General features: G+C 51.2%; 25 protein-coding genes and 1 long non-coding RNA gene across 55 annotated transcripts; 11 read left to right on the top strand and 15 right to left on the bottom strand.

Annotated features, from left to right (window-relative positions):
- The first annotated feature begins 3,266 nt into the window (after window positions 1–3,266).
- On the top strand, window positions 3,267–27,758 carry Ube2g2 (ubiquitin conjugating enzyme E2 G2). Its single transcript, XM_021630930.2, has 6 exons — window positions 3,267–3,863; window positions 11,922–11,957; window positions 12,062–12,107; window positions 23,453–23,571; window positions 25,109–25,249; window positions 26,190–27,758. The coding sequence occupies exons 1-6, from the start codon at window positions 3,821–3,823 to the stop codon at window positions 26,300–26,302; spliced, it is 498 nt and encodes a 165-aa protein (XP_021486605.1). The 5' UTR covers window positions 3,267–3,820; the 3' UTR covers window positions 26,303–27,758.
- A 31,705-nt stretch (window positions 27,759–59,463) lies between these two features.
- Window positions 59,464–246,281, top strand: Tspear (thrombospondin type laminin G domain and EAR repeats). Its single transcript, XM_060369265.1, has 12 exons — window positions 59,464–60,473; window positions 191,778–191,998; window positions 227,516–227,754; window positions 228,955–229,045; window positions 230,399–230,555; window positions 231,581–231,712; window positions 232,295–232,521; window positions 233,791–233,977; window positions 235,458–235,687; window positions 240,951–241,138; window positions 242,676–242,777; window positions 245,640–246,281. The coding sequence occupies exons 1-12, from the start codon at window positions 60,389–60,391 to the stop codon at window positions 245,791–245,793; spliced, it is 2,013 nt and encodes a 670-aa protein (XP_060225248.1). The 5' UTR covers window positions 59,464–60,388; the 3' UTR covers window positions 245,794–246,281.
- Window positions 63,490–64,245, bottom strand: LOC110545076 (keratin-associated protein 10-12-like). The gene has a single exon (XM_060369264.1). It carries the CDS (start codon window positions 64,243–64,245, stop codon window positions 63,490–63,492), a length of 756 nt encoding a protein of 251 aa, XP_060225247.1.
- LOC110545077 (keratin-associated protein 10-1-like) lies at window positions 69,627–70,545 on the bottom strand. Its single transcript, XM_021630923.2, has one exon. The coding sequence runs from the start codon at window positions 70,543–70,545 to the stop codon at window positions 69,655–69,657; it is 891 nt and encodes a 296-aa protein (XP_021486598.2). The 3' UTR covers window positions 69,627–69,654.
- On the top strand, window positions 74,466–78,796 carry LOC110545066 (keratin-associated protein 12-1-like). Its single transcript, XM_060369262.1, has one exon. It carries the CDS (start codon window positions 78,437–78,439, stop codon window positions 78,794–78,796), a length of 360 nt encoding a protein of 119 aa, XP_060225245.1. The 5' UTR covers window positions 74,466–78,436.
- Window positions 83,832–84,261, top strand: LOC110545078 (keratin-associated protein 12-1-like). Its single transcript, XM_060369260.1, has one exon. It carries the CDS (start codon window positions 83,832–83,834, stop codon window positions 84,252–84,254), a length of 423 nt encoding a protein of 140 aa, XP_060225243.1. The 3' UTR covers window positions 84,255–84,261.
- On the top strand, window positions 88,016–91,472 carry LOC110545079 (keratin-associated protein 12-1-like). Its single transcript, XM_060369261.1, has one exon. The coding sequence runs from the start codon at window positions 88,032–88,034 to the stop codon at window positions 88,422–88,424; it is 393 nt and encodes a 130-aa protein (XP_060225244.1). The 5' UTR covers window positions 88,016–88,031; the 3' UTR covers window positions 88,425–91,472.
- LOC110545080 (keratin-associated protein 12-1) lies at window positions 91,524–95,864 on the top strand. Its single transcript, XM_060369258.1, has one exon. The coding sequence runs from the start codon at window positions 95,502–95,504 to the stop codon at window positions 95,862–95,864; it is 363 nt and encodes a 120-aa protein (XP_060225241.1). The 5' UTR covers window positions 91,524–95,501.
- On the top strand, window positions 98,705–108,744 carry LOC110545068 (keratin-associated protein 12-1-like). The gene has a single exon (XM_060369259.1). It carries the CDS (start codon window positions 98,737–98,739, stop codon window positions 99,037–99,039), a length of 303 nt encoding a protein of 100 aa, XP_060225242.1. The 5' UTR covers window positions 98,705–98,736; the 3' UTR covers window positions 99,040–108,744.
- Window positions 106,919–107,271, bottom strand: LOC110545067 (keratin-associated protein 12-1-like). The gene has a single exon (XM_021630915.2). The coding sequence runs from the start codon at window positions 107,231–107,233 to the stop codon at window positions 106,919–106,921; it is 315 nt and encodes a 104-aa protein (XP_021486590.1). The 5' UTR covers window positions 107,234–107,271.
- Window positions 112,381–113,121, bottom strand: LOC132646057 (keratin-associated protein 10-12-like). The gene has a single exon (XM_060369256.1). It carries the CDS (start codon window positions 113,119–113,121, stop codon window positions 112,381–112,383), a length of 741 nt encoding a protein of 246 aa, XP_060225239.1.
- LOC110545074 (keratin-associated protein 10-8-like) lies at window positions 119,396–120,121 on the bottom strand. The gene has a single exon (XM_060369257.1). It carries the CDS (start codon window positions 120,119–120,121, stop codon window positions 119,396–119,398), a length of 726 nt encoding a protein of 241 aa, XP_060225240.1.
- LOC110545071 (keratin-associated protein 10-4-like) lies at window positions 126,349–127,149 on the bottom strand. The gene has a single exon (XM_021630918.2). The coding sequence runs from the start codon at window positions 127,147–127,149 to the stop codon at window positions 126,349–126,351; it is 801 nt and encodes a 266-aa protein (XP_021486593.2).
- On the bottom strand, window positions 129,967–130,715 carry LOC132648336 (keratin-associated protein 10-8-like). The gene has a single exon (XM_060369255.1). The coding sequence runs from the start codon at window positions 130,713–130,715 to the stop codon at window positions 129,975–129,977; it is 741 nt and encodes a 246-aa protein (XP_060225238.1). The 3' UTR covers window positions 129,967–129,974.
- On the bottom strand, window positions 134,984–140,746 carry LOC110544852 (keratin-associated protein 10-3-like). 3 transcript variants are annotated; one of them, XM_060369250.1, is made up of 2 exons: window positions 140,200–140,746; window positions 134,984–135,546 (listed from the first exon to the last, which is right to left on the bottom strand). In XM_060369250.1, the coding sequence occupies exons 1-2, from the start codon at window positions 140,744–140,746 to the stop codon at window positions 134,984–134,986; spliced, it is 1,110 nt and encodes a 369-aa protein (XP_060225233.1). The 3 variants fall into 3 exon arrangements, with proteins under 3 accessions (XP_060225233.1, XP_060225234.1, XP_021486334.2); XM_060369251.1 differs by lacking the exon at window positions 134,984–135,546 and having other exon boundaries at window positions 140,009–140,306; window positions 140,400–140,746; XM_021630659.2 differs by lacking the exon at window positions 134,984–135,546 and having other exon boundaries at window positions 140,009–140,594; window positions 140,646–140,746.
- On the bottom strand, window positions 144,979–145,761 carry LOC132648334 (keratin-associated protein 10-9-like). The gene has a single exon (XM_060369253.1). It carries the CDS (start codon window positions 145,759–145,761, stop codon window positions 144,979–144,981), a length of 783 nt encoding a protein of 260 aa, XP_060225236.1.
- On the bottom strand, window positions 149,998–155,778 carry LOC132648335 (keratin-associated protein 10-9-like). Its single transcript, XM_060369254.1, has 2 exons — window positions 155,234–155,778; window positions 149,998–150,388 (listed from the first exon to the last, which is right to left on the bottom strand). Exons 1-2 carry the CDS (start codon window positions 155,776–155,778, stop codon window positions 149,998–150,000), a joined length of 936 nt encoding a protein of 311 aa, XP_060225237.1.
- LOC132648333 (keratin-associated protein 10-4-like) lies at window positions 160,012–160,800 on the bottom strand. The gene has a single exon (XM_060369252.1). The coding sequence runs from the start codon at window positions 160,798–160,800 to the stop codon at window positions 160,012–160,014; it is 789 nt and encodes a 262-aa protein (XP_060225235.1).
- LOC110556096 (keratin-associated protein 10-8-like) lies at window positions 165,061–165,795 on the bottom strand. Its single transcript, XM_021649706.1, has one exon. It carries the CDS (start codon window positions 165,793–165,795, stop codon window positions 165,061–165,063), a length of 735 nt encoding a protein of 244 aa, XP_021505381.1.
- On the bottom strand, window positions 175,807–176,544 carry LOC110556104 (keratin-associated protein 10-1-like). Of its 2 annotated transcripts, none has more exons than XM_060369288.1 (2): window positions 176,343–176,544; window positions 175,807–176,288 (listed from the first exon to the last, which is right to left on the bottom strand). In XM_060369288.1, the coding sequence occupies exons 1-2, from the start codon at window positions 176,542–176,544 to the stop codon at window positions 175,807–175,809; spliced, it is 684 nt and encodes a 227-aa protein (XP_060225271.1). The 2 variants fall into 2 exon arrangements, with proteins under 2 accessions (XP_060225271.1, XP_060225272.1); XM_060369289.1 differs by having other exon boundaries at window positions 175,807–176,347; window positions 176,459–176,544.
- Window positions 180,092–181,041, top strand: LOC110556090 (keratin-associated protein 10-3-like). Of its 2 annotated transcripts, none has more exons than XM_060369290.1 (2): window positions 180,092–180,197; window positions 180,258–181,041. In XM_060369290.1, exons 1-2 carry the CDS (start codon window positions 180,092–180,094, stop codon window positions 180,815–180,817), a joined length of 666 nt encoding a protein of 221 aa, XP_060225273.1. In that variant the 3' UTR covers window positions 180,818–181,041. The 2 variants fall into 2 exon arrangements, with proteins under 2 accessions (XP_060225273.1, XP_060225275.1); XM_060369292.1 differs by having other exon boundaries at window positions 180,092–180,441; window positions 180,520–181,041.
- On the bottom strand, window positions 187,564–188,289 carry LOC110556095 (keratin-associated protein 10-3-like). Of its 2 annotated transcripts, none has more exons than XM_021649705.1 (2): window positions 187,940–188,289; window positions 187,564–187,861 (listed from the first exon to the last, which is right to left on the bottom strand). In XM_021649705.1, the coding sequence occupies exons 1-2, from the start codon at window positions 188,287–188,289 to the stop codon at window positions 187,564–187,566; spliced, it is 648 nt and encodes a 215-aa protein (XP_021505380.1). The 2 variants fall into 2 exon arrangements, with proteins under 2 accessions (XP_021505380.1, XP_021505379.1); XM_021649704.1 differs by having other exon boundaries at window positions 187,564–188,137; window positions 188,189–188,289.
- On the top strand, window positions 191,914–197,842 carry LOC132646065 (keratin-associated protein 10-3-like). 10 transcript variants are annotated; one of them, XM_060369287.1, is made up of 4 exons: window positions 191,914–197,010; window positions 197,116–197,332; window positions 197,411–197,540; window positions 197,637–197,842. In XM_060369287.1, the coding sequence occupies exons 1-4, from the start codon at window positions 196,923–196,925 to the stop codon at window positions 197,829–197,831; spliced, it is 630 nt and encodes a 209-aa protein (XP_060225270.1). In that variant the 5' UTR covers window positions 191,914–196,922; the 3' UTR covers window positions 197,832–197,842. The 10 variants fall into 10 exon arrangements, with proteins under 10 accessions (XP_060225270.1, XP_060225269.1, XP_060225268.1 ...); XM_060369286.1 differs by having other exon boundaries at window positions 191,914–197,009; window positions 197,130–197,540; XM_060369285.1 differs by having other exon boundaries at window positions 191,914–197,013; window positions 197,134–197,294; window positions 197,391–197,842.
- On the top strand, window positions 197,851–206,002 carry LOC110556094 (keratin-associated protein 10-1-like). 4 transcript variants are annotated; one of them, XM_060369295.1, is made up of 2 exons: window positions 197,851–205,383; window positions 205,447–206,002. In XM_060369295.1, exons 1-2 carry the CDS (start codon window positions 205,285–205,287, stop codon window positions 205,975–205,977), a joined length of 630 nt encoding a protein of 209 aa, XP_060225278.1. In that variant the 5' UTR covers window positions 197,851–205,284; the 3' UTR covers window positions 205,978–206,002. The 4 variants fall into 4 exon arrangements, with proteins under 4 accessions (XP_060225278.1, XP_060225279.1, XP_060225277.1 ...); XM_060369296.1 differs by having other exon boundaries at window positions 197,851–205,390; window positions 205,466–206,002; XM_060369294.1 differs by having other exon boundaries at window positions 197,851–205,405; window positions 205,466–206,002.
- LOC110556093 (keratin-associated protein 10-3-like) lies at window positions 206,416–227,205 on the top strand. 12 transcript variants are annotated; one of them, XM_060369274.1, is made up of 5 exons: window positions 206,416–217,118; window positions 217,185–217,395; window positions 217,486–217,553; window positions 225,084–225,264; window positions 225,361–227,205. In XM_060369274.1, the coding sequence occupies exons 1-5, from the start codon at window positions 217,018–217,020 to the stop codon at window positions 225,553–225,555; spliced, it is 756 nt and encodes a 251-aa protein (XP_060225257.1). In that variant the 5' UTR covers window positions 206,416–217,017; the 3' UTR covers window positions 225,556–227,205. The 12 variants fall into 12 exon arrangements, with proteins under 12 accessions (XP_060225257.1, XP_060225252.1, XP_060225253.1 ...); XM_060369269.1 differs by having other exon boundaries at window positions 217,200–217,577; window positions 225,108–225,264; XM_060369270.1 differs by having other exon boundaries at window positions 206,416–217,138; window positions 217,229–217,552; window positions 225,086–225,264.
- LOC132648338 (uncharacterized) lies at window positions 220,322–227,704 on the bottom strand. Of its 2 annotated transcripts, XR_009586706.1 has the most exons (5): window positions 227,586–227,704; window positions 226,760–226,891; window positions 223,700–223,751; window positions 222,940–223,039; window positions 220,322–221,015 (listed from the first exon to the last, which is right to left on the bottom strand). It is a non-coding gene; the product is annotated as an uncharacterized LOC132648338 (long non-coding RNA). The 2 variants fall into 2 exon arrangements; XR_009586707.1 differs by lacking the exon at window positions 222,940–223,039.
- Window positions 246,282–257,131: the final 10,850 nt, after the last annotated feature.

The raw sequence follows: 257,131 nt of genomic DNA, 5'->3' as shown, positions 1-257,131 counted from the left end.
CAATACAAAACACATCTAGTCATCTGGGAGTGCTCCCTCCACCCCATCTTAACTTCATACTGTTTAAAGGCTGGGTTCAAAGTCTGCTCTGAGACACAATGGTGCCTCTTGAATGGTGAGCCCCTGTTCAACAAGTTACTTTTAACACACAACAGCACAGAGTAAACATGCCTTTTCAAAGGGGAGAAACTGAAACATGACAAAGATTAGGCCAATGAAACTCAAAAGGGCAGAAGCCAAAGCCTGCTGTTCCATGTCTGGTGTCGGAGGGTCTTGGCATCCTTTGGGCTTCAGTGGCTTTGGGTGGTCCCGTCCCATAGTTCTGTTGCCTGTGGTGCTTGTGGTCTCTGTGTTGGGCCAATGCTTGGTGCCTGCAGCACTCCTCAGTAAACATTCCACTTTGCTGGCATCTCTAATATCCGGGGGTCCACTACAAGATAACCTTCACTTCAACTTGACAGCAGCTTCTCAGGAACTTCATACAAGAAATCTGATACTGCCATTCATCGCCTCGTTTCAGTGGCTTTCTGGAATCCTGGCACAAAATTCTATTATTTCTTCCCTTTTACATCTTGCAGATGTGAATGCCACCACCAAACATGGATGCCAGCTCCAGATGAAGCCTGGCACCCTTCAACCACAGTTGGCAGCCACCTCTGGTTGCTCTGGTGGTTGGGAAAACGTCTCCCTATGTGCTGTTTTTTTTTTTTTTAAGCAGGGAACAAGGGGAGGGTCCCTTTTCAGGCACTCTCCTTTCACATGAGTGTGCATTTTTATACCCTGGAGTTCTCATTTCATTAGGCACCTTTCCTATTCCAGGTCTAGATGTGCAAGGTTTCAGACATTTCTTTAATGGTACTAAACTCCTTTAACAACTACAGCTAGTTTGTCCCAAATCTGCCCTGCCCTTTCCACACTCGCCAAACGACATTTTTTTCACATTTCTCTGCACCACTTTCTACTTGTTCTCACTGTAACTCTGGATAAATACAGCGAACAATAACCACATCACAGCCTGGATGTTAGGCTGCCTTGAAATCTCTGCCAAACAAGTTAGTCCAGCCTCACTTTTGAAATCCAGCCTCACTCAAGTTTCTAGGATGCAGATAAAACATAGCTCCAATTGTTATGGGTTGCCCACCAGAGAAGATCACTGAGATCCAGTGCATAGCCAATTGAAAGTCTTTATTCCAGCCAGTTGGGACTATACCAGGGTATTTGGAACTCAGGTATAGTACCAAGTATTTAGAGCACTGGTTCTCAACCTGTGGTACATGACCCCTTTGGGGGTCAAATGACCCTTTCACAGGGGTTGCATATCAGTAGCAAACTTGCAGATATGAGGGAGCAATGAAGATAATTTTATGGCTGAGGGGCTTCACAATATGAAGAACTGTATAGAAGGATTGCAGTATTAGGAAGGTTGAGAACCACTGGTTTAGAGTAAGGTGTTTCTAAAGACAAAAAACTGCATCCCGGTTATCTCAGCAACTGCAGGGGGAAGTTTTGTGTAAGCAAGCAGTTTTAAGGGCAGTTAGCTGGAGGAGGTTCTGCACAAGCTTTAATAGAAGCTAAGTTAGCTGGGGCATCTCGACCTCAGGTTCCTAGAACAGAGCTGAATAATCATCCATGGGGCTTCCCATCAAGGAGACCGGATTCAGCCGCCCATGGTAGTATGCGACTGTAATCTCAGCACTCAGGGAGGCAGACGCAGGCAGATCTCCGAGTTCCAGGCCAGCCTAGTCTACAAAGCGAGTCCAGGACACCCAAGGCTTCACAGAGAAACCATGTGTCTCAAAAACAAACCGACAAAAGAAGATCAGATTTTAGTTAAACCAAAAAATGGCCTCAGCAAAAATACAAAATGGAGCGGGGTGCGTTGGCACATGCCTGTAATCCCAGCACTCTGGGAAGCAGAGGCAGGCGGATCTCTGTGAGTTCAAGGCCAGCCTGGTCTACAAAGGACAGCCAAGGCTATACAGAGAAACCTTGTCTTGAAGCCCCCCCAAAAAAAGAATTTTAAAAATAAAAATAATGGAGGAAACTGCAGTGTTCCCGTCACAGAACGTGACATGAATGATTGCCAGCACAGTTTCTGATCCATTCCTGGTCCCTCTCCCCTCCCCCCGAAATAAAGCTTTGTGCGCAGTCTTTACTGCCTGCCTTTTTTCGGTGCTTTGGTCTGGATTCCCGCCAGAATGGTCCCCTTAGCTCTGCTTACAGCATTCTAGGGCTAGTCACAGCTAACAGCTCTGGACTCCTCCACTTCTCTCCATAAAACGAGCTCTGAAGAACGGACCCACATGGTCAGCTCAATCCCAGCCATAGCACCACTTGGTGGTGCTGCTTTTCTATTTTGTTTTCTTGCTGCTGCTGTGGTCAACTCCTGACAAGCAGCAACTTAAGGGAAATTTATTGTCTCAGGGTTTGAGAGGAGAGAGTCTATGATGATGGTGGGGAAACATAATGGCAGGTGGCTCCAAGTCAGCAGCACACAGCTGCTTGCTCACACTTTAGCTGAACCAGAAGCAGAAACCGAAACCAAGGTGAGTTCTAAATGTCAAGATACGCCCCAACCCCCAAGGGACCCACTTGCTAGGTCTCATCTGTTAAAGGTTTCATTGTCTTCCAAAACTGTGACCATTGTTGAAACATATGGCCTGTTTAGGGCACATCTCACATTTAGTCTCAGGGAATCATGGCTGCCATCATGCCATTTACATGTTGGAACAGCTTGTGTTTCTCCCACACCCAACAAACAGCAGGAGGAACAGGGTGTCCCGAAGGCCAGTTTTTGTTTTGCAGGGAAGCGGTAAGGTTGTGTAATTGTTTATGCTATGTCAAGTAACAGAGCCCTCGGTATTCTTTTTTAAAATGTTAAATGACATGAGCCTAATGCCCCAAATCTCTGAGCTCAGTAGATGGGTGAAGACACAGCTACTTATCTGTACTCAGTGTTCCAGCGGGAACTTTTTCTTTGTCCCGAAGTACCTAGTCCTGGGAAGCCCCTCTGTGTTTTGAGCTGTAGCCCTTCCTGTCCCCTCAGGAGAAAGCGGTTATGCAACCAAGATGCCCAGCATCTACCTGGTATATTCATATGACCAGGAAGAACAGCTGTTTGTTTTGGTTACAGAGAGGGCGGGGATATGGTCCAGGATGTGGACTTCGGGATTACATTCTTCCTTGCGAAACCGAGGTACTTTCTCTTGTTCAAAGTGTCATTCTTCAAATCACGGTGGTCTCAAAGCCGGGTGTGGTGGTGGCGCACGCCTCTTATCCCAGCACCTGGGAGGCAGAGGCAGGCGGGATATCTGTGAGTTCGAGGTCAGCTAGGTCTACACAGCGAGTTCTAGGACAGTCAGAGCTACAAGGGGGAAGGGGATGTGATGTCCTCTCAAGTTTTCACCGCTACGAGTTTGTACAGCTACGAAGGAGGGGCGGGCCAAGCGCAAGGAACGGAGTCTCATTCGGTAACAATCCACGGGACACGTCCTAACCCTTGCAGGGTTTTTCAGGACTAACGAAGGACCACAGGGCGAGCCGCGCGCCTCCGGACTCAGCCCCACCGCGCAGGAAGCGGCCGGCCGAGGAGGTTCTGGAACCCGAGTTCCGTTCCAGAAACCGCGAGCTCTGAAACCGCGAGCGCCAGCCGCCCCACCGGGCCGCCTCTGCCTACACACGTCGGCGCGCCACGTCACCCGCGCGCGCCCCGGATGCACTTCTGGCCGGGGGCGGCGACCCGGAAGCAGCTGCGGGCGCCGGAGCAGGCGGGCGGGACCGGCGCGGATGTGGCGAAGCTGCTGAACGCAGGTTCCGCGGTATGGCGGGGACGGCGTTGAAGAGGCTGATGGCCGAGTATAAGCGTGAGTCGGGCGGCGTCCGCGGTCCCGTCCTCTCCCCTGCGGCTGCCCGCGGCGTCCGCCGGCCCGGGCCAGCATGCCGCGCTGTGTGTGCGGCGCGGTGCGGGCCTCTTGGGCCGGGCTGAGCGAGCCCGCGTGCGGGAGGGCCAGGCTGTGGTCGTCGGCTACGCGCCCCTGTAGGCTGCAGCGGGGCAGGCCCTGGACGCGGGATCGGCCAGCGCGGCCATGGCCCTGCGACCCGGGGCCTGGTCCCTGAACCCCTGTGGGCTGCTCCTCTGCCCTCCCGACAGTTGATGCCGCGGGACGTGCTCAGCGAGTCCCGGGTAGCCCCTGTGAGGTGGTTATGAGGTAGAGGGGAGTTTGGGGAGAAAGTTGAAAGTAAACAAAATAACGACTGGAGCAAAATAAAGTTTCTCGGACACGGGCCTGGGGACTTGTGAAGACCATTTCCTTTTCATCCGGATTTGTGTTTCTGTTTTACGTTTTCAGCCCTGCTTCAAAACTGAGAAACATCATCTTTTTTACAAAAAAAAGGAGGGGGGCTGGGGAACAGCAGTTAGGCTCTGGGACAGGGTTTAAGTTCCAGCTGCTTCTACCCAGCTTTGCTTGTTGAACTTAATTTCCCAAGGGTGTTCACATTAGAAAAAAAAATATTTCCCATCTTCTGTTCTCACAAAAGCCTCAACCATTATTTCAAACATATTGTCACTTAGTTTGCAGTTAAGGTCATGGATCATCTAAATTTGAGACAGGAAAAGAATTTGGCTAAAAGAGTGGACCCTGAAACGGAAAGGCTGGGGAGGAGGTTAGGGTGTTCACAGAGGAGAGGGCTTCACCCGCTGTGGCTGCTTTGAAGAGGAAAAAAGGACAGAGAGCTAAGGGTGGCCCCAGGCTGACAGCCATATGGAACTGAGTTGTGCCAGCAACTTGAATGGACTTGGGTTGCAGCCTCGAAAGGACTCAGCTGTCCTGGCTGGGCCAAAGCCCACTGACACATGGAAACCATGAGGTCATCAATGGATATTGTTTAAGACTGTGGCAACAGTGACAGGAAATCCATCCAGCAGTACCAAGCATGAGGAGTGAGGCCGTTTTTTTCCACGCCCTTGTAATTTGATAAAGGCCCACTGAGTGCTTTTCTTCTTTCATGGCGTAGCTTCTGGCCTGTCCTCTGCGTTTAACACAGTGTATTCCAGTGTTGGGTAGACTCATCAGGAGCTTTGTCTATGGTCAGTCTAGAGCGTCAGTGTTCATACATACCTCATTGTACTGTAGGTTTAGAGGTGAAAGGACCTTGGGTGTGGTTTATTGTTTAAACTTTAAAGTTTTATTGCTCTGTGTGTTTGAGTGTTTTTCTTGCATGTAGGTGAGTGTCCCACGTGAGTCTGGCGCCAGTGGATGTCAGACGATGACATCAGATCCCCTGGGGCTGGAGTTACAGCCGGTTGTGAGCCTCATATGGGTGCTGGACTCGAACCTCGATCTTCTGCCAGAGGAACACTCTTGAGTCATCTCTTCAGCCCTGTTGTTTTTGAGGCTGCCTGATTTCACAGGCAGTTGAATAACAGATACAGCACGGTTCGCCTGTGTCATGTGACAAAAAGAGCCAAGCAAAGACCTTAGACAGCTCTCATGCTCGCTCCCTCTTGTGCAAGTGCAACTTTCCTGAGCATGAAGAGGAGGATATTGGATGTCCTGCTGTCACTTCCCACCCTCTTCCTTTGAGGCAGGGTCTCTCACTGACCCTGGGACTCATCACTTCAGCCAGGATGGCTGCCCCGTCAGCCTCAGAAGTGCTCCTATTTCCAACCTTGCCTCCAGCTCTGGGGTTGCAGGCACTCATGGTAAATAGCCTGCCTCTTTTTCTTCTGAGTGCTGGAACTCAAACTTGGTTCCTCTGCAAAAGCAGTATGTGCTCTTCTGTTCTTCTTAGATAGCCCCACAGTTTTTCTTCTGACTGTGACGGACTCAGGGAGCAGTGGCTCAGGGCTGCTGTAACATTGTCACCACCTGAATAGCTTACCATAACAGAACCATCTCACAGTTTGGAAGTAGAATTAAAAGTTGACTTGTGGCTGGGCTGTGGTCCTTGGCAGGATGGGTTCTGGCTCTCAGCTTCTGGAATGCTGGCTGTTACCTTCTGTTCCTGGGCTGTGTTAGTGTAACTCCTATCTCTCCTGTATCTTCCTGTGGCCATTTTTTCCTGGGTGTGTTGGTATTCAGATTTTCCACTTGAAAAGTCAGCAGTCATTGGTTTAGGGCCCAACTGAGTCAGTATGTTCTTTATTTAACTCTGGTACATCTGCTGAGACCCCATTTCCAGACAGCGTTCCCATTCGGGGTAGACTTGAGATTGTTTTAAAATGGTTATTTTTGTGTATTTATGTGTGGGTGTGCAGAAGTGATGGCCGCCGGCAGGAAATCATTCTCCCCTTCTACAGTGTGGGTCTGAGGAAGCGAGAGCTCAGGTTGGCAGGCTTGGCAGCAAGTGTCTACCCACTGAGTCATCCCTTGGCTTGAATGGGAGGCAGTGCATAATAGTGGGGGCATGAAGTAGAGCAAAGCTGTTTACATAGAAACCAACACAAAAGAAAAGCGGAAAGGCAGCTGAGGGGGTGGGGAGTGGGGAGTGGGGTGGTTGTCCCTTTATTCCCTTTAAGGATCTGCTCTCAGTGACTCCACTCTGTTTGCTCGCCAGGCTTGGTGCTCCTTGCTGTGATGTGCTTGCCTTTTCATAAGCAAGCATTTAGACATACACGGGCATTCCTAAACTGTGAGCCAAAACTCTCCTCTCTGTAAGGTGACCGTCCCAGGCATCTGCTACAGTACTGGCCAGCTCAGTAACGTGCTGTCCATTATGCCTTCCTTGCAAAATAGAGCATGAAGAGTGAGTTAGATTCTTCATCTTCTGCCCAGCACCACCAGGAATTACCAGCACCCTGTGTTACCATTCTTTGTCTTTTCTTCATATTTGTCATTTTATCTCTATACAGTGTATGGCTTTCTTTGGTCTGTCTGTGAGCTTAATGGAAATTATTATTATTACTATTATTATTATTATTATTATTATTTTGGTTTTTCAAGACAGGGTTTCTCTGTGTAACCCTGGCTGTCCTGGGACTCACTTTATAGACCACGCTGGCCTCAAACTCAAAGATCAGCCTACCCCTGCCTCCCGAGTGCTGGGATTAAAGACGTGCACCACCACCCGGCTGCAGTACGTGCTTTTTGTTTTTCTCGCTTTTGCCCTGGAACCTCTTGCTCAGCCTTGTGTCTGTCTCCTTTCCCTTGAAGCTTGTGCCTGCAGTTTACTCTCCTTGCTGAGTGGATTTCTTTTCATGAATGAGCCAGAATTCATCTGTCCTCTGCTGGTAGACACTGAAGTTATTTGCAGTTTGTTTTGTTTGTAGGTACCGTAGCTGTTTGCACTTTTGAAAATCTCTCTGCAGGTGTGCATTCGGACAAGATTCAGGCTCACGGAGCAGTTGAATGACCAGCCATCTGTACCAGATCGGCGAAACTGGCTTTCACTGTGGCTTTCCTAGTGTGTGTCATGGTCCCCCAAGCTGAGTGTCCCGCTGCTTAGGCTTTTTACTTAGACGCTAGCTTTTTGGCTTCATCTTGTCTGGAAGGTGTTAGACGGTATCCTGTGGGTGTGTCAATGACTGTGCGTGAGGCGGCTGCATCCTTTCATGTACACAGGTCGTCTCTGTCTTTCTTGTGAAGTGTCTTGTCTCTGGCAGGCTTTACAAGGGTTGTCTTTTTTTTCGCTTGACTGTAGGATTCTGAATGCTCGGGTGTGTCACATCCAGCCTGTGAATAACAGCATCCTCAGAATTGCCTGCTCTGGGCTCCATCTGTCTCTTTCCCTCCCTGACCCACCCCAGGCAGTACCCATCTGCTTTCACTCACTGTAGTCTTGATAGATCCTTTACCAGGCTTCTCTGCAGTCAGCACCGTTGTTTGGAGATTTGTCCTTGCTGCTGGGACTGGTCAGTGTCCCCTTTACAGCGTCAAGTGATGAAGTGGAACAGGTAGTTATGGCTGTTGTATGAAAGTCCTGGCAGGGTGGAGAAAGATTTCACTATAGTTCCCTGACTAGCCATTTAAGGTGTATGGATTGTTTATTTCTAGTAATTTCCACCAATATTTTGATATTAGACCTCTGTAGACCCTGAACAGCTATAGATAAGGGAGCAGTGACAGTGTCTCTCTTCTTTTTTTAAAGGTTTAATTTTTAATCTGTGCGTATGGTCTTTGCCTGTATGTATGTCTATGTACTGTGTGCGCGCCAGGTGTCTGCAGAAGCCAAACGTGGGAGCTGGCTCTCCTGGAACTGGAGTTGCAGACAGTTGTTACTGCCATATGAGTGTTGGGAACTGAACAAGGGTCCTCTGGAAGAGCAGCCAGTGCTCTTAACTACTGAGTCATCTTTCCAGCTCCGCAGTGTCCCTTCTTAATGTAGAGTGATAGCCCATTGCTGGGTCAGTCAGGCTGCACTGTTTGAACATTTCCAGATGATCCTTGAGATGTTGCCAACTTTTGGCTGTGACAGCAAGACCTGCTGTGAACATTGTGTGCTTGTCTCTGTGGAAATGTGCCTTCATTTCTCTTGCATAAATGCCTGTTTAGTTTTAAAAGGAACCACCCAGTTGTTTGGTGATGTCACCGTCTATTCTCGCCAGCCCAGTGCTCCACTGCTCTGCTGTTTTTTTTTTTTAGAACTTTTCCTCCATCTGTTCAGCTTGTGTTAGTCTTTTAACTTGGACTTCTCTCATGCCTTACAGTGTTGAGTCATGTCAAGCTGACTGGCTGTCTTTTTTGATAAAATGTATAGAGTGTTTATTTTTAATTTGTATTGTTTGTTTCCTTAAGTTGTATCTCCCCTGTGCCCCCTTCCTTTCTTTTTGTTTTCAAGATAGGGTTTTCTGTGTAGCCTGGCTTACTTGGAACTTGCTATGGAGACCAAGTGTGGGAAGGACCTGTTTACCTGAGGCCTCAGCAAGGACACACAGCAGAGGCCGGGTTAGGCCCCGGCCCAGTGAGTTATAGGCAATTGTGAGCTTCCATGTGGGTGTTCCTCCAGGTCCTCAGGAAGAACAGTCAGTGCTGTTAGCCGCTGCGCCATCTCTCCAGCCCCCACCTGTGTGGTTTTGTGTGTGTGTTACCTGGGCACATAGTCTTAAAGTCCGTTGCCTGCAGTTCATCACTGACCAGCAGGTGTCACTGCTGGATAGCGAAGCAGGTGGGATGGTGCTAGCTTCGCAGAGCTTGGTTCTCTAGCATTGCTGGTCTCCAGCTTGCAGGGTGTTCCAGGGACTCACTCCTACAGCTTAGGTACCCTTTGTTTCACAGCATGTGCGTCTTCCTCACCCCCACATCTTAGCTGCTCATAATCTGTCTACGTCCTCTGTCCTGTGTTTTCTTATAAAGGCTTGGCAGGCTGGTTCTGTTACGCATCCTAGTCTTGCTGTGCAGAGCTACAGAGGGAGGGTGTAGAGGTGTGTTGCCAGGGTGTTCTCCCAAGCCTTCTTGACACCTCGTGTCAGCCTCCTCCTCCTTGAAGCTTGTAGACCTCCGACTATACTGGCACTCTGTCCCTTCTTCTGGTCTGGCTTTCTTAATACCTTCCTCTCTTATTCACTTAAAAAAATTTACTGTAATTTTATGAGTGTTTGCCCGCATGTAACCACATGACTACAGTGCCCACAGAGGCTAAAAGAGGGTGCTGAATCCTCTGAAACTGGAGTTACAGACAGTTGTTAGCTGTCTTGTGGGTGCTGGGAACCAAACCTGGGTCCCTGTAAGAGCAGTGAGCTCACTTAATCACGGAGCCATCTCTCTAGCCCCTTGTTCACTTTCCCTCACCAGTGTTTTTACTTCCATTTACTTGTTGTATGTGTTGGGAGTGTGGATGTGCACATACCGTAACATTCATGTGGATATCAGATGACAACTTGTGGGAATCACTTCTCTCGTTCTATCGTTTGTGTCCTGGGCATCAAACTCAGGTCGTCAGGCTTAGCAGCTAGAGCTGTCACCTGCTGAATCTTTCTTCAGTGATGCTGTCTGTTATGTGTCTCTCTAACTATCCCTCTTTTCCTTTTCTGGGGTGATGGCTAGAGGCCTCCAAGATGGTCTGGTGTTACGTTTACATTTGCAGGTTTTCCTGCAGTGCAGCCTCTGGGAAACAAGGTGTTCAAACCTTGGTAATGGTTTGCTTGCCGTTATATGAACAAAGTTGAGGACATACCAAAGTCTGCATGGACTTTGAGCTTCATGCTGGAGTACATCCAGTCCCTTTTGGGTTGTGTAAAGCCCTGACAGAAAGTTTCAGCAGGGTCTGCTATGGTTCCCTGTGTGCTGAATATGTCCATGACAGGATATGCTTTCCATGTTGGACCTTCCTTTCCTCCTCCCTTCCCCTTTTTCTCCCTCCCCCTTTCTTTTCCTTCCACTTCCCCTTTCCACAGCTTTTTAGGCCTAATATACTGCAAAGGGCGACAGAATGGACAGTGAGAAGTACTCCCTGCCTTGAAGTTTGTCAAAGTAGAATTAAGGTTTGTTTTGTGAAGACAAAAGACAACCTCACTCATCTAGCTGTGTTCCTGCTAGGGTGTCCGTGTCTCTCTGTGTCCATGTGTTTGCTCTTAAGTTTCCACTGTGCAAAACTTATGCTCTACCCACAGGTGTGTGGAGAGTAGTTCACTTGTGGATGTTGACTTGGTAACAGCTTGACTGCCTTAGCTTTCTTTGGATGATCTGTTTCTTTGTGTCTGTTCCTTTTGCCTTAATCCTATGTATTAATTTCTGCTTTTTCAGAGACTACCATTTGGCTTTGTAGGTCTCCTGTGTACTTGCTGTCTGGTCTTCTTGATTTTTCTGCCACTCAAATGACAGTGCATTCTGTCCTGATTTTCTTACTGTGTTTTGACTTGTCCTACTGTGGCTGCTGCCTTTTCATTTCATTCACTGTTTTCCAAGTGTGTCCACAGGCTTGATCTTTGTTCCAACATGTTGTATTGATCTGTTGCTCTTTACCACAGCAATATCCAATCGGAGTAACTTTATTAAGCGAAGCACCACTTGTACAGTTGTGAGGCAGTGGCCAGATGGTAGCTGCAAGTTTGAGGCCAGCTTGTGATATACTGAATTCCTGGCCTTTCCAGGTTTTACATAGTGACACTCTGTGTTCAAGTTTTGTTGTTGTTGTTTAAGCTCACATTTTTGGATTTCAAGTACAAGATCAGGATCTAAGGGAGGGCAGTGGGTGGCCCGCATTGTGGTGACTGAGGGCAGTATTGTACATGAGGATGTGATGACATTGAATCAGGAAGCCAGAGAGCAGTTAGCTGCTTTTGTAACCACTGTGGTGTCATACACCAGTGTGACACACACTACCTCATGTCCCCCCCCATGCCTTCTCCCCTTCCCCCCCCCCCCCCCGCTTTCAACGCTTGACTTATAGGGACACACCCAGATCAGAACATGACACAGATAAAAATCATGATGCCAAGAACTGACATGCCACCTGATAGCAGAGCCGGATACCTGGTTACCAGCAGCTATTGGCCTTAAGTAGCTGTGGCGCCACAGTGGGCTCACCTGCCGACGTCGTTCTCAGTGTGGGCAGCTGAGCTTGTGCAGGGTGGTGGCAGGATCAGTAGCCGACCCAGAGAGCGGGAGATTTGGTTTTCCGTCTCCCTGCAGCCTGAGCTTGGCCTCATCTTTTCTGCCCTGTCCCATTCAGAAAAGGCCGTGCCAACTCTTAAAATGATAGGAGTGCATTCAACTAGAGCATACCCAGTTTTAGATCTGTGCTGGCCAGGGGAGCTGGCGTGAGCACTTTGGGGAGGTAGTCCACCTCCCTTTACTCTCACTTTTTACTGCTACAAAGAGCTGACAGCCATGTTGCTTTCAGGCCTGGGCATTCATTTGGGGACCGAGAGCCACCCTTTTTGAAGAAGTATACGCTGTTTATATGATTCACGAAAGTGCTTTACTAAGTGACAATGTAATACACATTCTGTTTGGTAATGGCTCTGTTCTTTAACTTTATAGAATTAACCCTGAATCCTCCAGAAGGAATCGTGGCAGGTAAGGAGTTTGGGTGACTTCATTATGATTTTCTTTAATTGCCAAAGTGGCCTTCCAATTAAGATGTTTTTTTTCTTTTTCTTTTTTTTTTTCTTTCCCTGCAGGCCCTATGAATGAAGAGAATTTTTTTGAATGGGAGGCATTGATCATGTAAGTTAATTGTGTGAATTTCTTTCCTTCCTTTTTTCTTTCTTTTCTTTTCTTTTTTTTTCTTTTTTCTTTTTCTTTTTTTTTTTTTTTTTTTTTGCATGCTCTTTTGGAAACTAGACTTAAGAATCTCTACTCTGAAATGTTTGCTGGGCCCAAGAGGGTCTTGTAGCTTTCAGCTGTTCTCTGGGCAGAAGCCAGGTGAACATGGATCCAAAGGAGATGACAGTGTTTCTTTAGAACCAATAAAAGATTTAGTCACGAATATTAGCAGTTCTGGGTAGTTTTGTCTGTTTGTTTTTAAGACGGAATTTCTTTGTATAGCTGTCCTGGCTGTCCTGGAACTTGTAGACCAGGCTGGCCTCGAACTTGGAAATCCACCAGCCCCTGCCCTCCTGGTCTGTGGTTAAAGGCATGCACCACCACCACCACCCAGCCAAGATGGTGATTTTTAATGCTGGTGCCTTTAGGAGGAAACAGTGCCTTACTTATCTCTTTGCTTTCACGCCATAGACAACATACAGTGTCTGTGTCCCCTGAGCTGTGGGGCTTCTCCCTACCAGAGCAGCATCGGTGTGCTTTGATCTAGTGCAGTCTGACATTGTCTGCCTGGAGAGGGGCAGGTCCCACAGGCTGAGGTTTCTGTGCCCACGACAGCCTCTCTTCAGGCCTAGGCTTTAGTCTGGGTGTCTGAACTCCTGATTAGTTAGAGGTTAGAGTTCATATGACTCCATTATTGAAGGAGCTCCCTGAAACACTTTACTCACATTTACATTTCCTTCCTTCCTTCGACTTATTATTTATACAGTGTTTTGCCTATATGTGAGCCAGCAGGCCAGAAGAAGACACCAGATCTCAGTATAGATGGTTATGAGCCACCATGTGGTTGTTGGGAATTGAACTCAGGACCTTTGGAAGAACAGCCAGTGCTCTTAACCTCTGAGCCATCTCTCCAGCCTACATTCACAGTTTCTTATAGAGTGCTTTCTGGTTTTTTTTTTTTTTTTTTTTTTGGTTTCTCTGTGTAGCCTTGGCTGTCCTCGAACTCACAGAGATCCACCTGTCTCTGCCTCCCTAAGTGTTGGAATTACAGGCCTGCGCCACCACACCTGTCTTTTTTTGTTGTTGTTGTTTTGTTTTGGTTTGGTTTTGGTTTTTGTTTTAATGAGTATATATGTTTTTATGAGTCTGTATGTTTTGGTTACATGTGTATCCAAGGAGCATGTGTAGCATGTGTGCCTGGTCCCTGTGATGGTTAAAAAAAGGTATCAGATTCTCTAGAGCTAGAGTTTTAGACAGTTGTGGATGCTAGGAATTGAACCTGGGTCTTCTACAAGAGCAGCAAATGCTTTTATCTGCTGAGCCATCTCTCCAGCCCCTTAAAAAGGACTTTTGAAGCATACAGACATTCAGTCAGTGAAGAGATTCTGGGCAAGGTCTAGAAGGGTCCTGAGCATAGCTTTGTCCCTCTGGTACTTGGTAGCACATGGTGAGTTCTTGTTCATCCTCTTGTGAGCTGCCCTATGCTGCCTGTCCAGAGGCCCCAACCTCACCCTTAATACCACTGTCTCCTTTCCCTGATGTCCGTTCACAGTGACTCTGGTAGTCTGTGTGGAAGCCCAGCTGGCCTGTCTAGTCAGCGTTCTTGGCTTCCCTTTGTACATTATTGTTCAAAGTCATGAACCGATTCTTCTGGGAGCAGGAAGGTCTTAAAACCAATCATGGGGAAAGTTAAGTCAGGGAATTTTTTTATTGGCCCACTTGGGCAGTCTGGCTAAATATTGAAGGCCTGACCCAGAGAAAGGGCTTAGAAACCAGGAACCATGCTCAGAAGCTAAATAAAACAACGTGTATATTTATCAGTATTTATCTGTATCATAATTTGCAGTGATGGTGATGGTTTAGCCTCAAATAGAATGGGTGGCTTTTCTAGTAGGGAAAAGGTCTCAAAGCAGTAGGTGACCACAGGGACCTGCGGGAACAACAAAGTGAGCATGTGGCTCCTCTTCCAGCTACATTTTGTGATATTTAACTCTTATAGGCCTGTATCATTCTCCTTTCAGCAGGGCCTGGATCTTGGCTTTCAGATGGAAAACAGGGGTACTGTTTCTCCCAGGGGCAACTAGAGCCCTTTAGGGTTAGGCATGAGTGCATTAAGCCAGGGTGTTTCAGTTTAGCCCTTTTAGCATGAGGTCTCTGGTGGCAGCGGAAACTTATGGCGATACCAAAGTATTACAGCTCTTGGTCAAGATGCTTTGCTAGCACAGCAGAGGTATGTGCCAAAGCCCATGTCTGGTCAGCTTGCAGCCAAGACACAGGCCTTTGGAGGCCCAGGCCCAGTGGGCTGGAGGGCAGGCCCATGAGATGCTACCCGGTGGAGGATGAATGATGAATCTCCGACCATCTTGAAGTAAGAAATATCTTACCTTTAATCTTGTGAAATGAAAAGCAATATAAACCCTTGGCAGAGGGAGGGATTTTGAGGGTGAATGTGTTTGATTTGCTGGCATTAGGCCAGGGATATGTAAATGGTCCTATCACAAGAAGAAAAATATAGTACTTAATTATGGGGGGAGGGTTTGGGGGATCTCCAAGTACAATTGAAGGTCACTGCTGGACTAAGATCCTTAGCAGGGTGGGGTATTTCTAGGAATTCCTAATTGATTGTTAGAGCAGTTTCCTTATTAGGAAAGGGTTTGGCCTATAATCTGCCTTGAGGGCTATGTGACCTCCTTACAAGACCTGAAATTACCCAGATCAGGGGATACTCTTAGAACCTCGCTGAGAAAAAGGAGCCTGTCATACCGAGAGCAAATGATTGGCTCTTTAGAGATGACCGACTTGAGCCTTACCCAGCAGAGTCCCTCTGGCATGTTGCTTGGAAAGAGAAACAGAGGGACCCTGAGTCTAGAGTATTCTCTGGTCCAGAGTCAGCCTCTTTAACTTTCTTCTTTCCACCTTAGATGTGCAAGAAAGTGAAGTTAGGTTAATGTATAGAAGCTCCACTCTGTCATCAGTTTCTCATTAGTGGACAAAAGTTTCAGCTAGCTATAGTGTTTCAGGTTGGATTTTGTGGGTTGAGAAGTTCTCTGGAGAAGAGTGTAGGAAAAGGGGTTTGGGATCAGATATGAGCTGTGAGCAAGGCAGAGTTTGTTTATGTGTCTGTGCTTATAGCATATTGGTGCTGCCCCCCCCAACCCCCCTGCATATTTTTGAGACAGGGTTTTGCTAAGTTCACGGGCTGGTCTTAAACTTACTCTTGTGGCCCAGGAAGGCCTTGAACTTTAGAACCATTTTTCTTAGCTTACTGAGTTGTTGGTATTACAGACCTGGCACATTAGTTCCTAAAGTTATACAGGTTGGCTTAGGAAAATTACTGTTAATTTTTGCCAGTGAAGGTTAGACCATGCATGAAGGCTGAGTGAAAGTGAGGAGTTTCGATTGTTTTTTAGTCACGTATCTACCACCTAGAGAAATTACAGCAGGCCTAATGATTGTCATTCCCTAATTTCTTAGGATGTCATGTTCTTTCTAAGTTTTCTGGAGTCTGTACAATGTGGTACAGTTATGCCTTATGTCTTTGAGGGATCTGTTCCAAATTTCTGGTGGATGCTGGAAACCTTGGCTCTAATGATAATAACAAGAGCTAGTAAAATAGGAAAATTGGCCTGGTGTAGTGCTACGGGCTTTTAACCCCAGCACTCGGGAGGAAGAGGCAGTCACATCTCTGAGTTTGAGGCAGGTCTGGTCTACAGAGTGAGTTCCAGGCCAGCCAGAACTATATGAGAGATGCTGTCTCAAAAAAAAAAAAAAAAAAAAAAAAGAGACAAACAAACAGAAAACCAAACAAACCAGAAAACCTGACAGTATTCTATAATAGAAGTTATTTAAACTTAGGAATTATTTCTGGAACTTGCTGATTACTAGATCAGACCTTGGTGAAGCCAAACAAGAGGGATGGTTCTCTTGCTCTTTTGTGGGATGATACAGGTCTGTGGCCAGTGCTGCCCCAAGCCAGGTCATTGCTGTGGGCATGCCAGGTGGAGCTCTGTTTACTTTTCTTTCACTTGCTTTACAGTGCTGGGGATCAAACCCTGGGCCTCCAGCCATGCCCCCACGCCTTGTTTGCTTTTAAAGAAGCAGATGATCATGTGTGTGAACTGATGTGTGACCTGTTTGTTTCATCTGCCATGTCCTTTGTCAACACAGACACACCTGTGCTTGCTCACATGCCATCACTGCAGCCGCGTGCTGTAAGAGCAGCAGTTGTTAGGAGACCTGAAGGGGTCAGGGCTGACAAGTCTGTAGTATTTGAAGGTGTTGGCTCATATGTGTCCACAGTAGATGGGTCAGAAGCTCATTAAAGACCAGCTGAGCTGTCAGTGTGGATTTTAAGAAGTGCAGTGTTGAAAGTCTGTTAACTATTACTAATTTTATATAAACAGTATAAAGTTAAACAAATATTTTGAAAACCTGTCTTAAAAAGTAATTAGAACTGAGTTTTGGGAGAGCACGTTTATGTTTGAATAAGGCTTTTTCGTTAGTGTGGAATTCCCCTGCTTCAAGATCTAGTGACTTTGTGGGTTTTGGGCCTGTTCCAGACCCTTCACAAACAAGAGGCCGTTTACAGATGTTCTTAAAACATCTATCAAGGAATTAACTGTCCTCCTGCGGCTTTTGTCTCACCCTGCTGTTTGGCAGAGAGTTGGCTGGGTTTTTCTTCTTCAGTGACTGGGGGGGCCTCTCCTCCCTCAGACTCCTGCTGGCTTCCAGGCCTCCTATGTCTCTGGTATTTTTGGACACCATGGAAGCCTGATACTGCTGCCTTTGCCATCACTCTGTGTTCATGGCTGGTCACTTTTGATCTGTGTGTAGTTCAAGCACTGACGGCTTTGGATATCCGAGTTCTTGTTTGTAGACATAGGTATATCATTGGTTGTGTTGTCAGTTTGCCATCATGGTGACAAAATACCAGAAAAAAATGTCATAGGAGTCAAGATTCATTTTAGCTCACGTTTCCAGAGGCTTCAGTACATGGCCACTTAGTTCACTGTTTTTGGACTTGAGGTAGAACGTCATGTTTGTGATAGCCTGTGCAGGAGGAAGCTGCTTCCTCGTGGTGGCCAGGAAGCAGGAAGAGAGAAGAGGACCAGTTGGGGACAAGGCACACCCCTCATGACCCATTTCCTCTTAACTTTTTAAGCTTACTCTGTTGAGCTATGAGCTCATAATCAATTCACTCAGTGATGAAGCCGGAACCCTGGTAGCCTGATCGCTTCTTGGTATCGCCAGCTGGGGACCACGTTTTCAACACAGGAGCTTTTGGGGGACACTTCAGGTTTCCTGGAGCTGGTGCTACAGGTGGTTATGAGCTGTCTTGGAACTGAACTCGGTCCTCTGCAAGAACAGCAAGTCCTTAGAGTCACTGGGCCACCTTTCTAGCCGTTTTTGCAGTTTTCTTTAATTGACCATGCTTTAGCATCAGATGTACCCAGGGTTAGAAGCTTTCTTTCATATTTTCTTTTATAAGTTTAATAACTATATTAGCTACTTTTCCATTGCTATAAAATATCCTGACAAAAGCAACTTAAGAGAGAAAGGTTTGCTGGAAAGTGGTTGTACATGCCTTTAATCCCAGCACTTGAGAGGCAGAGTTCAGCCTGGTCTGCAGAGCAAATTCCAGGACAGTGGAGAGCGAGAGAGGGTTTACTTTTGGCTCACAGTTTGAAGGTATGCACAGTCTTTATGGTGGCAAGTCATGGCAGCAGGAGTGTGAGACAACTAGTCACGTCACCTCCATAGTCTGGGAGCGGAGAGTAATGAATGTTCATGTTTAACACCCCCTCCCACTTTAAAGCTTTATTTGTATGTGCGAGTGTTTTGTTTATACTATGCATGTGTGTATACCACATGTAATACAGTGGAGGTCTGGGGAATTGGTTCTCTTGGGACTGGAATTAGGATGGTGAGCCATCATGTGAGTACTGGGAATTGAACCTGGGTCCTGGAAGAGCAATAAGGGCTCTAAACCGCTGAGCCATCTCTCCACCCCTTAACTTTCTTTTATTCCTATGGCTGTTAGGGTTGGGTCTCCCCATCTCAGTTAACCTAATCCAGATAAACCCAAACAGGCAGACCCAGAGGCTTACCTTGTAAGTAATTTTAGGTTTTTGTCAGGTTGATGAGGAGTGTTAACTATCCCTGGAGCTTGCAGCTCTCTAAGCTCCATCCTTGCTCCTGTTCAGTTAGTTTTAGGTATAGAGTGACGTTTAGGAGTCAGTCTTCACTCTGTGCCTGTGGCTCTCCACTTTCCTCAACCCTTTTCTTAAATTCCCAATGAGCAATCTTGGCATCTGTGTCAAAATCAATATAGTCCATGGTGCAGTGGCTTAGTTTTTTACTTCATATTTCATTGATCTGTGCCCATCCTTGTGCCAACTGTGGTTGTTTCAGGGTTAGTTTTACAGTTGGCAAATGAGTCCTCCATCCTTGTTCTTTCTGTTAGACTTCACACTGTTCCAGGTGCCATGAATTCCCTACACATGTCCTTTTGGTAGTATTCCTGCTGGGCTTTTATTGAATCATCAGATCAGTTTGTAAGAATGTTGCTGCCTCAGTAACATTGTGCTCCGCTCTGTAAGTATGCGGTGTTTGTTTATTCCATGTTTTCATTTCCATCACTCACACCATGATACAATTTTAACTCTAAAGTAATCCACTTTTGTTGTTAGAGTTTGTGCACTTGCACACAGAGGAAACCCTGCAGAACCACACTGCTCCATCTTCTCAGGGAAGGGTGCAGGATGAAGGAGGTGCTTGCTTTTTTTGCTGACATGTCTGTTTTTTGATATTTTCCACCATGAGTAAGGTTATCATTTATGTTAGGCAAGTGATCCTCTATGTTAGAATTTGTTGTGAAGTTCTTATAGTTGACAGACTTACTTAGTGCCTTTCAGATAGAGTGTGGGTACATTTAAGGGTTTTTTTTGTGTGCGTGTTTTAAGCAGTATTGTAAAAACATTAGGATGTGGCTGTTACTTCTTGGACAGTATTATTGTCCAATACTTGAAATTATAATATGGAACAAATCCTGTGTGTTACTACCCTGGTTCTGGTGGGGGAGGGGTCTTTTAAATACAGAAGAATCAGGGTGTCCCTGCCTGTCCATGTTGCTAGGACAACAGTGGTACATGTGGTCCCTTTTTCTAGTCACAGCTTCCAGCTGTGTCCTGTTGCCAACAAGGTATTACATTATGGGAGCAGACAGGTTTCTCATGATGCCTGCTGCCTAGGCAGCCACTCCCATCAGCCCGGTGTGTGGCCAGGTGTGTGGTGGTGCAGCCCCTTCGTCACATGTTGTGGGCCCTGGTGAGGGAGAAGCAGCTGGGAGAAGCCTTTGTTGAACTGTGGAGTGGAGCACACAGTGTCGGGGTTGCACAGGGACTTTTAGGGAGGGTGTTTGTGTGTTTGCCCAGTTTTTGTATGTTGTTCAGACTAGCAATTTTTAGTAATTCGTTCTGGTTCTGAGCTCCCAGAAGAGAGGGGCCGCCTACTATTTTAACACTTCATCAGTTACAGTGGTGTGGGACAGTCTGCTGTCTGCTGTGACACTTGATGAAGAGAACAGCAAAGCAGAGTCTCTAACGCTTCCTGCCCTGGGATTAGTGTCAGACTGCTCCCAAAAGCCTTCAGTATCAGGAGGCTGCCCTGACCCTCTGCCTTCCAGGCAGGCTTCACCCTGCAACATGTAAAAATGAAAGTCATGTTCTTGCTGCAGTCTGGTGTTTACAGGTGTGTTGCTGATGTTGTCTGAGGCAGCGCTGGAGAACAGGCAGGAATGGCAGTCACTGGTGATCATCTTCCACATCTGTTTCTTTCACAGACAAAGGAAGAAGCAGTGACTGGGCATGGTGGCGCACACCTTTGTTAGTGCCAGGGCTCAGGGAGGCAGAGGCAGGCGGGTCTCTTGAGTTGAGGCCAGCCTGGTCTACAAAGCAAATCCAGGACAGCCAAGGCTTGTCTTGAAAAAAAAAAAAAAAAAAAAAAAAAACAAAGTAAAAAACGAAAGAAAGAAAGAAAGAAGAAAGCAGCAGTGAAGCCGTTAAAGAGGCATTCCAAGGGAAACGGGTTGTAACGATACTCGATACTCGGGTGGTCTGCCGGGAAGTACAGGTTAGGTGTGTTTGCAGATAGTAGATGGAAGTTGTTGTAGGCACCAGAGTTGGTGTGTGCTTTGAGTGTTTCGCTTGTCCAAAAGCTCTGTTCTCTCTCTGTCCTGGGGCAGGGAGCTTCTCTGTGGCTTTTCCCACCCTGGCAGGCATGTCTCTGCACACAGTTTGCCCCCTGCATACCTGTCCAAGTGGCAGTCATGCTGGAAAGGAGAAAGAAACCCCAGTTTAAACCAGCAGTAAGCCCGAGTATTCGCAAACAGCTCTGCTATTTAAGATGTGGGCGCACTTGAGGAAATGTTGGGTCATGCTTCTGATGCTATGAACAATCCAGACTTTTTTTTTTTTTTTTTTTTTTAAAGAAAGCCCCATTATGAGAAACAAAAGACCTGTTATCAAAGCATTGAGCAAATGGCATGTAGCTCATTCCAGGGACACTACCCATTCTATTCTCACTCTAGACTCAGAGGTGCCAGCCCTACAGGCTCTCTCCTCTGTCTTAGTCAGACTGTGTCTGGGTCTGTCGCTCTCCTTTTGAGGCAGGATTTCTCTGTATGTCCTCCTGGCTGGCTTGGAACTCTCTATATAGACCAGGCTGGACTCAAACTCGCAGAGGCCTGCCTGCCTCTGCCTCCCAAGTGCTGGGATGCATAGTGTGCACCTCCATGCCTGGCTGGCAGGGTTACTTCAATACAGTGTCTCTGTTTATTCAGGCTTCTCACTACAGTGTTAGCGGCTACACTGTGCACCCCCCAGCTTTGCTCAGCAGTAAAATAGCAGCAGTGCCCGTGACCTCCGTGATTCCGAAAGCTGGGGAGTGCTGATAGGTGACAGTTACCCAGCCTAAGTGCTCGACAGCTCTGACTTGGGAGGGAAAGCTCAGGGTCCATCCAGGCCCCTGCAGCATGAGAGAGGAAAACTCAGCTGGGCCACACCCTATGAAGGCGGCTATGCTGCTGCTTCCCAGGGCATCCTCTGCCCTGGCCTGGTGCCAGGACCCCAGGGGACTGTCAGGCAGCATGTCATCTCTCCAAGCAGAAGAGCTATTCACTGTTGTTTTTGAAGTAGCACAGGATCACTTTCCAGAGTCAGGACTTGTCACTGAGAAAAACTTGGCTTAACAAGACACTGCATTGTTCTTTCGAAGCCCTGGGTGTGACTGCAAATGAAATTAAAGCTTTTTCTTTTTTCTTTTGGTCTTGCTCTCTTAATTGTGGAGATAAAATAGTGCAGGTAGCGTTTTATAGATCTGTGTATCACTGGTCTAAAATAAACTTTACCAAACTTTAAGCAGATTTGTACTGTCATTTTTTTGTGGAGGTGTTTCATCTGAGTGTGAGGTGTATGTGTGTATACGTGTGTGTACGCATAAATGTGTGCAAATGCATATCTGTGCTGCATGCACGTGGAGGCTAGAGACCAGCCTCAGATGTTCATCAGGATATCTGTCTGGCTTGTTTTTTGGGGACAAAAGGACTCTCCATGGCCTTCGGCTGCTGATTTGGGGAGGCTAGTCACAGTGAGCGGAGGGGATCCGCCTGGCCCCACCTCTCTGGTGTCTGGCTTGAGAGCCTAAACTACCACACTTGCCTGTTTACGGCAGACCTGGAGCTTGCATCCTGGTTTTCATGCTGGCACAACAAGCACTTTGTAGACTGAGTTATTTACCTCAACCCGTGTTTGCTTTCTCCCCAGATTTATTGTTTATTATTTTTACTATGTGTGTGCACGCTCATGTGTGTGAACATGAGTGGCAATGCCCACAGAGGCCAGAGGAGTTAGAGTTGAATCCCCCTGTGGCTGCAGTTACAGATGACTGCAAGCTGCCCCGTGTGGTGCTGAGAACCAAACTCTGATTCTCTGTAAAGAGTAATATGTGTTCTTAACAGCTGAGCCACCCCTCCCCTCGCCACCCCACCTTCTCGTTACTGTTTTGAGACAAGATCATGTACAAATCGGGTTGCCTTAGACATTCGTCACAACCACACCCAGATAAGTTTGTACTTTGAGAAGAATCTCCCCTAGTACGTAAGCATGGCCTTTGAATCAATGTCTTCTCATTTTCCCCTGTGTAAGTGTCTTGGACTCTGTGGGGAGCTACGGGATCTAACATGGATCCTGTCTGTGGGAACCCAGGCCTTATCCCTGTGAGCTGTTCTTTGTTTTAGACCTACTGCTACAGGGAGGCAGGCCTGTTTGTTTTTCTAAACATGTATTTTAGTTTTTAAATATTTTTTTCTGTACTCTTCAGGCTGGTCTCCAACTTGAAAGCCTCCTGCCTCTGCCTCGAGCGTGTGCATGGAGTGTAGGATGGCAAGTGTGTGCCAGCACGCCTTCTTCAGAGCTGTACATGCAGGGCCTGGTTCCTGCAGACAGCGTGAATAGTACAAGGCTTGCCCTTCACTATGTGGTGTCCTTTCCGAGGTGATAGCTCCCATGCTAGCATTGGAAGCTGTCAGCCAGCACTTCTGCCTTACTGAGTTTATGTGGTGGACAATTCCACAGCCTTTTGAACTGCGGATATGCGTTATATTAGTAAGATTTGGAAGGAAGGAGTTGGTCTCCGGCAGTATCCCTATCCCATCTCCCTGCCTTCGGGTCTCAGTCAGTGTCAAGGCTCTAGATTTGAGCAGTACTTTAATGGCTTGCACCATTTCGGCTGTTTACATGCCAGGAGATGTTTGGTACAGGTTGGCGTCTTAGGGCCAGGAGGGGTTGCAGTGGCCTAGGCTGCATAAGTTGAGGATCACGTGTGTGCCCTGTCTGTCTGAAGATTACAAAGTTACATCTTAGACATATTTGCAAATTCAGAATATCTCTTGAAATATATTCCTTAGCTCCTCATCCCTACGCACAAAGACTCTCTATTGCTGTCTGCCAAAATTCACACTTTGCTCCCCATAGGAGCTGGACCTCATGCTGTCAGTCACCTCCCCAGGACCCACAGTGTGCTTGAGTGTCTCTGTGATACAATTGTTGTGCAAAGCTGTGCTGCCTGTGGTTTGGCCTGTGTTTGTACCTCAGGTCTAAGATGGCTGAAAAGGGACAAGGTGGACTCTGCAGCTAGAGGAGAACAGTGCTTCATTTAGATCTTCCAGGTGCCCTTGTAGGCAGTGATAGTGTCCTCCCACTTCTGTGTCGAGGCTGCCATGGCAAACGTATATATTTCCTAACTTGCAGGGGCCCTGAAGACACTTGCTTTGAGTTTGGTGTTTTTCCTGCCATCCTGAGTTTCCCACTTGACTACCCCTTGAGTCCTCCGAAGATGAGATTTACCTGCGAGATGTTCCATCCCAACAGTAAGTGCCTGTGCATGTGGCTGACAGGGCAGCAGATGCTTCACTGTTAAGAAGGGGCAGGGAGGTCCTACTGGCACATGGACGCGGCAGGCCAGTATTGTACACACATTTCTACAGTGGCTGCTCACTGTTAAACTGTGGCAAATGAGTTGTAGTGTAAGCACTAGGATTTCCATTTTGAAGGTCAGCTTAATGGGGTGGGGTGTTTGAATTTAACACGGGCTCTTTGGCCCAGCCATCCTGTGTTAATGGGCTTACCAGAACTTTCAGGCCCTGAGTGCTTTGTGTCCGACATTGGCCTTTGTCACAGTGTCCTTTTTAATGGTGGAAATTTGGAGTTGTGCTAGAGAGGTGGTGTAGTGGTTAAAACCACTTGTTGCTCTTGCGGAGGAACCAGACTTGGTTCTCTGCACCCACATCATTGCTCACAGCCAAGGCTCCAAAGAACCTGATACCCTCTCTTGTCCTCTCTGGAACCAGGTTCTGTGTGGTGCACAGACATACATACAACAAAACACTCACATACATTAAAAAGCTGGAGGCAGCTCCGTCTTTCCACAGCAGAGTAAAGGGAATGCTGTAGTTAGACTGGCTATTGATACTGCAGACCAGTTAGGAATCCCTAGCCGTGGCGTGGTGATGCACTCGGGGTTAGTGGGGGAGTGTCTGTGCCGTGTTGACTGGGAAGTAGCTTAGTACTCAGTAGTGCTCTGAGTTTCAACTTGGAACAGTTTGTGCATGTGTGTCTGGAAGGTGGCACAATAATACTGTCACTGACTATACCTCATTGGGATTTATCTTATTTTATTTCTTCCTTTTATAAGTAGGTATACCTAAGAGAAATTTGACGAGTGAGGTGCTTGATAGAGGTTTCATATTACAGGATGGCCTTGAACTCCTGATTTTCCTGTCTCTGTCTCCCAAGTGCTAGAGTCTATGCATGTGTGCCCATACATTTGATACCAGGTTTTTCTAAAACTTACTTCAATTTTATTTTACATGTATGGGTGTTTTGCTTGTATATATGTTTCTGTAACATGTTCATGGTGCCCACAAAGGCCAGAAGACTGAGTCAAATCCCCTGGAATTGGAACTAAGCATGGTTCTGAGTCATCATCTGGGTGCTGGAAATTGAAGCTTGGTTCTCTGGAAAAGCAGTGAACACTTAACTGCTGAGCTGCCTCTCCAGCCCAGAGAGATGTCTTTTTATTTGTAAAAATAATTTCGAACTGGGTATTGTTACTGAATTGCCCCCTTTCTCTCCACGTAAGTAGTTCAGTTGCCTTGCCACATGGACGTGGATCTTAGTCACGGGTGTGGCCCTGCCACCTGACTTGGGGATTTCTAAAAACCTGCTCTGCAGAGCCCTCTGAAGAATCTTCATCATCTTGTCAGTGACCACAGGACCTGCTCGGCACCGGACAGGTCTGGCTTGCTGCGGGCAGGCCCCTCTGTGCCAACAGGAAGCATTCTGTTTCAGCTGTGCAAACAGTTGGCACCATCTCTGGGCTCACATGGCTGCCTCTGACTTTTGCAGTCTATCCTGACGGGAGAGTCTGCATCTCCATCCTGCATGCCCCGGGTGATGATCCCATGGGCTATGAGAGCAGCGCTGAGCGGTGGAGCCCTGTGCAGAGTGTAGAGAAGATCCTACTTTCAGTGGTGAGCATGCTGGCAGGTGAGCCTTTGCATTCTATTTTCTGTTGTAGGAGGTCTGTACTTTCCCAAGTGTGAGCATACTCCCATGGTTACATACTGTGTAAGATATGCCAGTACCCCCAGCGTGTTGACCACAGTTTACTATTCTCTGTTCTTTGGTATTTTGATTTATCGGGACTCCACTGAGTGTCACAGTACAGGGGTAATAACACAGTAGACACTCCAGTGTGATGTCCCCATAATTTCAAGGAATTTGAAAACCCAGTAATAGTTATTGGCCCTTGTGGTCAACTTGACCTGCAGAAGAAACACTGTTCTGGGCTGCTTTGGAATGAGTTGGGACACTAGGGTGGACAGGGAGGAAGGGAAAGGCATTTGGGGCTAAGGATCAGCTGGACAGGGCCAGGAGCCTAGTGGACAGCCCTGGGGGTTGCATTGGATGCCACACTGTGGCAGTTGTGCCTTAGAAAGACCATTGTGTGGAGCTGGTGGATGCTGGGATTGGAATAGGAATAAAGCATTTGACTGCAAAGCCTGGCATTCAGACACTAGGACATTCCCAGCCAAGAGAGTGGGTGAGTTTGGAGGGGCTGGAGGGTACAGGTCCTCAGACCCCCTCAGTTGGTGTGTGAGAACTTGTGTCACTGACCTGAGCACAGGGTGCAATGTCTGAGGAGGTACAGAGGAAGCAGGATTCAGACAAGAGAAGTTTGAGGTGTGTAAGAAATAAAGGGGTTCCTGTCCACTAAGGGAGCTGCCCCAGGTTGCTGGTGAGGAAGAGCTAATGATTTGAGGGTCAGTGCGCTCCTTGTGCCAGTCTCCCCCTCCCTTCCTGAGGCGGAAGGCCCTGGCTTGTTGGAAGTCCACTTTCCAACCCAGAATGATCTTTGAAAGGTCCGAGGCGCTCTGAGATGAAAGGGAGCTACTTACCCTTTCATTCACGGTTTCCTTCTTTTCAGAGCCCAATGATGAGAGTGGGGCGAATGTAGATGCTTCCAAGATGTGGCGGGATGACCGTGAGCAGTTCTACAAGATCGCCAAGCAGATCGTACAGAAGTCTCTGGGGCTCTGAGACCACACCTGTGTGCACACTGAGCAGTCCAGCGCTGTCCTCCAGAACACTTGGCAACAGTGCTGCCATGCCGACACCAACACGGGCAACTGCAGAGCCACAGCACCTATGTTCCTTCCTTTCCACCCCAGACAGGCAGCTCCTCTGAAATCATGACTGGAATATTGACAGCTGCTGCGCTGCAAAAGACTCCTCCTGCCGCGCCTCAGGGAGGGGTCCAGGCTGTCCTCACTACCTCTCCCAGCCATGGGGTCCTCAGCGCTGCTCCTTCCTGCAGTTGTTGAGGGCCTGCCTCAGTCATCTGCCAGGGACTGCTGGTACCAATGCTGCTCCTTCTGAGGACATGGGACCTTGGAAAAAGCAATGTGGGCCTGCTGTCCCTGCCTCTCAGACCCAGGTGTCACAGGAAGCATTCTGAGCTTCTTTTGACACTTTGCACTTACAGCCTAGGTTGCCTTTGGCATGGTGACAGAGGCTTGCTGTGTGCATTACAGGTGTCACCGTAGCCCCCTCCAGGGGATGCTTTGTAAATGGGTTCATGAGAAGAGACATGGGTCACCAAGACTGCTGCTTTTCCTGGTGGCATCCATGTCTGGGTCATGGGTGCACATGAGAGCAGCCGGGGACTTGCCGAGCTTTCGTGTGGGTCTGACCTGGGGGTTCTGTTTATACATTGTGGTTGCACCAGGTTTAGCTCTAGAATCACATTGTTCTTCACTGTCAGGGCTGGAAGGGAATGTGCCACTAGGTGCTCAGCAGAGGTGCGCCTTCTGAATTGGCGGGGCTGGGAAGCGGCTGTGCTGCTGGCCAGGGGAGGAGGGTCTCTAACAGCAGGACCGTGCTGAGCAACTGCCCGAGTAGGCCCACAAGCAATAACAGATCTTCAGTGTAAGTGGATGCTTGGCCTTTTCTAAACAGGTTAAACATGAGTTTCTATTTTTAAAATGCAGCTCATCTGTGGGCGGTGCAGCAGATCTCACTGCACAGTCTCTGCTTCCCCCCCTCCCCCCTTGCCCACATGTCAGTGGCCAGCGCTGTGCATGTTTCATGGTGTTAATAGTTCCCAGCTCTGGGGCTCCAGCTGGCACCTGTGGGGACCTTGTGCTTTCCTTCTCCAAGGGGTGTGTGTGTGTAGGGGGGGTCTATTTCTTTTGGTAACGCAGCAGAATTCGGTGTTGGGAGTTGTAGGAGAAGGGGCTTGTACCGAAATAGTATTTGTATGCCACTGAGAAGAAGCCCTCTCTGTAAAGAGGTGCTCTGTGGGGGGGCACCACGCGCAGTGTCCACAGGGCATGTTGCCACCCCAGGCCTCCCTGGCAAGTGGGGGAGGAAGAGAGGCAGTCTCTTCAAAAAACAAAGTATTTTTATTCATTTGTATTTATTAAATGAAAAAAGATTCTCTGCTGTCCCTCTTCTGTGGTGGACTTTAATTGCTGTTAAATAAAATTGTATATCCATCGTCACAGTGTCCTCCTCTGTTCTCATACAATCTTTGGGAACCTGAGCCTGGGTCACCTTCCAGAGCTGGTTGGAGGGTGCCAAGTGGCTCATGTTTTCCTCTGTCTATGTCCTGTCCCCTGATCTCTCCAGGACTGGATGTTCCTTCCCTCTGGTACATGGCAGGACTCAGGAACCTGTGTATTTGGATGTGAGGCATGTGTGTGTTTGCTAACCTCTTAATTGTGGAAAGTTTTGTGAGTTGGTGGTCCAAGGTGGTCACTAGCAGGCATCAGAAGGTTCTTTGCTGTGGGGTCATAGCTTATTCTTGCCATATCTTAACACGGGCATTCACCATGTAGCCCAGGCTGGACTTGAAGTGGACCTAGCTGCCTCTGCCTAAGTACTGACCGGGGTTAAAGGCTTGGGTCACCACACCTGGCATTTCAGCTTACTCTTGAGGCACTGCTGCAAAGGTACAGTCGGTTGCCGCTGAGCCTGCCTCAAGGTCAGGTTATTTAGTGAGCCCTGGTTCTCCAGTAGACCCCGGGAAGGGGTCAGCCTTGGAGTCCCTGTTGCTCTGGTTCCTGGGGCAGCGCTGCTGTGGGTAGAGGCTTGCACCCTTTCTACCTGGGGCACATAGCTCCCAGTCACTGACTGAGCCTGGGTTTGGCTCCAGGTGGTGCTGCCATTTCTTCCCTAGGTGGTTGGGGTATCCCTAGTCCCTTCACCTTCCCCACACACCCGCACAACTCCCTGTGGTTTCGGTTATTTCTGCTCATGTCTTGTTCCAGATTGATGTCTGTGGAGATGTGTCTGTTGGTGACTTGGTTAGAACCTGTGGAATGACAGCTTGTGGATGGTAGTAGCTGTTGAAAGTTACTTTGCTTTCTGGGACATGGTTTTTCTTTGTATCCCCGGCTAGGCTGGAATTCTCAGCAGTCCTCCTGCTTCAGCCTCTTGATTGCTGGGATCCAGGGCAGGTGTGTTCACTACAGCTCAGGAGGAGCTTGGACATACACGATGGCTTTCTTCTGCCATCCTCTGACTGAATCAGCCATTCCCGGGGAAGTGAGGACCACAAAGCTAAAGAACTAGCTCCTGTGGGCTGGAGAGATGACTCAGTGGTGAAGAGCACTGTCTGCTCTTCTGAAGGACCCGGGTTCAACTCCCAGTTACCCACATGGCACGTTCCCAACTGTCTGTAACTCAGTTCAAGGTGCTCTGACACCCTCACACCAATGCACATTAAATGTAAAGAAAGAAAAAGAACCGGCCCTGTAGATTATGAGCGTCAGGTGACCTCCAGTGGATGGTGTGGCAGGTGGATCACTGAGTCAGGCCTGCTGTCCTGTCCTGGAACAGAGTGGGGTAAAAGGCCCTGGGGTCAGCACCACTGTGGCTCTGCTGTGGACACCCACCCCTTCCTCACCTCACAAGCGACAACACCTAGAGCTGGGAGCTTATGCAGTGTGGATAGCCACAGGGCCGCAGATAGTATGGAGGGGAGTGTCCAGAGTGGTGGGGGCACAGTCCTCATCTCTGCCCAGGCTCCAGTCTGTAGCTCCCGCTCCATGGCTCCTTGACAGTGGGAGATGGAGCCTCACCCCCTGAGGGCAGGGTGTCGGAAAGGGAGCATCTTTGTAGAGGGTAGGAGGGATGATGGCTGCAGCCAGTCGGGTGTGGTGATGGGCCTGCTGTGTATCTGCTGACATGCCTGACAAGCTGGCACACTAGCAAACATTGGCACAAACAGGGTATTGAGTGGCTGTCACTGCCCCGCTTGCATCGGGTTTGGGCAAGGCAGGTTGGAGAAGGGCCATGCCTGAAGCTGGGATCCCCGCTGAGGTGCTGCTAATCATCACAGATTCGGATGCTTCCAGACAGTCCCACAAATCCTTCCTCGGGTGGGAGCATGCGGAACCTGCTTATGGACGTGAGGAGGGCCTCGGGGAAGACAAGCACACTCTGTGATCTGTCTGCTGGCCCCTGCTTCTATCTGTCTAATCCAGTCTGTCTGTCTGTCTATCTATCTACCTACCTACCTACCTATCATCTATCATCTGTCCATCTATTATTTATATAGTATTCTTCCTGCATATATACCTGCACACCAGAAGAGGGCATCAGATCTTATCACAGATGGTTATGAGCCACCATGTGGTTGCTGGGACTTGAACTCATGATCTTTGGAAGAACAGCCAGTGTTCTTAATACCTGAGCTATCTCTCCAGCCCGAGCCTTCTACTCTGACTCTGAACACTGGATGGCAGTGGGCCTACGCAGATCCCAGGACAGTAAGGGGATGTCCTGGTAGTCCATCCACAGGCCACCTGAGGCTTGGTGGCAGCAGTCAGCAGTGAGGCTCCTGTGTATGCCCCTCAGGCTTCAGGAGTGGGGCTGATGGAGATTCTGTCCTGGAATAACCTGAACAACCCAGCAGGGGCACAGCCGGAGCATGCTTGGGGGTAGGACGGAGTTCTCTGTGGCCCCAGGACTCCAATCTCGCTCAGGGCTGGTTGCGAAGCTGTGTAGCGGCAGCTCCTTTCACGTTGTGCTTGTCTGCACACTCCTTTAGCTTTTTGGCAGAGGACCTGACACTGGAGCTGGCTCAGGGAGGCGGAGACATGCGGGACCGTCCTTCGGGGGTGCACCTTTGAAATCCTGACTCACTAGGGAGCTGGAACCACATGAAAAGGCTGCAGCTCTGACAGAGCCGACTCGGGGTTCTTCTCATGGGTTCTCCCTCCTGGACTGGGTCCCAGCTGGTAGAGCTGCTGGCAGCCACAGGGCTGCCCTGCCACGATCCCAGATACCCCGCTGGCCTCTCCTGCCCTAGCCAAGGCTCTCCTCACCAAGCGTCAGCGTGGGTCCTCTGAGTATCGAGTACTCAAGTGTGGCAGGGGAGTGCATGCGTGAGCAAGCATTGTGAATAGGTGCTGTTGGGGATATAGTTAGCATGTGACATGTATAGTTAGCATGTAGCGTGTCCCGAGGTTCAGTATGTATCTCAACTGTCCTCACCCCAAGGCTGCCCTGCCCCATGTTGGGTGGTGTCTGTTGCCATGGTGTGTATTTGGGCTAGCCCAGGGTCACCTGTTAAGTTGCTCCTGTAAGAGCCAGAGCTGGGATTTACATGAGACTCAGGTACTTGGGGACAGTGAGGCCTCCGGTGATGTGGCTGCCTCCCTCTTACTTTCCTGGGCCACCTGGGTTTCCATGCTTGCAAATGCTCACATCTCGCCCAGCAACATACTTCACACAATTGCACCTCCACAGGGCAGCCCAAACACACATGCACAAGCCCCATGTAGCTAGCTGCATGTGGTCACATCTCTCCCTGACCATATATGGCTGCACATGTATTCTACAGGTTCACACTTAGTAACCCGTATGTGATTGCACACACCTCACGCACAACACCACATGTCTGCACACTTGAATGACCTCTCCCTCCCATGCATGTGTACAAACACACAAGCACACACTGGCACACTTGCACACATGCGCAGGCCTGGCTGCACAGCTGTGAACATCTGGCCCAGGGCTGCAGAATGGCATTCACTGCTCTGCGTCTTACCCAGAGAATTGGGATGAATGCTCGCCATTCCCTGCAGAGGGGCCCTGGGTTGCATTTCCTCTTCTCTGAAACTCTTGTTCTTTTTTGCTGTTGATGCTGAGGAAGATCTGGATACCTCGGGGGGCCTCTCAGTGTTTCAGGTCTGTTGTCTCTACAGGAGTCATGGAGAAGATCAACAAAGAATTGTCAGCCATGGATATGGCCCCCATTTTTTTTTTCTTCTGGATTTTTAAGACAGGGTTTCTCTGTAGAGCCTTGTCTTTCCTGGACTCGATTTGTAGACCAGGCTGCCCTCAAACTCCCAGAAATCTGTTTGCCTCTTGCCTCCTGGAGTGCTGGCATGCATCACCGAGTCCGGCCCCAAATTACATTTTAAGCACAAAACTAATGGTGCTCTCCTGATGTGAGGCCTTTACTACCTTGTCCTGCCCCTCCGAGGCCTGAGTGTCCTGCCTTCTTCATGGAGGGGCCAAGAGACCTCCCTCCCTATGCTGAGACCCGACCCCTCCACTTCTGGCCATGGTGATTTTCTGGTTTCCTACAGGGACCCACGGTGGTTCCCGAGAACCTGTTGTCAGGTTACATGGCCGCCTTCTTGCCACGACTATGGAACCTGCCAAAGTGGTGTCCATTAGATGTGCTGGCACACCTGCTGTGCAGCTGGGATGGCTCATTTTGTCATTGGCTAACAGGGCTGGTGTCACAGGACACTTCCAGATCAGCAGGCTGAATAGAGATGATGACCCCATAATTCCTTCCTGTTCTGTTGTGATGCTGTTGGTCGAACAGGTCAGATGCCATTGCTCATGTCTGTCTCCTACATGGAGTTTCTCTCCCTCTCTGATTTCTTATCCTGTTTAGAAATGTAATGAGCCCCACATACAAATATCTCTTCCTGTCCTCTTTTTGTTGTGTTTTGTTTTTCAAGCCAGTTTCTCTGTGTAGCCCTGGCTGTCCTGGTAGCTGTCCAAGTGCTGGGATTAAAGCATGCTCCATTACCACCTGGCTCTATCCTCTATTTTTTTCATGCACTGCACTCTGTCTTACAGGTTTTTTTAAAAAATGATTTATTTATTTTTATTTCATGTGCATTTGGTGTTCTGCCTGCTTGTCTGTGTTAGATCTCTTGGAACTGGGGTTATAGAGGAGAAGGAATTGTCTCAGGTCTAAGGCAAACCCTGTGTGAAGGGCCATGTTGGTGCTGGGAATTGAACCTGGGTCCTCCGGAAGAGGAGCTGGTGCTCTTAACTGCTGAGCCATCTCTCCACCCCCTCCTACAGCTGGTTTAGTTACTGTTGTATTGCTGTGAAGAGACACAGTGACCAAGGCAACTTATTTGAAAAAAAAAAAAAGCACTAACCGGAGGTGGGCTTGCTTACAGTTTCAGAGTAAGGTTAGTCCATGACCATCACGGCAAGAAGCATGGTGGCAGGCAAGCCATCAGGCATGACACTGGAGCAATAGCTTACATCCTGATCTGCAGGCAGCAGGCAAAAGAGTGGGGCCTGGGGCCTGCTGGGCTTTTGAAACCTCAAAGCCCACCCGCAGGGCCACACTTTTAACAAGGCCACACCTCCTAATCCTTCCTACACAGTTCCACTAATTGGGAGGTCAGCATTCAATAGTTAAGCCTATAGGGGCCATTCTCGGTCAAACCACCACAGCAGGTGGCCAGCTCTTGAGTAAATGCTGAGGAAACCCTCCTTTATTCCTTCTACTACTGTCCACTTCCATGCTCCCGGTCATCTTGGATCCAGGTTTCCATCTGCGACCTGGAGGGACCCTCAGCGTGTGTGACAGCTGCAGAAAGGCTCTCAGCACCCTCTCATCTACACATAAATGACTTCACTTTCATAATAGATGCTGGTGTCTTATCCTGGCTCCTGATGTCTGCCTCTTTGCACAGAGCTGTCTAGCTTTGTTCACTTGTAGGAGTTTTCTCTGTTCCGTTCTCTGCAGTTTGACTGTGGCACGTGTGGCGTCCCTGTATTTATCTCGGGGCTGCTGAGGTTTGGGTGTGAAGCATTCTCTGTCCCTCTCATGACTCTCCGTCAAGGACACCAGCTGCATGTGAGTTATGGAAGATAACGGTCCCCAGGTGTCCCAGGTTTTTCTCCCTCTCCTTCAGACAGATGAGTTGCTAGTGATCAGTTTTGCCAAGTGAGCACGTGTGATAGGGCCATGCACTGCTGGTGGCATTGGTTTGTGGTTGTGACCATCTGATGATGTGATCATCTGTTTCCGTTGTTTTGTTTCAGTGCTGGGAGTTGAATCTGGGGCCTTGTGCACACTGAGTAAACACTGTCACTGAGCTACACCCCCAGCTTATATCTGTTGCTGTTTCCCGTATTTATCTTTAATCCTTGTACTTCCCTTCCTTCCTTTATCCTGTTATAATTCCTGCATCAGGGCCATCTTGGGATTGGCGCTTTCTTTTCTTATCTCCGGGGACCAGGTTTTCCTCTCTTGGCTCAGACTGAGCAGGGTTTTCATTTTTTTGTTTGTTTGTTGTTTGTTTGTTTTTAATTGTACATTAACCTTGTGCCTGGAATGTCTGGTTTTCACCCAGCATGCTATCAAGAGCTGAGTCAGTCATCCTGAATCAGAGCCTCTGGTTTGGGGCTCTCGGATTGGAGCTGAGAAATGTCCTTGGTGCTTCCCAAACCCCTGTTGGCTGGAGGTTCCATCCTGATTGTTCCTGTCAGGACCTGACTGGGGCTTGGCCAGATGGATCCAGCCAGCCTCCTCCTAAGGGCCTACCATCACCTCCTTCATCAGCATCTCAGCTGGTGCCTGTAGGCGTCTCCACGCCACTGGCTTAGCAGGAGCCCCACGTCCATTTGTGTGTGTCCAGGGTAGCTTCCTAACATGACTTCTCGCATACTCAAATGGGGCGAGTGCAGACAGCCCTAAACTGGGACAGAGATAGGACTAGGTCCTATCTCTGAGCAGCTGAGGGCCTTGCTCTCCTTCCCTGCCTGAAGGCCAGCCTTGGGACTCTTCCTGAGCAGTGGGCTATATATAGTCCTTGTGACATCCTCTTGTCATGCTAACACTTCCAGCTGTGACTGTCTTCACCACTCCTTAGCTGCCTGCGGACACAAGCCTGTGTATATGCAGATATTGAGCTCCAGAACTGGTAGAACCCAGGAGTAGCTGACATTTGTGTTTTGCACAGATCCCCTTATGAAACCAACATGTGTTGTGTTTTCTATTATGAAAACAGAGCCGAAGTCAGACCTTGGCCTTTGCAGATATGGAACAGACCTTGTTTGGGGCTTTGAGCTGGTGTTCTGCATTCAGCTGGTCAGGTAGGAAACATTCTTTTTGCCTGGACCCTTGTGATGGCAAGAGGGAGCTGTAGGAAGGGGATGCAAAAGCAGATCCTATCCCGTTTGACTTTGCATCCTCACCTTTGCGGACAGCTGTGGCTCCCAGGCCAGGTGTGCCCTGCGATAGGCTTCTGCTGTGAGTGCCACACCAGGGCTTGGAGCCTTATATAGAGAGATTCAGTCCTTAAAGGATCAGATGAATAGGGGCCTCCATGCCTGATCTGAGGCTGAGGATGGCTACTGCGTATGCACTGTCCGGAGGACAAGCCCATTCAGGAGCCACAGTCCCTTAGAGCACGATGGGGGTTTTCAGTGAATACTGACTTCTGTGGTGCACAAGAGGGGACAGGGTTCCCAGGGCGGGAGAGCTGATGTGGCATCAGGAGCATTAGGAGGGAGGGTGTGCCTGCTTTAGCCAGGTGCCCTGCCAATTGGAGGACCTGCCACCAATACGGTAGCCAAAGGAATGGGGTGTCCTGGAGGGGTACCAGGCTAGATACTGCAGAGAAGTCCAAATCTTAGCCGAGGAGCAGGTGGGCTTCTGGGATATGGAGAAGAGGCTTCTGGAAGTAGAACAGAGTTGTAAGGGTAGGGCAGGGGAGGGCCCTGCCACCAAGATTCTCAATTGTACCTTCTGGGAAGATCATTGTACTGTTATAGGGCATGTGGGGAGATTGAAAAGGAGCAACCACAGGGCCCAGCCCAGGGGACTAACCCAGGACAACAGGCCATACAAAAAGGTGGCCATCAGCTCGAAGACCATGGACCTGTGACAGCCGAGTCCCTAGAGCAAGCTCACACCCTCCAGTCCCCGAGCCGCCCTTCCCCAAGCCTCTCCCAGTGCGGTTGGCAGCTGGTCGATCAGATAGTATTTCGCTCACCCAGCAGCTCCATGTTCGTGGGCTAGCTTCAAGTATTTTCATGCACCCTCGAGACAATGATTAAAAAGTAATTAACCTAAATTTAGCCTGATTGTCATAAATAAATTGGCTGCGTGAATCACCTGTGATCTGCCAGCCTACACACGTTTGCTTACCAGGTGAGCGTCTCCCAGGGGAGACACGGGGTCCCTGTGCTGCGCATCAGGTGACAGTGCCACCCTCATGGGCTTGTGTGATCCAATTCAGTGCACATGATATGGGGGGGGGTGTTATCCTGTCAGCCAGCTGCAGCCAGCTGTCCTTGGGGGTCTGAAGCCAAGGTCAGCATGCTCGAGGCTGCAAGCCCAGCAGAGGGCAGGGTCCTGATGATTTGTCTGTGACAACCCGGAGCCAGCCCTGATGGCTGAATAGACGGTATGTGGCTGCTACCATCAGACCAGAGCAATCCCTGAGGGGCTATCTGAGGACACGGCGTTTCCGTCAGATGCCTGCCCACAGTGCCCCGAGGACCTGGCAGGGGTGGGTTGCTGTTGCTTGGTGGGACAGAGATTTTTCAGGTTGTGTCCAATCCCTCACCAGCCCTGCTAGCATCCAGGGCCCTGGACCCCATTACACGCTGTTCTCTTCTGTGATTTTGTTTTCTCTTCCTTGGGCGCCTGTCCCAGCTGCCTCTTAGGTGTGAATCCCTTCGGACTCTGTCTTGATGTCCCTCTCTCAGGCTTAACCTTCCTCATGGCTTTCTCCAGGGCATCTGCCCCACACCCCATCCGCTCTCGCACCCTGTTCAAGACCCATGGGCTCAGCTGTTGCTATGGATAAACCTCTAATTCCTCATGCTGGCAGTCCAGAGTACACCATAAGCTCTGGGCTACTCTGATCCTGAGCACGTGTCCCCCTGTTCCACCGAGTCCCACTGTGCTCCATCCATCCCAGTTTGTTCCCACCTGGACCATAACAGTGACCACTCAGGAAAAAAAAAAAAAACCTCAAACAGTGCAGACATCAGTTTGTGATTGGACTGGATGGTTGTGTGTGTCAGTTTGACACAAGCTAGACTCATCAGAGAGGAAAGAGCCTCAGTTGAGGAAACGCCTCCAGGAGATCAAGCAGTAAGGCATTTTCTCAGTTAGTGATCAATGGGGGAGGGTCCAGCCCATGGTGGGTGGGGCCATCCCTGGGCTGGTGGTCCTGGGTTCTATAAGAAAGCAGGTTGAGCAAGGCATGGGGAGCAAACCAGTAAGTAAGCAGTACCCTTCCATGGCCTCTGCATCAGCTCCTGCCTCCAGGTTCCTTCCTGTCCTGTGTGAGTTCCCGTCCTGACTTCCTTTGGTGACGAACAGCAATGTGAAAGTGTGAGCCAAATAAACCCTTTCCTCCCCAACTTGCTTTCTGGTCATGGTGTTTTATTGCAGCAATAGAGACCCTAACTAAGACAGTGATCATTTTGGAAAAATCAGAAAGGATCAAGATTAGGGGCTGCGAAGATAGCTCCATGTGCTTTCTGCAGAAACATGAGGACCTGAGTTCAAATCCTCAGCGCCCCTGTAAAAAGCTGGCTCTGGCTGTGCATGCCTGTGACACCAGCACGGCGTGGGAAACAGGATTCCTGGGGCTTGCTGGCCGCCAACGAGCCTTGCTCCAGGTTCAGCGAGAGCCTCTGCCTCCAGGGAATAAAGTGCAGAGGCGATAGCGCAGGACACCTGCCTGCCAACTCTAGCTTCCTCGTAAGAGCACGTGGACCTACAGACATGTGGCACCATACACACATAACATGGAAACAACACATACATGAATAATGGGAGGAAGAAAAGATCCAGATCCGAGGGTTCTCATCCTTGGTCTTCCATACCTTCTCACATTCCTGAGCTGTAGTAGGAAAGGAATGCCCCTTCCTCCACTACTTCTTCAGTACATTTAGAAACTTCAACATAATTTAAAATTTGATTGGGGGGGGTCCTTCCAAGTTTCTCAGCACCCTCCTCAGGGGCCTTCATGCCCCAGGACATTTGCACTGGCCATCTCTTCTTCACATACTTGATGGCTCATTCCCTTATTTCTTTCAGGCTTCTTCAGGATCCCTTTGGCACACTGACCATCCAAACCCCCCAGTCTTGGACAAGCGAGGCAAACTGCTCCCACCTGAGCTGCACATCTGCTCCTGAGCCAGACCCTCCTCAAGCACACGGCCATCCTTTTCCTCCTGTCTTTCTGCCCACCACTCCCTCTCTGAAGGGTGGAGGCAAACTAATGCAAAATGACCCACCTTGGATGCCTGCAGGGTACACAGGGCTTTCTGGTGCAGGACTCAAGGGTCTCTTTGTGCTAACCCATGAGAGACACCCAAGGGCATGAACCGTGGGTGCTGGGTTGGCAGATCTTTTGCTGTGGCCAAAGAGCTGCACTTGTGGCTGTCCTGGGCTCCTGGGACTCCCAAGGGCAACACTCACCGTCTCCCCTTCACTGAGGTTCTGTGCTTCCCCTGTGCTGCTCAGCTATGTGTTTCTGTGGATCAGCTCAGCTTGCCTTTGCTGGTCTTCAACCTGCATATCGATTCTTTCAAACAGTTTGAGGGAAGGCCCAGAAACTAGGTCTCTGTCCCTCTCCCTCCAGGACTCCCTCGCTGTGTCCTCTGGGGTCCTCTCTCTTTCTCCTCTCTTTTGCAAACCTTTGTCACCTCTGAGCCTTTCTGGACATATCTGTTTGGTTCTCATCTTTTCTCCACGGCACTGCTTCTCTTTATTGGCTTTGATTTAGGTCTGTTAAAATCCATCCAGCCATGGTGGTTATATAGAAGGCCGAATAGTGGCCCCCAAGGATGTCCAAATCCTGACCTGGACTCTATGGACCATGTGGCAAAAAGCATCCTGTTGGTGTGATCAGGACACTGGGCTGGGGAGGCTTACCTTTGTTAGGAGGGTCAATGGCTAGGAGTCCAAGGAACACAAGCAGCATGAGAAAGCTGGTCAAGTATTGGTTCTTCAAGATCCAGAGCGAAACAGTAAGGCCTATGGTGGGACACTGTAGAGCAGTGGTTTTCAACCTGTGGGTTGTGACCCCTTTGGGGGTCAAAGGTCAGCTATCCCGTGTATCAGATATTTTACATTGTGATTTATAACAGCAGAAAAATGACAGTTAGTATGAAAATAATCAGGTAGTAATGAAAATAATCTTACGGCGGTGAGGAGGGTCGCCACAACACGAGGAATTGTATTAGAAGAGTCACAGCATTAGGAAGGTTGAGACCCGTTGCTGTGGACGACTACTCAGTCTCATGTCTCTGAGTTTGTGACTCTGTTGGCAGCACGGAGCAAACGGCATTGCTGTGGCTCTACTTGGAGTGTGAAAGTTTCACATTTCACAGTTTCTAAAATCCTGCCCCGGGTTTTTGCGCTGCCGTCCAGACACTCCGCAGCCAAGTCTTAGAGGCTGTGCTTCCTGTGCCGGCTCAGTTTCTGTTTGGGTGGTTTTGTGTCTTTGGATTTTTGGTGATCTTCGGGTGCTGAATATTTTGTCTGAAAAATTACTCATAAGAGTAAGAACGCTCAGAAGAGGTTATTTCTCCCAGACGGGATTTTAAAAATTGCTTCTAGCTGTATGTGGTAGCTCATGCCTATAATCCCAGCTCTTGGGAGACTGAGGCAGGAGGATTGCTGTCAGACTGAGGCCAGCCTGGACTACAGAGTGAGACCTTGCCTCAAAACACCATGATGATGATGATGATGATGGTGGTGGTGATGATGGTTAACATTGATGACAAATAACAACAATAATAAACCAAATAATAAAAGCAAGTACCACCAGCTTCTGCAAGGTATCTGCAGCCACTGACATTCGGAGATATTTCTTGGTCCTGTTAACTCCCAGGCTACCTGGCTCTTGGACTGCAGGCTGCTTGGGGCTTGCTGGCTCTTCCCACCCTGACCGGGTCTGACATCAAGCAGTGGTCCTATCCAGGATGTGTACCTCTGTGGGGTGGAGCCTAGTTTCTGCCAGCCAGGTCTGGGGAGTCTCAGTTCAGCTACTGTGCTGGCAGGTGACCCCCCTACACACACACACACACACACACACACACACACACACACACACACATCCACCAAGCATAGGTGGCTTTAAATGCTGCGTGGGTCCTTACCTCCTGTCTTCTGTTGTACTTACAGCTCGCTTTGATGATGGTAATAAACTGAAAAGCGTGCTTTCGGATCTGTGGGCGGCGGATAACTGGCCTGCGCTCTGACCGAGAGGTTTGTTCATGCTCTCTCTGTTGGATTCAGTGCCCTGTTGGCATGCAGAGGCTGCATCTCTCTACCAGGGTTGCAGGCATTCTGTTTCCATGTGTGTTCATTCCCCGAGAGACCACTGTGGAAGCGACAATGGTAAAGGGTAGGTAAGTAAGTAGTGACCCTTGCTTGGCACAGTCACCCCGAGGCTAGCGGTCCTTATCCTCACGACCTGGCAGGGTGGCTGGGGGCTGGCTAAACACTTGGGATTCGGGGTCACGTGGGCCTGGCTGTGACCCTGAATCTGCCACATGGGCAGTCACTTAGTGACATAGTCTGCTCTACCAGCCCACAGCCGTCCCGGGTCCTACGGGGGGCTCTGAGGTCGGGCGGCTGGAGCTTCTTTGTCGATGACGGATACCGAGAGCACACGGGCCTGGCCTCAAACGTAGCACCCAGGGAAGCCGGGCACAGGGTGCAATGCCTCGCAGCATCTCTGCTTTCATCTTTTATGGGCAGAGATGCAGGTTGAGGCCGGTCGCCAGCTGCCTCATTAGCAACCACACCGGTGGCGTCACCTCGCTGTTGCACACCCGAGGACCCAGGAGTCACACTCGGAACGTGTCCAGCTTCCTCCCCTTCAGCCACCTGGAGATGCAATCACTGACTGATCTGGCAAGATCCTATCTCTCGAGTTGGGGGGCTCCCTGAATTAATTACCTGTGGGGAGGTGATTCATGGGGCCACTGCCCTGCGGCTTAAACAGCCCACATACCACACACATGCAGACATGCACACCCCCACACTCATGTAGATATGGACATGTGTAAGTACACATGCATGCGTGTATACATATACATGCAAACAGTCACATATAGATATGCATGTAAGTATACACACCTCACACTATACACTCATACACATACAGACATGTGCCCATACCCCACATACATGCAGTCATGCGCACACATACACACATACTCATACATAAAGACAAGTACATGCATGTACTACACACATCTATACTCTGCACACACATATCCCCCCACATACAGGCTTGCGCACATACATGCACGCTCATACATGTATATACCTCATGCATGCCCATTAACAAATACACAGGCACACACCCACACATACAGATGCGCACATACCAAGCGCACTCAGGCACTTACAGATATGTGCATGCACACACACACCTACAAGTAGGCACACACTCATCCACACATACATGTGTGTACACATGTTTCAGCCCCTGCATGGTGGCAGCACATGGAAAGGCAGGGCTGTTGTGGCCAATAAGCCTTGGGCATGCCCATGTCCTTGTTGCATGCAAATCGCACCCGCGTGTAACAATTAAATGGGGGAAGGTTGGAGACTCCTCACTTTCTCATTCATTTATCTCAGTACTCACCAGGTTCAAGGACCCCAAGAGTAACACTCTTGGGTTTGGGAGGGGCGTAAACAAGGAAAGGAAGGTGAAGGGAGCATCCCAGGAGGGGTCAACAGGAAAAAGGGTAGGAGGGCTCTCTGGGGAACAGTGTTGGCATGGGTTACGAGGAGGCCCTCCAGCAGGGGATCTCACAGGGAAAGCTGCAAACCAGGGCTAGAAGAGTGTCCTACGGGGTCACTTGGAGAGTTCTGACGTTACTCTCTGGGCAGCACGCACTCTCATTTGGACTTGCTGCTGGGTGTGTGGAGCTCAGAGGCGGGAGGGGAGGGGGGCTGGGCTGGCAGCTGGGGCACTGGGAATGTGGGGAAGGTTGGGACTGCAGTGTGCCAGAAAAGGGTGTCAGTGCAATGGGCAGAATGAGTCAATGGGTGAGAGCAGAGAACTCGCAGCAGCTGCTGGCTGGGGCCTGTGGGGGTGGGTAGGGGCCGGAGGAGGCAGTCCTGTCACCTGTGAGATCCTTGCTAGTTTGGGTCCTATGTCCCCTAATCTTGGTAATGTCCCCTGATTTCCTCATGGTGTACATGAGGTGTTGGGTGGGACAGGGGAGGTCTGACCGGTGGCTTAGCCACTAGTGTTCTACCTTCTGGGATGCGGCCCTGAGCCTAGAGCCCAGGTGTTTGGCGGGTGTGGTGGAATCTTCCCCCTGTGATGTCCTCTAGTGGACCTGGTGGGGCGGGGTGTCTTGCAGCTCTGTGGCTGAACCACCACAGGCAGGGTCTGTTCTCTGCAGCTGAAGGCCTGAGCACGCGTGTCTCTGCACATCACACCAAGGGCGTGGAACATGTGTCAGGAGCCCGAGGACGACCCCAGGGTCGTCCAGGGCAGATTCCAGAGAGAACGTTAGAGTTTGCGCCACAGAAGGCCTGGCACACGCGGGGGCATTCCTGGGCTTGGTGCGCGCTATAATTGGCACCTAAAGTTTCCGGTGAATTCCAGGTGGGCTTCCTGCCAGGCTCTGCCCCCGTGTGGCATCTTCTGTGCCAGGGCCAGCATGAGCCAGAAGGAACAGCACGGGTTGGTCTGACTCTAGCAATTTGGTCGACTGTGTTGGTCCCTCTGTGTCCCTTGAAACAGCTGTTCCACGTGCGCATGGCTGGCTGTCTGCGCACACACCTGGGGTTTAAGTCCACTGTTTACAAGACCCGCCCAGCCACAGTGGATGGAGGGATTAATTTGCTTTAGTGGAATCCTCTGGTACGGGGGCAAGAAGTCAGAGAGCTGCGCATGCCGCTTTAGGAACGATAGTGGGTGCGGGCGTGTGTGTGTGCGTGTGTGTGTGTGTGTGTGTGTGTGTGTGTGTGTGTATCACAGAGTGTGAGCCCAAGTCAACACCAAGCTGTCTCAGTTGCATTCCCAAGTTGGAAACAACTAGACACGGAACAGGCTGGTGGTAAAACTACCTGGTGTTGGTACTCGCAGCTGGCCTGGCTCCTCACGGGCTGTGTGGTGGTGGGAAGACTTCTCATCGCTAGGTCCCCTCAGAACCAGTGACACGGGGCTTGTCCCCTAGACCTCAGCAGGGATCCTGGGATTGCAGACACTCAGCAAGACTGCGGTGAGGCTTTTGAGGGGGCTGAGGAGGTCCCACCCACCCCTGGTATCTACGGCTTCTCGGCAGCAAAGGGGACATTCATTCATTCATTCATTCATTTAACCTGAAGTGTCCGCTCCGCCTCCCTATGGGTCAAACTGGGACCAAGACACGTGACTTGGGAAAAGTTTGCTGAAATTCCTCTGACCACAGGCAGAAAAGGACTGTCTGCCTTCCTCTTGGCATGGCCTTTGAGGTCTCAGGTGCCAGCCCAAGGGTAGTTTTGTTCCGAGGTGATCCATGCAGTCTGAGAAAGCTTCGGGCATGTTCCCTCAGGTTGTGGCAACTGCTCACACTGGCTGGTGGGCCGGGGTGCCGATATCAGGGTGAGGCTGGCATGGTGTTGGCCACAGGACCAGTGTGGGATAACTGTGGGGTCAGGGCCAGTGTCTGCTGTTTTAGGGAGACTCGGCGAGACAATGGCAGGCAAGAGAATCAGGTACATCTAGCCATACTTCCCGGGCTACCTCACCCCAAATTTGGCTGTTATCTGAGTCAGCTGGGTGAGGGTGGCTAGGGAGGAGGTCTGGGCTTCCATCCAGGTCCAGGAGCTCAGGGCTGCCTGAATGGCCGCAGGGCTCAGCAGCTGGGCACCTCCCAGAGATCTCAGCTCATCCAACTCCACACAGACGGATGGGCTGCCAGCAAGCCTTTTTTCTAGCCCCCAGAACACAGATTAGAGGCACTCATGGCTTCAGCGTCACCACGAGGCTGGTCAACAGGACCGTGGGAGGCTCCTGGGTCAAAACGGAGATGGCCGAGAAGTCACCATGTGAGTTTCACTGAGATCAGGCTGTGTGCGCTCTGAGTCTTTCGGGCTGTGCCTTGCCCCGAAAGACTCCATTTTACAGGCAGCTTTTGACCATTTCGGGGTGCAGGATGCGTGCACGTGTGAGTGACAGCATCCATTCAACACCACCCAGGAGGCACAAATAACTCACAAGTAATTCATTCCTAAAAGTGAAATGAATTACCATCAAAGGAAACCAGGACTCCAGGAGCACATGGGTACACTAAGACCACACCAGGAAAACCAGGTCCAAGAACTTATTAAACACATCAGACTAAAGAGTGTCCTCCGCCCAGAGGAGGACACCTAAAGTGATGGCCACAGCCTCGGCAACTTGTCATCTGCCTGCCGATGTGTGCATCAAGGGACAGACAGGCAGAGAACTCCTAACTGCCATATACACTTCAGTTCAACTCACTTCTCTCTGTTAACATGGCCTGCTTGAATTTCTGTCTTGTCTTTCCATCTGTTTGTCTGTCTAGTCCTGCTCTCTATCCATTTGTCTGTCCATTTAGACCTAGTCTTGCCTGTCACCTCTGTAGTCTTTATTGCCTTTCCCCCCCTGCAGCTCAGTTCTCCTTGCTGCAGGCCTCCAGAAGGGCTGGGTATGTGACCCTTGAAGAGATTCTTTTCCATCCTATCAGCTTTCCGCTTTACCCCTGTTAGAACCTTTTGAAACTTCTTGGATTCTGCCACGGTCTCTTTCTTCTTTATAGTCATATCTGTCTATAATGACGGATGATACACACACACACACACACATACACACACACACACACACACCTATTTATTTATGTATTTATTTATGTATTTATTTATTTATTTATTTAATAGGTAGAGGGATACAGAGATAAAGATAGAGATATCGTCCTGGCTAGCTTTAACTTTCAGCTTGACACAGCCTTGAATCACTAGGGAAGGGCATCTCAATGGAGTGGCCTGTCCACACAGGATTAGCTTGTAGGTATATCTGTGGGGCTGTTGTCCTGGGTGTTAAGTGTTATAGGAGGGCACAGTTCACTGTGGGTGGCACAGTTCCCTGGGCAGGTGACTCTGGGTTGTATGAAAAAAGCATTTGAGTGTGAGTCTGAGGCTGAACCCACACGCAGTGTTCCTCCATGTTTTTCTGTCTTTAAGTTCCTGCCTTGGCTTCCCTCAGTGCTGGACTCCGACCTGGGAATGTAAGTCAAATAAACCCTTTCCTTCCCTAAAGTTATTTTTAGTCAGAGCTCTTTTTGTTTGTTTGTTTGTTGTTTTGTTTTTGTTTTTCTGAGACAGGATTTTTCTGTGTAATAGCCCTGGCCATCCTCCAACTCTCTTTGTAGACCAGGCTGGCCTCGAACAGAGATCTGCCTGCCTCTGCCTTCCAAGTGCTGGGATTAAAAGCCCAGCTCTGTCAGGTTTAAAATATTATTTATTATTATTATTGTTGTGTGTGTGTGTGTGTGTGTGTGTGTGTGTGTGTAAAGGTCATAAGACAACTGGGTGGGACCTGTTCTCTCCATCTACATTTTCATGGCTTCTGGGGGTTCAAACTCAGGTTGTTGGACTATGCAGCAGGCACCTCTACCCACTGAGCCACTCCTCCAGCCTGTCAGTCTGCATATTTCATTACTGTGTGATGCTTAACCTTCGAGCTGAGGGTTAATATTAGTAATTAAGATTGGAATCAAAGAACCTGTGTTTGCCTACTTGTTGTGACTACCTGGTGCCAATGAAACCTCCTTACCCAGTAGATTTATCATCGTTAATACATTCCGACATCGCGGAAAGACACGTGTGCTCGTCTGTGGTTCTGACACAGCAGGCCTATGACAAGCTTGCTCCACAGCGACGGTCCCAAACTCTGACTTCAGGCTAAAGCTCACATTTCCCGTGGTAGGTGCTCTTCTGATCTCCCTGGGGTCTAGCACCTTGGGTTGGTCACCCTCTGGTGCCATGGCAGCATACCTGAGGAAACGAACATAGGTGCCAAGCAGTCCTCCCTTCCTTTAAATGGACATTTAGAGTCTTCCCTTGGGACACTTGGAGACAGGGCACAGCGTTTTTGAGGTGTTCCCTGTATCTCCAACTGGACTTCGCAGTACTTTCCCTGCACTGTGGTCAGGGTGCTGGGTGGGCCCGAGGGCCAACCTCAGGAACCCAGGTATAGTGTCAGGGGAACCTTGGGTTGGACCTTACCTTGTCCAGGACACCTTCCGGGTTTAGCAGCTCTCTGACTACTGACCATCACTTCCTTGTGCCTGAGGGTCAAGGCTGCATTCGAGACTAAAGTTAATTTTCTTTCTGTGGCCGTTTCTGACTTCCTCAGCAGCCTTGGGAGCCAGTGACTTTCTCATCATTCCTAGTGTTTCCTCCTCAGCAGGGCTGACCTCTCGGAGCCCCAGCCCTGGCATGGCTGCCCCTGCTGGCTTGTTGCAGCAAGGATGCCAGGCCTCTCCCGTCCCAGGGCAGGGTGGGGCCTGGATATCTGCATTTCTAATGAGCTCTCAAGTGCTGGCCCTGGGGCTGTCCCAAAGCCTTCCGAGGCTCTGCTCCAGCAGAGTTCCCAGCCTTGGCAGCAGGCAGAAGCACCTGCTGGTGCTTAGGAAAGGCACTGCCTGGGGCTGGAGTCTGGGGTGTGGCTGGCACACCGGAGACCAGCCAGCCCCCATCATACCAGATGTCTGTCTTTCTGCTGTCTGGGACAGCCTTGGGGCTGGAACCCTTAGGGCTCTACAGTGTCTGAGTTTTGCTCTGGAAAGTCTTTTTTATAAAACAAATAATTAATTAAAAAGTGTATATGAGTGTTTTGTCTTCATGTACTTATGTGTACCCCATGCTTGCCTGATGTCCAGGGAGGACAGAATGTGGCATTGGATCCCCCTGGGACTGGGCTTATAGACAGTTGTGTACCATCATGTGGGTGCTAGGAATTGAACCAGGGTCCTCTGCAAAAATAGCAAGTGCTCTTAACACTGAGTCACCTCTCCATCACTGGAAAGTTTTGTCACTTGTCATAATCTCTGCAACTAAGGTAGAGACATGAATTAGAATTAGAGTTTAATGGCTGGAGACACGGCTCAGGGGTTAACAGCACATGCTGCTCTTCTAGAAGACTGGGGTTTAATTCCCAGCAGCCACAGGGCAGCTCACGGGTGGCTATAATTCCAGGCTAAGGGGATATGATGCCCTTTTCTGATTTTCTCAGTACTGCATGCATGTAGTACACACACACACACACACACACACACACATCACATATACATACATTTTTTTCTAAAGTCTTAATTGAAAAAAATTAGTCAATATATATGGGATCTCTGTGTTAAATAAGTTCCCCATGCTTGTGTGTGTGTGTGTGTGTGTGCAGATGTGTGTGCATTTGCAGGTGGTATCCAGATGTTGCTTCTAGGCTCTGTCCATGTTTTTTTTTTTTTTTTGTGGTGGCAAGGTCTGTCACTAGCCTGGGGCTCGTGATGGATTGAGGCAGAGCTCAGAGGAGTGAAGAGGATCGGGTTTCTTGTGAGCGTTTTGGCGACTGCTGAGCACCTCAGCGAACTGGAAGTGACTTTGTATTCTCCTGTGTGAGGAGTCTGGTCAAGGCGACAGCACTGTGTGTACCTGAACGCTGGGACGCTTGCTTGCTCCCACGCGGAGCGTGTGGACCTGGATCTATTGATTCTGAACAAGCTGTCCCGAACCAGACAGCTGGAATCAAACACCAGGTGTTGCGCTGTTTTTACAGGGGAGCCAGAAGCTTCTGTGAGGTAGTTCTGGCTCAAGGTATTCCACGAGGCTGCAGTTAGCTGTGAGAGGGAGTGTATACCCTGAGTCTAGACAAACAAAGGGCCCCTGGGCTGGTAAGTTTCTCTGCCTTTTGTTGCTGACATCTGAGAGGAACCCAGTGGCCTTTCCTTCAGAGCAGGGGTTCTCAACCTGTTGGGCCACGACCCTTTTCCACAGGGGATCTCCTAAGAAAACACAGATATTTACATTAAAATTTATAGCAGTTGCACAATTACAGTTATGAAGTAGCAACGGAAATGATTTTATGGCTGGGGGTCACCACAACATGAGGAACTGTATTAAAGGGTCGCAGCGTTAGGAAGTTTGAGAACTGCTGCCTTTGAGGCTGTTGCAGATCCATGAGAAGGAAGCCCAGGATCCAGCCTCATCCCAGGACTGCCAACAGTGTGTACAAGTACAGCTGATGGGGGCTGAGGGGGCTGCAGGAGAGCGGGCCTCTCAAGGCAGGACAGTGTGTTCGACAGTGTGCTGTTTGTGACCTTGGATACGGTCCTTAGAGACAGGCATGCATCCTCTGGATGGATGGCGGATGAATGGACAGGGGAGGGATACAGAAGCTTGTCTGATCTCCAAAGGAGGCTCAGGGTTCTGCTGTCACCTTCACTGCCTGAGGTGGCCATTGACAGGGACACAGCTGAAGGCGGAGCTGGTGAGGAGAACAGCCACTTCGGGCAGCCTGTCAGAGCGCATTGCTGTGGTACCAACACCTCCTTTTAAATGTCCTGTCTCCTCAGAGCTCAAGGATAAATTGCATTATTTAAAGCCCCTGGCCTTCGTCCCCTGAGGACTCTTGTTCTCAGAGTGGGACAGACCTGGTAGAGAACCCTTGCAGTGGGGTCACCTCTCACCTCTTCACTTCTTGGTGCCTCCTCTATGGATGGCTTTGGCCTGACAGAAACCCAGTCTCCTCTCTTCAGCCGTCTTCGGGGCCTTGGGGCCCATGCCACTTAGGAGTATAGGGCCATCCTGCTGGAGGGAGCTCAAAAGCAGAATGCCTGTATGATTTGCTGCAGACTGAGTGCGCAGGCAAGGCCTGCCGGGGCTCTTTCCAGCATATTGGACTTGGGGACAGAAAGGCCAGAGAGGCAACCCAGGGAATGGCTGGCTGTTTGGAGTAAGCAGTGCATGGGTGATGAGGGTCACGGCTGCAAAGAGCAATGAGGCAACTTCCAGCTGCCTGATCCTGTATCGTTGGAGGATGGGCATCCAGGCAGGGTCACCAGCTGGCGACATGTACTACCTTTGTGGTCTATCAGCTCTGTATTGTGGGCTGTATTCAATGTCCCTGGCACTGACACCAGCCTCTCCTTGGCTCTCTCCTTGTCCTATCTCCCCTCTGTCTTCTCTTCTCCCAGATGGCACTGCCTCCGCGTCCTGTCTACAGGCCCCCACGCTTGTAGGACACCGGGTGAATCTGTCATAGAATTCTATGCAGGTGTCACTGGTCAGAAGTGTCACCGCCTCCAGTGACGCAACTGTAGACAGGCTACTCAAGCAGCTCCCTCACCAGGTGCAAGAGCGGTGCTGGCACAGGTCCCAGCATGCAGCAGGGCAAAGCTCTGCCCCCACTTGCTGAGCTTGTGTTCTTTCATCTTTGGTGGTCCTTGGTGAAATGACCACCCCCTTTGGAGCACAGGGAGGGATGTTCCCACCTTGCTGGATTGCTCTTCTTGGGACCACTCTCCAGGAAGTGCCCTCCTCCGTGCTCCCTCCCATTCAGAGCTCCTCCATTCATCATGGCTGCTTTGCAGCAGAGGGGCCACCTCTGATTCATGGACGCAGGACCCTCTGCTGGGCTGGGGACCCCAGAAGATGGTTTATTGTCCTTATTATTTGTAAATATCTTCCTTTATTGTTCAACGTGCACCCACTGGAGTTTGATTCCCTTTAACCGCCTTCTTCCAAAATTCACATTCACTTGTAAGTTTTGACCCATGGGAGAAGATAGCTGGGGGCCTGCCCTGTAATCTTTCCCTGGCCTTGGTCCTGCCTGCAGTAGGAGCGTTCAGGGGTTGCATATCTTCAGCACTGTCTGCCTGGAAAAGGGGTTTCTTTAGTGACTAGTCCCCCTGTGGGCTCTTGTGTCTGCCTTTGTCCTGGTCTGCTTTTCCTAGGGCTCATCTCACCCTGCCTGGCTCCTGCTGTTCCCAAGTAAGATGCAGACTCCCTTTCCTGACCACGAGGCACATCCTTTCATCTTCCTTCTGCACTCAGATCCCTGGGTGTCCCCTGTAGGCACAGTCTCAGGGAGCTGAGCTCAGAATATATGCCTACTGTGTGACCCCAGCTGAGCTGGTTGTCATTTATCAACACAGTCCATACTCATATTCATGGGACTGGAAAACGGACACAATTCCACCATCTTAAAGTGAAGATGAAGAACTGTGTCCGCTCAAGGGAAATCAGACCTACAAGATATCCCCCATCTAGCTGCCCAGTGTTCTTGCTTGCACATACAGATGGCTGTCACAGCCCCGGCTCCCAGGCCCTGGCCAGGTCCCCCTGTCACTGCTGCTGGTTGTCCCAGCCTTGCTACCTCTCTCCATGATGTCGGATAGCCAGTGGCCTGAAGTCCCACATTGGTTTCCCCCAGGCTGATGGTGGCGGTGATGATGGGATTGGGAGTGCCTGATTGGTGTCTGTTTCACCTCTGTTCTGGGAGCTCAGAACAGGCCTGATTTCACAGGTGCAGAGCCTGGGGGAAGTGCACCAGGAGTCTCACCCACATTCATTTTTTTTTTTTTCTCCAGGATTTTTACGAGAGGCTTTGAACTTGAGAGTTGATGCTGGACGTTGGGGTTTGGAACATGTTTTGCAGCTGAGTTTTAGGGTCTGCGTACGGGCTATAATGTTATGGCCTGAATGTTTGTGTGAACATGGTTGCAGACTGATCCCTAATGTGGGTGAGACTTTTGGAGGCAACTAATAGGTGAGGGTGGAGCCCCAGGACTGGTGTTAGTGCCCAACTAGAGAGCCCAGAGAGTTTGACCTCTGCCCTCAGTCCCATGGGGCTGTCCAGAGAACACAACTCCCTGGAACCCAAGAGATGTCTCCCCAGAGACTGAGGCTCCCGCAGCTAGCCTTAGACTTTGAGACTGTGAGCAATGGGCCTGGTGTGCGAGGCCCTGGTGGGTGGTGCTGTGTCACAGCCATTCCTCACAAGCTGAAGTCACCGGGATGCCAATGTGTAAGCCAATGGTTGCTGAGTGTGCAGGAAATTGGCCAGACGGGTTTGAAATGCCCTGTGATGGAATCAGCCAGGTGCCCATGGGGCTACATGGCTATCAAAGGGCTCAGTCTCTGTGGACACAACTTGATTCCTTAGTTGTCTCTTCCCCCTTGTCCCATGGCTACCGTGTCGTTTGGCCACACCCCTTGCCCTGTCCAGAAAGCCCAGTTCTCTTCCTTGCTGCCCTCCCCGTGTGGCTCAGGCCTGCCTGCAGCCAGGATTGGCCAGGGTGCTGTCTTGGAAGGGCGCCTTGAAACGTCTTGTGGGCTCTCCTGATGCAGGTGTAGGCTTGGGTGGTGCTGTTGGGGGAAGCAGGTGAGCAGGGTGGAGCTGTCCTCGGAGACCCAGACTAGGTCTGGTGGAGATGGCACCTGCCTGTGCCTGCTGTCTTAGTACTTTGTGCATATCCAATGGGGCAGGGTGGGGAACAGCTGTGGGGCTCTCTGACCTCAGAGAGGGAGTGGAACAAGAGACAGTAGGGGCCGGGACTTTTAGTATTTATTTTAAAATGATGCCAGGCACACAAATGATCTTACATGAAAGTTTACTCCGGGGGTGGGGGAGGGAAGCAGAAGAGAGTTAGGGCCTGAGTGAGCCACTAGGGCAGAGAGAGAGAGAGATATTGAGAGACAGAGAGACAGAGACAGAGATGAGAGAGGGGGCGCCCCGACAGAGAAATGGGAGAGAAATGGAAACAGTGAGGGCAAGAGAGGAGAGCAAGAGAGAGAAGTAAGGGGCAGAGGTCCTTTTATCAAGGCCCCTGTGGGCGGTGACCAATGATGACATCACAGGTGCCTAAGCAACCTGGAAGTGCATCAAGATTTAGGAACTAACAGGGACTAGCCAGTTCTGGCAAGCCCAGTTTCTTAACCTGTTGGCCAAGACCAGGGGTTTCCTAAGACTGTTGGAAAAGACAGATATTTACACTAGACTCATAACAGTAGCAAAATTACAGTCATGAGGAAGCAACAAAAGTAATTTTCTGCTGGGGAGTCACCAGAACACGAGAAACTGTATTAAAGGGTGCAGCATTAGGAAGGTTGAGAACCGCTGTGGTTCTCCAGTTCGCCCAGACCTATTGTGCTAGCTCGGGGACCCTCCCCTTACCAGCTCCCTTTAGGAAAGGGGTGGGGTGGGGCAGGGCTGGGCAGCTTGTCCCGTGCAGGATCCAGAGATGCTGCTTGCTATTTGCATGCTTATGCTGTCAGCTCTGTTAGTGGCTAGCAAGAGGACAGGGGTGCAAGACTCTACCCACATGTTATGCATAGAATCACATCCATGTTTTATACACTGTGTGTGTGTGTGTGTGTGTGCGTGCATTTTTGCTGCAGTGTACCAGAACACTAAACGGTGACCTCTGAAGGAGCTTAGGTTAATTTTCATTTCCTTCTTTTTGTCATCGGTGGGGGATGAGGTTTCAACAATGGGTCTATTATTGTGTAATAAGAAAAGTAAGATTACATGTAAAAGGCAGTGTTTGTCTAAGTGATGTAATGTGTTTGCTGAGTGTGACAGCTGGGAACCGTCACAGACCACTGGGAAAGCTTCATGGCTGACAGCGCGCCTCCAATCTGTCAGTGGGGATGAGGTACAAGCACTCAGTGGCCTGCCACTGTCACTTTAACAAGGTGCATGAATCACGCAGGCGCAACACGGACGGACGTGGATCGTGGCTGCAGTTTCACCGCTCTGCGTAAGAAAAGAGCACTCCCTGAAATGACAGCGTGACCAGCATCGTGTGTTTGCAGGTCAACTCTGGGGGCCCCATCCTTGTTGAGCTGCCTCCCCACTACAGCTTGGCTGGTGAAGCCAATGGTTTTCAAGTTGCTGTTTGGTTCTGTTTTTTTTTAGGGGGTGGGGTGGGCAGGGTTTCTCTGTGCAGCCTTGGCTGTCCTGGACTCGCTTTGTAGACCAGGCTGGCCTTGAACTCACAGCGATCCACCTGACGCCTGTCTCTGCCTCCCAGAGTGCTGGGACTACAAGCGTGTGTCATCATGCCCAGCTACAGTCGGTCATGGTTTTAAATGGGCTGCACTGTATCCTACAAAATTCTTATGTTGAAGTTTTGAACCCATAGACCTTCTGGGTGTAACCATCCTCACAGGGATGACAGGGTTAACACAAGCTCATTGCCATGGCCCTGATCCACCACGACTGGTTTCTTAGTTTCTTTGTGGTTGTTTTGTGAGTTTGTTTGTTCGCTGTGACAAAAAAATCCTACACATGAAACTTAGACGGGAGCATGAGACAGCTGGCCACACCTCCGCAGTCAGGAAGCCGCATGTGATAAACTCTGAGATTCTCTCTGTCTCTGTCTCTGTGTGTGTGCGTGTGTGTCTTTTGGTTTCTTTAAAACAGGGTTGCTCTCTGTATCCCTGGCACTCATGCCAAGCTGGCCTCACACTCACAGAAATCCACCTGCCTCTGCCTCCCCAGTGCCGGGATTACAGTCTTGTGCCATTGCCTGCCTGCTTTCTCCTTTTAATGCTCACTGAATAGGGCTTCCCACACTCAGGATAGGCCTCAAACCCTCACAGACATTCCCAGAGATTCGTCTGCCAGGGTGACCCTTCAAGGTTACAATACATGCTAACCATCGCAGTAAAGAAGTATTTAAAAAAAATAGTAGAAAAAACGTGAAAAAAAGAAAAGAAAAGGAAAGAAAAGAAAAGAAAAGCAGCCTGTACTCCCAAATAAGCCTTTCCTTCTATCTAGAAGAAGACAATGAGCAACTAAAGGCTTGATCCCCAGCACCACTGACGTTCTGGGGATCCCCTCCTGGCACTGGCTGCCAGGGATGCATTCCCTTTGTCCTGAGAATGCTGCTTTGAAAACCTCGGCAGGCAATACCCAGTTCCTGCTCTTGGCTAGGTCCTTCTGGGAGCTCTGAACAAATAGCCCAGTTCTCCATCCTTCCCTCTGGCAGCCAAGACAATCCCTCTCTTCCATCTTCTTCCTGTGCAGCTGTCTGGTTGCTGAGGCTGATCTCAGAGACCCCCTCCCCCGCCAGCCAAGATAGGTACCGGCTGGACCTGGCAGGAGCATTCCCCACTCTGGGCAAGTCCTCTCTGCTGACCCTAGATTGAGGGTAGGAGCGCATGGGGTTGCAGGATGGGCCTGGCAGGAGCGCTCCCGGGCCCCAGGCCTCTCTTCTCCGGGGTGACTCAGGCAACCGTGGCCCTTTGTTGGGGTGCAGGCCGGGGCCGCCGCCCGCGGTGCCGCTAATTACAGCCCGCCCGAGCCTTTGAAGTGCTGCGCCCGCGCCCTATTGCGCTTCCCGCCAGCCGCGCCGCCCTGCGCGGCCGCCTGCTGGGGAAAGCACCGCGAGCCGCCAGGAGCTTTTATGGGGCTCACAGTAATGCGGGTTAATCTGCAAAGAATTTTAAGAACATGCTTCGTGCAGCGGGCTTTGCTGGAGGGGACCTGGGAGCCTCGCAAGCCGGAAATGAACGTGGGACCCCGGGCAGGACGCAGCCTGGTGGCCTCTGGCACTGGCTCCGAGCTGCCATCTGTCCTTGCCACCGCAAATGTGTGGGCCCGGGTGTCTCTGCCTTCCCATCACCCGAGTCTTGCCACTTGGCGACTAAAGTGTCTGTCAGTTAGGTAGTTACTAGGCTCCTACTTTCAGGGACGCAGGCAGATTTGAGTATAAGAGCTATGCGTTTAGCATTGGGAACTGGAGCTCTTCTCTCCATTCTGCCTTTGGATGCTGTCCCAGAAAACAAGGTCCAGCCTTTGAGTCATGATGACTCCAGCAGGCAGCCAACTTCTAGAGAGCAGAGGGACAGATCCTCACCTGGCCCTGTCTTCTCAGGGAGTCCCCAGAACTGGTCCTTTCTTTTTTATGAGACAGTTGGGAGTTTAAGAAAGAGTTTTACATAGATTTAAGTGTGGATATTGAAAGAGGGGGAGTGAGACTGGATACCTCAGTCTGTAGAGCATTGTATTAGCTAGGTCGAGGTGCCACAGGCCTTTAATTCCAGCACTCGGGAGGCAGAAGCATGTGGATCTCTGTGAGTTCGAGGACAGCCTGGTCTGCAAAGTGAGATCGAGGCGGAGAGACATCCGGGTGTGGGCTTTCCAGGAGTTACTCAGAATAGCAGTTCTAGGCGTCAAACACTCGACATAGGAGAGTTCTCTTGTCCTATGGTACCACCATGAAGCTCCAGCTTAGAAGGAAATCAGAGGGTTTGCTTGGCCTCCACCCTCTCTGCATCCCGTGAAGGCGTGCCTTGGACCAGAATTAAGGGACCCGCTCTCCCAAGCTGTGACCGTCAGGGCTCTCTAGATAAGCAGAGCTGACAGATGTGTGTGTCAGGGGGCAGATAGAGACAGACAGACAGACACACACTCACACACGCACTCACACAAGCACCTATGTGGACAGGTGCGTCTCTAGACGGGAAGGGTGTTTATTTTAAGAAATGACTCATGTGACTGACTGACAGTAGGTGGCAAGTCCAGACTGCTGCTGGAGAGGGATGGAGGCTTGGAGGGGTGAACGGGGGTGGGGCGGTGGGGGGGAGCTGGTGGTACAGCTAGAGTCTGGAGGCTGGCTTCTGGAAGAAACACCCTCTTCTTGGGGAGCTCAGTTTTTGTCTTGTGACCTTTAGTGGATTGGATGGGGCCTACCCAAATAGCTGACAAGTCCCTTTACTGCATGTCTGGGCAGCTTGGACCAAGAACCTGAGGGCTACGGCAACACCACCTAATGCAAAACTCATCATCAGAGCTCATACACTTCCTGGATCCACCAGCTTACTCCTAGGGCCCTTGTGATGAGTTTAGGGTAGGAAACTGGGGTCCACTCTTGTGTTCAGAGAGCACTGCAGCCCTGTTTCATTTGCTGTGGAACCTTTTGTGGTACTGTTATGAGGAAGGAATTGCATTCCGGCATCTGGTATATAAGGCAGAGACAAGCGACAGGGACATCAGAAGAGAGAGGCCTAGGCAGAGCTGACTGGCTGGGAGAGCTTCACTGAGAAAGAGGAATGGGGAATGCAATGGATTCTAAGGAAAGCAGGATTTGGAGATATGTAACAATCCAAAGCACCTATGCACCTAACAGTGTGGCATCGAAAAACATACAGCCAGAGTTCTGAGGAGAAAGCAAACAGAAGTCAGAGGTCGACCACACCATAGGGCGATAGATTGTTGGGAAGGAAGTGTTGGTAAAAGTGTGCGCTCTGTAGAGGAAGAACTAGAGCAAGACTGAGCCTGCACGCTTGAAGTATGCATAGTTGTACTAGCCAAAACCCAAAAAGGAAGAGCTATACAACAGCAACGTGTCAGATCCAGGGAGAAAGCACTGCCTAAAACCTCATTTACATAAGACATTTTGATATACATTTGAGGAAAAACGTGGATATTAAAAAAAATAACCCATAATAAATTAATTAGATGCTGTCATGGCAAACTGTAAGTATTAGGGCCAGAAAACGAGAACGGGAAATATTAAATGTGATCAAAAATATAATTTCATGTGCAAAGCACATATGCACACATGCAATTACCTATAGACATACATACACCATATATATGCCACACACACGCACACACACACACACACACCTTACATATACCCACAGAGAATTATGCTGCAACAATGATGACATTATCTCTGAATGAGTTCACTTATTGGCAAACTAGCTGGCCACATGTTCCCAGTCTCCTGTCTCCATGTCCCCAGGCAGGGCTGGGACCACAGGCATGCGCTGACACATGCTGACTCTAAGGACATGAATGCAGAGACTCAAGAAGCTTGCACAGCAAGAGGGTTATCTGCTGGGCCATCTTCCCAGGATTCCCATAATTCCTTGCTTACTATTTAGCGTTGGTTTGGAAGCTTTAAATGGGATTTTAGGATTTTTATATCTTTTTTTTTTTTTTTTTAAGAGTCTGGCCATATTGTTTATGCCACCCTTGAACTCCTGGGCTCAAGTGATCTGTCTGCCTCAGCTTCCCCAATTAGCTATACTACAGGTGTATGTTATTACAGCCAGCTATGGGGACAAGTGATTTTAAAGTCTGTGTGAAGAATTATCTTTAGGTGAATGCTGCTAATGCTTGTTTTGTTTTTGAGACAGGGTCTCACTGTATCTCAGGCTAGCAACTTACTCTGTAGTACAGGCTGGGCCTTGAACTTAGAATTCTCCTGCTTTTGCTTTCTGCATGCTGGGATTACAGATGTGTACCGTCACACCTGGTTGCTGAAACTGGGTCTTTAGCTGGTCTGGAACTTGGAAGTAAGGAAAGCTTCCTGGCCAGGGAGGCCCAGTGATCTGATTACCCCTGTCTGTGATTACCTCTGATTACCCAGGGCTGTGATTACAAGCCTGTGTTACTATGCCTTTTCCATCCAGGCTCTGAGCTTGTTAGGCAGGCGCTTTGTGGACTGAGCCATCTCCTCAGCTCCTGAAAAGGAAAGCTAGTAGATATATATTCTATCAAGCAGTACCAACACGATGCTGGCAAAGGAAGTAGGAGCATCATAAAAAGAGGGGAGGGGGAGCACACAGGAGGGCAACACGGCATGGCACGTTTGGATAGAGATTGGAGGGCAGCAACAAACGGGTCACACATCGGGCTCCCTGCTGCAGGTGGAAGACTGAACTGAACAGACATGAACAGACACACAGACAACTGAAGACGCCTGAAGGTTGCATCTCGAGACCTGTAGGTCTTAAGGAAAAAGTTACTGACTGGTGGCGAGGCCAGGTTTGCTGTCCCTGAAGAGGCCGGAGCTCTCTAACACAGTGGGGACGGAGTGCAGGGCATGGACTGATTTCTGGAAGAGGAAGAAAGACAGCTAGAAGGTCTGTGATCTAACCAATTCCCCTTCCCTCTTTCCCACCTCTCTTTGTACCCATTCCTCCTTCCCTCTAGATTTCTTTTCCTCCTTTTCTTTCTCCCTCTGTGCTTTCCTTCCTTCCTGACCAAAAAGGTCTCAAATAGACCCAGGCTGGCTTCAAATGTGTTGGATAGCTAGCCCAGGAAGATCTTGAACTCCTGATCCTCCACCTCCTTGATTTCCTGGATTACAGGGGTGCTCCACTACATCTGGATTATGATAGTGCTCCTCTACATCTGGATGATGGGAGTGGTCCATGTTTGAGTCTTTCCTGCATGTAATGTGGGAGAAATGATTTATGTTGCAAAATCAATGTGGAAAAAAATTGAGGAAGAAACATGAACTTTTTTTTTCTTGCCAGTATCTCCAACTGTGCACAGGAAGAGGCTCTCTTCTGTCTCTGAGGGCTTAGGAGATGGCATGCCTGAGACCTGCTGCTTTATCCATCTGACATACTACCCTTGTGTGCTGGTCACGCAGTTTCCAGATGTGGAGCTTTAGAGACTCCTGTGGTGCGTTGGAGTCTCACGGTCAGGCCCCTAAACTCAGATAGCTGTTGTGGGGTTTTGCATGATAGTTCTAATAACCAGCTCTTGCCTGCTGCTGGCAACACAGGTGAGTGACTGCACCAAATGTGATAAGAGAAAGTTTTCCCAAGGTAGCATAATTGTAATTCCTTAAGTCAGGTGGTTAAAAAAGTGACACCGGGTCCTGGAGAGATGGCTCAGTGGTTAGGAGTACTGACTGATCTTCCAGAAGACCAGGGTTCAATTCCCAGCACCCACAAAGCAGTTCTCAACTGTCTGTAACTCCACGATCTGACCCCCCTCACACAGACTCCATGCAGACGAAACACCAATACAGATATAAACAAACAAATAATTTAAAAACGGACACTGTTTCATTTAACCAGTAGTAAAGGAGTCAGAAGGCAAGTGTCTACCCGGAGCTCAGCGGTCATGCAGCCCTATCTCTGGACCTGTGGCTCTGCCCAGGTGCCAGCTGCCCATCCCGCAGAAGTCACCTCCATACCCCACCCAGGGTACCACCACTACCACCAGCTGGCCTGGGAGGGGCCCTGGTTTAGGACAGAGTGCTCCTCAGCTGGGAAAGAAACTCCATGACAGCCGCCTCCCACCCTCAGACCAGGCAGCCCTCCCTTCCCCCTGCCTCCCACCCTCAGACCAGGCTGCTCCCCCCGACCTCTCACCCTCAGACCAGGCTGCTCCCCCCCCACCTCCCACCCTCAGACCAGGCTGCTCCCCCTGCCCCGCCACCCTCAGACAAGGCCGCTGCTCCCCTGGGCACCACGCATCTTTCTTTTGATGGTTAGATGAAGTGGGTGGCACCTAAGTGCTCATAGCTGCTCAGATCTACAAGTGCAGAAGCCTTGGAAACCCTGCCACTGCTCTATAAATCCCACCAGGAAGGAATGGCGCTGAACCCACCGGGCCAGGTAAAGCGTGGCCGTGTTTAACAAGCGCCTCTTCAAGGATTTCTTTATAGATACCCTAGTCACCACAAGCCCACAAGCCTCATCACTAGGATACACGCTGTAGACCAGGGTCTCCACAAGGGAGAAGGGAAGGACAGAATGCGTGTCCCCTACTCAGGGACCCTCCGGGAGTCTTTGGAGCATCCCCTTTTCCTTTTTTTTGCCCCTGTCTTGCCCCTCCCACTTTTCTCTCCCTGCCCTACCTCTCCAGTTCTAGCTATTCCTGTCTGCTCTCTGTCTTGTCTCTTGTCTCTCTGTCTCTCTAATCACAGGGCCTTGAGCTTGGAAACACCTGCCGAGTCAGACACTGCCAGGGCCCTGAGCTGGGGCTTTCCCTTACTTATTTCTCTCTTCTCCATCCATCTTTGTGGGACTCTCACCTCCACTTGCTACACACACACACACACACACACACACTAACAGTCTGCCATTTGCAAACACTCCCAGAGTCAGGCTCTGCCTGGGTTCTGAGCTGGGACGTTCCTTCTGAAGCCGGGGAAAACCATGTACCTTAGGGACTGGCGGAAGGGGGTCCCCCTGAACCAGAAGCCTCCCCCAGGGAACGGAGCCCACAGGCAACACACCCTCCTCCGGGACACTCTAACCCCTTTCCTCTGGAACAGCTCTCTTTAAGGATGGCTCCCCCCACAGGGGAATTCCTGAAGCCAACAGTTGACAAACCCACACACCCTCTGAGGGCTGGGCAGCAGATAAAAAGCCCTCCTCAAAGCCGGCCCTCCTGGGGACGGTGTGGGACCCAGCAGGGCAGGAGACCTGCCGATACCTCTGAGATTGATCCCCATCCCAGCGCGGAAGAGAAGATCTGACCTCCTGCGGGACCCGAGGCTGACCCCTGCTGAATGTGGGGGCCCCTGGGGACGCCCAACCCAGCTGAGAACAGGGACCTGTGTGGTCATCCCCAAGACAGCCCGAGGTGGACCGCCAGAGCACCTGTCCCTGTCGCTAGCTGCCGCAGGTCTGCCCAGGTCACCTGCGCCGAGTCCTGCACGGCAGCTGTCATCTGCACCCAGGAAAAACTGGTTTTCTAAGTTTTTCTGGTTTGTTTTCAGCACTCCGCTGGAGGATCTATTTCTGTCTCTCCTTCGGGAGAGTGAGCTTTGCCAATGACTAATCCCAGTCCTGAAGATTGATACCGTTGTTGTCACCTGCACACGGGACCCAAGCCCAGCAGGGAAGTGGAGAGATAAGCCCTTGCCTGCAGCTGAAGCCCCAGCCTGCCAGGGCCACCCGCCTTTTGCTACTGCAGAACAACTAGGGGCTGTCATTGCTGCCAGGGCCACCTCTGTCCTCCTGCAGATACGGACATGGATTCGTCACAGTGACCACCTGGGGCCCAGACTGCCCCTAGCAGGGGATTAGGAGTGGCTGCCTCTCTGCAGGCGAGTGGAGCCCCTGGATGGCTCTTGGGACCCGAGCCCCTCATGTCTGCCCTGCTGACCCTGTGTGTGGCGCTCTTCCTTCTGGCTACCCCCGGCCGCGGCGCCCGGCACTGGGAGCCCTGCACAGGTAAGGTGGGCATGTAGGGGATCCGGGGTAGGGCACCTTCTGTGGAGTCGGAGGGAAAGGGGGTTGGACATGCCACTTCCTGACACCAGATCGCCTGTGTGGTAGCTTGCTGGCTTCTGGAGAGCTGGCCGGTTGTGGGGGACAGGGAGGGGGGGTCGTGCAGTAGAGGGGGCTGCACAGGCAGTCACAATAAAAGGTCTCTCTGGGCTGCCAGAGGTGGGAGGGGTTTCAAGTTTCAAAGAGCTAACAGCAGCCATCGAGGCTTCTTCGCATGTACTTACCTGCTTGGCTGCCGGGGAAGGCCGAGCACCTGCTTCAGGAATGAAGTCCCCGGCCCTCGGGCTCCTGGCATGGAGATGTGCTATCCAACCTGCACTTAGCAAAGCCCTGGGCCGCCTCGGGCCTGGCTCTGTCCCCAGCTGAAGAAGAAACACAGGCCCAGCCCCATACACACCCACAACCCACACCTGGGTTCAGCCTGGGGCTCCCCGGGGTGGGCTCACTGCAGGCCTCCTCTTCTAGAGGGGCCACTGAGGATCAGCAGTGACCATGATGGCCATCCTAGGGTTTTTTGGCAAGAGTTGCTATTCATCACCACAGTTTATGGAATCAAGAAACAGGACAGTTGGAGCTGGTAGCCGGACCTGCTGGGGGATTGCACATCGGTGGTGGGGACCCCAACTACCAGTTGCTGGTGAGAGAGACGGGTGGCTGTGGTCTCGTGTGCATCCACCCCCTCTTTGGTTGCTAGGAAGCGTGAGGCTCCTTCGTGCGCTGGGATGTTGCTCTGTGTGATATGGCCGGAGGTGACCCTGCAGTCGAGGTTTGGAGCCCTGACCCGTGTGATCTGTGCAGTTTAGAACCTAGAAACGACTGGCTGTAAGTCACAGCAACCGCTAGACCATGGGAGGTGGGTAAGAAGGCCCTAGGGCCTGAGACAGTATCACCTGTGGTGATCTGAGGAAGAAGAGAGAGGCCCTTGGGCCTTGTGCCCTGTTCTCCGACAGCCACACCTGCAGCGATGGCTTCAAACGTGGAGCTAAGTCAGTTGTCACCACACATATCCTAGTGATGGCATCTGGGTACCAGCCTTTCCCGTTCCTAGGCAGGGTCACCCCCAGGCAGGTGAGCGTGTAAGTGAGGGACCCTGTGTAGGCCTGGCTGGGAGTCGAGAGCACAGCCACGCTTCCGGGGCTGGGATGAGTCACAAACATGTGCCTTCCTGTTCTGTGAGCCTGGGGAACAGCCGACCTGTACAGTGATAATAAAGGTTATTTATAAAGCCCGCCCCCTCTCCCCTGAAGGTACCTTCTGGATACTTAAAAGATGACCCAGTTATAAATACAGTAAACCGGGGAGGAGACATACAAGTCAGGCTGATATTATGGAACTCCATGATAAGAGGCTTGGGAGGCTAGGAAGGGTCGGCACCGTTTTAAGTCCCTCGGGTTCTGCTCTGTGTCGAACACTGCGCAGCTATGAACTTCCGTGAGGAGCACGGGTGTGCGCTCCACTCTGCCTTACCCTGGCTGGGTCCAGCAGGTGGAAAGCTGGAGCGTCTGAACTGCCTGGACCCCACGCCTGTGACCACGGGGGAAGCACCATGGAGCCGGGACTGGCCAGTGTGCAGGTCACGACACTTGGGAAGCTTGAGGCAAGCGCCCATGAGCATTCACACACACCTGTCGCGCTGGCTTTAGAAGTGACCTAAGGAGCCCCTCCCCCCTTTGCTCCTGTCAGGTGCTTCCTGGTGCAAATGAGGTGACAAGATGGGGGTCTGCTGTCTGGTAGGAAATGCCTTGGTCACTATCCACGTGGCTGTCCCTGTGGAGTCAAGCAGTCTGTGTTCTGGGGACTTTCTGAGGAGGGCCCATGGCTTCACTCTCCAGCAGGTGGCCAGCAAGGTGCTCAGGGCTCCCCAGGTCACTGGTCTCAGCTACTGTAGAGTGCAGGCTGGGGCAGTGGTTTAGCTGTAGAGAGGGGATGTTCCAGGTACCAGGCCGGTGAACTCCCAGGAGTGTTCTGGCTCCTAGTGGGAACTGATGTCTCTATCCTATTTCTAATAGGAGGGTCCCCAGGAGAGTGGGGAGGCACAGGCAGGGTGCCGCCCATCTTTACAGCCTCGGAAGGCAGGAAGACTTGGTGTGCGGGCAGAAAAGAGTTCCCACGGAGCCCTCTCCCCACTGGGCATGCTCCAAGCTTGTTGAGGAGTAGTGGTAGGCTCTTAGGGTGTTAGGCTTCTCAGCCTCCTCAGGTTTATAGCCTGCTCGCCCCCACCCTGATGTCTCCCACCTGGGCAGGATCTGGCTTAGAGCTCAGAGGACACTGGTGTGAGGAGAACATCCAGATCCGCCCAAGGAGAGAGCAGGTGTAGGCCCAGACCCCAAGGTTAGAGCAAGAAGCCTCTGCCCTTTGGTTTCTTTCTCTTTGATACCTTTTCCCCACCTCCAGGCTGTGCTCCTCATGGGGACACAGATGTACAGGTTGGGACATTTGAATAAAGTGGTATGGGGGGGGCTTGCTTGGGAGACACTGAGCTTTGGCTGTTCCATACCCCTGTTGGCCATCCTGTCCCTGAACATACACAATCAACCAGAGATGCTGAGACTTGAGGAGGGAGGGCTCTTTTGCCAGGGACTAATGAAGCTCCCAGCCACCAGCCACAACCCATAGGGAACCCCAGCCAGAGCTGAGACAGTCCAAGCCCCGGGGCTCACCTAGAAAATGCTCCCAGGACATCCCTGACCCTTACGTGAGGCAGGAAGAGGGACACTCAAAGGCCAGAAAGAGGTTTATTAATGTCAGGGAAAGACATACACTGGGGAAAAGCAGAGGCATGATGGGGGGTGGGAGTGCTACAGAGCTTTTAGAGAAAGCTGCAGGTGGGGGTGAGCACCAGCTGTTGGGGTGTGGCACCACGGAGCTGCCATATGATGCTGGTGCCAAAGCTGGTACATCCCTACAGGTCCCAGTGAGTCAAGGAAGAAGCTGTGTGGGCCCGAGCAGGATAGACCCTTCAGCAGCTGGACTTCTGTCCTGAGGAGAGGCCACAGCAGGCCTGGCGGGAGCAGGCAGGGCGGCAGAGCAGGGACACACAGGAGGCTGGGCGGCAGCAGCTGGGCTGGCAGGAGGAGGCACAGCAGGAGGAGGTGGGCAGGCAGCAGGCGGGTCTGCACACGGGGCGGCAGAGCAGGGACATGCTGGAGCAGGGCTTGCAGCAGACAGGAGCACAGCAGGATGGCTGGCAGCAGGAGGAGGAGCCAGAGCAGATGGGTGTGCAGCAGACAGGCTTGCAGCAGACAGGCACACAGCAGGATGGCTGGCAGCATGAGGACTGGCAGCATGAGGGCTGGCAGCTAGACTGCTGGCAGCATGAGGAGGAGCCAGAGCAGATGGGTGTGCAGCAGACAGGTTTGCAGCAGAGAGTCACACAGCAGGATGGCTGGCAGGGGGAGCAGGTGCAGCAAGCTGGCTGGCAGCTAGACTGCTGGCAGCATGAGGGTGTGCAACAGGAAGATTGGCAGCAGGGGCTGGACACACAGCTCACCGGGGTGCAGACGAGGGTCAGGCAGGGGGCTGGGGCACAGCAGCTGGGGACACAGCAGCTAGACTGGCAGCAGCTGGGCTGGCAGCAGCTGGGCTCACAGCAGCTCTCTGGGCAGTCGTCCACCTGCCAGGAGGAATCAGTACAAGAATCACAGGAACCGGGCAGGCAGACGCGGCTGTCGTAGCTCAGGTCGCTGGAGCAGACGGACATGGTGGAGGTGGCCATGGTGGGCAGGTCTGGCAGGAGCTGAGTGTGAGCGTGAGCGTGTTAGTGTGTGAGTGTGAGGGGCTGGCCGTCAGCTTTTATACTCTGCACACTGTGTTGCTGTTGCCACAGGCGGCCCTTCAAGTAACTCCTTCCTTGTTAGTGTTTGGAACTGGTTCCTGGATGATGCTAGTCTGCTGTGAATGTCCTGGCTGTGTGTCGTGCTGAGCCAGGCACCAAGGCCAGCTCAGCTGATGGGGACGGGATCCGGGTGGGAGACAGCAGTGGTGAGGAGGTGGGTCTGGGCTCCCCTAGTGGGATAGTTGGCTCTGTGCTTCTGAAATGTTCAACATTTGATTGAGCTGTGCTGGCCATGTCTGTCCCCTCTGCCATCTAGGTTTGCCACTGAGTCCTTATTGGTGAGGGCAGAGCTTTACAGTGACTTTGATAGGCTTTCCTGCTCTCATTTTGGCCTGGATGGAGAGACTCATGCTGAGGATGCAGTGGCTTATGGGTATTCATTTGCCCACTGCTACCCTTGCCTTGGTGAAGTGTGTGTGTGTGTGTGTGTGTAAGCCTGTGCCCAAGAGGCAGCTGTCACCCTGGGGCAAGTCCCTCTGTCATTGACTTCTGTCACCACACCGGGCTCTAGCTGTGAGGTTGCTGTGGCCTATGCTGACCCTAACCCTGAGATGTCTGACATCAGTGCCTGGCCTTCTTTGTGTGTACATACTCACTCGTGCGTGGTTGCATATGTGCAAGTGTGTGTGTGAGACCACATTAGGTGTTGCTCCTCATGTGGCATCCACTGTATTTTGTTTTGTTTTTTTGTTTTTAATACAGGCTCTCTCTCCGGCCTATGACTCACTGAATTAGGCTGGCTGGTTGGGGAGCCCTAAGGATCTGCCTGGTGTTGCCTTCCCAGTGTCAAGATTTTAAAAACGTGGGTTGTGGGGGATTGAACCCAGGTCCTCACGTTTGAGCAGCAATCGCCTCATCCCCCAAGCCTCTCCCCAACCCTCAGTCCCGAAGCCTTCTGTCACTTTCCTGTAGCGTACAGGGTACTTTGGTGCAATGTACAGCAAAGCACAACAGTTGAGCAGACTTTAAAAATTAAGTAAGCCACACACGCTGGTTCGTTTTTTCTCTTCTCTTCCGTTTGTAAATGAAACTTTGGGGTGATTTATGAAGCACACTGATTGGATTTAGGGACAAACAGAAAAGCTAATGCAGTGAAACTGGAGGTCACCAGTATCCTGACCCACAGCAAACATGGATCATTTCTTGTTTGTAACATCCATGTCTGACCTGTCTGTAGAGAAACACACATTACCTCTCTAGGCAATTTAGATTTTATTAGTTGTTTTGAAGTTGTGTTTGTGCATGCGTTTGCTCGTGTGTGTGTGTGTGTGTGTGTGTGTGTGTGTGTGTGTGCGTGTGTGTGTGTGTTTACCAGGGGACAACCTCTTCTGTCATTACCAGGGTCTCTCACCAGCCTGGAGCAAACTAAATAGGCTAGGCTGGCTGGTCAGGTAGCTCCAGGGATTCTCCTGCCCCTGACTCTCTTGTGCGTAGATCTTTTAATGTGGTTTTGAAAATGAAACTCAGGTCTTCACGCTCTCAAGGGAAGCACTTGACCTCTTCCCAGGCTGTTTTGAAGTTTTTTAAAGGAATGAGAACTAGATCTCTGGGTGAGGATTTCTTTCCCATGTAAGGGTCCCCAAATTCTTGTCTTCCAAGTTGTTTCCACAAACATTTCATCTCAGTAACGACGTCCAACTAAAAGCAACGACCTGCAGGCTTTATGTGCTTGTGTTTGGCTGGGGTTTGACTGGATGAGTGTATCCTATTGTGATAACTCTCACTGTTTACTCAGACTGCCTGGACCTGAGAGGAGGAGAGGGGAAAGTCACACCCAGAAGTCTACCCTGGGGCAGTGAGGTCCTCCCTGGGGCAGTGAGCTTCTCCTAGGGCACTTAAAGTCCTCCCTGGGGCAGTTTCCTCCATCGTAGGCAGCCTAGCTCTTACAGTGGTGTTGGTGTCACAGGTGAGCATCATGCAGAGCAGCCACTGCTAACTCAGATGTGGGAAGTAGGACAGCCTAGATGAGGAGCCCAGGCTGTTGCGAGCCTTGAGAGCAGGTCTTCCAGAGCGGGAGGCCTCTGGCTCCCAGAGAGAGTGGAGCTTTTTTTGCTGGTAAACTCCTGCAAAGCTGCCCATGGCTGGCTGTGTGTGAGAGCTTCTTGTGAACCCTGACACACGTTGGAACATAGAGCAAGCATGTTCCCAGCCTCCAGAAATCCCTGTGAGGACAGCAATCCCTTAGCCCATCCCAGGTGGGCTGTGCTCCACACGTGGCTCTGCCTGTCTAGCTCCTGGTTAGATGTTCTGTGGTTCATAGACCATCACTTCAGTCCCTCGGCGCCCATACTGCTTCCTTGGCAGCGTGAGAGCTTTCTACCTCCCTTTCAAGGGCCAGTGTTTGGACAAGCGGTGACCCCAGCCCATCTGAGTGGTCCTTCAGCTCAGGATTCTTACAGTTCTCTCACAGTGTCCTGAGGCAGCCCTTTCTCCTCTGAGCCCACTTTCCTCAGTTCCAGAGGTCAGTTGGTACGTGGACCTCTTCAGGGAGTTGGTCTGATTGCCTTCTGTCCCCAGACTCCCAACTCTGGTGTCTGCCTGCACTGTGTGTTCAAATCCTGCCCCACAGACTTCTGTTTTTTTTCTTTTATGGGACGTGGTCACGCTACATGTCCCTCTTTGTGTTGTCTGAGGATCGTGTGGATGAGACATGCCAAGTGCTTCTTGGGGTCTGCCAGGCCCACCATTATTCTGCGTTGACCACATGATAGTCATGGATGGATCAGAATCTGATGTGTGCCTCACCTCAGGCTCAAGTCTTGGTTCCTCGCTGGTGGGTACTGTTTTGGGATGTTCTGGAGACTTTGGAAGGATGTAGATGACAGAAGTCGGTCACTGGGGCGCCATTGGTTGTGGCTGGTCTGACCTTTCTGTCTTGCTCTGTTTCCTGGTCCTTGATATGGACAGCCTCTGTCACATGCCACCTGCTCTCGCTGCCATGAACTGAGCTGCCCACTTGCCTTTCCTGCCATGGTGGCCTGAGCCCTCTGAAACAATGTATCACTTGTTTCTGTCAGGCATGTCAGTCAAACAGATGGCAAGATGAACTCTGAAGGTCTTAATCCCAATGTTAACTGTAAGACCGCACATTACACAGTGCACAATAACACACACACACACACACACACACACACACACACACACACACACACACACACGCAGGCTGCAGAACGGCTCCATAGGGTTGACGAGGCTTCCGCAGAGTTTGAGGACCTCTAACAGAGGCAGAGCAGCTGAGATGGGTAGATATGGCGTCAACAACCTCGAGGCATGCTGAGCTGCAGAGGGGAGATGAAAAACCTGCAAGTGAGCTACAGGAGCAGGGCCAGGCAGATAAGTGGATGGATGGACAGACAACAATTTGGATGGGTCACGTCGGCAGTAGGGACTAAGGAGCGGAAGCCTCAGGGACAGCTGGGCATTCTCCTGTCAGCCCCTTGACACACATCGAGTGATTAGACGAGAGGCTGGTGGGTACCAGGTGTCCTCTTCTCCACGGAGTCAGCTAAAGGCGGTGCACCTTTCCTTGGCCTGGTGTGTTTGACAAGCTCTCGGGCCAGGTTTTTCTGATGTGGTTTTAATAATAGTCTCACGTGTTCCCAACCTACGCTGACAAGTTCACAGGGAACTGCTTTTTTTTTTTTTTTTTACTTTCAGTCTGTGGTGGTTTGATTAGGAATGCTTGGCCCATAGGAAGTGGCACTATTAGGAGGTGTGGCCTCGTTGGAGGAAGTGTGTCACTGTGGGGGCGGGCTTTGAGATCTCCGGTGCTCAAGCTATGCCCAGTCTGGCACACAGTCTCCTGAGGATCAAGATGCAGAACTCTCAGCTCCTCCTGCACACCGCCATGCTTCCCACTAAGATGATAATGGACTAAACCTCAGAACTGTAATTCGGCCCCAATGAGATGTTTTCCTTTATAAGAGTTGCTTTGCTCACGGTGTCTCTCCACAGCAGTGAAAGCCCTAATTAAGACACAGGAGTAAGTCATCAGTCTGTGACAGGTGTTGGTGTTTGCAACAAGATGCAAACTCATCCTGTCTTGGAGTTGGTGCTCACAATGGGGCCTAATGCTACTAGTGAAATACAAGGGACCCAGGGAAAGGTCCAGCCGTGCACTGTTGCTGCACAGCCTGGAGTCCAGTCAGTCAGAACGGCACATTCTGGCTGCCGTAGCTCCAGCTGCAGCTCCCATGCTTGGGGATGGACCGTAGGACGCCTGGCTTGGCCTCCAGGCCCACAGCTGAAGAGGAGTGTGTTTTAACCCTGAAGAGGAGCTGGCAGAGGGAGAGTGCAGCATTGGCAGGCCACGGCAACCTGGATGAAGGCTGTGCATGAAATGAAAGAGATGGAACACGAGGGCCAGGTAGGCGAGTGTGCCCTGGAGGCCTCCTGGCCTGAGTTTCCCTAGCAGGGACAAGCCAACAGACAGGGTTGGGGGTGGGTGGGAGCGTGGGGAGGGGAGAGTGACATTGATGGTAAGCAGGGCAGTTCAGGGGAGGATGAAGGATGTGGGGGGCAGACACAGCAGAGAATACGGAGAGCAATGGAAGAGAGGCAGCTGCTGGGCCTAGAGGGAGCTCACAGGGAGAAAGCAGCCAGCTCTGCTTATGGTGAAGGCCCGAGGGTTGTTTGCAGTCTGAGTGGAAGAGCTAGCTATTCTTCTGGGATGACCCCTGGGTTCCGACTCCTCCTAGCACCCCTAGGTGGGCTGCCTGCTTTCTCTTGTGAGGGACTCAGCCCCCTTTCTCTTCTGAGAAACCAGGTTCTTAGCAGCTGCACCCAATGGTCCCATCAGGTACCAGATCTTTAGCATCAGACACATCGTCACCCTCTGCTGCTTGTCCTTGCCAAGTGGCCCCCGAGAAAGAGGCTTGCCTGGAAGAATGGGCAGGGGCTGCCTGTGACTGGGACCCTCTGTCACAGGTGTGTGACTGGTGTCCCAGCACACACTGGGGAGGGCAGAGATCCCAGGATGCATTGCTTCCTGGCTGGTTTCACTAGAATTCAGAGAGAAAGAAGGCATGGCAGAGGTCAAAGTGTTTATTGTTAGAGTTCTGAAAAGGCTTCCGGCTGGAGGGCACCTGGCAGTTTCTCACCAAGAAGCCCACTGATGACTGTGGAGCAGGGTTTTCAGGCTTGTGACAGGACCTCAGGCCAAGACAAAAAACAAGACATGATCCTCTGTTGTTTGATGAAAGACAACCAAGCTAAGGCAGGGCCTTCACCTGAGGCAGCTCAAGAAGTACGGGGAGGGCAGAGATGAGCCATCCTCAGGAAATGGACCCATCAGCAGCTGGACTTGTGGCCCGAGGAGAGGCCACAGCAGGCCTGGCGGGAGCAGGCAGGGCGGCAGAGCAGGGACACACAGGAGGCTGGGCGGCAGCAGCTGGGCTGGCAGGAGGAGGCACAGCAGGAGGAGGTGGGCAGGCAGCAGGCGGGTCTGCACACGGGGCGGCAGAGCAGGGACATGCTGGAGCAGGGCTTGCAGCAGACAGGAGCACAGCAGGATGGCTGGCAGCAGGAGGAGGAGCCAGAGCAGATGGGTGTGCAGCAGACAGGCTTGCAGCAGACAGGCACACAGCAGGATGGCTGGCAGCATGAGGACTGGCAGCATGAGGGCTGGCAGCTAGACTGCTGGCAGCATGAGGAAGATCCAGAACAGATGGGTGTGCAGCAGACAGGCTTGCAGCAGACAGGCACACAGCAGGAAGGCTGGCAGCATGAGGGCTGGCAGCATGAGGACTGGCAGCATGAGGGCTGGCAGCTAGACTGCTGGCAGCATGAGGAGGAGCCAGAGCAGATGGGTGTGCAGCAGACAGGCTTGCAGCAGAGAGTCACACAGCAGGACTGCTGGCAGGGGGAGCAGGTGCAGCAAGCTGGCTGGCAGCTAGACTGCTGGCAGCATGAGGGTGTGCAACAGGAAGATTGGCAGCAGGGGCTGGACACACAGCTCACTGGGGTGCAGACGAGGGTCAGGCAGGGGGCTGGGGCACAGCAGCTGGGGACACAGCAGCTGGGAACACAGCTGGGGACACAGCAGCTAGACTGGCAGCAGCTGGGCTGGCAGCAGCTGGGGGCACAGCAGCTGGGCTCACAGCAGCTCTCTGGGCAGTCCTCTACCTGCCAGGAGGACTCAGTGCAGGCTTCAGAGCAGACAGACATGGTGGAGGCGGCCATGGCTGATTGGAGGGCAGAAGGTGAGACGAGAAGGTGTGGGTGAGTGGGGTGCCAGGTGCCACTTATATATCTCAAGGGTGCGTGTATTTGTGTTGCCCCAGCTACAGTTCCTTATTGATGTTGGTGTGATTCTAATGATACCTATCAGTCAAGAAGGTGTGGCCTGTAGCTCCGCCCTAAAAGGTCTGGTAGGGTTGCTTGGGGCAAGGCAGGGGCAGCTTCCTGTTATGTGCCATGGCCATCTCTTGAGGCCTTTTGCTCTGGCTCCCTGCTTCAGTCCTTGGTTGAGTCATCAGCATATTTTAACCTTATTTTACATCCTCTTTATTTAGGGATGCTTTGTTTTCTTTATTGCAATACTAGTAATAATAATAGTTTTGGTTTGGTCTAGGAATTAGTCTATAAATAGTAACTCAATATTAAGGTCCCCTGTGACCTTGGGAGGGGGATGGTTTCTTTATTCCCAGATAGGGAAACTGAGACACAAATAAAAACTTACAGCAGGGCCTGTGTCAGGCAGCTCAGGCCTCTGGACATGGATATTCATGTCCTCTGTTCCTAGCTGTCATTCTGCTTCCAAGATAAAACAGACTAGACAGGCAGCTTGGCAATCCATCCAGGCCAGAGGAGTGGGGGTGAATTTGCTATCTTCCCTAGTGCAAGAACAGGGTCTGCCTTCATCTTTGGAGGTGCTGTCTGGCCCTGGACCATGACCCTGACACATCTTCTCATCCATGAAGAGTGTCTGAACATCCAAGGCTTGGATGGGATCCAGTGTCCAAACATATGAACCTGTAGAAACACTTCACATTCAAATCCTAATACTCTATCCCATGTATTCATGGCCATCTCACAAGTCAAAACGTTCAGGCTGTGGCATGGCTGTTGCTGGCGGCGTTTAGCCAGGTTTTCAAGACACTGTAAAAATGTGACATTTGGACAGCAAGCAGTGTAGGTGTAAATAAAGTTTTAGATGGGTTGGGCAGGAAAGGTGTAGACAAATCAGCTTCACCTGCCAAAGAGATTAGCAACAGGAAAGAAAAGCCAACTACTTTTTACTGGGATAGTAAGAAAGGGGCCTCGAAACCATGACCTCAATGAATGAAATTGCTAAGGTATAAAAATGCAAACTTGGGTTGGAAAGATGGCTCAGTGGTCAAGTGCCCTGGCTGCTCTTGCAGAGGACCTGGGTTTGATTCCCAGCATCCACATGGCAGTTCACAACCATCTATAACTCCAGCCTTAGGCTAAATAACACTTTTTTCTAACCTCTGCAGGCACCAGACATGCACATAGTATACAGACATACATGCAGGCCAAACACCCATAAATATAAGAATAAATAAATAAAATACATTAAAAAAATGCAAACCCACATGAAGAGCTTTCATCTAAAAAGAGAGTGCTTGGGTAAAGAGTCTGGTTTTGGAGAGATGCATGATGCAAGACTGAGGAGGTCATTAAAGCTTGCACCAAGGTTCTAGAGGAAAGCCAGGGAGGCCAGGCCATATGTGGCAGGGTTGTGCTGAGCATTCTCTGCATGAAAGTGCAAAGGTGAAGCCTTAGGTACAGAGGAGACGCCAGGATTGTAGAGAATCAAGAACACGGAATGCCTGCAGAGGAGAGCTTCGGGAACCAGGTGGGGCTTACTGGAGAGAGAAGCTGTGTGTGCTGCAGCATCAGAGCTATGGGGCAGGGTTGCCAAGCCCGTTGGAGCCCAGATGATGTCACCATGAGCCCAAGATGGCAGACATGGGGCTGTGGTATTTAATGTGTGCGCTCATGGTTTTTAGTCTTATGTTGGTGTGATTGTCCCTTGTCATCCTCCCGTTTTGTGATGTGAATGCTTGTGTCTGTATATAATAGAAGGACAGGACTTCTTGTTTCTTATCTATTTATTTATTAATTTATTAATTTATTATTTTTATTGAGCTCAGATCTAAGAGCTACCTTGAGTCTTGGAGGAGACCTAAATTATGCCTCTGAATAATGTTAGAATTGTTAAGATTATGGAGACCCTTAGAGATGGACTAAATGCATTTCGATTTATGAGATGGCCATGAACTTATGGGATAGAGAGTTATGATTTGCATGTAATGCGTTTCTACAGGTTTATATGTTTGAACTCTGGGTCTCATTTGAGCCTTTCATGCTCAGACACTCCCAATGAGTAGGTCAAGTATCTTTTCTAAAAGGAGGGATGTGAGTCCAAGGCCAGATGGCACCTCCAAAGATGAAGGCCGACCCTGTTTCTGCACTTGGGAAGATAGCAAGATCATTTAAAAAAAAAACTTTAGGGTGTCCTTCACTTCCTAGGGGTGGGGCTGTTGGTTCGTACCGTAACTCTGTGTCTCTTTGGATGAACCTCCACAGTGTGTTCTGTGCCTGTACTACCTTCCATTCCATCAGAAATGCAGATGGACACCAAACTCCCCACAGCTGCTAACGGTTACCTCCCTTTTAAAAACATTCCTACCAAGCCAATTGGGCTGAAGCGGATCTCACCATGATAGCTTTTCCTTAATGAACATTGGCCATTCCTGTGGAGAAACGAGCGTTCAGTCTTCTGCCTGCTTCGTGCTGGTATGTCCTTTTGTTGTAGGAATTCTTTCCATATTCAAGTTATTAATCCTTTATCAGACACATAATTTGTCAGTATCTTCTGTGGGCTTTCTAATAATGCCCTCTGCATCTCTCATGCAGCCTCTCTCTGCCTCTGTTTCCCTCACTCCCTTTATCCTTCCTTTTCTCTCTCCCTCCACGTTTTTGAGGATCCAACACAGCACTTTTTGTACTTTAGTCTCAGGCTCTTCCGCTGACCTTCCTCACCATAGCTTAATAATTAATGTCCTTTGATTCGCAAAAGTTTTTTTCATTGATAAGCTCCTATGTACTTATTTATGCTTTTTATAGTATTTCAGAGACCATTGCAAACCCAAGGTTGTAAAGAGTTCTCCTACACTTTTTAAGATGTGGATGGTTTTAGCTAGTGAAGCTAAGCTATCACTATAACTTAGTTTTTGAGTACAGGGTGAGATAGGAATTCAACTCCAGTTTTTTGTTGAGTTCTTTCCATTGAACGGCCTCGGCCCCTTGTCAGGAATCACTGACCAATGCATGTGTGTTCACTCCTGGACTCATGCTGCTGTCCTGTTGGTACATATGGGACATGGCAGCATCCCACTGTTGTCATGCTGGTGCTCCTTGTCAGTGTTGAAGGTTGGGGGTACAATTTTCCCAGCCCTGCTCCTCTTTCTCAAGATGGCTCTGGACATCCTTGTCCCCGTCCTCCCCAGCCCATATGGATGTGATGATCAGCTCTTCCATTTCTGAGAACAAGGTTTCCAGGTTCTGCGAAGGGTCGTTCTGAATCTGTGGCTGACTGTGGGTTGTAATATCTTGATGGTGTTGTCTTCTAATCCAGGAACGTGGGACTGATGTGGGTTTTCGCTTCCTTCAGGAGTGCTACAGTTACTATGTGCAAGAATTTACCCCATTGCTTAAATTCATTGCTATATATTTTATTCTTTTGGATGGCCTTGTAAATACATTGTTCCTATCTATCTATCTATCTATCTATCTATCTATCTATCTATCTATCTATCTATCTATCTATCTACTTATTTATTTAATTTTTTGGAGGCAGGGTCTCACTGTGTAGCTCTGGTTGCCCTGGAACTCACTCTGTAGACCAGGCTGGTTTCGAACTCAGAGCACTTCCTGCCTCTGCCTCTTGAGTGCTGGGATTGAAGGTTTGTCCCACCATGCCCATCTTAAAGAATTGTTTTCTTAATCTCTTTTTCAGTTTGTCCATTGTTGGTACTTAAAAACATATTTGATTTTTTTTTCTTTACAGAATCAATTCCTTCCCCCCACCCCCCGTCCTTCTTTCCCCCCCTGCCCTCGCCCCCACCCAACCCTGTATTTGGTTGTTTTGCTTGTTTTTAATGTCTGTGCACCACTGTCTGATGTCAGTGGTGGCTGGAAGAGGGTGCCAGATCCACTGGTATTGGAGTTTTAAATGGTTGTGAGCTGCTATGTGGGTGTTGGGAGTTGAACACAGGTTTTCTGGAAGAGCAGCAAGTACTTTTAACTGCGGAGCCATCTCTCCAGCCCCTTGATGCCTACCCCCCACCTCCTGTGCCACAAGCCTTCCCCATGCATGGGTAAGAGTGGGGCTGCCTCGGCAGCTGGGACTCCTCTTTTCCAGTATGCAACATCTGTGTCCATTAGAGCTGAGGGGAAGCTGGCTGGGACTCCGGGGTTGAGGTGGAGGTCTGCTTGCACTGATCAGCTTGACCCTGGAGGAAGCCAGGATAGGGCCTAGGCCTTCCTGCTCCCACAGGAGCCTCAGCTTCTCCTGCCTCAAACACTAACTTCCCCTGATTAGTGGGGAGTGTGGGATGCCTCACATCAGCCTGGCTCTTTACAGCTGTCCCATCTTTACAGCTGAGCCTGCTGATGGAGCCTCTCTGTGGCCCCGTCCCCCGCCCCCCCCAACCCTGGGTCAGCTGATTGGCCGCCGTTCTCGTCCTTTTGGAAGGCCTTTATCCTGACTAGCTCACCCCCCACTGCCGGAGGGCATCACTATCATGGTGCCCTCTGAACCATTTGCTTCCTCATAGGTGTCTGCTGTTCTTTGGAAGGGCTGATGGTAAAACACCACAACAAAAAGCAACGTGGGGAAGAACGTGTTAAAATTTCATCTTACACCTTCTCAGGTCATACTCTATCACCGAGGCACGTCAGGATAAGGGCTCAAGGAAGGAACTGAAGCAGAGGTCACATAGGAACACTGTTTTCTGGTCTGCTACTCATAGCTTGCTCAGCCTGCTTTCTTATACAACCCAGGACCACCAGCCTAGGGATGACACCACCCACGGTGACCTGGGCCCTCCCCCATCAATCATCAATCAAGAGAATGCTTCACAGGCCGGTCTGTCGGGAGTGTTTTCTCAGTGGAGAGTCCCTCTTCCCAAATGACCCTAGCTTGTGTCAAGTTGACATAAAACTAGCTTGCACAGCTTTTGTTTTAAAAAAATCTACGTGATTGTATGTACGTTGGATGAAGTGTCCACAGAAGCCAGAAGAGGATGCAACTGGAATTACAGATGATACAAGTTGCTCAACGTGGGTGCTGGGAATTGAACTCTGGTCTGCTGCAGGAGCAGTAAGTACTCTTAACCAGAGAACCGTCTCTCCAGCCCCAAATTTAAAATTATATACATATATATACATACATATATACGTTCATACACATATACACACAAGATATGCATATACATACAATATACATGTATGTGTGTGTGTGTGTTTAGGTGAGAGGTCAAGTTATCACAGTTTACCATGTCAGCTCTGGACTGAACTCAGGTCATCAGGGTTGGGAGCATATGCCTTTACTCACTGAGCCATCTCCTCAGCACTGAATTATTATTATTTTTTAACTCCTCTGGTCCTGACAGAATGAGTTCCACTGGTGTTTTGGGTCCGCTGATCTTTCTTCATCCTTGCGTCTGCTCTCAGGCTTGCTAGTGTGTGTTTAAATTTCAGCTACTGTACATTTCTGTTTTAGAATTCCCTTTTGTTGGTTTAATTCCATCTCTCTCCTGGGAATCTCTACCTATTCACTCATGAAGATAATGTTTTTCTTTGATCTTTGGACATAAAGCAGCTGCTTGTGGTCCCCGACTGCCCATCTCTATAATGAGATCATCCCCAATTCTTTCTGCTGGTTGCTTTTACTTCTGAGGGTAACTTACGCCACAAAATCTTTTGTGCCTGGTTATTTTGATCATGTGCTTGAATTTATGAAAATACATTTGGAGACTCTGAGTTCTATTATCTTCTTGTGACTATGGGTTTTGGTTTAAGCAGGTAGCCAACTGCTGGCCAAATCTTTTGAACTTGTGTAAGTCTGATTTTACACTAGGAATGGTGGAGGACAGGTACAAATATGGGAAACCCGCTCAGCCTCCACTCAAGATCCCATCCATGTGCCCGGAATCCTCATGTGGGCTGGGCCAGGGGCGTCCGCAGTGAGTCTTCCTCAAGGCTCAAGCACAGTGGTCTTGGGTCCCAGCTGAATGCTGGGGGAGTCTACTTAGTCCTGTGGTCCTCTGTTGTGGTCTGGCTCTGACTAGCTATAGCTTGGCCTAGCCTCCTGGTCGGAACATAGGTATAGGTAGACAGGCATCAGATCCCTTTCCACCTCCCTGCCTATCTATATCTGGGGTATATCCTGCCCATGTTTCAGGTGCTTCCCTGCCTACCTTGGCTCTCCACCCACCCACTTTGCACACTTCATTTGGAAGCTGGGTTGGCAAATAGCTGGACAAAAGTGTGGTTCATTTGACTCGTGCAGGAGCCACATGTATGCATCGGTCTAGCCCGGTCTGTGTGTGGACATCTCCTATTTGCATCAGCCATGCAGTTAGGAGAGGGCTCCTCAGCCATTGCCTGTTCTATCAGGGTTTCTACTTTGCTACACTCTACATCTTCAGTTCGCTGTTTCCAAAGGTCCATGTTCATGCAGTGGTTAAAGCTCGAGCTGGTCTTTGAGAACCTGTCTCTTCAGCCTCAGTAGGGAGCTCTTAAGGGGAAGCCGACATTGTGACAGACATCTGGTCCACCTCCTTATTAGTACTAAGATCTTGGAGAATGTGGCCAGAGTGTGCAGTGCATAAAAGTCAATGAGGCTGGCTCTCCTGCCCACATCAGGCTCTCCTACAAGCCCATAGCCTTGCTGCATGAAGTCAGGCAGTCTGCTGAGATGGTCTGGCCTTTTGAACCACTTTCTGCTTCTTTCCAGTGTGATATCTTCTCCACTTCTGAAGGAAGAGGAAGAGGAGTAAGCAGAGGCTGTAATGATGTTCAGACATTGCTCACAGCTGAACCGATTGTTAGGTTGCTAGGTTGATAACTCCTGGCCTGCATCTTCCCGCATAGCATCTTGTCTCAAAGCTTCCTTCCTGTCAAGGATAGAGTTGAAGTGGAAACAAAGAGACATGGAACCTTTCCTAAGAATGACTTTAGGCGCTTTCAGATGTGGTCTCTGTGTTTACAGCAGGTTCTGGGATGGCAGAGCATGGTAAGAATATACCATATGCCTTTGTTTTCTGGTACTGTGGCTGTGGAAGGGCAGGTTGAGAGCCAGTAGGGAAGAGTCAGCCTCACATGAATGTTGTGTCTCTTCATTTATTCTAGAGAGGCATCCAAAAGACCCGGGGTTGACTCAGACACCTCTCTCTTAACCCTGACTTACCTGTATGGATACCTACCGGTGCCATTATAGTGCTGTTTTTCATGATGGCACTTGTCACTCACTACTGAACACACCAAAAGGGGGGATGAGCCTAAAGCCTTGGCCTCTGTACAGGTTCCAGCTTTGGCCCCTGCAAATATGTACTGGCTTCACCTGCTGTCCAAGGATATGGATGGTCCTATGTGTCTTTCCTCAGGACACTGATAGATGAGGGCACCTACTGCTTTCATCTCCTATGCATTGAGGAGCTTTTCAGAACACAGGAAAAAATAATCTTTGATAAATAAAAGGACTGTCATCTCATAGGGAGGACATCTGTAATCCTGAACTCCTGTGTGCTCATGCAAGGAAATCAGGAATTCATGGGGCATGGAAGAATTCAGCTGGCACCAGGAAAGGATAGCTTGGGAGCCTAGATGTAGCAGCAGCTAGAGAGCTGCATTAGTCATGGAGTTGGGCAAATAAAACAAGAACATAGACAATAGCAAAGCTAGCTTGGGAAGCCAGAGGAAGCAAACAAGGAAGACCAGCTGCATTCTGGGTAGTTGAGACATTGATCTGGGTATAAAAGCCACCCCAGGAAGGAGCTTCAGACATCCTTACCCTTCTCCAGACCAGCAAGCCTTTGCCATGTGTTCCACCAGCTGCTCTTCAGGCTGCCAGCCAGCCTGCTGTGTATCCAGCCCTTGCCAGACATCTTGTTGCCTGTCCAGTCCCTGCCAGCCATCCTGCTGTATCAACCCCTGCCAATCAACCTGCTGCAGGCCTGTTATATGCGTTCCTGTGAGATACCAGGTAGCATGCTGTGTGCCTGTGAGTTGCAGGCCCACTGTGTGCATGGCCCCCTCGTGCCAGTCCTCTGTGTGTGTGCCTGTGAGCTGCAGGCCTGTCTGTGTGACCTCCTCCTGCCAGTCATCCGGGTGCTGCCAGCCCTCCTGCCCCACCCTGGTCTGCAGACCTGTTACCTGTGGCACCTCTTCCTGCTGCTGAGCAGTGTCTCCAAGCCAGCCGCTGCCAGTGCAAAGGAGACACATCCATCTACCCCTCTGTGGTGGTGGTTCTACACCTGAAACAGTTTGGAAGCACACCTAGCTCACCCTGGAACGTGGGGAGAGAACACGGAAGAATGATACAGATACCTCTCTGCCTGTCCTTCTCTAAGGATATCCTGGCCCTAGAGTCCTCCTCTCACCTCGTGTGCCAAATAAAGTGGCTTTTCTAGTCAGTTCTGAATTTCTGTCCTGGTTCCCGTCTGTCTTTCCTGGCTGCTTTGGCATCAGGAAGCATGTAAGTCAGTGGTTTCTATGACCCAGCCTCACCATGGTTCCTTAGGTGGCAGCACGAAGGGTGAAGGGCGTGGCTTGATGAGTGGTGTGTTCATGTGCCTGGCATCCCTGTGGCCCCCGTGATGGACTTACTGTATCTCACTGCAGTGTCTGCCCTTGCTTGCCTTTCCTATGGTGTCTGTAGCAGGCACTCACGAATGATGAGTCCTAGAATGTTTATAAAAAGTTTTCTGTTTCCTCTGGGGATGTCCTATGTCCCAGCCACGGTGACTTTCTTCCTACCGGGAAGCTTTTCAATGTTTAAATTTCAGTCATACAAACTGACGTGCTCCGAATCATGGTCTCAGTCCCGGGGAAATTTATGCCCATTTTCTTATTGTTGCTCAATGACAACATGACAGGCACACATCTGGTCACTTCCCTGCAAAGCAGCTAGAACACACGTGTCCCACTAACTCCTTGGGGTGGCCTTTGCTGGAGCCACACGTATGCTGTCCTGTATCTTTTCACTGCATGGTGTGGGTCAAACATGCACTTTCTATTTCAGACCATTTTCTCTGATCCTGACAGTTTCTCTATCCTTCTTGCTGGGTCAAAATATCCAATGAAAAGAACCTGAAGGAAGGGTTTATTTAGCTCACGGTTTGAGGGTACAGCCCTTCATGTCGAAATGGGCATGGTGGTAAGAGAGGGATGTGGTTACTGGACAAGGTGGTGTACGCCTATAGCCCAGCACTCGGGGAAGCAGAGGCTGGAGGCAGATCTCTGTGAGTTCGAGGCCAGCCTGGTTTACAAAGTGAGAGTGGGACAGCCAAGGCTACACAGAGAAGAAAAATAGAGTGAGGGGGTTGATGATGGTGCGTCTGCAATCGGGAAGCAGGGAGATGCCTGCTGGTGCTCCGTTCGCTTTCCCAGCCTGAGGGACGGTGCTCTTGCTGCCTTTATGGAGGATGAGTCTCTTCTTCTCAGTCAAACCTTTCTGGAAACCCAATCACCGTCATACCCGGAAGCACATTCCACGGTGACTTTAAATCTCGTTAACAACAGAGATGGATCTTCAGAGCTGTATCTAGCTTTGGGGAAGGTTTTCCTCTGGGATGTGTTGGTGACAATCCATTTCCATTGGCTGGCTCTGTCCCCAGTCTCCGCAGTCTGTGGTGACTGCTCCCTGTGGGGTTCCTCAGACAGGCATGGGGGTCTCATCCTCTGCTGCACCCCATGACATCATCTTGGACCTGTTGCTCTATGGTCCTCACTCTTGGTTGCCTTGAGCTCCAAACTTTAACTTTATTCCCTGCAGGGTGGCCATGAGACATGAATCACAATAGTGGTTTTATCCCTTAGCAGCCAAGAGTGTCAGGGTTCCACTGTGAGGTTTATTTAAAGAAGGACTTTTCCTTAAACTGACTAACTGCCCTGGAATTGCAGCTCATTCCATGCACCTATGGTGTGTTTACACCCAGGTTACATATATACACATGCACACACATAGGCTCTTGTGCTCACACCCTCATGCCTATAAAAGGACACTTATGAAAAAAAACTTCACACACGTGTGTATGCTCATACATACCCATATACTCGGACACTCATACTTACACATTCCCATGTCCATGTATTTTAGTACACACACATTCACACTTCCTCACATGTATGAATGCTTCTGCAGACACACAGCTATGCTTATCTCTGGACACTCACGTGCCTTTCACTCAAGCACTCAGGCGTCTCATCCCAGTCTCTTATCTGAGAGGTGAAGAAATTGTAAGACTGTCTCACTTCTCAGAGGCACAGGCAGAGGCCCTGTCCCATTAGCCTTTCTTATCACTGTGACACGATGAAGAGCAATCCACAGGGATTGTTCCAAGGGACAGGATTTATCTCGGTTCATGTTATCATTCTGGAGCCTTTGATGATTGGGTCTGGCCAATTTTCTGTTGTCCCAGCATGAAGCGGTTGGCTTCTCTTTAATGGCATTAATCTCTTGAGCAACCTAAGAACCACACCCTTCTCAGTCACCGCTTTCTGATTGCTTCCCCTTCTGGCCAGGCTGCATGGCTTTCGAATCTCTGGGCTCTGCTTTTTGTTCTTGATTCTCACTGCAAATCTGTCTAAAAGCCCCCAGCATTGAGCAGGCCACTGTGTGAATTCTTTGTCATCTTGAAATTTATGCCATGTGGTTAATTTAGCCACTGCTATAAACTCAGCCTCATGTAGCACTTCTGGACAGAGAAGAAATTCTCTTGTAGAATATCACACGGATGGCCTCGGGTCCAGTTCCCAACAGCATCCTGAAACTTGATGAGCACATCCTTCTGTAGAATTTCTGCTACAGCCTGGTCTTCCAAGCTCTCACCTGGATGTCTCATTAGCTCGTTGTATAGCATTTGAGGGGCCTAAAACCCTTATGTCAAAACTCTTACACGATGTATTCAGACACTGGTCTAAGGCCTAAGAAACACATAGACAGGGTCAGTCACAGCAATGTCCTGACTTCTCAGCCCAATTTTCTGTGTTAGTTATTTATGCATAGCTATGCTGAATTGCCCAGTAAGGCAACTTAAAGGAAGGAGGAGGTTTGTAGCTGTTGGATTCAGAGAGTTCAGTTCCTCATGGGGAGGCAGAACAGTCGTAATGGGCCTCAAAAGGGAGATGAGATTACTTGCAACTGACTAGTTTCTTCTTTCCTACATTAATCCTGGCCATTGGAGGAAGCCACTCCTCCATTCAAAGACAGTCTAGACACTCAGTTTATTCTCCCTGTTAGTATTTATATAAAAATACCATGTATACAGCCAATCTTATATGAAAGAGGTTTATTGGATGGAGATGGAGAGAGAGAGAGAGGAGGTAGGAGAGAGGGAGAGAGACGTGATGGGGGAAGGGGAGGGCACCCCTACAGACATGCTCCGGATGTGCTTCCATTTCCTAGTGTCGTGGAGTCCACTTAAATCCAGCATAATTCAAACAGCAGGTCAGTGCAGATGATGAGAATATATCGTAATCAAGCTGCTACTGATCAATCAGGGCCACAGAACAGACTCAGGAGCTGAACTGTGAGGCTGAAGGCATATTGTATAGCTTACTTAAAGGATAAAACCATAAAGCAAGGGGGGTGGGGTGGGCTGTAGCATTGTACAATCATTTTGACAAAAGGTCGGGCAAGGGAGTTTTCACCAATCAGGACATGAGTAGGTTTCTGGGTCTGAGAACATGAACTTAGTCTGACCCTGCCAGCAAGATGAAGAAGTTAGTTGTCTTTGAAATGGCTGGACTCAAACAGTTGTCTCCTTACTAGTTGTCCCTGAGATGTCTGGATTCAGACAATTGTCTCCTTACAACAGAAGCTGTTCAGCTATTGGTCCCCAGCTCCCCTAGGACCCGGGACCTTGAACTTCATTTCTACCTGTGATTAAATGGAGTCTGAAAACAAAATGGTATACTTAGAATAGGTTTCTTTTGCTTGTTCCCAGCACCTAGGTGATTCTAAATCCACTCAAGGTACTAGTGAAGATGAGCCACCTTGCTGCCCCTGCAGCGCGCCAGCCCTCTGGCCTCTTCTTGCCTCGGTCTGGTTGTTAATATCTCATTGGGGAGTAGAAGAGGGTTTGGAATAAAAACAAAGCAGAAAATGAGAGTCTAACACTCTGATCACTCAGGAGGAGTTCTAGTTTTCTTTCAAGCTGGGAGGAAAGACAAGGAGAATAGGAAATGGGGGTTTGGGTGGTACCCCAACACCACGGTGAGAGATGTGGAGAGATGAGGCCCTTCCTAAATCAGGACAATGGAGATGGAGTGTTGGCCAGAACGACAGTTCTCACTCAGGCAAGGTCAGTGTTTGAGGGTGCGGAGAGGAGAGATCAGCAACAGGTAGGGGAGCCACAGGGAGGGGCTGGCAGCATCCTAGGGACTAGCAGCTTACAGCCTCACCACAGGGCAGCTGGCAGAAGGCAGGCACACACAGAGTCTATCTCAACAGCACCACAGGGGGGTCTGCTGCAGCAGCAGTTCTCACAGGCTTCACAGGGCAGCGGGCAGTGATGAGGCAACGCAGAGGCATAGGACCAGCAAGTGGCCTGAGGAGTAGTGCATGTGGCAAGGTGGCAGGGACTGGGTAGGGTTTGGCTGCAAAAGGGAACAGGCCTTTTGTGACATATGGTCATACATACATGAACATACTACACTCAGACATATATATATGCACACACTCTGAACCCCATGTGCATATATGGGGTACACACACACGCACACACATAGAGCTGTCCTCCATGCCCTTGCTTCTGTCTTATCTGGCTCCAGCAGTGCAGTGCATCATGAGCGGGCACTCTCTGTGTCTGTCCCCCCACATTCTGCAAACCATTACAAACCCTTTGAGAAGTGTGATCTTGGTGAGTACCTGTGGACCATCAGTCTGCAGGGAGAACTTCTGGACTCCCGGAACTTTGGGATCTCATGTAAGAAAAACCAGGAAGTGATGGAGCTTGGTAGAACAGAGATGGCCCCAGGGGAGGATGGCTGGGCACAGCAGGAGCTGAGCAGACATAATTAGCCATGAAGCTGAGGGCAAACAAAACAGAAACACGGCCAGCAGCAAAGCCAACCTGGGAGGAGGATAGAGGAAGCAAACAAGGAAGACCAGCTGCATTGTGGGAGACTGGAGCACTGGGCTGGGTATAAAAGCCACCCCGGGAAGGAGCTCCAGTCATTCTCATCCTCCTCCAGACCAGCCAGCCTCCAATATGTGTCACACCAGCTGCTCCTCAGGCTGCCAACCATCCTGCTGTGTGTCCAGCCCCTGCCAGACATCCTGCTGTGTGTCCAGCCCCTGCCAGCCATCCTGCTGCATGTCCAGCCCCTGCCAGCCATCCTGCTGTGTGTCCAGCCTCTGCCAGCCATCCTGCTGCGTGTCCAGCCCCTGCCAGACATCTTGCTGCAGGCCTGCTATATGCATTCCCATTAGATACCAGGTGGTCTGCTGTGTGCCCGTGAGCTGCAGGCCCACTGTGTGCATGGCCCCCTCATGCCAGTCCTCTGTGTGTGTGCCTGTGAGCTGCAGGCCTGTCTGTGTGACCTCCTCCTGCCAGTCATCAGGGTGCTGCCAGCCCTCCTGCCCCACCCTGGTCTGCAGACCTGTCACCTGTAGCACCCCCTCCTGCTGCTGAGCAGTGTCTCCAAGCCAGCCGCTGCCACTGTAGACAGGACACATCTATCCCCGTGCATCAACTTCCTCTGTGACTGTGGGTTTGGCCTGAGGCACGTGGGGAAGCATGTCCAGCTCACCCTGGAACAGTGGGGAACGTGCAGAAGATGACGCAGGTTCCCCAGCCCTTTTCTAAGGATGCCCTGCCTCCAGCATCCTTCTCTGACCCCCTGTGCCAAATAAAGTGGCCTCTCTAGTCAGCTCTGCATGTCTGCCCTGGTTCCTGTCAGTGTGCTTTTTTACTTTAGTATTAGAAAGCATGTAATATGAGCGCTGTCTACGATCCAGCCTCGCTGTGGTTCTTTACAGGGCAGAGGACATGGCCTGATGAAGTAGATGCGATCATGTCCCTGTCCTGTCTGTTTGCCCTCAAGCATATGGCTCCTGTCATGAACTTGCTGTCTCTCCCTCAGTGCTTTCCTCCCTCAGTGCTCTGGCAGAAGGGGCTGCATTGATAGCAGGTGCTAGATTGGCTAGACTGTCCTGGGCTGTGTTTCCCTCTTCCCTTATGATGTCCTGTGCCGTGAGCCACGTGACTTCCCCCCTGCCCGGCTTCACAAGCTGGATCTCGGTTCTGTAATCCGAACCCGTGACACCCACCACCTCTGTGGCATGCCTGCCCATTTGTTCCTGAATGATGGTCAGACGTAATGATCACCTCCAGTATGGACACTGGACACATTGTCCAAGTTCCGCTCGTGTCTTGGTGCAGCTGCCTCTAGAGTCAGGGGCGCCCTGTTCTGTGTGTTCAGTGAATCCCGTTAGCCATGTCCTATACCACAGACTGGCACTTCTGCATAGCTCATGGTCGTGATGCCAATCTACCAGGGCCACTTGGTCCTTGTGTAGTGTTGGTTAAGTCGCCTCTCTCCGGTGAAGAGCTTCATCCCCAGTCTCCTACGGTCTGTCGTGACCATCCCTCATCTACAGCAGGAGGACAGTTCCTAGGCTCTGCCGAAGCCCAGCACAGTGCCTTGTACCAGACTGTCTATAGAGTTCTCACTGCTGGCCACCTTGCTGGCCACCTTGCCGGTCACGTGCCTTGTAAAAGTCATTTTACAACCCAGACATCCAGGTAGTCAAGGACCCCCTGTGTTGGTTAAATGTGAGATCCTTATGGAACTAAATCAGAAATAGAATTAGTCACCACGGGCTAGTAGTCCTGAGCACACACGGTACGCACGGGTCAGTACACACAAAAGCACACATACAGGCGCTCTCATCCCCGTTCCCTCATGCACTCGGAATCACAGCACGATGCAGCCCTACACCGAGAAGCCTACTCACGCACTCACCCCCAGTCTTGCGCACATTTCTGTGCCTCCTTTGTGCTTAAGCCTGTGCGTGTGTGCGCGCACACACTTTATCCCCTTGAACTGTAAGACGAGTGAACTCTTCCTCCCTGAAACTGCTCCTTGTTGGGTATCTTGTCACAGCAAAGAAAGTGACTAATAAACAAAATCTGGAGCCTTTTGCCGCTGACACTAGTGTGGTCAGGAAGGAGCAACTTGGCTCTTGTTCTCATCCTGAGCCTTTGAAGCGTGGGGGCTGGCTCATTTCTTGTTGTCCCAGTGCTAATTGGCTTCCTTTTAATGGTGTTAATATCACAACCACACTCTCCTCAGCTACAGCTTTCTACCTGATCCGTTCTGGCCAGGCTGTGTAAATTTCACCTTTTGCTTGTATGTATGTATGTATATACACACATATATATGTCTAAAGGCAACCAGCAATAATTAAGCCACTGCCTTTGCTCTTTGCTGACTTTAAATTTTTCCCACCAAATTAATTTGTTCATTATTTTAAACTTGCGTTTGGACAAGATAAAATGTACACAAGATAAAATATACACACGAATGGCCTCTGGTCCCAGTAGCATCATCATTCTATTTGAAACCTCATGAGCACATGCTCCTGCCTGAATTTTTCTGTTGGCACTCTGGTCTCCTGAGTCTCACCAGGAGGTCTCATTGGTTCTGTTTATAGTACTCTCAGGCTTACAACGTGAAAACTTTTATGCATTCTATCCACAAATGAATCAAAGGCCCAAGAACCACAGTGTCAGTGTTAGTCATAGCAATGTCCTGACTCCTCTGATACTCATCTTTTCTGTTAGTTACCATTTTATGGCCGTCACGACTTGTCCAACACAGCCACTTAAAGGGAGGAGGGAGTTCTTTTGGCTCTTGGTCTCAGATGGCTCAGTCTGTCATGGCTGGCAGGGCAGCTCATGTCATGATGGGCCATGACAGGGTGGACTGGGAATGGTGCCGCTAGCCTGGCTTCCTCCACCCCCACATTTAGCCCATCTAGTCTCTCAGCCTGTGGGGTGGTGCTGCCAGAGTCATGGGGGTCTATCCTCTCAGCCAATCCTCCACCAAAATGCACAGCCACAGGTCTTGGGCTATCCCCCCATCTCCTAGGAGATTCTAAAGGCATCAAGTTGGCAGTGAAGATGAATAGTCACCCCTATCCTTTCTAGCACGTCCCCCGGGCTTCTCCCATGATAGATGTTCTCCAAAGGGTAAGTCCTAAGAGGCAGGTTCAGAACATGAAAAAATAGAAAGAGGATGGGGTTAGATACATTTATTCATTGACATTTTGTTCATTGTCAGGAGGAAAGAATGGCAATGAGAATAGGAAAGAGGAGTTTGGGTGTGATCCTGACCCAGCAGGAAGGAAAATAGGGGACAACTGAGTCCCCTCCTGGCTCTACCTGATCATGATAGATAGGCTTATGATGGTGACAGTCCTAGTGTTTGAGGAACCAGAGAAGAACAGGTGGAGGTGCCATAGAGCAGAAGGGCTGGTAGCTACCAGAGGACTGGACAGTCAGAGCCCCAGCAGGCCAACCTGCAGGAGGCATCAACAAGGCACGAGGACCTCCAGGGAGCAGCAGGTCCCACGGCCTTGGCATGGGTAGTGGCCAGTGGGAGAGAAGCAGGGAAACAGCCTGAGGAGGCATTTACATGGCACCTGGGGGCTGGGCTGGGCAACTGGGCTGAGCTAAGGAAGGAGCAGGTCTATAGGGAGCTTTTTTGGGTAGTGAGTGGCCACACATGGAAATACACTATGTGTTTCGAGTAAATGCATTACACATGTATGGCTGAATACATTTACACTCAGATATACACTTGGATACACACTCATGCACAATCTCTGAACCACACATGCACTTAAGTGCATGGGCATAGTCACACTTCCTCACACACAGCCTGCCTGTCTCTCTCTCTCTCACATACACACCACCCCACACTGGTGGACAGCTGTCCTCCCTGACCTTCCTGCCCGCTGTCTGAACTCATCTCTGAGCATGCTCTATCAGGAGGCACTCCCTGTGTTTACCCTCCCATATTCTGCAAACCCTCGCCAACCACAGGAGAAATCTCTGGTTGTGTGAGGACCATCATGCCACAGGGAGGGACATCTGGTCTCCTGGATTTTTGGAGTATCACAAAAAGAACTTGGGGATGGCAACAAAGCAAGTCTGAATCAGGATGGCACTGGGAAAGCCCGGGGGTGTAGAAGGAGCTTGGAGATGGTATAATTATCCAGGAAGCTGAGGGCAAAACAAAAACAGAAGCATAGACACAGCAAAGCCAGCCTGAGAGGACAGAGAAAGCAAACAAGGAAGACCAGCTGCATTGTGGGAGACTGGAGTACTGGGCTGGGTATAAAAGCCACCCTGGGAAAGAGCTCCAGTCATTCTCATCCTCCTCCAGACCAGACAGCCTCCAATATGTGTCACACCAGCTGCTCCTCAGGCTGCCAGCCATCCTGCTGCGTGTCCAGCCCCTGCCAGCCATCCTGCTGTGTGTCCAGCCCCTGCCAGCCATCCTGCTGTGTGTCTAGCCTCTGCCAGCCATCCTGCTGCATGTCCAGCCCCTGCCAGACATCTTGCTGCAGGCCTGCTATATGCATTCCCATTAGATACCAGGTGGCCTGCTGTGTGCCCATGAGCTGCAGGCCCACTGTGTGCATGGCCCCCTCGTGCCAGTCCTCTGTGTGTGTGCCTGTGAGCTGCAGGCCTGTCTGTGTGACCTCCTCCTGCCAGTCATCAGGGTGCTGCCAGCCCTCTTGCCCCACCCTGGTCTGCAGGCCTGTCACCTGTGGCACCTCCTCCTACTGCTGAGCAGTGTCTCCAAGCCAGCTGCTGCCAGATGGGACACAGCTGTCCCCTCCGAGCTTCTGTCCTCCGGCTGCTGGTTCAGCATGTGAGGTAGATAGGAAGCCCGTCTGCCTACCCTGGGACTCTGGGGGCAGAACATGGAAGAGTTATCTGGATTCCCCTCTCCTTGCCCTTTGGAAGGGTGACTCCAGGATTGTCTATAACTTTTAGTGCCAAATAAACCAGTTTCTCCAGTTCAGCTCCACATGTCTGTTCCGTTTCATGTCTGTCTTCCTTGGCTGTTCTCATGCCGGAAAAGATGTAAGGTCAATGTGTCTTATGATCCGGTGTCTCAGAGATTCCTCAAAGTGTGAGACAGAGACCTTGGAGCACTTCCCTGCCATGGACTCAATCTCTCTCATGGCTCCCTCCTCCCTTTCTGAATGCTTCCACTGCATGAGCTTCCTGAATGGAGAATGTTCATGGTCCTCAGGCAGAATTTCCTGTCTGGTGACGTATTGTATTGTGTGGGTCAAGGTGACACTTTCTCACCACAGGGAAACTTCTGAATGCTGAAATCTGAGGTGTGGATCTGACCGTCATTTTTCCACCTTCTCATCACTGGTCCGCAGGTGCCCATTTTCTTGTGACTGATGGTCCATTATATGTAATAAAGACACTGCACAAACTGAGCACATCATCCTGTGACACCGATGCTCAGGGCAGCTGCTTCTGCAGTGTGTGTTCATAGTTCTGTGTTTTGAATGAATATATTTCTATGTCCCTCGGGTGTGAGCATTCAAGGGTAAAGTCCCTTTTGGCTATCTTGTTGTGTCCAGGGTAACATCCCTCTGCATAGTATTGGGGACAGTCCTTACATTTCTCTGAGTTGCTTCATCCCGGGTGTTTTACTGTGTCATGAGATCGCTCCCTGCAGAGGTTCCTGGGATAGAGAGTCCTGAGGGTGTCAAGATTTGCTTTGGTATTGAGACATGTCCTGGACCCGTTCCGCTGTAAAGTTCTTGCTGCTGGCTGCTGTGTGCCTCACACTTTTCCTGGTTATTTGTAGGCCGGTGATGAGATGAGAGTCGTAGAATGATTTTGCACCCCAACAGCCAAGGTGGCCTGTGGCTTGCTTGTGTACTTAACATGGCGGCTGTGGATGGATCTGAGCCAGAAGGGAACCAGTCAGCATGAACTAACTTTTCCGAATACGCACACTCTTTGGCATGCATCCTCCAGCACCCATGTGCTTACCTTCTCACATGTACACACACACACACACACACACACACACGTGCGCGCGCGTGTAGCTGCACTTTTGCTACTCTGTCAGCTGTATTTCCCAGCCACTTCTGCTAGAAGGCGTGGAACACAGACCCGAAGGCTCTTTGCCCCTTTAGTGTTAGTTGCTTTTCACACTGATGAAAATCCAAAACAAAACAGCTTAAAAGAGGAAGGAGCTATTTTGGCTCACGGGTTTAGAGAGCTCCCTCTGTTGTGACTGAGGACAGAATGGAGAAGTCCATATCGTGGTGGACCAGGGTTGGGGGGCATGGGACTCTGGTGCTCTGTTGTCCTCTCTCTCCTGCCTTTACTCACTTCAGTCCCCAAGCCTATAGGATGGTGTCACCTACCTTCAGGGAGGCTCTTCCCACCTCAATTATTCCTGTCTAGAAAAGCCTTCAAAGACATGTCCCGTGACTTGCTTCAGTCTCCTACAAGAGTCTAAAACCAGTCAAGTTGTCCATGAAGGCTAACATTTGTATGTCATCCAAGGTCAACTTGATATCCAATTCAGACCATTGCACCCCTGGTTCATGTCCACAATGAAATGAAAATCATCCCTTCCATCTGCAGTTCCCAATAGTCTTAGCAGTTTCAACAGAGCTCAAATGATACGTTTCTTTAGTGGTTCAAAGAAAACTATCTTTAAAAAATAATTTCTATGTATTCTTTGACAGTATTATATATGTATTTTGCTCATCTTAACCCATTCCCCTCTCTCTTCCCACACTCCCTCTCTCTGCTCCACTCTTTCTAACATGTTCCCCTCCTATTCACTTTTAATAACCCACTGAATTTAATTAGGCTTGCAGGAGCATGTGCAGGGCTGTGGAACTATTTACTGACTTGGGGGTAAGTACCTGAGTGGCTACCTTCCTGAAGAAAATGACTCCTACTCCCCCAGCAGCCAATAACAGCCAATAAATAGCTCCTCAGCCAAGGGTGGGGCCTCCCAAGCTCCTCCCCAGCCATGCTGGAATATCGACTTGTCCAGGTAACCTCTCTGTGGCTGTGAGGTCATGAGTATAGCAGCCACGGTGTGTCCAGAAGACAGCGTTTCACAGCACTTGTTCTCTGGCTCTTCCCTCTCCATCTTGTCTCTTGCATCATTCTCTGAGCCTTTGAGTAGAGAGAATATAGATGTTCCCTCTAAGGCTAAACAACCAACAGTCTCTTATTCTCAGCACTTTGACCAATTACTGATCTCTGTATTCATTGCTTCCCACTGCAAGCAGCTTCTACAAAGGCTGAGAACTGCATCTGTCTATGGGTATAAATGTAACCATTTGGAAGACACTTTGACAGCATGTCCATTTATAAAAACAATGCTAGTAGGTTTCCTCGAAGTAAAGTCTTAGCCATGAGTTCCTATACTATCAAAATCAAGTTACGTGCTTAAAACATCCTATGCCAGAGTGTACAGCCCCATGCCAAAGGGATGAAAGGGGCACAGAAATGAGAAAATCAACCGGAGCTCAGCAGGGCTGATATCAGACCTATATAGCACAATGTTGGGCAACCAAGATAAGTAGCCGAGGGTGGGGCTGTGATGTGACCTCGCATGGCCTCGGACTGTTCCTGTTGGAGTCCCCACTGACTCTCCATAGATATGACCCTTCCCCTTTTATGTATATGAACACTCTATCTGCATGTATGCATGCATGCCAGAAGAGGCCATCATATCCCATGATAGACGGTTGTGAGCCACTAAGTGGTTGCTAGGAGTTGATTCAGAAGCTCTGGTACAGAGGCCAGTGCTCTTACTGTTGAACCATCTCTCCAGTCCTTGGCGCTCTCTCTCCCTCTCTTTTTTTTTTTTTTTTTTAAGACAGGGTTTCTCTGTGTAGCCCTGGCTGTCCCAGAACTCATTCTGTAGACCAGGCTGACCTCAAACTCAGAGATCTGCCTGCCTCTGCCCCACAAGTGCTGGGATTAAAGGAGTGTACCAGCACTGCCCACTGAGATGCCTCCCCCCCCGTGGCCTTCTTTGACAGATGTCCCATGTCCTTGATGCTGCTAATGCTGTCGGGTCTTCGTTATAGCCTAGGCTTCACACCCACAACACCACACAGCTCCCTCTCAGGGACTCCTCACAGGTATTCTAAACATCCTATACATCTCCTGGATCTTCAGGCTTTTCTTTAAAAAAATGTAGGTGCAGGCATCCATGACCAGAGAGTTGATGCATACAGCATGCTTGTAAACCTAGCACCACACGATTCACACTGGAGTGTGATGCTCAGATAAAATGGTGGCCAGGCCCCCACAGACCATGGTTGCAGTGGCGTATGAGGGCTTAATGAATGAAAAACACTTTGGTGGAAATCTGAAGGTAGATAGTGCATCCCTGAAGCTCCCTCTTCTCAATGGAAAGTCTTCAGGATGAGCTTTCAGATCTTCATCCTGGTTCCCATGATGCCAGTTATCGTCACCTCCGTGTAAGAGGTTATCATTTTCCCCCCATTTAGATAGGCAAGTTTTATTGTGGGTGCTTGAGAGCGTGGCTATGCCAGGATGGCAGGGCAGTGGGTGAAGAGCACCACTTGGCTGAGCCTGTGGGAATCAACTGGGAACAGCAAAGGAAGAGCGGGCATGTGCGGGGTATCTCCTTCAGGCAGCCAAGTGCTTTCCTTTGGTCCAAATGATCATCTGAGCCAAGGCCACTAGGAAAAAGAAGGCCACGGGGAGCCACTTGCATCATGACTGCCAGGATATTCTGGGACCCCACCAGCAAGCCACAGGACCTGAAGAGACATGCGGATGGAGAAATTGCTAGCTGGCCGATCATAAGGATAGCCAGTGCTAACCTACCCTGCCGAGTGCCATAGGTGTGTGTGGGCATGTAGAGGGCCTTGTTGCCATACTAGGCCACCCATGCAGCAAAGCCCCAGAAGGAGGTGCAGTTCTTAAAGGTATTTTTCAAGAGCATGGTTCTGTGAGAGAAGAGGGGCATCAAAAGTGTCTCCAGCAGGCACCTGTGTTGCAGTATTTAAAAAAAAATAGCTAAAACATTTATTATTAATAGGCTAATTATTATGGTGGTATGATCTATCCTGCTATCACAATCAAAGACACAGTAAAAGAAAGAGACAGGATAGATTTTAGAATAGCCTTATTTCACCTGAGGCAAGGGGGATATCACCTACTAAGCTGCTCTTCCCTCCCAAGCCCCGCCCCATCCCATGCCATCTACTCTAATAATTCCTATCTGGCTACTTCCCATCCATACTCTCAAAATACTTGCTAATGTTCATCTGGACTGCTTTTCCCCATCCATGCTGATCTGGTCATATGCTCTTCTCCATGCTAAGCCATCGTGGCCCTCTGCTTCCATCTTCCTCTGGTACCTGTCTCCTTCTCAAGATCCTTCTGTCCTCAAAGCGTCTTAGCCTCACACACCTCATTTCTGTCCTGCTCAGGTGTAGGCCTTTTATTGGTCAAACAGGGAAACAAGGTTACCCAGCGTTACCTGGGGTGCCTGAGAGTTTGCTTGTAAGAGACAGCAAGCGGACCTTGGGAAGCAAGATAATTAACAATCATATACGAAGCATCAGACAAGCTGTTACACACCTGCTATAGTGGAACAGTGACCGATGAAGGCCAGGTGCACCTCCATGTGTTCACTGGATGGGAAGTCATATTGTGGCCATAGACGTTTGGTTCACAGAAGTAGGAGAGCAGACATATCACATTAGCTTTTCTTTAATGGTGCTGGTCTCTTTAACAACCACATTCTGCCTGTCCACACTTTCAGCTTGCTCTCTTTCTGGCTAGACGACCCGTGTTCCAGATCCTTCTGCTCTACTCTTTGTTTCCAGTACTCACTGTAAATCTGGCTAAAACCAACCAACAATAACCGTGCAACTGTACAAATGCTTTGCGATCATGAATTTTCTTCACCAGATTTCTTTAAGCTTATACAGTGTTTCCAGACACAGACAAAACATGCATAATCCTTTGCCAGAATATAACACAAATAATCTATAGTCCTGTTTCCAATATGGCCCCTGTTCTCTTAGGAAACCTCATGAGTGCACATTTGACTGTATATTGGTATTCTGGTCTGAGTTCTGAGAGAGTTGGAAGCTTGTGGACAAGGAGAGTATGTTGTTCAGGTTAAGCTTTGCTTGCAGCGTTTTAGGGCTTCAATAGTCCACAGCTTCAAACCCTGACAAGTTCCTTCCACAGACTATTTCCAAACAGTCAGGGTTATTCATGGCAATGTCCTGACTTCTCTACAACAGTTTTTTTTTTTTTCTGTACTAGGTGCTTTTGCATCGCAGTGATTAATTACTTTTTAAAAAGAACTTGAGAGAAAGGAAGGCTTATTTTGGTGCTCAGTTTCAGAATTCAAGACATCATTGTAGGGCAGAGCACTTCATACTGTGACGGACCAGGAGAAAGAGGATCAGAAATTCTAGCACTTCCTGGCTTTCTCCTTTTTCCACATTCACTCTATCCTGGCCTCTAGCTGATGGGATGATGCCACACATTTAAGGACAGTCTGCCCTATTTAACCCTCCCTGGAAATGCTCTAACAGCCATGGCCTGGAATGTGCCTGAGTGGTTCTGTACTGTTAGGCAGACCTTCCCTCATCAGCATGGGCCTCAGGCTTCCCTATTCTCTTTTGTGGTGTGTTCCATTGTTCTTCAAGGGGGTGAGACAGGTTCAGAATATGATGAGCAGGAAAGGGAGATAGATGAAGACCTTCCAAGCTCTGCAGAATTATACTGGAGTGACAGTGTAACTTCCAGGAGAGACAGTTCTCACCTGGGCTCATGACCACAGCAGCAAGGTTAGTCAGTGTTTGAGGGCCTGGGGAGGAGGGGTCAGCAGCAGGCAGAGGAGCCACAAGGAAGGGGTCAACAGGAATGGGCAGGGTAGGAGGGCTGACAGTACCCTGGGGACTGGCAGCTAACAGGTTCACCCAGGCCAGCTGGCAGGGGCAGACACAGGGCACAGGGTCCATCTCAACAGAATCACGTGAGGGTCCACAGCAGAAACAACAGCAGCAGCAGCAGCAGCAATTCTCACCACTTCAGCAGGCAGTTATGATACAACACAGAGACATAGGACAGGCAGCAGGTGGCACAGGTGGCTAAGATTGGGGAAGGCTTGTGTGGAGAAGAGAACAGGCCTTTAGAAGCATACGGTCACAAATGGACATATTGTAGTCCTGGACACACATGTATATTTTTGCACACATTTACACTCACACACATGCATAAACCCTGAACCCCATGTACACATATGCACATGCACATGCACACACACACACACACACACACAGAGAGAGAGAGAGAGAGAGAGAGAGAGAGAGACAGAGACAGAGACAGAGAGAGACAGAGAGAGAAAGCGAGAGAGAGCTGTCCTCCATGCCCTTGCTTCTGTCTTATCTGGCTCCAGCTGTGTCTGTCCCCCCACATTCTGCAAACCATTACAAACCCTTTGAGAAGTGTGATCTTGGTGGGTACCTGTGGACTGTCAGTCTGCAGGGAGAACTTCTGGACTCCTGGAACTTTGGGATCTCATGTAAGGAAACCAGCAAGTAATGGAGCTTAGTAGAACCCAGATGGCCCCAGGGGAGGATGGCTGGGCACAGCAGGAGCTGAGCAGACATAATTAGCCATGAAGCTGAGGGCAAACAAAACAGAAACACAGCCAGCAGCAAAGCCAACCTGGGAGGATAGAGGAAGCAAACAAGGAAGACCAGCTGCATTGTGGGAGACTGGAGCACTGGGCTGGGTATAAAAGCAACCCTGGGAAGGAGCTCCAGTCATTCTCATCCTCCTCTGGACCAGCCAGCCTCCAATATGTGTCACACCAGCTGCTCCTCAGGCTGCCAGCCATCCTGCTGTGTGTCCAGCCCCTGCCAGCCATCCTGCTGTGTGTCCAGCCCCTGCCAGCCATCCTGCTGCATGTCCAGCCCCTGCCAGACATCTTGCTGCAGGCCTGCTATATGCATTCCCATTAGATACCAGGTGGCCTGCTGTGTGCCTGTGAGCTGCAGGCCCACTGTGTGCATGGCCCCCTCGTGCCAGTCCTCTGTGTGTTTGCCTGTGAGCTGCAGGCCTGTCTGTGTGACCTCCTCCTGCCAGTCATCAGGGTGCTGCCAGCCCTCCTGCCCCACCCTGGTCTGCAGACCTGTCACCTGTAGCACCCCCTCTTGCTGCTGAGCAGTGTCTCCAAGCCAGTCGCTGCCAGACGGGACACTCCTATAGTCTTACAACCTGTTCCACTTGACCTCAGGTTCAGCATTTGCTGAGGGTGGGAGTCATTCCTGTCCCACTCTGAAACTTGGAGGAGAACAGAATTTAGAAGCAAGATCTGCACCCCCCCTCCTGACCTCCTGTGGATGTCCTGGCTACAGGGGCTTCTCTCACCCTGTGTGCCAAATAAACCGGTCTCGAGTTCAGGTGCATATGTCTGTCCTGTTTTGTGTCTACCTTCCTAGCTCCTTTTGTATCAGGAAGGATGTAACGTTAATCAATGCTCTCTGTGATACCTGGGAGAAGAGATGGGGTGGAGGGCATGGCCTGATTAAAGAGGAAGGTCCTTAGCATTCCTGTGCCCAGGAATGTGCATTTCTGTCGTGGATTCACTCTCTCCTAGCTGCCTCCTATCCCGTCCCTCAGCTCTTCTCTCCCAGTGCATCTGTAGCCCTGTCGCAGGGATATTCTGATTGTCCCCAGTTAGCTTTTCTCTCTGGTGCCACTGGGCCCTGGTGATTTTGTCCTACAAGGTGCTTTTCAAATGTTTGAGTCTTAGTTATATGATGTGATTGACCCTTTAACACCTTCCCTTATTGGTTCACACATGCTCTTCTTTAACTGACTGGTGATCAACTATAACATAACAAACTTTCAACTTATCTCTGGGCATGTCTGTGAAGGTATCCAGAGGAGTTTAACTCAGTAGGGAGGAAAGATCCACTGCATTTATTACTTTTCCGCCGCTATGACAAAACACCGCAACTAAGAAAACTCATCGAGTTTATTTTGGCTTACGGTTCCAGAGGACTAAATGTCCACAGTGGCAGGAAAACATGGCGGCAGGCAGGCACGGTGACAGGAGCAGGAAGCCAAGAGCGCATGTCTTCACATGCAAGCATGAAGCAAAAAGAGCAAACTGGAAATGGCACAAGGCTTTAACCTCACAAACCCCGCCCCCCATGACGCACTTCCTCCAATACAGCTGGACCTCCCCGTAATCTCTCCAAACAGTGCCACTACCTGGAGGACGTGTTAAATGCCTGAGCCTAGAAGGGAGCGTTTCTCATTCAAACCACCACACCCAGCCTTGGTGTGGGTGGCGTCTTATGTTACTGGGGTCATAGGCTTAACAAAAGGAAAAATGAGGGAGCACACCATGCAATGCGCCCAGCCACCTTGCTCCTGCCGCCATGTGTTTTCCGCCCTCTAGATTGTATCCCCTCAAACCGTGAGCCAAATCAAACACTTCCTTCCTAAGCTGTTTTCATCAGGCATTTTTGTCATAGCAGCCAGAAAACAGGAAGACAGAAAATGAGCGTACAGAGAAGACCAGCTGTGCTCTGGGTGGTTGGGACACTGGGTCATGAATAAAGGCTCTCCTGGGAAGGAGCTCCAGGAATTCCCACCCTGCCTCAGCACCGACCAGCTAAATCCTCCCATAGGGTTCGCAGTCCTCTAGAAAGCTCTGAAGCATTGGGAATGAAGATGCGTTTGGAGCCGTTGGCTAGAGCAGCCCGGGAACTCTGTGTGTAGCGTTGAATGGGCTTTCCTATAGGAGTATGCAAGAATGGGATTCTGATAAAAGGCAGGCACTAAAGACTGATCATGTGGCTTCAGAGGAGAATGCGGATTTATCAGGAACAAGCCATTTGTGGTAGGGTGTGGTAAAAACACACACACACACACACAAAACAAAAACAACAACAAAAACCTAACTGCTTTCTTCCCATGTCCAAAAACCCCTAGTAAAGTGGAATTGGAAGTCATGGGCTGATGCATTTGATAGAGGAGTTCTCGAGTCGGCCTGGCATTCAGGCTGTGGCAAGATGGCGTCTCACTCCTCTTAGATGATCTGCAGTGGGAGGAGCAGATAATGTGAGCATGTGCAGTTGGGTGAGGAAAGGTGCCTGGGCCAGTTTAAAATTGTAGACAAGGCGTATGTGGAGAAAGCGGCTGTGACTGCTGAGGTGATCAGCACCATTAAAGAGAAACCTCTCATTCTGTGCTGGGAAAATAGCTAAGGACAGGGATGGCAAGACCCCGCTCCTCAAAGGGTCTAATGTGGGAAAATGCAAATTCATTTGGGAGGGGAATCCCTGAACTGGAAGTGTGTGGAATGGCTTCTCTGCTCCTAGGGAAGTTTGTCCCTAGTGGCTAAGACACACAGAGGCCTTGACAGCTGTGGCTACATTATATCTTATGCAGAAGAACATGGCAACATTGTCACATGGTTTTCTAGGCTTGCAAAATCCGAGACTTGTGGGGTTCAGGAAGGCTTGCCCCAAGGCTCCAGAAAGCCTCTGCGGTCATACGATTGTAGGATTGGATTTCCCAGATCTACGGAAAGATCACTGTGTGAAGGCGTGAAGGTGAAACCTGAGTTTCAGTAGAGACCCCAGGATGTTGGAGATGTAAAGACACAGGGTATCCACCAATGAAAGCTCCAAGCATGGAGTGGGACATGCCCAAGAGAGAGGCTCCACAAGTACCAAAAGCAGAGGCTGAGGGCTGGGCCTACTCAAAGCTGTTGGAGCCCAGATGTGTGTGTCCATCACGAGCCCCAGAGGCCTGGTATGGAGCGTCAGCGTTTGGTGATTGCCTGTTTGCCCTCATACCCCCTCCAGGAACTTGGAAGAGATGTAATTAGCTATGGAGCTGGGAGCAAACAAAAACAGAAACACACACAACAGCCAAGCCAGCACTGGGGACAGGCCAGGAAGCAAGCAAGAGGGACCAGCTGCCTTCTGGGTGGCTGAGTCACTGCGCCAGGTATAAAGGCTGCCCCGGGAAGGAGTGCCAGTCATCCCTAACCTCCTCCAGACTACCAGACTCTGCCATGTGTCACATCAGCTGCTCCTCAGGCTGCCAGCCATCCTACTGCGTGTCCAGCCCCTGCCAGCCATCCTGCTGCAGGCCTGCTGTGTGTGTCCCCGTGAGATACCAGGTGGCCTACTGTGTGCCCGTGAGCTGCAGGCCCACTGTGTGCATGGCCCCCTCATGCCAGTCCTCCGTGTGTGTGCCTGTGAGCTGCAGGCCTGTCTGTGTGACCTCCTCCTGCCAGTCATCCGGGTGCTGCCGGCCTTCCTGCCCCACCCTGGTCTGCAGGCCTGTCACCTGTGGCACTTCCTCCTGCTGCTGAGCAGTGTCTCCACCCAGCCGCTGCCGGTTAAATGGATGCTTTGTCCTATGCCGTCCCACAGCTGACCATGGATTCAACACTGGGAAACACGCCCACTGCACCCTGACACTGGGGGCAGAATGCAGAAGGAACCAGATCCCCGTGCCCTGTGCTTCCCTGAAGGGTGTCCCGGACGCAAGTTCTTCTCTAACCCATGTGCCCAATAAAGCAGTTTTCAAGTCAGCTGAGCATGTCTGTCCTGCTTCCTGACTGTCTTGGTAATCAGAAAGGACTTAAGGCCAGTGCTTGCTCTGTTTTGGCCTCACTTGGCTCAGGAGATAGATGTAGGTGGAGGACAGGTCCCTGCTGCAGCCCAGGAGAAGGTAGTCCCTGCCACAGACTCACTGTCTCTCATGGGTCCATCCTCTGCTCTCCCTTTCCTGTCTGCCCATGGTGGGGGATGCATGGGCAGTGGGTGCTCAGATTAGCCCTGGTTAGTTCTCTCGGGTGCCATCCTGTATGCTGAGTCCCAGTGACTACGGTCACCTACAGGGTCCTTCTCAAATGTCTCAATCTTAGTTATACAATGTGACTTATCCCTAACCCCTTCTCTTCAGTGAGTGGTTCACACATGACTGTCTTCAGTTGCCTGGTGACCTACTATTATATAATAAATATACACACATGGGTGCTGGAGCGGTGGCTCAGAGGTTAAGAGCACTGGCTGCTCTTCCAGAGGTCCTGAGTTCGGTTCCCAGCAACCACATGGTGGCTGACAACCACCTATAATGAGATCTGGTGCCCTCTTCTGGCATGAAGGTGTACATGCAGGCAGAACATTGTCTTCGTAATAAATAAGTCTTTAAGAAAAACCATAATAAACACACATCGCTTTCAACTTAGAAGCTAGGAAGCATCGTTATGTTCTGCTGACTTGTAGTGGCAGTGCTGTCATTTGACTGTGGGCATCCCTCATCCGTCAACGGATAGAGTTGAATCTGTGCTCCAGGTGCCTCTGACATGTGCTTTCATGTTCAAGTCTTTGCCAGTGGTGTCTAAACCGGGGTTTACTTCCTCTGTGAGGCACTGGTGACAGTCTCCTGTTTCCGGTGGGCATCCTTATCCGTGGCCTCATGTAGACCGTGGTCACGTGGAGCCTCCCAGGGAGGGCCATGCCTTCGGCTGGTAGGGTCTGCTGCGCCTGAGGCTCTGTCCTACTCCGTCCCTCCCAGAGCTCTCGCTGCTGGCTATGTGGGATGATAGCTGTTTCCTTTAGCTTGTGGGTTGGTGACAAGAAGCAAGCAGGAAAAAAAATTGGTTTTTGAAACAACAGCCAAGACCAGTGTGTGCTTTAAATTGCGGCTTTATGAAACTGAACCAGAAATGAAACACGATGTTAGGGATCCAGTGTCCTGGATGAGCACAGGCATTTACACATACCATCCTTTCAACACATACATGCACATGCACACGCACATGTGAATGGAATACCCACACTCCCATGCACACAAACACATGCGTAGGGTCATCTATACATCTGCTCAAGCAGAACTTCTTGTACATACATGCAGTCATGTACTCCTATAGCTCCAGATACACGTGTGTGCACTCACAGACCTCCCCCCACCCCCGAGCCCTCATGCCCTATATGCTCACACACATGGGCATTCACCTCCTCTCAGGCAGGTGAATCTGTATTCAGACATGAAGGGTTCAGGGCCTCTGAGACCCTCCGCCTGCTCAGAGTGCAGGGCGGAGATCTCATTCATCAGCTCTTCTTTCCCAGCGCAGACCCATAGGCCTCTTCCATATTGTGTTGTGACAGAAGCGCCTCCCCTAAAGGACAGTTTCTAGGCAACAGGATAAAGCAGGCAGGGTTTTGAGACCCAGACACATGCACTCATTGAGGAAAAGGTCCAGACAGGGAGGATAGCTTTTTTTTAGAGTGAGGAAGAGAAGGCAAAAGAACAGCCAATGTGGCCTTGAATTGTCTGAGCAGTGCCTGTGGGATTTGAGGGACATGATAGGAATGGTCAGGATCCAGTAGGGGGCACTACAGCAGCTGCAACCTGTAGAGCCTGCTGGCAGGAGCTTGGCAGCAGCGGGTCACCTATCCTGCCATAGAGGCTGCCCCACGGGAGGTTTGGCCACAGGAGCGGGAGGCAGCCAGGGTTGACGCTAGGTGGATAAATACTTCTTTGCCTCCCTCTTCACTTCTAATGACCTTACTGTCCCATTTGGATAGGAGAATGTCATTACCTCAGTGGCCCTCAGTGGAATATGCAGTGACCCTGGGTTCATGTATGTTGCTCCTGAGCCTTAGCCTGGCACACAGCAGTGCCAACTTGCCCTGGGGCTTCTTGAGCCCTGCCCTAGCACCATGGAGGTTATGACTTGTGCATTGGGCCTCTGAAGGGCCCTGAGGCTGAGTTTCTGCTGCGGCCCTTCTCCCACCCAGCCTTCATCCCAAGGGCTTTATTCCCCACAGTGTTCTTCATCCAGACAGCTCACATCCTTCCGTCAGGTGGACACACACTCAGGCACATGTATGCACATGACACAGGAGCTCTCCCGGATCTTGACATGGTTCCTAACTGACCAGGAGGAATTGGTGTGACGCTCTATAAAGACAGGAGTATTAGCACAGGGACCACTGGCCAAACCAGGACACCTCCATCTGTGATGGGAGCCAATGCATATCACTGATGGGGGGTGGGGGGAAGGAAGCAGTGCAAGGAAAGGGAAAGAAAGATTCAATAAGGTTAAATAAATGAAGGAAAAAGAAAAAAGGAGAAAACTATTAAGATGAAAGAGAGAGAAAATGTCAGAAGAAAAATCAAATTTACACAATAAAGAAATGATACTTAAAGCTAGATACATATAAGCAGAGGAATAAAAATGAGAGAATAAAAACTGCTTGAGAACATTCAGCTTTGTCTCATATATGTTTAAAGCTAAGCATGCCCTGTGGGTCTGAGGCTGGGTGGGAATCCGTATCAAAACAGAATCATCCATTCTACTTTCCTTGTGTCTTGGGACACGGGCCCCCTTGGGATCAACTGACTTTGAAGTTTTGAGGTTTTACTCTGTGCTACCCAGGGCTGAGGACTGTCACATCTTCTTGGAGGACTGAAAAGCCTAGATCTTCTGTTGGGGTTGAGGTAGATTTAGAAGGTTCCCCCAGAAGTCCATGAGGCCGGCTAGCCCCCTGCCCAGAGTTCTTTATTAAAAATAATGTTTCCTACGTTTACAGGTATTTTTATCTTAACCAAATCTCATGGGAGCTTTTTGGTCCAGATTTGCTGGGTGTATTTTCCATAACATTTTATGTTCAACATTTCTATTCTTTATGCTTTAGAACCAAGGCTTGACAAACCGTTCTATAAATTCCCATTTAGTAAATATATTAACATCCTGGGTTCTGTCTGGGCTCTGTCACAAACACTCATCCCTGCTACTGAAGCACCAAACAGTGCAAGGCAACCTGTGGACAAGAAGCCAATAAAAGTTTATTAAAAGACAGGCAAAGGGCCAAATTAGGCCCAAGATAGCATGAAGCAGGATTCGAAGCAAGTAAACAGAAACAATCTCTGTCTTTTACCTGGAGGGTCTAATCTATTTATGTTTATTGTAATCGCTGATGCATTTGAACTTACTTCTGATTTCCTTTGCTATGTTATTCTACACTCCCCTCAAAAACTGCATTTTAGTATGTGTGTGTATGCATGTGTGCATGTGCTGTGTCTGTGCGATGTATGTGTGTGTGCTTGAATGTGTGTGTGCACATGTGTGTGTGCATGTGTGTATGTGCATGCTATGACACATGTGTAGATCAGAGGACAACTTACAGAGTTGGTTCTCTTCTACCACGTGAGTCCCAGGGATTGAATTCAGATTGTCAGGCTTGGTGGCAAGCTCTTTTCTTCAATATTCTTCCATATGGCCAGCCCTCTACACTTACTGTAAAACCCTTTTCCACTTGCATTTGCTTGGATGCCACTTTTTTCTAATTCCATTTTCTTTCTCGGGTCAGAATCTCACGGGTATTCATTCCTTCTGACGAGCTGTGAGATTTCAGCTGGAGCCTCTGGGTGATCTGGGCAGATGCACCCCTGTCCTCCTTGAGAAGGAGGGTGCTTCCACGCGCCTGCAGTGTTTGTCCAGGGCTCTCATGTTACCCATCTGTTGCCTGACTCTGAAGCCTCCATTCTTTGGGCCCCTGAAATCTTCCTGAATGTTGTTCTCTCCACATCTCAGGAGATGTCTGTGGAGTTTCTTTCGGTGTACTTGTCACTGGCAGAGGCCTTTTCTCTCTGCTAAAGGAAGTGGGGGTTTCTGGGAGCACAGTCTGTGTTCTGGTGGTTGTACATCACTTTCCAAGTTCTACTCGCTGCCTTCTCTCGTTCTCTCGCTGGTGCCAGCTCCGTCCACGTCCTCTTAGGACAAGCATGTCCCCTGACTGCTTTGAGCACCTTCCTCTCCGGAGCGTTCTTAAATTTCACTGAGCACTTCCTGCAGCACCCCCCCCCTCGTGTGGCTCCCAGTTTTTCTCCTTCACATCATCTCTGATGGTGTGTGTCTATGGAGAGTGAAGTGTCTGTCTCTATCATTTCACTTTTGAGGAATGCCTTCAGTTTCACGGGGTGGGCTGGCTTCTCCTTCAGTAGTCAGTGCGCATGTTTCTCTTATCAGCTGTCTGATACACTCCTTGCCTTCACTTCTGTGTTCATAGCATGTGGTTTAATCTTCCTCATAACTTTTGGCTCCCAACAGTCGCCTGTTGAACAAAATGTATCTAGCCATGTTTTATTTATTTATTTTTTGGTTTGAGGGATGTAGCCTATTTGGGGTTATTCTGGCATGCTGTCCTCTAAGGGTGACACAGCAGTTGCCATCTTGGAACTGGAGCAGCTGTGATAACCTGTGGGAGACCCCAACAAGACTGGATCTGTTAAAGTTCCCTGGGGAACAGTGAGGGACTCCTGGGATGTTGCAGGAGATGACTCCTGTCTCTGAGGCTGTATAAGCTGTAAACTATTGCTTAGAGGAGACTTTCCAGAAGTGTTGCTACCCATTGGCTGTCTCTGCTCCTGTAGGTAACCCCACTAAATGCCCTTGGCTGGACTGGGCAAAACAATTTCTTTGGTTTGTCATCAGGGTCCTGCCCAAGGACAAGTAGATATTTATATCTCCCAAGAAAAGTCAAACAGGAGGGGATCTTTTTTATTTTTGTGGAACTTTTCTTAGATGTTATTTGTTTCTTCTGTTTAGCTCCTCCTCCCCTCTTTGTTTCTCTCTGCTACCCTCTTCCTTCCTCCTCCTTCTCTCCTCTTCCCTTCCCTCATCTTCTTTCTCTCCCTTTTCTCCTCCCTCTCTCCTCACTTCCTATCTTCCTTCCCCTTCTATCCTTTCTCCTCTCTCACTCATCATCTCTTCTCCTCTTCTCTCTCCCTCCTCCTTTCCTTTCCTCTCCTCTTTTCCCCTCCTGTCCTTTTACTTCCCTCCCTTCCCATGCTCCCTCCATCCTCCCCTCCATTTCTTCTCCTCTCCTTCCTATCTCTCCCTCTCCCATTTCCCCCCTTTCCTCTTCTCTTCTCTCCTCCCTTCCTCTTCCCTCCCCTCCCCTCTTTCTTCCTGTGACATTTCATGTGTTATTAGGGTTATTAATGGTCAGAGCCTGGTCCTGGTAGTCCCAATAATTCAGATATGGTTGCCCATCCTTAATGAGCCAATGAAACAAATAAGTAATAGTAAGAAAAAAAATCAGGAAAAAAGGAGATCACTTCAATGTGGCCACAATGGGAAGCAATACAGAAAGATCCAATGACCCCCGTCCTCAAGTCCATCTTCTTGGTCCTCACAGGAGGGTAAGGTTTAGATGGAGAAGATGTATACATAATTAAGCAGCCCTGGTCAAAGGGCAGCCCTGGCCATTGTGACATACCCTCACTATCTCAGCTTCAGCCTGGCTTAGAAGATGGTGCAATAGATTGTCTGCATGAGCTCTCTTCTGTCTGGCCCCAGGTGTCAGCCTTTTATTTCCTAGACAGAGATTCCCAGGGAACTCCAGTTGCCTTGGGCATCTTGTTTCCACAGGCCAGATAGCCAGTGAGACACGGGCCTTTCTTAGAATGTTCTTGTTCCTTCCAGCCATGCTAATTACACACTTTCATCCATGGATGATGATTCATCACCACAGAATGCCTTGCTGTTTTGTTTCTGCCTCCTCCTGCTCTGACCATCTTTCTCTTGGTATTTACATTTTGACACTTCAAGTCCACCCATCTTCCCATCTGAAACCTCACCTTTGCCTACATCAAGTATATCCTTGAAGGTATGAAGGAACTCATCTTTCATGGTACAGTTTGGCTTTGACTGCATCCATTTGATTCTTAGTTTTAAATTCCCATCTGTTCATACAAAAGTAACATTTTAACACACCAAATGAGAGATATTTTAGAGTTAGTGTGTCCTGACTCTACACCTGTGTCATTTTTGAGTCTGATTTTTTGGTTTACTCTGCATTTTGACAATGGATTGGGATTGGGGTTTTCTTCTTCTTTTTTTTTTTAAAGCTATCTATCTATCTATCTATCTATCTATCTATCTATCTATCTATCTATCATCTCTCTTTTTTTGCATGCTTCACACTCTGATTGGAATAAACATTGAAAACAACACAGAGAGTCTCATCTCTCTCGGCAGCTTTTTTGTCGGTTGTCCCTGTGTGGGTGGGACTCTGACAAGGGCCTTTGGGTGGGTGTTACAGTGGTTACCTCAGATTGCTTTGATGGGCCCCTGGAGGCTTGGGCTTGGGTGCTGGGGAGCTCAGTGATGTTGTCCCACACTAGCGTCCTGTATAGGTGTCCTGTATTAGATGCCTGGTCACTAACTCTGTCCCTGACCCCTGTCTTCCTGGGGACGCTGACTTACTTACTGAGATTCTGGTGAGGCCTTCCGGGTTTCACACCAATGCACCTTTCACACTTTCTGCTCATGCTGGGCAGGCAGAGTCTCTGAGTGTTTGGTGCTGTAGTGAGGTAGAAAGTGCCAGCCCTGCCTGCTCTGACAGTACTTTGGGATTCATAGGATTTTGGGTCCAGGCCTGTTTTCTACCCCAACCCACAGAACGACTTGATTTTCTTCCATTTTTCCCAATGTAAGTCTCAGGAAGTGGGCCCTGGGATAGCTGCTTCAGCTCACTCCTCATACCTCCTTGGTTCAGCAGGGAAAAGGGCTCTCCCCGAGGAATGGCAGCTGTCCCGAACACAGTTGTGAATTTTCAAGGAAAGAGCTTCAGAAGCATATGCAGGGACTAGGAAGATGGCTCAGCAGTTAAAAGAGCTGGCTGCTCTTTCAGAGGACCCAGGCTGGATTCCCAGCACCCACACGGTGGCTTACAACCTTCTGTAACCCCAGTTCCAGAGGCTCAGACACTCTCTTCTTGCCTCCACAGGCAATGTATTTATGTGGTACACAGACATGTAAGCAGAACACCCATATACATAAAATAAAAGTAAGTCTTTTATTTAAAAAAAGTATATAGACACTTGGGAGGCAGAGGAGGCAGATCTTTGTGAGTTCAAGGTCAGCCTGGTGTATGTAGTGAGCTCTAGTCTAGCCAAGGCAACCTGTCTCAATCCCCTATCCTGAAAAGTATGTGGGGATGAAAGAGAGCACAAGCTTTATGGAAAGCGATTTATTTCACTCAAAGGATACAGAGAGACACCAGGAGTCAGGGCATCCCTGGTGATTGGGCAGGAGCAGGCAGAAACTGGATTATTCTTCTGCACTGGCTCTCCACAATTCCAGAACACGCTTCGCACCTGCCTCATAGAGTACAAGAGTTGGGAGGGGACAGCTGTGTCCCATCTGGCAGTGGCTGGCTTGGAGACACTGCTCAGCAGCAGGAGGAGGTGCCACAGGTGACAGGCCTGCAGACCAGGGTGGGGCAGGAGGGCCGGCAGCACCCGGATGACTGGCAAGAGGAGGTCACACAGACAGGCCTGCAGCTCACAGGCAAACACACAGAGGACTGGCACGAGGGGGCCATGCACACAGTGGGCCTGCAGCTCACGGGCACACAGCAGGTCACCTGGCATCTCACGGGGACGCATATGCCAGGCCTGCAGCTCAGAGGCACACAGGCTGGCTGGCAGGGGCTGGACACACAGCAGGCTGGCTGGCAGCCTGAGGAACAGCTGGTGTGGCACATGGTGGCAGGTGCTGACTGGTCTGGAGGAGGGTAGGAATGCCTGGCATTCCTTTTGGGGGTGGCTTTTATACCCAGCTCTATGTCCCAACTACCCAGAATGCATCTGGTCTTCCCTGTGTTGTTTCCATCACTGGTTCCTCGGCGACTTGTTATTCTGGGGTGCATCTTCCTGAGTTATGGTCTCCATAGACAACTTTGGCTTGAGGCCAACTTCTCCTTTCATAAACAGGATACTCAGGCTTGACTCACATGCATTTTGTACTGCTGTTGCTCAGGCCACCACTGAGTCCATAGTGACACTGGCTGGATTGAGTGTAGGATCCTGTTCTTTCCCACCTCGTTCTGTCAATGAAGGCTTTGCGGTAATACTGTATTTCATCATTGTTATTTATTTTGAATTTTTGTTGTAAAAGGCAAAACTGTTAACACAGAAGCTGAGAAACTAGGATCTATGGGCTAAATTCGGCATGCTTCCTGTCCCTGTAAATAAAGTTTTATTGACAAGCACATGCCTGTGTGCATATGTGTTGCCAGCTGTTATGCTCAGATCATGCTGGCAGGGCCCGAGTGGTTACAGAAAGTTTACATTTGTCATCACCCCTTAACCCAAAATTAGCTGTTTCGGTTTCTCTTCTACTGCTGTGGTTAAAAACACTTGACAGAAGCGACTTAAGGGAGAAAGGATTTGTTTTGGTGGGCAAGTGAGCAAGAGCTTGAAGCGGCTGGTCTGGGAAAGCAGAGATGAAAGCCGCCGCCACCACCCAGCTTCTTTCTTCACTTACACAGCCCAGGGAGTGGCATCTCCTACTGTGGACTGGCCTTTTACTTCAATTAACGTAATTGAGACAGTCCCTAGAAGGCATGCTCAGAGGCTGGTCATGAGTCTCGACTCTATGCTTGACTGTCTAACTACTACATCAACCCTATTGTGCAGTGACTGATTGCAGGGATTCGTTTGTTCCTTCAGCAAATACAGCTGTGTGCTTGCAGAAAGCCTGGAGAGCTTTCCAGCAGCGTTAATGAGGGACTTCCTGCCCTATTTTCCTTGTACTGTAGCCCCACAACTGTTGCCAGGCCCAGGGCTGCGGAAGCTGTTGCTGCTTCCTAGACCCTGTGTGGTCCTGCTGTCCAGGTCTATATGTACTAGGCTCCCTTCTGTGGGCCTAGCCCCTGTGTGCTGGTTGATCTTACGTCAACTAGACACATGAACTAGAGTCATCTGAAAGGAGGGACCCTCAGTTGAGGAGAATCCTCTATGAGGGCCGGATATAATGCATTTTCTTAATCAATGATTGATGTGGGAAGTCCAGCCCATCATGGGTGGTAGCATCCTTGGACTGTTGGTCTTGGGTTCTGTGAGAAGGCAGGCTGAGCAAGCCATGGGGAGTAAGCCATAAGGAGCACCCCTCCATGGCCTCTATGTCAGACTCCTACCTCCCAGATGCTACCCTGTTTGAGTTCCTGGCCTGACTTCCTTCCACAGTGAGCAGCAACATGGAAGTGTAAGCCATATAAACCCCTCGCCATCACCCCCCCGCCCCCCCAACTTGCTTTTCAGTCACGGTATCTTATTGCAGCAATAGAAAGCCTGACTAAGACACCCTGTCTGGCAGCCTGCTGCATGCCTGCGAGCTGCAGGCTTATTGTGTGTTCCTGTGACCTGCCATACCTTGGGTGCTGCCAGCCTACCTGCCCATGCCACTCTGCAGACTCCTCCCCTACAGCCCTTTAGCCTGGCAGCTGAGCCTGTGACCTCTGTAGCCATCCCAGCTAAGAGATGGGACAGCTGCACGACTGCCTTTCCACCAGGCTGTTACTTGTGGCACTACGTAGACCTCCCAAACCCGAGGGCACAGCCTGCCTCCTTTGCACCAGGCCACTAGGGCAGCAAGTGAGGCAGGTGACTGCCCCCACGTCCTTCAGCCATTAACTGCTATCTGCAAACACGTGATAAGCAGCAGTGGTAGGCGTGCCATGTCTGTGTGGTGCCTCACTTCCGTCTTCCATACTGCTCAGGGTGGTTGGTCCCTGAGAACCTTAAAGCTTCTCCACAGAGGGGCTCAGGGCCCAGGTCAGCAGCAGGGTGACCGCCCTTAAGGGACACTGGGCTGTTCCACTTTTATTCCTGCTGCTGCTTTGGCGAGGAGTGTGTGTGTGTGTGTGTAGCAGAGGGCATTTGCTAGTGATGAGCATGCTTGAAAGGTGGCGATATGTGCTAATTTGATACAAGTGAAAGTATGTAAATGCAGGTTTATTTGAAGCAGCTCTTTGCTGCCGTGAAGGGATTAGGGAGGGAAGGAGGCAGGGGGAAGAGAGAGAGAGAGAAAGAGAGAGCATGAGAGAGAGATGCATGTAGAAAAAGGAGAGTGGAGAAGAGGAAGAGAGACACAAAAAGAGAGAGAGGAGAGACAGAGAAGAGAGAACAACCACAATGTCTAGATTATGTAGGGAAGAGGAAGGGAAACCTTGCCCCTGGGCTGGAAAGTTCAGGCTAGAGGATGGCATATGCCAGCCACACACTGCAGCAGGTAGGAATGGAGGGAGGCTGGGAGAAGCCTAACAGCTAGCATCTTGGGTCCCTGAAGGTAATTCGGTCTCTGCTTATCAACAAGCCAGAGCCTGAAGCCCCTTCAGTCAAGAATTTAACTTGAACCTCCACCACTCCTATCCTTCTTCCTCTTTGGAAGAATGAATGAACCAAGCCTTCATTCAGGGCTGAGTGAGAGCTCCTGCTCCTAGAACCTATGCCCATGTTCTCACAGGGCAGAAGGACATCACAGAAGAGTGCAGTATCATGGGGTCTGTAGAGGCCCAGGGTCACCACAGAACGGCATCTGAGGGAGGCAAGAGGGTGGCTGGACACTGAGGGGCCAGCTCTGCAGAGGAGGGACAAGTGGGAGCAGAAGCTAAAGAGACCCCCAGAACTGCTCTCCTGAGGAGCTATGCCCGTGCCAGGAAGACCCTATCTGGATGAGCGGCCTCCTCAGCTGTGCTGTTGGTCATCTACAATGTTGGAAGCCACCAACTCCTTGGTTCTTCTGCAGCCTGGAGTGTACTTACCTACCCTGGGCCTGGTGATCCTGGCTTCTGGCCACAGCTAGCTCATCTTGGGGTAGGTAGGAAGACAAGGAGAAGACCAGGGCTGAGACAGGTGCCAGGCTGACCCTGGGGTCATTTAGAGCAGCAGAAAACCACTGTCTCTTGTTCAGGAGGCTGAAGGCTAATGTCAAGTGTCTGAGAGCCATGTCTTCCTGAGGCCGTGCAGGGGCTTAAGGTGAGGGGGCAGCTGCCAGACTCCACCTGACAGTATTCTAACCAAGACACAAAGCTCATAGGCAAGCCTCAGTGTGCCGGGTCCTGGGAGGGAGCAGAGAAAGAAAACTGTGTCTTCATTCTCTCGGGAAGCATCGCTGGACAAGGCCTATGATGAAACTACTAAAACAGCACCGAGAGCATGCTGCTTAGAGGTGGAGGTCAGGAAGAAGAATTAGAAAGCAAACACCTACTTATTCTATAGACCAGGAACTGGAGGTGGGGTGTGGAGGCAGTGATTGCTTGTTTTGTCTTACTGAATTTTTTAAATTAAAACATTTTAATTCCTTCACCTGCCAATTATTTGGTTTTCTCTCACATTTTAATGGCACGTGCCTTAATTTTATGGCTGTTTTACCCACAGGTATGTCTGCACAACATGTGTATCTGGTGGCTGAGGAGGTCAAAAGAGGGAATTGAGACCCCCAGAGTTGGACCTGTAAATGGCTATGAGCTGCTTTGTGGGTGTTAGGACTTGAACTCAGGTCCCCTGATGCTGCTGGTGTCAGGGAGCTGACTGCTGGCACGTGAGGAACCCAGAAGGTTGGGAAACGAGGAGTTGTCTGGACAGGGCCTCACCAGTGTAGCTTACCCGTGGCCCTTACTCACCCAGGATCTTCCATGATGGACTCTGTGCCCTGGAGAAGCCCATGGACCCTGGCTAGGTCCTCTCTCACTTGCTTTACCTCCTTACCACACACCTCGAAGCAATGACAGCTCAGAGATGAAACTGTGAGCTTAAGCCAAACTGTCCTCTGTCCACACTGATTTCCTCAGGTGTTTTGTCATGGACCAGGAAGCTGGGCAGGGCACAAGGGCAGCCTTCCTCCCTGTACCCAGGGAATGGCCATTCCCTTCGGAATATTAGAATAACCAAGTTATGGCTGCAGGGTAGGAATGAACCCAGCGAGCAGGAACAGTACAACTTCAGATTTGCCCCCACCATGTTCAGAGGTCCTTCTCTTTGGGGTTCTGCTCAACTCCTCCCATGGAGAAGAGTTCAGCTGGGACAGGATAGACCTTGTCAGTCCCATGGAGGTATCTCTGCTGCTGCCCATGTGTCCCGCTCTTGCTGTCTTCTGGCTTTACCTCATCTAGTCAGCTCTCAGCATGGGGCTGAGGAGAACACTGGCTTCCCTGGCTGGTCTGATGGTGCACAGTTGACTCTCCATTTTAGTAGTCCACTGGGAACCCAGTCTTGTACTCTGCGCCATCCTGGGAGTCTGTTTCCAGGTATCCTTTCCCCTTGTCCCTCCTCAGGCAGGCCTTAAACTCTAGTGGGACCATCACAGTAGGAGCCGATCCTCACACTCTGGCGATCTGAGGCAGGTGGGGTGGAACCCCATTTTAAGGCCACCTGACCTAGAAGCTCCCCACCCCCGTGTGTGTTCTCAGTCTGTTGCCACATTGAGAGACTGTCAGACAGACACACCTGCCTTAGGTTTTATCTTGGTGTTCTGATTTGGCATTGGAGAATCTTTCTGTGTCTGGCTTTATCAGGCAATGTCTGGCTTGAAGACCCAGAACACTCTAGAAAAATGCACACCACTCATAGCTCCTGACATGAACACTTTATTGAACATAGCAGTGGACCTGTCACATCTGGTGTGAAGGCATGGTCATGAGAAGGGGCTTCTGGGGCTACTCTCTGTGTCACAGAGGAATAGGGGGAGGGACTGGGTGGCCCCTTCAGACCCCACTAGGTGGCAGCTCGGTAGCCCCCAATGCATAGTGAAACAACTCTCGTGGCCCCAGGAAGCTTCCAGAGGCTCCAGAGAGTGGAAAATCGCTTAGGAACAAAGATGGAGCCTGCAAAGACTAAGAGAGCCAACTTGTCAGCAGCTGGACTTCTGGCCCGAGGAGAGGCCACAGCAGGTCTGGCGGGAGCAGGCAGGGCGGCAGAGCAGGGACACACAGGAGGCTGGGCGGCAGCAGCTGGGCTGGCAGGAGGAGGCACAGCAGGAGGAGGTGGGCACGCAGCAGGCAGGTCTGCACACGGGGCGGCAGAGCAGGGACATGCTGGAGCAGGGCTTGCAGCAGACAGGAGCACAGCAGGATGGCTGGCAGCAGGAGGAGGAGCCAGAGCAGATGGGTGTGCAGCAGACAGGCTTGAAGCAGACAGGCACACAGCAGGATGGCTGGCAGCATGAGGGCTGGCAGCATGAGGGCTGGCAGCTAGACTGCTGGCAGCATGAGGAGGATCCACAGCAGATGGGTGTGCAGCAGACAGGCTTGCAGCAGAGAGTCACACAGCTGGATGGCTGGCAGGGGGAGCAGGTGCAGCTGGCTGGCTGGCAGCTAGACTGCTGGCAGCATGAGGGTGTGCAGCAGCTGCTGCAGCCAGATTGGCAGCAGGGACTGCACACTGGGGTGCAGAGGAGGGTCAGGCAGGGGGCTGAGGCACAGCAGCTAGGGACACAGCAGCTGGGCTGGCAGCAGCTGGGCTCACAGCAGCTCTCTGGGCAGTCATCCACCTGCCAGGAGGAATCAGTACAAGAATCACAGGAACCGGGCAGGCAGACGCGGCTGTCGTAGCTCAGGTCGCTGGAGCAGACGGACATGGTGGAGGTGGCCATGGCGGGCAGGTCTGGTAGAAGCTGTGAAAGTGTGAGTGTGAGTGTGTGAGTGTGAGGGGCTGGCTGTCAGCTTTTATACCTCCCCTGGCTGGTGTTGTCCTGGTGAGAAACTTCTCAGGCTTTCCTTCCTGTTTGCCGGCTGCTGGAGCCTCCTTATTAGCGTCAGTCGTCGGCAGTGTGTATGCCTCACCCATGTTTGTTTTTGTTTTGACTGTGCTGAAAGCATGGAAAACATTTGAGGACACTTCCCCTGTGGGGTTTTGGGGGTGAGCAGGGCTCCATGGCAAAGGGTGCTTGGGTTGTCATCCTGTGCCTGCGTGACTGGGACTTGTTATTGTTATTACTATTGCCTTAAACATTTTAAAACATAGGCAAAGTGAAAAACACGTCTTACATAACACAACTCCCTCAGAGGCTTACAGACAGGGCGTCTTGCCCCTCTCCAAATGTTAGCAAGACCAAGTCTTACACAGCACAATTTACTCAGTGGCTTCTTGGCAGGAGGCTGGGAATGCCCCCTGCATCACCTGTGCCTTGTGAGGGCTACAGTGCTTGGGTAGGGTTTGGTGTCTCCCTCTGCCATGCCTAGTCCTCCTGGACACTCCGCATTTCTGGTGGAACTCTGAGCTTTCCACATTTTCATTTTGCTGTGGCTCCAAGGCCAGAGACTCCACATCTTGCAGTGGCCACACTTCCGAGGCCTACCTGTCCCCACTCCCTTGCCATGATAGTCTGGCTGGGTATAGAATTCTGGGTTTGCAGCTAGGCAGTGGTGGTGCATACCTTTACTCTTAGCACTCAAAGGAAGAGGCTGGCAGATCTCTGAGTTCGAGGCCAGCCTGGTCTATGGATCAAGTTCCAGGACAGCCAGGGCTACACAGAAAAACCCTGTCTCAGAAAACAAACAAAAATTCTAGGTTTGAACTAGTGTCCCTCAAAGCACAGGTGAGAACACTTATTCTCCTGGTGCCATGTTACTGAGCAGAGACAACTAGAGTTTCTCTACAGTTCACCTCTGTCTCTCAACTTCAGTTTGTTGTTTTCTTCCTTCTATTCTAGAATGCCTGTTTCCAGGCTGTGTGCCACTTTGTGGTCTATTGAGACTTTCAGTGAGACCTCTCATTTTAGGATTTTCTTTTAAAAATTTTTTTATTTATTACAATTTATTCACTTTGTATCCCAGCTGTAGCCCCCTCCCTCTTCCCAACCCCTACCTCCCTTCCTCTTCTCCTCCCATTCTCCTCCCCTAGTCCCTAGGGGCAGTCCTTCTCCTCTTCCATCTGACTCTTGCCTATCAGGTCTCATCATGACTGGCTGCATTGTCTTCCTCTGTGGGTTGGTAAGGCTGCTCCTGTCTCAGGGGGTTGTGATCAAAGAGCCAGCCACTGAGTTCATGTCAGAGATAGCCCCTGTTCCCCTTACTAGGGAACCCACTTGGACACTGAGCTGCCATGGGTTACATCTGAGCAGGGGTTCTAGGTTATTTCCATGGATGATCCTTGGTTGGAGTATCAGTCTCAGAAAAGACCCCTGGGCCCAGATTTTTTTGGTACTGTTGCTCTCTTTGTAGTGCTCCTGTCCCTTTCCAGTCTATCTCCCCCTTATTTCATAAGATTCCCTGCACTCTGCCCAAAGTTTGGCCATGAGTCTTAGCATCTGCTTTAATACCCTGATGAGTAGAGTCTTTCAGATGCCCTCTGTGGTAGGCTCCTGTCCTGTGCCCTGTTTTCTCCCTCTTCCAATGTCTATCCTGTTTGCCTTTCTGAATGAGGACATTTGCTCAACCATGTTTGTAGCAGCTTTATTCGTAATCACCAGAATCTGGACACAACCCAGATGTCCCTCAGTTGAGGAATGGATACAGAAATTGTGGTACATTTACACAATGGAATACTACTCAGCAATTAAAAACAAGGTAATAATGAAATTTGCAGGCAAATTCTGAATGAGGTATGCCAGAAGCAGAAAGACACACATGGTATATACTCACTTATATGTGGGTATTAGAAATATAAGATAGGATAAACATACTAAAATCTGTGGACCTAAAGAAGCTAAGCAAGAAAGAGGACCCTGGGTAAGATGCTCAAACCTCATTCAGTTAGGATTATCTTAAAACAATTCTCCATCCTTGGCTTTCCCTTCCAAGATTCTAGTCATCATTCCTTCTGGTGTAAGCTTTCAGCATGCCTCAATTCTCCCATTTTCCTCACTTTTATCCTTCAGACTCTTCTTTGTGAGATTGTCCTGATTTTATTTCCAGACACATTCTGTCACTATAGAGTCATTTTAACTCTCTATAAAATTAAAGTCATGTGGATACTGCCCGTCAGAGAGAGGTCCCAACCCACCAGTCATAGTGTGGCCTCAATGAGACACTTCTGTTCTCTCCCGTCCAGATCAATCTCTGAAGCCACCATGGCATATCTGTGCATACTACAGTTAGGCAGGAGGCTGGCCCCCTTTCTGTGGGGTGACTGGGCATTCCCTCAGGTTGTGTGGTACAGCAGGGGTGTACCTGCAACTTTTTCTTCTCTCTCTCTCTCTCTCTCTCTCTCTCTCTCTCTCTTTGAGACAGTAACTTCTGTAGCCCAGGCTGGCCTCACTATGTAGCTGAGGTTTGCCCTGAACTCTTGATCCTTTTGCCTCCATATCCCAGAAGTGTGTCACCGTCTTGGCCTTATGACTGGATTGTTCTTCTGGTGACTTCATCTCTTTCTGGAACCTTGTACCACTTATGTGGCCAGCACCCTCCCCCAACCCCCTCAATTCCCAGCACCATGTTGTTTGTCTGAGCTCTGGTCTCATGCATCCCTTGAGCTTCTCATCTTTCAGTCTGACTGCTCCTATCCATTTCTGGGACTCCGTCCTCCCTGGCTCTTGCCTTCCCAACCCTGATTTCCAGCTTTCCTGATCTCCATCTTAGCCTCCCCTCACTCCTCTGTACCCCCTGAACCCCCTCTTCGGTGGTACCACACACTCTATCCACAATGCAGCCTGTTGGCAAATACCCTCAGGCCCCTGCTTTAGTTTCCAGGAACTCTGGGAGTCTTCTTCCACCCTTCCTCATACCTTTCCTCTCCTTTTTTTCCTCCCTGCCACATCATTAGGATAGCATTCTGCCCTTAGTTCACAACCTCCTGTGTCTACCGATTTCACTTTCCAGAAGTTTGAAAACTACAAAATGGAAAACTGCAAAGGTAAACGGTGCAGGCTTTTGGAATTGTTTTTATTATGGCACACTGTTGCAACCATTCCAGTTGGCTCAGTTCGTCTTCTGAGTCTAGCTTCCTCGGAGGTACCTAGGGGCTCGAGGGACCCTCAGTCCAGTGCTCAGCCTTGTCCAAGGCTTCAGGAACCTTGCAAGGTGGGGGGGGGTGGATTTTAAGGTGCTGTCCAGGCTCCTGTATTTCCCTGGGCTGCGTGTTGTCATCTGCTCACTTGTGCTTCTTCCTGCTCTGACTTTGGCCAAGTCCTTCACCGACAGCCGGGTGTGTGGCAAGGCTCCCAGGCACTTGGCCGCATTGCTGAAGTGACCTCCGCACAGGAGACTCTGTGGGAGGTGGCTTGTCTTTCCATCGTTCGGTGGGAGGCAGCATTCATCTTGGGCACCTGAAGCAGGCCACTGGCTCTTTTTCAGGGTTGGCACAGTCAGCTGAAGATGTTAGGCACCCACAGCCATCCTCCATGCCCTGATCTGGGACTTGGCTTTTCTGTCCTGTTTCTGCCAGCCTCAACTTCAGAGTTAACCTTCAGCCTTAAGGGTCTGGGGCCATGGCTTCTATCCTCTCAGACAGTGCCCTGGTTAAGGTGAAGGGACAGGGTTGTTAGTCACAGGGACCCAATGATGGCCTGCAGCTCCTACTGGCAGTTTTCTTGAGATGTGCTTGGTGAGCCATTGAGCTGCCTCTTGGAGAGTGCAGCCAACGGTATCAGAGCATTCCCATAGCACCTGACTGTCATCAGTGTGGGCATTATCTCACCCCAGGCTTCTTGCCCCCAGTGGTCTTTCTGTCCTTTCCCTGGCCCACCTCTGACATCTACTGTCGTGGTTTGGCTACAGAATGTTCTCACAAGCTTACGTGTTTAATGCCTGCTCTCCAGTTGGTGATGCTGTTTGGGGAGGAGGATGGAACTTTAGGTCATTGGCCTTACTGGAGGAAGTAGGCCATTGGGGGCGGGCTTTCTGAGGTTCTTCCTGCCCCTCCTCCTTCCTGCTTCCTGTTGGCGGTGAAGTGGTGCAGCCTCAGCTCCATGCTCGGGTTGTATGCGTTCTGCCTTATCACAGGCTCAGAATGAACAGGGTGAGAGCTGGACCCTTTGAAACCGTGATTCAAGAGGACTCACCAACCGCTGCCTCCATCCCCAGTTCTCTTGCCAGATATTTGTCTCAGCAGCGAGCCATATGACTGGCCTGTGCACCCGCTGACCATTTCCGGAAGTCCCTGTTCTGTGTGCTCCACTCGTGGCCTCTCAGGTCATCTCATCAAGCACGATGTTTCCAAGGTGAATCTGCCTGGTGGGCTCCTCTACGGCTGTGTGATGCCCCCTGTGTGGACAGCCCATGCACATCCTGTCCACTCGCCTGCTGATGGACATTTGCATAATTTCCTGTTGTTGTCAGTAGTGTGGACCTGATCGGATACTGCTCTGTATGGACACATGTTCTCATTTCTCCCGAGATGAAGCCTGGAGCTGGCCTGGCAGAGTTCCGGGGTCACCTACAATTAAAAACCTTGAACAGTATCTTTCAGTGTGACCACACTAGGAAAGAGCCTCATAGGAGACAGCCTCATAGAGACACTTCCTGAGTGCCAGAGGGCATCCCTCTGGCAGAGCAAGGGTCACCAGGCAGATGAGGCCCCCTCTTTTGGGAATCTGCATGCAAAGTGTCAGGCTGAAGTCACAGTGAGCTCTCCCCTGTCCTGCTTCTGTTCCAAACCCTGTGGCCATCAGGGTACCAAAGAGGGCCAGATGTATGTTGGGGGTGATCTTCCAGTAAAGTTGAGCCTTACCTGTTGGCCACACAGCACCCACAGCAGGATGTGGACATCATGGCCCTCTGCATCCTCTTATCTGTGGGTGCATAGATTTGCCCCCAAGAACAAGACAAGGCTGTGCCATATAGTCTCTGGTGCTGGAATGCCTCTGTTATCCTGCGAGGTCTTTTGAGTGGGGAAAGGGAGGTAGCCCCCTGAGCACAGGAACCCTGCGTGTGAGGACCAGGGGCTGGTGGCACAGCTGGCGTTACCTCGTGAGGAGTCCCTGTGCTCCTTCAGGGTGGGATGTTGGGTCTGAACTGCAAGGCAGCAAGGCGGGAATCGGTCCCACATTGTGTGAGGCAGCTGCTTGGAAGGACTGTGGGGCACTGGGGCTACGGGAAAGGCATCCAGGAATCCAGGAGAGCCGAATTGGCAGAAGGCACCCAAAAGCCTGTGTGAGGCCGGCGTTCTTAGGGCCTTGGGGCCCTGGCTTAGATGTGGACACTTGGGTGGAGGGTAGAGCTTCTGGGAGAGCTAGAGGCAGAATGAGCAGCGCCATCGAGGGCTGATCCCTCAGGGGAGACTGGAGATGTAGCTTCCTGGTAGGAGGGTCATGTTCAAGTGGGCCCAGCCCTCAGGAGCAGCTGTGACGCTCAGGGGTGCATGGCTGCCTGATAGTTACTTCACCCCACGTTCTTAAGCTCAGATGCCAAGTAGCCGCTCTGAGAAGAGCTAGGTTCCATTTGCTGCATGAAGTCTGGCCCCTTCATGCCCACCCTCCCCTTGCCAAATACAAGACACAGATCATTAGGAAACAGATTTATTTATTTATTTTTAAGTTTTAGTGTGTGTGTGTGTGCATATGTGCATGCCTGTGTGTGTGTGTGCATATGTGTATATGTGCATGCCTGTGTGTGTGTAGGTGTCTGCAGAGGCCAGAAGAGGGCAGCAAATCCCCTGGGGAAGGAATTACAGCTTACAACAGTCACCTTTTGTGCACTGGGAAGAGGACTCAGGTCCTTTGCAAGAGTATATGTGCCCTTAACCACTGAGCCAACTCTCCAGCCCTAAAAGGCAGGTTATCACAGTATGTGCGGTGACAGCCCAGGGGGCTAGACAGCTGGACTTGGGACCTAAGAAGGCAGTGACGCTCCACTCAGGCAGCCTCAGGGTAGGACTCAGCAAAGCACCCTCTGCATGGCCATGGCTAGTCTGTGGTCAAGGCTAGAGGGCAGGAAGAAAGCAGTGGGGAAGCAGCTGTGTGAGTTAGCACCCCAGGTGAGAACTAGGGATCAGCAGCTGAATTTCTGGCCCGAGGAGAGGCCACAGGAGGTCTGGCGAGAGCAGGCAGGGTGGCAGAGCAGGGACACACAGGAGGCTGGGCGGCAGCAGCTGGGCTGGCAGGAGGAGGCACAGCAGGAGGAGGTGGGCAGGCAGCAGGCGGGTCTGCACACGGGGCGGCAGAGCAGGGACATGCTGGAGCAGGGCTTGCAGCAGACAGGAGCACAGCAGGATGGCTGGCAGCAGGAGGAGGAGCCAGAGCAGATGGGTGTGCAGCAGACAGGCTTGCAGCAGACAGGCACACAGCAGGATGGCTGGCAGCATGAGGACTGGCAGCATGAGGGCTGGCAGCTAGACTGCTGGCAGCATGAGGAGGAGCCAGAGCAGATGGGTGTGCAGCAGACAGGCTTGCAGCAGAGAGTCACACAGCAGGATGGCTGGCAGGGGGAGCAGGTGCAGCAGGCTGGCTGGCAGCTAGACTGCTGGCAGCATGAGGGTGTACAACAGGAAGATTGGCAGCAGGGGCTGGACACACAGCTCACTGGGGTGCAGAGGAGGGTCAGGCAGGGGGCTGAGGCACAGCAGCTGGGCTGGCAGCAGCTGGGCTGGCAGCAGCTAGACTGGCAGCAGCTGGGGGCACAGCAGCTGGGCTCACAGCAGCTCTCTGGGCAGTCATCCACCTGCCAGGAGGAGTTGGTGCGAGCGTCAGAGCAGACAGACATGGTGGAGGCGGTCATGGTGGGGTTGGCTGGGAGCTGAGCGTGTGTCGAGTGAGTGGGAGTGATGAGGGAGTGTGTGTGTGAGGTGCTCTGGGCTCCGGGCTTTTATCCTCCAGGAATGTCTTGCTGCAGGAGGCCGTGCGCCCTTCCTCTTCCTTGTTGTTCAGTCTGGAGTGTGCACTGCAGGGCTCAGGCATAAACTCCTGTTGTGCTGGTTCCTCTAAAAATAGGCACTGCTGGAGGGAAATCACAGCCTTTCTGGGCTGACCCTGTGCCCTCTACCTTTTGGTCACCTGCCAGGGTACCTGGTTATGACGCTGGGCACCAAGACTATTGCATCCTCCAGCTCTGTCCTTGGAGGTGTGGTCCAGCCTGCCTGTGCGGGGAGAGAGGCAATGGGCTCGTCACAGACTTGTCTCTCCTGAATCTGAGACCAGCACTGTGCCCAGAGCTGGTCCCATCCATGGCCTCTGCTCCCCAGTGTCCTCTATGTTGTCGGATGCCTGGTTTGGTGGGGGGGCTCTTGCTGGGAGTCATGGGCCCCAGAAAGCAGTGGACAGGGTGTGCGAAGTCACAGACAGGGGAGCAGAGCTCAGCAGTTCAAAGGCCTGGCTGTGCTGGGTGGGGCTTCTGTACCACGCAGTGCCAGCTTCCTGCCTCATATGCATGGCACAGCTTCCCACAGCTTCATCCTTGACAGGCCTCATCAGCATGATAGCCACAGCTCACTGACCCCTCTGGATCTCTGCCAGCCACCCGTAGTTTCAACTGGTCTCAGCTGGGGACTTCCAGCTTCCCCTTTGACCTAACTTTGAAAGGCTTTGCACGGGCCTTTCAGACCTCACTCTCTACCCCACTCCCCAGCCTTACCCTTAGCCTCTATCTCTGGAGGTCAAAGGTGAGAGGTCAGATACCGTCCCTTAAACAGGCAGCCGAAGAAGACCGCAGCGGAGGACAGGACTAGAAACACAGAATCAAAGCCATCGGGCCTCAAAGCCTGGCCTCAGGGAACAGTACATTTCCATTTTTATCCAGTCACGGTTGTGTCAGGAATGCATTTCTTTGTCGTTGAGGCTCAATTCTATTCTCTCACGCGGCGGCACCACGTTTCGCCTCTCTGTCAATGGCTGGGCACTCGGCCCGTTTTCAGCTTTGTGATACTGTGAGCAGCTCTCCTTTGACCATTTCACCAAAGTCCTTGGCAGAGACCCACGGGCGGAAGAGCTCAGCCGTGTGGTTTTGCGTTTAGCATTGTCCAGCTCATTTCCTAATGACCTGAGACTGGGCTCCAAGCACTCTGTCACTGTGTGTATATCTCCTTTAAGGAAGTGGCCACTGAAACCCCACGCATGGTCTGAACATAACCCTGTCTTTTCTTTAACACTAAATTTCGACAGTCCTTTTTGACATAGAGCATGTTGGCTTTCCTGTCACGGAGTTCTCGGTGGATTCTGGGTAGCAGGTTCCCCTGACCATCTGTGTTCTGAGGGCTGTCACTCAATTCCTGATCATGTCCTTTGATGTCCAGGGCTGTCTTCATTTAGGTGGTTTAAAGTCTCTTCTCTTGTGTCCCTCGCGCTTTTGCGACTTGTCTGAGACATCACAGAGGAGTCTTTGGTCAGGAGATTGGCTTTTAAGCTTTTCTTCTAAGACTTCATAGCTTTGGTTCACATAGTTGGGTTTCTGGTACATTTTGAGTTAATTTTTGATGTGGCATTAGTGTGTGGTATTATCTTCGGCATGTGACCACCTGACTGTCCCAGCACTGTTTGTGGAAGAGACTGCTCTTCCATCGCTGCGTTTCCTGGCTCTGTTGTTAAAAGTTTGATCTACACACCCAGCATTGCACTGGCAGCACGGTTTTGACCCCCGAAGGCTTTACTGTTGGTAATTGTATTTTTTTTTTCTTGCCTAATAGCTTTGACTATAGCCTCCAGGGCAGCAGTGTCGAGAGGAAGTGGTGGGAATGGACACCTCTGCCCCGTCCCTCACCTTAGAAAGGGGTAGGCTTCACGGCTGTCCTGCATTGCACTGGGAACGTTCTGTGAGCCTTTTTGAGCGTTGCTGTTATGAAGGGGTGTTGGATGTTCCTAGGCATCCTTCCTTGCACGATTGAGACGGCTCTGAGGTTCCTCAGTCCCCCGTGATATACTGCACAGGTTAATTTCCCCTGTAGAGTCAGCTTTGCATTCCCTGCAACCCTGCTGTGCCACACAATCCTTTTCTATGCTGCTGGGTCAGTCGGATTATGTTTTATGGGTGGGGTGTGGTACCAGAAGAGCTCATAATCCTTTTCTAAATGTTTCCTGTCAGTATTTCTGAAGCTATTGGCCCTAGGCTCTTCATTCAGGGATGGTTTTTATTTAGTGATTAACTTCTTTGACCATCTTAGGTCAAAACCATTGGGTCAGTTCATACACTTTAGACCTGAGACACAGAGGGATGAAGATGGGACACGGGGGAAGAGACACCTACAAACAGCAACCAACGGGATGTGGGCAGCGAAATAAGAGTCGACAGGGCAAGCCACAGAGTTGGAACTGGTTAGGAAAAAATGAGTAACACTAAATATCAATACAGAGAGCAATCTTCCAAGACCACATGGTTATCATCATATAGACTCCAATATACACGAACTGGGAAGAATCAACTCTTTTACACTGATGACAGCTGGCAATGCCAGCAAGCCATGGCTAGTGTAAAAAGAAGAAACAGGAGGAAAAACAGGCAAAACACAAGACAGCAGCAGCTTCCCTTACCCTAAAGGTTGCCTCACAGCTCAGGCCAAACAAGTCTCAAGGAATTTGAAATAGTTGAGATTGCCCGAGGCGCCATCTCTGACCATGGCAGAAAGAAACAGAAATCAAAACAGAAATTGGCGATTTCCCCAATCTGTATAAATAGAACACACACACACACGTACACGCACATGCACACGCACACACACACACACACGCTCTCTCTCTTAAATAGCCAGGGAGTCAGGGGAGAAGCTGGAAGATACAAGGGGCAGATAAAAATGAAAACACAACAAACCCAACCTGGGATGCGGCCAAAACAGCACAAGAGGGAAACTCACAGTCACAAAGGAAGAAGACCAGTCATATAAACTCACACATCTTGAGGAACCAGGAAAAGGAAGTGTAAATGAAAGCCACACCCAGAAGTGAGCAGGAAGTACAGAATAGAGCCTGGTCACTGAGACCTAGAAAAACAGCGGTGGGATGGAGGCAGCAAAGAACAACACTGGGCAGAGTCTAACCTGACTAAAGGGAAAGGAGATTTAAAAAAGTCAGGTCACACATGGAAACAGGGTCAGAGCTGTGTGTTTCTGTAAACAGGATAGACTTGGAAGAGTGTGCTGAACCATGGATAAACATTAGGGGCAGACTCCATGCAGTCCAGAGAGCAGGTATTGTAGACAGACCTCATTTCTTCCTGTATTCTGAGTCCTTTCTGTGACGAATAAAAAACCCAACTAATTATAGAGCATGGCTGTGAGCCACGGACTCTCTTAACTAGGCAGACATATCTGAATTTCTCTGTCTTTTTTTTTTTTTCTTTGTGTAAATGAAGGTTGGAGAAAAGGCACCTGCATGTGCCCTGAAAGCATTCCACGCTGGGGCAGTTATAGGACTTTTTATATATTTCCACATATTTTCAGACAAGGTCTTACTAGGTTGACTTTGAACTTGGGACCCTCCTGCTTCAGCTTTCTAAGTAGTTTGGGACTGTAGGTAACAGCCACCATGTGCAGCTTTCCTTTGTATTTAAAGGATAATTTGCCGAGTGTCGATTTCTGAGTAGGACCATTTCCTTCCTATCATAGAAGTACACCTATCACATAAGCCAATGTCTTCCGGCCTCTGGTGCAGGTGAGAAACGAGCTTCCAACTCCCATGCTTGTCTCGCAGTGACTGCATCCTAGTGTGTCTCCTTGGTGGCCTTTGAGCTTCTTCTCGCTTGGAGTTCATTGTGCTTCCAGAGGTCCCGTCACATTTGGGAAGGTTATTTGTGGGAATATTTCAATTATTGTCTATTAGGATAGAGTACACCTGAGCTCCACCGTCTTCATCCTAAAGGACACATTTCTGGGCACCTTCCAGAAAGATGGGTTCTATAGATTGAGAAAAAGTAAGCTTACAAGAAGGGTCTGGTGCCCAAAAGTCTCTGGCCACACAGCACAAAGGTCACCAGGCTAGGAAGCATGCCTGTTCCAGGCTTCTGGGTGGAAAACAGGTTCTGTATTCCTTCTATTGAAGGAACAACCCTCTGTGCTTAATATGGCAGTTTCCCCTAGTACATGTCTGTGAGCACAAGGGCTGCCTAGACCAGTAAATTCTTATATTTAGTTCCTTTTAATTCATGTTCCCTCCCCTTCCCTCATCTCCTCATTTGCTATTGTAGATGAGGCTCACCATTTGGTTTGGACGCTCTTACAGGCTCTTTGCCTTGTGTGGCAGATTTGACCTCACACATTTCTGCCCTGGCTTGTGTTCTTTCCTCTAACCATTTTGGGATGCGGTTCATTCTTGCTTTTGTGAGACCTTGAGATGTGCATCATTAGGTTGTTTGTTCTTGGTCTTTCTACCCTCTGATGCGGGCATTCCCGATAGGAGCGTCACTCATTTCTGTTTTTGCTGTGTCCCAGGGCTTCAGTAGGCTGTATTCACACTCTCACCTATCCCCCCTGACTTCCTCAGTAACCAAAAGCTTATTTTAAAACGTGTCTCTCTGTGTATAAAAATATGTGTGCCATGATGTGCATGTAGAGGGGTTAGAGGACAATTCTTGAGAGTCAGTCCTCTCCTACTACTTTGTGGGATCTGAGGCTCAAAATCGGTCTTGCCAGAGCCTCACACAGTGCCTTTACCCACTGAGCCATGCCACCAGCTGAAGCATATTGTCTGACACATCTATGTTTATTGATGCTCTGTTCACATTAGGAAGGAAATAGACCCATTAATGATGAAATCTGAAAGAAAATGGGTAGAACTGGAAAATATTATATTAAGTGAGGCCACACACTGAGGTTCAGAAAGAAGAATACTGCACCTTCTCTCTCATATATGAGTTCTAGCTTCTTATTTTTATATATGCACATGTACATGAAGCCAAGTGTGTATGGAGCTGGGGAAACTAGGAAGGTGGCCTGAAGTGGGGTAAGGCCTTCAGGCAGAGTGTGGGGGTAACAGAACATGTGACACAAAAGTGGAAGAGTAACTCGGAGAATGGCGTAAGTGGGCAAGGGGCAGGGAGGGTAGAGGCTGGGAAGAGGCTGGGCTCATCAAAGCTAAGTGCGTATGAGGGTTCCTTAAGTAAGCTTGCTGCTCTGTAAACTAACAAAATTGAAATGTGCCGCTCAGTCTCCGGGCATTTTTTCATTTTCAGGTTTTGCTTGCTGTTGCTTCGAGGTACACACCACCAGGACCAGAAAAGACACATGTGCGATTTCAGGGGTTTGGGATTTACTAAGACTTGTTTTGTACCCTCTGATCTGGTCTATTCTACACAGTGAAAGTTCCATGTGCTAAAGAAAAGAACGGTGCGATATTAGGAATGTTCTGTAGATGTCTGTCAAGTCCTTTGATCTGCTGTGCCATTAGCTCAGGCGTCTGTTGATTTATTTTAATTAATTAATTAATAGTTTTGCTTGTTACACCCACTGCCAGGGATGGCTGTTGCACGGTATGGTAGCATTTTATTGGGTTCTATTTCACTCTTGGTCAAAGGATGCTCGTTTTGTGAAGTTGGGCAACCACCATTGGGTGTATAGGTTCATAATTGTGTGCCTTCTTGATAAATTGATCCCTCAGTCATTATGTTGTTAGATGTTTGTAATTCCTAAGGCGTTTTTCTGTTTCTCTTAATTCCATTTTGTCAGATGTGATGACTCTGAGCCTCAGACCTGGAGATACACAGATGGTAGAAAAGGTGCAGGCCCCAGGAAGAAAGTCATGATAGAGACAGAGTGGGTCAGAAAAGGTTTTATTGATTTGTTCAGGTCCAGAGTGGGACAGCTGACCACAGAAGCAGGGTCAGTCAGGGGTGGAAGGAAAGAGGGTCACCAGCTCTCCTGGCACCTAGTGGAAGAGGAACACACCAGGCCTTCTAAATGGTTGAGCTACCCTCGGCTTCTCTTCAGATGGTGTACATCTTTCTTCTGGGCTGAGCCTGCATGAGTGGCAAATACAGGTTGGTAGGGATGTAGTCCCGTGCCCTGGTACTCCAGTGGGTCCTGGCACTCAGCAGCTGGACTTCTGGCCTGAGCAGAGGCCACAGCAGGCCGGGCGGGAGCAGGCAGGGCGGCAGAGCAGGGACACACAGGAGGCTGGGCGGCAGCAGCTGGGCTGGCAGGAGGAGGCACAGCAGGAGGAGGTGGGCACGCAGCAGGCGGGTCTGCACACGGGGCGGCAGAGCAGGGACATGCTGGAGCATGGCTTGCAGCAGACAGGAGCACAGCAGGATGGCTGGCAGCAGGAGGAGGAGCCAGAGCAGATGGGTGTGCAGCAGACAGGCTTGCAGCAGACAGGCACACAGCAGGATGGCTGGCAGCATGAGGACTGGCAGCATGAGGGCTGGCAGCTAGACTGCTGGCAGCATGAGGAGGATCCACAGCAGATGGGTGTACAGCAGACAGGCTTGCAGCAGAGAGTCACACAGCAGGATGGCTGGCAAGGGGAGCAGGTGCAGCAAGCTGGCTGGCAGCTAGACTGCTGGCAGCATGAGGGTGTGCAGCAGCTGCTGCAGCCAGACTGGCAACAGGGACTGCACACTGGGGTGCAGACAAGGGTCAGGCAGGGGGCTGGGGCACAGCAGCTGGGGACACAGCAGCTAGACTGGCAGCAGCTGGGCTGACAGCAGCTGGGGACACAGCAGCTTGACTGGCAGCAGCTGGGGACACAACTGCTAGACTGGCAGCAGCTGGGCTGGCAGCAGCTGGGGGCACAGCAGCAGGGCTCACAGCAGCTCTCTGGGCAGTCATCCACCTGCCAGGAGGAGTTGGTGAGAGCATCAGAGCAGACAGACATGGTGGAGGCGGCCATGGCAGAGCTAGGTTGGAGTAGAGTGAGGGAGTGAGTGGTGAGTGGTGAGTGTGAGTGTGAATGTGTGTGAGGTGCTGGGCTGTTGGCTTTTTATCCTCCTCCAGCCTGTTTTCCCAGAGAGAGACGCACCTCTCTTCCTGTTGTGCAGCAGGTGCATTGTGGGAAGTTCCTCTTCCTGACCATGGCCTTGGAAAAGACAGGAGGAGCAGGTGCAGTGCAGCAAGCTGGCTGGCAGGTAGACTGCTGGCAGCATGAGGGTGTGCAGCAGCCGGATGGGGGATCAAGGCTTGCTGGCAGCTCCAGAGTGAAGAGGAAGCTCAGCTGTGTCTTTGTCTCTTTCCATAGAGCAGGTTTACGAGAGTCACTGGAAAGAGCTATCCAGACCTGTTCTGCCAGGTTTGAAAGCTTCCAAGGTCTCTGGGCGCTTGAACAAGACTATCCCAGCTCCTTCAGAGCCCCACAGCCCTGATACTCCAGGCTGTGACAGTGGCCTTGATGTACCAATTATACAGGTATTGGTGAAGATCAGAGAATTTATTTTTTTATTTTTTTATTCAGTGTAGCCATATGGGAAAGAGGAAGAGAAGTTCAGAGAAAATGTCACCCTCGAGTCCATCTTCAGAGTTCTGACACTGGGATAAAGTTTACATAGGCAAGAAGAATGCACAGTTAACAGTCCTGGCCAAGGTGTGGTCTAGTCCATCACCAGCTGGGTTCCAGTGGTTCCTGCAAGGTATTCTGGAAAGCAAACTTCCCGTCTGGCTGGCATCAGAACCAGGTTTTTCCTCAATGAAACTCCTGAATAAATTCCAAATCCCTGGGGAGTCCATTGTCTCAAAACTCTGCAGGGTCCAAGTGACTCACCTCTGCCTTCCTTCAGGCCTGCCACGTGGCTACACATCTGCACAGGTGTGGCATCACTTGTGTCACAGAAGCCACATCCCAATGTCTCTGGTCACAGCCATGTTGCTGCCCCGGGATTGCAAGTTCAGCTGACTGTGAATACTGGGATAAGAGCCCACAGGCTTCTCAGGGGCTATCAGATGCTGTAGGAGATCAGAGGCCTGAGGGCATACTGGCACCTGACAGCATTGACCTGATAGGAGCTAAGGCCAGGGTGAAGTGAGTGTCTGGCTGTGACAGACAGGTGCTTGAGCCCCCCAGCTCAGGAGGGTCACCCATGCCCATAGCCTGCTCAGAGCTGGGCCTTCTCAGCTCTGTCCAGCCCTGTTCTTCTAGGGCTGTCCTAGAAGTCTGGCACAAATACACCGTGCCTGTCATGGAGGTATCCCTGTGCAGAAGAGAGCTGTAGCCAGCCGGCCAGGGTGAACATGGACACCAGGGCATAGTAAAAAGATTGTGTCACTGGCAATATCTGACAAAAGCAGATATTAAAGAGAAAGGATTAACTTTGCTCATGGCGTCAAAGAGCTTAGTCCACCACGGCAGAGACGGGGAAACAAAGCAAAGCCGCTCACACCATGGAAGCCAGGAAACAGAGAGCGCCTGCCCTAGCCCGGTTTCTCCTCTCTCTTTCTTCCATCTTGTCTCCAGCCTCACTGGGCAAGTCTTTACCCTCAGTGAAATCTCTCAAAAAACAATCAACAAAGAAAACACAAAAACCCTCACACCCATGCTCAGAGCGGCATCTCCCCATTTCCTGGCCACCTCTTGGCAAAGTCAAGGTGACACCAGGACCAAGTACGACAGGTGTGTAGTTCCTGACAACAGTGTCATCATACCAATAGAGCTGTTAGGGAAGGAGGCTGCACCCCAGGACTGGGACCTGATGGGAGTCAGGATGCCCTCCCTGAGCCAGAGTGTAGAGCTGCTCCACGGACCAGGGAAGCAGGCTTGTCACAGAGCAGTCTTGGGGACAATGATGTTCTGGACAGCTAGTGGCAACCAGAGAGACGACCTGTGGCTGCTGAAGGCTGCCGAAGGCTGCAGCAGCTCTGCTCTGTTGCCAGCATCCAGAGGAAGCCTGGCCCAGATCAGCTTGCCCAGATGAACAGCATAGGATGGCTCTAGACTAGGACACATCTGCAGGTGACCAGTGCTGGTGAGTCCTGGGCATGTGGATTTTTTGGTTAAACCCATCTGGGACATCTGGAAAGAGGTCCTGAGCTCTAAGAAAGAAGCCACAGGCCTTCATGACCACTGAGCAGGGTTAACTCACTTCCGGATATGTCTGTGGTTAAGGGAGACTGCAGTCCGGGGAAGCCACATGCCCGCATAGCATGAGGGAGGTGATGGATGTTCCCTCCAGCCTACCTGACTAGAAGATGAAGGGAAGCTCTGGTGTTTCAGAGCGGACACTTTTGAGAAAAGGTTCTCTGAAGGAGAGCATGCGTGAGTGTGGACAATGCAACCCATGGATGGAGCAGGGAGGACAAAGGGGAAAAGGAAGGAGTAAAACACCAACATTTCACTCTGCTACTCAGATGCTATCAAGAGACCTGCTTCATCCTCCAATTCCCAGGAGTGATAGGCGAAGCTGAGCAAGCCCACTCCTTCTCCCTATTCTCTGTGTTGCTTTGATAGTTCATAAACAATACAAAAAAATAATACAGAAGGGTGTTGGCTGATGATGACTTTATTGGTGTTGTGAGCTGCTGGTATCAAGGCAAGTGACCCAGAGCATTACAGCACAGGGAAGAACTGTGTCCCAGTGACTCCTGGAGGGAGGAGGGGAGGCCAGGTCAGCACAGGAGACACATTGTGTTCCTCTTTGGGGGAACCATCTGTCTCAGGTCAGTAGACTAGAGAGGCTGACATGGAGCATAGGGAGAGAGCCAAGGAAGATGACACCAGGAACAGGCCCATCAGCAGCTGGACTTGTGGCCCGAGGAGAGGCCACAGCAGGCCTGGCGGGAGCAGGCAGGGCGGCAGAGCAGGGACACACAGGAGGCTGGGCGGCAGCAGCTGGGCTGGCAGGAGGAGGCACAGCAGGAGGAGGTGGGCAGGCAGCAGGCGGGTCTGCACACGGGGCGGCAGAGCAGGGACATGCTGGAGCAGGGCTTGCAGCAGACAGGAGCACAGCAGGATGGCTGGCAGCAGGAGGAGGAGCCAGAGCAGATGGGTGTGCAGCAGACAGGCTTGCAGCAGACAGGCACACAGCAGGATGGCTGGCAGCATGAGGGCTGGCAGCTAGACTGCTGGCAGCATGAGGAAGATCCACAGCAGATGGGTGTACAGCAGACAGGCTTGCAGCAGAGAGTCACACAGCAGGACTGCTGGCAGGGGGAGCAGGTGCAGCAAGCTGGCTGGCAGCTAGACTGCTGGCAGCATGAGGGTGTGCAGCAGCTGCTGCAGCCAGATTGGCAGCAGGGACTGCACACTGGGGTGCAGACAAGGGTCAGGCAGGGGGCTGGGGCACAGCAGCTAGACTGACAGCAGCTGGGGACACAGCAGCTAGACTGACAGCAGCTGGGGACACAGCAGCTAGACTGGCAGCAGCTGGGCTGGCAGCAGCTGGGGGCACAGCAGCTCTCTGGGCAGTCATCCACCTGCCAGGAGGAGTTGGTGCGAGCATCAGAGCAGACAGACATGGTGGAGGCGGCCATGGCAGAGCTAGGTTGGAGTAGAGTGAGGGAGTGGTTGAGTGGTGAGTGGTGAGTGTGAGTGTGAATGTGTGTGAGGTGCTGGGCTGTTGCCTTTTTATCCTCCTCCAGCCTGTGTTTTCCCAGAGAGAGACGCACCTCTCTTCCTGTTGTGCAGCAGGTGCATTGTGGGAAGTTCCTCTTCCTGCCCATGGCCTTGCAACAGGCAGGGGGAGCAGGTGCAGCAAGCTGGTTGGCAGCTAGACTGCTGGAAGCATGAGGGTGTGCAGTAGCCAGATTGGGGATCAATTCTTCCTGGCAGCTCCAAAGTGACAGGAGAGCTCAGCTCTGAGAGTGGCAAGGTCTCTGTCCAGGATTGCTGGCAGCATCTGTCCAGGTGGAGAGACCGTGGGAAACAGAGACCTGCTCTCTGTGAGAGAGAAAAACGGGTGGAAAACCTGGTAGCTCCAAGACCCACCTATGCCAGTGTGCCAGATGTGAGACACTGGTGATGCCTGGAGGCCACACCAATGGCTATCAGGGAGATGAGAATAGAAGAGCAAGAGGAGAACCAGTGATCAATACAGATTTCATCAGAATTCAGTTGTGTGCGAGCAACAGAGAGGCTGAAGCAGGAAGGTCTCAAGGTTGAGGCCAGTGTGGACCCCCTAGAGAAAACTTGTCTCAAAATCCTCAAAACAAACCTCTTTAAAAAACAGCGAGTCTGTGACCATTGACCCTTCTCCTTCAAGTGCTAATTTCCTGATGTCAGGTAACCCAGCCGGCTTTTGAAAAACCTCAGGTCTGAGAGCTCCCAGTGTCTGCAGAACACAGAGTGAGGCCTGTGGTCACAGAGCCATGCTGGCTGACATGCAGGCCGCCTCTCTCTGCGGACACCTGATGGTTTTCTCTGATTACATGGCAGTTGACACCACTGGGCCCACGGCCTGAGACATGATCCCGGGAATGTGTGTGTGTCTGGCTGTGCGCTCCCAAGGCTCTGTCTGTGATGGCCTTGCCTGAGATGGTTACCATGTATCATAAGGACTTTTTTCATCCTGGGATTGGAAGACCTTGCTGGTTCAAGTGAGGCTGGGGACAGGACACTTGGTCAGATGCTGTTTCCGGGGGAGTGGCCATACTCCCTCAGCCTTTGAGTGCAACTCTGTTGTTCAGCGGAATTGTCATTTGACCTTGGAGTCCTGAGGTGAGGATCTGTGCCTTGGAAGCCATGTGGGGCTATAAAACTTTTCATGGAATTTATGAATTCCAGCTAAGGTGAGGTGCTTCCGGGGTGTCACTAATTGTACAAGGGAGCTTAGCCAAAGCCTCCAACCATTTCTCTGGGAAACACACTAAGAGGTGACATTATCTTGTCCTTTACAAAGTACTAAAGTGCGTGACCCCAGGCAAGACACATGGTTTCCCAAACCCTGCCTCCATCTCAGGAGTGTGGGAGTTCATTCCTGGGTTCTGTCTGTGGGGCACAGGCTGTATGGATCCAATGGGTGACACGGGCTATGAGTGTGAGTTCTGGCCAAGCTGGGTCTTTGTCTCTTTCCATAGAGCAGGTTTCCTGGAGTCACTGGACTGTGGGGAAATGAACTCTAAGGTGGCAAAGCATGAATGTGTCTAAAGACTGTGTCATCCAAGTCCTGTTCCTGAGGCCATGCTACCAATTCCTATCCCTTCATAGCCAGTTCACACTCAGGTGGTTGGCTTTGTCAGGCAGTTTATTCTGGTCAATTCATAGGCTTGGCAATTCTGTGACTTTCCCAGCTTGTCCTGTGAATGATGCTCAGGTCCTTTAACATCTCCATTTGCCCACATGCCCCAAGGAAAGAGCTATCCAGACCTGTTCGGCCAGGTTTGAGAGCTTCCTAGGTCTCTGGGCTTTCAGTCAAGACTATCCCAGCTGGTTCAGAGCCCCACAGCCCTGATAAGCCTTGATGTAGCAATTATACAGGTTTTGCTGAAGATCAGAGAAATTTTTTTTTAATTCAATGTAGCCATATGGGGAAAAAGAATAGAGGTCCACAGGAAATGTCACCCTCAAGTCCATCTTCAGAGTTCTGACACTGGGATAAAGTTTGAACAGGCAAGATGAAAGCAAAGTTAACAGTCCTGGCCAAGGTGTGGTCCTGTCCATCACCAGCTGGGTCCCAGTGGCTCCTGCAAGGTATTCTGGGAAGCAAATTTCCCATCTGGCTGACACCAGGCTCAGGTTTTTCCTTCTTCTCCCTGAATGAAGTTCCTGAGAATATTCCAATTCTCTGGGGAGTCCATTGTCTCAAAACTCTGCAGGTTACAAGTGACTCACCTCTGCCTTCCTTCATGCCTGCCACGTGGCTACACATCTGCACAGGTGTGGCATCACTTGTGTCACAGAGAGGCCACATCCCAGTGTCTCTGGTCCCAGCCATGTTGCTGTGCCACGTTTGTGAGTTCAGTTGACTGTGAACACTGGGATAAGAGCCCACAGCCTTCTCAGGGGCTATCAGATGCTGTGTGTGAGCAGAGGTCTGAGGGCATCCTGGCACCAGACAGCATATACCTATAGGGTCAACGGCTAGGTTGGGGTGTGGCCCCTGGGGAAGTGAATGTGGGGCTGTGACTGACAGGTGCTTGAGCCTCCCAGCTCAGGAGGGTCACCCATGCCCATAGCCTGCTCAGAGCTGGGCCTTCTCAGCTCTGTCCAGCCCTGTTCTTCTAGGGCTGTCCTAGAAGTCTCGCACAAATGCACCGTGCTGGGTCAGGGAGGTATCCCTGTGAGGAAGAGAGCTGTCAGCCAGCTTGTCAGGCTGAGCAGGGACACCAGGGCGAAGTAAAAAGATTGTGCCACTGGCAATATCTGACAAAAGCAACTTAAAGAGAAAGGATTAACTTTGCTCATGGAGTCAGAGAGCTTAGTCCACCACAGCAGGGAGGGGGAAGCAAAGCAAAGCCGCTCACACCATGAAGGCCAGGAAGCAGAAAGTGCCTGCCCTAGCCCGGTTTCTCCTCTCTCTTTCTTCCATCTTGTCTCCAGCCTCACTGGGCAAGTCTTTACCCTCAGTGAAATCTCTCAAAAAACAATCAACAAACAAAGAAAACTCAAAAACCCTCACACTCATGCTCAGAGTGGCATCTCTTCATTTCCTGACCACCCCTTGGCAAAGTCAAAGTGACATCAGGAACAGTATGACAAGTGTGTAGATCCTGACAACAGTGTCATCATGCCGAAGGAGCTGCTAGGAAAGGAGGCTGCACCCCAGGACTGGGAACTGATGGGAGTCAGGATGCCCTCCCTGAGCCAGAGTGTAGACCTGCTTCTAGGACCAGGGAAGCAGGTTTGTCACAGAGGAGTCTTGGTGACAATGATGTTCTGCACAGCTAGTGGCAACCAGAGAGATGACCTCTATCTGTCGAAGGCTGCAGCAGCTCTGCTCTGTTGCCAGGATCCACAAGAAGCCTGGCCCAGAACTGCTTGCCCAGATGAACAGCATAGGATGACTCTAGACCAAGCCACATCTGCAGGTGATCAGCCCTGGTGAGTCCTGGGCATGTGGATTTTTTTGTTAAACCTATCTGGGAAGAGGTCTTGAGCTCCAAGAGAGAAGCCACAGGCCTTCATGACCACTGAGTATGGTTAACTCACTTCTGGATATGTCTGTGGTTAAGGGAGACTGCAGTCTGGGGAAGCCACATGTGCTCAGAGCATGAGGGAGGTGATAGGTGTACCCTCCAGCCTAGCTGACTAGAAGATGAAGGACATCTCTCGGTGTTTCAGAGAGGACATTTCTGAGAGCAGGTTCTCTGAAGGAGAGCATGGCTGAGTGTGGACAATGCAACCCACAGGATGGAGCAGGGAGGAAAAAGGGGAAAAATGAAGGAGTAGAACACCAACATTTAGCTCTGTTTCCCAGACACTATCAAGAAACCTGCTTCATCCTCCAATTCCCCAGAGTGATGGGCTGAAGCCCTGAGCAAGCCCTTTCCTTCTCCCTGTTCTCTGTGTTACTTTGATAGTTCATAACCAATACAAAAAAGTGGTACAGAAGGGGTTGGTTGATCATGACTTTATTGGTGTTGAGAGCTGCTGGTGTCAAGGCAAGTGCCCCAGAGCATTACAGAACAGGGAAGAACTGTGTCTCAGTGACTCCTGGAGGGAGGAGGGGAGGCCAGGTCAGCACAGGGGACACATTGTGTTCCTCTTTGGGGGAACCTTCTTTCTATATCAGGTCAGTAGACTGGACAGGCTGAGATGGAACATAGGGAGAGACTCAAGGCAGATGACACCAGAAACAGGCCCATCAACAGCTACACTTCTGGCCCGAGGAGAGGCCACAGCAGGCCTGGCGGGAGCAGGCAGGGCGGCAGAGCAGGGACACACAGGAGGCTGGGCGGCAGCAGCTGGGCTGGCAGGAGGAGGCACAGCAGGAGGAGGTGGGCAGGCAGCAGGCGGGTCTGCACACGGGGCGGCAGAGCAGGGACATGCTGGAGCAGGGCTTGCAGCAGACAGGAGCACAGCAGGATGGCTGGCAACAGGAGGAGGAGCCAGAGCAGATGGGTGTGCAGCAGACAGGCTTGCAGCAGACAGGCACACAGCAGGATGGCTGGCAGCATGAGGACTGGCAGCATGAGGGCTGGCAGCATGAGGGCTGGCAGCTAGACTGCTGGCAGCATGAGGAGCAGCCAGAGCAGATGGGTGTGCAGCAGACAGGCTTGCAGCAAAGAGTCACACAGCAGGATGGCTGGCAGGGGAAGCAGGTGCAACAAGCTGGCTGGCAGCTAGACTGCTGGCAGCATGAGGGTGTGCAGCAGCTGCTGCAGCCAGATTGGCAGCAGGGACTGCACACAAGGGTCAGGCAGGGGGCTGGGGCACAGCAGCTGGGGACACAGCAGCTAGACTGAGAGCAGCTGGGGACACAGCAGCTAGACTGGCAGCAGCTGGGCTGGCAGCAGCTGGACTGGCAGCAGCAGGGCTCACAGCAGCTCTCCGGGCAGTCATCCACCTGCCAGGAGGAGTTGGTGTGAGCATCAGAGCAGACAGACATGGTGGAGGCGGCCATGGCAGAGCTAGGTTGGAGTAGAGTGAGGGAGTGGTGAGTGGTGAGTGGTGAGTGGTGAGTGGTGAGTGTGAGTGTGAATGTGTATGAGGTGCTGGGCTGTTGGCTTTTTATCCTCCTCCAGCCTGTGTTTTCCCAGAGAGAGACGCACCTCTCTTCCTGTTGTGCAGCAGGTGCATTGTGGGAAGTTCCTCTTCCTGACCATGGCCTTGGGACAGGCAGGGGGAGCAGGTTCAGCAAGCTGGCTGGCAGGTAGACTGCTGGCAGCATGAGGGTGTGCAGTAGCCAGATTGGGGATCAATTCTTGCTGGCAGCTCCAGAGTGAAGGGGGAGCTCAGCTCTGAGAGTGGCAAGGTCTCTGTCCAGGCTTGCTGGCAGCTTCTGTCCAGGTAGAGAGACCATGGGAAGCAGAGACCTTCTATCCTGGAGAGAGAAAAACGGGTGGAAAACCTGGTAGCTCAAGACCCACCTATGCCAGTGTGACATATATGAGCCACTGGCGATGCCTGGAGGCCACACCAATGACTATCAGGGCGATGAGAATGGAAGAGCCAGAGGAGAACCCAGTGATCAATATAGATCTCATCAGAATTCATTGTGGGTGAGCAAAAGAGAGGCTGAGGCAGGCAGGTCTCAAGGTTGAGGCCAGTGTGGAGACAAGAGAAAACTTGTCTCAAAATCCTCAGAACAAACCTCTTTAGAAACCAGCGAGTCCAACCAATTACCCTCCTTCCGCAAGTGCATATATCCTGATGTCAGGTAACCCAGCCGGCTTTTGAAACCTCAGGTCTGAGAGCTCCCAGTGTCTGCAGAACACAGAGCTAGGCTTGTGGTCACAGGGCCATGCTGGCTGAGACACTGGCCGCCTCTCTCCGTGGACAGCTGATGGTTTTCTCTGATGACCTGGCAGTTGACACCCCTGGGCCCATGGCCTGAGACATGATCCCGGGAGTGTGTGTGTCTGGCTGTGCGCTCCCAAGACCCTGTCCATGCTGGCCTTGCCTGAGATGGTCACCATGTATCAGAAGGACTTTTTTCATCTTGGGTTTGGAAGACTTTCTGGTTCAAGTGAGGCTGGGGACAGGACACTTGGTCAGATGCTGTTTCCGGGGGAGTGGCCATACTCCCTCAGCCTTTGAGTGCAACTCTGTTGTTCAGCGGAATTGTCATTTGACCTTGGAGTCCTGAGGTGAGGATCTGTGCCTTGGAAGCCGTGTGGGGCTATAAAACTTTTCATGGAATTTATGAATTCCAGGTAAGGGGAGGGCTTCCAGGGTGTCACTAATTCTACAAGGGAGCTTAGGCAAAGCCCCCAACCATTTCTCTGGGAAACACACTAAGAGGTGACATTATCTTGTCCCTTAAAAAGTACTAAAGTACGTGACCCCAGGCAAGACACATGGTTTCCCAAACCCTGCCTCCATCTCAGGAGTGGGAGAGTTCATTCCTGGGTTCTGTCTGTGGGGCACAGGCTGTATGGCTCCAATGGGTGACACGGGCTGTGAGCGTGAGTTGTGGCCAAGCTGGGTCTTTGTCTCTTTCCATAGAGCAGGTTTCCTGGAGTCACTGGACTGGGGGGAAATGAACTCTAAGGTGGCAAAGCATGGATGTGTCTAAAGACTGTGTCATCCAAGTCCTGTTCCTGAGGCCATGCTACCAATTCCTATCCTTTCATAGCCAGTTTACACTCAGGTGGTTGGCTTTGTCAGGCAGTTTATTCTGGTCAATTCATAGGCTTGGCAATTCTGTGACTTTCCCAGCTTATGCTGTGAATGATGCTCAGGTCCTTTAACATCTCCATTTGCCCACATGCCCCAAGGAAAGAGCTATCCAGACCTGTTCTGCCAGGTTTGAGAGCTTCCGAGGTCTCTGGGCTTTCAGTCAAGAATATCCCAGCTGGTTCAGAGCCCCACAGCCCTGATAAGCCTTGATGTAGCAATTATACAGGTATTGCTGAAGATCAGAGAATTTTTTTTTTTAATTCAATGTAGCCACATGGGGAAAAAGAATAGAGGTCCACAGGAAATGTCACCCTCAAGTCCATCTTCAGAGTTCTGACACTGGGATAAAGTTTGAACAGGCAAGAAGAATGCACAGTTAACAGTCCTGGCCAAGGTGTGGTCCTGTCCATCACCAGCTGGGTCCCAGTGGCTCCTGCAAGGTACTCTGGGAAGCAAACTTCCCATCTGGCTGACACCAGGCTCAGGTTTTTCCTTCTTCTCCCTGAATGAAGTTCCTGAGAATATTCCAATTCCCTGGAGAGTCCATTGGCTCAAAACTCTGCAGGTTACAAGTGACTCACCTCCGCCTTTCTTCATGCCTGCCACGTGGCTACACATCTGCACAGGTGTGGCATCACTTGTGTCACAGAGAGGCCACATCCCAGTGTCTCTGCTCCCAGCCATGTTGCTGCGCCACGTTTGTGAGTTCAGTCGACTGTGAACACTGGGATAAGAGCCCAGAGCCTTCTCAGGGGCTTTCAGATGCTGTGTGTGAGCAGAGGGCTGAGGGCATCCTGGCACCAGACAGCATATACCTATAGGGTCAACGGCTAGGTTGGGGTGTGGCCCCTGGGGAAGTGAATGTGGGGCTGTGACTGACAGGTGCTTGAGCCTCCCAGCTCAGGAGGGTCACCCATGCCCATAGCCTGCTCAGAGCTGGGCCTTCTCAGCTCGGTCCAGCCCTGTTCTTCTAGGGCTGTCCTAGAAGTCTTGCACAAATGCACCGTGCAGGGTCAGGGAGGTATCCCTGTGAGGAAGAGAGCTGTCAGCCAGCTTGTCAGGCTGAGCAGGGACACCAGGGCGAAGTAAAAAGATTGTGCCACTGGCAATATCTGACAAAAGCAACTTAAAGAGAAAGGATTAACTTTGCTCATGGAGTCAGAGAGCTTAGTCCACCACAGCAGGGAGGGGGAAGCAAAGCAAAGCCGCTCACACCATGAAGGCCAGGAAGCAGAAACTGCCTGCCCTAGCCCGGTTTCTCCTCTCTCTTTCTTCCATCTTGTCTCCAGCCTCACTGGGCAAGTCTTTACCCTCAGTGAAATCTCTCAAAAAACAATCAACAAACAAAGAAAACTCAAAAACCCTCACACTCATGCTCAGAGTGGCATCTCTTCATTTCCCGACCACCCCTTGGCAAAGTCAAAGTGACACCAGGAACAGTATGACAAGTGTGTAGATCCTGACACCAGTGTCATCATGCCGATGGAGCTGCTAGGAAAGGAGGCTGCACCCCAGGACTGGGAACTGATGGGAGTCAGGATGCCCTCCCTGAGCCAGAGTGTAGACCTGCTTCTAGGACCAGGGAAGCAGGTTTGTCACAGAGGAGTCTTGGTGACAATGATGTTCTGCACAGCTAGTGGCAACCAGAGAGATGACCTCTATCTGTCGAAGGCTGCAGCAGCTCTGCTCTGTTGCCAGGATCCACAAGAAGCCTGGCCCAGAACTGTTTGCCCAGATGAACAGCATAGGATGACTCTAGACCAAGCCACATCTGCAGGTGATCAGCCCTGGTGAGTCCTGGGCATGTGGATTTTTTTCCTAAACCTATCTGGGAAGAGGTCTTGAGCTCAAAGAGAGAAGCCACAGGCCTTCATGACCACTGAGTAGGGTTAACTCACTTCTGAATATGTCTGTGGTTAAGGGAGACTGCAGTCTGGGGAAGCCACATGCGCTCATAGCATGAGGGAGGTGATAGTTGTACCCTCCAGCCTAGCTGACTAGAAGATGAAGGACATCTCTCAGTGTTTCAGAGAGGACATTTTTGAGAGCAGGTTCTCTGAAGGAGAGCATGCCTGAGTGTGGACAATGCAACCCACAGGATGGAGCAGGGAGGAAAAAGGGGAAAAATGAAGGAGTACCAACATTTCGCTCTGTTTTCCAGACACTATCAAGAAACCTGCTTCATCCTCCAATTCCCCGGAGTGATGGGCTGAAGCCCTGAGCAAGCCCTTTCCTTCTCCCTGTTCTCTGTGTTACTTTGATAGTTCATAACCAATACAAAAAAGTGGTACAGAAGGGGTTGGTTGATCATGACTTTATTGGTGTTGAGAGCTGCTGGTGTCAAGGCAAGTGCCCCAGAGCATTACAGCACAGGGAAGAACTGTGTCCCAGTGACTCCTGGAGGGAGGAGGGGAGGCCAGGTCAGCACAGGGGACACATTGTGTTCCTCTTTGGGGGAACCATCTTTCTGTATCAGGTCAGTAGACTGGACAGGCTGAGATGGAACATAGGGAGAGACTCAAGGCAGATGACACCAGGAACAGGCCCATCAACAGCTACACTTCTGGCCCGAGGAAAGGCCACAGCAGGCCGGGCGGGAGCAGGCAGGGCGGCAGAGCAGGGACACACAGGAGGCTGGGCGACAGCAGCTGGGCTGGCAGGAGGAGGCACAGCAGGAGGAGGTGGGCACGCAGCAGGCGGGTCTGCACACGGGGCGGCAGAGCAGGGACATGCTGGAGCAGGGCTTGCAGCAGACAGGAGCACAGCAGGATGGCTGGCAACAGGAGGAGGAGCCAGAGCAGATGGGTGTGCAGCAGACAGGCTTGCAGCAGACAGGCACACAGCAGGATGGCTGGCAGCAGGAGGACTGGCAGCATGAGGGCTGGCAGCATGAGGGCTGGCAGCTAGACTGCTGGCAGCAGGAGGAGCAGCCAGAGCAGATGGGTGTGCAGCAGACAGGCTTGCAGCAAAGAGTCACACAGCAGGATGGCTGGCAGGGGGAGCAGGTGCAACAAGCTGGCTGGCAGCTAGACTGCTGGCAGCATGAGGGTGTGCAGCTGCTGCAGCCAGATTGGCAGCAGGGACTGCACACTGGGGTGCAGACAAGGGTCAGGCAGGGGTCTGGGGCACAGCAGCTGGGGACACAGCAGCTAGACTGGCAGCAGCTGGGCTGGCAGCAGCTGGACTGGCAGCAGCAGGGCTCACAGCAGCTCTCCGGGCAGTCATCCACCTGCCAGGAGGTGTTGGTGCGAGCATCAGAGCAGACAGCCATGGTGGAGGCGGCCATGGCAGAGCTAGGTTGGAGTAGAGTGAGGGAGTGGTTGAGTGGTGAGTGGTGAGTGGTGAGTGTGAGTGTGAATGTGTGTGAGGTGCTGGACTGTTGCCTTTTTATCCTCCTCCAGCCTGTGTTTTCCCAGAGAGAGAAGCACCTCTCTTCCTGTTGTGCAGCAGGTGCATTGTGGGAAGTTCCTCTTCCTGACCATGGCCTTGGGACAGGCAGGGGGAGCAGGTGCAGCTAGCTGGCTGGCAGTTAAACTGCTGGCAGCATGAGGGTGTGCAGTAGCCAGATTGGGGATCAATTCTTGCTGGCAGCTCCAGAGTGAAGGGAGAGCTCAGCTCTGAGAGTGGCAAGGTCTCTGTCCAGGATTGCTGGCAGCTTCTGTCCAGGTAGAGAGACCATGGGAAGCAGAGACCTTCTATCCTGGAGAGAGATAAATGGGTGGAAAACCTGGTAGCTCAAGACCCACCTATGCCAGTGTGCCATATATGAGCCACTGGCGATGCCTGGAGGCCACACCAATGACTATCAGGGCGATGAGAATGGAAGAGCCAGAGGAGAACCCAGTGATCAATATAGATCTCATCAGAATTCATTGTGGGTGAGCAAAAGAGAGGCTGAGGCAGGCAGGTCTCAAGATTGAGGCCAGTGTGGACCACCTAGAGAAAACTTGTCTCAAAATCCTCAAAACAAACCTCTTTAGAAACCAGTGAGTCCAACCAATTACCCTCCTTCCGCAAGTGCATATATCCTGATGTCAGGTAACCCAGCCGGCTTTTGAAACCTCAGGTCTGAGAGCTCCCAGTGTCTGCAGAACACAGAGCTAGGCTTGTGGTCACAGGGCCATGCTGGCTGAGACACTGGCCGCCTCTCTCCGTGGACAGCTGATGGTTTTCTCTGATGACCTGGCAGTTGACACCCCTGGGCCCATGGCCTGAGACATGATCCCGGGAGTGTGTGTGTCTGGCTGTGCGCTCCCAAGGCTCTGTCCATGCTGGCCTTGCCTGAAATGGTCACCATGTATCAGAAGGACTTTTTTCATCTTGGGCTTGGAAGACTTTCTGGTTCAAGTGAGGCTGGGGACAGGACACTTGTTCAGATGCTGTTTCTGGGTGAGGGGGCATACTCCCTCAGCCTTTGAGTGCAACTCTGTTGTTCAGCGGAATTGTCATTTGATGCTGGAGTCCTGAGGTGAGGAACTTTGCTGGGGAAGCAGTAATTCCAGCTAAGGGGAGGGCTTCCGGGGTGTCACTAATTGTACAAGGGAGCTTAGGCAAAGCCCCCAACCATTTCTCTGGGAAACACACTAAGAGGTGACATTATCTTGTCCCTTAAAAAGTACTAAAGTGAGTGACCCCAGGCAAGACACATGGTTTCCCAAACCCTGCCTCCATCTCAGGAGTGTGGGAGTTCATTTCTGGGTTCTGTCTGTGGGGCACAGGCTGTATGGCTCCAATGGGTGACACGGGCTGTGAGCGTGAGTTCTGGCCACGCTGGGTCTTTGTCTCTTTCCATAGAGCAGGTTTCCTGGAGTCACTGGACTGTGGGGAAATGAACTCTAAGGTGGCAAAGCATGAATGTGTCTAAAGACTGTGTCATCCAAGTCCTGTTCCTGAGGCCATGCTACCAATTCCTATCCCTTCATAGCCAGTTCACACTCAGGTGGTTGGCTTTGTCAGGCAGTTTATTCTGGTCAGTTCATGGGCTTGGCAATTCTGTGACTTTCCCAGCTTGTCCTGTGAATGATGCTCAGGTCCTTTAACATCTCCATTTGCCCACATGCCCCAAGGAAAGAGCTATCCAGACCTGTTCGGCCAGGTTTGAGAGCTTCTGAGGTCTTTGGGCTTTCAGTCAAGACTATCCCAGCTGGTTCAGAGCCCCACAGCCCTGAAAGCCTTGATGTAGCAATTATACAGGTATTGCTGAAGATCAGAGATTTTTTTTTTTTTTATTCAATGTAGCCATATGGGGAAAAAGAATAGAGGTCCACAGGAAATGTCACCCTCAAGTCCATCTTCAGAGTTCTGACACTGGGATAAAGTTTGAACAGGCAAGAAGAAAGCACAGTTAACAGTCCTGGCCAAGGTGTGGTCCTGTCCATCACCAGCTGGGTTCCAGTGGCTCCTGCAAGGTATTCTGGGAAGCAAACTTCCCATCTGGCTGACACCAGGCTCAGGTTTTTCCTTCTTCTCCCTGAATGAAGTTCCTGAGAATATTCCAATTCCCTGGAGAGTCCATTGGCTCAAAACTCTGCAGGTTACAAGTGACTCACCTCTGCCTTTCTTCATGCCTGCCACGTGGCTACACATCTGCACAGGTGTGGCATCACTTGTGTCACAGAGAGGCCACATCCCAGTGTCTCTGGTCCCAGCCATGTTGCTGCCCCACATTTGTGAGTTCAGTTGACTGTGAACACTGGAATAAGAGCCCACAGCCTTCTCAGGGGCTATCAGATGCTGTGTGTGAGCAGAGGTCTGAGGGCATCCTGGCACCAGACAGCATATACCTATAGGGTCAATGGCTAGATTGGGGTATGGCCCCTGGGGAAGTGAATGTGGGGCTGTGACTGACAGGTGCTTGAGCCTCCCAGCTCAGGAGGGTCACCCATGCCCATAGCCTGCTCAGAGCTGGGCCTTCTCAGCTCGGTCCAGCCCTGTTCTTCTAGGGCTGTCCTAGAAGTCTCGCACAAATGCACCGTGCTGGGTCAGGGAGGTATCCCTGTGAGGAAGAGAGCTGTCAGCCACCTTGTCAGGCTGAGCAGGGACACCAGGGCGAAGTAAAAAGATTGTGCCACTGGCAATATCTGACAAAAGCAACTTAAAGAGAAAGGATTAACTTTGCTCATGGAGTCAGAGAGCTTAGTCCACCACAGCATGGAGGGGGAAGCAAAGCAAAGCCGCTCACACCATGAAGGCCAGGAAGCAGAAAGTGCCTGCCCTAGCCCGGTTTCTCCTCTCTCTTTCTTCCATCTTGTCTCCAGCCTCACTGGGCAAGTCTTTACCCTCAGTGAAATCTCTCAAAAAACAATCAACAAACAAAGAAAACTCAAAAACCCTCACACTCATGCTCAGAGTGGTATCTCTTCATTTCCTGACCACCCCTTGGCAAAGTCGAAGTGACACCAGGACCAGTACGACAGGTGTGTAGATCCTGACAACAGTGTCATCATGCCGATCGAGCTGCTAGGGAAAGAGGCTGCACCCCAGGACTGGGAACTGATGGGAGTCAGGATGCCCTCCCTGAGCCAGAGTGTAGACCTGCTTCTAGGACCAGGGAAGCAGGTTTGTCACAGAGGAGTCTTGGTGACAATGATGTTCTGCACAGCTAGTGGCAACCAGAGAGATGACCTCTAGTTGTCGAAGGCTGCAGCAGCTCTGCTCTGTTGCCAGGATCCACAAGAAGCCTGGCCCAGAACTGCTTGCCCAGATGAACAGCATAGGATGACTCTAGACCAAGCCACATCTGCAGGTGATCAGCCCTGGTGAGTCCTGGGCATGTGGATTTTTTTCTTAAACCTATCTGGGAAGAGGTCTTGAGCTCCAAGAGAGAAGCCACAGGCCTTCATGACCACTGAGTAGGGTTAACTCACTTCTGGATATGTCTGTGGTTAAGGGAGACTGCAGTCTGGGGAAGCCACATGCGCTCAGAGCATGAGGGAGGTGATAGGTGTACCCTCCAGCCTAGCTGACTAGAAGATGAAGGACATCTCTCAGTGTTTCAGAGAGGACATTTTTGAGAGCAGATTCTCTGAAGGAGAGCATGCCTGAGTGTGGACAATGCAACCCACAGGATGGAGCAGGGAAGAAAAAGGGGAAAAACAAAGGAGTAGAACACCAACATTTCGCTCTGTTTCCCAGACACTATCAAGAAACCTGCTTCATCCTCCAATTCCCCGGAGTGATGGGCTGAAGCCCTGAGCAAGCCCTTTCCTTCTCCCTGTTCTCTGTGTTACTTTGATAGTTCATAACCAATACAAAAAAAGTGGTACAGAAGGGGTTGGTTGATCATGACTTTATTGGTGTTGAGAGCTGCTGGTGTCAAGGCAAGTGCCCCAGAGCATTACAGAACAGGGAAGAACTGTATCCCAGTGACTCCTGGAGGGAGGAGGGGAGGCCAGGTCAGCACAGGGGACACATTGTGTTCCTCTTTGGGGGAACCATCTGTCTCAGGTTAGTAGACTGGACAGGCTGAGATGGAACAGAGGGAGAGACCAAAGGCAGATGACACCAGGAACAGACCCATCAACAGCTGCACTTCTGGCCCGAGGAGAGGCCACAGCAGGCCTGGCGGGAGCAGGCAGGGCGGCAGAGCAGGGACACACAGGATGCTGGGCGGCAGCAGCTGGGCTGGCAGGAGGAGGCACAGCAGGAGGAGGTGGGCAGGCAGCAGGCGGGTCTGCACACGGGGCGGCAGAGCAGGGACATGCTGGAGCAGGGCTTGCAGCAGACAGGTTTGTAGCAAACAGGCACACAGCAGGATGGCTGGCAGCATGAGGACTGGCGGCATGAGGGCTGGCAGCATGAGGGCTGGCAGCTAGACTGCTGGCAGTATGAGGAGGAACCAGAGCAGATGGGTGTGCAGCAGACAGGCTTGCAGCAGACAGGCACACAGCAGGATGGCTGGCAGCATGAGGGCTGGTAGCTAGACTGCTGGCAGCATGAGGAGGAGCCAGAGCAGATGGGTTTACAGCAGACAGGCTTGCAGCAAAGAGTCACACAGCTGGATGGCTGGCAGGGGGAGCCGGTGCAGCAAGCTGGCTGGCAGCTAGACTGCTGGCAGCATGAGGGTGTGCAGCAGCTGCTGCAGCCAGATTGGCAGCAGGGACTGCACACTGGGGTGCAGACAAGGGTCAGGCACGGGGCTGGGGCACAGCAGCTGGACTGACAACAGCTGGGGACACAGCAGCTAGACTGGCAGCAGCTGGGCTTGCAGCAGCTGGGGGCACAGCAGCTCTCTGGGCAGTCATCCACCTGCCAGGAAGAATTGAGAGCATCAGAGCAGACAGACATGGTGGAGGTGGCCATGGCAGAGCTAGGTTGGAGTAGAGTGAGGGAGTGGTGAGTGGTGAGTGGTGAGTGGTGAGTGGTGAGTGTGAGTGTGAATGTGTGTGAGGTGCTGGGCTGTTGGCTTTTTATCCTCCTCCAGCCTCTGTTTTCCCAGAGAGAGACACACCTTTCTTCCTGTTGTGCAGCAGGTGCATTGTGGGAAGTTCCTCTTCCTGACCATGGCCTTGGGACAGGCAGGGGGAGCAGGTGCAGCAAGCTGGCTGGCAGGTAGACTGCTGGCAGCATGAGGGTGTGCAGTAGCCAGATTGGGGATCAATTCTTGCTGGCAGCTCCAGAGTGAAGGGAGAGCTCAGCTCTGAGAGTGGCAAGGTCTCTGTCCAGGCTTGCTGGCAGCTTCTGTCCAGGTAGAGAGACCATGGGAAGCAGAGACCTTCTATCCTGGAGAGAGAAAAACGGGTGGAAAACCTGGTAGCTCAAGACCCACCTATGCCAGTGTGCCATATATGAGCCACTGGCGATGCCTGGAGGCCACACCAATGACTATCAGGGCGATGAGAATGGAAGAGCCAGAGGAGAACCCAGTGATCAATATAGATCTCATCAGAATTCATTGTGGGTGAGCAAAAGAGAGGCTGAGGCAGGCAGGTCTCAAGGTTGAGGCCAGTGTGGACCACCGAGAGAAAACTTGTCTCAAAATCCTCAAAACAAACCTCTTTAGAAACCAGCGAGTCCAACCAATTACCCTCCTTCCGCAAGTGCATATATCCTGATGTCAGGTAACCCAGCCGGCTTTTGAAACCTCAGGTCTGAGAGCTCCCAGTGTCTGCAGAACACAGAGCTAGGCTTGTGGTCACAGGGCCATGCTGGCTGAGACACTGGCCGCCTCTCTCCTTAGACAGCTGATGGTTTTCTCTGATGACCTGGCAGTTGACACCCCTGGGCCCATGGCCTGAGACATGATCCCGGGAGTGTGTGTGTCTGGCTGTGCCCTCCCAAGGCTCTGTCCATGCTGGCCTTGCCTGAGATGGTCACCATGTATCAGAAGGACTTTTTTCATCTTGGGCTTGGAAGACTTTCTGGTTCAAGTGAGGCTGGGGACAGGACACTTGGTCAGATGCTGTTTCCGGGTGAGGGGGCATACTCCCTCAGCCTTTGAGTGCAACTCTGTTGTTCAGTGGAATTGTCATTTGACGCTGGAGTCCTGAGGTGAGGAACTTTGCTGGGGAAACAGTAATTCCAGCTAAGGGGAGGGCTTCCGGGGTGTCACTAATTCTACAAGGGAGCTTAGGCAAAGCCCCCAACCATTTCTCTGGGAAACACACTAAGAGGTGACATTATCTTGTCCCTTAAAAAGTACTAAAGTGCGTGACCCCAGGCAAGACACATGGTTTCCCAAACCCTGCCTCCATCTCAGGAGTGTGGGAGTTCATTCCTGGGTTCTGTTTGTGGGGCACAGGCTGTATGGCTCCAATGGGTGACACGGGCTGTGAGTGTGAGTTCTGGCCAAGCTGGGTCTTTGTCTCTTTCCATAGAGCAGGTTTCCTGGAGTCACTGGACTGTGGGGAAATGAACTCTAAGGTGGCAAAGCATGAATGTGTCTAAAGACTGTGTCATCCAAGTCCTGTTCCTGAGGCCATGCTACCAATTCCTATCCCTTCATAGCCAGTTCACACTCAGGTGGTTGGCTTTGTCAGGCAGTTTATTCTGGTCAATTCATAGGCTTGGCAATTCTGTGACTTTCCCAGCTTGTCCTGTGAATGATGCTCAGGTCCTTTAACATCTCCATTTGCCCACATGCCCCAAGGAAAGAGCTATCCAGACCTGTTCTGCCAGGTTTGAGAGCTTCCTAGGTCTCTGGGCTTTCAGTCAAGACTATCCCAGCTGGTTCAGAGCCCCACAGCCCTGATAAGCCTTGATGTAGCAATTATACAGGTTTTGCTGAAGATCAGAGAAATTTTTTTTAATTCAATGTAGCCATATGGGGAAAAAGAATAGAGGTCCACAGGAAATGTCACCCTCAAGTCCATCTTCAGAGTTCTGACACTGGGATAAAGTTTGAACAGGCAAGAAGAAAGCAAAGTTAACAGTCCTGGCCAAGGTGTGGTCCTGTCCATCACCAGCTGGGTCCCAGTGGCTCCTGCAAGGTATTCTGGGAAGCAAATTTCCCATCTGGCTGGCACCAGGCTCAGGTTTTTCCTTCTTCTCCCTGAATGAAGTTCCTGAGAATATTCCAATTCTCTGGGGAGTCCATTGTCTCAAAACTCTGCAGGTTACAAGTGACTCACCTCTGCCTTCCTTCATGCCTGCCACGTGGCTACACATCTGCACAGGTGTGGCATCACTTGTGTCACAGAGAGGCCACATCCCAGTGTCTCTGGTCCCAGCCATGTTGCTGCGCCACGTTTGTGAGTTCAGTTGACTGTGAACACTGGGATAAGAGCCCACAGCCTTCTCAGGGGCTATCAGATGCTGTGTGTGAGCAGAGGTCTGAGGGCATCCTGGCACCAGACAGCATATACCTATAGGGTCAATGGCTAGGTCGTGGTATGGCCCCTGGGGAAGTGAATGTGGGGCTGTGACTGACAGGTGCTTGAGCCTCCCAGCTCAGGAGGGTCACCCATGCCCATAGCCTGCTCAGAGCTGGGCCTTCTCAGCTCGGTCCAGCCCTGTTCTTCTAGGGCTGTCCTAGAAGTCTCGCACAAATGCACCGTGCTGGGTCAGGGAGGTATCCCTGTGAGGAAGAGAGCTGTCAGCCACCTTGTCAGGCTGAGCAGGGACACCAGGGCGAAGTAAAAAGATTGTGCCACTGGCAATATCTGACAAAAGCAACTTAAAGAGAAAGGATTAACTTTGCTCATGGAGTCAGAGAGCTTAGTCCACCACAGCATGGAGGGGGAAGCAAAGCAAAGCCGCTCACACCATGAAGGCCAGGAAGCAGAAAGTGCCTGCCCTAGCCCGGTTTCTCCTCTCTCTTTCTTCCATCTTGTCTCCAGCCTCACTGGGCAAGTCTTTACCCTCAGTGAAATCTCTCAAAAAACAATCAACAAACAAAGAAAACTCAAAAACCCTCACACTCATGCTCAGAGTGGTATCTCTTCATTTCCTGACCACCCCTTGGCAAAGTCGAAGTGACACCAGGACCAGTACGACAGGTGTGTAGATCCTGACAACAGTGTCATCATGCCGATCGAGCTGCTAGGGAAAGAGGCTGCACCCCAGGACTGGGAACTGATGGGAGTCAGGATGCCCTCCCTGAGCCAGAGTGTAGACCTGCTTCTAGGACCAGGGAAGCAGGTTTGTCACAGAGGAGTCTTGGTGACAATGATGTTCTGCACAGCTAGTGGCAACCAGAGAGATGACCTCTAGTTGTCGAAGGCTGCAGCAGCTCTGCTCTGTTGCCAGGATCCACAAGAAGCCTGGCCCAGAACTGCTTGCCCAGATGAACAGCATAGGATGACTCTAGACCAAGCCACATCTGCAGGTGATCAGCCCTGGTGAGTCCTGGGCATGTGGATTTTTTTCTTAAACCTATCTGGGAAGAGGTCTTGAGCTCCAAGAGAGAAGCCACAGGCCTTCATGACCACTGAGTAGGGTTAACTCACTTCTGGATATGTCTGTGGTTAAGGGAGACTGCAGTCTGGGGAAGCCACATGCGCTCAGAGCATGAGGGAGGTGATAGGTGTACCCTCCAGCCTAGCTGACTAGAAGATGAAGGACATCTCTCAGTGTTTCAGAGAGGACATTTTTGAGAGCAGATTCTCTGAAGGAGAGCATGCCTGAGTGTGGACAATGCAACCCACAGGATGGAGCAGGGAAGAAAAAGGGGAAAAACAAAGGAGTAGAACACCAACATTTCGCTCTGTTTCCCAGACACTATCAAGAAACCTGCTTCATCCTCCAATTCCCCGGAGTGATGGGCTGAAGCCCTGAGCAAGCCCTTTCCTTCTCCCTGTTCTCTGTGTTACTTTGATAGTTCATAACCAATACAAAAAAAGTGGTACAGAAGGGGTTGGTTGATCATGACTTTATTGGTGTTGAGAGCTGCTGGTGTCAAGGCAAGTGCCCCAGAGCATTACAGAACAGGGAAGAACTGTATCCCAGTGACTCCTGGAGGGAGGAGGGGAGGCCAGGTCAGCACAGGGGACACATTGTGTTCCTCTTTGGGGGAACCATCTGTCTCAGGTTAGTAGACTGGACAGGCTGAGATGGAACAGAGGGAGAGACCAAAGGCAGATGACACCAGGAACAGACCCATCAACAGCTGCACTTCTGGCCCGAGGAGAGGCCACAGCAGGCCTGGCGGGAGCAGGCAGGGCGGCAGAGCAGGGACACACAGGATGCTGGGCGGCAGCAGCTGGGCTGGCAGGAGGAGGCACAGCAGGAGGAGGTGGGCAGGCAGCAGGCGGGTCTGCACACGGGGCGGCAGAGCAGGGACATGCTGGAGCAGGGCTTGCAGCAGACAGGTTTGTAGCAAACAGGCACACAGCAGGATGGCTGGCAGCATGAGGGCTGGCAGCTAGACTGCTGGCAGTATGAGGAGGAACCAGAGCAGATGGGTGTGCAGCAGACAGGCTTGCAGCAGACAGGCACACAGCAGGATGGCTGGCAGCATGAGGGCTGGTAGCTAGACTGCTGGCAGCATGAGGAGGAGCCAGAGCAGATGGGTTTACAGCAGACAGGCTTGCAGCAAAGAGTCACACAGCTGGATGGCTGGCAGGGGGAGCCGGTGCAGCAAGCTGGCTGGCAGCTAGACTGCTGGCAGCATGAGGGTGTGCAGCAGCTGCTGCAGCCAGATTGGCAGCAGGGACTGCACACTGGGGTGCAGACAAGGGTCAGGCACGGGGCTGGGGCACAGCAGCTGGACTGACAACAGCTGGGGACACAGCAGCTAGACTGGCAGCAGCTGGGCTTGCAGCAGCTGGGGGCACAGCAGCTCTCTGGGCAGTCATCCACCTGCCAGGAAGAATTGAGAGCATCAGAGCAGACAGACATGGTGGAGGTGGCCATGGCAGAGCTAGGTTGGAGTAGAGTGAGGGAGTGGTGAGTGGTGAGTGGTGAGTGGTGAGTGGTGAGTGTGAGTGTGAATGTGTGTGAGGTGCTGGGCTGTTGGCTTTTTATCCTCCTCCAGCCTCTGTTTTCCCAGAGAGAGACGCACCTTTCTTCCTGTTGTGCAGCAGGTGCATTGTGGGAAGTTCCTCTTCCTGACCATGGCCTTGGGACAGGCAGGGGGAGCAGGTGCAGCAAGCTGGCTGGCAGGTAGACTGCTGGCAGCATGAGGGTGTGCAGTAGCCAGATTGGGGATCAATTCTTGCTGGCAGCTCCAGAGTGAAGGGAGAGCTCAGCTCTGAGAGTGGCAAGGTCTCTGTCCAGGCTTGCTGGCAGCTTCTGTCCAGGTAGAGAGACCATGGGAAGCAGAGACCTTCTATCCTGGAGAGAGAAAAACGGGTGGAAAACCTGGTAGCTCAAGACCCACCTATGCCAGTGTGCCATATATGAGCCACTGGCGATGCCTGGAGGCCACACCAATGACTATCAGGGCGATGAGAATGGAAGAGCCAGAGGAGAACCCAGTGATCAATATAGATCTCATCAGAATTCATTGTGGGTGAGCAAAAGAGAGGCTGAGGCAGGCAGGTCTCAAGGTTGAGGCCAGTGTGGACCACCGAGAGAAAACTTGTCTCAAAATCCTCAAAACAAACCTCTTTAGAAACCAGCGAGTCCAACCAATTACCCTCCTTCCGCAAGTGCATATATCCTGATGTCAGGTAACCCAGCCGGCTTTTGAAACCTCAGGTCTGAGAGCTCCCAGTGTCTGCAGAACACAGAGCTAGGCTTGTGGTCACAGGGCCATGCTGGCTGAGACACTGGCCGCCTCTCTCCTTAGACAGCTGATGGTTTTCTCTGATGACCTGGCAGTTGACACCCCTGGGCCCATGGCCTGAGACATGATCCCGGGAGTGTGTGTGTCTGGCTGTGCCCTCCCAAGGCTCTGTCCATGCTGGCCTTGCCTGAGATGGTCACCATGTATCAGAAGGACTTTTTTCATCTTGGGCTTGGAAGACTTTCTGGTTCAAGTGAGGCTGGGGACAGGACACTTGGTCAGATGCTGTTTCCGGGTGAGGGGGCATACTCCCTCAGCCTTTGAGTGCAACTCTGTTGTTCAGTGGAATTGTCATTTGACGCTGGAGTCCTGAGGTGAGGAACTTTGCTGGGGAAACAGTAATTCCAGCTAAGGGGAGGGCTTCCGGGGTGTCACTAATTCTACAAGGGAGCTTAGGCAAAGCCCCCAACCATTTCTCTGGGAAACACACTAAGAGGTGACATTATCTTGTCCCTTAAAAAGTACTAAAGTGCGTGACCCCAGGCAAGACACATGGTTTCCCAAACCCTGCCTCCATCTCAGGAGTGTGGGAGTTCATTCCTGGGTTCTGTTTGTGGGGCACAGGCTGTATGGCTCCAATGGGTGACACGGGCTGTGAGTGTGAGTTCTGGCCAAGCTGGGTCTTTGTCTCTTTCCATAGAGCAGGTTTCCTGGAGTCACTGGACTGTGGGGAAATGAACTCTAAGGTGGCAAAGCATGAATGTGTCTAAAGACTGTGTCATCCAAGTCCTGTTCCTGAGGCCATGCTACCAATTCCTATCCCTTCATAGCCAGTTCACACTCAGGTGGTTGGCTTTGTCAGGCAGTTTATTCTGGTCAATTCATAGGCTTGGCAATTCTGTGACTTTCCCAGCTTGTCCTGTGAATGATGCTCAGGTCCTTTAACATCTCCATTTGCCCACATGCCCCAAGGAAAGAGCTATCCAGACCTGTTCTGCCAGGTTTGAGAGCTTCCTAGGTCTCTGGGCTTTCAGTCAAGACTATCCCAGCTGGTTCAGAGCCCCACAGCCCTGATAAGCCTTGATGTAGCAATTATACAGGTTTTGCTGAAGATCAGAGAAATTTTTTTTAATTCAATGTAGCCATATGGGGAAAAAGAATAGAGGTCCACAGGAAATGTCACCCTCAAGTCCATCTTCAGAGTTCTGACACTGGGATAAAGTTTGAACAGGCAAGAAGAAAGCAAAGTTAACAGTCCTGGCCAAGGTGTGGTCCTGTCCATCACCAGCTGGGTCCCAGTGGCTCCTGCAAGGTATTCTGGGAAGCAAATTTCCCATCTGGCTGGCACCAGGCTCAGGTTTTTCCTTCTTCTCCCTGAATGAAGTTCCTGAGAATATTCCAATTCTCTGGGGAGTCCATTGTCTCAAAACTCTGCAGGTTACAAGTGACTCACCTCTGCCTTCCTTCATGCCTGCCACGTGGCTACACATCTGCACAGGTGTGGCATCACTTGTGTCACAGAGAGGCCACATCCCAGTGTCTCTGGTCCCAGCCATGTTGCTGCGCCACGTTTGTGAGTTCAGTTGACTGTGAACACTGGGATAAGAGCCCACAGCCTTCTCAGGGGCTATCAGATGCTGTGTGTGAGCAGAGGTCTGAGGGCATCCTGGCACCAGACAGCATATACCTATAGGGTCAATGGCTAGGTCGTGGTATGGCCCCTGGGGAAGTGAATGTGGGGCTGTGACTGACAGGTGCTTGAGCCTCCCAGCTCAGGAGGGTCACCCATGCCCATAGCCTGCTCAGAGCTGGGCCTTCTCAGCTCTGTCCAGCCCTGTTCTTCTAGGGCTGTCCTAGAAGTCTCGCACAAATGCACCGTGCAGGGTCAGGGAGGTATCCCTGTGAGGAAGAGAGCTGTCAGCCAGCTTGTCAGGCTGAGCAGGGACACTAGGGCGAAGTAAAAAGATTGTGCCACTGGCAATATCTGACAAAAGCAACTTAAAGAGAAAGGATTAACTTTGCTCATGGAGTCAGAGAGCTTAGTCCACCACAGCAGGGAGGGGGAAGCAAAGCAAAGCCGCTCACACCATGAAGGCCAGGAAGCAGAAAGTGCCTGCCCTAGCCCAGTTTCTCCTCTCTCTTTCTTCCATCTTGTCTCCAGCCTCACTGGGCAAGTCTTTACCCTCAGTGAAATCTCTCAAAAAACAATCAACAAACAAAGAAAACTCAAAAACCCTCACACTCATGCTCAGAGTGGCATCTCTTCATTTCCTGACCACTCCTTGGCAAAGTCAAAGTGACACCAGGAACAGTATGACAAGTGTGTAGATCCTGACAACAGTGTCATCATGCCGATGGAGCTGCTAGGAAAGGAGGCTGCACCCCAGGACTGGGAACTGATGGGAGTCAGGATGCCCTCCCTGAGCCAGAGTGTAGACCTGCTTCTAGGACCAGGGAAGCAGGTTTGTCACAGAGGAGTCTTGGTGACAATGATGTTCTGCACAGCTAGTGGCAACCAGAGAGATGACCTCTATCTGTCGAAGGCTGCAGCAGCTCTGCTCTGTTGCCAGGATCCACAAGAAGCCTGGCCCAGAACTGCTTGCCCAGATGAACAGCATAGGATGACTCTAGACCAAGCCACATCTGCAGGTGACCAGCCCTGGTGAGTCCTGGGCATGTGGATTTTTTTCTTAAACCTATCTGGGAAGAGGTCTTGAGCTCCAAGAGAGAAGCCACAGGCCTTCATGACCACTGAGTATGGTTAACTCACTTCTGGATATGTCTGTGGTTAAGGGAGACTGCAGTCTGGGGAAGCCACATGTGCTCAGAGCATGAGGGAGGTGATAGGTGTACCCTCCAGCCTAGCTGACTAGAAGATGAAGGACATCTCTCGGTGTTTCAGAGAGGATATTTCTGAGAGCAGGTTCTCTGAAGGAGAGCATGGCTGAGTGTGGACAATGCAACCCACAGGATGTAGCAGGGAGGAAAAAGGGGAAAAATGAAGGAGTAGAACACCAACATTTCGCTCTGTTTCCCAGACACTATAAAGAAACCTCCTTCATCCTCGAATTCCCCGGAGTGATGGGCTGAAGCCCTGAGCAAGCCCTTTCCTTCTCCCTGTACTCTGTGTTACTTTGATAGTTCATAACCAATACAAAAAAGTGGTACAGAAGGGGTTGGTTGATCATGACTTTATTGGTGTTGAGAGCTGCTGGTGTCAAGGCAAGTGCCCCAGAGCATTACAGAACAGGGAAGAACTGTGTCCCAGTGACTCCTGGAGGGAGGAGGGGAGGCCAGGTCAGCACAGGGGACACATTGTGTTCCTCTTTGGGGGAACCATCTTTCTGTATCAGGTCAGTAGACTGGACAGGCTGAGATGGAACATAGGGAGAGACTCAAGGCAGATGACACCAGGAACAGGCCCATCAACAGCTACACTTCTGGCCCGAGGAGAGGCCACAGCAGGCCTGGCGGGAGCAGGCAGGGCGGCAGAGCAGGGACACACAGGATGCTGGGCGGCAGCAGCTGGGCTGGCAGGAGGAGGCACAGCAGGAGGAGGTGGGCAGGCAGCAGGCGGGTCTGCACACGGGGCGGCAGAGCAGGGACATGCTGGAGCAGGGCTTGCAGCAGACAGGAGCACAGCAGGATGGCTGGCAGCAGGAGGAGGAGCCAGAGCAAATGGGTGTGCAGCAGACAGGCTTGCAGCAGACAGGCACACAGCAGGATGGCTGGCAGCATGAGGACTGGCAGCATGAGGGCTGGCAGCATGAGGGCTGGCAGCTAGACTGCTGGCAGCAGGAGGAGCAGCCAGAGCAGATGGGTGTGCAGCAGACAGGCTTGCAGCAAAGAGTCACACAGCAGGATGGCTGGCAGGGGAAGCAGGTGCAACAAGCTGGCTGGCAGCTAGACTGCTGGCAGCATGAGGGTGTGCAGCAGCTGCTGCAGCCAGATTGGCAGCAGGGACTGCACACAAGGGTCAGGCAGGGGGCTGGGGCACAGCAGCTGGGGACACAGCAGCTAGACTGAGAGCAGCTGGGGACACAGCAGCTAGACTGACAGCAGCTGGGGACACAGCAGCTAGACTGGCAGCAGCTGGGCTGGCAGCAGCTGGACTGGCAGCAGCAGGGCTCACAGCAGCTCTCCGGGCAGTCATCCACCTGCCAGGAGGAGTTGGTGAGAGCATCAGAGCAGACAGACATGGTGGAGGCGGCCATGGCAGAGCTAGGTTGGAGTAGAGTGAGGGAGTGGTTGAGTGGTGAGTGGTGAGTGTGAGTGTGAGTGTGAATGTGTGTGAGGTGCTGGGCTGTTGGCTTTTTATCCTCCTCCAGCCTCTGTTTTCCCAGAGAGAGAAGCACCTCTCTTCCTGTTGTGCAGCAGTTGCATTGTGGGAAGTTCCTCTTCCTGACCATGGCCTTGGGACAGGCAGGGGGAGCAGGTGCAGCTAGCTGGCTGGCAGTTAAACTGCTGGCAGCATGAGGGTGTGCAGTAGCCAGATTGGGGATCAATTCTTGCTGGCAACTCCAGAGTGAAGGGGGAGCTCAGCTCTGAGAGTGGCAAGGTCTCTGTCCAGGCTTGCTGGCAGCTTCTGTCCAGGTAGAGAGACCATGGGAAGCAGAGACCTTCTATCCTGGAGAGAGAAAAACGGGTGGAAAACCTGGTAGCTCAAGACCCACCTATGCCAGTGTGCCATATATGAGCCACTGGCGATGCCTGGAGGCCACACCAATGACTATCAGGGCGATGAGAATGGAAGAGCCAGAGGAGAACCCAGTGATCAATATAGATCTCATCAGAATTCATTGTGGGTGAGCAAAAGAGAGGCTGAGGCAGGCAGGTCTCAAGGTTGAGGCCAGTGTGGACCACCGAGAGAAAACTTGTCTCAAAATCCTCAAAACAAACCTCTTTAGAAACCAGTGAGTCCAACCAATTATCCTCCTTCCGCAAGTGCATATATCCTGATGTCAGGTAACCCAGCCGGCTTTTGAAACCTCAGGTCTGAGAGCTCCCAGTGTCTGCAGAACACAGAGCTAGGCTTGTGGTCACAGGGCCATGCTGGCTGAGACACTGGCCGCCTCTCTCCGTGGACAGCTGATGGTTTTCTCTGATGACCTGGCAGTTGACACCCCTGGGCCCATGGCCTGAGACATGATCCCGGGAGTGTGTGTGTCTGGCTGTGCGCTCCCAAGGCTCTGTCCATGCTGGCCTTGCCTGAGATGGTCACCATGTATCAGAAGGACTTTTTTCATCTTGGGCTTGGAAGACCTTGCTGGTTCAAGTGAGGCTGGGGACAGGACACTTGGTCAGATGCTGTTTCCGGGGGAGTGGCCATACTCCCTCAGCCTTTGAGTGCAACTCTGTTGTTCAGTGGAATTGTCATTTGACGCTGGAGTCCTGAGGTGAGGAACTTTGCTGGGGAAACAGTAATTCCAGCTAAGGGGAGGGCTTCCGGGGTGTCACTAATTCTACAAGGGAGCTTAGGCAAAGCCCCCAACCATTTCTCTGGGAAACACACTAAGAGGTGACATTATCTTGTCCCTTAAAAAGTACTAAAGTGCGTGACCCCAGGCAAGACACATGGTTTCCCAAACCCTGCCTCCATCTCAGGAGTGTGGGAGTTCATTCCTGGGTTCTGTTTGTGGGGCACAGGCTGTATGGCTCCAATGGGTGACACGGGCTGTGAGTGTGAGTTCTGGCCAAGCTGGGTCTTTGTCTCTTTCCATAGAGCAGGTTTCCTGGAGTCACTGGACTGTGGGGAAATGAACTCTAAGGTGGCAAAGCATGAATGTGTCTAAAGACTGTGTCATCCAAGTCCTGTTCCTGAGGCCATGCTACCAATTCCTATCCCTTCATAGCCAGTTCACACTCAGGTGGTTGGCTTTGTCAGGCAGTTTATTCTGGTCAATTCATAGGCTTGGCAATTCTGTGACTTTCCCAGCTTGTCCTGTGAATGATGCTCAGGTCCTTTAACATCTCCATTTGCCCACATGCCCCAAGGAAAGAGCTATCCAGACCTGTTCTGCCAGGTTTGAGAGCTTCCTAGGTCTCTGGGCTTTCAGTCAAGACTATCCCAGCTGGTTCAGAGCCCCACAGCCCTGATAAGCCTTGATGTAGCAATTATACAGGTTTTGCTGAAGATCAGAGAAATTTTTTTTAATTCAATGTAGCCATATGGGGAAAAAGAATAGAGGTCCACAGGAAATGTCACCCTCAAGTCCATCTTCAGAGTTCTGACACTGGGATAAAGTTTGAACAGGCAAGAAGAAAGCAAAGTTAACAGTCCTGGCCAAGGTGTGGTCCTGTCCATCACCAGCTGGGTCCCAGTGGCTCCTGCAAGGTATTCTGGGAAGCAAATTTCCCATCTGGCTGGCACCAGGCTCAGGTTTTTCCTTCTTCTCCCTGAATGAAGTTCCTGAGAATATTCCAATTCTCTGGGGAGTCCATTGTCTCAAAACTCTGCAGGTTACAAGTGACTCACCTCTGCCTTCCTTCATGCCTGCCACGTGGCTACACATCTGCACAGGTGTGGCATCACTTGTGTCACAGAGAGGCCACATCCCAGTGTCTCTGGTCCCAGCCATGTTGCTGCGCCACGTTTGTGAGTTCAGTTGACTGTGAACACTGGGATAAGAGCCCACAGCCTTCTCAGGGGCTATCAGATGCTGTGTGTGAGCAGAGGTCTGAGGGCATCCTGGCACCAGACAGCATATACCTATAGGGTCAATGGCTAGGTCGTGGTATGGCCCCTGGGGAAGTGAATGTGGGGCTGTGACTGACAGGTGCTTGAGCCTCCCAGCTCAGGAGGGTCACCCATGCCCATAGCCTGCTCAGAGCTGGGCCTTCTCAGCTCTGTCCAGCCCTGTTCTTCTAGGGCTGTCCTAGAAGTCTCGCACAAATGCACCGTGCAGGGTCAGGGAGGTATCCCTGTGAGGAAGAGAGCTGTCAGCCAGCTTGTCAGGCTGAGCAGGGACACTAGGGCGAAGTAAAAAGATTGTGCCACTGGCAATATCTGACAAAAGCAACTTAAAGAGAAAGGATTAACTTTGCTCATGGAGTCAGAGAGCTTAGTCCACCACAGCAGGGAGGGGGAAGCAAAGCAAAGCCGCTCACACCATGAAGGCCAGGAAGCAGAAAGTGCCTGCCCTAGCCCAGTTTCTCCTCTCTCTTTCTTCCATCTTGTCTCCAGCCTCACTGGGCAAGTCTTTACCCTCAGTGAAATCTCTCAAAAAACAATCAACAAACAAAGAAAACTCAAAAACCCTCACACTCATGCTCAGAGTGGCATCTCTTCATTTCCTGACCACTCCTTGGCAAAGTCAAAGTGACACCAGGAACAGTATGACAAGTGTGTAGATCCTGACAACAGTGTCATCATGCCGATGGAGCTGCTAGGAAAGGAGGCTGCACCCCAGGACTGGGAACTGATGGGAGTCAGGATGCCCTCCCTGAGCCAGAGTGTAGACCTGCTTCTAGGACCAGGGAAGCAGGTTTGTCACAGAGGAGTCTTGGTGACAATGATGTTCTGCACAGCTAGTGGCAACCAGAGAGATGACCTCTATCTGTCGAAGGCTGCAGCAGCTCTGCTCTGTTGCCAGGATCCACAAGAAGCCTGGCCCAGAACTGCTTGCCCAGATGAACAGCATAGGATGACTCTAGACCAAGCCACATCTGCAGGTGACCAGCCCTGGTGAGTCCTGGGCATGTGGATTTTTTTCTTAAACCTATCTGGGAAGAGGTCTTGAGCTCCAAGAGAGAAGCCACAGGCCTTCATGACCACTGAGTATGGTTAACTCACTTCTGGATATGTCTGTGGTTAAGGGAGACTGCAGTCTGGGGAAGCCACATGTGCTCAGAGCATGAGGGAGGTGATAGGTGTACCCTCCAGCCTAGCTGACTAGAAGATGAAGGACATCTCTCGGTGTTTCAGAGAGGATATTTCTGAGAGCAGGTTCTCTGAAGGAGAGCATGGCTGAGTGTGGACAATGCAACCCACAGGATGTAGCAGGGAGGAAAAAGGGGAAAAATGAAGGAGTAGAACACCAACATTTCGCTCTGTTTCCCAGACACTATAAAGAAACCTCCTTCATCCTCGAATTCCCCGGAGTGATGGGCTGAAGCCCTGAGCAAGCCCTTTCCTTCTCCCTGTACTCTGTGTTACTTTGATAGTTCATAACCAATACAAAAAAGTGGTACAGAAGGGGTTGGTTGATCATGACTTTATTGGTGTTGAGAGCTGCTGGTGTCAAGGCAAGTGCCCCAGAGCATTACAGAACAGGGAAGAACTGTGTCCCAGTGACTCCTGGAGGGAGGAGGGGAGGCCAGGTCAGCACAGGGGACACATTGTGTTCCTCTTTGGGGGAACCATCTTTCTGTATCAGGTCAGTAGACTGGACAGGCTGAGATGGAACATAGGGAGAGACTCAAGGCAGATGACACCAGGAACAGGCCCATCAACAGCTACACTTCTGGCCCGAGGAGAGGCCACAGCAGGCCTGGCGGGAGCAGGCAGGGCGGCAGAGCAGGGACACACAGGATGCTGGGCGGCAGCAGCTGGGCTGGCAGGAGGAGGCACAGCAGGAGGAGGTGGGCAGGCAGCAGGCGGGTCTGCACACGGGGCGGCAGAGCAGGGACATGCTGGAGCAGGGCTTGCAGCAGACAGGAGCACAGCAGGATGGCTGGCAGCAGGAGGAGGAGCCAGAGCAAATGGGTGTGCAGCAGACAGGCTTGCAGCAGACAGGCACACAGCAGGATGGCTGGCAGCATGAGGACTGGCAGCATGAGGGCTGGCAGCATGAGGGCTGGCAGCTAGACTGCTGGCAGCAGGAGGAGCAGCCAGAGCAGATGGGTGTGCAGCAGACAGGCTTGCAGCAAAGAGTCACACAGCAGGATGGCTGGCAGGGGAAGCAGGTGCAACAAGCTGGCTGGCAGCTAGACTGCTGGCAGCATGAGGGTGTGCAGCAGCTGCTGCAGCCAGATTGGCAGCAGGGACTGCACACAAGGGTCAGGCAGGGGGCTGGGGCACAGCAGCTGGGGACACAGCAGCTAGACTGAGAGCAGCTGGGGACACAGCAGCTAGACTGACAGCAGCTGGGGACACAGCAGCTAGACTGGCAGCAGCTGGGCTGGCAGCAGCTGGACTGGCAGCAGCAGGGCTCACAGCAGCTCTCCGGGCAGTCATCCACCTGCCAGGAGGAGTTGGTGAGAGCATCAGAGCAGACAGACATGGTGGAGGCGGCCATGGCAGAGCTAGGTTGGAGTAGAGTGAGGGAGTGGTTGAGTGGTGAGTGGTGAGTGTGAGTGTGAGTGTGAATGTGTGTGAGGTGCTGGGCTGTTGGCTTTTTATCCTCCTCCAGCCTCTGTTTTCCCAGAGAGAGAAGCACCTCTCTTCCTGTTGTGCAGCAGTTGCATTGTGGGAAGTTCCTCTTCCTGACCATGGCCTTGGGACAGGCAGGGGGAGCAGGTGCAGCTAGCTGGCTGGCAGTTAAACTGCTGGCAGCATGAGGGTGTGCAGTAGCCAGATTGGGGATCAATTCTTGCTGGCAACTCCAGAGTGAAGGGGGAGCTCAGCTCTGAGAGTGGCAAGGTCTCTGTCCAGGCTTGCTGGCAGCTTCTGTCCAGGTAGAGAGACCATGGGAAGCAGAGACCTTCTATCCTGGAGAGAGAAAAACGGGTGGAAAACCTGGTAGCTCAAGACCCACCTATGCCAGTGTGCCATATATGAGCCACTGGCGATGCCTGGAGGCCACACCAATGACTATCAGGGCGATGAGAATGGAAGAGCCAGAGGAGAACCCAGTGATCAATATAGATCTCATCAGAATTCATTGTGGGTGAGCAAAAGAGAGGCTGAGGCAGGCAGGTCTCAAGGTTGAGGCCAGTGTGGACCACCGAGAGAAAACTTGTCTCAAAATCCTCAAAACAAACCTCTTTAGAAACCAGTGAGTCCAACCAATTATCCTCCTTCCGCAAGTGCATATATCCTGATGTCAGGTAACCCAGCCGGCTTTTGAAACCTCAGGTCTGAGAGCTCCCAGTGTCTGCAGAACACAGAGCTAGGCTTGTGGTCACAGGGCCATGCTGGCTGAGACACTGGCCGCCTCTCTCCGTGGACAGCTGATGGTTTTCTCTGATGACCTGGCAGTTGACACCCCTGGGCCCATGGCCTGAGACATGATCCCGGGAGTGTGTGTGTCTGGCTGTGCGCTCCCAAGGCTCTGTCCATGCTGGCCTTGCCTGAGATGGTCACCATGTATCAGAAGGACTTTTTTCATCTTGGGCTTGGAAGACCTTGCTGGTTCAAGTGAGGCTGGGGACAGGACACTTGGTCAGATGCTGTTTCCGGGGGAGTGGCCATACTCCCTCAGCCTTTGAGTGCAACTCTGTTGTTCAGCGGAATTGTCATTTAACGCTGGAGTCCTGAGGTGAGGATCTGTGCCTTGGAAGCCGTGTGGGGCTATAAAACTTTTCATGGAATTTATGAATTCCAGGTAAGGGGAGGGCTTCCGGGGTGTCACTAATTCTACAAGGGAGCTTAGGCAAAGCCCCCAACCATTTCTCTGGGAAACACACTAAGAGGTGACATTATCTTGTCCCTTAAAATGTACTAAAGTGCGTGACCCCAGGCAAGACACATGGTTTCACAAACCCTGCCTCCATCTCAGGAGTGGGGGAGTTCATTACTGGGTTCTGTCTGTGGGGCACAGGCTGTATGGCTCCAATGGGTGACACGGGCTATGAGCGTGAGTTCTGGCCAAGCTGGGTCTTTGTCTCTTTCCATAGAGCAGGTTTCCTGGAGTCACTGGACTGTGGGGAAATGAACTCTAAGGTGGCAAAGCATGGATGTGTCTAAAGACTGTGTCATCCAAGTCTTGTTCCTGAGGCCATGCTACCAATTCCTATCCCTTCATAGCCAGTTCACACTCAGGTGGTTGGCTTTGTCAGGCAGTTTATTCTGGCCTATTCATAGGCTTGGCAATTCTGTGACTTTCCCAGCTTGTCCTGTGAATGATGCTCAGGTCCTTTAACATCTCCATTTGCCCACATGCCCCAAGGAAAGAGCTATCCAGACCTGTTCGGCCAGGTTTGAGAGCTTCCTAGGTCTCTGGGCTTTCAGTCAAGACTATCCCAGCTGGTTCAGAGCCCCACAGCCCTGATAAGCCTTGATGTAGCAATTATACAGGTATTGCTGAAGATCAGAGAATTTTTTTTTTAATTCAATGTAGCCATATGGGGAAAAAGAATAGAGGTCCACAGGAAATGTCACCCTCAAGTCCATCTTCAGAGTTCTGACACTGGGATAAAGTTTGAACAGGCAAGAAGAAAGCAAAGTTAACAGTCCTGGCCAAGGTGTGGTCCTGTCCATCACCAGCTGGGTCCCAGTGGCTCCTGCAAGGTATTCTGGGAAGCAAATTTCCCATCTGGCTGGCACCAGGCTCAGGTTTTTCCTTCTTCTCCCTGAATGAAGTTCCTGAGAATATTCCAATTCCCTTGGGATCCCATTGTCTCAAAACTCTACAGGTCTAAGGGACTCACCTCTGCCTTCCTTCAGGTCTGCCTCATGGCTACACACTCTTCCATCTTCACAGCTGTGGCATCACTTGTGTCACAGAGAGGCCACATCCCAGTGTCTCTGGTCCCAGCCATGTTGCTGCCCTGTTTGTAAGTTTAGTCAACTGTGAAAACTGGGATAAGAGCCCACAGCCTTCTCAGGGGCTATCAGATGCTGCATGAGAGCAGAGGGCTGAGGGCATCCTGGCACTTGACAAAATTGTCCTGATAGGAGCTAAGGCCAGGGTGAAGTGAGTATCTGGCTGTGACAGACAGGTGCTTGAGCCCCCCAGCTCAGGAGGGTCACCTTGCTCATAGCCTGCTCAGAGCTGGGCCTTTTCAGCTCTGTCCAGCCCTGTTCTTCTAGGGCTCTCCTAGCAGTCTGGCACAAACACACCATGCCTGTCATGGAGGTATCCCTGTGCAGAAGAGAGCTGTCAAGCAGCCGGCCAGGCTGAGCATGGACACCAGGGCATCGTTAAAAAATTGTGCCACTGGCAATATCTGACAAAATCAGATATTAAAGAGAAAGGATTAACTTTGCTCATGGTGTCAGAGAGCTTAGTCCACCACAGCAGGGAGGGGGAAGCAAAGCAAAGCCGCTCACACCATGGAAGCCAGGAAACAGAGAGTGCCTGCCCTAGCCTGGTTTCTCCTCTCTCTTTCTTCCATCTTGTCTCCAGCCTCACTGGGCAAGTCTTTACCCTCAGTGAAATCTCTCAAAAAACAATCAACAAACAAAGAAAACTCAAAAACCCTCACACCCATTCTCAGAGCAACATCTCTCTATTTCCTGGCCACCTCTCAGCAAAGTCAAGGTGACACCAGGACCAAGTACAACAGGTGTGTAGATCCTGACAACAGTGTCATCATGTCAATGGAGCTGCTAGGGAAGGAGGCTGCACCCCAGGATTGGGACCTGATGGGAGTCAGGATGCCCTCCCTGAGACAGAGTGTAGACCTGCTCCAAGGACCAGGGAAGCAGGCTTGTCACAGAGGAGTCTTGGTGACAATGATGTTCTGCACAGCTAGTGGCAACCAGAGAGATGACCTGTGGCTGCAGAAGGCTGCAGCAGCTCTGCTCTGTTGCCAGCATCCACAGGAAGCCTGGCCCAGATGAATAGCATAGGATGGCTCTAGACCAATCCACATCTATAGGTACCCAGCCCTGGTGAGTCCTGGGCATGCAGATTTTTTTGGTTAAACCCATCTGGGACATCTGGAAAGAGGTCTTGAGCTCCAAGAGAGAAGCCACAGGCCTTCATGACCACTGAGTATGGTTAACTCACTTCTGGATATGTCTGTGGTTAAGAGAGACTGCAGAACGAGGAAGCCACATGCGCTCATAGCATGAGGGAGGTGATGGATGTTCCCTCCAGCCTACCTGACTAGAAGATGAAGGGAAGCTCTGGATGTTTCTGAGAGAGAACATTTTTGAGAGCAGGTTCTCTGAAGGAGAGCATGCCTGAGTGTGGACAATGCAACCCATGGGATGGAGCAGGAGGGACAAAGAGGAAAAGGAAGGAAGGAAGGAGTAAATCACCAATATTTCTGCTACTCAGATGCTACCAAGAAACCTGCTTCATCCTCCAATTCCCAGGACTGATAGGCTGAAGCCCTGAGCAAGCCCACTCCTTCTCCCTGTTCTCTGTGTTGCTTTGATAGTTCATAACCAAAAAAAAAAAACAAAAAAATAGTACAGAAGGGGTTGGCTGACCATGACTTTATTGGTATTGTGAGGTCCTGGTATCAAGGCAAGTGACCCAGAGCATTACAGCACAGGGAAGAACTGTGTCCCAGTGACTCCTGGAGGGAGAAAGGGAGGCCATGTCAGCACAGGGGACATATTGTGTTCTTCTTGGGGGAACCACCTGTCTCAGGTCATTAGACTGGAGAGGCTGAGATGGAGCATAGGGAGAGACCCAAGGAAGATGACACCAGGAACAGGCCCATCAGCAGCTGCACTTCTGGCTCGAGGAGAGTCCACAGCAGGCCTGGCGGGAGCAGGCAGGGCGGCAGAGCAGGGACACACAGGAGGCTGGGCGGCAGCAGCTGGGCTGGCAGGAGGAGGCACAGCAGGAGGAGGTGGGCACGCAGCAGGCAGGTCTGCACACGGGGCGGCAGAGCAGGGACATGCTGGAGCAGGGCTTGCAGCAGACAGGAGCACAGCAAGATGACTGGCAGCATGAGGAGGAGCCAGAGCAGATGGGTGTGCAGCAGACAGGCTTGCAGCAGACAGGCACACAGCAGGATGGCTGGCAGCATGAGGGCTGGCAGCTAGACTGCTGGCAGCATGAGGAGGAGCCACAGCAGATGGGTGTACAGCAGACAGGCTTGCAGCAGAGAGTCACACAGCAGGACGGCTGGCAGGGGGAGCAGGTACAGCAAGCTGGCTGGCAGCTAGACTGCTGGCAGCATGAGGGTGTGCAGCAGCTGCTGCAGCCTGATTGGCAGCAGGGGTTGGACACACAGCTCATTGGTGTGCAGAGGAGGCAAGGGGTTGTGGCACAGCAGGTAGGGGCACAGCATGGGGGCTCACAGTAGCTCTCTTGGCAATTGTCTGCCTGCCAGGAGGCTGTGTTGCAGATGTTGGGCGAGCAGATGCGACTGCCGCAGCTCTGGTTAGAACATACAGATGTGGTGGATGCAGCAATCACACAGGTCCTTGTGCAGCAGGTGTCAGTCATGGTTGGGGTTGGACCAGGAGGGGTGCTTGTGTGAGTGTAGGTGTGAGTGTGAGTGAATGTGTGTGTGTGTGAGGTGCCTGGCCCTGGGGTTTTTATACGTCTCCTGTGTATGTTTCCTCGTGAGTGTGGCCATCTTTCTTTTCCTTGTTGTTCATCTTGCTTCCAGACAACACAGGCAGTTTACGATCGGGACCGTGTGTCATAGCAGGGCCAGGTCACATCCTTATCCTGGAAGTGATCATGAGACAGCACGGCTTGTTGGAGCTGGTACCTGTGAACTGCCGCTGCTGCCTTTCACAGCATCCTCAGACGCACAAGCTCCATCAGGCATGGCCTCCAGCCCAGTGTCTTGCCGTCTCCATGCTGTAGGCCTGTAAGCCAGTGTTTGCTGCTTTATGGGTTCCTTTCTCTTCCACCCCTCTTCATCCTTTCTCTTCTTCCCTTTCAACCCCCTAACACTAGATATGAGAAAGCAAGAGAGAAAAAAGAGAGAGATAAAGGGGCAAAGTTATCAGCAGGATTACATCCTGCTGATTAGGGGGAGTCAAGTTCCTTGGGGCACGTTTGATTTTCACCATCTGGATATCTAATTTCTTCTTTGCACATGACTACTTTAACAAACTACAACCAACAACCAACCAACAACAACCTGACAACCCGCCATGCCTCTTGGGGCCCTAGCATTTATGTAACCCTCTGAAAAGTCACCAGAATTCCAAACGTCACGCAGTCGCAGAAACAATCTGCAGCTGGCAAAACCACTGCTAGAACTCTGCTAGAGCACGAGGCAAACCACAGTCAGCTGCTATGAAGCAGGCCCATATCCCCACACCTGGGACTAAAATGAAAACATACTCTTATATTCTGTGTTTTTAAAGAAACCGAGATTCCAAAATTCTTGCTATATATGCCGCTCTGTTCCTACTGATGGCAACCCCCCTCGCCTTATCTACACCACACAGATTCCAGGGTCCCTGTTCTCTGTCCCACAGACTCAACAGTGGGTCCCACAGATTCTTTGTTGCACAATCACTTATTAAAATAACACACTTATTCTGTGGGCTGTTGTAGTTGTTGTTTGAGTTTTGTCTTTAGATATGACCCAATTTCCTACCATGGAGGGCAGCATTCTCTTCTCTCACCTCCTTAGGAGCCCCTCCTCCCATCCTGAAGGCAGCATTGGCTCCCCATGCTCTTAAATCAGGGCACCAGCCCTTTACTGTTCAGTGTTATTTTATTTCACGTCTATCTCAGTATTACCTTCGTTGAGTGTTTCTGTGTAGGGTGGACAGGTTAATCTCTGTATTCATTTGCATTCCCGTTTTGTTTTTTTCCCTCTTGGAGTTGGTCACTTCTTCTGTTTGTTTTTCTGTACTCCAATCATTACATCTTCCCAGTCTGTCCCCAAGTGTCCCCAAGCCCTGAGGACTGATGGTAGTTACTCCAGTAACTGATTGCATCATTTCTTGTAATTATCGCTTCCAGGACTCTGAATTCACAGGACTGGTTGAACTGAGCATCCCTCAGGCCTGGCCCTCCCCTCAACTCTCACCATCCCTCAGCTCTGGCATCTCTCACATCTCTCAACCCATGCCCCCTTCTGTCCTCCTCTGCCGCCCCCCCCCCCCATCACCTCAGCACTGGGCGCTCTCAGCCCTTTTCCCTCCCTCAGCACTGGTGTTGTACTGTTATCCTGTGTTCCCCTCATTATTTCTTTTGTGTTTTCTTTATTTTTCTTCAATGACGGCTTCTTGTGATCTTTTTCTGTGCTGATGCCCTTGTCCTGGTAGAACACATCCTTTGGAGGCTTTTTTGGGAATGGACGCAGGGGTTTTAGTCTAGTATTCCATGGCAAGCACTACAATCCAGTTCTCCTAGTGCCATTTGTTGAAAGGCTATCTTTCCCCAGAGATACTTTAGTACCTTTGTTTTAGTTGAGGGAGCGGGGCTAGAATTTAGCATTGAGTAGTACCTTCCTTTATTACTCTCCATCTTATTTTTTCTGAGGCAGTGTCTCTCACTAAATCTAAATCTCACCAATTCAGCTAGAGTGGCTAGCCAGTGAGCTCCAGTGATCCTCCTGACTACTACCACAGTGCTGAGGACGAAGATGCTTGCTGCTGTGCTCAGCTGTCACCTGGGTGCTGGGAATCTGCTCAGGTCATGCTTGTGAGGAAAGCACTTTGGTACCTCTCTCTCTCTCCTATAACTTGGTCTTCTATTTCACTAGTCTCCACATCTACTTCTTTGCTGGCACTATGCTGCTTTTGGTGTATATGACTGTTGTACACTTTGAGACGAAGCAGTATGATACCTCCTGCGTTGATCTCTGTATTCCGGATTGCTTTAGAAATTAAAAGTCTCCCAAGCTGTGGTGTGATGGTGCACACTTTTAATCCCAGCACTTGGGAGGCAGAGGCAGGTGAATCTGTAAAGTCTATGAGGTTGGCCTGATTTACAGAATTCCAACACAGTCAAGGCTACACGGAGGAACTATATCTCCAAGATAGATAGATAGATAGATAGACAGACAGACAGATGTCTTTAGTGCTTCCTTGTAAGTTTTAGGACTCGTTTACCTATTTCTCTAGAGAAGGCTACTGGAATTCGGATGAGCAGTGCATTGACTCTAGGTTGTCTTCATAACGCAGCCTTGTTCATGTTAGTGGTCCTCTGCTCTGTAGCCCGGGAAGTCCTCCCTTCACTGGGGTTTTTCCTTTTCTCTTCCTTTCACCTCCTTGGTTTATTTACAAATGTTCTGTTTTTTTTTGAAACAACTGTAAATGAGGTTCTGGATTATTCTTGCTTTTTTTTTTCTTATCTGTTCATCATCTAATATAGAAAAGACACTGAGTTTTATACAGTGATTTTATATCCTGCTATTCTGCTAGAAGTTTTTTTTTTTTTTTTTTTTTTTTTTTTTTTAAATCAGATTTAAACAGTTCTGGTGGAGTCAATTGGGGCTTTAACATAAGAACTGTCTGAGAGTAAAGACACTTCGATTTTTTCTCTTCTAATTGGTATTCCCTATATTTCTGTCTCTTATCCTATGGCTGTGGCTACAAAATCAGGCAATGTATATGTATGATAGGGGGAGCAGTGAATAAGCCCTTGAAATGGCTGCTGCATTGTTGGGAGGGTGGATATTATGAATGAGAGAGAGAGAGAGAGAGAGAGAGAGAGAGAGAGAGAGAGAGAGCAGCCAGAGGCACCTGGAAGAGTCCAGAGCAGGGAGAGGAAGAAGCAGACTGGACACAGCCAGGGCTATCTGTGAGAGAAGGGAGAATAGCAAGAGAAGATAGTAGAGAGAGTGGGGGCTGGGATAACAGCCTTGGCATTATATAGAGAGCCACCAGGTAAGGGGGAGGGGGAGGCCTGGAGAGCTGGGAAGGGCCAGGACGCCAGTGCTGAGGATCTGAAATGTATAATGAGTACTTGTGGATAGGGCGATAGGAGCCTGGAGGCCAGCGTGGGCTTTGGCATGCCACAGATTGCAGCGGAGAGCCATATGTCTGTTCTGCCAGAGGCATGGAATGACTTCTTTTGACAGAAGGGGAACCCACATCTCACGTTCTTGAGCAAATGCTGGCTTTATCTGACTGTCAGAAATCCTTCTATAGTTCTGCTTGAGGTGGGCCAGGACTGACATTTTTGAGTATATGACCTGCCTGAGACCTAACAATAAGCACTTGCCCCATTCTTGTTTTTAGATCTTTCTTCACTGTTAAGCATGATGTATGCTGTGGGCTTCTTGTATATAGCATTTTTGTGTTGAGGAACGTCTTCCAATTCCTAGTTTTTTTGTTTGTTTGTTTCTCTTTTAGGGCTTTCGAACAGGAAAGGATGTTGAAGTTTGTCAAGGGCATCCATTTAGATGGTCAAGTGATTCTGGCTCTGAGTTTGTTTATATGCTCAATTGCATTTATTGATCCTGTATGTCAAACTGTATTTGTGTTCCTAGAGTGAAACGGACTCAGCGTCATGCTTATATAATCTTTTAATGCACTGTGGAATTCTGTTTGAGGTATTTTGTTGAGAACTCTTGTGTCCATGTTTATCAGGGGAGTTGATATCCAGTCTGTGTGTTTGTCTTTGGCTGTGTCCTTGTCAGGCTTTGGGATCAGGGTAATGCTGGCTTAAGCAGGATCAAGTAGGAAGTGCTTCTGCCCTTTGTGTCTAGACAGACTGAGGAGTGTTGGTGCCAGCTCTTCGTGGAGGGTTTGGGAGACTGGAGCAGTGCATCTGTCTGGTCTTGAGCATTTCTTTGCTCTGAGATGATTACTGGTTCAAACTCATTGACTATTGTGGACCCGTCTAGGTTATGTATGTCTTTTGACCTAATTCTGGTAGGTCACATGTGCAGGAATTTATCCATGCTCTTTGGGTTTTCCAGCTTGTAATATAGCGGTGATCGTCAGGATTTGAGTAGTATCTGTTATAAACATTCTTTGCTATACATAATTTTATTAATTACTCTTTCTCTCTCTCTTTCTCTATTAGTTTGGCTAAGGGTTTGTCAGTCATTTTTTTCAAAGAATAAGCTCTTTGCTCCACTGGCTCTTCGTATTGTTCCTTTCATCTCCATTTCACCATTTTCTACTTTGATTTCATGATTTGTTTCCTTGTACTGATCACACTGGCCACTTTCTGCAGGCTACTTGGGATCCTGCTGCTTCTTGTTTTCTGAATTTGAATTCAGCATTCTGAAATTCTGAATCATCATTATTTTTTGCATTCTTGCTGATTATTTTTTTTTTCTGTAAAGAGGTTTGTTTTCATTTGGCTCAAGGCTTGGGAAAGCCTCCATGGTGGTGTCAAATCATCTTGGTGGATGGAGAAGGGTCTTAGACAGGCAGCCTAATGGGGAATACAAGACCCCCTGAGAGGCCACGGGGCAGCCCAGTCTCCCAGCCCCAAAGTGAGTTGCTTAAGGAGATGACCACCCAGTTTGGAGGCTGGTAGCCTGCAGAAATTGACCAGTGTGATCACTTATCATCTTGATGAGCTTTGTCTCCTCATCTGGGAAGTCTCAGAAGCCTGTGTGGGCAGAACCCACAGCAGGAAGAGCCAAAAAGGGCTTGGTCCAGGTTCTTCCTCAGTGGCTTTCACACCATCCCAGCATTATCCTACCTAACAGAGAGGGCTTTTGTGTGTCCTGAAAGATGTGGCCACCATATTGATTTTGCATCTCGAGGAGATACTCAGTGTGTTCGCCCCTCTCCTTGGCAGTTTGTGAAAGATGAGGCTTCCACCCTGCACAGCCAAGTCATTTGGTGAAAACAGTCACCTAGTGAGAGAAGCAGATGTAGGAGGGATTGTGCAAATTGATCAGGTGGTTTATGGCAGCTTCGATCTCAGTGCAATAATTCTGATGAGTCTGGGAGGGGCTGGCTGGTGGACGATAGGGTAATAACCACAAAAAGATGGTGCTGGCTGGCCTGGAAGCCAGGGACAGAGAGAAGATTGTCCAGAAGCTGCAATGTGAGAAATTGGAAGGTAGTTGATAGTTAAAATATAGACCCTAGATCAGCTCCATCCAAGACAAAGATCCACAGGATTTCTGGGTACACGTCTCCCCTGATTTTTCTTTTAAGTTTTTTGTTTGTTTGCTTATCTTATCTTTGTATATGTTCATTTTGCCTGCATGTGTCTATTCATCACGCGCATGCCTGGTGCCTGAGGAGGTCAGAAGAGGGCATTCCCTGAAACTGGAGTTATAGACTGTTGTTAACTGCTGTATGTGTGTTACTAATTTAACTCAGGTCCTTCTCTTAGGGTGTCAAGTGCTCTTAAATAATGAGCCCTCTCTCTAAGCCACTCCACATTGGAGTCTTAATGTAAGTACTCACAGCGGTATACTTTCCTTTTAGAACCACCTTTGCTGTATCCTGAAGGTTCTGATAAATTGTATTTTCACTTTTATTTGATTATGGGAATGTTTAAGTTTCCTCCATGGTATCTTTAGTGACCCGTTGGTCATTCAGAAGTGTATTTTTCTTTGGTCTTTTTTGGTATTGGTTCCGACTTTTCTTGCATTATGACCTGCAAGAAGATGCTTTGGCACTTGTTCAGTCTTGGTTTGTGATCTAAAATGTGATCTATTTTTGAGAAATTCCTATGCTGAGAAATAATGTGCATCCTGTGGCTGGCAAATAGAGTATTATGCAGGTGTCTGTTAAGGCCATTTGCTCTGTAGTGTATTTTAGCTATGAATTTTCTTTGTTTGTATTTTGCCTCAAGGATCTACCTATTGGAGAGAATTGAGCAACGAGCAAGTCCACATATCTGGGCTTGTCTGACCCTTTATGTACAGTGACTTTTTTTTAACTGAGTTGTGTTGGTTAGTATTTTAGGTATTAACGTGACACAACATAGGCTCACCAAGAAAGACATTCTCAATGAAGAATTATCTCGATCAGTTGGCCTGTGAGCCTGTCTGTGACCGTTGTCTCGATTGTTAATTGATGTATGAAGAGCCAGCCCATTATGGGTAGCACCATTCCTTGGGCAAGGGGTCTTGAACTGCATAAAAGTGGAGAAAGCGAGCAAGGATTCGTGTGTTTATATTCTCCTTCTCTCTCTCTGTCTCTCTGCCTCTGTCTCTCTCTGTCTCTCTGCCTCTGTCTCTCTGCCTCTCTGTCTCTCTCTCTCTCTGTGGTGTTTGTTTCTAGGTCAGAGAATAGTTTTCGGAAGTTAGTTCTCTCCCGCCATGTGGGTCCCAATTATCAAATTCAAGTCTTCAGGCTTAGTGGCAACCCTCTTTACCCACTGAACCACCTCATTGGCCCAAAAGATATTTCCGGATGATGACAAACAGCTTGAGCATCTAATCTAATCAGCTGGGGAATTGAGGCCGTTTACATTCAGGGTTGGTCACTGGTGAGCGGAGTTTTCTGAGTCCTGTAATTTTGGTAGGTGTTTCCTATCTGGTTTAAATGCTGTTTGGCCTTTTTCTTCTCCGTCTTTGTAGGAGCGGTTTGCTGGTCACTGTGTTGAACATTTGTCTTTGTTCCTTATTCTCATTAATTTGTCTATTCCTGTCACTCATAGTTATGTGGAAGGTAGTGTTTAACCCACATAGTGTGTATTGTAATATCATTAAAATATCTACATTAAATACTTTTATTATTTGTTTCATCATAATTAATTTTTATCATCATTTCTCTCTTCTGGATTTGCCAGTATTTTAATTTGCATTGTTTTTTTTTTAAATCATCAATCAGTTTTATTTATAGCTACAATTTCTTAATATCATTTGTTTGTTTATTTTGTCCAGAGATTGACATCGGGTTTTTCTTTCATCACTCCCCACCTTGCTTTTTTGAGATAGGATCTTCCCGCGAATCTGGAGCTTGGTGATTCAGCCAGACTAGCTGGCCTGGGGCCTTCCTGCCTCTGCCTCCCCAACACTAGGATGACAATGCATGCTGTCACACCCAGCTATTTTAAAAATCTGGGCTCCAGGGGAGCAAACTCCGGTCTTCAGGCCTGTGAGGCCAATTAATTTCTGTCTTCTAAGAAATTAAATTTCCTTTTTAAAAACTCATTTTGGAAGCTCTTATGATTTTGTGTGCTGAACCTTTCGTTACTTTCAATCCTGTTCATTTATATTACCTAAGGATTTGATTTTCTTCTGAGTCCATCCTCTCCCGCATTAACTGTGTTCTGAGAAGCAGCATCTCTGTACACGTGCTGTTGGGGCCACGATGTGTGTTCACACTCGCTGTCAGGTCCCCGATGATGCGTTTTGACTTTTGGATTGGCTGCAGAGAGTGCCTTTAGATTTCCCGACGATGACCTTTCTTTTTACAGCTGTGAGTTTGTTTGATTAACTGTCGCTCGGGAGAGTCTCTTTTCTTGGTATTTTATTATAAGCCACCAACAGCAGCTGGTACAGAACTCTGTACCAAGCACCCATGAACCCGGCTGCCCGGCTGATGCATCTCAGCCCTTGCTGACCTGCCCAGCTTCCTAGGAGCCATCATACCCGTACTCTGAAGGGAAGCTCTGTGTGGGACAGAGGTTTGTTCATTCCTGAGTGCTTTCATGGGCATGCTGTAATGACCGCTTGCCTCCTTTCGTGTTTCAGTGGAGCCCTTCTGTCAATCTGTATGCTTTGGCCACAGGGTGACCAGCCACTGGGGTCGTGATGACAGCTGGCTGCCTGCCATCCTGAGTGTGGCAGCTGTCTCTTCTTTCTTCATTTATGTCTTCTTGTCATGGGTGGGAATGACCAAACCTGTATGACTTTCAGCCACAGGGCATCTCTGTAAGTGCTCACTGCTACCTCCTCTTGTTCTTCATGTTTGTTTGTTTTACTGTAAATTCAAATTTCAGGTCCTTTGTCAGTTACACGCTATGGTGATTTGAGTAAGACCCCATAGATTCATTCATATGTTTGAATGCTTGGCCCATGGGGAGTGGTGCTATTCGGAGGTGTGGCCTTGTTGGAGGAGGTGTGGCCTTGTTGGAGGAGGTGTGGCCTTGTTGGAGGAGGTGTGGCCCTGTTGGAGGAAGTGTGTTACTGTGGGGGTGGGCTTTGAGGTCTCCTATGCTCAAGCTCCACCCAGTGTGAAACCTAATCTTTTCTTGGCTGCCTTTGGATCCAGATGTAGAACTCTCAGCTCTTCCAGCACCATGTCTGCCTGTCCGTTGCCATGCTTCCTGCTGTGATGATAATGGACTAAGCCTCTGAAACTGTAAGCCGGCCCCCAATCAAATGTTTTCCTTTGTAAGGGTTGCCATGCTCATGGTGTCTCTTCACAGCATTAAAACCCAAACTAAGACATGCACTATTCATGAAGGTAACCATCACCTGCTAGGCCTGGAACAGTGTCTCAGGGGACTGAGACTGTGAGGTCCCTTCTGCTCCCAGAATCCCTTTCTAGGCCGTGTCCTTCACCTCCACACCCACACACCAAATGTGCCATAGCAAAGAAAGGCACTGAACTGTGGCCTGGGGGTCACAGATTGTTGCCATCAATTTAGTTTTCAGATACCACTGTGTGGCTCTAACTGCAACAGGCTGGACCAGCTCACGGGTCCGGGGCCAGAGATGGTACTCACAGCCAAGAAAAGGAGTTTTGGGCCAAGTTCTGGGAAGCAGAGAACTAGGGAGCTCTCCAGGGGATATGTCCCATCCCCAAGAAAAGCTAGATGGTCCATGTGAGATGTCATCTATCAGGACATGCTCCTAGACATGTGACCAGGGTTTCTGTGGGCTGGTCATCAAACACCCCTCTCATGCACCAAAGCCCCACAATCCCTCAGGAGAGCAGGCATTCAGCCATGCTGTTTCTATAAAGACCACAGTTCAGGGAGGCAGCCTGGAAAAAGCCTCCCCCACACAAGTTCTCTACAGAGAACATCTCCCAGGATCTCACCCACCAGGGTGAGGAAGTTTAAGGGGAATCAGGGTGGCCAAAGGCATGCCCAGAATGGGTGCCACTGTCAGACCCACCCTCTTGTGTCCCTGAACACAGGTTTATCCCTTGGACATACCCGTGGCCAGTGAACACTGTCACTGACACTGGAAGGGGACAGGCTTAGTGCCCTTGTGAGCAGCCAGGGGTGCAAACTCAAGCATTCATGTGAGCACTAAGACAAGCTTGGTCAGGTTTATCAAACAGTTTATTACAGTATGACAGGTACAGCTGAAGTGGGTAGGGTGGGAGGCTGAGAACCCAAGAAGAGAGCCAGGGTTGGCCTACACACGGCAGAGCCCTGTCACAACCCCAGGAAGGTGGCTGAGAGTTCAGCTCAAGAATAGCTCCTGCTTTGCAACAAACAGAGCTGAACAGTAGAGGTCCATATTCCCCACTGAGGCAGGGTCAGGAAGGGGGTGAGCAAACAACAATAACAGCCAAGGCCCCTGTAAGACCCTAAACAGGCGATGTAGACAGTTGCTGGCCAGCAGCAGAGAAGCCGGGGATCAAGTGAGAGGGAGCCGCCAAACTTTGGGGTGATAACAGAGCTCACACAGCAGCTAGACTCCTGCCCCAAAGAGAAGCCTCAGCAAGTGGGGCGGGAGCAGGCAGGGCGGCAGAGCAGGGACACACAGGAGGCTGGGCGGCAGCAGCTGGGCTGGCAGGAGGAGGCACAGCAGGAGGAGGTGGGCACGCAGCAGGCGGGTCTGCACACGGGGCGGCAGAGCAGGGACATGCTGGAGCAGGGCTTGCAGCAGACAGGAGCACAGCAGGATGGCTGGCAGCAGGAGGAGGAGCCAGAGCAGATGGGTGTGCAGCAGACAGGCTTGCAGCAGACAGGCACACAGCAGGATGGCTGGCAGCATGAGGGCTGGCAGCTAGACTGCTGGCAGCATGAGGAGGAGCCAGAGCAGATGGGTGTGCAGCAGACAGGCTTGCAGCAGAGAGTCACACAGCAGGACTGCTGGCAGGGGGAGCAGGTGCAGCAAGCTGGCTGGCAGCTAGACTGCTGGCAGCATGAGGGTGTGCAGCAGCTGCTGCAGCCAGATTGGCAGCAGGGACTGCACACTGGGGTGCAGACAAGGGTCAGGCAGGGTGCTGGGGCACAGCAGCTGGGGGCACAGCAGCTAGACTGGCAGCAGCTGGGGACACAGCAGCTAGATTGACAGCAGCTGGGGACACAGCAGCTAGACTGGCAGCAGCTGGGCTGACAGCAGCTGGGCTGGCAGCAGCTGGGCTCACAGAAGCTCTCTGGGCAGTCGTCTACCTGCCAGGAGGAGTTGGTGCGAGCGTCAGAGCAGACAGACATGGTGGAGGCGGCCATGGCAGAGCTTGGGTTGGAGTAGAGTAGAGTAGAGTGAGTGAGTGAGGTGTGAGTGTGTGTGAGGTGCTGGGCCGTCAGCTTTTATCCTCCTGTGCTGTTGTCTGTCCTGGCCTCCCTTCCTTGTTGATGTGGCTCGTGGCCATCATTAAGGTGTTTGTTTGTCTGGGATGTTGTTTTCAGGCCTGTCTGTCTCCTGCCAGTGTGTGGTGCTGGGAGCAGTGAGGTTGGGGTGTCATTGGTTGGACTTGTCCCAGCCATCTTATGGCTGCAGGGATGTCATTCTGCCATGGCCAGCTGCCAGGACCCTTGCTCCCTCTTCAAGAATTAGTGCTAGGGGAACAATGCCCTCATCCCAGAACCCAGCTCTGGATGAGGACAGTTGTCACTTTGTGACAGTGCCCAGAGACCAGAGGTGTTTAATAACCCATCTAGGGCCATTGATTTGAGGGTGCAGTGACTGGCCTGTAACTGTCACCCCTATAGTGTCTCCTCAGCATCTGCGTCTCTCTCTATTGCCTCTTGATGCTGCCCACCCTGCTCTGTGCCTGTGCCCACTTCCATCCTTTCCTGGGGGCTGCAGGATGACAAACTGGATGACATACGTGGCCCCTCCCTGCTCAAGAAGGCTAGCAGTTCCTGGCTGGGCTCTCGGGTTCTAATCTCAAAGAGTGTAATATGCAGACATATGCATGGCCTGCTGAAACCACAGACCCACTGCATGGGCCGGGAGCCCACTGAGCTCTCTGTCTCGCTGCTCAGCGTTCTCCAGCCATCCCTCGCCCACTCCACCCTCCTCCAAAGCTGCTGACATCCCTCACCAGCCCTTCCGCCCACGAGTCACCCAGCCCTGTCTCTCAAGCCCTGGCGTCCATAGCCACTGCTTTAATGTTAAGTCACATAGACACAACCCGGTGCAGACGATATCTGGCCAGTGTCCTCCATTTCCATCCTTTGGCCTTTCTACATGCATGCACACATGCACACACATGCACATAATCAGGGCCCTTTCTCCTCATGCTAGTGTTCTGGGAATCACTAGCATTGATTTAGCTGACTAGTTGCTGCCGGGGTTCACACAGGGCCATTTTCCCATGAGCCTCTCTGGTAATCACATGGGCCACACAGGAACGTGTCTGATGTGCTTCTCTTCAAAGGTCCTTGAGCCATCCACTCGGCAGTCTCATCACCACTGGCCTAACACCTGCAGCACTAGGGTCATAGCACACGGGGCTTCAGTACCATTCGGGGACATTCCTTGGCAAGATGATAGCATAATACCTGAAAACGTGGCACTAAGGAGACCACGGTGAGGCTTGTCTTCAGGATTAGTCAAATTAAGAAGGCAGAGACTTATTATTACCTCATCTCACCCAGCTGGGCGCACCTGCCCTCAAGGCTTCCTGCTCTGTGCACGTCCATGTGTGGCCACAGAAAGATCACAAGTAGATCTGGAGATTCAGATAAATGTTAGAAAGTAAAAATTAAACACAATCCACAAATGATGAAGATTGACTTTTTGCCCATCATCATCCAACCATCCAGTCATCCACACATCCATCCATCCATCCATCCATCCATCCATCCATCCACCCACCCATCCATCCATCCATCCATCCACCCACCCACCCATCCATCCATCCATCCACCCACTCACCCATCCATCCATGCATCCATCCATCCACTCATCTATCCATCCACCTACCCACTCACTCATCCATCCATCCATCCATCCATGCATCCATCCATCCACTCATCTATCCATCCACCTACCCACTCACTCATCCATCCATCCATCCATCCATCCATCCATCCATCCATCCACTCATCCACCCACTCACTCATTCATCCAATCCCACCTACCTATTTATCCACCTAACCACTCATCCTTCCATCTCCTAACACACCCATCTACCCACCCCCTTACCCACCTACTTACTCATTCACCCACCCATTTATTTATCCATCTATAAACCTATCCAGCCAGCTAGGCACCCGTGTATCCACCCATCCACTTACTATCCATTGATCTAACTACCATCCATACATCATTCCACTCACTCACCCACCATCCATCCATCCATCCATCCATCCACTCATCCACTCACCCACTCACCCATGTTCTACCCCATCCACCTACTTGCTCATTCTTCTACCCATTCACTGATACATCCATTTATCTGTCCTACTTATCCATCTGCGCATCCATCTAGCCACCATTTATCATCTCTCTCTCCATCCTCCATGTATGCATATAATACGTGTGTATGTGTAAATATGCGTCCATGTTTATAGAGTTTAACAACACTAACTGTATCATACCTGACCTGCCACTTTTTCAGCTCAATTCAAGAAGTTCCTTCTCTGTAACTTTGTAAAGATTCGTCTCATTTACAGCTGATAGAGTTCTAGATTGGCCCGTGTGGGTACCCCCTATTGCTGTGTGACTCCAGATAAGACTCCTTTGCTTCATAGCCCATGTGTGGGACTCTGTTATAGCAAGCCTGGCTCTGTAGAGCTATACCAAAGCACCTCATAATGTTTCCATTGGGCAGATCCCCTTCCTACTCAAGTGGCCACTGAGACATTTAAGACCAAGTGCCTCAGTTTCTCTTTGGCTGTAGAACCATATATTCCTCAGGCAGCCCTATCCAGGACAGCCTGTGAGGCGTAACTTCTTCTGGATCAGGGGAGGCTCTCCCAAGACATCAGTAGCCCCCGTGCTACATGCTGCTACATGCTGGCCCTTGCTATGAGGCATGGCCCACCACACTAAGAGGCTGGGAGCACCCATGCATGAACGCAGGGGCACGCAGCCCCCCAGGACTTGGAGGTCTGCCACAGTCTGTCACAATCTGTTTCTAGAAAACATCACTCGTGCCTTTGCATACACTACATGCTGACCCTTGGAGACTTCCTGCACTGAGAATTGATTCCGTGGGGCGGGAGAGATGGCTCAGCGTTCAAGAGCACTGACTGCTCTTCCAGAGGTCCAGAGTTCAACTCCCAGCACCCATATGGTGGCTCACAACTATCTGAAAGGGGATCTGATTCCCTCTGCAGGTGTGTGTGAAGACAGAGCACATGTATATTTAAATATTTAAAGAGAGAGAGTACTGATTCTAGAAACAGGACCCACAGGGCCCCTGAGGCCGGGACCTTCTGGTTAGGTTCCCCAAGCTTAGCCCCTCAGACAGCTGAGTCCTCAGGGGAGCCCATGGGTATCTCTGGTGTTGTTTAAGGAGTAGAGATATGTGGGATTTGCCACACAACCTCTCAGTTACCCGTCTGCAAAGATGCATCCTGTCTATCTCAGTGTGGGGCCGCCCTGAGGTGAGGAAGACCAAGAGACATGCATATACTCAGGATGTTTACAAGTGACAGTTCACAGCTAAACAAGGAACAGCGGTTAACGAGACTGCTGAGCAACCAAACAAGGAAGGGGAGAGCCACGGAGGAGAATAAAAGCCGAGGGCTCAGCATGCCACACACACACACATTCACACCCATCCTCTCAGACACACACACACACCTCCAGCCCAACCCCGCCATGGCCGCCTCCACCATGTCCGTCTGCTCTGACGCTCGCACCAACTCCTCCTGGCAGGTGGATGACTGCCCAGAGAGCTGCTGTGAGCCCTGCTGCTGTGCCCCCAGCTGCTGTGTCCCCAGCTGCTGCCAGTCTAGCTGCTGTCAGTCCAGCTGCTGTGCCCCAGCCCCCTGCCTGACCCTTGTCTGCACCCCAGTGAGCTGTGTGTCCAGCCCCTGCTTCCAGTCTGTCTGCTGCACACCCTCATGCTGCCAGCAGTCTAGCTGCCAGCCAGCTTGCTGCACCTGCTCCCCCTGCCAGCAGTCCTGCTGTGTGACTCTCTGCTGCAAGCCTGTCTGCTGCACACCCATCTGCTCTGGCTCCTCCTCATGCTGCCAGCAGTCTAGCTGCCAGCCCTCATGCTGCCAGCCCTCCTGCTGCCAGCCATCCTGCTGTGTGCCTGTCTGCTGCAAGCCTGTCTGCTGCACACCCATCTGCTCTGGCTCCTCCTCCTGCTGCCAGCCATCCTGCTGTGCTCCTGTCTGCTGCAAGCCCTGCTCCAGCATGTCCCTGCTCTGCCGCCCCGTGTGCAGACCCGCCTGCTGCCTGCCCACCTCCTCCTGCTGTGCCTCCTCCTGCCAGCCCAGCTGCTGCCGCCCAGCCTCCTGTGTGTCCCTGCTCTGCCGCCCTGCCTGCTCCCGCCAGGCCTGCTGTGGCCTCTCCTCGGGCCAGAAGTCCAGCTGCTGATGGGCCTGTCCTCTAATGAGAACAGTTCCTGCATCTCCAGTGAGTGCGGGGGAGCCAGACCTCACAGAAGAATATGTCCACACTCTGTGCTCGTCACTCTGTAGCAGACCATGACAGTGCCCTCCTTCCTCTGCCCCTGCCTTCTCCATGTCAAGCAATCTCACCTCACTGTGACTCCCCTCCTCTGAATACACTTGAGCCTTTCTGAGCAATAAAGACCCTGACTGAAGCTGTGTAGACTCCTGTGGTCCTCATTGGTATCCCATAACACCGCCGCACCCCCGTTGCAGCCATTGATCTGCTCTTTTTTGGAGCCTATCTGTGTTAATTAGTTACCTCTGTCACCTTACCTGGCCTTCAAACCTGAGTAGGCACTTGCGTGTTCCCTGCTTCCCAGAGCAGCTCAGGTGACAGCTCCTCGGGTGCCTGCCAAGCGCTCGCCACCTCAGCTGGCCTGTGGTCTGCTCCCGTCCCTTGTTCAGTGGTACAAGTATGCACTAGCAACTGGAATCAGGTCTGGGCCCTGTGCCTCGTGTGCAGACATGTCCCGACCTCTGGGCTTCGTTAAGGTCTGAATGCTGAGACCTTCAGTGTGTGGGAGGGTGCAGGCTGTGAGAGCAAACACACTATGATGGAGCACACCGGCCAGGCACGCTGAGAAGGGTGTGACATCTTCAGAAACCTCGAATCTTGTTTTGAATGAGAATGTGTTGGCATACCAGGATGGCGCCGACTCTGCTCCATCAGAGGAACGTAGCTCCCAGAGGGTGAGGGTGGGGAGTGATGCCCCCATGTTGAAGTCTTGGCAGCAGGGGCGCCTGTGCCAGACACCATCCACAAGCTCCGTGTGCCCCTCACAGCACCAGGGACCAGAGTCAAAGCAGTTCCTGAACCTGTTCCGTGGGAAATGCCCCTGCCTTCTCCAAAGGTGAGGAGTGGACACCACCCCAGTGTGCTAATACATTTGATGAATTCCACACAGCGGGAAGAAATTGGTGTAGACCTGGGGGACCCTGCCCAACCCTGACATATCACGTCCTCATGCAGCCCACTCAGGTGGGCTGCCTAAGGCCTGAGAGTGTGGAGACTCTCTCACCGAGAGAGCTTTCTTTCACACCGAGCAAAGCTTTCTCTCCAGTGCTTCGTTCATGGAGGCTACTGTCTAGATTCCTAGCCAGCAGCAGCACACAGGATACCTGGTGTGGGTAGGCGTCCCCAAGGCCTGTGCTTTGCCTCCACTCTGGCAGGCGGCAGAGTCTGTGAAGACTGTTGGCGTCTTATCTATTTTATTTGGGTTCTTATTCCTCTTCCTCCCTTCCAGACCTTATCAACTATCTGTAGCTGGCAAAGATCCCACCCTCTCTCGGAGCCCACATGAGGCAAACAGCCTGCTGCTGTGGACAGTCTAGAGCAGCCTCGTATCCCACACCTGGGATTAAAACAAAAACATGTTTACATAACATAACTGAGTTTTTAAAGAAACCAAAACTTGCACTACAAGAGATGGCCTGGATGGAGATGTGCAGCCACCAAGGTCTTTGAGAGAATGTAGCAGGATGGCAATGGAGCCATCTCTTTCCTTCCAAACATGAGGTTAGTGGCCTCGCCCACTTCATGCTCTTGTCATGACCATAGGCCTAAAGCCACAGGCTAGCCCATCATGGACTGATACCTCTAAAATCATGTTTCCTTCTGGGGTGATGCAGGCTGCACAGGCCAGGCCTGAGCAGTATGGGTCAGGCCAGACTGTAGTGGGTCAGAGAAAGATCTTGAGGAGTCTCAGAGGGAAGCATGGTTGGGACTGGAAGATACCCTGTCCTCAGGCATGAGGAAAGGACTCATTATAACCAATGGCCTTGTGTGTTCTCCCATCCTAGAAGCTAGAAAGATGGGGCCACTGCACACACACTGCAGAGCCTGCCGGGAGGACCATGGTCCCACAGGAGAAGAGCACTGAATCAGCCCACATCATCTGCCCTTGGCTCCAGATCACAGTCCAGGGTTGACTGCCAGGGCAGGTGGCTTCCTCTAGCTGGAGGGGTGGGTACCAGGGCTCAGGAGGATGGATGGGTATGGTGGGGTGCAGGAGACCAAGGTCTTGATGCACTGTGGGGTGTTCTGTGCATGAAGCTGGGCAGTGAGCACATGAGAGCAGCTCCTCAGTCTCACCACAAGGCTGGAGACAGCCAGAGGCAGAGGACCTCCCCCAAGGCTAGAAGCATTCGGTCTACACTGAGGAGCCGCTTGTCCTGGTTATGGTGTTGACCTTGGCCCTCAAGCACAAACTGTGTGGCCAACCCCATCAGAATATCAGCAACGGGGACCCAGGAGAAGATGGAGGTGGCTGACAGGAGTGTCCCCACAGGACACTGGGACAGTGGGAAACAAAGCATATCAAAACCCATGGAACAGAACAACATGATGCTCAGACCACGGTGGGAAATAATTCACACAACAGGCCAGCGCAGTCCGGGATGGAAGCAATGGACAGAAAGAAGTCCAGAATGGCAGAACCAGTGAAATTAGCAGGCAGAGAATAAAATCATGGTAAATAATGATAAAACAATGATATGCAAGGACCAGACTGAAGCAGGAGCATGAGGAGGGGACACTAAGAACAAAATAGACTCCAAGAGCTAAAAAGCAGAAGAGCCGCAAGAGAAACCCAAAATGATCAATGATGAGATGACAAGGGAGGAAAGAACCTGCAGATGAGGTTTCCCAATGAGAGGGACCACGAGGAACATCTGTGAACATCGGGTTCACAGATCCTGAGTCGTCGGTGCAGCAGAGCCCAAGCCACAGGCAGAGCACTGCGCAGTCTGACACAAGTAAAACCAGAGTATGAGGGAGAAAGGCTGGGCCAGAAAGACTAGTAAAGAGAAAATGCTGAGAAAATGCCAAACAGTGGAAGAATAAAGTAGGGGCTTTCTGTGCCCACTGTAGCTCCCAATTAATGACTCGGAGACCTATTGCATTTATTAATAAGCTTCAAGCACCCTAGGTGGGCAGATATTCATCTATTCTGATCCGACAAAGCTGGCCTGGCCTACTGCCCAGCCACATGCTTCATTACCTGCCAACTACTCTCGCCCTGGCTGCTTCTGTTCTATCAGAGGCTCTTGTCCTCACAGAGACTCTTATGGCGACCTTCTTCCCGCCCTCTCTGCTCTACCTGGAACCCATTCCCTGGGATCAGAAGTCCTGCCTTAAGTCTCCTGCCCAGCTATTGGCTGTTCAGCTCTTTATTAACCAATCAGAGATGATGGAGAACATTTTTTTACATAAAAGCAGGAGATGCTCCAATAATAATGACAATGTCCGCTCCTGACTACAACCAGATCTCTGGGTATAGACATTAGCACTTGAACCATCCCCTAACAAACAGTTTTCCAAATGTGAAGTAAAACTGATGAGAACACAGAAAAGTTGAAGCGTTCCCAGACACCCACCTGTCAACTGACATTTAAGCCATGTCCCATTCAACAATAGTGGCAAGTTTCATTTAGGCACACATGGACACACACTAAACCAACTCCTCAGCCCTGTGAGTCGTAGCACATTTCTAGAACTAGAAGCCAGAATGTGTCTAGGCCTCAGAGGAACATGGAGTCGCCCACGAAAGAGCTGGAAGACTGCCGTCATTGGAGAGTGAAGAGAACATGTAAAATTGTCCCGTGAACCAAAGATAAAATCACCCAGGGAATTAGGATGTATTTTGAGCAAAATAAAAATAAAAGCACACACTGTACTCTGTGAGATGAAGCTAACACAACATGCAAAGAGAGGCATTCTGTGATTCTTCTTGGTAAACAAGGGAGGCCCAGAGTCCGTGCTCTGGCTCAAAGCTAGAGGTCAGGTACAAGCAAAGCCCCAAATAACCAGTTGGAGAAGGCTATGAGTAGTGGGCAGCTCCAAGAGGAAATGGCCAAGGGTCTTGCATTTTGAGATGACAAAATGGATATTTCTTTCTAGCTGTATTGGTCAAGAAAAAGAAAGAAGAGATTAATGACCAATATTAAGAATAGAAAGTCTCACCACCCCCGAGTCTGTGGACACCAAAGGGACAATGCAGAAGGCAATGACCTCAAGTGGACACACTTAGCAGTGCAAAGGAAATAACCAAGTCATTGGAAAGACAGAGTCTATAAAACTAACATGAGAAAAATAAGAAGCCAGAGCAGCCCTGTAGCAGGTGAAGAGATTAAAGTCTTAAACAAAAACACATTACAAAGAAGACAGTGATTCCAAGTGGCCTCTCAATTAGATTCTCAGCCTTTATGGGAGAAGGGCACCAATCTTGCCATGCATGAAAACACAAGAGGATGAGACACACTCACCCCACCTCACTTCCTGAGATGAACTATATTTCTACATAATTGCAATCAAGCATAGGAGATGGTGGGCTGCAGTGGTACGTGCCTTTAATCTTAATGTCAGGACACATAGGCAGAAGGATCTCCATGAATTCAAGGCCAGCCTGGTCTACACAGCCAGTTCCAGAACAGCCAAGGATATATACTGAAACCCTGTCACACACACACACACACACACACACAAAGATACAAAGATAAAAATGTGAGAGCTGGAGATAAATAAGCAAGCGACCAGCTAACACATTTAAAAAGGATTAACTAAAAATATGTGCAAAGATCTAAAGATAATAAAACATTTCTGAAAGAGATTAAAGAAATCCCAGATGATTGGATGGAGAGGTGGGGATACCATGTTCATGGACCCAAAGACACAGCGTTAAATACCTGATCCTTCCTAACTGATCTGTGGGTTTAAGAACATTTTTGTTAAGATCCCAGCAGGCTTTTACTGTCAGATGTGATGGGCTGGTTCTAAAATCTCTGGGATGCATAAATGAGCCAGAGCGGCCAACCAAACCTGAAGAGGGCAAACAGGATCAGAGACCTTCCATTATTGGACCCCAGGACTACTGTAACGACTGTGTCAGATGTAACAGTAAGCATGGTACCTTCAGGGGGTCACTACAGAAAGCCAGTGTAGGCACATGTTGGCATTGTGTAGAGGTAACCCTAAGCCATCACAAGTGTCGTGGCTTAGATGTGCGCTGTCCCCGCAGGCTCCAGTGTTCCAGACTGTAGATCCTTTGGGAGATGGAACCTGGCTGGAGAAAGTACCTTCCTAGGGGTCGGGGCCTGAGGATCATAACCTGACCCAGCCTCTTCTGTCTGCTTCCACCAAGATGTGAGCAGGCGGCCTCATGCCCCTGCTGACACAGCCGAGCATGGCTCGGCCCTTTCCCACCATCTTGGACTACACCCTCAAACCCTGAACCGAGTTAAACCCTGCCTCCCTCGAGTTGCTTCGTTTCGGATAATTGGTCACAAAGCAGCTAACACAGTGGGCAGAGACAGGCAAGGTGCGGCTGTGAGGAGGCCCTGGGCAGCTGCTGCCCCTCAGGAGCGTGTGTCAGGACTCAGTCCATCACAGAGAGAGTCAGAAACACTTACTCAGCAGAAACTGAGCACATCCGCCCATATGGTCTGACTTGCTGTCTGGATGTGTGTCTCCAGGAGTCCCCAGAGCAGGGATGGGGGGCGGCGAGTACCCAGTGTGGGAGGGCAAGGGGTGGAAGGAACTGGTGGAAACAGTTGCTCTGAGGCAGGAGGAGAGCGGGACTGGGAGAATGCCTGAGGCCCTGATGAACAGCCTGGCTGGGGGGCTCTGGGTACTGATGGATGCAGGCTGGAGGGACAAGAAGGGCTCAGTGAGGGAAGGCAGGGTCCGTCAGTGGTGTCCAGGGTGGGATGGGGGCATGGACATCGCCGTCTTTGCTTCACTGGGGATAATGGTCAGCTGAGCATGATAGCCTTGGCCTCCTCCCCAGCCACCCAAAGCGGAAGTTTCCAGGTCTTGACATGTTGTTCACGAACCTGTGCACCAGGTGCAGCTTCTCCATGTCAGAGGGGGCTGACATCATGGTCCCTTGTGAGTAGAGACCCAATGCAGCCTATGTCCCTGGGTCTCAGTGGAGGGGGCTGGGCAGTGCCTGCTCCTGTGTCCCATTAGCCCCACAATGATTTTATTTCCAGATGAGTCTGTCGTGTTTCTCTCTGTATACCCTGTGGAGAATTCTCAGGCAGGCAGGCGGGCAGGACTCACAGGGCAGCCCAGGCCCAGGGGCCATGGTGCCTGGAACCATGAGTGTGGCTTCCCTTGTGTGACTAGCGAGATCAAGAGGAGCAGTCGCTGGGGTGGCCTGTAAAGGCCTGATGACCACTCTGCCCATACCTGTGGGTGACCAGCCACCTGTAGGGGTCGGAGAAAGTTGAACTCTTGGGGGAGGAGCCCTAAGTCACACCGAGACCCCAGGAGAGGTGGCCACCTGTCCCTTATCATTTGCCTAGTGGAGCCCTCCCCTCCTAGAAACATCCTGGCTAAGGAGATGGACATTTACTTGAGCCACATATTACAGAGCACGAGAAGAGATCTAGGTCGTTAGGAGCGTTTATTGAAGCCCTGGGCTGATGACAGGCTGATGTTGGGGGCAGCCAGAGCAGAGGGACTGGGGGGGGGGGGCAGAGCAGAGGGATGGGGGGGGCGGGACAGAGTCCTGGAGGATCAGCAGGCCTCCCGGGAAGCAGGAGGAGAGGTCAAGTCACAAAGGACAGGTTGGGGGCTCCATCTTGGAGGGGAGGTCATCTATCCCAGATCAGGGTCAGACTGGAGAAGCTGAGAGGGACCTGAGCCAGCTGGCACCAGGAACAGGCCCATCAGCAGCTGGACTTCTGGCCCGAGGAGAGGCCACAGCAGGCCTGGCGGGAGCAGGCAGGGCGGCAGAGCAGGGACACACAGGAGGCTGGGCGGCAGCAGCTGGGCTGGCAGGAGGAGGCACAGCAGGAGGAGGTGGGCAGGCAGCAGGCGGGTCTGCACACGGGGCGGCAGAGCAGGGACATGCTGGAGCAGGGCTTGCAGCAGACAGGAGCACAGCAGGATGGCTGGCAGCAGGAGGAGGAGCCAGAGCAGATGGGTGTGCAGCAGACAGGCTTGCAGCAAACAGGCACACAGCAGGATGGCTGGCAGCATGAGGGCTGGCAGCATGAGGGCTGGCAGCTAGACTGCTGGTAGCATGAGGAGGATCCACAGCAGATGGGTGTGCAGCAGACAGGCTTGCAGCAAAGAGTCACACAGCTGGATGGCTGGCAGGGGGAACAGGTGCAGCAAGCTGGCTGGCAGCTAGACTGCTGGCAGCATGAGGGTGTGCAGCAGACAGACTGGCAGCAGGGGCTGGACACACAGCTCACTGGGGTGCAGACGAGGGTCAGGCAGGGGGCTGGGGCACAGCAGCTGGGCTGGCAACAGCTGGACTGGCAGCAGCTGGGCTGGCAGCAGCTAGACTGGCAGCAGCAGGGCTCGCAGCAGCTCTCTGGGCAGTCATCCACCTGCCAGGAGGAGTTGGTGCGAGCATCAGAGCAGACAGACATGGTGGAGGTGGCCATGGCGGGGTTGGCTGGAGGAGGGTGAGTGGGTGCTGAGTGAATGTGTGAGTTCATGTGTCAGGGGCAGGATACACTGGCTTTATACTCCTCCCTGGCTGGTAGACCACTCCTTCCTGGTTGCTGTTGGCTCTGTTCCTATTTTTATTTCCCGAGTTGCTGCTCACAGCTGGTGCCTCACCTCATGTTTAGTCTCATAACAATAAGTTATGTTCCATGCCGGTCACTTGGGCTTCCTTCCTGGGTTGTTTGGGGGTAAGGCAGTACTGGTCTGGGGTATTGATGGTGCTAGAGGGACATGTGGCCATCAATCAGTCCTGGCCCTGTGCCTCTTGAGCTGAGACAGGAGTCTACAGTTCTGGGGTGGCGGTGGTTAGCAAAGGCCCCTGGGGCTTCAGGGTAGAGAAACGCTATGATTTCCCTGCAGGGATTTGTCAGTTTTTTCAAGGTGTGCAGCCAAGTACCTCAACGGTATAGCTAACTGAGATGTGCCCGTCTCACCATGGAGACTGAGGTCCACCTTAGGTATCAGTGCTGGTTGGTCTGAGCTGAGGGGGCTGCCCAGGCTACCTGGACCCCAGCATTACCAGCAGTGTTGACATCTGCTTTCTCCCTGTGGGTTGAGTCTAACACATCCCTTTCTATAAGGGCGCCCATCAGATATTTTGTAGCCCACCTAGAGACCCATCACACCTTGGACATCTACAAAGACCCTACTCTCAAAGACAGTCACGTGTGCAGGTCCAAGACCTGTGTGAACCCATCATCTCCTGAGGGATCACATTGTAGGCCACCTGGAGCTCCTGCTTGGGAGCCGACCAGCACACCCACAAACCCGTCACCAAATCCAAATATTCCCGCCGGCCTGTTGCTTTCCACCAGGACTGGCTTCACCAGGATCCAGCAGTTGGCACCAGTGTCCCATGGCTTGAGAGAGGCCTTATGGCCTTCAGCCCTTCCTTCCTGTGACCCTGACTCTGGGGAAAAGAGCTTGCTTGTCGGTACAACACTGCTCATGGGACATCTGCATTTCTCCCAGTCAAACTGAGGCTCATGTGAGGCCACAGCTCAGCACACAGTGTGGCCTGTGGGACCCATGCACGTAAGTCTCTGCTGCCATTTCCCCTTTGTTGCTAACACGTGCCAGGGGGTTCTGGGAAACTCCCAACAGCCGGTTGCTATGGAACCATCTGCCCATCATTTCCACTCCCCTGGAGCCCTGTCCTCTGTCTGGTTACTATGGTTCTGTGGGCTCTGCCTCCAGCCCATCTGTCTGGCCGCTGTACACTGTGTCTTGAACTATGTCGAAAAGCAGACCCAGCCCTCTTCCCTGTTTCTTCATTGGTTTCTTCATTCTTCATTCCTTATCCGTTCTGCCTCATTTGACCGCTGGCTTATCTTGAGCTCTTCCTACCTTCTCCACTGCTGACTACCCTCTGGTCCAGGCTCAGCTGTTCTCCCGCAGGTGGAAGTTATAAACAAGGCCCCATGCTCTGCTGCAGGAACGGTGTTCCCTGGGCCTCCCCGGAAGCAGGCCAAGTTCTGCGTGAGCACAGTGGGCCGGGGCATCTAGCGTTTCCTTTGTGAGTTGACTTCCCACTGATGCTGCGATGGCATTCCCCAGGTCATTACCTGAGAAAAGGGAAAGGTTTAGTTTAGCTCATGGTTTTGGAGGAATCCATCCACGATGGGTTGGCCCTGGCACTTTGGGCCTGCAGTGAGACACACATCGTGTAGGACATGTGGAGGGGTGAGGCTGCTCATCTCACCACAACCAGGAAAAGAGAGAGAGAGAGAGAACGAGAAACAATCCTGAATCCCAGAACCTCTTCAAGACCATGCCCCCAATGACCTAACTTCCTCCTGCTGGGCCCCACTTCCTGTGATGCCACCTCCAATTGTGCTGTCAGCTAGGAACCAGCCCTTCAGCATAGGCCTGAGGGTCATTATGGAAGCAAGCCATGGTATCCCCATTACAGTTCTTGGACTTCCAGGCTGCCTTTGTCTGGCCTAAACGTTCTTGTCTGTTAACCGCTTTTTTGTTTATGTAGAGAGAATTCTAGGGTTTTCTTTGTTACTTTTTGTTTTGTTTTTTAAGACAGAGTGTCTGTGTAGCACTAGCTGTCCTAGAACTTGCTCTGTAGACCAGGCTGGCCTCGAACTCAGAGATCTGCCTGCCTCTGCCTCCCAAGTGCTGGGACTAAAAGCATGGGCCACCACCTGGCAGCCTCCTTTGTTATTTTTAACAGATGTATATTTTTATGTATTTATTAAAAGGATTTTTTTAAATTTTTATTTCACACTGACAGACTCAGGGGGTCATTAATACCACAGGGGAGATCCCGAGTTGTCCTCATATTAACTGCTTTGGCATGTTGGCCAGTGTCAGGCTCCTGTGTGATGCACTGTCCCTCTCTACAGCTAGCGTGACATGCTAACACTTCTCTAAAGATCTTCATTCTCTGTCAGGAATCTAGGCCCGCAGCTTTCTTGTCTTCTTTTTCCTTGGTCAGTTCTTGTGGACACAGCCAACCCACCTGGCTCTCCTCCCGACCTCCTCCCAGGGCCCAGTGGGATGGTCCCAAAGGCTCTCTTTCAGCACCAAAGCTCTCCATGACCGGTGAGGGTCAGACCAGACTGTTGATTCCGTTTCTAGTGCTGTTGACTTAGGAAGCAGAGCGCTTCCCAGGTGCCTCCTCTCCTCCCTCTCTAGCTGATGGAAGACACAGGACACCCTGCCCGCCTCCCCACAGACAGTGCCCCGGGGGTCCTGCATGGCACCAGACGAGCTGTGGATGGCCTGTTGCTTCCTGTCCTCAGGGGCTGAACTTGGCTACCACGTGGCTCATGCCCTTCAGTGGTCACTCACATACACAGAGGCGAGACAGAATCCCTGTTGGTGTTAGACACCTATACTTCCTAAATGGTAAAGCAGGGGTCGATAGCCTTGCTCTCCGCTCCCAGGAAAAAGTGAGGCAACTTGGGTAACACACACATAGGGTATCTCCAAAGGGCAGAGACAGAAAGTAGTGAGAACACACACTGTGGTAAACCATGGGTGAGCTCAAGAAGGCTGAGGCAAGGGGACATTTTTAAAGGCAAAGGGAGGGTTATGTGGGATATTTTAGAACACGTCCCAGTCATGAGGACAGTAGCAAACACAGTGTCCAGTGGCTCTGCAGATGTCCTCAGGGCTGTTTTCTTGTGTGGGCAGTGGGCCCCTCTGTGGCAGGCTACAGCCCCAGTACTACCCGCCATGACTGCTCCTCGCCATCCGTCAGCCATGCTGGAAGTCTGCTCCTGTGCACTAGCCAAATTCACTGTTTAACTTGTTTGGAGTTCACAGCTTGACACCACAGCTCTAGCGTGGCTCTGACAGCTTTCATGGTGCGAAAGCTGGAAATTCTCAAGACACTGTAGAATAAGCCATCGTGGCTGTCACGTGGCCCAGCCATTGCCTAACCCCTGCCCCCATCATTTCTTTGCCACAGACCTTCGTCCCCTGGACATCCTGGCAGAGGTGGTCCCTTTGAATGGTGCTACAAGCGGGATCCGGATGGTGCAGGCGGAGGGTGTGCGGGGCCTCCAGTTCCCAGCCACCGAGCCCCGTACCGCGAGCTTCCCCGCCTCTAGACTCTTCTCCAGCTGTGATCTCTTCCCTGAAGAATTCTCCATTGTCGTCACCTTGAGGGTCCCCGACCTTCCACCCAAGGTCAGTGGCAGTTTTTCTTTCTTGTAAGAGCGGCCTGACTTTCTTTCCTAATGTTCCCAGCGTCGGCACCCACAAAGCGCTGGGCTGATCCGGGCCACACAGAGCCACTTGGTTATAGGAACCTTGGGTCAGGGTGGACTGCCTTGCCCACATCGAGGCCCCATCAGTCTGTCTGCGCAACCTCTGGCCTGGTGGCTGTTGGTGCAGCCACAGGTTTGCACCACGCAGTGGGGTGGCTGTTGACACGTGCATGGGTTTGTACCGCCAAGGGCTGGTGAATAAATAGCCAAGGATCTGTGCAGCCTAATGGCGAATGGTATCGTCGTGGATTTATGTAGCTCAATGGTTGTGGTAACAGTCAGCCTTGTACGGTTGTCGGTATAGTCGTGGGTTTGTGTGGCCTGATGGTGGTTGGTATTGCCATGAGCTGGATGACCCAGTGTTGGTTGTAGCCCTGAATATGTGCAGCTCAATGGTTGTTCTTCTAGCCATTGGTTGGCACAGCCCAGTAGTTGCTGCTATGGTGACGGTTGTGCAGATCTGTCGTTGGCATGGTCACCAGTTTGGGTGGCCTGATGGTTGCTCTAAGCCAAGACTCTGCGGAGCTCAGTGGTTACGGATATGGTGATGAATGTGCACCACCCCATGGCTGCTGTTGCGAACCCAGATAACCATAGCTCCGTGGCTGTTGGTATGCGGGCGTGCACAGCTCCATGGTGGCCAGCAAAGTCATGAGCGTACATTTTGCATAAATGGATCGCCGTATCCAGCCTTTCGTGACTGACTGCTCAGCATATGTCCCCCTGGTCATAGCTGAATAACCTCCCGTGGTGTGTGCATGCTCTGCCCATACCTTAGTCCCTCTCTGATCAGTGACTGGCAGGCACACGGCTGCCTCCTCTTTTGGCTTGTAAATGCTGCCGCTGTCAGCATGCATGTCCTGTGTGGACTCACTCATGTTGCTCCCGGGAACAAATCTAGAGGTGGAATTCTTGAGTCATGCAGGAACTCTGTGACTTGGGAGGTACGGCCAGGTTATTCCCACAGTCATTGAGCTATTTAATGGGGAGTGTGACAGGAATCCGCCCACTCCCGGTGGCTGGGAAACAAAGAGAGGAGGACTAGGGTCTCAGGGTCCCAGGGTCCCAGGGTCCTAGGCTCCCCTTATTTCCACTTCTTAAAGGCCCCTCCACCACCCAACAGCACTATAAGCTGGCACCAAGCCTTCAGCACTATGGTTTAATGACTTGCCCATAAATGTTTGCCTTTTAAAGTCTTTGGAGCAGGATGGAGGTTAAGTGGCCCATTGTCTTCTATATTGGCTATCTCCAGATCACCTCTGGGCTGTTGGCTTCTCCTATGGGTTCATTCACCTTCGGGTGACTAGAATAAGTTAAAAGAAATACAAACCAGGATAGGACAAACAAACAAACAAACACAAACAGCCAGAGAAAAACACAGGAAACACATTCAGATACAGAGGCATACACATTTGCACACACAGAAACCCAACAAAAACACAAAGTTGGAAACCATAATATATAAGCAAAATACCTGTAAGGTAATAAATAAATAAATAAATAAATAAATAAATAAATAAATGTTAAAGATAGAAAAAGAAAAGAAAGAAAGAAAGAAGAAGGCCGAGACAAAGCATTATGAGGGAAAAAAAAAACCAAAAACAAACAAACAAACAAACAAACAAAAAAACCTCAAAAAATACCTTTGGGGAAAAAAAAATACTTTTGAGTTTGTTTTGTGTTAATCATCTACTGCTAGGCATGGAGCCTGCCCTGTAAGCGTGGTTTGTCTACCTAGTGAGACTCGGAGAAAACTAATTTTTCCTTTTTGAGTGGTTATCAGTTCGAGTTAGGGGTTGCGGTTTGTCCCCATTCAGCCCCGGGATCCCCTCTGGCTTAGACCTGTGCAGGCCCTATGCATGCTGCCAGAGTCTCTGAAAATTCACATTGCATCAATCCTATTGTGTTTACTTGTTTTCTTAGTGCCCTCCATCCCCTCTGGCTCTTCCCCTCTTTCCGCCTCCTCTTCTGCAGAGTTCCCTGAGTCCCGAGGGGAGGATTTGACATCCGTTTAGAATTACATGCTCCCAGCTCTCTCGCTGTCTACACATTGCCCAGTTGTGGGTCTTTGTGGCTGGTCCCGTCTACTGCAGGAGGAAGCTTCTCCGATGGTGGCTGAACCAGGTCCTGCTCTGGGCGTATGGCAGAATATCATCAGGAGTCATTTTATTGATAAGTTCCTTTAGCAGGACAGAAGAGTCTGGTTTCCCTCTAGGTCCATGTCCTATCTGAACTCATACTCTTGGCCACCCAAGCAGTGTCAGGCATGAGTTCCATCTCATGGAGCAGGACTTAAATCCAACCAGATAATGGCTGGTTACTGCCACAACTTTGGTGCCACTATTGTACCAGCATATCTTGTGAACAGATTACTGTTGTAGACTGAAGGGTTTGTAGCTGATGGATGTTTATTGTAAGGCAGAGTGCCTTACAGTATCAAGAAAACTGCTCAGCAGGGGTGAAGGTTCTAGGTAGGCCCTTACCGTCAGCATGTGGTAAGCCTTGGAAAGAGCTTGCGTTATTTGGGGGACCCCTTAGCCAACAACTGAATTAGACAGAACCCATCCCCAACACTGGAGGTTTCAATGTGATGTCTAGTTGGGGCTTTCTCTCCCCTGTTCTTGGTGACTCTTTGTACCTTTTTCATACATGTATATATTTTAAGAAGCTTTGACTATAGCAGGTTTTCAAATGACACCCTCCCCAAATGATCTTTAGTTTTAGTTCACCCTCCTTGTGTTCACCTCCTCACCTCCTCTTCTGTTCCCTTTCCTTTAATTCTCCAATTATAGCCCCACCCTGTTCATTCATAACTATATATATATATACTTATCTTTTGGGATCTGGGTTACCTCACTCAGGATGAATCTTATTTTCTAGCTCCATCAATTTACCTGCAAATTTTATGGTTTTATTTTTTGACAGCCGAGTAATTGTTTGTTGTGTAAATATACCACGTTTTCTTTACCCATTCATCCACTGAGAGACATCCAAGCTGTTTCCAGTTTCTGGCTATAATAAATAGAGCAGCAGTAATCATGGAGGAGCAAGTGTCTATGTAGAGCGTATATATATATACGCTCCAGGTTCTGAGGAACCATCTCACTGATTTCCACAAGGGCTGCACAAGTTTGCACATACCCTCACAATGAAGAAGTGTCCCCCCTACCCCCATGTTCTTGCCAGCATGAGCTGTCACTTATTTTATTGTCCTGGGCCATTCTGACAGGTGTAAGATGACATCTTAAAGTAGTTCTGATTCGCATCTCCCTGATGACTAAGGATGTTGAACATTTCTGAGCATCCTCCGGCCATCTGTGTTTCATCTTCTGGAACTCTCTGTGTAGATCTGTCTGTACCCATGTTTTTTAAAATTTGTCATTTGTCTTCTTGATGCCCACTCTTTTGAGTTCTTTTATGTATTTTACATCTTAGCCCTCTGTCGGATATGCAGCTAGTAAAACTTTTTCCCCATACTGTACCCTGCCACTTTGTTCCATGCCTGCTGATGGCAGAGTCTCTTCCTTTGTTTATCGGGCTGCCTCTATTTTGCCTTAGTTTCTGAAACGGTTTTGCTGTGTCTGTAATTCTCACCCATCGCGTCTGGCCTCCAGGTATCTGACCAAGGCTGGCCATTGCTGCTCTCAGGGTTCCCTTGGCAGTTTTCAAGACCTTCCCCTGGGTTTGAGTTCAGCTCATTTTAAAAGTCTGCTTGGGGAATCTACCAAGTGGCTCTGTCTTATCAGCTGAGCCCCCGGGGTGTGAAGATTGATGTCTTTTCACCGAACCGGACAGGTTTCCGCCTTTGTCTGAGACAGAACTTCTCCATCTGCCTGCGTGGAGGGCCCAGCATCTTACTCACCATCAGAACCACGGAAGTTCCAAGCCCTGCCTTCATCCATCCTAGCTGGCGCCTGGTAGAGCGAGAAGCTATTTGGAGACTCTGCAGCCCAGAGCATCCGCTGAGGAGGTGCCCTTGACCCTCAGAAATGTGGCATAGTTTAGGAACCACATAGACTCTGGATGCCCACCGGGCTTGGAGCAGTGCTGAGTGAGCGGGCGTGTGGGACAACGCTCTGGTAAACAAGCTGTCCTCACACGGTCTGAGTCCCCAGTGGACTTGTGTTGAGGGAGGGAGCTCCGCAGTGCCCCTGCAAAAACGGGAGCTCTGAGCACCCAAGCTCAGAGGAGACAAAGGATGTAGGAACGTTACAGGCACTGTCAGGGGCTCCCAAGAAACGTGACAGATGGCAGTGATCAGGAGGTGGTTACTGCCCTGATACCAGGCTACCTCTTTCTCACACCTGCTGTGAGCCAACCTCTACCCCAGGAAGGCTCCCTCGAGCCTGCCACAGGCACAAAGGGGTTCCCACTGACAGCAGGAGGCACCCCTAGACAGCAAGTCTACAGAGCAATTCAGGAGAACATGGCACCATCCTCAAAACCCGCAGCCCTAGTGCCCCGACTCCATCTCTGCTCTGGCAGGGATGCTGCCCTAAGGACTAAGAATTCTGAGATAGGACACCTCCAGGCAGTCACATGGCGGCTGCCATCCTGGTCTCCCATGTGATCAGAGCATCTCGGTAGAATTTCTCCCGGGGTGGGGAGGAAGGGGGAAAGGGAGGAGCAGCTCCAGAACCTCACCAGACAGCAGTATTTGTTGACAGCCCATCAACAGCGAGGTGACAGTCTGACTCCAAACATGACCAGGAAAAGGAAGCTGGAGCTGAGGCACAACACAAGCAACCTAGGGGTATAAAGCCAGCCACCATGGCACCTCACACATATACACACACACACACTCACACATCCACACACTCGCCCTTCTCCAGCTTAACCCCACCATGGCCGCCTCCACCATGTCTGTCTGCTCTGAAGCTTGCACCAACTCCTCCTGGCAGGTGGACGACTGCCCAGAGAGCTGCTGTGAGCCCTGCAGCTGTACCCCCAGCTGCTGCCAGCCCAGCTGCTGTGTCTCCAGCTGCTGTGCCCCCAGCTGCTGCCAGTCCAGCTGCTGTCAGCCCAGCTGCTGTGTCTCCAGCTGCTGTGTCCCCAGCTGCTGTGCCCCAGCCCCCTGCCTGACCCTCGTCTGCACCCCAGTGAGCTGTGTGTCCAGCCCCTGCTGCCAATCTTCCTGTTGCACACCCTCATGCTGCCAGCAGTCTAGCTGCCAGCCAGCTTGCTGCACCTGCTCCCCCTGCCAGCAGTCCTGCTGTGTGACTCTCTGCTGCAAGCCTGTCTGCTGCACACCCATCTGTTCTGGGTCCTCCTCATGCTGCCAGCAGTCTAGCTGCCAGTCCTCATGCTGCCAGCCCTCATGCTGCCAGCCATCCTGCTGTGTGCCTGTCTGCTGCAAGCCTGTCTGCTGCACACCCATCTGCTCTGGATCTTCCTCATGCTGCCAGCAGTCTAGCTGCCAGCCCTCATGCTGCCAGTCCTCCTGCTGCCAGCCATCCTGCTGTGTGCCTGTCTGCTGCAAGCCTGTCTGCTGCACACCCATCTGCTCTGGCTCCTCCTCCTGCTGCCAGCCATCCTGCTGTGCTCCTGTCTGCTGCAAGCCCTGCTCCAGCATGTCCCTGCTCTGCCGCCCCGTGTGCAGACCTGCCTGCTGCCTGCCCACCTCCTCCTGCTGTGCCTCCTCCTGCCAGCCCAGCTGCTGCCGCCCAGCCTCCTGTGTGTCCCTGCTCTGCCGCCCTGCCTGCTCCCGCCTGGCCTGCTGTGGCCTCTGCTCGGGCCAGAAGTCCAGCTGCTGATGGGCCTGTCCCATTCTTTAGCATCCCCCAGGTGCAGGTCTGATACCCTCAGAGTCTTGAACCCCACAGTCCTGCTCCCCACAACTGGGTTCAACCTGGTACCCATGTCTCCCTGCTCAGTTCCCAGTATCTTACCTCTTGCCTCCACCACACTCTTTTTTATCCGGTGGCCAGATGGAGGCTACTAGCCCGAGACCAGTTGACCAGCTGTGACTCCTGCAAACCTTCTGAGGCTGCCCTAGAACATCTGGCCATGCAGGGGGACAGGCTTCATGTGTCATAGCTCAGTCTCTCTGAGACGCTGGCCTTGAGCTGCATCCAATGTTGGCCTTCTGCTGGCTATTTGGTTTTCTCTCTCTCTCTCTCTCTCTGTGTGTGTGTGTGTGTGTGTGTCCCTGCAGGTTCCAGGGAGACACCTGCCATGGTTAGGGCCAGCAGGGCTCTGCTGAGGCCTGACACCCTACTCTGTACTCCTGTCCCCTATGCAGGCCTCAGAGCTAAGCTGACCTTGGGTCTTCTCTGTGACCTCGCCCACCCACTCAGCTCCCTTCCCTGTCCTCTATGCCCCTTTGTGAAATAAAACAAACAGAGATTCCTGGAAGAGTCTGTGTTGCTGGGCTGGTTCTGGAAGCTTCTGCATTTTATTTACTTTCCAATTTGAGTGGTCGTTCCCATGTCGATCATTTCCGAGAGCCACTTCTGTTTCTAGAAGTTTCTGCCAGTTCTCACTTCTGGTGGCTTGTTTCCTTGCGTGCCTTGTCCTTTTTCTGGCTGAGTCATGGTCTTGTCCCTGACGGAGTGCCGATGGAGGCCTTGGATGAAGGGGTCAGAAGCTCCAGGATCCACGATCAGCTTTATTAGATTTGACACTTGTTCCCAAGGACCAACCGGGACACATGAGTCCGGGGGGGCTAGAGAGATCTTCAGAGGCGCTTAATAGGACACTGCCAAATGAGTTTGATTTTCAGATGATCCCACAAGGTAGTGAAAGAGAACTGACTTCAGCTAGCTATCTTCTGACATCCATAGGTACACAACACACACAAATACACACTCACACACACAGTCTCTTATACACACACAAACATTTACACAAACAAACACTCACACACACACACACAAATAAATCAATCTTTTAAGTCACAAGCTTGTCAGCAGAATGGGAATTGGTGGCTTGGCAGGCAGATGGCTCTGTGCTCCAGCAGCCCCTGACCCCACTGGCTGCTGTGGTGGATCTTGTGGCTCCTTACCTGAAGGAACAGCTCCTTGCAGCCTTTCAACGAACATGGGCTTGGTCAGTTTCCTTCCAGTTCCAAGGAAGGCCTACTTGGAGGAGGCAAGAAGGGCAGGCAACAGCTGCCATCCGGGTCCTTCCTTTGCCCAGCACCTTGTCACCATGGCTCACCTCTGTGGGTCTCCCACTGACGGTGGCCAGCCTGATCTCGGAAGATGGACACTCCCTCCTTGGAGGGTTCTGGAAATGAAGCTTGTTTCTCCATCACGGAGAGCTGAAGTCAGGCAAGAATGCCCTTTGGCCATTTGAGTCCGAACAGTTGGGGTGTATGGAGGGCAGGAACCCCATTTCTGGATGGGTTAAGCAGCCATGGTCAGGGAGGCCCCGTGCCCAGGCAGCATCCTGGAAGTCATCGCCTGCCTTGACTGGGTGACGCTGTGTGGGGACGTGGTCTCTTTGCTTCAGGCTTTGCCCCGAGCTGTGGGTTCACGATTACTTCTCAGCTGTTGAAGCTGAGGATATGTGTGGGGAGTTCCTGAGTGAGACAGGCCGGCTCGGCTCTCCCACCTTATGTGACGCTCTGCCTGTGTCCACCTGGGGACTGGCATGCTCCAACAGCACTGTCCAGCAGATGCAGCCCCCCACACAGGCAAACCCCAGTGTGGCAGGTTGAAAATGCAAACACAGATGAGTGGAATTGATTTAATAACCAGGTTTCCCACCTAGTGCTGTCTGAGTGTGGCTGGAGGGTGTCACCAGGGTCTGTCTCGGGCATCTGGTCCTTGGTGGAATGGTACCCTAGAGGTGGGGCATGGTGAAGGTCAGAACTAACTCCTCACCTCAAGGGTTTCCCTCCCTTCACATGACCTCCTTCCAGGCTGCCATCTACCGTGGTAAGATGCAGTTGGGGGGACCATGACAGAACTTGGGCCATGCTGCTGTGTTTCAGCCTCCAGAACCATGAACTATATAAACCTCCTTTCTTCATAAGCACCTGGCCTTTGGTGTTTTTGTTATAGAAACAGAAATTATGCTGACACGCTACGTCTAAGACGCAATCACTTCACTGGGATGAATGCGTCCTGTTACTGTCTGGTTAGCAGTGGATGAAATGTGGGAGCCAGGATAATTCACACCACCTTATGCCCAGAGGCTTGAGCCGTGGTTTCTGCCACTATGCCTCACCAGCCCCACTGCCGAGTTTTTGCCATTTCCTTTAAAACGTGTCTTTCTTTGCTCTTTGCGTGTAGAGGAAGTTCGGCTGTGTAGACTTGCACACTCTATCTATCTGTTCCTGTTGGTAGACACCTAGGCTGGGAAGAATGCTGTAGAACACACTGATGGACAGGTAGCTCTGTGACCTGTGGACCTGGAGTCCTTCAGAGACCAGTGTTCTTGTCCATCCATCTGTCCCACTGATATTCTGCTCCTGTTCACCTAGCTAAAAGTGTCCCCAAGTTTTTTCTTTTTAAAAAATAGATTTTTATTTTTATTCTTTTTTTTTCCAAGATAGGCTTTCTTTGTGTAGCCTTAGCTGTCCTGGACTGGCTTTGTAGACCAGGCTGGCCTTGAACCCACAGTGATCCAGTTGCCTCTGCCTCTCTGAGTGCTGGGATTACAGGTGTGCACCACCGAGTCCAGCTTAAAACTTTTTTTTAATTGTGTATGTGTGTGTGTGTGTGTGTATGTATGCTTATGTGTAGGTGTATGTGTGTGTCTGTCTGTGTCTATGTATAAGTGTGTCTGTTTCTATGTGTGTGTGTATGTCTGTGTGTCTTTGTCTATATGTGTCTGTGCCTGTGTATCTGTATGTCTGTGTATGTCTGTGTGTATGTGTGTCTGTTTTGTTGTGTGCTTCTGCACATGAGTATAGTTCAGAACAGAGTGTGGGGTCCTGTGGAGGTGGAGTTACAGTACCTAAGGAAATACTGGGCGATGAACTCAGGTCCTCTAGAAGAGCAGCCAGTGCTCCTAACCACTGAATCATCCCCTCCGGCTCCACAACCATTATGACTTGTCTCAGTTCCTTTTCTGTTACTGGGACAAAACACCATGACCACCACTACTTATAAAAGAAAGCATTTAATCCTTGGGCTCAATGTTCCAGAGAGCCCGTGACCACCATGGAAGGGAACACGGCAACAGGCAGACAGACATGGCGCTGGAGCAGTGGCTGAGAGCATACACCTTAACGCACAGGCATGAGACAGAGAGAGCTCACTGGAAGTGATGTGGGCTTCTGAAATCCCCAAGCCCACCCCAGGGGCCCACCGTGTCCTTCAATGAAACCGCGCCTCCTAATTCTTCCCAAAGGGCCAACCAACTGGGCACCAAACGTTCAAACAGGGAGTCTGTGGGGGTCATTCTATTCAAGCCACCTCGTTTCTTGGGGATTATTTTTGTCCTGGCTGTGCTTTCCCATCTCCCTTGTGACTGACTTGCCATGCTTGGGCTCAAGGAGACGCTCACTCTGTTTATTATCTTTTTATTTTTATTTTTTTCCTTCTGTGGAAGAACCTGCTTGTGTTTGTCCCTGAAGCCATTGGGTGGAGGCTCCGTGGCGCTAATTTGTTTTTCCCTGCCTCCCTGGGAAATCTTCAACCCAGATGCTTCAGGTTATATTTCCTTATGTGCTTCCTGTCTTTTATTTTGGAATGCAGGGAGTCATGGTATGTCTTACTGTGCAGCCAGGGGCAGGCTGCTTAACCTCTCTGTGCCCAGTTCTCCATATCTGTCTAAATATAACTTAATTGAGAAGGTGACCTGACTGGATAGCTACTGAATGAGTTGCATTGGTGGTAACAACCTAAGGATTTGCGTGTGTGTGTGTGTGTGTGTGTGTGTGTGTGTATGTGTGTGTGTGTGTGTGGCTTCTCACTGGAAAGTGCTTCAGTCTGCCATGGTGAGTAAAGCGTGGCAGTGCAAACATGGCGGTGGAAGCATGGCGTGCTCATAGCAGCAGGAGCGTGTTGCACAGGCTCCTCGTGCCTTCTCACCAGGAAGCAAAGAGCTCGGGACCAAAGCAGAGTTCATCCAGAACCCTCACACCCCGTCCCTGTTCCCCTACATCTGCCAGCTAGATCCGATCCCCAGCAGGTTTCATAACTTTCCCAAAACAGTACCGGCAGCTGGGGATCAGACCTTCAAACACAGGAGCCCAAGGAGGACATTCTAGCTGGCCACACAGCCCTCGGCTCATGGCTGCCCCTCGAAGCAAAAGTACATTGAGTACAAATTCAAAACTTTCCATCGTCTCCCGACAGTCACAGCACTGTTAAAGGTCCAAAATCCCTTTTGAAATGCAAGTTGTGATCATGAGCCACGAGCCCCTAAATCAAACCCTGCTCACATACACCAACATAGAAATATTACCAATCCAAACAGGAGGAATGGAGATGAGCAGATAAGCACAGAAATGTCACACCAAGTAAAGCCAAAACCCAACAGGGCAAACTCGCTCAGCTCTGCGTCCAGCCTCACAGCCTCATGGTGCCATTGTCGGGACTCTGGTGCCATGAGGAGCACTGCCTACAGCTCTGTTGCCTACAGCACATGTCTCTTTCTTTGGTAAATCCCATCCCATGCCTGCAGCTCCCCCCAACAGATTTCTGACATGCCTGGCATCTCCAAGCATTACCTCCTGGGGTCCCTCTTACAGTGCTTTCTACGTCTGCATTACTACTTGGGATTCACCTTTGCAGCTTCCTGCTTGGCCCATACAAGCTCACGTGGGGACAGTGCCTGGCCTCAGAGGCTTGCTGCAACCTTGGCACATGCACCATGACATTGCAACTCATGTGCGCTGCATGTCTAAAACCACAGCACTACACAGACATTGACAGCACATTGTGTTCCCAGCTCAAGGCCTGGCCTGGCCCTCCTTCCCCACAGGCACAGTGACCTCTGTGGAGAGTGGGCAGAAGAGGACCTCAATGGTCTTGTTGGAGCATGTTGCCCTGGAGTGGAGACATTCTCACGCTGAAGGCCTCGCCTCTGTTATTCCAGTTCACAGCATGCAGTTTTCCCTTATTTGCGTTGATCTCTCCAGCAGTTACGTTTGCTTCCGTTGGCGTCTGCAACCTCCACCGCTGCTTTGTTGGAGGCTAAATTCTCTCCCACTTTTTCTCACTCAACTGCACACTCTTCACCTCTTTTGCGCTATGCTTTTGGTTCAGAGTTCTCACTGTAAACGCGGAGAAAGGCAGCGAGCATCAACCATGCCACAGGCCGATGATAGGCTATCTTTAAAATTCCCTCTATCAAACAGACTAGTCCGTTAATTTTTAATTTAGTCCCATTCAGTATTCTGGGATGTGGGCAGAACGTAGCCAGCCTCTTTGACAAAGTGTAACCCTGAATGGCCTTGAGCCCTGGTCCCAGTAGAGCCCTATTCTTTGAAATCTCGTGAGTCGGGTCTTCGCTGTCCGAACTGACCTATGGTCACGTGAACCATCAGAATTGCCCATTAAGCTGTTCAGACTTTCCCACCACTGGACTCTTCCACATTCCTCTCACACACAGGTTCCAAGGCTAGACCACACAGTCAGATGCACCGCAGAAACAGCGCCAGTCTGATTTGGGGTAGTAGATCTTTTTCTTGCCATATTATATACCCAGCTTAGGGAAGCTAGGCCTGTTTGGGCTCCGGGTTTGAGAGGGTGCACTGAGTCCTGGCGGGAAGGCATGGCAAAAGGAGCGTGTGACTCGGCCTTTCACATCTCAGGGATCAAGAGGCAGAGCTCCAGCCAAGTGACTCAGCCCGTGAGCCTCCCCCACCCCCAAGCTCTACCTTCTATGACCTTCCATTGACAGTTCGGCCATACCTTCAAACAACATAAGCCACCGTGGGTCAAGACTCCAAACACATGGTGAGCCTCGTGGAGACAATGCACACTTAAACCACAACAGACAGGAAGTACCGAGCACCTCGCCAAGCACATAGCAGTCCTGTCCCTGTCCCTGTCCCTGTCCCTGTCCTCACCGTGGTAAGGACCTTTCCCAGAGCTCACTGGATCTGTCACTCAAGTCTGTGCACTGTGATTTTCTGTTCCCACGCCATGACACCAAGCTTCCTGTGTTCTGCTGGGGACAAGTGCTTCTGGTGGCTCCCTCTGGCTGCTGTCCCCTTGCTCACAGAGTCTGTGATGGGCCACAGAAGGTTAAGGCTGACGCTTAAGGAGAGTGGAGTGTACTGTGTGCAGATAAACCACGTGGGTCTGGGCAAAACTTTGGTTACAACCAGACGATCTGAGTCAAATAAATACTACAGCAGCCCTAAGCCCCAGGGGCTTCCTGTCCATCCTGAATTCTCTCCGGGATCTTCCCTGAGAGGGTTTAGAGCTCTGTGCACATCTCTAGCTCTGTCTCACAGTCCCGTCGGTGTTTTGTACTTGTGGCTCAGCTTCTCCCTGCTCTCACCTTGACCCACCTTGACCTTGCCCGGAAGCTACCAGGTGCTGAAAAGTTTCTCTTTCATCTGCTGACCTCCTGTAAATGAGGGCAGAACAGTTCCTTAGACAGGAGACTCAATCGTTAGTGGAGGGTTCCCACAAACACCAGGCATGCGTGTTATCATTCCGATTCTTGGTTTGTCATTTACCTGGCCCCCAGGATGGCATGGGAGGTTCTGGTGACAGTGGCCCTGCTCACCCCTCCCCCATGTCAACTGAGGCCTCTAAGGAACCGTGAGAGACTCAGCTGTGTGAGGTCTGAATGCTGTCTCTCTGCCCACGGTGCTACCCTGCACATCCCAAGAGAGCGCAAGAGGATGCTGGGATGCAGGGTTGCAGGAGAGGTACGCCTGTGAGGAGCATCTGGGACCAGGGCCAGCTCCCTCCTCCCCCTGCTCCTGCTACCTCCCTGGCATAGGCCATCCAGGCCACCCCACTGAGGTCCAAGACTGGAGACACGGAACACAACCTCATTACCAAGGGTCATCTCCAAAACCATGACAGGTGAGCGATAGGTAGCAGGAACAGACAGCCCAGGCCCAAGCAGAGCGACCAGCACAACAGGAGTTTATGCCTGAGCCCTGCAGAGCACCCTCCAGACTGAAAAACAAGGAAGAGGAAGGGCGCAGAGCCTCTTGCAGCAAAACATTCCTGGAGAATAAAAGCCAGAAGCCCAGAGCCCATCATACACACACACACACACTCTCCCTCATCACTCACACAGTCACTCAACACACTCACACACTCCCAACTCCCAGCCAGCCCTGCCATGGCTGCCTCCACCATGTCTATCTGCTCTGATGCTCACACCAACTCCTCCTGGCAGGTGGACGACTGCCCAGAGAGCTGCTGTGAGCCCTGCTGCTGTGCCCCCAGCTGCTGCCAGCCCTGCTGCTGTGCCCCCAGCTGCTGCCAGCCCAGTTGCTGCCAGCCCAGCTGCTGTGCCCCAGCCACCTGCCTGACCCTCGTCTGCACCCCATTGAGCTGTGTGTCCAGCCCCTGCTGCCAGTCTGTCTGCTGCACACCCTCTTGCTGCCAGCAGTCTAGCTGCCAGCCAGCTTGCTGTACCTGCTCCCCCTGCCAGCAGTCCTGCTGTGTGACTCTCTGCTGCAAGCCTGTCTGCTGCACACCCATCTGCTGTGGATCCTCCTCATGCTGCCAGCAGTCTAGCTGCCAGCCCTCATGCTGCCAGCCTTCCTGCTGTGTGCCTGTCTGCTGCAAGCCTGTCTGCTGCACACCCATCTGCTCTGGCTCCTCCTCCTGCTGCCAGCCATCCTGCTGTGCTCCTGTCTGCTGCAAGCCCTGCTCCAGCATGTCCCTGCTCTGTCGCCCCGTGTGCAGACCCGCCTGCTGCCTGCCCACCTCCTCCTGCTGTGCCTCCTCCTGCCAGCCCAGCTGCTGCCGCCCAGCCTCCTGTGTGTCCCTGCTCTGCCGCCCTGCCTGCTCCCGCCCCACTTGCTGAGGCTTCTCTTTGGGTCAGGAGTCTAACTGCTGTGTGGACTCTGTTATCACCCCAAAGCTCTGGGGCTCCCTCTCACCGGATCCCCAGCTTCTCTGTCTACATCGCCTGTCTAGGGTCTTGCAGGGGCCTTGGCTGTTATTTGCTCACCCACTTCCTGACCCTGCCTCAGTGAGGAGTATGGCCATCATGCTGCCAGCAGTCTAGCTGCCAGTCAGCTTGCTGCACTTCCTCCCCCTGCCAGCAATCCTGCTGTGTGGTATGCTGCAAGCCTGGCTCCTGTGTCTCCATCTGCTCTAGCTGCCAGCCAGCTTGCTGCACCTGCTCCCCTTGCCAGCCATCCTGCTGTGTGTCTGCTGTCAGCCTGTCTGCTATGAGGCTTCCTCCTCATGCTGCTGACTGTCTAGCTGTGAACCTGATTACACTATGTCTTCCCTGACCCCTCTTCCTGCTGGCTGTCCTGGGGCCACCCACCCTCACCCTTCCTTCACCAGCCCAGACAGGTCTGGAGCCTGAGTGTCCCCCAGCTACTCTCCTGCTCGGCTCCTGGAAATGCTGGCTGCTCCACCTCACCAATCCAATCTGGCTGGCTTGATCCTGCTACCAGCTGTGTGACTCTTGGCCTCTGAGTGCTCAATAAAACCTCTTCTATCCTCTTACATCTCGGTAGTTACTGTCATACAGCAAACTGGATCTGGGGACTGCACATGGCTTTGGAGTCTGCACCTGGCTCTGAGCCTTGCACCTGGCTCTGAGCCTTGCACCTGGATCCTAGGCTTACACCTGGATCTGAGTTCTGCACTTGCCTCTGGGCTCTTGCACCTGGCTCTGGGACCTTTGTCTGGCTCTGAGCTGCTCAGTTGGCTCTGTGATACACCTGGTTGTGTGTTCTGCACCTGCCTCTGGGCCCTGCGGGCTCTAGGCTATTCGCCTGGCTCCTAGGCTCTGCACTTTGCCACTGGACTCTTGCACCTGGCCAGTGAGCCTGCACCTGGCTCTAGAACCTGGGCCTGTACTTGGCTCTGGGGCTTGCTCCTGGCTCTGTGAGGTCTACAGCTGACTCTGGACATGCATCCTTCCACTCTTTCTCTATCAGCAGCTATGGGGGATGAGGTCAGCAAATACGACCTGGAGCTCCTGTCCCCTCATTCTGTGCTCTGCTGCTGATCTTGTGGACAGCAAAACTCTTCACACTGGTCCCCACCCTGAGCATCACTTAGGCCCTGACTAAATCACACCCCTGTGCTGCCTGTGTCCACCACTGAGTGTGTGATGAAGATCAGGGAGCTCTGGCCTCTGGTCCAGCAACCAGAGGGTCCACTGTGGGGAAGTGTGGGCATCCTGTCTTCCTAACCATCCACGTGCTTGGGGAGGCTAAGCAAATGCTAGAATGAGGAGAACAGAGACCTGGCCTCTGGTTACCCCTTACAGATAGAGGATGAGACATGATGGACAACAAGATAAGGACAGCCATAAGCACATAGTGACCACAGCAGCCTGGAGTGGTGAGGGAATGTGCCCATGGGAGACAGTAGAACACGATGTCCAAATGTGGGCAAATGTGGCCTCCCCTTTGCTGAGGGACTTTGAGAATTATCTCCTGAAATGACAGATGGCAGAGCAAAGAGAACTATTGGTCAGGGTGATGATGGCATTGTCTCCACACTTGACAGCAGGGATGGGGGAGGGTGTCACCTGTAGGTGCTATTTTTAAACAATCTAATTTATTTGCATTCTTATGCCTCTTTCTTCCTACTCCAATCCCTTTCAGCTATCCAACACCAGGTAGGAGAGAAAAAAGGTTAGTGGAGAGAGGGGGCATAGTTCTCTTCAGATACTTCCTGCTGGTTAAGGTCGTTGCGTTCCTTGGGGCAAGTCCAATCTTCATTTCAGGATATCTCCAACTTCTTGTCAAACTGCATCAACAGTAACCAGGAGCACAGGGGGGGAGCAGAAGCCTTCTTCTTTCTCAGACTTCCCCACCCTTACCCCGTCACTCTCCTGGCTCTGGCCTTTATTACCTCTCTAGAGGCCTCAGAATTAAACTAGCTGCAAAGGGCCCCTCTCAGAGCCCATACAAGGCCAGTAGTCTGCTGCTGTGGACAATTTGATTCAGCCCCACATCCCATACTTGGGATCAAAACAGCAACAACAAAAATATGTTTACTGAGTTTTTTAAAGGCACCAAAGCTTTCACTACAGTTACCTTATCAGGGACACATTACCTTGGTGCCAGATGACAAGGAAGACAGCCTCCCATGGTGGCCCTTTGCTGAGGTGTCAGGTGTCTCCGTGTTGGCATCCTGTGCTGGGTTTCTGCAGTGCCAGGGGATAGCACTTGAAGTCACAGCAGCACCACTGATGTGCCCTTGCTACAGATCGCTGGCTAGGTGATGAACAGCACGTGGTATCATCCTTGGGCCTTACTGTCACAGTGACTGCTGATGTGATCTTATTGCAGATGGCTTAATCAGCAGTTCTCAACCTGTGGGTCTCGACCCCATTGGGGGTCAGATGACCCTTTCACAGGGATCACCTAAGACCACCGGAGAACACAGTATTCATGACAGTAGCAAAATTACAGTTATGAAGTAGCGATGAAATAGTTTTACGGCTGGTGCGGGTGGTCACCACATGAGGACTGGTATTCAAGAGTCGCAGCATCAGGAAATTTGAGAGACGATGCACCTGGTGCCTCCTGGTGTAGCTATCACGGTAGTTGTGGCTGTATAAGAAAGCTAGCTCAACAAGAGGAAAATCATACCTGGTTCCGGGAACCTTGCCAACTACCCAGGGCTAGTGAAAGCTAAACCATTATAATCCTGAACTCCATTCCAAATGTTTATCCCTCTACCCACACCTAAGTACAGTTCTCATCCCTCCTTAAGGAATTTTTTTTTTTTTTTTTTGCAACAGGGACAATAACAGAAAATAGATCAAAATGCAGAGTTATGGAGTCCTGTCCCTACTGATGCCTCCATAACATGCTCCTCCATCTAAGGCTCAGGGATGACTTCAGAAGGGCAGGTGGAAAGACCTATAAGAGCCAGAGGACCAGGAAGTTTGCTGTGAGACTGTGTCTACTAGAAATGCTGGGGAAGCTGCAGCCATGAAGTCTCAGCAATGTTGCTGCCTAAACGGAATCTGAGCAAGGACAAAACAAATAGACATGCCAAAATGGGCTTGACCCTACACAAAGAAGTACAGGCAACTCAGGGATGCTAAGACATACAGGGAAGAATACAGCGATTGATTATCCAATACCAAGTGGAAAACGTACAAGTGGCATTAGATGAACTGAGCAGGTTGTATTCATATACGTAGGAATAAATAGATGGATGAATAGGTAGATAGATAGATAGATATACATAAATACATACATAGATACATAGATGACAAACAAATTTGTGTGTGAGTGTGTATATGCAACAACAATACAGAAAGAGAAACCATGAATTTGAATGAAAGCAAGAAAGTATGTGGTATATGGGAGGGGTAAGAGTGAGAAAAGGTAGGTAAAAATGATATAATTAGATTCTCAAAAAATAAAAATAAAACTAGCTGAGCATGAGCCTGTGAGCACACCAGCAGGCTATGTTTCTCTGTGCTTTCTCTTTGGACTTCCTGCTTGGGTTCCTCACCTGACTTCCCTCAGTGATGGACTGTGACCTTTCCCAAGTTGTGCTTGGTTAGAGTGTTTTATCATAGCAACAGAAAGCAAACCAGAACATGCAGGCATTCAGTCTTGGCCTGTACGAGGCCCCCTGAAGAGCCTGCTTCGTTTTTTCCAAGTTCAGAGCTTGTCGGATGCAGGGAGGGCATTTGTTAGATATCTGAGAATGAAGGACCCCACCAGCACCCCTGGGGTGGAGAAGAACACCTGGGTATTCTTTGGGTCTGAGGAAAGCTAGGAGCCAAATGCTTTGAAAAATTAGGGCTTTGAAGCACTCCCAGAGTTCTAGAATGTTCCAAACATGACCACAGAGGCACATGCTGAGAGAGTCGCTTGTGGCTGAGCTTTGAGCCCTGAGCAAACAAGGAAGTAAAAGTGCAACAGGAAGTGAAGAGGAGGAGGGTGCCAACTGCCATCTGGTTGCTGAGGTGAAGCCCCAAAGGTAAATATACAATAGCTACGAAGCTTAGGGGGAAAAAAGTTGCTGGAACAAAATACCTGAGGTAAACAGTATATAAGGAAGAAAGAAAGGTTTGTTGTGGCTCACAGTTTCATGGTGGAGATGCATAACATGGGCGATGCTCACCTTACTGAGACTGGGAGGAAAGAGCGAAGGGCCAGGCTCCCTTCACAGGCCAAGCCTCAGTGATCTAAGTTCCTCCTACCAAGTCCTTCACACCCAAGTAATGCCGGAAGCTGGGGACCAAGTCTCCGCTTTTGGGTCTTTGGGTGTCATTTAAAATCACGACATCAGGCGTTTAAGGAACTCTGCCAAATCGCTGCCTGAGCACGCACTAGTTTAATAGAATGGTTCTGATACCTAGTGCATGTGATGAGGCTACTTCAGAAAAACTGCAGAAATAACAAGAAAAGGCAGAAATAACAAGCGTTCGCTGGAAATAGCAACAACAGGCCACGGGGGCGTAGGGAGAGACGCAGAGATCCAGAACCAGCCATCAGTGCTCACTGTGCGGGGTCAGCATGCCCTGCGTCCGGCAAAGAAGTAAGCAGGGGCTGGGCACAGAAGGAAACACCTAGAAAACGCTCCCAGGCTCACCCAGAGACTGTGCTCACTGGAGCAGGCCTTCAGACAACCTCTGTCGGACAAACTCAGAAAGCTTTGATCCGACCACAGACAGTTGAGGTGAATTGGGACAAGGACGGCTTAACAGGATACAGCGAGAGAAAAGTGGAAGGAATCAAGCAGGAATTCCTGATTTGGAAAGCAAGACCAGGTGATGTGGAGATGTCCCTGTAGGGCTTTGGCGACCAAAGGGAGAGGGCAGAAGAGCCAGGGGCGGTGATAACAGACCCCTGAAACAGCCAGTGTGAGGAGATTTTTTTTTAAACGACAGTGAACGGTTAGATCTTGAGAGACTAAGGCACAACATGTGTGACAGGAGTTCCAGAGAGACTGAATAAAAAAGAAATATTTAAAGAAATACAGTGGCCCAAACCTTCCTAATTTTAATGAAACCCACAAACCTCTACTCCAGGAGACTCGGTGGTTACCATGGACAACAGCACTCTCACGGAGGCCTCAGATTGCTAAGAGACAGGGATGGAGTGAACCTTGACACAGCGAGAGATGCCTGGCAGCTGAGGCTTTGTCTGAAGCCATGGGAACAGAAGGAGGATTATGACACAGGGTGCTGAGCGGGCTATGGGGGAAATAACACAGGATCCTTGGATCGGGCAGAGTCCTAGCTGCCAAAAAGGCAACATCCCCGGATGGGTTGATGCCACCAGAAAGGAAAAAGAGGAAGAAGAAGAAGAAGAAGAAGAAGAAGAAGAAGAAGAAGAAGAAGAAGAAGAAGAAGAAGAAGAAGAAGAAGAAGAATATTGTGGATGAACTGACATGGCCCCAGCTGGTGGCTGGGCCATATTGAAGCAAAAAGTAACAGTAAAGACCTCAGTTGACATCTGTCACCCAGCCCTCTCTCCATCCCTGGTCTGTAGACTCTGATGCCGGACAGGACCCTCTAAGGCTGACCTAAGCTATGCCTCAGTGGATACTTGTTCTTTATAGGGCTCTCCGTGGTCACGTCTGGCTTGGACTAGTTGATTCTTTATCAGTCTGGCTAACTGTGGTCAGTTCTGTCGTCGTTCCTTTCAAACAACCAACTTTGGAGGGTCAGTCATTGCTTTCCCATTTTCCGTTTCATTTCTTGGTTCTCTTGTCTTGATTTCCTTCTTAGCCTTGGACATCCCAACTCCTCCTCTCTCAGTTTCTCTGTGGTGTGGGGACAGACGGATGTGAGATTTTTCCTCCTTTTCTCAATTAGACTTCCTCAGCTCCCTGCTTCCCTCTGGAGACAGGTCTGGCTGTGTCTTATCAGCTTTGGCAGCTGGCCCTTCTTCTAGATAAACCCTTCCTAAATCCCTTTAATCCTCTTTGGCATCCAGGCTGTCCATGATGTAAGTTTACTGCACCTGAAACTATGCTTACCTCTAATTTTGCTGTCTGCTTGCTTCCTGTATGGTCAGGGAAGATACTTGTTTGGTTTCCGTCACTTTAAATTGTTGCCCTGGTTTCGTGGCCTGTCCTGTTGTCTGCTGAGAGAATGGTTCATGTGCGTCTAGAGGGGATTTGGTCTGCTCCTGCTTGGTTTTATTTTACACTTGTTTATGGAGACTGGCTGGCTTCTAGTATTCTTCCATTCCCCCATTTCCTTATTGAACGTGGAACCAGTTCTAGCGTTTCATTTTGACTAGAGGGAGGGAGACATACCGAAGTCCCCACTGCCACCCTGGAGCTGGAATTGCCCAGCTGGTCGACCCTGCTCAGTTTTGCTTCCTGTGCTTTGGAGGTCAGAGACAAGGAATGACATCTGGTACCACCGAGGGTTGCCAGACCTTCATGAGGGACTCTGCTTATCACCCTGTGAGGCTCTGTGCCCCTCCCCTGCTCATAAGCCACCCAAGCTTACACACCAACTACTTCCTTACTGGCCACTGACCACAGGCCACGGCCACCTTTCTGGCTGTGGCCAGCTCCCTCCAGGCAGGCCTCCTATCTCCAGGGTACACCATGGCTGCTGCCCCCCCCCCACAGAATTCCACAGTTGCTCTCATTGTAAGCAAATTCCTCCGGCCCTAACTCTGTGAGGTCTGGAGAAGCATGGCCGCCTGGGGGGAGTAAGCTGAGGAAGCAAGACTCGAACTTCTCCACTTCCACTCCCCTGGAGAGCACGCCAGTGAAAGTGTCTTCACTGTCCACAGCTGGGTGGAAAGGCCTTGGCTCTAAGCTTTGGCACTAGATGTTTGGGTACAAGACATTGCCACCGTCCTCCCTTCTGCGTCGATTCCGAGGCTAGGCAGATGTGTGCAGCACTACCACGGCAGCCTGTCTGTAGGGTCTCCTGTCGCCCCTCCCTGTTCATCCGTTCCTGTCCCACAGCAGTCCCTGGCTGTCACTGGTCTGTTTTCCGTCCCGGTAGTAGCTACTTGTTACCAAATCCCAGAGGAAAGGATTGTTTCTGCTCACAGTCTGAGGGTACAGTCTATGTGGGGGAGGGGGGAGGCTGGGCGGCAGGTCCAGAGGCAGATGGGAAGTGGGGCTGGCTATAAAGCCTCAAGGCCTGCCCCACCCCGTGCCCCAGTGACACTCCTTCCAGCCCGGATCCATTTCCTAAAGGTTCTACAACCTTCCAAAGTAAGGCCGCCAACTGGGGACCAAGTGTTCAAACACATGAGCCTGTGGGGAACATCTCGAATCCAGAACACAGCCGTCCTCACCGTACCCTTTCCCAGGACGTCTTAGACACAGGATCACACATGCTGTTCCACACCCTGCCACGGACTGGGCAGACAGACGTTCAAGACGGCAGAGCCGAGGGTGGCGTGTAGTTACACACTGCTGCCCAAGCCATCACGGAAATGCAAAATGAGGCCCCACCAACAAGCTCTGTACCCCAGGTCCACTAGGAGGACAGTGGGTCTCGAGTGGAGACTGTTGACAGGTTCGAGCCGACCACCCCACTTTATTTCTGAGTGTGCCACGCAATCACCATCTCCCCTTTATCTCCTTGCTTCATGTTCGGGGTTGCAAGTGTGTGATTTTCATTCCTCAACTTTGCCTCTTTTTTTTCTTGAATTGGACCGTGACTTAGCGCAGGACAGTGGTTAAATAACAGCTCTAGATTTGGGACTCTGGAACGTTGAGTTCAGCACAGCCATGTGGCTTACTGCTCCTCCAACAATGCAGTGTATTGAGGCCCTTCAACTCCAGAGCACTCTCATCTTGCTTCTGCAGATTCTCCCTCCATAAAGGTTTATGAGGTGCTCGATACAGTCCCTCAGTTTATCCACATGCGCTTCCTCCGAAATACTCCAGTGCTTTCTCATTGGTGTCTGGCTCGCGTCTCCAAGGGCATTATTCTCTGTGAGTGTAGAGCTCTACCTTGGCGCTTGTTTCCTTTCTGATGAGAAGGAATGCTTCCATGGCCTTCTGGTCTCCATCTTCCCATCAAGAAGTCATCTGTCTGTCATGTCTAGTCTTTAAAGGAGCCGCTACCCCTACCGACTGTCATTGTATTTCAGCGCGCATGTGTGGAATCCCGTGCACTGTGCTTCACTAAATTCTTTTAAGTACATGGGAACTACACTCTCTTTGTACTTATGGACCGATGTCTTGCATCAGTTTAAAGCCCCTGCCTGTTTGTATTCAAATACCTACACCACACACACACACACACACACACACACACACACACACCCCGCATCCCCTTGTCTCTCTTAGGATTCAAAACCTCTCCCACCCTGTCCCCTACTCTATTGATTCATTTCCTCTACTTCAGCCATCCCCCATCTCTGCATTCAGTCATCAAACCCCTCACCTCCTTCCCTGAACTAATCTTCTCTTCAGCTTTGTCCGATAGGCTGTTAATCTAATCTACTGCGGAAGGAATTTTTAGTTTTCGTGCTCTTCATTTTTTAGGATTTCGTTCTTATTTGTGGACTGCAAGTTGCCACTGAAAAACTCTTCACCTCTTTTCCCAATTTACCTGAAAGATGTGTCACTGACCCTTCAAGGTAAATGCTTCTTTTGATCTGGAGAGAAACAAGAGCATTGCCATGGTTACCTTTTTTTTTTTTTTTCAGTCCATCTCCACCGTCACCTTCTTTGCTTTTGTAGTACTGGGGACCAAACCCAGGGCTTTGTATGTCCCAGGCATTCGCTCTGCTGCCAAGCTATGCCCCTACCCCCCGTCAGTCAAGTCCAAGTGTGACTATTTTAATATCTAGATCTCTTGTTGTTCTCTTGACTCTTGGTCCAATGGTCTTGTCTTCTAGAATATATGGTAAGGCTTGGCCAATGGCAAGAATTCACTGTGAAAATAAAAATCTAAGATCCCATGAGTCTCTAGTGCTGCTGGCCAGCTCAGACTGGACAGCTGCGTCTCTGGCGAACAGTTGGTCTGTGAGCAGCTTACCATGTTCGGCTGAGCTGATTTACAGACAGGGCTGTCCGGTTTCTGCTTTGCTTTTTCCCAAAGAGGGTCCTGCATTCACGGTCAGTGATTGCCTCTGAAAAGACCAGTGTTTCCCAGACCTCTCCACCTCAGCCAGCTTTGGACTCTGCTTTGTCCTCTGGTTCTGAGACCACCAAAAGCTCTGGTCGGCTTCCCCACCTCTTGGGAGTGAGCTGTAACTCAGTCAATGCCTCAAGAGGAAAATCCATAGTAATTAGGAATCTCCCAGTAATGGGGATTTGGTCCCTCAAATCTTAGCTATCTCTAGGCCTCCCAGTGCCTTCAAACAGAATTCATTTGCCAAGCTGGCTTCTCTATCTTCCCCTGCTCCACCAGCTAATAAGGGTCCATTCGCCACTGTGGAGCATGGTCAGCAGAAGGTCTCATACAGAGTCAGAACAAGTCATCACAATATCTTTCCTGAATCCAGCCATCCTGCAACAATTTCTCTGAGAGGAAAAGGTGTCCATGCTTTTTAGAGACTTTATTCCAAGAAGAGACCAGGTCTTTGGAGCCTGAGCGGTGAATGGGACAAACCAGATCCAGCCTGAGGGGATGCAGTGTGCTGTGAAAGGAGACGCTGAATAGACCAGACAGGCCAGATGTGGGTGGAGCTTATCTGTTACCACAACTCACAAAGCTCCATTTCTCAAACACGGGCTGAACTCCACAGCCCCAAACAGAGCGGCACACAACCTTCCATCCATCTGTGCCCATCAGGCATCTGCCACTTCCATACCCAGACCTGCCTCATGCAAACTGAGGGACAGGGCATCTTGTCCCCCACTCTCTGGAGTAGGAGCTTCACTGGGGTGATGGGGCCACATGAGATGGGCTGCCTGAGACTGACAGGACAATCTGAAACCACTGGTTACCTCTTTCAACCTGAGCTGTGCTGGGTGTGGAGTAGCCGCTGACCACACGTGTTACTATCTGTCCTACTTCAGAAGCCCCAGAAGGTCCCGGACACTGGCACTATTTTGCAGCTAAGCCTTAGCTCTCACCTCCACAAGCTTCAGAAGGTCCAACGCATTCTACGTAAGAGCTGGGATGCTCTCACTTATCTAACAAGGAGGAAGGCAGTAAAGACTCTGACATAAAATACGTGAAAAATGAATCAACAACACAGATTATAGAGGTATGAGACTGATCCATAGGGAGAGCGAGGAAGGCTGGCCAGGAGAAGCAGGGCAGAAGAATAAGAGAACAAGGTAGGAAGCAGGCAGGACACACAGGCACTAACCCACACGGTGGCCCTCATGGCTCAGAACTTGGAAACCCTACCAGGAGTTGTCAGCCTGCCAAAGTGGGAAGATGAGTCCACCTTTCTGCAGCCTCAGGCACAGAGCAGGGTGGACAGTGTTACAGGGCAATGCAGAGGTATGCAGGAGCTGAGGAGATGCTGTGGAGAGATTCGGGCAGGGGCCATTGGCCAGTAGCCCTGGACAGGCCACTGCACACATCTGGCATTTAGGAACTGTCACAAAGTAGCAGCTGTCCTCATCCAGAGCTGGGCTCTGGGAGAGGTTCTGGGATGAGGGCATTGTTCCCCTGGCACTAATTCTTGAAGAGGGAGCAAGGGTCCTGGCATCTGGCCATGGCAGAATGACATCCCTGCAGCCATAGGATGGCTGGGACAAGTCCAACCAGTGACATCCCAACCTCATTGCTCCCAGCACCACACACTGGCAGGAGACAGACAGGCCTGACAACAACATCCCAGACAAACAAACACCCTAATAATGGCCATGAGCCACACCAATAAGGAAGGTTCGCCAAGACAGACAACAGCGCAGGAGTATAAAAGCCGACGGCCCAGCACCTTACACACACACTCACACGCACACCTCACTCTCTCATTCACTCACTCTACTCTACTCCAACCCAAGCTCTGCCATGGCCGCTTCCACCATGTCTGTCTGCTCTGACGCTCGCACCAACTCCTCCTGGCAGGTGGATGACTGCCCAGAAAGCTGCTGTGAGCCCACCTGCTGCCAGTCTAGCTGCTGTGCCCCCAGCTGCTGCCAGCCCAGCTGCTGCCAGTCAAGCTGCTGTGTCCCTAGCTGTTGTCAGTCTAGCTGCTGTGTCCCCAGCTGCTGTGCCCCAGCCCCCTGCCTGACCCTTGTCTGCACCCCAGTGTGCAGTCCCTGTTGCCAGTCTGGCTGCAGCAGCTGCTGCACACCCTCATGCTGCCAGCAGTCTAGCTGCCAGCCAGCTTGCTGCACCTGCTCCCCCTGCCAGCAGTCCTGCTGTGTGACTCTCTGCTGCAAGCCTGTCTGCTGCACACCCATCTGCTGTGGATCCTCCTCGTGCTGCCAGCAGTCTAGCTGCCAGCCCTCATGCTGCCAGTCCTCATGTTGCCAGCCATCCTGCTGTGTGCCTGTTTGCTGCAAGCCTGTCTGCTGCACACCCATCTGCTCTGGATCTTCCTCATGCTGCCAGCAGTCTAGCTGCCAGTCCTCATGCTGCCAGCCATCCTGCTGTGTGCCTGTCTGCTGCAAGCCTGTCTGCTGCACACCCATCTGCTCTGGCTCCTCCTCCTGCTGCCAGCCATCCTGCTGTGCTCCTGTCTGCTGCAAGCCCTGCTCCAGCATGTCCCTGCTCTGCCGCCCCGTGTGCAGACCCGCCTGCTGCCTGCCCACCTCCTCCTGCTGTGCCTCCTCCTGCCAGCCCAGCTGCTGCCGCCCAGCCTCCTGTGTGTCCCTGCTCTGCCGCCCTGCCTGCTCCCGCCAGGCCTGCTGTGGCCTCTCCTCGGGCCAGAAATCCAGCTGCTGATGGATCTGTCTACTCTAGGCTCATGTCCTCCTCCCTGATCCCTCTCAGCCCCTTTAGTCTGCCCCTGATGTGAGATCTTCCCAGGACGGAACCCCAACATGTTCTCTACACTGAATCGAGGTATCCTCCTGTCTCTCAGGAACCCCACCTGTACCCTGGATCACTGCTCCTCTTCACAACCCCTCTCCTCTAGTCACTTGTCTTTGGCACCAACCGTTTAGCCATTCACAAACTCTTTCATAAACTCATTCAATAAACTCTTCTAACTGCCTGGATCTCCTCTCACGCTCTGAGAAATTTGCCTTAAGCTGATGTCGGTCTCCCTGGGCTGTGATTATTTCCAGGAGGGAGGGACTTAGCCCTGCAATAGTGAGAGATGGTGGCCATCTGCCCTGGGGATGACCAGTGGAGCTCAGCATCACGCTCTGCACAAAGCAGAATGAGATAGTGCCATCATGCCCCCCCCCACATCTGGAGAGGGTCCCCAGGATCCACATAGGGTCCAGTGGGTAATGGTCTCAGACACACGCACAGCTGGCCAAGAGAAGCCGCTGCTGGGCCAGGTGTTTCTAGTAAATAGACAGTAGAATATATCTGGGGCATCTCCAAGGCCTGAAGTCTAAATTTAGTACCTGAAGTGGTGCCCTGAGGGGAATTCCTCTGGAGGGAGTCAGAGAAGTCACCTGACCTAGTTTACCAACAGAATACCTAAATGAGTCCCAAGTGACCAGCCTGCTGCCATCCAACCAGTCCAGACAGAGCTTGAGCAATTACAGAAAGACAGCATTCAGCTGAAGAGCTGTTCAGTTTGCTAGGCACACATGGTGAGAAAATGTGGCCCAGTAGACGATCAATCAATTGATGGGAACCCACTCTCCTCATATACCCCACACAGCCAAGAAGCTAGGGAACAATAGAGCAATTGTTCAAAGATGGGAAGACAGTTTAAGAAAGAAAATCTGTGCGGGACAGCTGGAAAGGTGCGCTGTGTGGAAGAGGGGTGTCAGTGAGTAGGGAACGGGACTCCCAGCCACTAAAGGCTTGAGAAAGTCCATAAACCATGGGCCTGGCTTGGGTACTGTTCACAGGAGGAAACGAGTGAACTGGAGCAGCAGACAGAGGAGCTCAGGGACCTGGCTTTGTCACCCACTCCTGGTGTCAGATGTGCTGAGGACTTTGTCATGCCCATCACTGTGATGTCTTATACCTTGCTGTCCTGGGTGCTCTCAAGGTTCTAGAACCCTGGGGCGTGTCCCTGGGTAGCAACCCCCCAGTAGTCCCCTATAGCCTTCTCCCCTCACTTAGAACCATGCTCAGGTCTTTTTATGCCCCTTCAGGTCCCACTACATTGCCCACATTCTCCAAGCCTCTCCATGCCCCTCTAGCGTCACTCCCCCATCCTCCACAGTCCTCTTCCTCTGGTGTGAAACATTATTCCCTTCTCTGGACGCATGGTCGCTCCCTTGACAGGCTTTCTCCCTTCTTAGCAAGCTCTCTCCCTTTCCTACAGAGTGTCTCCCCCGCTCCCAGCTGAGGCTCAGCATCGCTCTGCAGAGCTTTTGCCATGGTGACTAAAGCGGCTGTGCACATCCATTCTCAGATCTCTGTGAAGATATCTCTTTTCAGCACTTCTTAATAAATATGAGGCGTGTGAGTGCTGGATGGTTGGAGGGGTGTTTGATTTCTTTTTAAGAGCCCACCATGTTCTTCCAGGGTTCTGAGCCATCCTGCATTCCCAGAAGCAGTGGAGAGTTCCCATCACCCCTTCCTCCCCAATATCTGTTGTTGGTACTTTGAATTTTGGGCATTCTAATAAGCATATAGATTCATTCTCTCATATTCACCATCTGTCTGTCTGTCTGTCTTTGTCTCTCCCTCTCTTTCTCCCACTCCCTCTCCCTACTAGAGTATTTCTACATAGTTCTCTCTCTCTCTCTCTCTCTCTCTCTCTCTCTCTCTCTCTCTCCTCACCTAGTGCTTGTCTCCATAGCACAAATTGTCCTCAAACTCATGATGCTTCTCCTGCCTTAGCTGAGAACACAGAGATCACAGATGGGCCCCACCCTGCCTGTGACTTCCTCAGTTTTCTAAGTTTACACTGAAGCCTTCACTTGCCATCTGAGCTTCTTCTTTGGCAAGGGCTCTATCCCAATCTCTTGCCCATATTTTGAGTTAGGTTGTGTCATTGCTGATTTGAAGGACCCTTTGCAGTGTGTACAGCGGCCTCTGTCAGATATGGGGAGCAGGTTCCCCACCCCGTCATGCTCTGGCGTCTCTTCCGTTAGTTTCTTTTCTCATGGTGAAGGAAGGTAGGGATTATTTCAGCTCACAGTTTGAGGACACTATCCATCCTGGCAGGGCAGTCATGGCAGGAGTGTGAGGAGGAACACTGAGTCCTCAGGAAGCAGAGAGATGCTCACAAGGCTCAGCAGACTTTCTCTTTTTTTATTCATTCCAAGACTGTAGCCCAAGGGATGGTGCCACCTACATTCCAGGTGGCTCTTCCCTCCTTTGTTAATCCTCCCTGGAAACACCCTCACTGACACTCCCAGAAGCGTGATTCCAAATCCCGTCAGGTTGACACTGACCCTCCACCATTACAGTGGGGGGGGGGCAGCATATGCTCTGCAATGGGAGAGACTCACAACTGTGGACACTTGTGCCAAGAAAGGCCTCAGGTCAGTTATCTGAGCAGAGTGGAGGCACGAGGAGGGAACGGACCAAGAAGAATCCACCCCGACTGCCAGGACCTCTTCTGAAAGTCGGGAGAGGGTGGTGGCACATCTCAAGCCACTCTGAGGCACATGTTCCGCTCACGCCATCCCCAGGGACAAACAGGTAGATAAATGTCTTAGGTGAGGGGTCTATCCAGTTCTCTTGCCCATTTTTAAAGTCAAGCTCATCATTTTTAGGGGCCCTTTTTCATATTACAAGTGGAAATCTTTGTCATATAGACCCTCAGCAAAGCCAGGCGATGGAATCCATCATCACAGAAACAGAGACGGGGGGTGGGGGTGGGTGCTGTAGTTCTTCAGTGTGCTCCAGAACCCAGGTGCTGAAGGCTCGGCCCCCATCCTGTGGTGCTGTTGGGAGATGGTGATGTCTATAAGAGGTGGGACCTAAGGGAAGGAAGTGAGGTCATCAGATACACTGAATAGTTTTGGTCAACTTGATGTAGCTAGGGTTATCTGAGAAGAGGAATGTCAGTTAAGACAATGCTTCCATCAGATTGCCTATAGGCAAGTCTATGGAACATTTTCTTGATTAATGATTGCTGTGGGAGGGCCCCGCCCACCATACATGGTCCCACCCGGGAAGGTGATCTTATGGTATTTAAGAAAGCAGGCTGAGCAGGTTATGGGGAACTCCTCCATGGCCTCTGCTTCAGATCCCCCCTTGACTTTCTGCCTTGATTTCCTTTGATGACAGAATGTGACGTAGAAGTGTAAGCTGAAATTAAACCTTTTCTCCCCAAGTTGCTTTTGGTCATGGCCTTTACCACAGCCCAACAAAAAGCACCCAGAGACATTGGAGCATGCCTTTGAAGGGGACCTTGGGACCTTGGCCTTCTTCTTCCTCTTCTAGCTCCCACAAGTAATCAGATTTCTGTCACATTCTCCAACATGACATGCCACCTAATACAGGCCCAAAGGCCTCAGAGCCAAACAGCCATGTAATGAGCAATGATTTGAATGAGACATCTCTCAAAGGCTCCAAAATTTGAATGTTGGTTTCCAGTTGTTGGCACTGTTTGGGGAGGATTGGAGGTGTGGTCTTGTGGGAAGCGGGCTTTGGGAGTTTAAAGACTCGTGCTTTTCTACATGTACTCTTTCTGCTTCATGCGTATGGTTCAAGGTGTGCGCTCCTAGTTTACTACTCTGGCTGCTACAACTGTCTCTATACATGTTCTGCGCCATGATAGACGCCTAACTCTCTGAGACCATAAGCCCACAGAAACTCCTTCTCTAAATTGCCTTGCTGTTGCTGTTATGACAGCAACAGAAAAATATCTCATGTATAATGAGACGTCCAAAATCGGAGTTAACTGACCTTTCCTCCTTATAGGTAAATTATCTCTGGCATTCTGTCACAGCAACACAGAGCTGCGTAACGCTTGTGGCTATGTGGGATTTTTCTCCAGAACAAAAGATTGGCTTCATACCTGAAAAACCAACTACCGTAATATATTGTGTTGATACAATAAAGGCAAACATCACATGATCATATCAGTATATACAGGAAAAGAGCTGGGACAGCCCAACACTCTTTCACAATAAAAGCACGCCACAAGCCCAGGCAAGGAGACATCCTGACTCTGGTAGGGTATCCGTTAGGAACCCACAGCTGATATCGCCATGTGCCATGCCTTCTCCCTCACCTCCAGCAAGGCACAGGCATCCACTCAGCCGATCAACTCCAGACATCACTGGGGACAGATGTCTTCATATCCAAGCTAAGTCCATGAGTTGCAGAACGTATATGCTTTGGACTCTATGAAACCCATGCAAAAAGCCTAAATACATCAGGCAGTGGTGCACCCCTGCTCATCTGCAGATGTTTCTAGTTCCTAGCTGAGTCCAAGCAAACATCTGTGCAGAAATTTACAAGTTGGCAATTGCAAGAGACTGGTAATTGCCACGAGAAAACAAAAAGAACAAAGATGGGCAATTCAAACTTGTCAATAAAACTTTCCAGTGAAGCAACACTGAGTCTTTCCCTTGGTCCTGACTTATAAATAACAAAGAGAGCAGATCCCTTGTCACTGCAGACCACTGCCCCAGCTGTGTGCTCAGTAAACCTATGAGAGGGAGAAGGGGAAAGGGAGGGGAGGGATAGGGAAAGGGGAAGGAGAGAAAGAGGGAGAGAACAAGTGAGAGAGCACGTTTTACCTTTAGCACGAACATACAGGCAGAGTGTCTATGGTACCCTAGTGTGAGATAGATTTCTTAGATCAACACAGGAAGCAGGATGCATGAGACTGGCTGATAAGACGGGCCTCGAGGGTACAAAACTCTCATCTTTAAACCACACTGGCATGCGTACCTGTAATCCTAGTATTTAGGAAGTGTAGGCAGGAAGATCAGGAGTTACAAATCATTCTCAGCCAAACAATGAATTCCAGGATAGCTACGTGAGACTTTGTCTCAAAAGAAAAAACAGTTGTTTAAAAAGAGGGATAAATATGGAAGAAACATTTTATTAAGATGCCTGGGCAGACGAGAAGCAGGTGAGACTCTCAGCTGGAAATGCCAAGCACAGCACAGGAGCCCCACAGTCTGCTAGAGCTGCTGAGGTTAAGAAGCCCAGTGTGAGCTGGGTGAGGAGGCACACAACTGTGACCCCAGCACTCAGGAGGCAGGGGCAGGCAGATCTCTGTGAGCTGGACCCCAGCCTGGTCTACAAAGTGAGTCCAAACAGCCAAGGCTACACAGGGAAACCCTGTCTCGAAAAACCAAAAGGAAGGAGGAGGAGGAGAAAGAGAAGAAGAAGGAAGAGGAGGAGGAGGAGGAAGAGGAGGAGGAGGAGCCATCTAGTTTGGGGAGTGCATTTTTCTCAGACTCTGTGTAGGATGCTCTATAGATAGAAACTTGGCAGATGAGCCCATTAAACACACTCAACACAGCATCAGCCATAGGAGAGTGCACCCCACCACAGACAAAAAGAGCAAAGAGAGCAACGCAGTCACACCCCTGTGGAATACAGATGGCCTGCCTCTCAGGAATGGAGCAGCCAGAAGATAAACATGACCACGTGACCCAAGAAGACTACACAGAGTGTTTATTCTAGAGAAGAGAAAACTCACCGTCACATAAAACACCAAACACAAACAACAGTGACAGCAGCTTTATTCAGGCCTGTAGTAAACAGGGGATAATCAAAATAGTCATCAGTCGCTGCATGGATATACTGTGGTAGCTCAATACGATGGAATATTATACAGCCATAAAAAGAGATAAGCTCTGTGTGCAATAACTGGCTGAATCTTGAGGTCAGAGAATTGTAAGCCATAAAGAATGGATCGAATGGAGAGGAGGGAAGAGGGTGGGTCTGGTGCCTGGTGGGTCCAGGTGGGCAGGCTAGCTTGCCCCTGCTGGTTCACCTGGTTCCTAATGTCCTTTTGCTGTCCCTGGCCTTAGCTCTACTTTCTGCTGGCAGGAGCTCTCAGAACCTCTTTCTAAAAGCCCTGCCAGCTTCCCTCTCCCCCACTCCTGGCGTCATTCACCCTCAGTCATCCCACAGTGCAGTGTGAAGACTGAATCTTTGTGCACCCATCCTGCTGGTCTGGGGTTGGCTGCTGGGCTATCTGAATTCTCCCAAGGTGTCACTGTGCATACAAGGTTCCCAGCCAGTGGGGGCACACAGCATGAGGTTAAGTTTCAATTACAGGGAGGCACAGTCCCTGCAACTGTGGGACTTTCCCCACAGTTCCCCTCCTCTGATGCTGTTCTGGAAAGTCCGTATTCTGGAAGAGTCTGTCTCCCTCTGGTTTCCCTCACTGTCTCATACTCTGCAGACCTGTGCCACCTTGAGACACTGAAGCCAGACTCCTGCAGTGTTCAGGGACACTTCTCTGCCAGGTGTAACCACAGCCAGCAGATTCATGAACCTACCTGCCTACCCAACTGGGCTGGAACTCCTGGCTACCAACACTGCCTAGTGGAGCAGCCTGGATAGTGAGGCACGTGGTGTGTACACAAAGCCCAGGCCCAGCAGAGGACCAGGCACCCTGTAGCACCCTCAGGCCCTAGACAGCATGTGGGGTTCAGGAGGAGTGACTCTCCTGTAAATAAACAGATTAACAAGGGCTTTCAGGACGCAGCTCAAAATACCCATGAGGAAGGAAGGTTCTAGAGGCTTCCCGCTGGAAACATAGCCTGTCTGGTATAAAAGCTGACAGCACAGCACATCACACACACTCACACACTCACACAGTCACACACACACACCTCTCAGTTCCCAGCCAACCTTGCCATGGCCGCCTCCACCATGTCTGTCTGCTCTGATGCTCGCACCAACTCCTCCTGGCAGGTGGATGACTGCCCAGAGAGCTGCTGTGAGCCCTGCTGCTGCCAGTCTAGCTGCTGTGCCCCCAGCTGCTGCCAGTCTAGCTGCTGTGCCCCAGCCCCCTGCCTGACCCTCCTCTGCACCCCAGTGTGCAGTCCCTGCTGCCAGTCTGTCTGCTGCACACCCTCATGCTGCCAGCAGTCTAGCTGCCAGCCAGCTTGCTGCACCTGCTCCCCCTGCCAGCAGTCCTGCTGTATGACTCTTTGCTGCAAGCCCGTCTGCTGCACACCCATCTGCTGTGGCTCCTCCTCATGCTGCCAGCAGTCTAGCTGCCAGCCCTCATGCTGCCAGCCATCCTGCTGTGTGCCTGTTTGCTGCAAGCCTGTCTGCTGCACACCCATCTGCTCTGGCTCCTCCTCCTGCTGCCAGCCATCCTGCTGTGCTTCTGTCTGCTGCAAGCCCTGCTCCAGCATGTCCCTGCTCTGCCGCCCCGTGTGCAGACCCGCCTGCTGCCTGCCCACCTCCTCCTGCTGTGCCTCCTCCTGCCAGCCCAGCTGCTGCCGCCCAGCCTCCTGTGTGTCCCTGCTCTGCCGCCCTGCCTGCTCCCGCCAGGCCTGCTGTGGCCTCTCCTCGGGCCACAAGTCCAGCTGCTGATGGGCCTGTTCCTGGTGTCATCTGGCTCAGGCCCCTCTGAGTTTCTCCAGTCTGACCCTGATCTGGGATAGACAATCCTCCCACCCCAGGATGGAGCCCCCAACCTGTCCTTTGTTAACTTGACCTCTTCTCCTGCTTCCTGGGACCCTGCCCACCCACCCCGTACTCCTGCTCTGGTTGCCCCCAATATCAGCCTGTCATCAGCCCAGGGCTTCAATAAACAGTTCTAACAACCTAGATCTCTTCTCATGCTCTGGAACATGTGGCTCAAGCAAATGTCTGCCTCCTTAGCCAGGAGTGTTTCTAGGAGGGGAGGGCTCCACTCGGCAATTGACAAGGGATGGTGGTCTGGGAGGGGAGTATCACTGGCTGTTTGAATGAAAGAAGTCTCAAATAAGCTTATGTATTTGAAGACTTGGTCTCCAGTGGATGGCCCTGTTTGGGAGGTTGTGGGATTTTTAGAAGCTTGCTTGAGGATATAAGTTACTGGGGGCAGGGTTGGGGGTGAGGCAGGCTTCTGGAGCCTATAGCTGTGGCTCTCTTTGAGTTCACTCTTTGCTTTCTGCTTGTGGTTAGAGATGTGATCTCTGGCTTCCTGTTCCACGCACCTGTTGCTGTTAATCTCCCATCTTTATGGACTCTCCTTCTGGAGCTCTAAGATAAATTCTTTCTTCCATAAGTCACAGAGTTTATTCACAGTAATAAAAAAACAACTAATGTGAAACGAGCTAAGGGCCCTGGACGGGCTGAGCACGTGACAGCTCACATCAGTTTGAACCTGGTGTGTGTGTGTTAGACTGGGATGAATTAGGGACTCACTCCCTATACCTCCCCATTCTCACTTTTCATCCTTGGCTCCCTCTCATCCTGCTCTGGCTCCTGATACCCTGGATATCAATGGGAGGGTTTTGTTCTCCATTATCCACTAGCTTCCAAGCTTTACACCATTTCCTGGAAGTGCCCAGGAAACAGACTGACTCTCTTATCACAGAGGCAGACGGACCCTTTCTGTTCCCAAAGGAACCTGAGCAAGTGTCCCATACTGTGACCAAGGCATACTGCACAATGAGCCCACTCTGGAGAGCACGTGGGCCCTCTTTAGAACAGGTGCCTGGAAGGCTCACGTGGGCAGAGCCTTGCTAAGGAAAGTAGCAACTGTGTACATGTTTGGATGCCCACACTCAACTACTGTAAGCTGCCTTACCTTTCGGCTCTTCAGAAGGCCTGTGTTGGGCTAAGAACAGCTTGGTGAGATGTCTTAATATAAATAGCCCCCAGTGGAAAGAGCGCTCTCGCTTCTGAGATCAAAGGCCTGCCAGGCCTTTCACTTTGTTGACTGTAATAAAACATGCACAGCTTAGAATTTACTGCGCTTACTGCAATTGCGAGCGGCACCGAGTTGGTTCACATTCTACCTAGCAAACCCGGGCTATCCTGTGAACTACTGGCAGCTTGCTCCACCCCCAAGCCCTTAGACCCCCTGTTGTTTTTGTCTGCAAGAATCTGAGCCTCCCTCGGGAGTGGCGCAGCATCTGTCAATCTGGCCTGGTTTGTTTTACTCAGCCCCTGAGGTCCTACAGGCTCTTTCATGATGAAGCAGGATTTATTTTTCCCTACAGGCTGAAAGCTTTCCGCCCTTCTGCATATGTACTGGGCTGTTTGGACTGGGGTGGCTGGGGTTGGGGTGGGAAGGCTGAGTTCCTACCTAGAAGTGGGTAGGGTAGCCTGCCATCAACTCCACCCACTCTTTGGTTAGCCCCACCTACCTTTTCTCAGTCCCACCCACTGTACTACTATCCCCGCCCTCTTCCCCTTCCCCCTCCCAGGTCCGGCTTTCCTCTCCCCTTAGCTCCGCCCTCCTTCTCATCAACCTCACCCTATTGGTCTTGCCCATCCCTCTTGGTCCTTTCCTTCCTCCCTTTCCTTCAGCTCTACCCCCCTCTGGCCCTGCTCTCCACAGAAGAATGAATACTTGCTCTCCCTGCTGGCGGAGGAGAGGGACACGCTGCTGCTCGGCCTGAGGTACTCACCCACACAGCTGCACTTCCTATTTCTCAGCGAGGACTTGGCTGGTGCCTGGCAGACCCGTGTGTCCTTCCGGAGCCCCGGCCTCGTGGACAGCCAGTGGCACACTCTGATCTTGGCTGTGTCCCAAGGATCCTTTTCCCTCACCATGGACTGTGGCCTCCCAGTGGACATGTAGGTACCAGGATGTGCACCCCAGTGATTGACCGTGCTGAGTCATTTGAGCAATCCTATTCCAGCGGCTGTTTTGACACCGTGAAGTGAGGGATGGGCTATGGGCAAGTCCACTTCTGTCCCTGCCCTGCCAAATCCTTTACCCGAGGCAGACCATGAAGAATATATTAGGTGTGCTGGACCCTGAGACAGGTCCCTGATAGGGCCTTGTGGGAGGCAGGCTTCCATTATCAGCTCAGGGGCCATGGAGCAACTACAGAGCTCTGTGAAATGGAGGGAGCCCAATCAAGGGTCAGAAACCACCTAGTTGGAGCAACTGTGGCCATGGGAGATCCGAGAGTCTGGGGTTGAGAATACAGGCCAGCACCAAGGATGTGGGTCAGGCTTAGAGGCCAGGATGCCTAGTACAGGGTGGAGGGCTGGCTGCCTGGTAGCTCTGCAGCGAACGGCATGGCTGGAGAAAGCAGGAGCTATAGGAGAGGACAGTATGTCACGGCATGCTGTTCCTCCTGCAGAAGCTCCGGCCACATGTCCCCTTCCCTGGCCTGCTCTCTTTCACGCCTTCCTCAATGTGATCAACCTTTATTGAAACCACAACCAGTGCTTTCCAGGGCCTCCTGGGCCACCAGCAAGGTGCCTCCCTCCTACCTGTAGCCACCAGCCTGTCCTGCTCCCCAGGCTGTGTGTGTATGTGTGTGAAAACACACAGTGGCTGCATAGGCTGGAGCCCTGATATAGGGAAGGGCCCTTGAGGTTCACCATGAAGTAGAAAAAAAAATTGTCCTGGGGTAACATGGCCCAGCTCATGTCTACTGGGGGCTATGATTATGCCTTTACCTGCCAAGTGGGTCTTCAACCACGTCAAGATGATGTTGGCTGGATTAGAAAAGTCCTGGTGGGGGAGACAGAGACCAGAGATGCAAGCGTGCTCAGATGTAATGGAAGGGAGATGGAGGTAGAGACACGCAGCCACAGCTGGGAAACCTGGGGCCACTAGAGCCAAAGGAGCTGAGGGGTCCTCCTCCGCCTCAGGACCTCAGCTCCGCAGGCTCCGGGCCTCTAACTGCTATGCAGCCTGTGGTCACAGCTGCCCCAGGATGCTCACTTGTTCCCCGTGTGAGACCCATCCCCTACCTTTATAAGCAAAACAGGTGTGGCCTTGTTCTTTTTTGGTACTAGCACTGTCCACTCATGTTGCAGAATGGCTGACGTTCCCTTCCCACCCACCCTATCGGTCAGAAGAGCCCAGTTCTTCATTGGCAGCCGGAAGAGAAACAAAGGCCTATTCACAGTGAGTGTAGAGGGGCTGCTGGCAGCACCCCTCCCCCATAGGGACAGCCTGTCACATGCTTTAAAATGATAGATCACCATCTATGCTAAGTGAGAACCAGGAACACAAAGGTGTCCTGGAGTCTACCACAGGGCCCTCACGCTGGTTATTCCTATTTTCTAGCACACTCTCCTGTGAGACTCTTGGGTTCCTGCTCACAGGTCCTCCTACCATGGAAGCCTGTCTTCAACACTCTGGCAAACTGATGCTTGAACCCAGTCTTTCTGGCCCTGCTCTTTGTCTGCTCCATCCATCCATCCATCCATCCATCCATCCATCCACATAGCTATCCATCCATCCACATAGCCATCATCCATCCATCCACCTGCCTAAGTACCCATCCATCTATTGATCTACCCATCTATCCACTCATTTATCTTCTCAACTACACACCCATCCACCAATATGCCCTCTCATACTTCTACTCATCCATCCATCCACATAGCTATCCATCCATTATCCAAGCATAAACCCATCCACCTACCTAGCCACCCAGCCACCCAGCCACCCATCCATCCATCCACTCACACATTTATCACCTGTGATGTTCTCACTGCTAGGTTAGTATCCAGAATCTACTCCATAGCTAACATCTACAGTTCTCTGTGGTGTCCTCAGTGTCTGGAACCATACCAGACATAGTATTTACTGGTACATAGTATTTACTCTGTGGAAGTGTTTTTGTGTTATGTTTGAATGGGCAAATGGAAGAACAAATAGGTGACTAGATGCATGGATTGATGGATGGATGCATGCATGCATGGATGAATGGGTGAATGGATAGACAGATGGATGGATATACGTGTGCATGAGTTGATGGCTGAATAGCCGGATGGATGGATGGATGGATGTGTAGGTGGACAAGTGGAAGGCTAGATGGATGAATAGGTAGGTGGACTGAGTGATGGATTATTAATGAATTGCCTGGGTGGCTGGGCAGAAGGACAAGTTAGTAAGTGGGTAAATACATGGATAGCTGGATAAGTAGAAAGGTATGTAAGTAGATAGATGGATGGATAGATAGATAGATAGATAGACAGACAGGCAGGCAGGCAGATAGATAGATAAGTGAATGAATTAATGGTGAATGAATGGTGAAGGAAGAGATGGAAGAAAAGCTGGGGCAGGTGGAAAGGTCACTCTAGTTCACATGGACTGTCCCTTCCTTGCTAAAAACAGTAAGCAGTTTTCTGCCATCACTCCCAGTGACTTTCCAATAAAACTCCATGCAGACCCCTTCTCACTCTGCAGGCTAGGCAGCAAGGTTCCCAGTAAGGGCAGACCCCAGTGGCGCCTCACTTTCTCCCTCTGCAGGGCGTGATAAGGCAACTGGTTCTGCTGCCTGGCTCAGACGCCACCCCAAAGCTGTGTCCCAGCAGGAACGCCAGGCTGGCTGAGCTGTCCATTCCCCGGGTGCTGAAGAGGCTCACAGAGAAGCCTGACGATAACGAGGTGCTGAAATATCCCTATGGTTAGTAGCCGTGGCTTGCTTCCCACGCTGGCAACACCCGAGGCTCCCATCTCAGCCTCTCCATTGTGTCCCTCTCTGTGGCACACGGGCAGTTGTCACAGTGGCCAGAATTCTCAGAGCCATCAGAAAGGCCAGAACCACCAACCTGTCCCTCCCTTGAAGGGCTGTGCTTGGACAGCCCACAGGCTGTGCATTTCTTGGTCTGCTTGGCAGATGGAAGTCATGGCTAAAATTAGGAAGATTTCCTCCTCTGGACCCCTGGTCAGCCACTCCCTCCTGCTCATTCTACCCTCAGCCCAGCCCATGCCAAGACCTAGCTCAGTTTCCCACCAATCCTTTATCCCATGGCATTTCCTGGATGTGCTCTCTCAGGTTCATATCTGTTCAGTCCTAGTGTTAAGATGCAATGTTAGGCTGTTTATTAAAAACAAAACAAAAACAACAACAACAAAAAAAAACTACCTCCCTGCTTTACAGAATCTGAGAATCCTTTCCTAACTACGTATAACCTTGCTCAGTGGAAAGAAGATGAGATAAAGGACAGCCAGGCCCCCAAAACTTGTGGCTCTTACATCATAAATAAAGGAAGTCCCCATCTGAGTGTGTCGGACATTTAGGCTTTAGGGTGTTACACAGCTGTCCGACACTGATGGAGCTGTCCCTATAAAGCCAGGGGGTCTGACACGAGACAGATGTTGGTTCTAGAAGTGATGAGATCAAAATGCAAATCCAAGAATGCTGCCCATGAGAAAAGGCAGGCTCCCTGGGAAGTGTACAGTTATTGAGGACGTCCATGGGGTGACAGCAAAGGGACAGAGAGACCTGCCTCCAGGCAGAAGGTGGGTGAGGACAGCTAGCCACACGGGGGACATCACAGTTGAGGCCCTGGGACTATCCACCCTATGTCGAGTGACCTGTGCCATCAGGGGCCCCCTTCAGCCACATACAAAGACAGAACCAGCAGGCTTGAACCTCTTGCCCAGATTTCTGATATGCTGGACGCTTTCGCCTGCTCTTTCCCACAGAAGCTGACATGAAAGTAACCCTGGGATCCCGGCCACCATGCACCAAGGCAGAGGATGCCCAGTTCTGGTTCGATGCCGCCCGAAAGGGCCTATACCTGTGTGTGGGCAGTGAGTGGGTCTCCGTGTTGGCAGGTGAGACTGGGCCCAGAATTCATACCCTGTGATATCCTAAGCACATAGAGCAGCTGGCTGTGGGAAAAGGATAGCACGAATGGCTGATTAAGGGCCACTTCAGAGAACGGACAGCCACCAGAACAGCCCAGGCAAGCCAGGATGTCCTCCTCCTCAGAACGGGCATGTCCAGCCTCATTCAGAGATGTCCTCAGAACTCCAGAAAGAGTATCAAGCCTGCGTGTTCAATCTAGAAATACTCACATCCTGGCTGTGACGTGGGGGCCGTGTGGCTGGCCTCTCTCATCAGCTCTCCCCTGATGGCTAGCTAATGGCTGGGAGAGTGCATGCTTAGACCTCCCTTCTATCCTGTTTGAATGTGGGGCTGCACAGACCCCTAGTGGACATGAGCAGCCTCCCATTAATGGGCCTTTCCCACAAGGATAAAATTGGGTCCAAGGGAAAAATTTTTTTCATAAATCCCAGGGCTCTGGGCACAGGCCTAGGAGCCAAGTCGAGGCAGGGCCCCAGAAGTGACTCCCGAGAGAGCCCCCAGCTCCATTCCTATGCACACTGACTAGGTCCCCATCCTCCCATTCTAAGCCAAGACCAAGCTGGACTATGTGGAGGAGCACCAGAACCTGCACACCAACTCAGAGACCCTGGGCATCGAGGTGTTCAGCATCCCCGGCGTGGGGCTCTTTGCAGCCACAGCCAACCGGAAGGCCAGATCGGCCATCTACAAATGGACGGATGGGAAATTTGTCTCCTATCAGAACATCGCCACACACCAGGCACAGTCCTGGCGACACTTCACCATTGGGAAAAAGGCAAGTCCGCACAGGTGACTTCCCCTTCCTCGTCGATGAGCGTCTCCGTGCGGCCCGCAGGCTGGAACTCCTGCACGCTCTGCAGGTCGAAGCATCTCTCAGGGTTCCAAGCCCTTGGTAGGAGGGATAATGGCTCAAAGTCACAGGCTGTAGGCATGTGCCCACACGCAGTTTTCTTAACATCCTACAAGGCAAAGGTGGTGCCAGCTTGAAAGTGTGTCTCGTTCACTGCTAATTCACTACAAGCCAAAGCTGCTCAGATGAGAGCTGGGAAGGTGGCTTGGTTGGTAGAGCGCTCGCCTAGCGTGCACAGATCCCCGAGTTCGGTTCCCAGCGCTGCATAAACTGGGCATGATGGCTCACGCTTATAATGCTAGCACTCGGGGAATGGAGGCAGGGGGAATCGAACGTTCAAAATCATCCAAAGCTACATAGAGAGTTTGAGACCAGCCTGGGCTACATGAGACCGTGTTTCAAACAAAACAACAAAAACACACTAACGGTTAGATAACAGAGTGACCTCACTGTGCCAGTCAACATGGAGAAGGCATTGCAGAGTGACCATCTTACTTCTCACTCTAAGCTGGCCACACAAAATGTGTAAATGGATGTCAGTACCAGGTCCCTAGAGGCCAAGGGCTGGAGAATTGGCCTCGGCAGTTCCTTCCACCCGGGCTGGAGTGAGCAGAGGCTCTGTACAGGGAGAGGGCACTGGCCCCATGCCAGGAGAAGGGAACGTTTCCTTCCCAATTCTTGCAGCCTGCACAGCAGGACATTGTCCTGGAGACAGCATTGTGTGGCTGTCTCCAAAAGCTCTGGCCCAGCAGAAGGCCCGTTCCTGACACGGGATGAAACAGGTAAAACCCACTGTGTCCAGGTTCAGAGCGGTGGCAGTGTTACTGGTAAGTTTTCCCTAATGACATCTGACAGTTTCTCATTTTCTTTGTGATTAAAAAAATATATATTTAATTTTGCATTTAAGAAATATTGGGAAACAGAAAAACAAGGAGGCATTTTGTCCCTAAATGAATGCATGCTTTCATTTGCATGTGAGCAATGCACACGTGTCACCTGTGAACTGAAAACCGTGCTTTCTGTCCCTGGGAGAGCCACAGAACCGTGCAACACAGAGCTCTGAGCACGCCTTAGCACCATGGTGCTGTCTGTCCCACACCCTTCCCTGTGGATGTGGGAGAGATGCTGAGCTTCAGGATCCTGCAGATTGGGCCCCTGGTCTACTGCCAACGTAAGATAATGCTTCCCTTTCAGATCTTCCTGGCAGTGGCTAACTTTGGGCCAAATGAGAGGGGTCAGGAGTTCTCCGTCATCTACAAGTGGAGCCCCAGAAAGCTGAAGTTCACCCTTTACCAGAGGATCGCCACCCACAGTGCCCGTGACTGGGAGGCCTTTAAGGTGGACGGAGAGCACTTCCTGGTGGTAGCCAACCATCGAGAAGGTAGGACAGATGTGGCCTTTGACCTGGAAGGAAAGCATTCCATAGTTCGTACGCAGGGACTGTGCTGTCAGTAAGGTGCTTGTCTTACAAGCAGGAGTTTGACACCCACAACCTATGAGAAATAGCTAGGCATGGTGGCATGCCTTTGTAAGCCCAGCATTGGGGTAGAGGTTTCGGGGACATGCTGTAGCCAGGGTAGCCTGACCAGTGACCCCTGGGCCACTGAGAGACCTTATCCCTGAGAAATGACACCGGAGGTTGGCCTCTGGCCTCCATACGGATGTGTCACATGTACATAAGTGCAACAACTAAGTCATGCGTGGCCCATTTCCCACAGGTCACTCCTGAACTGTGTGGTCAGAGGTAGTCCGCATAAACTGCATGACAGCTGCGGATCACCTAGGTTAGGAGAGCAGGGAAGCCATGTGGTCCCTGAGAAGCTACGGAGCCCCAGCATGGACTGTATCCAGCAATTTCACCCCCAAGTTTGAGGAGGAGGAGTCAGCTCGGCTAGCAGGTGCACACTGACCATAGCCAGGGTTGCAGAGGCAGCATTAATGTCAATGGGGGTGCGGCCATAGAGGGAGCCAGGGTGGAAGCTGTCATCGCTGCTTCCCTGAGAACAAACTCAGCCATCTGGCGTAGACTCCATAGTGTCAGAGCAGGTGGCTCAGCCTGGACCAGCTGGGAAAGCTGGTGTCTGACAGTGGTCAAGTCTTCTGAATTCAAGGATGGATGTCTCAGGGCGCAGCTGCAGGGCTGCTCTGAGACAGCCCTCCGGAGATTCCACAGCCCAGGATCCACCCAAGTCTGAAGCTCACCGGGCAGCCTGGTGGGTAAAGCTTCAGCCATTGCACTCAGGGCGTAGGGGAGCCCAAGACCCTAACCATAGAGCGAGCACTGGAGAGGAGGACGGGGGGGAGGGAACCTTCTAGGAAGAGCTGTGAGAGAGCAGTCCTAGAGGTTGGTCCCTCTCCTCTACGGAGCACCACGAAGGGAGGATCACAGGGGAGGACCTCTAGGGACCACCACAGGAGATGCATCCAAGTAGCATCAGGGGGGAGAACCTCAGGGGAGGGCTTCCCTAGAGTACCACGAAGACGAGACATCTGGGGAGCACGACTCATGGAAGACTTCCAGGGAGCACCATGGAGGAGAGGGTCCAGGCAAAGATTAATAAGAGAAAGTCTGATCTGTTGGGGCAGGATAGGGCCAGGGCAGGAGGTGAGGCTGGAGGTGAGTGGGGCTTAGGTGGGGAAGGGCCGCTGTGGGCCTGTGGGCTATCTGGACCCACAGGCTTTTTTCTTCCGGGAGCAGTAGGTGTGCAAGCCCAGAGGCTGCCTGATGGATGAGGTAAGGGAGAGACTTAGGCATGCAGGGAACGTGAGTAGTAGCCGTCTGTGCCCCGGACAAGCTGTGTCCTGCAAGGCACTGTGACGCCCAGCAGCTCCCCTTCCCCCAGCACTGACCTTGGTTCCAGGGGACAATCACAACATCGACAGCGTGGTCTACAGGTGGAACCCCAGCAGCCAGCTCTTTGAAACCCATCAGTCCATTGCCACGTCCGGAGCCTACGACTGGGAGTTCTTCACCGTGGGGCCCTACTCCTTCCTCGTGGTGGCCAACACCTTCAACGGCACCTCCACCCAGGTGCACTCGCATCTCTACATCTGGCTCGTCGGCGCCTTCCAGCTCTTCCAGTCCTTCCTGGTGAGAAGCCCGAGTTCTGCGGACACCTGATCTGCAGCATGTGCGGGCTGCACGGGGTGACCAAGGGGCAGGGCTATGCGAGAGCCGGCCTGGCGTGGCCCTAGACCCCAGGGCCTGTCCCGTCTGTATGCTACAAGGCCAGGTGTCCTCTCAGGTCGTCTGAGCCCTCGAGGCTTCCATTCACCTGCCCCTCCAAGGGGAAAGCCTGGCTGTCAGTTGAGTCTGAGCCATTCCCACAGCAGGCCTCTCCATGGGCCCAAACTCCCCTTCTCTGATCAGTGTCTGTGGGTCTCCAGATCTGGTGTAACAAGGCAATTTGTCACCGACTAGGGGTAGAGGGGATCGGGTTGGGGTAGACATAGTATCCCCTTTTGACTTTGACGCCTCTTGGCTGGAACAGCAGAGGGCAGGGTGCAGAGGCCATGCACCTGGAAGCCACCAGGGCATCACCAGGGAAAAGGCAGATAGGATGGACTGGCTCCGCCCTGCCCAGGCTGCAGGCTGCCCTCACAAGCAGCACTCACCGCCCCCCCCCAAAACTCCTCAGAACCCACAGAAGTCCACTTTCATGCTTTGCCAATGTCTCTCTTCTTTGGCTTAAATCCTTTCAGCCGTTTCCATTTTGCAATGTCACGAACGTGAGCTTTGAAGCAAATTAAACTGCGTACTCTGAACATACCTGCAAGCTGTGGGGACTCACCCACATCTGCAGGGCATGCCTTTCTGGAAGGGTCTGTGGTGCAGGGACTCAAACCTGGCAAGCTCCTCTCCATAGGGCAGGCCCTCCCACAGCACCACGGGTAAGCGCAATGGTTCAAAGGGAAGCTCCAGGCATCTGGGATCTTAGAGCCCAGAGAATGGCTGCCTCAGTGGGGGTGGGGGACAGTTAGCGTGGAACATTCTTTAGCCACACCCTCCAGTCTCTGAAGCCTCACATTGGAAATTCCAGAGCCTTCCTTTTGGGCGCCCATGATTTTGAGCCTGAGGTGGGGTAACTTATAAAGTTTACTTGGCTCACTGGTCCAGAGGCGGGAAGCTCAAGAGCAAAGCTTGCCTCAGCCTGGCTTTTGGCAAGAGCAAAGTGCTGCCTCCTCACAGGGCAGAAAGTGGAAGGGTGAGTGGAAGAAGGTGGAAGAGACAAAGCAAGAGGACTGCCATTGTGTATACCAGCATGCTTTCCTGACCTCAAACAATGACACTTTTGCCCATGACCCAGACAGGCCTGGCAATCTTCCCAGCTAAATGGGGTTCCAAGCCTCTGTGTGAGTTTGTGGGGACACACCACATTCAGGCCACAACAGCCAAGAGATAATGGCTTCCTAGTAGGGCAGGAGATGACAACTGACACCACATGCTGCTAGTGGGAGTGTGAGCAGACACAACCAGAAGAGGGTACACGGGCTGGCCCTGAAGTTCCCTGGAGCTAGAGAGGGGCAGCGGTTAAGCAGGAGAGAAACCTTGAATCCTGGACTGGTGAAGGGGTGGGGACAGAGATAGTGTGCAGAGAGCTGTTGGAGGGGAGGGGGGTGGGACATGAAGCCTGGGTAACAAAAACAGCAGGGCCCACAGAGACACAGGAGACAGAAAGGACCAACCACATCCCAACTTCTCCTGCCGAGGCCTCAGAAAGGGCAGGAGACAATACACATACACACATGCTTGCATGCATGCTGACACAGGCTCATCTGGACACTATTGAGAGCCACCCCATGCCCGCACTGTTTTTTCTATGTATTTTCCTTCTCATGAAACCATGCCTCCCCCCATCCTGTTCCCAGAAGCTTGCAGCCATCAATACCGCCATTTTGCACCAAGGATCCTAAAGCGAAAGAGAACCTCCCCATCACCAGCTGTTCATACGGGGCCTCAGAGCGCCAAGGGATAGTGGCAGGTAGTCTTAGCACCTTCACTACTTTGGCCCACAACACCAGTCCCAAGGTGGCGACAGCAAGGCCAGGCCCTTTGCTTCCCATTCACCTGCCCGGAGGGTTCTAGAACGGGCCTTGCAATCAAAGTGTGCTCTGGAGTCTGGAATTGGATATGTCTCACAGTAGAGGGTTTGCAAAGCACACACAGGCCCTAGGTTCAATCCTCAGCCCCTGAGGAGTGGGGAACGCGGTCACCAAGTATGTGGAAAAGCACACAGACCAGTCATGCAAGCCTCCGAGCTGGCTTTGGGTGACATGCAGGTAGGAACTTACTTCTTGAGTTTGTGGAAGACTTTGGTCTTGCAGCCTCCAATGCTCTGTGGTTTGGGGACTATCAGTAAGGTATGTGAGGACGAGGACCACATCAGACATGTCAATATGATGCTGTGTGAATCCTGACGATGAGGACCATCGCTGCCAGATACTTGCATGTGAACATGCCCCAGCATGGATATACCCTTGGGGCCTGAGCACAAGTTATGCCTCCCTGCCTTGGTTTGCTCGTCTGTGAAGTAGGTGTGGTCTGCAAGTGTCCCTCAGGCCAGCAGCACCTGGACGGCCCTCAGACGATGCTGGCCTGGGCTACGTAAAGACCACAACACACCTGTGACTTCTGCATTCACAGAAACAGACGCTGGCCCTGGCCATGCAGGTTTGGACGGCACCTGATTTGGGGGAGACCTTTAGACAAGAGCTCACAGGGAGTTGGCCAGGGAGTGTGCTATGCTCAGGGACCTCAGCATTGGGTGCCTACCTGGCCTGAGTGCCCACAGTGAGGGGTCAGTAACCCCCAGGGCTTCTGATTGACTGCTTTCCCCAGGCTGCTGAGAGAGCCCTGGCCATGCACCTGCCTTCCCTCCTCTCCTGGACCACAAAAACATCCTCATTCTTTCCCCCATCAAAGGCAGGCCCAGGGTATCTTTTGTCCATCAGCTAATCTGTTGATGGCAGAGTGCCTGCCCACCCTAACGGGAGCTGTGGGATGCCAGGTGCTCCTGGCAGCAGCTCCTGGAAGTGCCATTATCCTGCCAAGGTACTCGAGTGGCACACACCCAATTCCTGGACACCAGGCTGCTCTCTGGGGGAACTCCCCCGAGAGAGCCAGGGAAGGCCGCCTATCCCAGAGAGTACCCGGCTGCCGGCCTCCAGTGCCAGGAGAACTTACGCTTGGGCTGTGGACATGAGTGCAGCAGTGTCTCTGTATGTTCACAAGTATGCAAGCAGGCATGTGGTTGGGGGTGATGGGTTTCTCAGCACTTGCAAGCAGCAATGCCATGACAGTTGGACTGCCTGTGCTTGGGTGGGGATCTGGCAGTCTGAAGGTGCTGTAGGCCAAGTGGGGTGGCCCTGGACTGGCCCCTGTAGCTAGACACAGCCCTGTGAGAAGGTATGCTGATCTAGAAAGCCTCAGGCAGCCTTGGCCCTGTCCTGGACTTCTTCTGGACCCCTAGCCATTCCTCTAGAATCTCATTCTGTGCCTCTCAGGCTCATTCTGGATCAATCCTCGGGACAGCCTCCTCTTTGGATTCCAGGCTGGCTCTTGCCCACTACCTTTTGGTTGAGCACTGAGAGTATTAGCGCCCTCTGCTGCCCATGGAGAGAATGCTGTTATGTTCTGTTTGGAGCTGTTTTTGTTGTTGTTGGTTGGTTTTGTTTCTAAGCCCCCAGACCACGAACAGTGAGGGAACATGGACTCTTGGGGTAGTGTGCCGACAAGGAGCAGGTAAAAACATACAGAGGAGGGCTGTGAAGATGGCTCAGTGCATGAAGTGTTTACCTGCCATTTAAGTCCGTAGAATCTCCATAAAAAAGGCGCGAACCGGACAGTGGTGGTGCACGCCTTTAATCCCAGTACTTGGGAGGCAAAGGCAGGTAGCTAAATCTCTGAGTTCCAGGCGAGCCTACTCTACAGAGTAAGTTCTAGGACAGCCAGGGCTACAAAAAAAAAAAAAAAAAAAAAAGGTGTGTAAAGTTCTAGAGAGACAGAGACAAGTGATCACTGAGGCTCACTGACAGCTTACTCCATGAACCCCAGGTCTCACAGAGAGACCCTCTCTCTGAAAAAAATAAAAAGTAAATGGTTCCTGGATAATACTCAAGGTTGACCTCTGACCTCTACATACATGTATATATACACTTGAACATAGGGACACACACCTGGAAGTTCCAGAACCATTTTGCACACTGGCTGTGCAAGACGCCCCTCAAGCAGGAGGCCCCTAGGCATCAGTTGAAGCCGGGAGGTGCCACTGGCCTATCTGGATGACAATCTACAGCATGGCTCCCTCGGTCCCCAGCTCAAACAGCCTGGGACAGCCTGTGTCTTCAGAGAGCTGAGGGCTCCTTCTGGCTGTGTGGCTTGAACATCCCTGCCCTGGGCTCAGGTCCCCATCATCAATGAGAATCCCAGCAGAATCTGGCCCAAGGAGTCAACTGTTGCCCAAACCCAAGTTCACCCCGTTCCCCATAGGACGAGTGTCGTTGAATAGTGGACGTGGTGATTATTACATATCCCATTTTCTCCCTCCGAGGAGAGTAGAGCCTCTAACACTTATCTGCTGGTCCCATTAGCCTCTGGGAGTTTGCTCTCTAGCCTTTGCTTTGCTGTGTTCTAAGTTCTGTTTTCAGTCCCAGGCAGTTTCCCTTAGGTTCTGCACCCTAAGCCTTCCTTACACCAGGGCAGCTTTCTGTTGCCTCCCTGAGACCCCACAGGCCCTCTGATGGACTGTGGCTCCCGACCCTAGCTCCTCCTGCTTCCACAGGCTCCAACCTCCTGATCTGCGTACACTCCAGAGCTTCCCCTTTACCCCCTGACACAGCAGCTCCTCTCCGACATTGTGAAGTGTGGGTGTCTGACACAGATGTGAGCAAGATTTAAGACTGCAAAGCCCCTGGCTGTGGCTTGGGGTTCCTGGAGACTGGTAGAGTACTGCCCATCAGCCACAGAGCACCCACCCTGGCCTCCCGCCCTGCTGTCTTCCTAGGCAGCCACATACTTACGAGTGCCCTGTCATTGTCTCAGCTTTTCTGGGAACATTCTCCCTTGCTCAGGCCCCTCATTCAAACGGGTGTGCACAGCTTCAGGTCTGTGGTAAAGGGTCTGTGTCCGTCTCCATGTCCGTGTCACTGCCCTGCGCCCTCCTCGCCCCCCTCGAACCTTACGGGGCTGAGTGACCTCGAGCAAGTAGGCAGAGGAACTCGGGCTCTGGTGAATGGCTGGCATCCAGGTGGCCTCAGCGAGAGAACCGGCACTGGGTCACTGGGCACAGTGGTGATGGTGGTGGCATGGCGCCTGGAGCCACCCTCACTGGGCCCCTGCTCTTCATTCACCCCAGACTTTCGGCGCTGCAGACTGGGAGGTCTTCCACATTGGCGAGAGGATCTTCCTCGCCGTGGCAAACAGCCACAGCTACGACGTGCAGATGCAGGCCCAAAATGACTCCTACGTCCTCAGTTCCGTCATCTACGAGCTGAACGTCACGGCTCAGACCTTCGTCAAGTTCCAGGACATCCCCACCTGCAGGTACCAACCTGGGAGTTGAAAGGGCAGAGTGAGTCTGTGAGTGGGCGGCATGGGTAAGGCCTGTCGGAGCCATCCCCAGCGTCCTCCAGGGATACCTGGCCAGAGCAGGTAGCCATGATAACGAGGCCTACCCTATGGCTGGCCCTGTGAATATAGCTGGTTTCTTCTTAACAAGCAAGGCCTAGGCGATGCGAGTTCACGGAGAGAAGGCCCAGCACCTCCACAAGGAGAAAGGCTTTGTTATGACACAAGGGGAAGCATCAGGGAGGCCCAGGGGCCCCGGCAAATGTACCCTCTCACCATGCAGTGCCACACCCTGTCCCACCTGCCCCATGTCAGCACCGAGAGGGCAGAGCCGTCCCCACGCCCATGGCATTCCTCTGGGAGGACTCTCACTAGCCCCAAGTAAAATGCAACCGCAGCTCCATGGTCCACAGGGCAGAGCCAGGGGGCTGAGCCTCAGGCTAGGCCCAGAGTGCTTGGCAACCCAGAATGCAGCGGGAGCGCCCACGCGGTTCTTCATTCCTTGAGAGCTATTGGAGACGTTCAGAGCCCTCTCTGAGTGCCAGGCACTCCTCAGCCTCAGAGACAGAACACTGAGGGAACTGAGACTCTTCAAAGAAAAAAACAAAACTGTGAGGCCAACCAGTAAGGTAAAAATTTTGAGGTTGGTATCTTTAGCACCACAGGACACACAGGCTGTCTGTGTGCTTGGGGATGCACAGCTGTAAAAGTGCAAGGGGGATCATGCTGCAGGCAGCACACAGCACAAACGGGGTTACCCCAGAAACAGGTGGCTGTGGTACAAGGCAGTCAGGAAGGGTGGAGGGACTTTCTACTTGTTAGGCCCAATCTTTTGATTGGCAGATAACCACAATGTTTACTTTTGACAAATTTTTCCACTTAAAAACAAAAATAACTCCTGGGGCAAAGAACAAAGAAGAGGAAACAGTTATGCCCAGCTCAACCCAGAACCACTCTCGTGGGAGCTGCCCGTGGGTTCTGGGCCCAGTGGCCACTGGGAGTCAGCGGGCCACGCCAGGCTCCCACATCTGGAACTGGGTGTCTGCCGAGAATGAAGTTCAGACTAAGGCACCCAATAGGCCTGCCGGGGGATGGGGGAGGAGCTGTGATTAGAAATCAGCTGTCCAGGAGCTAAAGAGGCAGCTCAGTGGTTATGAGTGCTTGCTGCTTGCCCAGAGGATTTGGATTCAGTTTCCAGGTCCTGCATGGTGTAGGCCTCAACCCTCTGTAACACCAACTCCAGGGGGATCTGGTGCCCTCTTCTGGCCTCTGTGGGCATTGTACTTCACACACTCACACACACACACACACAGAGAGAAAGAGAGAAAGAGAAAGAGAGAGAGAGAGAGAGAGAGAGAGAGAGAGAGAGAGAGAGAGAGAGGAGATCTTAAAAACAAAGAAGTTGCAGAGTGAAAGAATGAGACGTACTCAGGAGACACCTTACCAGAATCCAACATGAGGCAAGCGTCACTCTACACACATCAGTGTCCTCACCCTGGCTCTGTCTCCTCAGTGCACTGGACTGGGAGTTCTTCTCAGTGGGAGAAGATCACTTCCTGGTGGTTGCGAATTCCTTCGATGGAAACACCTTCTCAGTGAACAGTATTATTTACAGGTAAGGACTGCCGCAGGCCAGCATTCATCCTCCCACCTCAAGGAGAATGAATAGTGGCGAGGCTTCCCCCTTCACCCATAGGTGACCCCCTGGCTCAGAACAACTCAAGACCATCAGGCTGAAGGGCAGGGAATTTGAACGGCAGATCTGGCCAGGGCAGGGAATCTGATGCCAGGCGCTGTCTGCTAGAGGACACCCCGTCAGGCCACACCCCCCAAGTAATGACAGCTGAAGATACAGAGATGGGTATGCTAAGTGGGAATTTGTGCCTCCTGGTTTCCCTCTCTCCTTGCATTTTTTTTTCTAGGAGTTTTTTGAGTGTTTGCGCATGAGGGGGCTATTGGTTCTCTTCCCAGCATGCCATCAGTTTTTGCATCTAGTCACCGGGTCACATTGTCTAACCACTCCAATGGCTTCTTTCAGGGCCCTAGCCACACTGGCCGTCTTACCTGGCAAGGCTTCTATTGCTTAGTTGGTTGCATAACTAAGCTCAAAGTTCCAGAACTGTCTTGGGCAGCAGCAGTGGTAGCCAGCACAATTCTTTAATCTAAGTGTCACAGCTAGGGCGATGCCGAGATGCCTGCCTGGTTCCCGATTTGCTTAGGCATCTGGGATATTTGGATCTGAGATATTGATCTGCTGAGGTGGTGATGGACAGTGAGGGTTGTCCTGGGTTGAGCAGCTGAGGCCGGCTTGGAATTTCTTCATCCTCCCGGATTCTGATTGCAGCTCAGGCTCCAGTTTATAACAAGAAGTGAAGTTTGTCTGACGTCCTATAGTCTATAACTTCATAACGATACGATGCAGCTTGTCTCTGCACTTGTGGGCTAGGGCAGTTTAAATAACAGCATGTCTAGTTCTGCCGTTAGGTTAAATTCACTTCTGGGTCTGAGACCTCTTTATGAGCTCCTCCCTCCCTGACACTCACCAATTTCTTCAGGCCTCCACTCTCCTGAGATGCTTCAGTTACCTTGAGTTTATTAGGAAAGTTATGGGTTCACTTACTAAACCTTTCAGATCCATCGCTGTAGCCTTTTGAACACGATAAAGTCCACTTCAGAGGGTATGTCGAAGGGGAAGCTGGAGAGATGGCTCAGTGGCTAAGAGCACACGCTGCTCTTTCAGAAGAACCTGATTCAGTTCCCAGCACCTACATGGTAACTCACAACCATACATAATTCCAATTCCAGAGGGATCCAACAGCTTCTTCTGGCCTCTGTGGGTGCCAGCCAGGCAGACAATGTGCTTGCATACAAACAAGCAATACACTTAAAAGAAATATATATATGTATATATATATATATATATTTTTTTAAAGAATGGTGGACAAGAAACTCCTGAAAGATAATACTGAAAAGGCTTGGGAGATGTCTCAGCCAGTAAAATGCTTACTGAACGAGGAGCCGAGTTCAAATCCAGTGCCCACATAAAAGCCAGCCTATTTGTGCAATCCCAGGTCTGGGGAGACAGAGATAAGTAGGTGTCTGGAGCTCTTTGCCCAGTTGGACCAGCCAAATCAATGCGCTCTGGATTCACTGAGAGAGCCTGAGGAAATAAGATGGGGGTGATGGAGAAAGACACCTCAGGTCTGTCTCTGACCTACACACACACAGGAATAATAAAGGAAGGACCTGCTAACATGTAAATAAACTAGGACGGGTTTTGCCTAACGTACATTGATAGGTGACCGAGCTGAAATATGGCTCCGTGGTAGAGCACTTACTTGCCATGCCCGAGCCCTGGTTTCTTTCCCAACACTGCAAGATAAATAGGAATAGAAAAGAGTCCAGAACAGCTAGAAGTCCAGAATCACCTAATTTGATAAGTTATTGAACTGCAAGTCAATGGGAAAGGATGTGTTGTTTATAGAATATCTCATAGAATTATCTAGAACAGAGCAAAACTATCACTCTTTATATCATGGGCAAAAATTAATTTTATATGGATTAAAAAACCACAAATGAGCTGGGCAATGGTGGTGCACTCCTTTAATCCCAGCACTCAGGAGTCAGAGGCAGGTGGATATCTCTGAGTTTGAGGCCAGCCTGGTTTACAGAGCAAGTTCCAGGGCAGCCAGGACTACACAGAGAAACCCTGTCTCAAAACAAAACAAAAAACAAACCAACACACAGAAAAACCTAAACATAAAACCCTTCTACAAAAATAGAAAAAGAAAAGCAAAGGTGACCTTGTATTACCTGAAACATGTGGAAGATGGAGGTGGGGGAGGAGGGGTCACAGGACTGTTCAAAATCGGCTGTTCGCCATGCACGTGCAGGAAACCCCGCTGACCCACAACAAACATGCTTTCAACCGAGGGCAATGGGTTGAACCTATGGGCAAAAATGCTCAGGAGCACACAGTGTGTCGCTGCGTTGATGGAGCCCAGGTACTCAGGATGGCATGGCTAGTGCTCATAGGGTGACATGCTTGCCTTTGTCTGTTGGTTTGGAGGGTCAAAACCCTTTAAGAAAATCAGCCACTGCTTCCCTTTAATCTGGGAGTCAACCACTCAGGCACCTGTGACCACGAAACTACCAAGGGAAAACATGACCTTTTACAAGAAAACCTACGGGAACCTGCTGACCTCAGGAGAGCAAAGACTGTAGTTGTCAAGGCTCGTCACAGAGCGTGCTGTGCTTGGGGTGAGCCTGGTTCTCAGAGCCGAGACAAGAATAGCCAGGCCTCCTGATTGTACCCGCCCCCCACAAATACTGAGGGTGCCTGGAGCAGGTTCCTAGGTAGATGTGAGGGAGCTTTGGGATTCTGAATGGGCCAGATTCTCTCCTGGGCCTCAGTTTCCCACTTGACCCTGGGAGCAGCAGTGCCAAGGGGACCCAGCTGACTCGCTCTCTTCTACAGGTGGCAAGGCTATGAGGGCTTCGTGGCGGTACACAAACTCCCCACCTTTGGCTGTCGAGACTGGGAGGCCTTTAACACCACTGCCGGCTCATACCTCATCTACTCCAGCGCCAAAGAGCCCCTTTCCAGGGTCCTGAAGCTGCGGACTGGCTGAAGTCATCCCGGACCCCAAAGCCTCTCACCCTCCCCACCCCCAACATCTGGGCATGAGCAGCAGGCATGAGCAGCAGGCAGGACCCACCCAGCCCCCCAGCCCTCTCCAGTCCTGGGGCAGGTGAAGATGCCTGTATGCCTCTCCACCCTCTCTGAGCTGGCTCTTCCCCCCTCCCCCAGCTGGTGGCTATACCCCAGCCACAGTCCCGGTGACTGGTGGCCATGTTTCAGGTAACCCTGGGGTCCTTCAGGCTGAGGCCCAGGGCTACCACCCAATTTCGGTGCTCCCAGCCTGTGTCCTGCAGGAAATCCGCCTTCAAGGGACAGTTGCTATCACATTTTACCTCAAACATAGGGCCCTAGCAGTCTCTAGAGCCCCAGTTCCCCCAGCCACACATACTTCCCCTACTGTGCAGTCCTGATGTCATGACCAACACCTATTTATTGTATTTTTTTATCTATATGGAAATATATTTATGTTGCGCTTCCAAAAAGCACAAGCGGCATCCTTTTTCTTTCAGGGTCTCAGGAGTGGACACTTGCAAAGCATCCTTTGTAGAGGGGTTCTTCCCTGATGTCAGTTTATTCAAAAAAGTACCGGAGCAAAGTTAGTGCCCAAGTCCCAAGCTCCTAGGCAGCATGTTCCTCTCCCTCCTCAGGACCCCCATCATAGGGACACAGCTTGGTCAGCTGCACTCCAGCCCCAACACTGCAGCGAGCTAGGTGCATACACATGGACCCAAGGCCTTCCAAAAAAGGTCGCCTCCTCCTTTCCATGGCCAGGCCGAGCATAAGGCTCCTTGCTTCTCTGGATAGTTCTGGAAGTGGCATGGATGCACTGTGGAGCTTGAAGAACAGCACAAAGGGTAGAGACACCGAGCAGCGCCCCCCACACACACACACACCCAGGTTAAACAGGAAGCAATGAGACCTGGGGGATAGCCCTGTGTTAGATGCAGGGGCACAGGCCTGCCACGTCAGGTCCTGAAACCATTGACAGACTGGGAGGGGTGGGTTGTACAGGGGAGGTCAGCCGGCCTGTCTCCCAGATCTTCTTCCAGCTGTCAGAGACACGGCCAGGACCAAAGCTGCTGTGGGCGTACTCAGAGGCCTTGCCAGATATGACAGCCTCTTGTTGGAACCTTGAGGCTCCAGGTGGACTCTGAGCTGAGGTTTAGTTGTCAGAATCACCTCCAAAAAGAGCCAGTGTTGAAGCGATTATTTGGTCACTTTAAACACATCTTTAAAAACCCGATGGCTTTCTTGCTTGATAAGCTCTCCACGGCGAGTCATGGTGGGCAGCCCTTTGATTCTGTTTATGAAATAGACCAGGTCCAAAACTGAGCTCTCAGCCCAAGAACTAAACTTTACCTCAAACACATGAGCACAAACCGGCCCAACGGAACAGACACTGGTTAGCCCAAGAATCCAGTGCTGATTTAGCTCTCTGTCTGATCATTCCTTCACGTGGGGTGCTGCCTGGACAACGTTGGGTCACCCCTATACCCCATATCATTCGCATGGGTGTGGTAGGAAGATGTCTGAAGCCAGTCCAATGGAGAAGAGGCTGGCCAGCTGGGAGGTGCTGCCCTGCAGTCACGAGATATGGCAAGACCCACAATGCATTTTCCACTCTCCTCACACCATCTCAATCCACGGCGGTGGCTGAGGAGGGACACCAGAGCAGGAAAGTGGGTCACAGTCACCTCTGACGACATCCAGCAGGCTCTGCCCCCTAGCTCCTGGTGAGGATGTGTCTCTGAAGGCCCTTGGCCTTCCTCCTGGCTCTTGGGCTGTCTGCCAAGTCTCCATGCAGCTCCTGGTCCATAAAGGACTTGCCTTTCCCATCTGGGCTGCTTCTACCTCCCTGTGACCACACCCACATCTAAGGAGGATTCCTGGGTCCACAGATCAGCCCAAGTTCTGTTAAGGGAAGTCCTTTCCATCTGGCCAGGCCTGGCTTTGGTGAGCCTATACATCCATGAGTAGAGCCAAATAAAACCCATCTTCAGTGGTTCCCATGGAGACCTGGGTTTCATCTAGCTCCTTGCCCCTCCCCCCTCCAGAGTGAGCTGTGCCACTGTGCCCGGGTCTGCCCTGCTGCAGAACTCTTGACATACCCTTATATAGGAGGGCACTATCTGTCCTGGACTGAAGAGGCACTGGGTACCCCGCTGTGGCTCCCCATCCCAATAAGGGTCTCTTCTCAGCCATCACTGCTCTGGCCACCAGTCGCCAGAACTAGAAAGGCTGAGGTTGCCACCAAAAGGTCCCACTGAATCTCTCTGCCCATAGAGCTCACTGGCAGGTGCCCAAGTCCCTTGAAAGCAGCAGGAGCGTCTCAGAAGGGCCACCCTGCCTCCCTTGTCCCATGCCCTATGGAGTTTTCTCTGTTCCTCTTAGCTCGGAACTCGATGGAGGCACCATACTTGTCACTAGAGCCATCGGGGTCAGAGCTGGGGCCTCAGCAGTTACAGCAACTCAAGGTCCACCTCTTGTTCTCAACAGACCGATTAGACAGTGAGGATGGAAGCAGAAACGGAGACTCAACTCAGTCTGGCCACACTGGAAAAGGGCACAAAAAGATACAGCAACTCCACAGTTGGTCCTCACATAGGTTTAAATAGAGGGGCAAGAGGTTTGTATCACTAAGCAGTCCAGGCTGAGGTGTGGTCCTGTCCATCACTGGGCCATCATTGTCTGGGCTCCAGGCTCTCCTGCAAGGGGGCCTGACAAGTTAGCAAGACCCTATGAAATCTCTTCCTGGGAGACAAAATCCCCTCTGGCTAACATAAGAGAAACAGCCTTTTTCTTCTTCCATTGTGAGACTCCTGGGGAAATCCCAGTTCCTTAGGGCCAATTGCCTCACTGTCTGATGGCCAATGGGGCATATGTGTCTCTGCAGTATCTCTTCCTTCCTGTCAGGGTGGTTACACACTTGCCTTGACTTCTCTGGCCAAGGGGGACTCCTTGTGAAGGAGCGCCACAATAGGCCTGCTCCTCCTCCATCTAGACCCCAACTTGCATTGTTCAGAGCAGCCAGAGACCCGTTTCCAAACACTGGAATCCCTCTAGAGCCTGTGGCTGGTAGATGTGTGCCCTCCAGGAGGGTGGGGTGGCCCGGCCAATGGGACTTGGCTGACCTGGGTGAGCCTGAGCAGAACAACTTCTGCCATGAGACGGGCTAAGACGACTCACAGGAGAGAGATCCAAGAGTTCTACCATCTCTGCAACTGCTGCCCTGCAGCCAGGCTGTCTTTGGCCACGTGGCCTTGGGTAGCCAGGAGCCTGGTATGTCTGGGCCAGGGCACCATCTGGGGTTTCCTGTCTCCAGGAGAGCAGATTAAGAACGCCAGGTGGGGTCTGGAGAGATGACTCAGTGGCTAAGAGCACCGTCTGCTCTTCCAGAGGTCCCAAGGTCAATTCCCAGCAACCACAGGGTGGCTCACAACCAACTATACAGGGATCTGATGCCCTCTTCTGGCAGGCCGGTGAACATGCAGCTAGAGCATTCATCTACATAAAAATAAATTTTAAAAATGTATATATTTTTAAAAATAATGTTAGTGAAATGTAGAATGCCCAATGAAAATTGGACTTAAGCAAATGAAGAATATTTTTAGGAGGTGTAACCCAAATACGGTGTTAGGGCAGAGCAGGCAGCCCGAGGGAAGGGCTCATTCTACAAATGGACCCCCGGGCACACAGGCAGAGGACTAGTCCCACAGAAGAGGATAGACTGACTCTGACACCCCCAGGCATCAGAGAGCCCAGCTTCCATCCTGTGGTAGTTTGTTGGGCATTCGCAGATGAGTTTTTTCTTCTTTTTTCTTCTGTCATACAACACACCCCAACCGCAGCCTCTCCTCCTCCCAGTGTCCCCCTACCCCCTCTTCACAGATGCACTGCTCCTCCATTTCCTTTGAGAGAAGAGCAGGAGGCTTCCTCGTGATGTCAACTGAACACAGCAGAACAAGAGGCAGTAAGACTAGGCACAAACTGTCATATCAAGGTTGAACGAGGCAACCCAGGAAGAGGAAAAAGGTCCCAAAAGCAGGTAAAAGAAAAAGAGTCAGAGACACACACTCCCCTCCCACTGTTAGAGGAGGGCCATGAGAACACACAACTGTAACGTCTATGCGGAGAACCTAACTCAGGCCCATGCAGGCTCGGTGGTTGCCTCTTCAGTCTCTGTGAGCTGCTATGAGGCCATGCCTGACACTGCCTGGAGATTCGTTTTTAAATCTGACCTTGCAGACAGCTGGGCCTCATGCAATGCACTGAAAGCCCAAATAGATCAGGGACCTGTGGGGCCATACATTGGACTTCTGTGCCTGCTGCCTTCCTGGTCCCCAGCCTATTGGGCCATGCTGCACTGGACTGGACATGACTGCTAACCTCACAGTCTGTCACAGGGTCAGTCTCAAGACACCTGCTTGTTTTGCTGTTCTCTGGCACATGTGCATACCCCCACCCCAGCACTTCCTCCCTGTTTTTGTATGTATATCATACATATACATACACACTCACACATATTAGAACTCAGGCATGAACCCGGGCCCTTTCACCCGCTCTGCCCTACTCTCCAAGAGCAAGCATCTTCCCTCTTGGACTCAAGTAACATCCACACGATCTGTCTTTGAGGTGTGAGTGTTGATACAGTGTCCAGTCACCCAGGGAACTGGCGCCAAGGAGGGGAGGCAGGCGACACTCCTCGCCAACACAGTGGGCACAAAACAGGGGATGGTAATTTGCCTTCCACCCAAAGGGGCCACCCTAGCTCTGGCTGTTCCGCTGAGTGGAAACAAACATAAAAGAAGAGCCTGTAAGCCAAGGCTTTCAAATGCTGAACGCAAGCCAGACGGGGACAGAGAACTCTCAAGTGTTTACAGTATGCTCGCCGGCTGCACCTCTGGATTGCTTGTGCAGGCCAGGCTGCTTGCCAAGCTCACGGCTCCTGACTCACCTAGCACTTCCTCAGGACAGTCTCAAGTGTGCTGGGCCAGGGGTCCTCAGGAATTCGTGGTGGTGATATATGACAATAAACATGTTTAGAACATGTCACTGGACAAATCTCAGTTCTCAGCTGTGGTTACTTCCTGGAAGTCATACCTTCCACAGAAACATGTCAGCAGTCGTCTCTGCTCCTGGCTTCTAAGCATCATCGCTTCCTATAAAACTGGCCATGTGCAAACACACCCATGTCGCCTGCCTCCCAAACTGGGCACGATCTGTGAAGTCCTGCTGTGGCATTTTGTTTGCCCTGAGGTCATTGTTCCTCCTGTTGAGATTGCTAGGGTTTGCCCTTTGACCTCTGTCACCAACATGCACCTTTGTCCCCCCAAGAACCTCTCCACTTACACACATACACGTACACTTTTCCACAGGCACCTGGCATGTGCACACACATGCCTACCCTCCCATAGGTGCCCATTCTAGCCATGGACCCTGGCATGAGCAGTGGGTCCCAAGACCCCTCAAACATGTCTGGCTCAAATCGGAGGCACAGTGTTCCCTCACAGTTGAATCATAATGGCCTCCTGTTCCTACGCCAGCGTCACCAGAACCTTCTGCGAGAGCAGGTGCTACCCAGTGTGGATGCTATCTCACAAATCTGCTTCCGGAGGGACCCAGCCAGGTCACACCTCTTTGTCACATGCCCAAGCAGTGCCTGCCTGCCTAGCCCACCACCTCAGCAGGCCCACACTCACCTGTAGCTGTGCTGTCCTTCCTTGATCTCCTCAACCAGCTGCAGTCCCTAGATCCTTGGTGAGAGGGTAGTTGCCTGCCCTCCATGTTTCGGCTCATCAGCCTTTGGCTCCCAGGCACTCTCAGGGAAGGTCATGGAGGAAGGTTTCCTGTGGCTGATGGCCGTTCGCAGGATTGCTAGGCCATAGGACAGGTTGATGACAAACTAACACCCCTCCCCACTCCCCACCACAGGAACCATTTCAGAGCCTTTGGTTCTCCCAGCCCTAGAGCTCACAGCTCTCAGATAACCCACAGGTGCCTGGTGCCGTGCGACACTGTCCTGCAATGTGGAGCTCACGGAAGCCATGGAGAGAGGGGCACGTTGAGGAAGGGGAATGGGAAGACTCATGGAAGGTCTGTGGCCAGTGGGAGGGCACAGGAGGGTGGACAAGCAGCTGCAGAAGGAGCAGAAAGGGAAGGGTCCTCTTGGCTGAGAATGGCTTGGGAGAGCTGAGCCTGGTTCCTCCTGCCTCACATCCTTGAACAGACGACGAGCTGGTGAAGGGCAAACGCCCATGTCGTATCTGCAATGCCTCGAGGGTGGGCCGGGGATTATCTAGAACATTATGTAGACTTTGTGGCTATGTTGTCACAAAGTCAGTGGCCAAAACCAGCACAGCTTCCCCAGCTCTGTCCCGCAGGGCAGAAGGCCCACACACGCTCCTGGCTGAAGAGCTGACGGAGCTGGCTCCTTCGTAAATGAATCCATCTCCTCCTTCCAGCTCTGGGAGCCAATGGCAGCTTCTGGCTCATGACCTCACTCCCCATTCCAGGCCCAGATGCTGTGAGGGCCAAAGAGCCTCCGATTCCCTCTTCCCAACCTGCTCCATGTGGTAATAGCCACAGGATCATGGTCAGCAATGGCAACCTCAAGCCCTTTTCTTGGCCACAGGACCACAGTCAGCAAGGACAACCTCAAGGTTTTTTTTTTTTCTACCATGTAAGGAAACAAGCATGGGTTCGGGTTTGGGCTGGGAAACCTGCAAGAGCCATTGTTCTGCTGAAATCTCTGGGTCCTCCTCTTTTTCCTTCTCTCTTACCTTTCTCTCCTCTCTTATTTCTCTCTCTCTCCTCTCCCTTTCTCTCCTTCTGCTCATCTTTGTTTCTTGCCACCAGAAACTGCTTGTTCTGTGGCTGAAAGTACCATATTCCTCAGAGTTAACACACTTGCCATTTTGAGCTGTCAGGCTTTCTAGTCTTACAATTTCTTTGCAAATGGCCAAATGCACAGCAAGTAAAGCACCAGGTATTTTGATAACAGACCTCTAGCTATAGCTTATCCTATGGTATTGGCATGATGCTCATGAGAATCAATATCAGTTGCGTCTCTTATCCATTCACCCATTGGTTCTGCTCATGCCTTTAAAGGTCTAATTACTCACTTACATTCGGTATTCACACTCTCAAATGCCAAGGTCTCCGTAACACCTGTCTGGCATCAGGGTCTGGCATGGCTTTGTTTTCAGCTGAAACCAATCTTTGCAAGAAGTCTGTGAAGGCTTCTTCACAGCCTTGTATTATCTTAGTAAATGAGGTAGATCATTCTCTGGGCTCCTCCACCTTATCCCAAGGTCTTAAAGCTGCAAAACGACATTGTTCTATAACGGCATCATCAGATCGAATTTGCTCTTGTAGGTCAGAATGCCACCCTTCACCAAACAATTCATTCCCCTTGCTCTATTTCATTGCTCTATATTTGCAGCTTCTTCCCTCCACATTAACTACTGTAACTGCTGACAGGCTTCTAAGCACAGCTGTTACTAAACCTTTCCAGTCTTGGGAAATAATTCTATTCTGGGTAGCCCAATTACTTAATATTTGCTTAACGAAAGGGGAAAGGTATTCCGTAGGAAAAACAGCCCCTTTAAAACACCTCAGTTCTATCATTTCTTTTGGACGCCATGTTATCTCATCATTTTCATGGTAACTTCATAATTCCAGGCAGTTGCTGCACAATTACTGAGAAAAACGATGGTGACTTCATGATCCCAGACCACTCCTCTGGCACTGCACTTAGCTCACGATTAACCCTTTTTCTCAAAATGGGCTGTTTCTCTTTAACCTTTGCTCCTCCCAGCTCCCTGCCCTGGCCAAGGGATGTGAGGACTTGACACTAAAAAGTGTGCAGGACGAGAGGCAATTTTGGTAACCTCCTACTCTTAGTTACCAGGTCTGAAAGAGAAAGAAGGTTAGAGGGAAAGGGGTGTAGACCTCTAAAGGCTATTTCCTACCGATTAAGGATATACTTTCTTCTGTCATCAGGATATCCAGCAGCCCAGCAAAGCAGCAAGCCAGTGATAGCAAACACAGCAGTAAATACAGCGTGGCAAACCAGCAGGTGGAGTGTGGGGGATGGAGAACAGGAGTCACATTCTCCCGAGCACCCTCTGGGTGCTTCTGACGTCCCTCTCTGGGCTCTGGCATTTATTCCCTCTTAAGAGTTCCCAGCATTAAACCACCCACAGCTGGCAAAGATCACACCCCTGCTAGTGCACGAGACAATCATAGCTAATGGCTGTGGACAAACTGAAGCAGCCCCATAGCCCACACCTGGGATAAAAAACAAAAACATAGTTACATAACATAACTGGGTGTTTTAAGAAACCGAAATCCTCACTACAGATTCTCATCTTCCCTTCTGCTCTGCCCCCTTTCATCTTCCCTCTTCTCTCCTCTGCTCTTTTCCACCCCTTTTTCTCCCCCACCCCCACCTCAGAGGGACCACAATGAGAAGGCAGCCATGGAAAGAGGTCTGAGAAGGCCATTACCCCACAACTTGGTACTCATCCTCAGACTTATCACCTCCTGGAGCGTAACAGGGGGCAGAAGGACACGAAGGGCCATGTCTTTATCTTCCCCGCTAGTCTCCTGCTAGATGAGGCTGCCCCTTCCAGGGGCCCAGAAGTACCTAGTTAAAGCTACCTACATTCCCCAGATGTAAATTAAGGACCCCACAAAAAGCAGACTTCAGAACACAAAACACACAGAGAAACCTTCCCATCCTAGCCGTAACCCGGCCAACGTGGCCTAGTACATACGTCACTTTTTAGGCAGTTCTCATCCAAACCCCAGAGGCACTCTTCCTAAGAGGGCACAAAAGCATCTCAAAAAGAACTGAACGAAAGGCTAGGGACAGGAGGGAGTAGCCTCGGCTCTTAACCAGTCGTTTGGCGGACGCACAACTGTGGCTGGTATTATTATCTGGAATACTCCAAGTTACACACCTGGAGATAGGTGTCTGTGGTGCAGTGCTCGCTTGCCAGGCATGTATGAGGCCCTAGGCTTAATCCCCAGTGCCAAGAGAAGTAGGAAGGGTAAGAGGGAGGGAAGGAAAGAGAGGAAGGAAGGCTGGTTCAAGTCCCATGTGAGTTTCTAGAAGTGCCCCCCCCCCAGGAAGGGGTATCTTTCTGAAGGTGTAAACAGTGCCAGTGAGTGTCCTTGGAAGACAGACACAGTGTGTGAAGCCATTGCTTGGAGATGTAACTTGGTATGTTTTAAACTGTGGGTTAGTGGAGTTGCAACGCCAGCACAAACTGTTGACACCGGGATGGCTCATCTTGCTCCACCGGCTCCTCTGAACTAACATGAGGACATTCTCCCGAGAAGGTGGAGCCAGACACCAACCGCCGGAACAGACTAAACTCCCGGGAAGTAACCCCTGTGTCCACCAAGTAGGTGGACAGAGGTACTCCTTCCCAGGTCCTCATCCGTAGCACTGGACACTGACAACAGAAGGAGCCGGCCAGCCCCCCTCAACCCATGCATCCCATCTTGCTCTTTCTTGGAATGTGACACCGAGGGAGTGTTCTGGGCAGCTTCCGGAGCCTGAGTGGAGACACCAAGGGCTCCTGCCCTTGTTCATCGTGGAGGAGATGTGGTGGGGGCTAGGCCAAGCTATCCTTTGCTCACACAGACTGAACTTCAGAGCCCCCTTGAGGCCTGGGAGCAATGTGTCAAACCTTCCTGTGTGTTGGGGCAAGTGGAGTGAACCATGGCAGAGTCTAATGCAACTCCCCCTCTGCTTGAGTCTCCACTCCCTCGGGGCTGACTGTCACTGTCACTTCAGGGCCCTCAGGGAGGAGGCAAGACAGCTTGCCTCTCCTGGTCCGACAGCAGCAAATGGCCACTTCTGGTGGCTAATGTCACCCAGTGACACTGGCTGTCCACTCCCTTTCTGGGCAGTGTTGTTGCCATGGTTACAAGCGCAGAGCCAGTTCTCGGCTCCGAGCTTGAAACGCCCTGCCCCTGGCTATGGTGGCCCATGCAGACGGGCTGAGTGATCAGGTCTGTTTTGCCTCACACACTGGCCGCTGGCCTTTCTTCCATCTGTAGCCAACCTAGCTAGCGCTGTGGTCTTTTGTTTTGACAACACCCCAAGGCCCAGTTCCCGAGTGACAGTGTCCAGGCCAGCCATCAGAGATGCAAATTCCAGCCCAGGTTGCCAGGAGCCAGCCACCACTGAGCAAGAAACGTTGCTCCTCTGAACCTCAGCAACTCCTCTAAACCTCAGCAACTCCTCTAACGCGGATCAGGACCCACCATGCCAGTCACCACTGTGAGAACCAACTAAAACGCCTCCGAAGTCAGGCTGGCTCTGGCTGTGGTCCCCTCCCAGCAGCCTGTGCCCTGAGTAAAGAGAGTGACCTGAGAGCTGCTGCTATCCCAATGCCAGGCTCCGACAGAGTTGTGGGATTTTGCTTCTCCCTGGATGCAACTCAGACCCTCCTCCCATCCGTGCCCACGGCTTTGCCATTGGTACCACCCAGAGGCCCTTTCCAAAAGGGACCTGAGGCAGTGTTTCTTCAGCTGGTGATGTGTAAGTCAAAGGTGTCCAATGTAGGTTCAGAGAGCTGTGACATTCCTCAGAATCCCAGGAAAGCTGCTGCCTCTGGACGCTGGAAAGGACAGGAACTGGATGCTGATACAAAGAAGACCCTGAGCAGGCGACGGCCTCTAGAGGCCTGGGGAGGCAACGCTCCCTCCAAGGACCACGGACACACTGTGCCGGGAGTGAGAAGGGGTGGCCAGGGTAGATGCATCTGTGCAGAAATGTGCTACCAGTGAGCAGTGCGTGTGCCCAAGTGTGTGCATGTGAGCCCGTGTGCGTGAGCATGAATGTGACATCATTGTCAGTGTCTGCCTGGCTTGTATGTAATAAAAATGTGTGTGCATGTATTCGTGTGTGTGTGTGCGCGTGTGCAGATTGTGAAAACTTCTCTGCCTACACTGAGGGTTCCCTAGGAGGGCCAAGCCAGTCTTCAGCAATGGGAGACAGGCTGACAGGCGATGTGAAGACTCTAGGGTCTTTCAGCAACATTAAGTGGGAGAGCAGAGGCTTGAGGGTGGGGATGGGGAGAGATCCACAGTGGGATAACACACTACAGAGGAAGGGAGGGCTCATCCATCGTCCACCCCAGCATCTAGAGAGCAAGGCAGGATAGGAGGGAATCAGGGATAACCCGGCCTGATAGGTGGGTACCAGGCCAGCCCCAGGACACGAGTCTCCAGGCGGGGCAGCTGGGAACAGCAGCGGGAAGGCTGGTGAGGCAGGTAGGCACCTCTGACTTCGAGCAGGGGTAGGAAGCTGT

Source organism: Meriones unguiculatus, chromosome 16 (assembly GCF_030254825.1).
Source record: "Meriones unguiculatus strain TT.TT164.6M chromosome 16, Bangor_MerUng_6.1, whole genome shotgun sequence".
Taxonomy (NCBI): Eukaryota; Metazoa; Chordata; class Mammalia; order Rodentia; family Muridae; genus Meriones; species Meriones unguiculatus.
This window is presented reverse-complemented; position numbering and strand designations above follow the sequence as displayed.

What these genes read in the sequence shown, in the direction of transcription:
- Ube2g2 (XM_021630930.2), top strand. Translation starts at nt 3,821, where the DNA reads ATGGCGGGGACGGCGTTGAAGAGGCTGATGGCCGAGTATAAGC. An exon ending in TCCAGAAGGAATCGTGGCAG is followed by an intron (nt 11,958 to 12,061) that starts GTAAGGAGTTTG and finishes CTTTCCCTGCAG; the next exon opens with GCCCTATGAATGAAGAGAAT. An exon ending in CGAGATGTTCCATCCCAACA is followed by an intron (nt 23,572 to 25,108) that starts GTAAGTGCCTGT and finishes TGACTTTTGCAG; the next exon opens with TCTATCCTGACGGGAGAGTC.
- Tspear (XM_060369265.1), top strand. Translation starts at nt 60,389, where the DNA reads ATGTCTGCCCTGCTGACCCTGTGTGTGGCGCTCTTCCTTCTGGCTACC. An exon ending in TGTGGCCTCCCAGTGGACAT is followed by an intron (nt 227,755 to 228,954) that starts GTAGGTACCAGG and finishes CTCATGTTGCAG; the next exon opens with AATGGCTGACGTTCCCTTCC. An exon ending in CAGGACATCCCCACCTGCAG is followed by an intron (nt 241,139 to 242,675) that starts GTACCAACCTGG and finishes CTGTCTCCTCAG; the next exon opens with TGCACTGGACTGGGAGTTCT.
- LOC110545076 (XM_060369264.1), bottom strand. Translation starts at nt 64,245, where the DNA reads ATGGCCACCTCCACCATGTCCGTCTGCTCCAGCGACCTGAGCTACGAC.
- LOC110545077 (XM_021630923.2), bottom strand. Translation starts at nt 70,545, where the DNA reads ATGGCCGCCTCCACCATGTCTGTCTGCTCTGAAGCCTGCACTGAGTCC.
- LOC110545066 (XM_060369262.1), top strand. Translation starts at nt 78,437, where the DNA reads ATGTGTTCCACCAGCTGCTCTTCAGGCTGCCAGCCAGCCTGCTGTGTA.
- LOC110545078 (XM_060369260.1), top strand. Translation starts at nt 83,832, where the DNA reads ATGTGTCACACCAGCTGCTCCTCAGGCTGCCAACCATCCTGCTGTGTG.
- LOC110545079 (XM_060369261.1), top strand. Translation starts at nt 88,032, where the DNA reads ATGTGTCACACCAGCTGCTCCTCAGGCTGCCAGCCATCCTGCTGCGTG.
- LOC110545080 (XM_060369258.1), top strand. Translation starts at nt 95,502, where the DNA reads ATGTGTCACACCAGCTGCTCCTCAGGCTGCCAGCCATCCTGCTGTGTG.
- LOC110545068 (XM_060369259.1), top strand. Translation starts at nt 98,737, where the DNA reads ATGTGTCACATCAGCTGCTCCTCAGGCTGCCAGCCATCCTACTGCGTG.
- LOC110545067 (XM_021630915.2), bottom strand. Translation starts at nt 107,233, where the DNA reads ATGTGCCACACCAGCTGTTCCTCAGGCTGCCAGCCAGCCTGCTGTGTG.
- LOC132646057 (XM_060369256.1), bottom strand. Translation starts at nt 113,121, where the DNA reads ATGGCCACCTCCACCATGTCCGTCTGCTCCAGCGACCTGAGCTACGAC.
- LOC110545074 (XM_060369257.1), bottom strand. Translation starts at nt 120,121, where the DNA reads ATGACCGCCTCCACCATGTCTGTCTGCTCTGACGCTCGCACCAACTCC.
- LOC110545071 (XM_021630918.2), bottom strand. Translation starts at nt 127,149, where the DNA reads ATGGCCGCCTCCACCATGTCTGTCTGCTCTGATGCTCTCACCAACTCC.
- LOC132648336 (XM_060369255.1), bottom strand. Translation starts at nt 130,715, where the DNA reads ATGGCCGCCTCCACCATGTCTGTCTGCTCTGATGCTCGCACCAACTCC.
- LOC110544852 (XM_060369250.1), bottom strand. Translation starts at nt 140,746, where the DNA reads ATGGCCGCCTCCACCATGGCTGTCTGCTCTGATGCTCGCACCAACACC. An exon ending in TCCTGTCTGCTGCAAGCCCT is followed by an intron (nt 135,547 to 140,199) that starts GCTCCAGCATGT and finishes GCTGTGCCCCAG; the next exon opens with CCCCCTGCCTGACCCTTGTG.
- LOC132648334 (XM_060369253.1), bottom strand. Translation starts at nt 145,761, where the DNA reads ATGGCCACCTCCACCATGTCTGTCTGCTCTGATGCTCTCAATTCTTCC.
- LOC132648335 (XM_060369254.1), bottom strand. Translation starts at nt 155,778, where the DNA reads ATGGCCGCCTCCACCATGTCTGTCTGCTCTGATGCTCTCACCAACTCC. An exon ending in TGCACACCCATTTGCTCTGG is followed by an intron (nt 150,389 to 155,233) that starts CTCCTCCTCCTG and finishes CTCTGGCTCCTC; the next exon opens with CTCATGCTGCCAGCAGTCTA.
- LOC132648333 (XM_060369252.1), bottom strand. Translation starts at nt 160,800, where the DNA reads ATGGCCGCCTCCACCATGTCTGTCTGCTCTGATGCTCTCACCAACTCC.
- LOC110556096 (XM_021649706.1), bottom strand. Translation starts at nt 165,795, where the DNA reads ATGACTGACACCTGCTGCACAAGGACCTGTGTGATTGCTGCATCCACC.
- LOC110556104 (XM_060369288.1), bottom strand. Translation starts at nt 176,544, where the DNA reads ATGGCCGCCTCCACCATGTCTGTCTGCTCTGACGCTCGCACCAACTCC. An exon ending in CTGCTGCCAGTCTAGCTGCT is followed by an intron (nt 176,289 to 176,342) that starts GTGCCCCCAGCT and finishes TCTGCACCCCAG; the next exon opens with TGTGCAGTCCCTGCTGCCAA.
- LOC110556090 (XM_060369290.1), top strand. Translation starts at nt 180,092, where the DNA reads ATGGCCGCCTCCACCATGTCCGTCTGCTCTGACGCTCGCACCAACTCC. An exon ending in GCCCTGCTGCTGTGCCCCCA is followed by an intron (nt 180,198 to 180,257) that starts GCTGCTGTGTCC and finishes GCTGTGCCCCAG; the next exon opens with CCCCCTGCCTGACCCTTGTC.
- LOC110556095 (XM_021649704.1), bottom strand. Translation starts at nt 188,289, where the DNA reads ATGGCCACCTCCACCATGTCTGTCTGCTCTGATGCTCGCACCAACTCC. An exon ending in TGCGAGCCCTGCTGCTGCCA is followed by an intron (nt 188,138 to 188,188) that starts GTCTAGCTGCTG and finishes TTGCCAGCCCAG; the next exon opens with CTGCTGTGCCCCAGCCCCCT.
- LOC132646065 (XM_060369278.1), top strand. Translation starts at nt 196,923, where the DNA reads ATGGCCGCCTCCACCATGTCTGTCTGCTCTGAAGCTTGCACCAACTCC. An exon ending in TGTACCCCCAGCTGCTGCCA is followed by an intron (nt 197,039 to 197,119) that starts GCCCAGCTGCTG and finishes CTGTGTCTCCAG; the next exon opens with CTGCTGTGTCCCCAGCTGCT.
- LOC110556094 (XM_060369293.1), top strand. Translation starts at nt 205,285, where the DNA reads ATGGCTGCCTCCACCATGTCTATCTGCTCTGATGCTCACACCAACTCC.
- LOC110556093 (XM_060369266.1), top strand. Translation starts at nt 217,018, where the DNA reads ATGGCCGCTTCCACCATGTCTGTCTGCTCTGACGCTCGCACCAACTCC. An exon ending in AGCCATCCTGCTGTGCTCCT is followed by an intron (nt 217,690 to 224,943) that starts GTCTGCTGCAAG and finishes GACTGCCCAGAG; the next exon opens with AGCTGCTGTGAGCCCTGCTG.